Below are 283,398 nucleotides of genomic sequence, written 5' to 3'. Positions count from 1 at the left end.
CTAACCGTGGATTGTATAGTAAAACGCATTATCTTGCTGTTGTTACTAGCCTGTCTCTAGCCCCGTGTCAGGTCAGGAACGAGGATGCACGCGCTTGTTGCAGAGACCAGGTTCTCTCCCCCCTGCCCGTCTCTCGGGCCCTCCCTTCCCGACGTCCGATAATGACAGGTTTGCCGCTGTGAGCGTCAGTGCGCGCTCAGCCCAGCCAGGCAGACAAGCAGCGCTGACACAGGACGTGCAGTCCTTCTCTGTAGCCCTCGAGACAGACATTCTAGCTGGTTCTTCAGTGCTGGGGAGGTGGGTGCCTCAAGCTGCATCGTTCTGACCACAGAGAGAGTTTTGTGTCTGTATTAGTCAGAGTTCTCCAGACAAACAGAACCAACAGGATGTGTCCTTAGGTTTGTTTTAAGGAATTGGCTCGTGGGTTTTGTGGCTGGCAAGTCCCAAACCTGCAGAGTAGGTTAGCAGCCTGGAGTCCGGGGAAGGAGCTGTCAAGCCTGCCGGCCGTCTGCTGCGAGCTCCTTCCTGCTCCGGGAGAGGCCAGTCTTCTGTTCTACTCGGGAGAGGCCCACCCGCATTATAAAGCGCAATCTGCTTTACTCAAAGTCCATCGATTTAAACGTTAATCGAATCCGAAACACCCTCCAGAGTGATGTCTGACCCAGGATCTGGGCACCTTGGCCCAACGAAGCTGACACACAAATTCTCCTCCGCAGTGACTCAGCGGGCGGATTCCGGGAGCGAAGAGCCGCATTTGTGAAAGCCCCTCTGTGCCCGGGGAGACGCCACCCCAGGCGAAGTCCCGGTGGGCTCAGCTGGGCTTTACTGCTGTGTGTTCTGTTCCCCCCACGACACGCCTGCGTGAGAGGCAGGAGTAACTTCACTTTGTAATGAAGAGAACAATCAGAGGCTAAACGACTTATTGGTAGGTAACTCCGGGAAACCAGAAGATGCACCATCCGAACCCAGGTTTCTCGGCCTTCCCTCTTGCTCGTCCAGGATGACGACAGTTATTGCTGCTGCTCCGCCAGCAACACAGTGAGCACGCCTGCTTACTAGCTTTCAGGCGCCGTTCTAGGCACGTTACATACCTCGACCTTCTTTATCCACTCAGTATACTAACCCTGCCCTGCCTAGAATTCTGAAGACAGACGTGATAAACAAGTCGTCGGAAGGTGCCAGACACCTGCGGGGACGTTGCCTGGGCACCGACGCCCAGGAGGCCCTGTGCTGCCTGGGCCAAGTCAGCTGCTCCCCCACCGCCCCGCCAGCTTGCGTCCCTGCCATTTCCACTGAGCGAGTGACTGATGCCTGTGCGGGGCGGACGTGCCCTCTCCACGGCGTTCTCACCTCATCAGTTCTTAGCACCTTCTAATGGCTTCTGAGATTAGCTCCTATCTTAGTTTGACACGTTTGATGACGAGGGGACGACAGACACAGGAACCCGGGATGCTGGCAACGCCCCGGGCCCTCCGAGGCTCCCCTTCCCGCGCTCTTGTTTTGTGCTTCTTCTTGATTGCCAGTAGCTCAGCCCGACCATCCTCCTGAGAAATGTGGACCCTGTTGGCAGGACATCTGTCTGTCTCTGCGCGGTCCCTTAAGAGCTGGAGTCCTGATGTGCAGCTGGGAGCCCCGAGGTCCTTCCCCTTCCCCTGACTCCTGTGTGGCTTCCTTTCTGCAGTAAAAGCCGCTTTATCTTTTTTTAAAATTGAGGTACAGTCAGTTATAATGGGTCAATTTCTGGTGCACAGCACAATGTCCCAGTCATATGCATACATACATACATTCGTTTTCATATTCTTTTCATTAAAGGTTATTACAAGAACTTGAATATAGTTCCCTGTGCTATACAGAAGAAATTTGTTTTATTCAATCTATTTTTATATAAAGTGGTTAACATTTGCAAGTCTCAGACTCCCAAATTTATCCCTTCCTACCCTCTTTCCCCTGGTAACCATAAGATTGTTTACTGTGATGACTGGATAAAGAAGTTGTGGTATATTTATACAATGGAATACTACTCAGCCATAACAAAGAATAAAATAATGCTATTTGCAGCAACACGGATGGACCTAGAGATTGTCATTCTAAGTGAAGTAAGTCAGAGAAAGAGATATCATACAATGTCACTTCTATGTGGAATCTTAAAATAATGACACAAATGAACTTAAGGAAAATGCCATATGACATCACTCATATGAGGAATCTAAAAAAAAAAAAAAAAGAAAAGACACAAATGAAATCATCTACAAAACAGAAACAGAGTAAAAGCCCCTTCATCTTGCATGTCAGTCCAGAGGCTGGTGTTGAGGTAGTCACAATAAAAGAAAGGAAATGTTGCCCTGACAGACGGCCAGCTGGTAGACACTCAGCACATCTAGGGAACATGGGTCATCATTCTGTGTGAGTGGTGAATGCCTCCGGGCATTCAGTGGGGTGAGGAGCACCAGGGCTAGGTGGGGCAAGAAGAAAAAGGGTTTTGGCTTCATCTGGGCAACAAAGGATCAACAGGATTTTCGAGAGGCGAAGAGAAGGGAGGAGGAGGCGATGGGGAAAGCCGGGGAAGAGTGAGACATTCCTTGGAGAGGGGTTCTCCACTGTGGCGTCACCTGGGTGCCGCGTTGTCTCAGGGATCACCTGTTGATGATGGTGTGGCCTCCTCCTCTCTCCTCCTGACGTTTCCCAGCAGCGTTTAAACATGCGGAGTCTGCAGCATCTTTAAATAGCAGCAGACAATCAGAACCCTGACACCACCTTCCTCCACCCCGTTTCTCTCCAGACACCCCCACTGCCTTAGTCCTCTCCTCAGCCTCAGAGCCAGGCTTCCAGGAGGCGTGTCTTACACCTCAGTTTTCTCACCTCACACACCCTTCGGCCCCTCTAGGTGGCCCCGCTGCCCGCAGCCCTGAAGCAGGTCTCGCTCAGGACCTTTTCAGCCCTCATCACACTACCTCTTAGCGGGCACACCGTCACCACCCTCTCTCTCTGCTCCTTGAAGTGCTCTTTCCTTTGTCCTTAATGAGCCCGGGCAGCTTCTGCTGGTGTGTCTCCCATCTAGCTGACTGTTCTGTTCAGGCTTTTTCCCATCTCAACATTTTCCCTCGGATGTATCACAGGAACTTCATAACCGACACGTAAAAAGTGAGACTGACTTTTTTCCAAAGCCTGGTCATTCGCCACTGTTTTCTGTCTCAGTGAACGTTACCCCATTCATCCAGGGGCTTGAGCCCCAAGTGGGGGGGTCATTCTGCACATCTCTCACCTACCCCCCAGCTTCTCTCCTGCCTCACGATGAGGTCCTGCCAACTGTAACTCTTAAATACCACCGAGGCCGTTCACTTCTTTTTATATCGTGAGGGTTAATTTTGTGTGTCCGCTTGACTGGCTACAGAACACGTAGATTAAACATGGTGTCTGGGTGCAAAATTAGCATTTGACTCATTGGACTCAATAAAGTAGACGGTCCTCCCCAAGGGGAGCGGGCCTCCTCCTGTCCATCGAGGGCCCAAATAGAGCAAAAGGCAGAGGTAGGAAGAAGTTACCCCCTTTTTCCTGCCCCACTGCTGGGCTGGGACATCTCCCATCAGCTGCTCCCGCTCTGGGACTGGGGTTTATGCTTTTGGTTCTTCCGGTTTCCCAAACGTTGGGCTCAGACTGAATTATACCCCCAGCAGATGGTAGATCATGGGACGTCTCATCTTCCAGAACCACAGGAGCCAATTCCTCATAACAAATACAGACAGACAGACAGACAGACACACAGACAGACAGACCTTCTCTCCTCCTTGTTCTGTTTCTCCAGAGAACCCTGACTAAATCAGATTTTGGTACCAACTCTGGTTGTAAAGGGACAGAATTTGAAGGATGAGTTTTGTGAATTTGTCGTGGGGTTTCTGGAATTGGCTCTCTAAGTTGATGGGATTTAAAGATGCTAATGACTCTATTTCCAGTCGTAGTCCAGGACATGAACTGTTTATCAAGATCTGCAAAACACCCACACTGGATGCTCCTAGTTGACCACTTACAAGAAGCAAGATGCTGTGTATATGACACTTTTGAACCCTTTCGGAAATGAATGGACATAACGACCTTAGCTGGCTGCTCCTAATGTCTCTGGACAAAGCAGCAATAGGAAAGGCTCAGCTCCGGGATTTGAATTCCCAGCTCCGGTGCTGCATGAGTGACCTAGTGTCTGTGTGTGCCCTGATGAGACCCTCGTCCTCTGCAGCTGCAGGGCTGAGACGGCGGCGGAAATTCAGATGCAGAGCTCAGGTGGCTGACTCATGGCACAAGGTGATGCTACTTGACTTACCATGCACGTGGCTGCCTTACCAGGCGAGCTGAATTCCCAGCCTGCTAGGGTGTCTACTGACAAAGCAAGGGCATTGGCCAGGGACGGATAGGATCCTGGGTTGAAATGGGGACAGGGGGAAGATCACAATGAACCTGGGGACGTTAAGCCCCTGAATTCTGATGAGTCCTCTTGACCAGCGGAAGAGGACTCCCCACTTGCAGGGGTATCATCCTTTGTGCTCCCATCCGAGGAGGTTAACCCTGCGTTGCCTGAAGACACTGTGATGACCTCCCTGAGGGAGTTGCCTCGTAAGACAGTACTGATTCTCTTCCTGTCCTGCCCCCATATCCACACACATGACACACACAGACGCGTTCTATTAATATATTTACAAGGTATTATATATTATATACATGTCTCCTGTGGGTCTGTGTCTCTGGAGAACCTAACACCTACTTCTCCCCAGCTGCCGGCGTCCCCTCCCCGGACGTGTCAGTCTCTTCCTCACCCACTTCCCCACACCTGCTCCTGCCCCTGCTCCATCATCCCCAACGCTGCTGCAGCCAGGTACCATCTCCACGTCACCGTCACCCCAGAGGCAGCACTGTGCCCCCAGGGCCGTGCCCTGTGCAGGTGCCCGCCGGCTGCCCTGTCTGAGTGGTGGGTGGGGGGCGCTTCCCCTCCAAGGTCAACAGATGGTGGCAGCTGAGTGAGCAAAAGGTTAGAGGGTCCTGGTGGGGCTCTGAGCACAGCTGGCCTCTCGATGACTCCGACCTATGGAGGCTGAGCCGTCCCTCTGACCTATCATCCTGGGGAACAGGAGCTGACTGGTGTCGGCCAAGAGGGGCCATGTGTGCATTGGGGTAGGGTCAGGGAGTCTGGGGGGGGAAGCCTGAGTTTGGGTTGCAGAGGAGGAGGAGGTCCTGCCGGGGTAACGAGGCTGTTGAGGGGCAGGGAAGACAGCTCGGCCCAGGAAGTCCTTGTAAAGCCAGTAATTGGGCGGCAAATACTGGGATGGAGAAGTGAAGGGAGAGGGGACAGGAGGGACTGAGGGAAAGGCGGGGCAGGCGAGGACGCCGCCATTCGTGGCGGAGAAGAAGGTTCCTTTCTCTGCACGTGGCCTGCAGTTTAAAGGGAGAGGAGTTGGTCTTTACAGAGATGCCACTTGGAATGGGGCCCTGCCCGTGAAGTCTCAGATTAATTCCCAGACAGTTACCACTGTGCTCCAGCAGGGAAAGAGATGTGGAGGTTCAATCTGGGCCTGTGTGACTGGAAAAGCTTTTCTCTTCCCAAGATGGTGTGCACACTCCAAGTTCAGACCAAGGTGCTTCCCGCCCCTCGGCTGTGGCGCTGGAAGCTCATGGTGGGATGCGAACGCGCCCAGAGGACGTTACCGTTTGCACGTGGTTTTCTATCTATAACTCTCATGGAAACTAGCAAGGCAGTGGTTATTATAATCAACTCAAAGGTCAGTAAGGAGAAAGTAAGCTGAAGAATGATGAATTAATGACGGCCATGGATCCTGGAGGGGTGTGTTTCTTGGGTATCTGTGTTGTAAATGGGAGAGTGAAAAAGTCACCGTCTACTGGGCTTTTTTTAAATTTTGGCTGAAGGATTTTGCCACAGAAATGGAAGCACAGCTGTCCTGGGAATGGACGTGTCCTGATGGACGGTCACCCTGGAAAGGAAGGGCTCTGACTCATGACACACGAAGACCATCTTCAAGTGAATGAAATGAACAAAGTGGAACTATTTGGATCAGTTCATGGAACTGCAGCTGAGGCTGCTTCTGAATTATCTTCCAGAACAGGCTGTTCTAGGCAGAGCGAATAGAAAGTAAGGGAGATGGGGTAGAGTGAGGGGCGGTGATGTAGGAATCAAATTTTATATTATCTATTAATAAAGTTCTGTGCCTCTGGTTGATTTCCTACCCTTTCCTCCCTGCGGTGTCACATTGCAAAAGAAGCCCACTGTTTCGTTCAATCCGCTTTTCTGCCCACCAGCTATTTCACAGGATTCCGCAGTCTCTTCTCCAGCTGCTCTGAAAATGCAAATCTGTGAGGAGAATATGGAAATACAGTGTTTTCCGCTAGCTACATGCCAGACATCACAACGGAAACCAACGAGGTGACATCGAGTTTAAGGGAATGCTTCAGAAATGAAAACGGGCAGTGGAAAGCTAAAGAAATTGCCAAGCTGCAATGTGAAAAAGAACTCATTAGGAGAGGTTTCAGAGCAATCTAGATCATGTGGCATGCAAGAGGGAAAGAAAAATGAGCCAGATTCAGAGGGAAGAGAAGAGGGCGTCGGGCAGGAGCCCAGGGATCCTCTTGTTCAGAGGTGGCCTCTCTTGTTTGCCCTCCGGGAGCTGGTGCGCGTGGGAACAGGCGGGTCTCTGCGTCGGGGACTTTGAAGGGTGTGCTCTGCTTAGGCTGGAAGAATGTGTGGTCCTGCTGTGTTCCTCCCTCATGGCTCTTCTGTGGGTTCCTCGCTCAGCATCTCCTCGGAATCCCAGGGGTCTTAGAAGCTGTATTTGTGCCTGTCTCTGGGAGGTTCTCTGAAGTTACCTCTCACGGAGTGCTGGAGGCCAGGGGCACTTGCGTCTTCAGCTCCTCCGCTGCCCTCTTAGTCCAGCTTGCCATCCTTTCTCACCCAACCGGCCTCCTAACAATCCGCTTGCCATTCTCCACTCTTCCCAAGATTAATTATTCTAAAAAATGATAATATTTTGGTGTTGAAAGATTGCTCTTAAGATGATCGAAATCTGTACCAGCACGGTAGCCCTGTGCTGCCCAGGCCCCGCGGTCCTCCAGCCCCGACTCCCAGCACCAGTCCTCCTGCCTTCCCCGACCCCACCTTCCTTTTAGATCCCAGAGCATCGTTCCCCCCTCACCCAGTCTGGGTCTTTCCCAAAGCAACACCTGCTCCCGGAGGGCTTTCCTTCACCCCGCCTCTTCCTGGTTAGGCCCTTCTCAGGCTTCAGTGCTCAGCTCCAACGCCACTTCTCCAGGCCAGCTAAGATCCCCTGTGACATGCTTTGTGTGCTTGCATTGCGCCGTATCACAGGGCCGGCCAAGAGTGTAAGCCTGCCCTGCGTGGGGTTATTTGATGAATGTCTGCGTCCCACTGGACTGTACGCTCCTGGAAGGCAAGAATGATGTCTCTTCTGCCCACTGTGGAAACCCCAGGCCTGAGCGCTGAGCCAGGTCTGTGGTGTCCTCGCCCTCCCCAGCACGGGCGCTCTGGGGAGATCTGCTCAGTGACCGGGTGTGAGAGGCCGGACTGCAAGGTTCTGCACAAAGTCCCTCAGTGGCTCTGGAATTTCCAGTTGGGAAATGCTGCCTCCCTTGGGCCATCTCCAGTGATATGAACAGAGAGGGCTACAGTACAGGGTGGGGGCGGGGGGCAGGATGGCCTGAGTTTTTCCAGGTCTGTAGAGGAAAGGCTGTGATTCCTTTTTTTTAGGATTTTTTTTTTTACTTGGAGCATGACAAAACATTCTGGAAATGGTGTTTACAATTGTAACATAAGAAAAAGTGATGCGTGGAGCCAGTCCATGCCTGTGTTATGGCGAGGAGGAGCCCAGTGAACACCCTAACACTCAGACTTGTTCTCTGCCTCTTGTGAACTGTGCAAATCACAGATGGTAAGTGACTGATAGAACTGGTCGACCGGGTCTACAAGGGTAAACTGAAGCCGATGAACATGCTCTGAAAGTGGCAGGTGTGGAGGGTATGAAGGTTTTGCCTGCAATGCCTTTTAACAGAACATTTTACATGTGCTAAATCATCAATACTGCTGTGAATACTGATTTTACAGACAACATCTGCCTTTGGGGGTCTTCTTTCAGTAATTGTTCATGAACGTGTCCATGTGTTTTAGCTCGTTCTTTCCTCTAGTAACCGACAACATGCGCCTTTCTGTGTCTTTAAAACAGAGTAAGATGATTGGCCAGTGAGATGAATCAGAGCACCCTCCACCCAGCTCGGCCGTGGACTCCCAAAGGGCAGGAACCATGTCTCACTCGATCCTGTTTCCCCAGCTCCTGGCAGGATGCTCAGAACAGAGAAGATGCTCACCAGTGTTTGCTGAGGAAGTAAGTAAATGATGACAAGTGACCTAAACGGATGCCTGAACAGACTTCCGGGGACATCCTTTTCCCCTTGTAAAGAACCGTCTCTGGAGCCCTTCCATCGTGAAAAGCGTTTTCCTCTGTTGTTGCTTTAAATACAACCTTATTGTCATATGCAGAGGAGGACAGAATAGTGAGTTTAACTTGGGGGCTAACATCCTTGGAGGAGCCTTTAGAGAAAAAACCTAGGGCGCAAGGAGGTGTAACGCAGCGGGCGGTGAGCACAGGCGCCTCGGAAACTCGGGATTGAAACCGGGACAGGAGATCCTGCAGGGGGAGGGCCGGGAGCAGAGTGAGAGCTGGGTTTCTCTGGGGGTCACGCAGAGCAGTGCCAGTTTTCGAGGTGTTATATGCATGTCAGACACACGAGCCACGCTTTGCAGAATGAAGTTTCCCTCTTTAAAGGGGAAACTCTAAAGGCTTTGGAAAGAGACTGGCTTTCTCTTTCAGATGCCGCCTGAAGGTGCTGCAGTGAAAGGAGCCTATTTGGGTCGAGGGGGGAGGAGCTGCCACGGTCAGGGCTGTGCGGGAGGAAGGCTTCCCCCACAGCCTGAGTGTCCAGAGCGCAGCCTGACAGCCCGGGTTGATGGCTCGTCTGCAGCCCAGACGCAGGTGGGAGATGCAGCAGGTGGGCCCGGGGTGTGGCTCGTGCCACATAGTGGTCCTCGCACAGTCTCATCAGTGTCGGATGCGGAGGGCTGGGCAGTTTGTACTTGGAGTGAATTTGCTCAGAATGGCTCCTGAGTTCACAACTTGTTAATATTTATGAAGAAGTATTTAGAATTATCTGTGGCTTCAGACCTTCAGGGCCAAGCTCAAGTACAGCCAGACTGAGCAGCTCAGAAAATGTCCCAACCTGGCCGATGACCCGTGACCCTGGGGGAAGGAGGGCCACTCCTCTTAGCCCACACCATCTAGAGGAGACGGTGCTGGGCGCCCCTCTGATAAAACCCTCTGCATTGGCCTCTACTGTTCTTGGAGTGAAATCCACACTCACAGCAGTATCTCCCAGGCAGGCAGGTCTGAACTCCTCCAGCCCCCTGCCCCCAGGGCTGCAGCCTCCGGCCTTTTCTCCCGGCATCTTGCCCCACAGGGCTTTCACACGCACGCACGCTGCTCTCTGCCCAGCATCCCTCGGCCCGACCACTGCGCCTGGTCAGCCCAGCCCTCCTTCTGTGCCCAGTGCCAGCCCCCGGCGCCTCCTCAGAGCGGGTCCCACCCTGCTGTCCTCCACCTCAGGACCCTGTGAGTTTCCTCCACAGCCCTTCTTGCAAACTCTCATCCTTTCAATCCTTTGTGTACTTCCTCTGCCTCCCTCCCTGCTCCCCTCCGGACGGCAAATTCTCTGGTGGGCAGACAGGTATCTGATAGCTGCTGAATCCATGTAGGAGGTGCTGGGTGAGCACTGACTGAGGAATGTGTAGGGAAACTGGGGCAAAAGTCAGAGACCCTTTGGACGTCGTGCAGAGTTGGTGCCATGTTTTCTGATGCGTAGTTTTTACCTCTAACTGGTGAGATGTTGGAATGCCTAGCAGAGCTCCCCTGAGCCAGGAGGGAGTGGTCAGGATGGACGGCTGCTGGACCCGGGGCCAGGTTCTCCTGCCGTTGTGGACCCACTGGAATCCTGGGACACATGTGAAGAGGAAAAGCTCCCCCATGGGATTCTTTCCTTATATACAAAAAGGCCACAGGGACCCCCAAAGGTGGGGGTGTGTCCGCTGGGCAGAATTCTAGTCTGGTGCTTAACATGAAGGGGAGGAGGGGGTGCTGTGTGAGTGCCGTTCCTGACTGGGAGCCACAGGCAGCTGAACAGCCACGTTTCCATCCATCAGGTGCACCTGGCTTCAGCAAACACCCTTCCCCTCTTTCCCATCTGTCTCCACGGACCAGATGCAGTTGGACTCTTCCTCTCTGAGCGGACAGATGGCGGGTGAATTCCTGAATGACCATGGCTGATCACTTCCTCGGGTTCAGAGAGAACACAGGCACGGCTGTGAAGGCTCGGGTCGCGCAGGGCGGACTGCAGTCCCCTCCGTGAGCACGGCTATTTACCAGGTGATTTGGAAGCTGACAGGGACATGCGGTGTGTGCACACAAAGGGATCCTCAATGCATGTGCCTATCTACGACTTTCCTATGACCCACAGCCCTAGATTCTCCACTTACACTGTTGCCACTTGGTAGAAGAATGATGCTCAAAGCACACACTCACATGCCCAAATTCTCACAAATTCCTCCCCTGTGATTTAGGATTTTTGCCTCCGCGAAGGTACTCGAGGTTATAAAATAAAATAAAATAGTGGCAGCTTCTGAGTGAAAGTAAATTGTCCCTTAGGAAAAAAAAATCTGCAGCCTTTCTGTTTCTGAAACTCCTTCCTGGGCATTTATTGGCCATGAAGAAGCTGACACCCCTTATGACACCCGTTATGGCTGGTACTTAATGGTCGACAGGGACGCCTAGGGTGTGTGTCCTGTGCTGGGCCCCAACCTGGCACAGGCAAAGACTGGTCCTTCTGGGCCAAGGCGGGTTTTCTGTGGATAATGTGCAGATTTTTGCTTTTTATTAGAAATGCGTGCAAGTCCTCCTTCCCCAAAGAGTAATCCAGGCTTGACTTGGCAGATGTGTCCACCGGGGGGCCCGTTTCTTGCCCCTTGACTCGGCGTTTCCCTCCTGACACTGGACAGCATTTGTGGTACAACCTCCAGCCAAGAGGCATCTCCGCAGGCACACAGCCGCCGTTCCCAGAACCTCCCGGCCTCTGCCTGTGGTTTCTATTTCCCGTCGCCGCCGTGAAGGCCATTTCACCCTCCGTATTACCAGGTGCCGTTGCCTGGGAGGCCCTGCACCTGCTTTGGTCTGGGTCACGTGCACTCGTCTGCTTCTGCTATGGGTAGAATGTTTGTGTCCCCCCCGCCCCAAATCCATATGTTGAAATTCTGACTCCTAATGTGAAGGTCCTAGGAGGTGGGCCTTTGGGGTGCCTCGGTCATGATGGAGCCCTCGCGAGGGGATCGGTCCTTATAAGAGAGGCCCCTGAGGCCTCCCTTGCCCCCTTCACCGTAAGACACAGCGAGAAGACAGCTTTCTAGGAGCCAAGAAGCAGGCCCTCACCACACACCAGGTCTGCTGGCGCTTTGAGCCTGGACTTCTGAGCCTACCGAACTGTGAGAAATCAGTGTTTGTTGTTCCAGCCACCTGGTCTGTGGCATTTTGTCATCGCAGCTGGACCAGCCTAAGGCACCTGGTCACCACGGGCGGGCCATCGCACCAGACACGGGAGACGCTCCCACACATCGGTGCTGTACCACCTCCCACAACATAAAACACTGCTCCTCGTTCTGAATCACAGCCTGGAGAGCTGTTTCATCCTCTCAGAATGGTCTAAAGGAGGGATCTTTCATTAACCTCTTTTGTAGATCTGAGCTGTTCGATTCCCGTTGGGCTGACCGGAGCGGAAGAAAAGCCAGCTGTCAAGCCTCTGACGGCGACGTGCTCAGCAGAAGCCACTGGCCTTGGCTTGAGAAATCTGAGGTCCTTTGCCAGGATTACACCTCCCAGCTTCCCCTGCCCCTTTCCTGTTGTTCAGTTAAGTCAATCGTTTTGCTAATTTAGGCCATGGACACAGATGGCCTGTGCAGGGGCTCCCTAACAGGCAGATTTTGGTTGCTCGTCATTAGGGCATAGACCTGACTGGTCAACGTGGAGGAGTGTGTGAGAATGATCTGGGGGGCAGGGGCGCTGAAGGAGCCAACAGGAGAAGGCGCACCGCTCCCCTCCCCTGACGCGCCCTCCGCGGTCTTGGCCTGGAGGCTGAGCCCGGCCTCCTGGGCCAGCTCCCCTCTCCCGGTTTCCTCCTCGCTGTCTTCACCCAGACTCTCGCCTCCGCTCCAGTCTGGATACTCATACTGTGTTTCTAGACTAATGAAAACCAGGAGGACAAGTCTGCTTGAACTGGCAGTGAATCTGAACGGGCAACCAGTGACCCTCTACTTAACAATGAGAAAGGGCTCTGTAAGATCAAATCCACTTTATTGGATGAATTTTTAGCAGTGCTGCGGTGTTCTTTTCGATAAGAAGACTGACAAATCCTACACAGGGAGAAAGAGATTCGACACGGCAGTTTAAGGAGATGTCGTGAGCAAAAACCAAGCCGAGCAGAATAAGTGTCTTCTTCCCCAAAGCAGTAATTCCCCATCCAATTTCTTTTCACCGCTCATTAATGCTCCAGGAATCAGAGAGAGGTGTTTCCCAAGGACCCTGCCGCGGGAGAGCACTGCCGGCGGACGGGGCGGACGGGCCACAGCCCGGCACCGCTGGGGCAGCGTCCCTCCTGCAGCCCGAGCTCCGGGGCTGCGCGGAGGTGGGCGGGGGTGGGGCTTCCGCGAGGTGAGGGCCCGCTTGTGTGTGTTTGGGAGCCTCTGCTCTGCACTGAGGCCTGGCCTCCTGTGATTACCTGTGGCCTTGAGCAGACTAATTACCCTCTCTGAACCTCAGTTAGCTCACCGATAGCAAGGGGTTACTAGGAGCTTCTCCCAGGGTTTTGAGAATTAAGTGCAGTCTTCCAGGGAGTGGCTGGCCCACCCCTGGGCACACGTAGGTGCGCGGTGAATGGCGAAGGTGCAGAGATGTGTTCAGAGCTTACTCATAGATAACAACAGGCAACTTTTTCCCCCCGTTTTTGGCGCGTCTTTGTTTTGGGCAACTTCAGTACAAAAATTTCTAATTTCCGTGGCTCTCGACTCACGGGGCTGAGGCATGCTGGAGGGCAGGGTGACAGAGGCCACGAACAGGAGCAGGAGGGCTCTCCTGGGACACATGAGGGCGCCTTCCCCTCCAGCCAGGACCTCAGAGCAGCAGAAGGAGGTGACAGGAAGTGGGCTCTGGCTGTGAGGGAGGCTGGTGTCGGGGCTAGGGGGTGCACAGATCGGTTTTGACTAAGGCAGGGTTTAGGTCTGCCCAGGGCGGGGGTGGGGGTGGGGGGGTGGGATGGGGCCGAGGAAAGAGTCGTGCAGTACAAGCCTCGGGTCTGGCAGGCCTGGGGTGAGGAGTGGCCCCCACCTGCCAGTTCCAGTCATAAGGTATCCAGTCTTAGTGATGGGTCCCTGCCTTCAAGTCCTGATTGCAAGCACTTCCCGCCGCCCGCTTCCCCTTCCTCAGAGGGCAGGATTCCAGCTCTTTCCCCGTTCCCTGCAAGGCCTGCTTCAGCCCAGGTGGATGCCCAGAGCCAGGACTCAGCATCGTCCCTCCGTCAGGAAGACCCCTCTGACTCACTGCTTCCAGCGCCCTTCTCGCCAGATCCAGCCCGTGGGCGCCCAGGCACCAGGCTGCTCCGGCCTCCTCTTCCCTCCAGCGCCAGGACCTGGAAGACCCAGCCCGAGGGGAACGGGCCTGAGATCCCAACGCAGTCCCCTTGGCTCTGCCATAACGTGCTGCTCTCACTCCCAGGGAGGTGCTCGCGTCTGGGGCAAGAGCGAGCTTCCCTTTCCAAAGGCCAGCGGGGAGCTGTGCAGTTGTGTGGGAGGCCTCCCCAGCTCTGTGGCCGGGACGCCTGACATCGCTCTCCGGGTCTAGGTCAGCCTCAACACATGCTGTACGTTCGCCTTTCTGTGACATCCACACCGTTTGTATGTCCTCATCCTCTGGACTGGAAAGGAAGGGCCTCTGCAGTGGTGTTTTTGAAGCCTTTTCTCCACTCATCTCTCTCTTAACGTTCACCCCCTCCCTGAGTCTCCACGTTGGCAAGGCGAGGGTGGTGGCCCTCCCTCCCCCACTGAAGCCACCATCCCTGCTCTCCTGGCCCAGCTGCCTTGGGGACATCCAGGGGTCTCTTCAGCACCTGGGCTGGAAGGTGATGCTGCCACCGCAGTCACCCCGCACTTAGCTTCTCATCCACAGTCACCTGGTGACAAGGACTGAAGTCAGGTCTCCCGGCCACACCTACAGCTGATGCTTATGTTAAAATTCCAAATGCTGCCCCTCTCTGTGCTTCTCCCCCGCCGCCCCGCTTCAGCATCACCGGGCTCCTCTTGTCCTCCGAGCACAGCCTGCTCCCCGGATCACGCCACAAATCTCTGAGATTGTGAAGGAAACCACAGCGAAGCTTAGAAGTGCTTTGAGACTCTTGGGCCCAAAGTTCTAGCAAAGCTCTGACTGCTGGGGTTCTCCTTTTGGGGGAGGTGTGGGCTCGATGTGGTTGGGGTGACGGAACTCCACGTGGGCCGGACGCACTCTGCCGAGAGTCACCCTAAGGAGATCACTGATCCTGAGGCCACGCTCGGAACCCAGCAGGGGAAACATACACTTCACAGGTGGTGACAGGGATGGGCCGGGCCTCGTTCTCCATAGCTACAGACTTGGATGGACCGTAACCCGTGAGGCCTGTGAGCCTCCTGCCACCCCAGAGCCCAGGCAGGCAGAACCTCTCCGCCCTGAATCCTCAGCAAGCCCCAGGGTGGTGGAATGAGGGGAGGGGCGATAGCCCTCTGTAGGTGCCAGCCGTGGAGGGGCTGCCGGTGGGTCTGCGAAGCGACAAGGAGAAAGGTGATCCCGGCCAGCTGGCAGAGAGAGGGGTGAGAGGAGAGGCCACCTGCGCGTTCCGTTGCGGGGAAACCCTTCCTGGCCTGGCCCTTAGCCAGCGCCGGCGGAGGCCGGGAGGCCAGAGGCAGCACCGCCAAGATGGCCCAGGCCAGGGCCACCTGCTCGGGGAGGCCCTGAGCGGGTGGGCTCCGGGACCAGGGACACCGTTCCTCCCTGCGGAGCCTCAGCGGCGCCTGGCCTCCCCTCCCAGCAGCGCATTCAGCACCCCGCACCCCAGCCCTGCAGCGTCTGTGGTCATGAGAAGCCAGTGAGGGGAGGTCGTGGGGCGGGGGTGCTGTCCTCACACTGAGCCCCTGGGCTCCCGGGACCCACTCAGCCCCTCGGGCTCGTCCTCTCCGTCCTGCTCAGCCTCGGGCTCCAGCTCGGCTCCAGCACCGCCTCCGGGCAGCGGGGCGCTGGGGAGGTACTGCAGGAGCCGGCCCTCCCGCCTCATCTCCGCCAGCTCCTTGGCGCAGCAGCTGGGCGTGTTGGTCTCATAGGTGTCATGGAAGGTGTTGTAGTCCACCTCGTAGAAGCCCTTCTCCAAGGTGAGGACTGGTGTGAACCGGTGGCCCCAGAGAACCTCTGTATCCATGTAGGAGCTCCGTGCTTGGCAAGTCATGCCTGGTGAACAGAGGGCACTTGTGTCAGGAGTGGCCACAGCCATCCAGCCATCATCCATCCATCCATCCATCATCCATCCATTTATTCATCCATCATCCATCCATCCAATCATTCATCAAGCATTTTTGAACATCCACTTTGGGCTAAGCACGATGGAGATACACAGCAGAATAAGACACAGCCCTTGCCCTGAAGGAGCACCAAGTGTGATGGAGGCAGAAAATGGGAAATGAACAAAGCAAGCCTTTGGAGTAGGTTCCTAGAGACTGCTGTGGGTAATTCTGGAAGAGCTAGAGCTACAGACATGGTTCCTGAAAATGCATTAAGTTCTAGAAGATTGAGACAAGAAAAGAGGCAGGAAACAAGATAAATTCCGATTGGGTGAGCCCAGAGAAGCTGCCAGGCGTTTAGAACATACAGGGGTTGTTTGGCGTGGACACATACGGGCAGGAGCGTCCATACGTGCATACACACATACAAACACACACACACACACACACACACGCGCGCGCGCGTGCGTGAAGCGTGGCGTCTTGATTTGAGCAGGCTCTAATGCTTCCATTCCCTGTCCGCTCAGTCCTCACATGCCTGTGTTATTTTTAGGTGCCGCTTTCTCTCCAGGGAGGGCAGCTTTGTTTATGGATGAGGAAACCTCTGTGCTCAGGGTCCCAGAGAGGCAGCTTCCTGATGTTCAGTCTCTTCCCAGCTCGTGCTTTTGGGGAACTGAAGGGGATGCCTGCTCCAGCCCCGAGTTCAGACGTTCTCGGGCAGGGGCCTCACACAAACCAGGCCCAGGGCAGAGGCTGCTTCCTGTCCGGTGTGCCGGTGCTCAGCAACCCCAGTGACCCCACGCACTGACCCACTGTGGGCTCGCAGACTGCTCTCTGCTCCAGGGGTGCTGCCTGGGCCAGGCCTCTCCCTTGGTCCTAGGCCAACCCCCAGCCCAGCAGAGGTGCACAGGTCCAAGCCAGGCACTGACCGTCCTAGACACAGGCCAGATGCCTGCAGCTTGGGGCCTCAGGAAAGACAGCGGGAGGGGACCTCCATGGGAGCTTTGGGTCAGGCCTCCTGGGGTCTTCCTGTCCTCCCTTCCTGCCTCTTGGGAGGGGGCAGTGAGCTGCTCTGGGGCTAGAGACCCCACCCGTGTGCCTGGCAGTCATATTCCGATGCATTTGGAAAGAAGCCCCTCTGGGTGGCAGACGCTGGTTCGCATGTCGCTCCACTTCACCCTCATTTGGCCGGCAAGTCAAGCCGCCTGCCCCCCCCCCCCACACACACACACAGGCGGAGCTGTGCCAGTCAGACCCCGGCCTGAACTCCCAGCCCGTGCTCGGCTCCGTGAAGGCGGCAACCTAGCCCTTGAAGTCTCTGAGATCAGAGCCCGTGGGGCTGGGTGGTCTCCTTTCGCCTTCTGGGGTCCCCTGCAGACCCAGGTAACCCAGCCACGGGAGGCGAGGAGGCCAGCCAGGCCAACTGCAGGACCCTGACTTTGAGCAGGCGCTCGGGGAGAGGCCAGCAGGTGGCGGCGGGGGCGGTGGTAACCCACCACTGTCCTATTTGTCCCCACGTCTCTGACCCGAGCCCCTCTTTGTGGCCTCGAAGTGGAGCTCTTTTCCCAGAAACTGAGCCTGTGTTCTGATCTGAACTCAGCATCGAGGGCAGCGTGACCTGCAAGACCCGGCTCTGCGGGAGGCGGCATCCTGTCTCCTGACTGTCCTCGGCCCCAAAGGCTCCCTCAGCCGCCACCGTGCGCTGCCTGCCAGGCTCTGGCCCCCGCAGATGGCTGAGTGGCCCCCCTGCCCCAGTCCCTGGAGCCAGGCTGCATCCCAGCGGGAAGGTGTGTGGCTGCCCCGTTTGACTCCTTCCCCGCACCCAGCTTCCCGAGAGGCGAGGCAGGCTTGCTCGGCCACCTCTGTGCCAGGCCCCCTGTGTTTTGGGGGGCGGTGTGGTGTCTACAAGCTCTAGATTTGTAAGTGACAGACCTGAGTGTGGACACTTCCTGTCTGCGTGAAGCTCGCACATCTGTAAAGTGGGATGGAGGCCAGCCCTCCAGCCTTGTTGCCGGATTAGAAAACTCTGTGTCCATCAGAGCCCGGGTGAGTGTTCCACAGGTCACCCCCAGGGCCAGCCCTGCTGCTCAGACTCCTCCCTGAGTGCAGAGAGAGGAGGGCAGGAAGGGGAGCAGAAGCAGGTGCAGGGTTTGCTGGGGCTCCTCTGCCCGGGGGTCCTGCCTGAGGTGTGGGGATGCGGGCTCCCGAGTCCCCACACAGAGCCTGGCCGTGGCTGCCTGTGAGTCAGTCACTGTGCAGGGAGGTGCCGGGCTGGGTCCGCAGGGAAGCTGAGGGCAGCCTGCTCCAGCAGGGCCCATGGGTCTGGGGCACAGGTGTGTCTCCAAAAAGAGGATTCCGTGAGTTTGGGAATCCCAGAGTTCGGGAGATGCTGTACCCTGTCCTTCCCTCATGAGGCGGTTCACAACATATAAAGACACCGCCAGGTCCTACTGTAAGAAGTTGGCTCACCTTTATTAACCCCATGTTCCCCAAGGTTATTTGGTCCCAGAACTCTCTTTGGGTGACACCTGCTCCAGGATGGGAGGCGGGCGGTGCAGCTTTGGGTCCCCAGGGCCTGACCTGCCTCCTGGCTCCGGGACTTAGGAGCACTTGCTCATGGGCAAATAATTTGCCTGCCTGTGCCTCTGTGTCTATATCTGCAGTGTAAGGAAAGGCATCTCATGGGGGTGCGGGAGGGCATTCAATGAGCTACTGCACGTGTAGCGTCTAGGACGTGCTGGGACAACCTGCACACGCCAGCTGCTCTCATTACGCCGTCTTGAGGAGCAACACCCCCAGGTCGCCGTTTTGGGGTCGGGCTGGTTGAGCTGCCCTCGCAAGGCTCCATCTTCTGGAGTCACGGCAGCATGAGCTCCGGGGCGGGGTGGGGCCCAAAGAGGAGAAAGCATCTCACCTGTCGCCTCCACCATCCCTTCTAGGATGACCACGACCTCAAACTCCTCCTGGTTCAGCTGGGCCCGCGACATCTCCCAGAAAGGGCTCTTCTCATTGATCTCGTGAGAGATGATGAGCGGGGACACGAGGAAGAGGCGGTCATCCCCCGTGTCGAAGCCCACGTTGATGTCGGTCTGGTTCAGGGGGATGAACTCCCCCTCCTTGGTCTGCCGGGACTTGATGAGCTTGGCGCGGATGGAGGCCTCCACGATGTGGGAGTTGCGGAGGTCGCCCACCCGGAACATAAGGCAGAGCTTCTCGTCCCGCAGGGAGATGACAGCGTGGTTGGAGAACATGAGGGTCTCGGCTCTCTTCTTGGGCTGGCTGATCTTCACGAACATGCAGCCCACCATGAAGGCGTTGACGATGGAGCCGAGGATGGCCTGGACCAGGAGGAGGATGATGCCCTCCGGACACTTCTCTGTGATCACCCGGAAGCCATATCCAATGGTGGTCTCGGTCTCGATGGAGAACAGGAAGGCTGACACGAAGCCGCTGAGGTTTTCAACACAGGGAATCCACTCCTGGTCCCCGACGTGGTCCAGGTCACCCCGGATGTAAGCAATGAGCCACCAGATGAAGCCGAAGAAGAGCCAGGTGACGGTGTAGACCATGGTGAAGACAAGCAGGTTGAAGCGCCACTTGAGGTCCACCAGGGTGGTGAAGAGGTCGCTCAGGTAGCGGTAGGTCTCCTGGACGTTGCCGTGGTGCACGTTGCACTTGCCGCTCTTCTCCATGTAGCGCTGGCGGGGCCTCCTGCCTTCCACCAGCAGGCGTGTGCGGTCGGTGGCGATGGGGATATAATCGCGGGCCTGTTTGGGAATCTTCTTCGGGTCCCTGGTAGTGACTCCAATCTCCATGTCCTGGTTCATGGCGTTCCTAGAATCGCCAGCCATGGCTGGGATACGTTGAATTGAAAAAGATAATCGTCAGTGAGGTGGGTGGACTGGTCAGATTCGCAGAAACCCTAAACTTCAAGGTCGCTCTGCCTTCGCGCCCTCACAGCCCTACACCCAGTGTCCAGTGGACCCGTAGGTGTGGACCAGCGGTGGGCTGTGGGATTCTCAGGGCAGGGAACATGCTTTCTTGATTACCCCCTTATCTCCCTGGTGCCTAGTCCAGGCTCTAGTATATAATGGGAGCTCGATAGTTGTTTGTTGAACGAATAAACGAACACTCTCTGGGTGCAAACTCCATGTTAAGCATTTAAAAGATTTAAAGAAAATCCGAGTGCAATTTACAAAATAGTAATTGTAACAATTCAATAGATGCCTACTGTGTTCCCTGCCTTATACATGGACTCGCAACCACCACAGCGACCCACAGGTAAATCTTTATTTACCTCTTACTTACCCACTAAGTAAGAGGTAAATAAAGATCATACTGTTTGCTCACGATCGCCCTTGTTTCTAATAGTGTCTCTCCCTCCTTTAGAATGTCAGCTCCCCAAGGGCTCAGCTGTGGGTCTGTTTTTTCCTTGATACATTCTAATTTTCCAGAGCATGGCCTGACATATACTATGTACCCAAAAAGTACTTACTGAATGAATGGATGAATAAATAAAAATGACAAGTCCCGGGGGGAGGGTACAGCTCAGTGGAGAGGGCACACCTAGCATGCACGAGGTCATGGGTTCAATCCCCAGTACATCCAATAAGTAAAAAAGAACAATTAAAAAAAAAAAACAACCTAATTACCCCTCCTCCCCCCCAAAAAGAATAATGAGTCCCAAAGAGGTCACGTGACATCCAGGTCACCAAAAGAGTAAGGGGAAGAGCTGATATTTGGGCGCTAGCTGGTTGTGCTCGCTCCCTTCTCCCTCCCTGTCTCCCTCCTTCTCCTTTGAGGTCTCAGCTGCAGACAGAAAGGAGAAGGCGGCAGGGGTCTGGGTCTCCCTGTGCTCACTCCCACCACCTGAGTGGGGAGTCTGTGGCTGTCTGAGCACTGACTAATATGGCGGATTGCTGTGTAGACACACCATTAAAATGCGAATAGAGTAACTCCCTGCCCTCTGAGAAACTGAGCTGGGCATGATGTTAATGCCCCGAGATTTTCAAAGGGTTGTTACGTGTTTTTGGAGTATATGTTGCACTTGGAAGAAACAGCCAGGCACCTGCAGCACTCAGTCTACTGTCTTTCTGTTGTTCTGCTCACAGGCATTTAAAATGCTTGAAGGCTCTGGTGAAGCTGGGAAGGACCATGAGCTTCTCTGCCGCCAAGAGCAACTGCTTCCATTTCTGCCCAGTCTTGAGCCAGGCACCGCACCAAGAAGCTAACATTGTGTTAGCTCATTTGACCCTGTTAGACAAGCGCTGTTACCATCCTTCCATTTTCAGACACGGAACATGAAGCTCAGGTAGTAAGAGGCCGCCTCTGGATCTTGGTTTGTTTGGCTCCAGCACGGGGGCTCTCAGGTCTCACCAGACAATGGTTTGCAGAGGTTGGGATTCTGAGGCTCAGGCTCAGACTTATGAGCTGCTCCTTCCAGAAAGTTCTGGGAGCTTCAGATCCTGGAGACATCCCCTCAGGGGAGACTGTCATTCAGCCCTTCTTCATCTTTATAAACAAGTTCTTGATTTCACAGGCACTCCCCTTCCCGGGAAGCTGCGTCCCTGAGAGCGCAGCCTGGGTGAATGTTCTGTCAGCCAGGAGCCAGCTGCCTCACTGACTGAGCGAGGAAGACTTCACCCACCACGGAGAGGCAGACCCTTCCTCTGCTGCCCGCGTGGCTGCTGCAATTTCAAGGTAACCTTTAAAATCTCACATTGATGGGTCACAGGAAGCGCTGTTTGTTTCAGACATCCGCTGGCCATTTTCCATTCTGCACAGGGCCACCTGCTCCCTGCCCCTCCGTGGCAGCTACGAAGATAAATGAGACTAGGAGGGGCTGCTCGGTGCTGCTTTGCAGAACCCCCCAGTGACGTGGCTCTGCCCCTGGCTAGGAGACTGCTTCCTGAAACCTCGACCGGAGATGCCCAGAAACAGTGAGAAAAGCCGCTGCTCTCAAGGCTCCGTGTGCTCCTGGGGACCCCGGCTGCTGGGACCCGGATGGGGGTCCGGTGGGAGTGCTGCCCGGACTCCCTGGGCCTCTGACGCTGGGCAGCGCAGGCCCAGCGCCGGCGAGGATGAGTCACCCGGCGCCTGGGAGGCACGCTCCCCGCCCTCAGCTTTCAGGAAAGCAGCTTTCTGCTGATTTTCTGCACTGTTTCCTTCTTTATTTTTAAACATACTTTCAGACGTTCTTGTAGGAGAAGGCCCTGTGCTGGGCTGGAGACAGAAAAAGGGTTTTTGGGACACCTCAGCCCGGATCTGAAAACTGTCTGTGTCCGGCAGACAGGAAAAAGAGGCTTGCTTCTGAGTTGATATCGGCACACATGTCCCCCGAGTGAGCTGGGGGCATCCGCGGAAGTTATTACCCCCTCGGCCCAGGCTGAGGTCTGTGTGCTAGCTCAGCTTGCAACACACTTGCCCTGCGAGCCAAAGAAAGACAGTCTGAACGCTCTTTGCCTCAGTTTATTCTGTTGGAAACCTCGGGTAATGTGCTCCACCCTTCCAGCTCTGGGGCCACCGTGGGGACCCCAGGAAAGAATATATGAAGACAAACATAAGGATATATGTAAACACTGGCAAACTCTCTTTGAATTGAAGTGTAATGCAATGTCCCAATAAACCCATTTTACAGATGAAGACAGAGGCGGGGGCATCTAAGGCCAGTGTTTAAAGCCTCAGGGGGTGACCTGCAGGGCAGGTGTCAGGCGTGGAGCCGCTGATCCCCAGCTTCCTTAGAAGAGTAAGCGAATCACTCATCCTAGGTATCTCGGCCCTCAGTTCTGCGGGGGCGTCAAGTCAAAGGGTTTTCAGGGACAAGGAAGACGAACTTCTTGAATCAAATTTTCAAGCTCCATCTATTAATTTGTGCATCCTTCTTTAAAAACTCACCAGGTGCTTTCTTTAAAAACCTCATCATTCTGCAGCTATTTGTTCTTACCAGCTTAGTTCCTGGATGTTTTGTGGTTTTGCTTTTTGGACCTGAGTTCCCAGCTGGGTGACAGCGTATGTGATACCAGGTGTGAAAGCCCACTGGAAACTGACACGCAAGACTCGTTCATCCATCCATCCATTCATTCATTCAGGGAATCTGTGCCCCCACGGACAGCCACTGCCGATTGGCGCCTCTGCCCTGGGGCGGGAGGAGGCGGCACAGAGTTTCACCCTTTCCCGTGCCTTCTGTTCGCAAGGGTCCTGTTAAAATGCAGATTCTGGTGCAGCGGATCCGGGGTTCCCAGAAAAGGCACTTTTTTCAAGAAGCTTCCAGTGCCATTGGTGCTGCTGGTCCCCAGGCTTGTCTCTATCCTGGTGGCCATTGTGATCGGCTGGGAGCTGGACGCCAGGCTGGTGCCCAGGTCCCACGCCCAGGGAGCCCAACCCCAGGTAGTTCTACTGGGCAAAGGAGGCCAGGACCCCTGCCCTATTTCCTGCCCTCAAGGAACTCATGGAATGGTGGTTCACACAGGCAAACAGTGCCATAGAGAGTGACAGGGGGACAGGGCGTGGGTCTTGTTCAGCTTGGCCTGAGGGGGTGAGGAGGAAGAGTCAGGAAAGACTTGGTGAGGAAGATGCCCAGCGAAGGAGTGAGGTGCGCCTTCCCGACCTGAGACGCAGGTGCAGTCTTAACGGCTCCTGTCCTGAGCACCCATCGCGAGCCGTCTCTGCAGGGCACTCTTTAGGCATTCTCTCATGTAATGCTCACACGCATCTATCCAGTCTGTCTTGGCCTGTGATCGTTTTCGGATCACAGAAGCAGAGTGATTTAGTGACTTGCTTAAGGTCACTCAGTTAGGAAGTGGCATGCCTGACTCCAAAATCTCTAAACGCAGCTCTGAAGTCTGACGCAGGAGGCAGCCGGGGACGCTTCCCCATCCGTGCTTGGGAACCAGTCTACGATTTAGCACCGGGCTGCCCGTTGCGCCCCGGCTCCGCGCACAGCTGGGGCTGTCCCCTCTCCTCCTCGCGGGCTGTGTCTTCCACCCACCTCCTGCTTTCCTCCTGAGCTAAAGCCCTCTGTTCCTGCTTCCAGCTGCTCCTGGACTTTTTCTCACGACAGCAATATTTGTTCACACAGGTGCCTAGTTGCTCCAAGGAGACAGGGTATCCACTTGTCCCAGCAAACACCTGCTGACCTGGTGTAATCACTGAGCACCCCGTCACTCCCGGAAGCATCTTGTGTGGAAGCTGTGGCCCCTCCCAGGGCAGAGACCACTGATCTCACTCTGGATGACTCTGGCTGGACTCCCTGTTATCTAAGGCGTGTCTGCTTCTGCCAGGAGTGGGGTGAGTATCTGTCAGGCCCGAGAGGGGCGTGAGTACTGTCCTAACCAGAACCCAGGAGGCTGGTGCCAAACTCTGCCGCATCCAAAGGCAGATGGGCGAGGTCAGTGAACGGAGCTGCTGCATCTTTTAACACTGCCACACCGTGTATGCATGTTGTTCAGATATGCATTTTCTCCTATTGTTACTCACATTTGACGACTTCTCAGACTTTCATTTTCATATTTTTGATAAAGAAAAAGATTGTCAAAGATATCATTCTTCTTCTAGGACAAGCAATTATATGAACATACAGCAAATGCAATCAAAACGAGCTCTGGATTTCAGGAAGACAATAGGGAGTGGTGAGGACTGAGGTGAGCCAAGTACACCTGCCATCCAACAGGGGGCGCGTCACTCGGCCCGAGCTGATTAGTGTCAAGCAAGAATGTGGAGCGGGTGCTGCAAGATCTTCCACTCTCTTTTTCCAGAAAAGCTAGAGATGGAGATGTTTAAACATGAAATTTATGTTTTTCAATGTTGACAACGAATTCCACAATGTTTGAAACACCGAGCTAGCCAAGGAAAATATATCTGGGAGTCAGATTCAGTCGGGCAGCTGCCAGCGTAGACTCCTGGGCTACCGAGTTGGAGAGGCTTTCTCCCCACATGCACACGCTGGCTGGTACTCTGAGTGATGCTGAGCGTAGCGTTAAGAGTCGTAGTGATGCCAATAAATTCTCCTCAGAGCTTTCCTGTTTGCACTAATGAGCCTGCCATGAGCGCAGCCTGTCAATCCTCAGCACAGAAGAAGCCAGAAGGCCGATCTGGGTCTCACACGATAGCAAAGAGAGGGGAAACGGACTGCTGGCTCTGTTCCCGCGGTCCTAACCAGCCTTGTTCCCCACCACCCCAGCCTCCCCCGTTGTGTGACGGGTGCCAAGACCCCCTGCTCTCACAGAGCATCCTCTTCCCACCCGCCTCCTCCCAACTACACCCCTTGCAAGTGTGCTGCAGAGAGCAGGGTCTTGGGAAAGCGTTCTGTCCTCCCCGTCACTGTCACCGTCACCGCAGGTAGAAGGGGTTCCCAGTGGGTGGAGATGTCTGACCTTAAAAGCTTCGGAGAAGGTGGAGGGAACACCCTCTTCGGGGGAGGGCTGTGACGGCAGGAGGTGGGTCGGGTCAGGAGCTGTTTCTGGCTGGGATGAAATGGGTGCTGGTGACCCACCCGAGGGGATCCTGGAAGAAGAGGGCTGGGGGCTCTGCGGGAGGAGGGGAGTGGACCGCAGGTGCTGGCTTGTGTGCCCAGAATGCTCCTCATGTCACGGGCTCACTAGGGCTCGGGGAAGGCGTGCTCCTTTTTGCTCTGCTCCAAGCTGAACATCCAAACAAGGATTCTGCCAAGGTCTGCCACAGCCAAAGTGAGCTCTGGCACCCCTCTCTCTGGACTGCACACCTGTTCCGTGACTGTGTGAGGGGGAGCATGTGCCGGGGGAGAGCACGGGGCTTTGAGTGGAACCTGGAGCTGGGATGATGTGGATGGAGGAGCTGTGGCGGCCATGGCAGGGGAGCCGCTGTGTAAGGCGGGAGGAGGGGGAGGAGGCGCAGGTGATGAGGGCCCTGCTGTGTCCGACTGCTCGAATGACCTTCCCTGGGGACCTGTCACAGGCTCCCAGGTCCCACCTGCTCAGGCATCCCAGGCTCCATCCTGCGGCTGCCTCTGTCCCTCCAAGGGGAGCCCTCGAGCCTGGTCCCTCAGCACCCGTGGGGTTATTGTTTAGAGGGACGTCCAGGTGGGGGCGGGGCTGCTCCCAGAGGGAGTCAGCTGTCCCGAGGTTTGACTGAGACATGCCCTGCCCAGAGGGAACATCTACCCCATCTGTGCTGCCTCCCCCTTGCCCTTTGCATTCATTTTGCTTTTGTTTTAAATGTGCTCAATTTATTTCCCACAGTGGGTTATGCTGACTTATTTCTTTGCGGAGTAGCCCTGGTAGTGAGATGTGTGTGTGTTCTTCCCTGAACCAGGTGCTTTACGACTGTTAACTCACCTAAGTATCTCCACAGCACTGTACGTGTTTCATTGCAGGGTTTTTTAAGGAAGACAGAGTTTTTGCCTGATACGAGGGCAGACAGGTCTTGGCAATTGCTTGCGGAAGTCAATTCTTTGGCAGAAATACAGAGAGATGGTATTTTAAAGATCTACTTGAGTATGTCTAAGTGAGTCCGAATAGATTCAGTAATTTTTAAAAGGGCAAAATCAGGCCAAATTTGAGGCATGGACTATAGATTAATCACACGGACCTCTCAAGCAGTTTAACGTTCGTGAGTTCCTAATTGTTGAGCAGTGCCCCCGGGAGCAGGCCTGGCAGCCTGTGGCTGAGCTTTCCAGCTCCGCTGTCTCCCATTTCGTTGTCCTCCCTGGCAGCTGCTGGGGACCCCTGGTGTGTCCTTCACATCTATGCATCTGAATACTCAGCCACGGCTTCCTGGCCACAATCCAGCCCCACCTTCCCAGCCCCCGGAAGACGTATGAAAAATCATGAACAAAAGGGCATGAAAATCAAATTAGTTCATTTTGCATTTTCCCCACATTTGTATCAGTCTGCCCGGTACTTTTCCCTTTTAGGCCGGCTCTCTCTCTGAAAGTGAGCAGAATCGTTATAATTCATTCTCTTCGTCGTAACCCTGCACTGTATGTATTCTGCATTAAATAATAAAGGCGATTAATAATTAAGTCAAAATGAAAAACCACTTGTTTCCTCTCTACAGCCCCAGGGACAGAGTTCCCGGGCTGGTGCCAATTTATCAGTGATGATCAGAGACGATGAGACAGGCGCAGTGCAGGGAGGATGGTATCAAGAAAGCAAGATAATGTGAATACAAATATACTTACCGCCAAGTGAAAAAGATGGGAGGTGACGGAGGTACGGGGACCAGTGGGAAAGGACCAGAGCCCCAGGGCATGATGGGTAAAGTCCCAGCAGTCCCAGCTGAGACCCGCTGGGGGCGTTCGGTGCGCCAGCTAATCTTCTAAGTGCCTTCTATGTCTTGACTCATTTAATCATTTCAGAAAAGGTATGAGGTAGTACTGTTTCCCCCGTTTATAGGTGAAGAAACAGGCACAGGGGAGAGTGAGCAGTAACCTGCCCTCGAGCTAGTGTCGTGGATCTGGACTTGATCCCAGGCTGACCAGCCCCAGGGTCACATGTTATGTCTAACAAAAACCAGGAAAAGTGAGCCCTCCACGTGGTCCAATGAAGAGGAGCGATACGAACATCACGGGAGAATGAGTGGCCTGGAGAAGCAGTAAGAATAAGAGAAACAGGAGGCGAAGAGACTTGGAGGAAAGGGGCTGAGAATGCAGGACAGTTCAGACAACAGAGGCTGAAAAGACAAAGTGCCGAGAAGCAAGGGAGGGCATCAGAATGAGGGCTGAGAAGAAGAAGAGAAAGAACGGAGGGAACTAAGTCTGCTTTGCCCTTTGCTATGCCGTTGTGCCCATGTTACAGAAAGTAAAAGGACGGTCTGAGGAACTAAGGGATACGCCCAAGGTCACACAGTTAAGTTCCCGGCAAATCGAAAAGAAGTATGTTAACTACAAAATGCTGATGGAAGAAACCAAAGAACATCTGAGGAAATGGAGAAACATACTGTGTTCCTGGAGGGGAACACAATACAGTAAAACACGTGTTCTCCCCAAACTGATGCACAGGTTTGAGGCCATTCTTACCAAAATCCCACAGGATTTTTTTGTAGCTACAGAGAAGAATTTCCTGAAATTGATATGGAAAGGCAAAGGAACTAGAATAGGTTAAAAAAAAAAAAAAGAATAAAATGGAAGAAATTGATTTACTCAGGTTCATAACTTACTACACAGGTACAGTGATCGGGACCATGGAGTTTTCCCAGCCCCCTTAGAAAGCCTTCCCCGGCCCTCCTAGGTCTCTCTAGTGATGCTTGCCCTGACGCCACATGTGTCTCGGCTCCCCTGCCTCCCCTGGTCAGTACTTGGAGAGAGGGCTCTTGGCGAGGGGTGGGGGGCAGGGTGTGTAAATGGTGGTGGGCAGGGGCAGGGTGTGTAAACGGCTCAGTCTCCTAGCCCTGGTTCCCACACCAGAGCTGGCCTGGGGTAGGCTCCCCGTATACATTTTTGAAGGAATATATGAGCGACTTTTTAAGTTCATCCAATAAAGGGCACTTTCCAAAGGGACTGAGGCAGCCTGAGCCAGGACCTGGGGGCGGGAGGGCCTGCGTTCCGTGATGTGGTGGGGTCGCTCTGCGAGAGCCCCGGTGCTCTGGCCATCCTGAGGTCCTGTGTGTAAGGTCCCTGGGACCTGGCCCTGTGGGACCTGTTGTCCCTGTTGTCCCTGTTGGGCGGCCAGCTTCCTGGGGCAGAGGCAGAGCCTCTTCCCTGCTTGTGACCCTCCTCCTGGCCGGGCTCTGGGCATCGGTGCTCAACAGCCCAGCCCCGGGAGGGGGCAGACTCTGAGCGTGAGACACGGGGCACAGGTTCGGCTCCCTGACGGCCCTTCTCCGCTCTTGCTTTCCCCCTCTTTTCCTTTATGAGCCGCGAGAAGTAACACAGGGTGGGGGCCTTAGGGCCCACCTGACCTTAAGTTGAAGAGCCTGAAATGTGTGAGGGGACGGAGTGGACAGCACATCCAGCCCCAAGCAACCAGGTCTCAGAAGGTGAGAATGAGATGCTGAAAGCTCGTCCTTGTTCGATCTCCCCGCCTTCCCTTTTCACTCCCTGCACCAGCCTCTCCGGCTACATGTGCTCTGACCCTTGGTGACCAGGAAGTGCCATTGCCACCTGCCAGACCGCTCAGATATCCCTGACCTCTGCCTTCAGCCTGCCCTGGTCTGGAACGGTGGTGGAACACTGACGCACCAGCCAGCATCTCCAGGGTCGTGTGTTAAAGGTTTGGCTGTGACATTTAGCCCAACACGGCCGTTGGCAAGCGCTATGGCCATCCCGGGCTCCGCGGCCCAGAATAGCTCCCTTATCAGAATGTCAAGGTGGGAGGGACTAGATAAGCGGGTGGCCCTGGCAGAGACCACCCCGCGTCCCCCGGCAGCTAGGGCTCGGGAAGGGGAAGCTGTCCCCTCCGTTTTAAAGTCATTCCAGAGAAAGTCACTCCACTCCGCAGGTCTCTTAGGGAAACACATTCAGGTTTGGTTTTTGTTTTGTTTTGTTTTTTTCCCAAATGTCTCCCTACAATGTGGGAGTTTGTGTCTGAACTCCCATTCTTCTTATTTTGTCCCCAGGAAAAACGGAAGCATTATTCCATGGCTGACAACAGTTTATAGACGTCTGCTGGTGGGCCCTGGTCTCGGCGGCCTGTCTGTAGCTGGGACACAGTAACAATTGAATCCAAAAACGGCTTCTTCCAACCACCTAATCGATTCCTGGCCCCTGCCCCTCTCTCCATCACCCTCCCATCTGCAGCCTAAAAATTCAACCAGGATTGCTCAGAAGATGCAAACTTTGGCTAGCATCCTAAATGGAAAACACAACCTCCCTGCCCGAACGATCACATCCCAAGGTTTTCAAAAATTAATTATTCCTGGCACATCTGGGAGATCACGTCAATGGCTGCTGAACTGATGTAAAAACAAAGAACAGATGGAGAAGCGGTTTTCAAGTACGTGAGTGCACAGGACACCGCCAGTGGCTTTGAGAGCCGGGCCATTTTCGGAGCAAAGGGAGGGAGGGTGGGCTGTGGGGTCAGCATCCTCACGGGCGGGGGACTAGAACAGCGCGGGCATCTCCTGGGCGGGAAACCCAGGGAGCCCCAGGGGGGGTTTTGCCACACAGTCTGTGAGGAGGCCACGTGGATTCTGTGGGACCCACAGAGGGAAGAGCTCTCTGCCCAGCTCAGCATGTGCCCACAGACTTGGGGGAACCCATATCGGGGAATCCCACTGGGATGGGACTCTGAGGCCGGAGAAGGCAGGGCTCCAGGACCCCCGGGACAGTGGGGGCCCTTCTCCTCCCCACCCTTCCTCCCTGCCTCCTCCTCCCCCTGCGCTGCTTGCTGGACGGAGCTCACTCATCTCTGCTCAATGCTACTTAAACAAGGAGTGCTGCTGGGAGGGACGCCAGCAGGGGACAGGAGCATCTGTGACCCAGGGAGCCTCTTTCTGTTGGAGAGCTAGATGGTGAATGTAGAACATGCTCGGGGAGATCCCGAGCCCCACGCTTTTGTGGAAAGGACAGACCATTTCCCTACGGGATGTTTCCTCTTCCAGTGGTGGCCCTGGTGCTGTCCTAATAATTTATGCTGTTGCAACAACTTATTATCAATCTCTTAATTAATGAACAGAGCCTGGCAAGTAATAAACACTTGACAAATGCCTCCAAATAGTCCTTCCAAGGTAAAAGAATGATTTTTTTTTTTCTCTCGAGCCTTAGGTCCTAAGTCTCCACTCCGTGAACTTGATTCCAGGTTGTTTGGAACCAGGATGGTGGCGTGGGGTGGGGTGGGGTGAGGTGGGGTAGGCTGGGAGGAACAGTGAGAAAAGAAAGCAGTGGATGGGGAAAGAAAAACAGGTCCCGTCACATACATAAAACGCCAAGCATCACACAGTACGCATTCAGTAAGCGCCGATTCCTTGATATTATTGATATTATTGCACACCCCCTGCGCCCCAACACGTCCTCTGAAGTTCCGCCTCTGCCTCCAGGCAGCGTCAGGCCGTCTCAGGTCAAATCAATAGTTAAAAGTCGCAGGCAGGCCTCCAAGAGCCTTTCTCTCTAAGGCCCACATCACTCGCTCTGCTAGATTCTTCCACCAGATTTTAGGAAGGTTGAGGGCCTCCTCGTTCAGCCGGCTGATGGGGTTTACTCCTGGGTTTTGAGGAAAAGGTGTGGATTTGGGAAGGCCAGAGCACCTTCCAGGCTGGGCGTTTGACAGTGGAAAGACTCTGGATTTGAAGCCAAGCATTGAGAAGTTAATGGCCCTGCCAGTCACTAGTGCTCAGAGATCTCTCAGCCTCGGCCTTTCGGATGGAGTGATGCCCGCCTCCCAGGCCTGGAGTCCAGCTACGTGTGCATGAATGTGTCCCGCTCAGTACTTGGGTCATAAACATTAGCTTCTTTCCACTGCCTCCCTCCCACGTGGAGAAGTACTTTGTGAACCAGAAAGCGCTGTGATGTGGGGCTTAGTGATGACCAAGAGGTACGTTCTGGAGTCAGGCCCAGGTGAGACTCTAAACTGTAGGCTGTGTACCGCCGCCGGCAGTTTACAGAGCCTCGCTAAGCTGCACTGTCTCACCAGCAGAATGAAGATGGTCATATCTGCTCCATTAAAAGGATCAGAAGAGAGCAAGGTGCTGGGCACAGTCTGTCACAAAGCAAACATGCGTGTGCCTGTTGATCTGCTGGTGTTAGAAAGGCCTCCCGGAACAGGTGCTGGGCTGGCCTTACCCGACCCGATGCTTGGCACAGACCCTGGAACTTCTGGGGGCCAGAGCTCGTTCGAGGAGCCAGCGGCACTCACAGGCTGCCCCGCAGCCCCAGGGAGCAGAGCCCTGGCAGGGGGAGCCACCACGGCTCTCCAGGGAGACGCGTGGGTGCGTGGGTTCGGGGAGGGTGGGGACAATGATGCCATTCCCTGGTCCCTTAACCCTGGCCTTGGAGCTTTCACCCTTGGCCTTTCTGAGCAGTTTGAAAGATGTTTCAGAAGAGATAGGGGCGCACGCAGGAAGTGACCAGGCGACAGGAGGGCAGAATTAGCAAGGCCATGTTTCCAATTTGGCCAGACTTAAAAGAAAGCAAGATTAAGCCAAGGATCTAAGGCTGAGCTCTCCACATCCCCACTTGAAGGCAGAGCCGCTGTCCAGGGGGAATGCCGCCCCCTCCCCACTGCCCTGGCCTCTCACACCACTGATGGGGGTGTTCAGCACTCCAGGTATCCCTGCTCTGGAACACAGCAGAGCCACCTCCAGTCCTCTGAAGGCTAAATTCCCAGCCCAGGGCAGCCCACCTTCTTCGGGGACCTCAGATTTCCTGGTTGAACTTTGCACCCATCCTAAGCTGTCCCTCCTTGCGGCTCCTAAACTGGCAGGTGCCGAGCAGCTAGCCGCCAGCCCAACAGGCACCCTGAGATCACAGGTCCCGCCTTCCAGAACCAGTGAGCTGGGGAGAAATGGAGGAGGAAAGAAGACAACTTACTTGTTGAGATCCGAGCTTCCGAGTCCCACTGACGCTAACTTCTGGGGTGTCCCTCAGAGGCGGTGCAGGGGGCGTTCAGGGCCCCTGAGGGCTCCCGCCAGCCCCAGCCATCAGGGTAGCCTTGGACTCTGCCTAGAGCCTCTCCCTGCCGTGGGGTCCTGCGGGCAGAGGCTTCTAAGCCATCCTGGCCCTTCTCTCGCCAGCCCCCTGCAGCCAGTCACTAGTCACTCCCTTTCTCCAGCGGCAGCGGCGGCGGGAGGCTCGCGCTCTCTCTCCCCACCTCCCTCCCCCTCCGCCTCCTTCCCCTCCGCCCTCTTCCCTCCCCGGTTCTCCTCCCCTTCTGCCCCCGGTGCGAGGAATCTCTGTGTAATAATGTGTAATCGCCGGTTTAAAGGACCCCAGGCAAAGCGGTGGGGGGCGGGGCGGGGGTTCCGTGTGATGGGGGCGCGGGCAGTTCTCAGTGAATCGGGTCGGGAAAGCAGGGCGAGAGCCCGGGGGAGGGGGCGGGCAGCTCTGCGCTCCCCGCACCCCCGGGGCGCCCTCCCTCCGCCCCTCCGCCAGGCCCGCGCCCCCTCCCCGCTGCACCCGCCGGTGGTCCCGGGTCGGGGGTGGTTTCTGGCCGTGCAGGTGCAAAGGACGGGGATCTGTGCGCGCGCAAGTGCCTGCGCGTGAGCGCGCGCGTGTTTGGTGGGTGCGGTGCAGCCGAGCGAGCGAAAGAAGGAAGAAACTAGGACGGTAGAAATCTTGGATCAGAGCCTCTGAGGGGCTGCTCAGTCACTCCGGGTGCGTTTAGGGGACGATTGGCAAAATTTAGTTGCGCTGCTTAGATGGAACCTAACAGGTGGGTGGCACTCCTTGGGGAGCTGCGGGGCACAGTCTGGGCGCTGCATCCGCACCACCACGGACCTTGCTTCTGTGGGTGGAGTGAGGGCCTGGGGCGCCCTGCCCGCGGGCTGGAGATGGAGCCGGTCCAGAGACAGGAAACAGGCCGGCGGCTCCCGGCTCTCTGCTCGCCCTGGCCATCCTCTCCAGGGGCAGGCGGCCTGTGGATGGCTGGGCACAGCAGGAAGTGCTCCCTCTGCTCCCTGAAGTCCTGAGTAGTCCTGACCCAGAGCCACCGCCTAGCAGCCACCTCCCTTCCCTCCCTCTTGGGTTCCTTCCTGCCCTGTGGAAAGATGAGTGTCTGCATTTATTCTCTTACTCCTGGGAGTTGTAGGAAAGCCAGCTACTGACGTCACACCCCGGGCCCAGGGGGGGCTGCTGTGCAGGGAGGGCCGGGGGCTTCTCTGAGAACTGGTCCATGATGGGGGGGGGGTGCCTCCCTTGTCCCTCTCTGTGGCCCAGCCTTTCGGGATCCACACCCCGGTCCCAGGCCCCGAGTGTGTCTCCTCTTGGGGCAGGCACACCAGATCAGGAGTGAGAACAGTGTCCCCCGGGCAGGGACTCGGACTCTCCTGTTCCCTGTGGTGTCCCCAGCACCTACCACAGGTGCGCAGTGAGTATTTATCAAGCGAACACTGTCAAAAACAAGAAAGCCAGTGTATTAATTACAAGAAGAGAACACGTGCTTGTCACCGGGGCAGGGGTGCACCAGCCCTGTCCTCTCCTGTAAGCATGAAGGCGGGTCAGTGAGCCGGCAGCTTGGTCTCTTGGGGGCTTCTCTTGCTGGGGGAGCAGCGAGCCCACAGCCCACTGCCCAGGCAGGCTCCCCGGGGACAGCGCGCATAGCCAAGGCCAGGTTTTGCTCCTAGACGCCCTCCCCTCTCTCCGCAGTGAGGCCGCAGTGGTCCTGCGGGACGGGAACCTCCCCTGCCCCTCGGGGGCAGCAGGTCTCCTGCTCCTCCGTTCACGTGTTGGTCTCATGACTGAGCACTGGGGGGCGTGCACGCAGGGTCCTAAGTCCTCCATCTCCTGGTTCTTGGAGAGACCTTGGCTGGTAGCTCTGGGGACCAGATGACACACCAGAAGCATCTGCTGAGCCCAGGAGGTGCTCTGGCCTGAGGTGGCAGTTGCTTGGGGTTCAGTGTAAAGACTATGGGATTTCTTCTGCCCTGACCCTGGGGAGCCTGGCTGATTTTGAAGCAAAATACAGGGTGACCTGGGAAATGTTATTTTGTATATATTCTCACAGTGATGGACCTTGGACCAGGAGACAGAAAACCTGGATCCAGTTCTCAACCTAGACCTGAAAAATGACAAATAGCGTTCTATTCCTGACTGGTTTTTGCAAATTTAGGTGAGCTCTGACTTTCTTCATGCTCAAGTCCCCCAGAGACCAGGTGACATTTGAGCACGGGGAGACACGATCGAGAACTCCTTGGGGGATGGGGAAGGGATCAGTGCATCTTTTATTGTCTGGAAATGGGTGGGGTGATGCTGGAAAGCAACAGAGAATTCGTGTGTGCCACTGCTGGTAATTAGAGCCCAGAACCACTGCCTCTGTGCACCCCCCCCCCTCCGCTTCTTACCTTCCTTCATTGAGCGAGAGATGAATTCACAATTAAAGTTTTCTCTTTCGAATATGACACACAGGAAATTATTTTTTCTCCTATTTATAGAAATTCCATTTGCATTTATGAGGCTGGTAATGTCTCATAAATATTTCCAGCCTGATAAAATATTAATTAAAAGAGTTTGTTGAGTTATACTCTGAAGTCCTAACTAAAACTCTTCTAAGACAAATATTTTAAGTATTTTTGCTCATGTCAGGAGAATTCCTCATACGTCAGTTGTGTACATTAATAAACCCATCCATAAACAGCAGATGTGTGTCAGTCAATGGTATTTCTCTTTCTCGTGGTTTCTTTATGCTTAAACCACAGACACACACACGTATACATTAAATCTACGTGTTCAGTCAGTGAATAGTGGTCATCTATAAATTAAGGCCTGCTATGTTTGCGGCACTCTGATAGATATTGTGAGAGAGACTTAAAAAAGTCTTGCAGTGGGCTTTGATCTAAAAGGTCTAAAGATTGAATTGGGAGGGTCAGCCGATGTGTGGGAAATGTTGGCAGACAAATTAACAACTTGGGATTTTTATTCGCAGGTGCTAATTGAGGGGATGCAGGTGTAGAATTGACAGTAAGTCAGAACAGAGTGGAGAAGGGGGAGCCGAGGGCTGACATCCCGAGAGAAGCGAGGCTCCACTGAGCCTAGGATTTGACCGTGAGAAGGGGGCTTGTCTGAAGAAAAGGCCCGGAGAGGCAGGCGCACAGGGACCTGCGGTGAGGGAGGGGTTGCCGCTGGGGGCAGCAAAAGCGGGAGGCAGTGGTGACCACCAGCGGCTGTAACTCACCGAGTGCCTACTGCGTGCTGAGCTCTGCCAGCGCTCCCATGACTCAGTGCTTTTGAGCTTCTTAAGGCCCTTGTGAGAGCATTATCGTCATTTCTCAGGTGAGATAACTGAGGCTCAGACAAGCGAAGTATCCCCTCACTGGCATAGATATTTTAGTAACTTTCAGGAGCCAGTTTTGTTTGATTATAACATCATGTTCCTAACTGCTAGGGGCTGAACTGCGTGACCCTGCCTCAGATTCATAGGTTGAAGCCTTAACCCCCAGTCCTTCAGGTTGTGGCTGTCTTTAGAGATGGGCCTTCTAGAGGGATGGAGTTTGAATGAATCTGTTGTCGTAGGCCCTGAACCAGTTTGGCCTGGATCTTCACAAGGAGGGAAACTGACACAGAGAGAGAGAGCAGGGAGGCGCACACGCAGGGTCATGGCCACGTGAAGACACAGCGAGGAGACAGCGGTCTGCAAGCCACGGAGAGAGGCCTCAGGAGACACTGAACCTGCTCTTGGACTTCCGGCCTCCAGAACTGTGAGAAATTCCTGTTGTGAAAGCCCCCAGTTCTGGGGCCTTTTGTGACAGCGGCCGTAGCAAACCAGCACACTAACCACGATGTCTGTGGCGGCTTCTTGGAAGGAATTGCATCCCACGCAATGGAATCTGGACTTGATTCCCCAGATGGGAAGTGACTATGGAAGATTCCTAAGTTGGGGAGAATGAAAGTCACTTTGGTGAAGATTTTCCTGGAGGTGGTCTGTATATAATCCACTCATTCACTCATTTCGGTGAGCACTTACTTTGTGAGCTCCGCCCTTGCCGGCCCTGTATTTGTGTGGTTCACCTCGGAGCATCACTTGTTTCCTGGTACCTAGACGGTGACATGTAAATATTTGTCAGGTGAAAGGAAGGTAGTGGGCTAGATTCTGAGGATAAAAAAGCAGCAAGGTGAACACAGAGCTCGCCTTCAGAGAGCCCGCCATCTGGTGAGGGCGGAGTCAGGGTACAGCTCTTCCGCAGTGTGACTGGTGTAGGCGGGGCAGAGGTTCAGCGGAACCATCTGATACAACTTTCTCAGTGAAGGAAACGTTCTGTATGTGTTCTGTGCAACGTGGTCCGTGTGGCTTGGAAAGGAGAGATGCAGACTGTGATTTTAGACATGGCGCATGCTAACTAGAGGCTGGACGAGTCACCACGTGGACTTGTCTGAGAACAGGAGGGAGCACGTGTCTGGTGTTGAGGGAGCTGGGGACCGAGGTGTAGATTTTGGAATCTACCAAGAAGAGACTGGGACGCTGAGGCCGCTTTAGGTGTGTGGAGGAGGGGGGAGACGGAGAGGAGAAGAGGCCAGAGCTGAGGGCCATGCCCACACCTGGGGTGAGGGAGGAAGGGGTCCAGAAGGGGACAGAGAGTTGTGATCCGAATGGCCGGAGGCTGGCCGGCCAGTGGCACCATGCTGAAGGGATGAGAGTGGCAAGAAATCCTAGCGGGTGGTGTGCCAGATTCCATCATTCATAAAGTATTTACTTCTTGGTACTTATGACAACTTGTGCTCAACACAGCAGGGGGCAAGAAATGTGTACCCACAGCTTCTGCTGGCCGTAAAGCCAAAGAAACCAAGGACAATAGAGATGAGGAAAAAAGCCATTGCACTGGCTTTCCAGATGTCACCGGTAACTTCGCAGGAGGTGCTAAATGTGCCTGGACCTCAGGCCTGTGCCTCTGCGTCCTGGAGTGGGTAAGCATCCACCTCTCGGCGTCTTCCATGGAATTCTGACTGTGGCACCACGGCAGCTTCAGCTTCTGTAAAACAGCTTCCGTTCCTGAATTTCCTCTTATTCACGAGTCCAGGCCCAGGTGCCTGAGGGGGACATTGACCACAGTCAGCTGCACAGTTCATTTTATTGCATCAACACCTGGGCTGGGACACTCAGCAGCCAGGAGACTGGATTCTGTCCCCAGCATCCGTCTTCCAGTTATTGCAACACAAGGGGCAAATGATTTTTTCTTGCCACTCCGTGAAAAGGGATAATATTTGAAAATAAAAGAAATTTGTCAACTTTAATTCCTTCCTGACTTTATTGGTCGAGTCTCACTTTATTCTGTTTTGTGGAAAACTCCATAGAATTTTGCTGACCAGCAAGCACTGGGACCTTGGCAATTTCCACAGGTGGCCAATAGCACCACCTAGTGGTTGAAAAGGATTTCTCAGCAGGTAGAATACAGTATTTACTCATTTGTCTTCATCTTTAGTTTTTCTTTTATTAAAGTAACATATGTATACATTCAAAGCATTGCATCGTTCTAACTAGTTTGATATGCCCACAATATTCTGGAATTTCACGGTGATGGGACCTGGCTGGTGCAGGCACACGGCAGCCCCCATCAGTGCCTTCCATTCTGGGACATTTTCTTGCCATGTTGCTTTGATGGTTTCTTTCTTCCCATTTTCTCCATCCTCTCACTCGGAAATCCCTGTCACTTAGAGGCTGGAACTCAGAAAACTCTCATTTCCTTATCTTTCTCTTCCAGTTTCATCTCTTTGTAATTTTGCTCTATGTTCCTGTAGATTCTCCCAACCTTTTTTCCACCCCTTTTCATTGAGATTCCTGGTTTGGCTATCTCATCTTAATTTCCACCCCCACCCTTTATTATTCTTTTAAGGTCTGTTATTTTGGTAGCATCCTTTCCATTTGAGGTTTCTTCTTCCTGCACAGTCTGTTTCCTCCAAGACACTTTTTCATGTCTGTTTATTTTAGCTTCTCAGATGCCTGGACCCTCACCTGCGAAGAGGGAGCTCTGGGCTGAGGACGGGGCCTGACTTAGCAGGCCCCCTGGAGGATGCTCTGGCAGGGCCATTTCATTGCAGGGGCCCCTGATGGTACTTTTTCCTTTGGGGATATTCAGATTCCTCAGGAACAACTCACTTGATCTCCTGCTGGGAGGGTGAAGTCCTGACCACCAGCCCGTGGAATCAAGTTGGGGAAGAGAACTGGGGGCCTTGACATCTGCAGTGGGTATGTTTACTTAGCTCTCCCTCTTTCGGGGTGTGATAAGCCCACCCTTAATGGTGCTGTGTGTCCCTCTGTCCAGAGGCCCTTTGTTTTACCCGAGACAGTAAACCTCCAGTCTTGTGCCAGGGAGGCAGGGAGAAGTCTCCTGCCTGGGCCGAGTCAGGGGGAGGATGCTTCCTAAACAGACTAGGCCAGTCTTCCTTCCAGCTGCTTCATCCGTCCCCCCTTCCCGAGGCTGACTGCGCTGCAGATAGCTAGGCTTCATGGGATTCCGACATGTAAGTTGTGCTGCTTCCCGGCTTGTGCCTGCACAAGCTTAGAATGTGTTTGCTTTCTGGTTTTCAAAAACTTGCTGTTATTGTCTCCTGTCTGGTTATTCTCACTTTTTGAGAGTTAATGCCTATTTAAAAACTGATATTTTATTGGGATTTCAGATGAGCGCACAAGCAGAGGCATTTCTTTACTTCATTCTCTTTATACTCAAGTCATTCATTCATTTGTAATCATCTGTCCTGCAGACACTGGTTGACCCCTTGCTCTGCAGTAGCTGTGTGTCAGGCTCCGGATGTGCTCTCTGCCCACGGGATGCCTGCCCTTGTGGTAGCAGATAAATAAATAGCTACACAAGCTTATATAGAAAGGTGATGAGACACAGCTCACGGTGATGGCTGGGTGTCTCCGTGGAGGTCAACTCTGCTGTCTTCCAAGAGACCCCAGATGGTGACATCTCGTAGAGCGTCTGCCAAGATCCCTTTGCGAGTCCAGTCACCTGATTTCGAGCACAACTGTCTCCCAAGAGCACCCCCTCAGGGCTTGCTCCCTGGTGTCTGGACGAAAGGGTGCTAACTCATTAATTCGCAGTGAGTGCTCTAACCGTGCTGGGAAGCAGAATTCACACGAGAGCATGGTCAACACATCTCTCCCTACAGGGGGAGCCAGATGGGAGGCCAACTCGTGACTGGAACATTGCTGGGTGAACCCGGAACCCAGGAAAGGGCATGAGTTGTAGATTGACTGGGTGATTACTGGTCTTGGCTACTGAGCAAGAAGGCAGGTCATGTTTAATGGGCTGGAATCTTGAAATCTGTTGAATGAGGCCTGCTTGTCCCTAGAAAGTGCCTGATTCACGGTGCACCTGGGATTTTTTTGAATATATCAGCTCACTCTTTGCATGAGGACCCCATGGGATTGGGCTTTTCCTAGAGAGGTTCAGACTCCCTACTCCCTGCCCTCCCCCAGCCGACCCCACAGCTGCTCTGACCCTCCCCAGACACCCTGGCAACGTGAGATCGTATTGGGTCAGGGGCCATGGTCACTTCCTAGATGGTGGGTTCTGAATGAGATGCCCTAAATCTGTCTGTCATGTAAAGCAAGTATAATTTGTCCCTTTTTCAGGTGAAGACGGCAGAGACTCAGAGAGGCTACGTCACTCCCCCAGTGCGATACTGCCGTGAACTGGCAAAGGCAGACCTCAGACCTAGCTTTCCTGACACCAAGTTCAGTGTTTTTCCTACAACCCAAGCTCCCTGAGGCTGTCACCCAGAATTCGAGGCCCTTACTCTAAAGCACGTTCCCTCCCCTTGAATGAAATCCTTACGACCTTGTACCCAAGGTCACTGTGGGCCTGAGAGACAGCAGGGACCCAGGCTGGAAGGCCAATGAGACCTGCTCTTTGGAAGCCAAGTTCTTAATATCCTGGGAGGGTGTGGGGTTCCTGACTGGTCCCACAGGCACTGCGAGTACTGAGGGCTGTCCCTGGGCGGCGCTGTGTGTGGCTCTAGAGCAATCAGGCGCATGCAGGGCTGGTTACCGCGGTGGGAAATGACTGTCCCATCAGCTATGTGGCTGCAGAAGCATCCGCTACAAGGTCACTGGTGGGCCCGGGTACCCGTGCTTCATCACTGCAGACGCTGGCTATCTCCAGAGCCCGGCTTTGGGTGACCCCTGTAAACACGGGAGCCTCAGCGCAAGTGCCCGCCGAGTCCATGCTCCCTGCCCCGTGCCCCCCACCCCCCCGCGCCCCCCCACTCCCCCGCTCCGCGCCTCCCCCCACCACCCCGCCCCCGCACCCGGCCGCCCCGGGGCGGGCAGCGAGCACAGGGTGCCTGGCTGGGATCGTGTGAACGGATTTGTTTTGACTTCTGATTTAATGGGGCACATGTGAGCAGCTAAGAATCTGGAACCCCGTGTCTGAGCCCCTGAAGTGAAGCCCTAGACAGCCAGAGGCCAGTGCCGCTGCCACGTAGCACGAGGGGGCGCTGCTGAGCTCTTCCCTCTGGTCCTCTGACCCATCCCAGCATGACTCCCGGCTCCTACGCCCACTCACGAACCCACCCCACACCTGCTCCCCAAACAGACACGTATGAAGGGCAGACATTACCACCTCCTCCTTCTCTGGCTGGAACTGTATGCTCTGTGGCCTCCTGCAAGTCTGGACATGGCTGGGGGTGGGGGTGGGGGGTGGGGTGGGGATGGGGGTCCCCTATTGGCTGCCACAGGGACGGCGGCCTCAAGGAAGAGCTTCGGCCAGACCACGTAACCAGGCAGCCACCTTTGGTCTTCAGAGTGGAGCCATGGTTATGTGTACCCTGTGGTCGGGGCCACTCAGCACCGTCCTTGGCTCAGGCGCCCACGGATGTGTGTCCTAGTCCTGGCAAGTCTGTCCTGGTAACCTTCCAGCAAACAGAACCCCCCTCCCCAAATGAAAAGTGCCTCCTCCATTCACTTTGCCACCGCATGATGGCAGCACAGTAGAGGGACCCCTGTGTGTCATGGTGGCCTCAGGGAAGGAAGGCACCGGGTGCTCTGTGGCTATGAAGTCCCCACTGGGTGCCAGAGCAGCAGAAAAAGAACCACAGGATGCCACAAGCAAGCTGCCAGCTGGCCACTCCTAGAAGAAAATGTCTTTTGGGGGGTGGCAGTGCTTTGCAGGGGAACAGACCACCTGTGTTAGCAGGCTGAGCGGGGGCGGAGGGGACGGAGACACAGCAGTAGGCACTCGTTCATTCTTTGGGTGAAGTGTCCAGCTTTGGAGCTTTGGAGCTCAAGGAACTCTGGAGGATGAGGAACCCGTTTCCCGAGAACTTCAGATCATGGGGAGAAAGCTGTGCTGAGGCAAGGAAATTACCGGCGGGATCAGCACTAGTGTGGGGAGGAAGGCAGGCTGCTGGCTGGGGCCTGGAGTCTTCGCGGAGGTGCTCAGGGAGACAGCCGTCCGGGGGCAGCTCCCTGTCTTCCCTCCCGCTCGCTCACTCCTCTCTCGCTAGGGACAGGAGCCAGGGTGGCTCTGAGGCTGTGTCTTCAGAATGCAAACAGGGTCTTTGTGAAGCTACCTGCAGCCCCATCCCCGCCCGGCCCGGCCCCAGGGCCATCCGTCCCAAGCGCTAAGACGACCTGTGTAGTTCATCCTTTCCCAAAGATTTATTTTTGCATGTTAATTTTTTAAAACTTATAGTAAGTTCCTATATTGGCGTCCTTGCAGGAATTCTCCTATTTAAAAAGCAACCATTTCAAACAGAAATGTAAAAGAAATTAAAAAAAAAAGCGGGAGCTCTCTATAACCTGCATTTATTTGTAATTTCACCGTGGAGCCCAGGGCAGGCGCCCCCAGGCACCGGGAGAGGGGTGGGGGTCCTCCTTGAGGTTTGCCCCATTCCCTGCTCGGCTCCTGGATCCTCAAAGACAGGAGGGGTACTGGGGGAGAAGGCTGTCTCTGAGATTTGCTTGGTGTCTGTGCCTCTGCAGCGCAGTGGAGTTAGCCTTGGATTTGCGTTCAGGGTCCTGATTATCATCTGAGCAAGTCGACCCCAAACAAGCCATTCTCATGCAGGTGGGGGCGGTGTATGGATTGTTTACATTTGTAAACAAAATAGAAGTCACCCCTAGCTCACCACGAAGCACCCTGTGAGTGCTAACGGGCACTGAGTGTGTCACGTCTAGAAGGATGGAGGTGGCGGTCCTGGCCTACTGGGGCTGGTGGCAGGGCATTTCTGAGAGCTGGGCTCCGCGGGCCAAGCTTTAAGAAGAGTACAGGTAGGCTGGAGGGTTTGGGCGGATGTAGTTGGGGGGGGGACACACAGGGCATTTGGGCGAGCCAGAGGTGGCCTCTAGAGTCCCTTCCAATGGAGGCGGTTTGTGAATCTATGAGCCTCTCTTTTCATCCCAAGAAGGCAGCTTCCCCAGGAGACGGGGGTGTAGCGCCTTGCAGATTGCTGGTCTGGTCACCAGTGACCAAAAGTACGGGGCCCGCCAAGTTCACGTAGGACCTGAGCCTCGTCTCAGCCCCGGTCCTCCCCGGTCCTGCGCGACAGCTCTCGGGCGCCTGGGTGCTGAGTGGGGGAGGGGGTCGTGGTCTCCCTCTCAGTACACATGTTCTCCCACACCTGCCGCTGTCTCCACTCAGGGCTTTGCCCCCATCCTTGGCTATGGAGAACGCCAGTCCGCACGCTCCCTGGGCTTCTCCAGAGTAAACCTGAGATCTTACACCGGCGATTCTGTTCCTTGTAAGGAATTTCAGCCAGTTTTCCTGTCTTCTGCCCCACACGTGAGCGCTGCCTTCAGAGGTGGCCGGGCTCCCCATCCTGAGCTGTGAGAAGCTCAGCTCCTCCTCGGCCCCCAGCTGACTTCCCCCTCAGGGGGCACCTGTGTTCTGTCCTTGCTGCTCTGCCCTGTTTACGTGTTTTCCCGCTTCTTAAATTTTGTAAAACTCTCTCTGTCGTGGTTGTCCTCTTTCCTGTTCTCTTTGTCTTTGTGGATTTTTACCTTTTAAAATTCCTTTTTTCTCATTTTGGTTGAGTTCAGGAAGGAGGAAAAATAAACATTTGTGTCATTTGCCATATTCTTGTCTTAAAATTATTTTAAATTTCCTTTCCCAATTCCCAAAATGATGAGTTCAGTTGCTTTGTGAAGAATGTGTGCTCTACCAGGAAGGGCGCCACTGAAACTGCTTTTCCGTTAACTAGAGCAGAGGCTGGAGGTGGCTCAGACCTCTGATCCCCCTGCGGGGAGACTGTGTCCCCCTCGTAGCGGGCTCATCTCAGTGAGACAGTGGTTGGGGGGGGGTCTATGCATCACAGGCGTGATTCTGACCCTCAGCCTGGTCGCATGCGCGGTGTGTCCCCAGAGACGAGTGTCTTTAACTCTCTTTTTGCAGGCTGAGTAAAATGACACCTTTCCCAAAGGTAGTTCAGATGACTGAGATGCTCCCAGATTGGAACTGCCCCCCCCACGCTGGTTTTCCCCTTGTTCCACATGGACCAGGAAGAACTTGCCCTGGCAGTTTTGCTGTGATCTGCTGTCCTCACCTCCTTGGCATCCTGTACCCACTCCTGGACCCAGAACATGGCCCCCTTTGCAAGTCCTGCCCGCTTTCCGTGCCACCTGCTCCCCACCTGGTCCAGGGTCCTTGCCTCACAGAACTTGCCGTCGTGTGTCGTTCTTTACTGTGTGAGCAGAATGCCCTGTTGTTCCCTAACCAGACAGGCACCTCGACAGGCCTACCATTTATCCAAAACGCTCTGGTTAGAATATTAGAATAATATCTTTGAAATGCTCCAAATGCCTTTGAAGGGCAATCCATCAGCTCTGGTTCTCCAGCTCAGGTGCAGAGGCTGGGGACTCCCTGCTGTGTCTGAGGAGTCGATGCTGGTGAACCCCAGTGGGTTCAGTGCAGCAGGACTGGGACAGAGCCGGGAAAAAAGGAACTCTGCCCACTGTCCCAGGCTGCCAGGCCCAGGAGGTCAGTCTCTGTGACCGCAGCGGAGGGAGGAGCAGCAGACGGGCAAAGCAGGAGCAGAATTCCTCCCTGAAGACCATGGGCAGGAGGAGAGACTGAGAAAACAAAGCACGTTGACTGTGTGGAAGGTGCAGCCTTCTATCAGGTCAGATGCCTTCACAGGCACCTTAGAACCAAGATTCCTGGAGCTGGAAGCAGCAGCAGCCCTGCCCTCCCTGTTGCTTAGCAACAGCCTCTTTCTCATCCCAGCTGGTCCCCAGGGGCCCTTCTGAAGGGGGCAAGGGGTGGGGGGCGGAGGTAGGGTAACTACCTGGTCCCCATAGTAATGAGATGTTGCAGCTCCATCGGTAGGTGGAGGGAGGGACGTGTCTTGCCAATGAACGAGGCACTTAAGAAAAGGATTATTTTCTTTTTTTGGGGTGTGCTCTGTGCTGATTCAGAGAATTTTTTGTTTACCTCTGAGAGGTGTGTGTTTGTATGTGTTTGTGTTTCCAGTTGCTCGGAGGATGATTTGGAGAAAGAAAAGGACACCCTCAAATCACATTGGCCCAGAGACTCAACGTGGCTCCTTGGGCCCCTGCTCTGAAATTTCCTGCCTTGTCCTGTGGGAGCCCAGTGTCCTTCCTGCCATGGCCCTGACAGCTCCCATCCTGCTGAACTGTCCGGGCACCGGTCCTGGGCCCCCGAGAGAAGATGAGAGGACCGGGAGGTAGGAGTCTCCTAGGCTTTCCTGGAACCTCAGGAAGGTTCTGCGTGGCCATACGGGAGTTCTCCAGCCAAAGTTGCTCTGCAGGAGCCCCTCCCCAGCACCGGCTGCCCGTGTGTACCCTGTGCACAGACATTTTGGGGCGCAGTTGCTAGGACCCCTCGGATGTGCACTCTCCCTACCTTGGAGGCCTGCAGGCCACCTTCCTGTGCCCCCCACACCCAGACTCGGGGCGATGCACTGCTCAGGGGAGGGGGGACCTGGGCTTAGGGGGCTGTCCCCCCATGGGATTGGGGTGCCAGGGAAGGGAGGCAGAGGAGCACACAGTGGGGGCTGAGAAGGGAAGTACTTCTGGAGAGAGGGGTGAACCTCGGGAGGCGGGAGGGGGGGACCGGTGTGCCCACAAGGAGGCCTTCTGGGAAGGGAAAGTCCTATTTCGCACGAGCTTCGAATCTCTCATCTTGTTCTCTTCCCCGCGGTACGCCGTTCCCTGGGATGGGTCCCACCAATCAGACGCCACGTGGAAAACGTTGGTATAAGCCGTTTTACTTACGCTGCTGTATTCTTTTTCCTTTAAAACTGAATAATCGGAAAACTGACTATTCTTATCAATATTTGAAAACACAACCCCTGTTCCTCATGTAATTATGTGTTCGTTTCTATTTTGTCCCCTCCACGAAAACCACAGGGTATTCATCCTCCTGTGTTAGAATCCCCGGCACGTGGCCCCCGCATCACGGTCCAGCTCTGCAGTGTCTCCTGTTCTTGGAATCACATAGACCGAGGTGAAATCTGAAACCTCATGCCACCTTGTGAGGTGCTGAGTGGAGAAGGGGCGGGATGTGGGGCCAGGGCCGGATTCACCCCCTGCTGCCCCGGGAGCAGATGAAGCGGACTGTTCCCTGGTGCTCCCGTGGGGACCAGCAGCCGAGTGCGTGACGGTCCTTGGAGGACACCAGGACCAGGAGGATCACTGACACAGAGCAAATCAAGAGGGCATCAGACAAGAAGGATGAACCAGGGGCAGATGACCCTAGGGGATGGGGTGGGAGGGAAGAAAGAAAGCGGATACTGGGGTGTGTTGACTTTCCCCAGGGCTTACCCAGTGCCAAGTGCGTGCCAAGCCCAGTACATCCATGGCCTCCCTCCCCGCGGCAGGCCTCCATCGTGAGAACCTCAGAACTTGCCCTAGGTGAGACCCTGGTGGAGCAGGGCCTCCTGCCCTGACTCCACTGCTTGGCTACAAAGCTCTGCATTGAACTGGGACCGATGCGGCAGAGAATGGCCGCAAGGGAAGGTCAGGTCAGCCTGACCTGTGGCTGCTGAGGGAGTCACTGAGCCAGAGAGGCTTCAGAAGGACTCCTTGGGGACCCCGCACCCCCACCTGGGAGCGTCTAGCTGGTGGGCCCACATCTGGCCGGGACACTGCCAGCAGGAGCGCCCTGGTTCCAAGCCAGGGCTCCATAAACAAACCCCTCTCAATTAGCCCTGGCCGCTCGACACCTCTGGTGTGTCCGGCCCACTTAACTACCACGCCTCCTCCTGTTGGATCCGGTTCTGAGTAAACTGTGTTCTTTGAGAGCCATTGCATACAGATGAGTTGGCAGCCGGTCTGAGCTGACCCACAGACTCATAAAAGCCAACAGGGCCCCAGGGCCCCTTGCCCCGGCCATCCAAACTCTCGGACCAAAGGTGCATGTCAAGGACCCGGCTGCTTTCTGGGGGACCAAGAGACTGAGGCTTTGTCCCTGCATTCACGCAGGCAATCCATGAGGTAAGGGGAGAAAGGCCACATTGCCTTTTTGGGGAAAAAGGAGTTAATTCCGGTGGAAATTTAGCTGTCTTTCCCCTACCTCAAAGCTAGATGGACTGTCCACTGCTCTGGGGGATAAGAGTGGGGTTTTAACTCACTCACTCAGTGCTCTGGGTCTTCTGGTTTCACAGCCCTGAGCATCAGTGGCACGGTCTTCTCTTGGTGGTGGACTTGTGCGTGGGCTTCTGTCCCTGAGGGCATCAGCTCTTACAAGAGCTGACCTCTCCCAGCCTTCACTGTCATTAAGGTAGGGGGTAAGGATGCAAGCGAGGTCTGTGGTGGAAAAGGCTGAAGGCTTTGTCTGGGTGAAACGCGCCTGTAAGGTGCTCCCCTTACCTGCACCAAAACTGCCTTTCCTTCCTTCGACTAAATGCTGCATGATTCCAGGCGAAGGCATCTGGACTCCTCAGCATTTGTTCAGCTCCCTAAATACCACTGTGACAGATGCTCTGTGTGGTGGACGGCAGCGGTTCTCTGTGCTCCCCTGATACAAGCCCAGGGAGGGACCAGTGTGGAGCCTCTTTCTGCAAACATCCATGTCACAGAGATGCTGCACATAGTCGCTCAGAAGATGTCTGTGTTTTGCAATTGGCAAGCTTTAGGAAAAACGTGTTTGCTTTTTTCTGTAGTTGGGCATACAAAATGAGGCCAAGCATGGTGATTGTGGTAAGGACACCACTTTCGACAAGGACTTACCCAGCCGGCTGGCAGGTGCCCTTCGGTCATGGGCTTGGCTCGCGATGCCTTACTCTGTGCTGGGTTGTGAAAAGGGATCCCCGCTCGGTCAGCTTCAGTTTCTCAAAACGCATGGTCTGGGGTATTGGGGTATCTGGGGTAACTTGTGAATGGTTCCTGGAGCTTGGATGTTGTTGGTGGCTTTTGATTTTCTCTGACTTGTTTTTCAAGTGTATAAGATGCTTTAATTGCCAAGAAATGCCCTGCAGAGCCGAGACTCAGAATTTCTCATGCGTGTCTTTTTTCCTTTTCCCAGCAATTCATTTTTTTGTGCGATGGGTTGTAAATCTACTCCGGACCTTTTCATGGCTCGGTGATTTTCCAAGGATTCAGCTTTGATCACATGCCTTGCCTCTTACCTGCCCCGTGGCTTCCGCGGAGTGAATGCTTCCTAACCCCTTCTCTTTGAGTTCTCACTGGAATTGCTTGCACGTCCTGAGCTTGCCCCAAATTTCACTCCTTTTGGTGCTACGATTTAAGATGCTCATCATGACTACTTCTTCTCTTCATTACTGCCTTCCTCATTAATATCATTATTAGACATACAGGCGTTTTCCTCCTTTGCCTTTCAACGAGCTGATAATGAGCACGCATTATGTTCTGGGAGCTCTGCGAGATCCTGGGAAATCGCTGACTGGGCCCTGTTCTCACGGCACGTTCAGCGCGGGGGGCACGTGCGCGCAGACGGGCTGTTACACTCCAGCAGGACAGACGCCGCGGTGCAGTGATGGTAGGATCACTGCCTGCTCGGGAAGGACGTCCCATTTTGCCTGTGGAAGGCCTCACGGCAGTGTGACCCCAAACCCCTTGGGTGGGAAGGGTGGAGCCTGGTGGGGGCAGGAGGAAGGGCGTTCCTGAACAAGAAAATAGCATTTACAGAAACACAGAGGCGTGAGAGAGCATGGTGTTTGCAGGGGATGCGAGCTGGCGTGGCTGGGGCGGGGAGAAGGAAGATGGAGCTGCAGGGCGAGGGCCTGTGATGAGGGACCCCATGTGTGGTGGCCAGGAGCCCGGCAGTTATCCTGAAGGTCGTGGGAAGCCACGTGCCATCACACTGACAATTTAGAAAGGCTGCTCTGCGTGCAGAGTGCACGGTGGGCTGGGTGGGGTGAACCCATTGCCAAGAAAGCAGTTAGGAAATGGCTAAAAGGTGGAACACACGCGTCTAGGGGAGACTGGCTGCCACAACAAAGTGGTGCCCAGACACGGGAACCTGAAGGTTGGCGGGGCTCATTCTGGAAATTTCCCCGAAGGCCACGTGATGAGCAAACTTGAGTGGAGGAGAGCGCTTTCTCTGCACCTCCCCTGCCGCGTTGCAATGGCCTCCTGGGCACAGAGAGATGAGTTGGTGGCCTCGGACATTTTGGGGAGTCAGGGACCATGTGGGTCAGGGCACTGGCTTTTCAGGGCCTCCTCCTCGGAAATGAAGCCTCTGGTCATTTGCTCTTCTGACCACCCAGGTCGGTGCCTGCCTGTCCGCGGGGAAGGAGCATCTCCAGCCCAGGGAGGCGCGTCTCTGTCTCCTTGTCCCCTGAGGGCCAGGCCCTAGACCAGGCATCGCCCTGCATCTCTGTTGCGCCCCACTGTCACCTCTTAGGAGACAGGCCAGAAGATGTGTCCCTCCCTACCGTGCATGCTTAAACCTGAGACAATATCAATGTTGACAAAAATAATCCGTAAGCGCCAAACTGAGGGCTAACCCGGAGGCCCACGTCCCAGGTCACTCTGAGAAACCGCTCCGGAGAAGCAGGGTTTTCAGCACAGGTTTGTATCTTGTCAGAACAAAGAAGCATTAAACAGGTCAGGGATATATTTTTTATGTATATATACAAAAAAAAAAAAACAGATCAGCACGTCCAGTACGGCCTTGGGAGGACCAGCCTGGTGTCGGCGTCCCAGGAAGAGGGGCCGGTCTTTATTTTTAACGCAGACATTTCTTTACTTCTGGTCAGCGTGTCCTTTTCTTTAATAATTAAAGCAGATGGACAATGTATGTTGGAGAGGCTACAAAAAAGGCTATTTTAGTTTGCATCAAATTCAAGTTAACCCGTATATAAGCCGGGATGACTCCCCTGTGTCTCGATGTGTGAACATTTCTTCGTCATCAGAGATGGTGACAGAATGGCTGAGAGAGGCCCCTGCAGCGCTGTGCACAAGTGCCCCAGCGTGTTCCCTGCCTGCACTGAGCCAGACTCGGAGTCTTTCCTGCGCGTGATTCCTGTGAGTAGGTACCATTTTTAGCCCCATTTTGCCCAGAGGTAAAGATGTCAGACACAAAGGGAAGGGACTTCAGTTGTTTTTCCCAAAAAGCCACCCGGTACATGAGGATGGTGGTGAGACAGTTACCCATTGCTGTGGGAGTGGGGAGGCTGCCGTCTGAGGCCCAGCTACCGACTCCACGCCCTCCCTGGCCTCCAGGCCGAGGGGCTCAGTGTCCGGGTCCACGTGACACGCGCTCGGTGGTCACACTGGTGGAGAAGCTGTGGGGCAAGTGGCACAGGTGGCGAGCGGCAGAGCTGGGACTCAGACCCGCGCCCCTGGCTCCAGGGTCCGCCGGGTGTCCCTCCTCCTTCCGCTTGGCAGGTGGGAGCATGCCTTGGCCTGGTGCGTGAGAACTCACAGCTCAGAACGTCTGGAAAAAGCAGCACTTTGGGGTTTGAGTTCAGAGAGACTCAGGTCAGTGTAGCCACTTCCAGACACTCCTAGAGCTTTTCTGCCTGGAGCTGAAGGAACCCCTGGGGTTCGGATAAGGATTCAAAGTGATTGCAGCTTCATTTCTTTAAGGCTGGAGAAGAATGTGCCAGAATGCGCGTTGTGTTGCTAATTCAAGTCACATGTGAATGAATTTATTGGCACAGAAATCCATTTGCCAAATAATTGAGAATCATTAAAAATTCTAACTAGTCATTTTTTTAAATTGAACTATAGTCAGTTTACAATGTTGTGTCAATTTCTGGTGTACAGCATCGTGTTTCAGTCATACATGTACACACATATATTCGTTTTCATATTCTTTTTCATTATAGGTCACTACAAGATATTGAACATAGTCCCTGTGCCATACAGAAGAAACTTGTAGTTTATCTATTTTATATATAGTAGTTTGTATCTGCAAATCTCGAACTCCCAATTTATCTCTTCCCACTCCCTTTCCACCTTCTCTTTTCCCCACATCAAATGGGCATTTTCAGAGGTGGAGGTGATGGTCGGCCGGATAAGCTGGTCAAGGAACAGCAGAAAGGGACCACCTACCTTCAACTAAAGGCCAATAAGATCATTGCAACTTTATAGGTTCAGAGAAGAAAGTACAGGACAGTGATGACTTAGACTGAAGCCAGAAGTAAAGAGAGCAGGACCCAGACCTTCCCTGCTCGGTCTCCTGGAACATACATGATTCGTGAGTAATATTTGCTCTGCTCTAGAAACAGCAAAGTGGTTGGCTTGATTGTGTAGTTCCTAATCTTCATGAGCAAGCAGGGAGTGTGTGTGGAGACTGGAAAAATAGAACAATTAAAAACAAGCACTTTCAAAAAAAAAAAAAAAAAAGAAAGAAAAAGGTTGAAGGAAAAATTCACCTGGAGGCATATAGGAGGCAGATCTAGAAAACTCAACAATTAACAAAAAATAACCTAAGGTCAAGGGGCTCGTAAGAGTCCAGTCTCTGGTCCAGATGGAGTGACCCTAAACCACCCTTTGGGTTGATTACGAGGGAGGCTCGGGGACAGTGTCCCCTCCCTTGCTGTGACCTTGTCAGAACCCTGAGCAGACAAAGGGAAATCACCCCTAAACTCCTGGTTCTGTTAGAAGAATAGTATGAAGAATAATGCAGAAAATGGGCAACTTAAAGACCACTGAGAGTCCAAAGACCCCCCACCCAAAGTAGTTCCTTCTTGAAAACTCTAAGGGCTTTGACAGTTAATATAAAACCCAATCTAACCCCATCACATTACAAACCAGAACACTGAAACCAACTTTACACAATCGTTCCAAGGGCTTATCAGGTCCAGCTCGCCATCATGTGAAGAAAGAAACTGAGACCTAGGAAGACACAAGACTTGCTCAGAGCCCCCCGGCATCACCTCGGGTGGGTAACTCCCTCCCTCAGAGAAGCCGGCTGCTTTTCCCCTTGGCGGCTCCCCGAGGACAGCCGTCTGCCTCGGCAGGCGTGGGTCTGCCGCCCAGGCTCCGTCCTGCGGTGGGCTCCCCTGCTCGGGGACTCTCACTGCAGCAGGTCCCCCACTTACGTGTGAAGGGAAGACTCTCCTCGAATACTCTGAAATACAAGCCAGAAATTTCCATTTATTTAGCCTTTTCCAGTGGTCCTGTCTCTCTTCCAATTGTGCAAACACCAATGTTTCTTGGCTGGGGTTCAGGAATTGCATTTAGAGGGGGGATCAATGTGCCACCCCACCTCCAGGCAGCAGGTTTAAGTACGCAACGTAATACCATTGAAAGCAACAGGTTAATGCTGTCTTTGCAGCTGGAACAACCACGGCTCTCTCAGGTGACTACCCTAGGGCAAGGCTCACGCTTCGCTGCCCTTGATTAAATTCTCGGGAGCTTTCTGGCTCGGTCCAGATCTGCCATTTGTCCTTGAGGAGCTGGACAGAGCTTGGAAACTCTGAATAGCAGTTGCTAACTTCTCACAGGAAAAGACTCCCTGAAATGTGTCCAAGTCAATGTGATGTTCGGAGAGATAAGAGTAACCCCAGTCTTGTGCTGGAAGGCAGTCGGCCATGTCAGGGGTCTGGGTACTCAGACGCCGTGAGGGGGTCAGACAGCTGATGAATTACGCATGGGGTAGAGGGAGCTCTGATCGGATCTGGAGATAAGTCACAGGAGGAGTCAGAGGATGGCCTCAGACCACCTCTAGGGGTGCCCATGCTTCCTTGGGCTTTTCCACACTCCCTGCCTTGCAGACGGTTCTGGATCACGGGAGGACAGGCAGGAGGCATGAGCGGGGCACGTTCTACCTGATGGGGCTGGCCTCTCCCATCCCACCCAGGGCTGCCCCGTGGTGGGAGGGGTCCGGGAGGGAAGGCTCGACCCCTCTCCCAGCTGCTCCATCCCCTTCGATGGAGAGGAGAGGGCAGCTCTGAGACCCTAACTCAGGGGGCTTACCTGGACCATCCCGAGCACCCCTTTAGTGTCTGGGGCTCTTGGGCTCCTTTGTCCAAGGTCTCCTTTGTGAGAGAGTGAGGTTTCCTTCGGCCAGTGCGGACACTCACTGCTGTCCCGACCGGGGAAAGAGGCTGGCTGAGAAGTGGAGAGAAATGTGTGCAGGATTCAGATTTTATTCACCTCTTTATAATACACGCTTTCCTTTGGCCTGTGGTGCTGTTGGAAGTTTTGAATTTCTACAAAGATGCTTCTTCAAGGTCCTCGTGGCAGTGAGGGGGGTGTGGGGAGGGGAGGGGGCCCAGGCCAGGCTTGTGCTGGGAGTGATGTGAGCGGAGAGATTCGTCACTCAGGGCATGACGAGGGCAAGCCACTCCCCAGGCGTGGACCACAATGACAGGAAAGGGACCCCGGGAAGTGGGCTGTCATTTGAGGTCGCCCAGGGATGTGGGTAAAGCTGCCTTCTCCAGTGCGTGGGAAGGGCTGGTCTTCCCACGCCTCCTGAGGGCGAGAGGACAGACGATTCCAGCCTTAGCCTGAGGGCCAGGTTAGACAGCGGGGAAGCTGGAGGGTTGAGGTGTTGAGAGGCAGGATGGAATTCAGAGGGAAATGGTTCCATTCCTTGTACAAATGGGGGCCAAGTCTGCCCCTCGGGGAGGGTTTCGGGGGCCACTTACCTGCGGGCAGGGTGACCTTGGAGTCTTTCCCAACCATGGGTCCTGGGAGGGGGCACAGCTTGAGCCCCTCACTCTTGGTCTTGTGTTCTTGCAGCTCAAGGGTGAGACCCCGTGATCTTGAAGGGGCAGACAGATGCTTCTAAGTTTAAGTGTGGACCAGAGACAGCCACTCCGGCACCTCCCCTGGCTGAGCCTATCTTCAGGCTACCTGGGTCCTCCCCATAAAGGAACCTCGCAGCTTCCTCTCTGCCTGAGGCCCCAGACACCCCAGAGGTACCATGACCCCACGCAGCCAGTGGTCAAGGCTTCCCCACTCCGCAGAGCCCCCACCACTTCGCCCTGCTGCCTCCTCCTTCCCGTGGGGCTCGGTCCCCAAGGCTCTGGCACAATTCTCCTAGTGTCCCATCCCAACAGACCCCACCCCCTGCCTGGGCCCTGACTGCCTCCTGCAGCTCCCAGGGACCTCTTTAAGCCCCTCGGCCGCCTGCTCCGCTCGGGTGGAGCCTGGGCAGAAGCCGGCCGCGCAGTGGGTCCTGTCTTTGCCTGCTTAGCTAGGTGGGTGAGGGACTCCCACAGCCAGGCCCCAGGCAGGCTAATTTCCAAACGCAGACACAGTAAACAGCATACACATTTTGTTGGTGACTAGAGACCAGATGCTGGGCCATTTCCAGGCCCTGCTGTGACCAGGGCTGGAGAGAAAGCAGGACACCTGCCCAAAGATGCCGGGTTTCCCTCTGCCCCCCGGCCGCTCCCTGCCCTGGAGCGAGCAAGATTAACCCCAGGCAGGGCACAGAGCGGGCTTTTACTTTTCAAAGTCTTCCAGGCCGACCCAGCAACGTGGCCCCGCGTCCCCGGGAGGGAAGTGACCGCCTCGGGGGAGCCCAGTCACACGAGCTGGTCCACGGGGGGCTGGGTCCGCTGGTCTCGGTGGGTCCAGTGTGGCGTGTGGCCCAATGGGCGGTGCCTTCAGTTTTGTTCAGAGGGAACCTTCTGGAATTCCTGACATAGTACTAGCAACTTCCTGAGTTCTTTAAGCTGCTTCTTTCTGCAAGTCACGTCTCCATTTAAAAATTCATCCATTTCTGCGTTTATTCGCGCCACACTGGGAAGCCTACGTCGTGCGGGGCACTCACGGAAGACGGATAGTTATTTCTTCTCTTTTAAGTCATCAGTGTAGGTAAGATTCGTCTTTGGAAACCTGCTGTAGCATCAGGTCATCCTTTCCATCACAAAGTTCTTCCTTTCGTCTAACTGAACTCCCTCTTGCTGCGATTCCAATTCACTTTTGTATAGTTCGTCACTCATCCACCGGAACTATCTCAAACCAGTGCCATTTAATCTGTCCGATGGCCCTGGGAGGTACATATATTATTATTGTTGTTTGACAAATGGGGAAACTGCAGCTTGGTTTGTGCCCATCCTGAGGTGGAGGCAGGTCTCCTTTGGTTTCTTAGGTCCACCTGAAATGCTATAACCGCAGGCAGGAGCCAGCAGGCGAGGCCTGGGAGGAGGCCGTGTTCGGCTGGACCCCGGCCTGGGGGAGGACCTGTCCTCTCTCGTCTTGGCATTGCTGCCCCCACCCTCTTGGGTTCCCAGGACCCTCTACGCACTGCTCCTTGTCAAGGTCACCCCAGTGGCTGTGGCTTTCTTAGCCCTTATCACAATCTATAATTACCCTGTTTACTTGGTTCCTTTCTGTTATCTGTCCAGCTCTCTCCACCTCCCTGAGTACCAGTCTGGTTCCTGCTGTATCCCCAGCTCCCAGCACGGAGCCATAAAATCAAAACCAGACTTATGGACGTAGAAAACAAACCATGGTTACCAAAGGGTAGGGCAGGGAGGGATAAATTAGGGGTTGGCAATTAATAGACACACATCACTATATATAAAATAGATAAGCAACAAGGGCCTACTGTGGAGCACAGGGAACTACATTCAATTTCTTGTAATGACATATAAAGGAAAAGAATCTGAAAAGAAAAAATATATATGTGTGTATGTATATGTCAACTGAATCACTTTGCTGCACACCTGAAACTAACATTGTAAATCAACTACACCTCAATAAAAAAAAAAAAAAAAAAAAAAGCCCAGCACTATCTTCCCATCACCTCTTAGCCTTGGCACTTATGAACTCACCACGCGTCATTGTCGCACCATCATTGAATGTTTTTTGGTCATTAGTTGGGTGGTCAAGTAAAAACGTGTTCAGTTGCACCTTGGAGGAAAATAGCTTGTGTCTCTCTTCAGAGAGACCATGGAGGCCCAGTGGGTGGCGTCGGATAGAAAGTGGTGAACAGGTCAGACCACGTTCCAGCCAGGAGGGGACATGAACTCTCACTCTTTCAAGAACTATTCGTAGAGTTTCTCTAATGGTGGCTCTGGGTGCTGAGAATTCCGAGCAAGGTAAGACAGGATGCTTTCCTGGAATGCACATTCCATTAGCGGGGAGGTGGACAAGAAGGGAACACAGAGTAAACAGAGAAGTAAACAACAAGATGACATCTGATGGCGATCAGAGATGGAAAAAGCGAAAACAGAACGGAGCAGCGGAATTGATGGAGGCGGTGGATGTCCCCTGGGACTGGAAGCTGAAAGGTTCTCAGAGGCGGTGACGACGGAGCTGAGTCCCCAGTGACGTGGAGGAGCCAGAGCAGTCCCAAAGGAGGGAACAGCCAGTGGGAAAGAACTGGGCGGAGAGGTGGGGGCGTGGCTCATGGTCTGAGCAGCAGACTTGGCGGAAACACAGTGATGGGACGTGGGTCTAGGGAGAGCAGCTGTGTAGGACCTGGAGGTCTTTAGGGAGAGGGGAGCAAAGAGAGGCTTCGGCAAGGCAGCGGCAGGATCTGACCTACCCGGTTAATACCTGCCTCTGACGCTGGGGAATGTGCGAGGAGAGAGAGCAGAGAGTGAGCAGGCCATTTCTGCAGCTAAAGCAAGGATGGTGGTTTGGACCATAGTGGCAGCTGTGGAGATGGAGCGAGTTGGACAGAGAGATTTCGAGTGCATTTCGCAGGAAGAGCAGGGAAGACTTGCTGATGGCTGGCTGTGGGGATGAGAGAAGAAGAAAGATTCAATCAAGGTTTCCTTGAACTTTGTGCCCTTGACAGAGCGGACAAAGGCGCACGTTAAACAAAATACATATGTAATAAGCTGTATTTGGTGCTAAGAAAGAAAAGAAGCGGCTGCTAGGAAGATTTTTTTTAGAGCAAGGGTTTCAGCCTAAGATGCCTGGTGGAGAGACACCTCTTACCCTTAGCCCAGGTCACAGGGCTTCTAAAAGCCAAGAGCCTTTAGAGGAAGGAAGGAGCCAGGCGTCAATCACAAGCCGTGTGCTCCAGCTGCCTCTTCTTCTGGAAGGCTGGTCATGCCAACCTCAGAGGAAATTCAATTGCTCTGGCACAACTGGATCTCCATGGCTAATCTAATCGAATTGTTTTTTGCGCCATCTTTTCCTTCTTCATCTGTAGCCTCCCCGCTCTCCCTGGCTCTGTTATTTTCCCCCAGCAGCCAGATAAACAAAGTCTTCTCCCTCTGGGCTTCATGTGTGCAAAAATGTTCCTTGTAGGCCCCTTAGAGCAGCCCGGAGCCCACTGCCTCCCCCTCCCAGAGGCTCTTGTGGGAGAGCTTTCTTGAAGAGGCTGGGAAGATGGGGGTAGTGGAGGCAGAAGACTACGTCCCATGGCCTGGCATCTTCTCCAGCGGGACCGCACGCCTGTCCCTGCGTTTCCTCTGCCACTCCTCTGGGCACTTCCGAGCCCAGGCGTGGATCAGGCAGGAGAGCCAGCCGCCTGCTCAAATCCGGACCTGGGAGTTCCAATTATTCCCCAAATGCCAACGCAACCTTTGACCGTGTCTTCCCGAAGGCTCCGCAGCTCTGCCCAGCGCGGGGGGAAGGTGACCTCAGCGAGGTTTCCACGTGCTGGACCCGCTGCCGTCTGTTCTTACACTGATTCCTACCTTGGCCCGTGAAACAGGCGCTCTCTTCTCCACCTTCCTGGAGACACTCAGGTTCAGAGAAGCCAAGTAATTCGTCCTGTTGGCAAGTGGAGGGAGCGGGTTTAACCCGAGTCTCCCTCACCTCACGACTGGCCGCTCTCTACCTTCCTGACACCTGCTGAACCCCCTTGTTTGCTTTGCCAACCCCACCCGCTGGCCTTCTGCAATGAAGCTTTCAGTCTTAGCGTTGCCCACGGCTTGGACCACACACCTCACAGGGGCCGGGAAGCCAGCATCTGGGTCAGTGCTCAGCCCAGCTGTCTGTCTCTTTGCAGTTCCTCGGGGGCCTTCCTTCTACCCCCTCTTCTCCATCTGGGCCAGGGCGGTGCAGGGGAGCCTGAGCAAGGGGACCGGGGCCGGACTAACGTGATGCTGCAAAAGCCCATCACCGAAAATGGGTACAGACACTGGGAGTGTGGCTGGGCAGGAAAAGTGGGCCTGGAAACAGCAGCTTTGGTTCTATAATGTGGGTCTGGGCAGAGCAGCAAGAGAGACAGGAAGGGAGGGAGGGAAGGATGGATGGAGGAGGAAAAGAAAAAAGAAGAAAAAGTGAAAAAGCAAGCGTAACTCACAATGAGCTCCGTGGTCTTTATTGCCCCTAAGCTTTTCTTCGTTGCTTTCCGCTTTGTTTTGTTTCGTTCCCAGGTTTAATCAGTTACACTGGGGAATTAGCTCTGTAGACGCACAGGCAGGCATCATTCTGCAGCAGAGCTGGAACTGCAGTCCGACTCCAGACAAGGTGTTCAAGGCCGGAGACGCCGGGGCGCCGGCACGCGGTCTCCAGAGGGACTGGCCTCGTTTTCCTTTTTTTTCCGTAGGAATTAGTGCTCATCATAGGACAGGGCTGTACTTTGGTTTCTTCCCCTACAAAGCATCATTTAGGATGCTGATCCAGGTTTGGTCCTGACAGTGTGTCGTCGCCACCATCTGCAGCGGTCCAGGCGAGGTTGTTTCAGGTCGGCTCCTGCAAATAGCGGGGGTGGCCGGGGCCATTCTTGCTCTCGATGGTGGCCTGTGTTGGGCAGGCACACATGGAAGTCCAGTCCTGCCCTTGAGAAAGGGGCCCGGCCAAGCTCTGGGAACGTACAGAGGATGGTTTCCTGTCACTCCCTTAAGAGAATCTGGACTCCACACAGCTCCCCCCAGCTGTCACCAGGGGAGCAGCAAAGACCCCCCACCACCCCAGTTGGGCTTCACACCCCTTTCTCCCTGCTATGTGTGTGGGGGCTGAAGGGAAAGAATGATCTGCGGGGAAGGTGGGCCAACGAGGGGTTTAAATGGTCCGAGGGGATTCTGACTACTCTGTGAGGTTGCCGCGTCTCCAGAGAGGTGGGCCTAGATCACAGCTGCATCACTAGTGTTACTGACTCCAGGACCGGGACCGGGTCTACGGGCCGGGAACAAAATCCAAGACAAAAAAAAAAGTATGAGAGGAAGGAAAGGGAGGGGGAGAATGAGGTGTGAGAGGGAGTGAGGGAGTGCCACGGGCCAGGGGCCAGGGGCCACGGGCCACGGGCCATGGGGCGGGGGTCCAGGCCCAAGCCACATGAATACCCTCCTGCCCCACCTCCGGGCGTCCCGTCAGACAGCTCGGGGGTCCGTGGGCCCACCAGGCTTCAGGGACCACAGACCCGGCTCACGCTCCCAAGAGCAAGACTTTATCCCAACCTCCAGCCTGCGAGGTGTGTGGGGTGCTGGGTCAGAGCTGACACCGGCTTGACCTCCAGGCTCTTGTGACCAAGGAAATAGTTTTGACGTGGTGTCTCCAGAATCCCAGTGGCCTCTTGCTATGGAAGGAGGGGGCCACGTTCAACCGACGGCCCCGTAAGGGCAGAGGGCGCAGTGTCTGGCTGGCGCCGGAGGAGGAAGGAGGAAAAGATGGAAAAGAAATGGGGGTTAAGAAATGGAGAGGCAGGATGCGGGTGGGAGGGGGTCTGATGAGTCCCTGCTGGGTGAGAGGTATCTGACGTGGGTTGTTTTCTGTACCAGCTTTGTTGATAGTATAATATAATACAATACAATACAATATAATATAATTCCCACACTAGTCAATCCAGCCATTTAAAGTGGACAACAGTGGAGTTTTGGTATAGATGGACAGCTTTCACCTCTGGCAATTTTAGAACTTTCCCATCACTTCAGACCCATTCGCCGGCACACCCCACGCCCATCTCCTCCCCTCCCCGCGCTGGGAACTCCCCAGCTAACTTTCTCTTCCCGAGGATTTGTCTATTCTAGACATTGGTACAAATGGAACAGCACCGTGTCTGGCTTCTTTCATTAGCACGGTGTTTTCAAGCTTCTTCTACGTTCTAACGTGTATCGGTATTTCATTCCCTTTTTTTTTTTTTGGTCGACTCATACTTCACTGTGTGGACAAAGCCCATTTATTGGTTCGTCAATGGATTGCGATTTGGGTTCTTTCCGCTTACTGGCTATTATGGACCACGCTGCTATCCACATTTGTGGACAGCTTTTGGTGCAGACATGTGTATTTTCCATCAAATCCCCTCAGCAACAAACAGGCATTATTTAGTAGGGAAAAGTACAGCTCAGAGAGGTTGGGTAACATTTTTGAGACAGACAAGCCTCTTGTGATTGGGTTTGCTGCTGACAGAAGGGCAAAGGAGAGGCAGGGAAGTGGAATTTCACTTCCCCTTTTCCAGGGCATTATACACATGAGTGAGTAAACAGAGTGGGTAGGAATGGGGGCCGTGTGTCAGCAGGGCTGCGGGGGGCCCCGCTGGCCTCCTTACAGGGCAGATCTGGGCGAGGCCTGGGCTTTGCAGGCCCTGCCCGGCTCCACGCCTGGGGGATGCCCCCCTGCCGCTCGGCCTCCTGCCTCAGTGGCAGAGCCAGCTGGAGACAGCAGCTGGAGCAGCTCGGCAGCCTGTGACGAGCCAGCTGGGCTGTCTCTGCAGCCGTGTCCCCACGCAGACAGGATCCCCTGTGGTGGGCCTCGCCGGGGACAAGAAGAGTCCCAAAGAGAGGAATTCGGCTTGGGCCCAAGGACGGCTCTGTGGCACGGAACGGAGTCACCGGGGCTGTTGGCTCTGCTCCCACTGCCTCCAGGGCGTTCCCAGAAAGCTCTCAGACGTGGGAGGGAGGGTGACTTGCTGCCCCGTTAATGTAAGTCCGGTGGCTCGGCAGAACCTGAGCCAAAGCTCGTGATCATTGACCCTCAGGAGCTCTCCGGGGCGGAGCAGGGTCTCAGGCTCTGCCGTGCACCCCCCGGCCTGCCATTAATCTGGAGCCTTCTCTTCTCATCGCCTTTCTGGGAGGCACGGCGCCCCTGGAGCCTGGACACGGGTGCAGAGGAGCCTGGAATGAAAGGCATCACAGACGACGAGGCGGTGGAGCTTTCCTTCCGTGCCCGGCTGTGGCTTGGAAGAGAAACTAGAGCTGGAGGTGGCATTCCTGAAGGGTGACTAGCTGGACCGCTTCCCACGTCCAGGTGTGGTCTGAGCTCTTCCTGCCTGTCTGCGATAGATGTGAGCGTCCTCACTTTCCAGGGGAGGACATTCACACTCTGAGAGTTTGGGTCCTACCCAGAATGAGAGCTTGTGGGTGACTGACCGACTCAAGATTCGAACCCCACATGCCCACTTCTTAAATCCTGCCTTGGGGGCCCTTGCTGCAGCCGAGATGGGGAAGCTTCAACAGAAGCTTGAACGTGGGACTGGGAGGCGTCCAGAGCCTCCTCCAAAGTCCAGAACCTGGTGTCCTGCGCCTTCTCTATGCATGTCTCTCCAAGCGGGGCTGGACCAACACCACACCCTCAATGGGGAGATACAGGGTCGTGAATACTAGACCCAGTGCCTAAACTCAAGGCATCAGCTAAACGATTCCTCTATTTTATAAATCATCAAGGTTTGAGATTCCATACGTTTTCTTAAAAATGAAGTGTACTTTCTTGCTGTAGACACTTGGGAAAGGATGTTCAGGGCCTCCCATCCACATGGAATTCATTCGTTTCTGGGCTGGAAAGACTGAATTGATGTAATACCAACACAAACCACACAGACCCAGAAGGCTCAGACTAATAATGGGGTCTCGGCACACGTAATAAACACAATGTTCAGTAAACATTTAAATTCTTTTATTAAACTCCAGGTGGAGTGCTTGATAGAGAAGATTTAAGCATCACTTTCTCTCAGATGTGTCCAGTTTTCAGAAAAATAAACTACCCCCAACACACACACTTTTACAAGACAAGCAAGTGAAAGGATAATGTTTTTATTTGCAAAAATGATTCTTCACTTTATAAAATGATTCAGTAAAAGCTCCTTTAAATCCCTAATACCCTAGAGCATATGTTGTATGACTTACTCTATGCAGTGATTTCTGTTCACATACTATCTTTTGAGAGCATGCTGGTTTTGGCTTCCGTGTGAGACTATGTGTCTACACGTGTACAATGATATTTACGTTGTAATGGATTTCTTCTGAATAGTAATGAGAATAAAAGGCCATGAAACTAGAAATGCCTTTGGATCCTTGCGTTAACTTCATCTTCAGTCATAGGTTTATCAGAAACTAGATTTCAACCGTGGGGACAGTGACTTTCAGGAGGGCTGGGGACTCACCCATCCATCCTCTCCTACGTGGAAGGTCCCATCTGTGTCTGCGACAGATGGAATGGAAGTTCACCCGGGATCCTCCGGGGACCTGTCCTCTCTCTCCAGATGATACCGTGTTTGTTGTGTCTTGCCAGGTGTATTCCTGACTGTGCTTGCACCCCCGTCCCGAGCCTGGCAAAGGCAATTTGGCAAATTCCAAGCCCAACCCCTGGAACCCCAGTCCCCGCAGCTCTCGGGCCACTGCAGATTCCAGTCACACGTGACTCTCTGAAACTCGTCTCCTACACCTCTTCAGACAAAGGCAAGCGGCTTCGTGTCCACATTGACTTCTCAGTGACCAAGCCAGTGGAGGACCCACGCTGTGAGAGATTTCCCCCTGTGGCTGGACGGACACCTGCTCCATGGGCACCGCTGCCATTGTGCTCTAGAGGGCGCTGTTCACACGGGCTGCCGCCGACGGGCGCAGCCGGGAGCAGCCGGGAGCAGGCTGAGGCCCTCCCCACAGGCCTTAATTGCCACTCCACCCTCTGCAGAGACTTTTCTCAGCCCAGGGCTTCTCTTCATTCATTCTGAGCCGGGCATCCCTGCTTTTACCTTGGTTTATCTACTCTTAACTCTGGCTCGCTCCACTCGCACCTAAAAAGCAATGCCCTCCCTTGGTAAGCGTAGAACCCCCTGAAGTTTAGAAGCTAGAATCCTCCGAAAATCTCTAGAATAAAAGCCAAGAAGACCCAGCTCTGACTGTGAGCGTCTCCAGTGCTCTGCAGTCACCACTGCCCCCGGCCCCCGGGACGCGCAGCTCTCCCTGCAAGACCCTGAACCAGGCAGAGGTGAAGGGCCCCCTTTCGGTCCTTCTTTGCAGAGCTGAGACGTGCTAACTTTTCCAAAAAGCTTGAAGAAACATTGTGCAGCGCTGTAAGGAAACAGTACTGCCAATACACACAGAATTAGCGTCAGCTTCCAAAGCACAGGTTTCTGACCGCACGGCAAAGTCACCAAAGACGAGTGAGACCCTGCGGACACCTGGCTTGGGTCCGGCCTCACTAGCTCCCAGGCTGTCTGTCCTGGTGGGAATGTCACATCTTCTGATGATTTCCGCTGGGACCCAACCCTGGTAACAGGGAGAGATTCAGGTCTCCGTGGAGGAATATAGAATTATCTTAGGATGACCAATGATCCCAGATAGACCTTAAAACCTGAACTTGAAAATTTATCTCCTTTTAATGATTTTCTATATTTAAATGTGGCCCTTCATTTTCCATCCTGATACAAAAGCATACGAAGTGTACATACGTGAGTGCGATTTCTGGAAGCAATGGAACAGAACTGGTTCTCGCCGAATGATTGTAAAATGACTTTGTGACCTCTCAGTTTCACCTCTTTTTCTGCCCTCTTGGGGCATCAATGCCTTCAGCCAAAGAGTACCAGGAGCTCCCCAGGAGTCGGATAAGTTGGCTTTTTGTAGCTAGTGAGAACACCCACCTTGAGGAATTGGGGGAGCCTCGCCTGAGAGAGTGTTAGAAAGTCCTTGAATAGGATTTGGGCTTGTTCTAGGCAGTTTGGAGAAGCTTTAAGGAAGCCGTAGTCTGCTCTGGGTTAGACGTCAGCAAGTAGGGGCACTTCTAGGACTGAGTGTGTTAATAAACTTACTCTCTAGAAGGAGGAGACTCAAAGCTGCTATTGGCGAAGAAGCAGGGATCACTCACAGCAGCCAGGATGGGGGATGTGTGGTCTCTTTCATGGTCTGGACGACGTTCATGTTTTTGTCTGCGTTCAGACATGATTTTGAAGTGGGCTTGCCTGATGCTGATGTGCTGTGAAGTGTGTTCGACAGGAGACCACGAGACCTGGCTGTGAGCACCGGGACAGCCCCTGACAACACCGAGACCTAGATGGACGCCAGGCCAGCCCCCGGAGGGCAGCGCTGCTTCCTCCCCCTCAGTGGGCGTCCGCAGACGGCCAGTGGCACCACCTGATGCCAGTTAACGTCCGCAGTAAGAGAAGAGGGGCGCCCCCCCTGCAGCCCGCTGCTGTTCAGCCTCGCCAGGGAAGAGCCTCTCCCTCTCTCCTGTCCTTGCCTCCCAGGAGAAGGCTCTGGCCCTGATGAGAGACAAATCCTTTATAAAGACAGGCTTGGTTTTTGCGGGTCTTCTGTTCCAGAGGGGAGGATGGGCTCTGACGCCCGTAGAGTTGACAGACGTCGACGAATTGTCACATTTGTCCCTCTCTCTCAAGCCTTTCCCCCACCTGGCTGTCATATCCCACACAGCCTGTTTGACTCTGCAGAGCAGACCCTCAGTGGCCTGGGCTGGGGACACCTGGTGAAGCTGCTGCACAAGTTTAAGTTTGTAAACCAACAGCGACAGTGGTTACTGTTTGCTGCATGGCCACCATGTTCTAGGAGCTTTCCATATGCCCTTGCGTTTAGAACATACTACCACTGTCCATCATTACAGACGTTTCACAGGTGAGAAGGCGGAGGCCAGGTGAGGCTAAATGGGCTCGCTCGGGTCACATGGCTGTTCAGACGGGACTGGGGTTCAAGTCCACGTCTGCGCTTACCCCCCCCCCCCCCGAGCTCCTCCCACTCTGCCTGGCTGCCTTTGGTTATTACCTGTGCTGTGAACATTCTGGACCAGGGCTCCCACCCTCTATGGGTCCCCTGGCCATGGCAGTTACCTCTGCAGTTGTTCAGAGAATGCTACCTGACTGGCTGGCTCCAGAGATGCCTGCAGAAGCCCAGGTGTCTTCTGAGACCAACACCCCAGACCTTGTCATTCCCGACTCTTGTTCCCAAACTCTCCTCTGGAAGGAGCCAGGTGCCCAGGAAGGCCTGAGCTGCATTCCCCCCCAGGACACAAGCAGACGTGTGGCTTTACAGGGAAGGGGACCTGTGAGGAGCCCTCGCCCTCCCGCCCGAGAGAAAGATGGGACTTCCCTGAAGTGCACTTCCAAATTCAGCCCGGAAGAGTCCTGAGGGTCAGACGCCCTTTTACAGGCCCACGGGGCCAGGAGAAATTGTCTCCACCAGCCTCGCCAAGTTCTACTTAAGAAGAACTCATGGCGACCCCACGTGAGCAGCCTGACAGAGCCAATGACATCAGAGATGACTTCTATTGAATTACTCAACAGAAAGGAGACACGCCCTCTGTCCACGATGGGTTTTGATGTGAAAAGTGGAGCCTGGGCGACTGGCTGACTTGATGCTCCCCGGGGTGCTGAGTGTTTGCAGACCCAGCTGGGTGGCTCTCCTCCAATAGCTTGAGGCTGTTTTCATAGAAAACAGGAAGTCCTCTGCGGTATCGGTCAGATGCGCTCAATTTTAGCTCCTTAGCAAAGGTGTGTTGAACAGTGTAAGTCTGACACCCAGCCGGCTGCATCTCCTCTTTGCTGGCTGCTTCCAAGCCCTGTCCTCAGCCCCCTTCACGGCAGCCAGCCGGCTGCATTGCAATTATTGAATAATTACTGAATTACTGCTTATCCGTGAGCAGCGTGACCGCAGGGACTGTCACCTCTTTTGTTCCTAGTATCACACCTGGCACATAGGAAGTTCAGCGAGTCGAGAGCCTGCCTGAGGGCATGACTAAGAAGGCAGACCTTGCGCCGTGGTCTTTTCCATGCCTTGCTGTGGCAGGAACTCAAGAAATGTGGGTTCACGCGATTGACTGGTGACTTGAAACAGAGCAGTGAGTTTTCACGGAAGCTTGAAATTCTTCTCCACCACCAGTGCAAAAGGATTACAGAAAATCATCTGACTTCTGCTCTCAGGCCCCATCTCTCCCATTTTTCGACTTCTGACAGGCAGTCTTGACTCTCAGAAATGTCCTGGAGGAACCAAGGCTATGCAAGAGCTGTAAGAGGTTTAACTAAAAGGCAGGCTACAGCAAATGTTTTTTCCTCCATATAGAGAAATGATAGTCTTTGTAATTCTAAGACATGATAAAAGCAGCATCTATTCACTGTGTAGTGGGGGTAGAGTGTGCTGGGGGGTGCGATGGAGGCAGGGCGAGGGGGAGGGAGGGAACCCCAAGTTCCTAATGGCTTGTTCCCAGGTGGATGCCTACGGAAGGTCATCCTTGATCCCGGTTCTTTAAATACATCAATGAGCCCAAGCTGTAGGCACTTCACTTAAAAGGAAGAGGGGTTAGGTTGACATGGGAGGTGGACGCAAAGGAAGTGCGCCCTTTTCTGGAGAAAAGGAGATTCGGGAGGAAGATGTATTTATCTTCAAGGATTTGAAGAGCTGTTCACCGGAGGAGACTTCAGACTTAGAATCACCACGAGCTGTCCCGGCGGCAGAAATAGACCAGCGTTCTTGCTCTCAGTTTCTCTCCGAGGTCTGCAACGAAAACATCCCACGTGGCCCCACAGTGCTGGGTGCACCGGCCCTTGCTTGTGGGTCCAGCCAGTGTCTCAGGATGCCGCCCAGCACGCTGTCATCTGTGTACCCAGCAAGGCTCTCAGTTCCTCCAGGCTCCTGCGCTGGTCCCGCACACAGCCACGGCGACAGGGCACAGAAATGTCTCTTCTAAAATATGCCTATTAGAGGGGCCACGTTAGTGATAGCAAAGGCATTGTGTTATCTATTTATCATCATTCAACAAATAGTTACAGAGCTCCTGCTACGTGTAACTTTAATGCCACCTCCAGGCCTTGGGCTCGGGGACACTTCTCTGGCCCTCATGTAGGACGCTCCTGGGACACCCCCACGGTTTTCTACCGCTCAGGTGTCATACTGCGTTTGATTGTTCATCAGCCCGTTTACATCTCCCACCTGCACTAGAAACGTCTTCAGGATGACAGAGACCGTGCCCACTTGGTGAAGGACGGCTTCCCCGGTGTCTAGCACACACGCTAGAACCAACACATCATCGCTGCTGAATGATGGATACACAAACTACTGTACACGGAAGTGTGCTTACTGTCCATGGATGGGTCTTTGCAGGAGGCGGTCATCCAGCTCATCGAGATCTTTGAGCAGAGCTGCTCCTTTGGGATTACACAAACCACACCACATTGTAATTGCTGATTTACTGCGTTCACTTCCCCTTCGACTGCCAGCTCCCTGAGAACAGGGGCGGAGTTCTATCTGTCTTTGAAACCCTGCACAAAAAGCACACACACTCCATGTTTGGAAAGTTTATCAAAAGTCTATTTTTTTGAGAATGGATTATTTACAGAAAAAGAATGCTGAAGCAGTGAGGAACATGGCGATAATACAATGCACCAGCTTTGCCAGCCCATTAAGAAGACCTTGGTAAATATTAGCTCACATACAGCCCTGTGCTTGCTATTAAGATTTACTGATTTCAATAGAAAGTAACCTAAAAACTGTGCATATTATGTAATGCAGACACTGGGGCCAATCTCTAATTACCCAATAGTTCAAAATACACATGTTGGCTCTGTCAGTGATGGGATTAAAGCCACTGTCGAAACAAAGTAGGATTTGGCTGTGCACAGTGTGTCAGCCCTGGGAATGATGCATTTGCTCAGAGGATGAATTTATCCTGTATTTTTGCATTCTCTAGGTATAATTCTTCTCACTGTTTGAATACATAAGTCAACAGCACTGGCTAACCCAGTCCGGGGGCAAAGTACCTTCAGTAAATGCCAGATTTTACACAATAAATCCAACAATAAAGGCTGCTCTTAAATCTCAGTTTCTTAGGTAACAGGGACCATTGTACAGAGCGATTAACGTGGTGTCATGTTTCTTCCTGGTGTGATTTCACTTTTATCCTACAAATACGTTCTTGTCTGTGTCAACACATTCAACTGTATCTTTGTGAACACTGGGAAGTCTCAGTTTCTCCGTGTATTTCAGGGAATAGGCTGGGAGATGGACGATAACTAACTGTTTCTGGGGAAAGTCATTAGGCAGACTCTAGGAGAACGAGCAGGAGAGCGTGGCAGAGGGAGGGGCGAAATGCCGGAGGAGAGCCCACGCCTGCCGCCCAGGGGCCTCAGCCGGCGGTCTGTCATGCCTTAGCATGACGGTATTCAAGCCATGTGAGGTTTGGGGAAAAAATACACACCCAGCCTGGGGCTCGGTCTGAGAGCAACCAATTGCCTTGGTTTAAACGACACAACTCCACTATCAAATTAACGTTTTCAAGCTAATAACAAATTAGCATCAGTCCACTGGCCCGAGCCGACGATAAATTGGGCTGGGTTTAAAAGAAGTCAGCCTGCATACAGAGACCGGCTCCCAACACCACTTTCTTGCATTTCCCGGCTGTGGGTGCTTCGGGTCCAAACATGTTTAAGATGTTGGTAAGTGCGGATGGTCTGGGAAAAGCTTTTCAAGCTGCTTGCTTTGGTTTCAGCTCTTGGCAAGGCCAGGCAGATAATATTTTCTTAGTAATGCAGGCATGGAAGCCCAAACTCATCGAAGAGAGAAATCAGGGGGTACGAGTTCCCTCTACAGAAATACTCTTTATCTCCAAAATGAGGTGAATGTAGGTGGGACTGGAGGGAGAGTGAATAGTGGGGCAGATAAGCTCAGAGGCTGGTGTGTTAGGCGCCATCTCTGGAATTATCACGTAGGACAAAGAGGAAGTGGATTCCACTGATAAAGGTTGGCTTTGGAAGTTATGATTTTAGGGATGATCCACTCTGTGAAGAGCTTTTCAAACATTATGAGCTTCCACAAACCTGAGGGAGGGAGAAAGTCGCCTGTGGATGTAAGCAAGGTTAAACGGGGTGTGCGCAGGGAAAGGGAAGAGCCTGGGGAGGCAGGAGGTGACTTCCCTCAGTGAGCCTCACTTGGACCGTAGCCCCCAGTGCTCTCTGGGGGCTTGAGGTCGATGAGGGCAGGCGGGGCGAGGGCAGGGCCCGCTGAGCGCTGCGTCGCTCTTTAATCTCCCACCGACAGTTTCTTTCTCTACATCTCTAGAACCTGCCCTTAAAATTTCCAACCCCTGTAGCTGTGGCTCTCTCTCCGCCACTCCTACCTGGGGTCGGCTTTCTGTGTTTTCGCTTGGTTTAAGGCCATGGGCCAGACACTGCAGAGTATCACCTTTGTTTAAAACTTATCACTAAGTTGGTTTCGCTTCCTAGTTTGTGTGAATAAACACATTTTTGAAGGGGGATTTTGAAATCGAATTTAGAAACATGTTTGCATTTGATTCAAAATACCACGAAGACATTGCTAACCACGACAGGCACACCTTGGGAGTGGGGTGGGCACACCTAAGGGAGGAGGCAGGCTAGTGTTTACGACCATGACCGCGGGGTTCAACGTTGTTGGCTGTTGAGGGGGAAAGCCCTTCAGTTTTGTGCTGTAAAATGGAAGCCATAATAATATTATCAATAAGGCCACGGGTCAGATACTGGTTTGAAGGGCTTAATTCACTCACTCAATTATTCCATTTATGTTTGTCGAATAAATAGGAAGTGCCCGTGGTTCATGTTAGCAGCTGGCATAGAGGAATGAATAAAACGCGGTTCTCCCTTTCTGTGCAGTTGTTTACATCAGAACCCCCCAGCCCTTCTGCCTGGGGCAGGGAGGCAGGTGTGAGATGCTGATGGTGACCCTCACACTGTTCCTTCCGGGGATCGTGGCATACCAAGGAGACAGAGTAGGAACGGGATTGTAGATCCACCGAGAAAACCTTTGAGATCTTATAGTAGGACTTGACCAAACAGTCTTGAGGAACTCTGTGCTAAACAGTGTCGAGCATCAAAATAAAAAAAAAAAAAAAAAAAAAGGAAATTGACTAATGCTTGTCTTAAAATATTTCAGAGAACTCTCATTTTAGAATATAAAATGTAATAACTGAGATGGAAGTGTGGTGGGGCTCCTCTGGACGACAAACGTTATGCTTTAGTTGTCATCCTGCCACTGGTTAGAAACACGACCTTGGGTCTGTCATTAAAAGGTTCTCAATTGCTTCATATGTTAGATGAGAGAATGGAACTGGATTATAATTTCTCTTGACATGTGTGTACCAGTAGCGGAGCACACGATGACTTAGGTTGCATATTGATTAGCCTTTTTTTCATAGTTAGTTATTTCTCTACATTAATAAACATGTAAATAGTGCATCAAGCTTCTGCTTTCACAGATATTTTTGCTTAGCTCAAGGCTGAATTTATTTTAAAAAAAAAGGGAGAGTTGATTTAAATAATAATATCAAATAAATCATAGTACAGGTCATAATTTCTTATCAGAAATATTTTTTAGCCATCAAATGATATTCTTTCTTTTATAAATTGAAATTGAAATATAGTTGATTTACAATGTTGTGTTTCAGGTATATATAGTGGTTCAGTTATATATATATATATATATATATACACTTTTAAATATTCTTTTTCATTATAGGTTATTATAATTTATTGAATGTAGTTCCCTGTGCTGTACTGTAGGACCTTGTTGTTTATCTATTTTATATATAGTAGTTTGTATCTGCTAATCCCAAACTCCTAATTTGTCTTTCCCTGTCCCCTTTCCCCTTTGGTAACCATAAATTTGTTTTCTGTGTCTGTGTTATCACAAACATTTTTAAGGCTGTGTGTGACTGACTAAGGTCAGGGAACACTTGAATATATGCTCTCTCAGGTTCCTTCCATTTCTACCTCTGTGATTATTTTTTCTCTGTAGATTTAAGCAATATGATCTTGTAGTATAAAGTTTCTATTGAAAATAGTACTGTGCAAATGAACTTATTCACGAAACAGAAACAGACTCATAGACCTAGAAAATAAACTTATGGTTCCCCAGGGTGGGGGAGGGGGGAAGTGATAAATTGGGAGTTTGAGACATCCAGATACTAACTACTATATATAAAATAGATAAACAACAAGGTCCTACTATACAGCACAGGGAACTATATTGAATATCTTGCAGTAACCTATAATGAAAAAGAATATGAAAAGGAAAGTGTGTATATATATGTATGACTGAAATGTAATGCTGTACACAAGAAATTGACACAACATTGTAAACTGATCACATTTCAACTAAAAATTTTTTTTGATTTTAAAAAATTAAAAAAGAAAAACTGATTACCAGGGGGGAAGTGGTGGGGGCAGCGGTAGATTTGGATTTGGAATTAATAGATATACATCACTAGATATAAAGTAGATAAACAACAAGGACCTACTGTAGAGCACAGGGAACTGTGTTCAATTTCTTGTAATGAGCTGTAATGGAAAAGGAACTGAAAAAAAATATGTGTGTGTATGTGTAACTGAATCACTTTGCTGTACACCTGAAACCAACATTGTAAATCAACTTCACTTCAATAAAAAATAAGAATTATAGAAAAAAAAGGAAATACTATTGTGTTATCCAGAATCGACCTGCCAGCTTGCCCAGGTGATCAGTAGCCCAGACTGTGCTGAGTGGTCTTTTCCTGCACAGTTAACTCTTCATATGAGTCGCCTAGTTCACTAGCACTATAAACATCGTTTTGTTCTGTTTTGTTTTTCTCCGATGTATTTTCAGACCAGGTTGTTGACAGAAAGAATGCTCAAACATCTGAGGAAATGGTTTGTCACTCGCTTCCTGGGGCATTCCCGGCAAAGAGCAAGGCTGGTCTCCAAGGATGGAAGGTGCAACATCGAGTTCGGCAATGTGGAGGTGCAGTCCAGGCTTATATTTTTTGTGGACATCTGGACAACTGTGCTTGACCTCAAGTGGAGATACAAAATGACCATCTTCATCACTGCCTTCTTGGGGAGCTGGTTCTTCTTCGGTCTCCTGTGGTATGCAGTCGCCTACCTTCACAAAGACCTCCCTGAGTTCCATCCTTCTGTCAACCACACCCCTTGCGTGGAGCACATTAATGGCTTGACCTCAGCTTTTCTCTTTTCTCTGGAAACGCAAGTCACCATCGGATATGGATTCCGGTGTGTGACAGAACAGTGCGCCACCGCCATCTTTCTGCTGATCGTCCAGTCTATTCTCGGAGTCATCATCAATTCCTTCATGTGTGGCGCCATTTTAGCCAAGATCTCCAGACCCAAGAAACGTGCCAAGACCATTACTTTCAGCAAGAATGCAGTGATCAGCAAGCGGGGTGGGAAGCTTTGCCTCCTGATCCGAGTGGCTAATCTTCGGAAGAGCCTCCTAATTAGCAGCCACATTTACGGAAAGCTTCTGAAGACCACAGTCACTCCCGAAGGAGAGACCATTATCTTGGACCAGATCAATATCAACTTTGTGGTCGATGCAGGAAATGAAAATTTATTCTTCATCTCCCCCCTGACGATTTACCACGTCATTGATCACAGCAGCCCCTTCTTCCACATGGCCGCGGAAACCCTGCCCCAGCAGGACTTTGAACTAGTGGTGTTTTTAGATGGCACAGTGGAATCAACCAGTGCTACCTGCCAAGTCCGGACATCCTATGTCCCAGAAGAGGTCCTCTGGGGCTACCGTTTTGCCCCCATAGTATCCAAGACCAAGGAAGGGAAATACCGCGTGGATTTCCATAACTTCAGCAAGACGGTGGAAGTGGAAACTCCCCACTGTGCCATGTGCCTTTACAATGAGAAGGATGCTAGAGCCAGGATGAAGAGAGGCTATGACAACCCCAACTTCATCTTGTCAGAAGTCAACGAAGTAGATGACACCAAAATGTAACAGTGGCTTTTCCACACGAGGAAAGCAGCATCGTGACAGGACCTAGTGACTAGAAGCAATATGAAACAGCCAGCAATTCGGGGTTATGAAAGTATGACCAGAGCCTTTATAACCTTCCAGCGCAATGCCCCTGAAGCCTGCAACCAGGATGCTACGAGACACGCAGCTCTCCAAGGCAACTGCATTAGAACATGGAGTGGATTTATAGGAATCTGGAATCTGGAAGCCACAGAAGCTTATATAGCGTCTTGAATAGGCTTATTTGAAATCATGCAGTGTTGATGGGAACAGAAAAAATCATCCAAAGCCTCATGGAAAGACCAAAGGAGATCTTTTTAAAAATCTCCCTGAAGGAGTTATGAGCTTTAGGTAGGATCAGGGGAAAACTATATTCTCATTTTGATTCTACTGAAAAGAAAGAAGCCACTTTTATTTTAACATTGGGTTTTTTTTTTTTTTTCAACGGAAGGATTGTCTCCCAAGTTGGGGGAGGTGAACCAGTCAAAGACAAGAAAAAACACTGCTACGTGGGGACACTGGTGAGGCTCTGACCTCCTCCATCCTGGTTGTTGGAGCTTCCGTCTTGGCCTGGGTCACGCTGGGTTTCCAGAGGAGCAAGGAAAGGCTCGGTCCGTGGACTCCATGAGTCTACCTCTACCTACCCAACGTGGTGAGCAGCGCGGAGCCCAGCCTGCTCTGCGGCATATCCAGACTCTGCAGCCAAGCTGGGTTTCAGCCCAGCTGATCTCACGTGACATATTTCAACAGAGGCTGAACCACCACGCTAGAACTTCGATGAGCATCTTCCTGTGAGGAAAAAATGCTCAATCTGAAAATGGGGGTAAAATTTCTTCCAATTTGTGTTAGATGGGGTCAGGGGCTACACACCTGTTAAAAGAGTATTTCCTGATCTTCCAAGAAGGCAATGAAGAACTTGAAGGTGCAAAGTCAGTTTAGAAGGGAAAGGACTGCTAATGCCTCTGAGAAAATGTACCTTGTGTTTTTTGGTGGAGGGTTTGGAGGATCGTGACGGGAGGGGAATGGGATGTGAGCCCACAGTGGGGAAAGTGCTGGGCCTTCCTTTCTCCGAGGCCCAACACCACGTCTTCCACACAGAGACCAACGTCATATAAGGACTGATTGGTGGGGAAGGTTTTACTGCAAACTCTTGTTCTGTTCCCTACCTACGTTGTTTCGAATGTATTCTGGAGAGGATGGTACTCAAAGCTGCTTAGGAATCAAAATATTTCAGTGTGTTGATTAATACATTAAATCTCTGAAACTGTCCACGTTCTTGCCCAAGGTGTCAGTCATTGTGCATTAACTGTGACAGATCAACTGGTGAAAATCCTCTTGTGGAGGGTGGACTTCCTCTTGGGAGAGGTGGGAGGGGTGGGAAGACGGCAAACAGAGTGCACACGTCATCTTGGCTCCACTGTCCGCAGGAGGGCGGGACCCGGCTCAGCCAGGCCCCTTCCCACGCAGCTCTGTCAAAACACTCCGGTGTGAGTCTTGGCACATCATGTGGCCACGGCTGCAGTTGTGGGTACCAATGGCCTCGTTTTCCCAGGCCTGGGGTTGAGTGTATACAGATCTACAAACACACCTGGTCCTTCTGACAAAGACGAGTGAGGAGTCTGACGGGTTCGGAGTTGCACACTTTGTCAGCGGTCGCGACTGTGGACACACTGGCCCACATGGGAGACTGCTCTGTGCCTGTAAGTGTGTCAGCATCGCCATTTAACCTACTGACAAAGCTAAAGGAAATCAGGGGTCAACAAGCCGGAGGGAGCTAGCGTTCTCTGCTGGCCCACTGTCCTGAGGGTTTATGGCTCTGTAGTTGCTTTATTGAACTGAAGGGTCAGAACACTACTGTCTGGCCTGTTCTGATCTTTAGCAGAAGGCTCGGGGATGGCTGGCATGGTCAGCAGAATTATCACAGGTAATCCATTCCTCTTGATTATTAAGAGAGCAGAGCAACTGGAATCTTTGTGAATGGCATTTCTTTCTGGTTATTGAGGGAAGACTGCTGGCTTCCAAATATTAAGATTAAGGCAGTCTGCCACTTGAAGTCTAATTTTTAATACAGATTCTCATTGATCCTCTAGCAACTGTTAACATGCTAACAGCCAACAAAGCCCTGAGGAAATGAGGCCCTGCAGGTGCCATCCCATAGTCCTGAGGAATGGCTGGCACCTCAAAGCATCATAAGAACCCCAGACATTTGGAGAGAGAGGGTACCCACAAGGAACTCAGTGAGTAAATAAAATAAAAGGGAAACAGAAGTTTCCAGAAGGCCAACTTCGTACTATTTGAGGCCAACGCTCAAGGCAGGCTTTTTATTCCAACTTGGGGAATAAACTTGACCACGTCAGGACTGCTCTTGCTACAGGTGTGCTGTATTATCCTCTACCATTCAGTTATTTTTAAAGCAATTGAACACTTCCTACCCCTTCCAAGGAAAACCATATCCCATGGTGCTTCACCCTATTCAGAGTTTCCTTTGGTACCAACTCCCCATGAATTGCATGTTTAGCTCTATAGTTCTGGGGGTTTTTGGCTTGGAGAGTCTGAACCCTGTATTAACCTTCCAGGACTTAGAGTTAAGATGTGGGAGACTGTCTAAAAATTCATCCTCAAGAGGGAAAGGGTGGAAGGAAAAGCTTTGAAGCTGCCAAATCTAAGAAGTGAGACGCTTAGCACAGCCGTCTCTCTCCACGGACAGCAAAGAACTTCCCGGGTGGGTTGTGGCAGCAGCTGAGGAGGTGCCTTCTTGGGGAGCTTTCATCCAGCGGGAGATGGGTCTTCGTCAGGGAGGCTCTGTGAGGAGCCTGGGGGGCTCCTGCCTGGTCCAGAAGCAACGATGTGAAAACCTCGGAGGCACAGAATGCAAATGAGGCCCTGGCCCCGCCCCTGGGCCGTTGTCCCGTTACAGGAAGTGTATGTCAATCAAAGCTTGACAGGGGAGATAGAACATTTTATTTTGGAAGCCAGAAGTTTGAGAACAATGACTGGAATTTCCTCTTTCTGTCCAGCAAGGGCTGTTTGTCGCGGGGGAGATAAAAGTCCAGGGGTAGGGAAGAAAGGTTATCGGGAGCCGCGCGCCGCACAGGGCCGCGCGGGGGGGCGCCGCGGGAGGAGGGGTTATGGAGGAAATCTATTTCAATGCCTGTCATTAAGTTTCCATTAAAAGAACATTCAGTTAGGAATTCAAAAATAATTTAATCTCCCCAGCCAGATGCACCCAGCTGGACTCCTTGGAGCGGAGCCCTGCACAGAGGGAGATTTGCACCCGGGGGGCTGCAGGGGGCGGGGAGGGGGTAGGGACCGATGTGGCCTCTTTGCATCTCCCACCCGAGCAGCCTCCACTGCCCTGGGTGCTGTGGACGACCTGAGCATCTTTCTGGCCAGTGAGAACCTCAAGTTTCTTCTGTGCCATAGTAGGAGAAACTCACTATATGGGGGCGACTTGCTGAGTTCTGACTGTGTCTGAGGTTCTGTTGAAAGCACTCTGTATACACTGCCCAATTTATTTTTCCCAATGATCCTGTGAGGTGCTATTATTACATCTATTTCTCACTCGAGGCAGCTCAGGTAAGGAACTTGTCCAGAGTCACCAGCTAGTTGATGGCAGGGTTGAGACGCAGACCCTCACCTGTGTCTTGAAAGCCCATGAGCTTAGAGTCATTCAGGTCTACATCTTCGCTTGAATCGCCCTCTGAGTGGACTCACCAGGGCCATCAGGCATTAGCCGGGGCCCATGGGTGGTTGGTCCACGTGTCTGGTCCTGTCTCATGCTTCAGAAAAACCCCGCATCACTCAGCACAGGGTGGAGCCTCCGGCCAGGGCTTAATAAACAGCCCTGGACTCGTATGTTCTAGGAAGAGTTGTGCCTCCCATGTCCACACAGAGCCTAAGTACCTGCGCTAATTACACAGGTGCTATTTTATTTCCCTCTCTGAGTAATCTTTCACTTGAGGTCGGGGCAGATGAGGAGAGGGAGCCTTGGGTATCCTTGGAGAATGGTGTTGATCTCCTGTGTTCCCCTCTGTGTGCCCGGCACCAGCACACTGCCTCACGTAGTCAATAAATGGTTTCTGAGTCAGTAAATGAACAAGTGAATGAATGATTTGCTCAAGACAACATGGTTAATCGTGGACTTCAACCCCAATTTGTCCAAGGAACTTCTGGCCAAGCTGTACCATTCATTAGCAGAGGGTCCTTGACAAATTACTTAACTTCATCTAATCTCAGTTTCCTTATTTGTAAAAGGGAGCTTTGAAATAGGGTTGGGGGAGGATTAAATGCAACCATAGATGGAAAAATTCCTTTGTAAAAAGTCAAGCACTATTAGGGGGAAGGTACAGCTCAGTGACAGTGCACACTTAGCATGCACGAGGTCCTAGGTTCAATCCCCAGTACCTTCAGTAACGTAAGTACATAAATAAATAAACAAACCTAATTACCTCCCTCCAAAACAAAAACAAACAAGACCCAAATATTTAAATAAAGAATTACTCAAAAGAAAAACAAAGAAAAGTGAATGACCACTGATGTGGCAAAATGGGGTAGCGGCATGGGCAGGAAGCCGAGGGGCTGAAGGGGAGACCAGTGGCCCCCGGGGTGGACCCCCAGCTGCTGATGCTTCACGAGCAAAGAGGGCAGAAACCTGGGTGGGGTTGTGACAAAGATCAGCGGCCTCCTGACTATTGCCTAGGTGATGAGTTGGGGGAATCTGAGCAGAATCCTGGTGTCTTGGACTTCCCTGCAAGCCAACAGATGCTTGCTGAGGGCCTACTGTGAGTCGGGCACCAGGGATGCAAGAATGAGAAAGCCTGGATGGTTCCTGTCGCTGTGATAAAGGGTCCCCAGGGCCCTAAACCAGCCTGGTGCACCAGAGCTAAATCAGAGACGTGCTGATTATGCAGACAGTAATTTATTTTTTTTTTGCCTTATGCAACATGCTTGTAATAGTTCCCCCCAAATGGTATTCATATGACTATTAATAATGAGATTATTGATTATGGATTTATACTTATTGGGGATTTAAAAAAATTGCATACCGTATACCCTGCTAGGGATGTACAGTCAGCAAACTGCTGTCAAGTCATGTGACGTGGTGCTTTTCTCTGCGTGACCAGGCACTGACTTGACGTTAAGCTAGGCCCGTTCGTTTCAGCTTACTTTCAATGATTAGAGCTTGTTTATGGTTTTCCTTTATTGATTTAATTGTTTTCTTTTATTAATCAGGCAAAGGACGGTTGTACGGTTTCAAAAATCACAGAACAGAATTTAGAAAACTCTTTTCTATTCCTGTGCCCTCTCTTTTCCCTTCTTCTTATATGGAGGTAACCATTCTTACTAGTTTTCTCATGCTGCTGTTTATTTTTTGAAAAATATAAGCAGTACACATATATTTCTATCCCCTCCTCCATTCCTACACAAACGGTAGCATTCTAGAAACAATGTTCATGTAACAGCGCTGCATCGTGTCCCGCAGATGACTGCGCATCGCAGTACCGGCGTCTGTGGGCGCCCTGCCCCACCTGCCTTCCCCGGCTTTGCAGGAGCTGCTGGAATCTGGCTCTGGAGGCCCCTACCCTGCTGCTTTGAGCCTGAGAGATTGTGGCCTTGCCTGTTTTGTGTCCTTCTCCCTTTGCCAAGCGCCTGCAGGGCTTCCTTTGCCTACTGAGCTTGGGAACAAGTTGGGCTCTCAGGACCAAGGGTCTCAGTGGGAGCTGATCTGCCTGGACTAGCAGCTCTTAAAGGGTCAAACATCCCTGGAATTTTGGCTGGTGAGAAAGTCAGAACAGGTGTCTTCAAGAGAAACATCCTGACTCCAGCAGCCGGACTGGGGTCTCTGCTAGGGAGAGGGGACTTCAATTCCCAGGGCTTCCGGGTCATCACCTTTTGACTTGGATTCGGGAACCCTTTATGGGATGGAGACCATGGGACTCACCATCGCAGGCAAAATTTTGTGCACAGGTATTAAAATTGAATTTAATAAATAAGATACTACAATTGAAGTGTGATGACAGTGCTGAGGGAGACAGAGGTCAATCAGGGAAGGCTTCCTGGAGGAGACGGCAGCTGACCTGGGCTTGGTGAATGGGTAAGATTTAAAATGGGGAAAGAGGTGAGATAGAGAGCTGGACACTGGGTGGGCACATGTCCCAGACTGACAGAGGAACAGGACGTACATTTGCATGGGGCTCCTGGGAGGTGATGTGCTGTTTCCATGGCCACGGCATCGGCACAGGAGGAAAGCACCGCTGTGTGGTCGGAGGAGCCGGAGGCTCGGTGCTGACCTGAGTTTGCATCCTGGCTCCAGTCAACCACTGGAGTCTTTGCAGGGGCAATGGCGTGATTAAATGGATATTTTGGGAATATATCTCTGGTGTTGATGTGCAGGGTGGAGTGGAGAAGAAATCAGAGGCAGAAACTAGCTTTCGGGGGTGGGAAGGCCAGTGTTAGCATTCTCAGTTTTCAGGAGGGGAAACGTGCTCAGAGACCACATGGCTTGCCCAGGTCACTAGCTCTGGGGTGGGAAGGCAGGGACTGCGGTCCCGGCCTCCTGCCTTCTAGTCAGTTCAGGGCTTTTCCCTTGGGCCACCCACAAGCCTCATGCCCGAGGGGTCACCGTTCCTGATGGAAAGCTCATCTGAGAGGTGGCAGCCAAGGTCAGGGGACTGCTTGCCAGGACCAGGGGGAGGGAGTCTGAGGGATGGAGAAGGCACCAGACCTTGAACTGTCCTTGCGGACACAGAGACCACATACGTCTACCTTCACCCTGGGCAGCCAAGGAGCCAAGGGGCGAAGAAAGTGCAAGCCTTGTCCACGTCACAGAGGTGACTCCATTTGTCCCGTTGATGTAAAAAAGTAGGCGAGTCACTGATGGGTGGGCTGTTTGGACCACCTGCAGGGTTGGTTTCAGTTGCACCCAAAGTGGCGGTTAGAGACCACGAGTATCCTCGCGGCTCTGCCACTTCCCCACGTCGCTGGTGGTGGCCGGGCACAACCTGCACCTGCGGCTGCCTCTTAAGGATGAGCCCTGCCGAGAGCAGGAAAGAAATTACACAGGGGACAAGGAGGAAAGTTGGAGGTGGGAAGTCCAGTGTGAAGCTCAGGGGCTTCGGAGACGGACACACTTGGTCAAGCACAGTTTCCCCATCGGTTATCTAGAACTAGTTCTTAGGTGATGGCAGAAGCTCTTAGGTGAGGGTGGCAGAGGAGAACTTCGGGGGATGCGTTAATGCCACGTGGACCAGACTAAGCTGAGATGCTCTGCTGCTTTCAGCAAGCATTTGGGCACTCAGCAGAGTCCTGGAGAACCACTTTTAAAAAAAAAAAGTTGTCAGTAACAATAATGCCTGTCTTAGAAGGTGGCTGTGAAGACAACAGCATGAAATTATAGGTAATGAAGTGACAGGTACAGCGCCCGGCGCGGTGCCTGAGTCAGGCTCCTGGGAGACGTTCTTTGAGTGATGATGATGTTGAGGTTATGATTCTGACGGTGAAGGCAGCGTGGGCCTCTCCACTTCCCATCCTCTGCCTTGGCCTTAACCTGAGATGAAATAGCTCACCTTCCTCCCATCACCGCTTCTGCTTCTGCTGCAGATGCACGAATCCTAGAAGTTAAGCGGTGAAAACCTGACCCCCCCCCCACCCCCCGTCATCAGTGGAGAGACGAAGGGCCCCGGAAGGAGATGCTTGTCCAGGGCGTCTTAATGGACTTCAGAAAAGTGTCGGCTGCTGACCCGGCCTGGGCTTCAGACACTCCTCCAGGTGACCACGGGTGTTGAAGGAGGTGGTATTACCGACCTAGCTGGAAAGGAAGTTTAAAGGGAGGGGGGACCTACACAGGCGGCCTGCTGTAGCCGGCTTCTTCCCTTTGTGCGTGCGCCTCTGGCCAGCAGGTGGCACCATCCACCTCCAGATCACAAAAGTGAAAGTGAGCTGATTGACGCCTCCTTGGCCAACCCAGGACCCAGAAAGCTCTTGAATGGCCATGATGTTGTTCAAAATACTTAACAGAGAGACATCAAAGATCTGAGTCATCTAATCATTGCCAGGCTGACAAAACAACTGTGAAAGACTTCAAAAAAGTAAATATGATAAAAATGTAGAGGTTTATAACTCTAGAGAAGTGATGGTGGCAGAAGAGAACTTTGGGGGATGCGTTAATGCCATGTGGACCAGACTAAGCTGAGATGCTCTGCTGCTTTCAACAAACACTTGGGTGCTCAGCAGAGTCCTGGAGACAAGCTGGAAGGCAAAATGCACCAGGAGCAGCATGGAGCTCAAATTCTAGAGGCAGCTGACAGGGGACACAGTTGTCAAAGGAGAGACAGGCCATAAAGGGGTCCTAACCTTGTTGGGGGCACCAAGGAGAGCCTAGCTGAGGAAGAAACATCAAGATGAAGTCTGGGGTATAAGGAAGAGTCCGATGAGGGGAGGGGTGCTCCAGGAATATGTCCAAAGTCCAGGCTTGACAGCACGGCACTAACACTGAGAAATGGCCAATGGGAAGAAGCCAGCTATGCAAAGATATGGGAGGAGAATATTCCAAGCCAGTGGTCCTCAACCTTGGGCACACATTGGCATCCTTTTGGGAGCCTCAAAAAATACTGATGCTTACTGCCCTGAACCCTCAGGTTCTGATTTCATCTTCAGGGGTACAGTCTGGGCATTAGGATTTTTTCAGTCCTTCACAAGGATTTTTCCAAGCTTCCTTGGTGACATTACTGTACAGTGAGGCTGAGGACCACTAAGCCAGGTGGAATCAAGTGTAAGTGATTCATGGTGATAACCTGATCATCTCTGGGTGGTAGCGTGATGGTCATTTTTATTGTCATTTTTTAAAAATATTCTGCATTCTACAGATTTTCTATTATAGCCGCGCATTCCTTTCATAATAATTTTAAAGACAAGATGACTTAGACAACAAGTTGATGAATATAACAAAAAAGAAGCACAGATGTAGAGAACAAACCAGTGGTTATCAGTGGGGAGAGGGAAGGGAGAAGGGACAGTCTAGGGACAGAGGATTAAGAGGTACAAACTATTAGGTATAAAGTAAGCGATGAAGCTGTATTGTGCAGCAGGGGGACTAAAGCCCATATTTTATAATAACTATAGATGGGGTATAACTTTTAAAAATTGTGAATCACTATATCGTACACCTGTTAACATCTAATATTGCACATCAATTATACTTCGATTTAAAAAAACATAACCTAGAGATGATACACTGTAGCATCTAGGGGATCTAGATGAAGATCTAGGCCTGGACTAAACCCGGGAAGCCTGAATTCTAGCCGCCATTGAACTAATACATCGCAGTGCAATCGCGGGCAGATTCTGTTACCACTCGGGACCTCAGGCTTTTCTCATCTCTAGAATGAACTCTGTAATTCCATGACTCTCAGAACGGAGCTCTGAATGAGGAAGAACCAGCAGACACGCCTGAACAATTAGAAACCTGACTTCGTGCCAGGGCATGTCTCCAAATAACAGCCATCTCTAAACTCCCAGAGCTGTGTGGACTCTTATCAGCTGCCGCTTTTTTTTTTCATGTCATTTTCATGTGGACTTCATTTCTGTTGTTTTCTTACATTGGCTCTGAACCAGACACACTAGGATGAACCATGTCCTTCTCTTTGTCCCGTTTTTCCCAGCAGGACCTCACCCTGCTACCTGCCCCGTTGCAACACGGCCCCACGACCTCTGAAACCCTGGTTAGAATCGTCCAAGGCCGGCTGCCAAAGCGCCTTCTTTCCGGCTTCTGATCTTCTTCGACTCTATCCACATTTTCCAGAATTGTTCTCTTGTCTCTTTCACTTTCTCCCCAAAGAACACAAGCCCCAGGAGTCGAGCACTTGGGCTTTTCCCCAGTCACCCCACGTTCTTAAGAACGTCCATCATTGCAAGGTGCAGAGGAAGGAAAGGCAGGAGATACCGTCTGTTTTTAGTTCTGCTTCCTGGTTTCGTTCTGGCTGTGGTCAAGGGCGCCAGGGTGTGGGGCTCAGCCCCCAGCTCTGCGGTCATGATTTCTGCTAACTAAGGGGACAGCCAGGCTCTGCGGTGGCCAGAGCCCTGACTCCACGTTCCTTTCCTGGCTCCGTCCCCGGGGAGCTGTCACTCCATTGCTGTAGGTCTCGGGGAGGCCCAGGGAGCAAGGGCTGCTGGGGTGCATCTCTTTCCAGGTCTGAGTTCAGAGTCTTCACACTGGTAGCCTGACAGCGGCCATGGTGGAAGTCTTCATAGCCTGGAAACCAGCAAACGCCGTGAATCAGGCCCCCTGCTCCCCTGCATCTCAAGAACCAGTTGTTAAACATTTACCAGCACACCATGGACGGCGTCTGCCAGGCCAAGCTGTGTCCACATCACGGGGGGCACTTGTTAGAAGTGCAGAGTCCCCGGGCCCCTCCGCACACCCCCAGAATTGGGACCTTTAGGTGTTCCAGGGGATTCCATAGACCTCTACACCCGACACTGGTTTTCTAATGGGTGATGACATCAACAAATTACATGTTCTCAAAGGTCATTTTTAGCTCTAAAAGAAAACCTGCTTCTGGGTGTCATGGGCCATGTCCATGGGTTAGTGACCATGGCTACAAGTTGCAATCATGTACTACATACTAAGCCATCTTTTCCTTGCGAGCCTGGGGACTGCTTTGGTCAGGGCTGGGCCAGCTGGTGTTCCTACCACGATGAGGTAGCTCCTGCTCCCTGACCTTAAGGCAGCCTGATCTTGCAACTAGCCGGTCCTCCCTAGGGACGCTGGGGCTTGGAGGAAATGCAGGTAAGATAGCCGAGATTTCCTTCGGAAGTGGCTTCCCAAGGGAAAGATGAAGGGAGCAAGGCAGAGTGAGGGCCCTACTGATGTCCTCCTAGGCCTTGGGTTCCCCTCTGGATCAGGAAGTGGCCCTAGCTCTACAGGGCCCGGCCTGCAGCCTGTGGCTTAGGCCACGTCGGCCTTAATGGTAGCTCTCTCCGATTTGCAGAGGAGGGGAAATCACTGCCCAAGAGAGACAGGCAGAGATGTTTTGAAGTAGACATCACTGTCTTGAAATTCTACTTGGCAGCACCTAGAATGTCACCAGCAAAGAGACCAGCAGCCACCAGCAGCCACCACTAGTGTCTTCTTCAGTGAGGGTGGGGATGCCGGGTCGGGCGGGGGCTTTGTGGCGGAGCAGGAGGGCAGCCCTGGTCTGTAATGCAGTCTCCGCAGCTGTGGAGCTCTTTCGTGACCCCTCCCCGGCCTCTGCCAGCCCAGCGCCCTGCCCTCTGTGCTCTGACCCGGACAGGGGTGGTTTCTCCTTTCTACATCCTTAGTTATTTCCTTGTCTCTCTCTTTCTGACCCCAGCTCTTCTGTCTGTCTTTCAGAATCGCTCTGTGTTCGGCCTTTCCTGCTTCCTACGACCCATACCTTTTTCAGCCTCCAGCCCTCCACCCTTGGCTTTGGACCACACCCTTCGGCTGTCGGGGAGTGGGGGGGCTCCCCAAAGCCTCTTCATGTTGTTGGTTATGGCCCCAGGCTATGGCCTCCCGACACTGACTAAGAAGTGAGACACCCCCCCCCCCCTTTTTTTGCAGTAGGTCCCCATCACCCACTTAGCCACCACTGGCCTTGAGAAGCAGGCAAAGTTTGGGATCTAGAGAGGAAAGTAAAGACTTCTCAGAGCCGGGAGGATGGAGGGGGACCTCCCAGGAGCATCCCTGAGGGGATGGATGTGCTGACGCTGGGCAGGAGGCAGGGAAAGAGTTTGCCCAGAGAATGGGCGACGGGGGACCAAGGAAGGGTCAGACAAGGTTTCAGCTTCCTCCTAATTTGCCCCCCAGATCTCACCCCAGTCCCTATCATCTTTCCAAGAAAGCCACAGGGTTCCGCGAGGCCCGGACTCTGAGGGACTCACGGAGGAGCCGGCTCCCCGTGGCCCCCGCCCGGCAGGGGCGCAGCCTGGCACCGGCGCCCGCGCCCCCGCGCCCCCCGGCGCCCCTTGGCCGTGCCTCCCGGAGCGGTGCCGGCGGCGCGGGCCGAGCCCGGCCTGAGCGGCTCCGGCTGTCTGCGCGCTGCGCTCCCAGGCTCCAAGGCAGCGGGGAGAATGGACAGCGTCCAGCCCGGCCGGCAACTTGAAAACACAAATAAAACAGAGGGAAAAGAAATAAGTAACAGGGAGCGCGCCAGAAAGCCAAAGAAAATACAATCCCCAGGCCCGGGCAGGCTCCGGGCCTGCCGCCGGCCCTGGGCCGCGAGCCTCTGGCGCGGGAACCGGCGGCCCTCTGTGCGCCCCCGGCCACCCCCTGCGCCGCCCGGCCTGACGGAAGAAACACAATCCGGGTTTGCGCCTGACGCGCCCGCGGCCGCCGGGCCGAGGGGCCGGGCGCGCCCCGCCCGCAACAGGGACCAGCTTGTTCTTTGTGCCGGCAAATATTTATTTTGGTTCAAATGGACCCCTTTCCACAAAGACCACCTGGTTGTAATCAATAACACCTATTTTCAGATAATCTGCCGCTCTCTAGGCAGAGCCCACGGAACTCACCCAAACAGAGACCTTTTCAAAGGGAATTTTAAATGGGCTGGATTCACAGCGGGCTGGAGGGGCACCGGGTGGGGGCCGCGGGGAGGGGAGGGGGAGCCCGCGGCTCTGGGTGGTCAGGCCGGAGCTGGGCGAGGCTGCCAGGTGGCCGGCTCCGCTCAGACCTGGCTCTCTACCCTGGGAGGGGGTGGGGCTGCCTGGTGGGGGCGGGGAGGGCTGGCAGGAACCTTTCTCAAAACAGAACAGATTGAAAACGTTTCTTTAGTGGCCAAGGGTTGCTGCAGAGGGGAACTTCTAGAAACTCCCAGAGCAGCTTCCTCTTCCGCCCTAAAGAGCACCTAACTTGTCAGACTGGGATTCCGGGATGAGGCATCTGGGGGAGTCCCACACCTCACTTGTAAAGGGAGCATCACAGGACAGCTATTCGTGCCAGGATGTGTGCGGAGCGCCCAGGGGTCCCGGGCGCTGGGATGCAGGCGGGGACAAACACACAGAGCCTGCCTTGGTGGAGCTGACATCCCCATGGGGAGAGACAGACAGGTCAATAGGTAACATGCTTAGGGTGTGATGTCCCTTACAGGGAAAAGGAAGCGTGTGAAGGACTTCGTGTGCCAGCTCTGAGGTGGAAACAGCTCTCCCTCTGGGCCAGACTGTCCCCACCGTGGCAGGTGTCAGGGGGTGAGCTCACACAGGTGGAAACCCCCCAGGAGACTTAGCAGGCGCAGCCAGCTCCGGACATCTCAGGTGCCGGAGCAGCAGGCCTGCACCCGAGTCCACCTGCCGACTCATTTCAGAGCCTCGGAATCCTCAGGAACGAATTGGGCTGGATAAGGCCCACCTCGCGGGCTGCCCTAAGGGTTAAATGAAAATTGATAACCCACTTCGCTTGGTGTCAGTTTCTCCCCGCCCCAAGCGCCCAGATGAGTGCCATGTGTCAGTCTGGGCCCAGCGGAGGTGCAGTGTCTTTTTGTAGTATGACAGTGTTAGAGTTTCCATGACATAATTTAAGATTTGGGGGTGCAGGTTGCAGACCGGATAAGTCCTGGATGCTGAGCCTTGGGGTTCGTTCCACAGGAGACGCTGCGTGGGGTGGTCCCACACTTGGGGGCATCCTCGCTCCGGCAAGAGGGATGGCCTAGGCCGGCTAGTTCAGGGGCCTGCCAGGCCCTAAGCCCCACTTGCTCGGGGAGAAGCTGGGCTGCTTGGGAGCAGGCGCCCCTACCGCTGCCACCCCTGGGCCCTGAGCCCAGGACAGCCAATCCGGAGACTTCAGGTGAACCTCGAGGTGTCAGAGTGAGGTGATCGTAATTTGCTTAGCAAGTAATTTGCTCAGCAAACCTTCTCTCTCAAACATTTTAACTGGGAGGCTGAGGCGCCGGGCAGTGGGAGGACGGGTGAGAGGATGTGGGGAGGCTGTCTTAGTCGTGAGGACGTGGGAGCACTGTCCCTCCATCCCTGGGACTCCAGAAGTTTTCTTGCTCAGGCTCCAGGAGGCTGTCTGTCTATTTTATGAGGTCCCCATCTCCTCCATCACCATGGGGGGTTTACAGTGAATTCCCAGTTCTCTAGGAAGGCTGAGTGAGTGTCTGTCCCTTAGAAACCACAGAGCCCACCTTCTACAAAGTCTGTCTGAATAAGACAGTTATGTCCTTCCTGTTACTGGTGGCCAGGCTGTGGCGAGGGGAAGGGCAGACAAAGGGTCAGATGTAGTGTGCACAAGGATGTTAAGTCCTCAGAAGGAGACACAAACTACTATATACAGAATAGATAATCAGCAAGGTCCTACTGTACAGCACAGGAAACCATATTCAATAGCTTGTAATAACCTAAAATGGAAAAGAATCTGGCAAAGAATATATATATGCATAACTGAATCACTTTGCTGTACACCAGAAGCTAACACAACATTGAAAATCAACTAGACTTCAATTAACAAACGAACAAAAAAAGTCAGCAGATAAAATTTTCAGGAGTTTTTCTTCTTGGTCCGTCAGCAAGGGCTTCCGTGCTGTCAGAGGATTGGCTGTAAAATCCTGAGAAATGACTTGCTATCTCCTGATGCCGTCCTCCCCGTCCTTGGAGATGGCTGGACAGAGGGGACAGCACTGGGCTGCTCCGTCTTCACGCTGGCTGGGCCAAGCTTGGGCTGCACTGATGCCACTGTTCCTCATCGGGAACATGGTCTCCTCCCGCTGGGGAGGCGACCTCAAGCACTGATTCTTAGCTCTGCGCTTGCAGAGAGTAAACTTGGGCTCCGACGACCCGGTGGGGGGTGGTGGCCCAGGAAAGATTACGATAAGAAAGGGGTGAGGGACAGGAAGGAGGGTGGCGTGTTGGAATCTGGGGTAATTGAATTTGCTGTGCAGCCAGCACTTATGACCTGGGTCATCCGCTGAATCTTGGGCTGTAAATCCGCTAAGACCAGGAAATTCCATGATTAGGCCAATTTTTCCATTCTTTTCTCAAGAGACCAAGATGGAGGAAGATTTAGCGAGGGACAGTTTTCACCTTCTGAAGATACTCTGACTCTGAGCAAACTACCACTTTTGCATTAAGGTTGTTAAACGTATGTCCTGGGAACCAAGGATCAGTTCCTCTGTCTTTTTGTCATAGTTTCTCCCAGGAAATCCAGCAGGAACTCATACACAAAGGATGTCTGTCCATCCCTCTGATTGCCCAAAATGCTGGCGATGGCACGGGCTCCCTCTTGGGACCTACTACACGTGAGCTATGAGGCCGGAGTTTGACTCTAGTTTTCCTTGCATTGCATTTTGGCCATTTGCCAGTGCAAAGCTGTGTGGCCACTTGTAATGAACTCTCAATAAACTGAACAATGGACCTCCCGAAAACAAATATTTCTCGCAAAGCAAGATATAACCTAAGTGCGCCTTGGATGCAAATGTGATGTTTATGGCATTTTTAGAGTTTTCTGGAAGCTCTACAAATACTCAGGGTTTCCCTCTTGGAATTAGCCACATCCTTCCAGAGCTGAGGGGCTTGATTCTTTGGGGACACGGTCTCCTGAGCATGCCAGGACAGGGGATGGCTGTGTCTTTGGCCGTGAGGCTCCTGACGGAGACGGTACAGAGACCCCCTGCTCTACTCTTTGCCCAAAACCTTGGCGGGTTGGCTCTGAGCACAAGTGGCAGTCCTCCACTTGTAAAATAGGATCCATTGGAGTTTTGTGCGGATTCTGATCCGGTAATCACTGAAGTCTGTAAAGATTCAGTGTGAAAGGAAAAGACTGAGAATCGTCAGAAATCCTCTTTGGAAGGCACGTTTAAGCTACAATCCAATCAACTTTGCTTTTCAGAAACTAGAGGTAAATTCATATTTCTTCCTTACACACTAACTCCCTGTAGTTAGAGAGTCTGCGTGCTCCACATTTTAAAGCTCTCAGCTGGAGGTTTGGTGCAAATTCGTTTCCTAGTGGTCATAGGACTTTTTTTTTAAGACAAAACTTTGAGGTACTCAGAAAAATGCTAGCTAAGTAGAAGGTCCTAAAAAAGACAGAGAAAGAGCAAAAGAGGGGAAGTTTTCAGGAAACGCTGGGGTGTCTGGAAAGTATTCCTAGAATATATGTGATGCTTGATTAAACATTTCTGAAAACCAGGGCCTCTGGGCAACATAATAATCAATGGGGAAGAGAGATACTTCGTCTTCTGGGGAAACAAATTAACACCAAACGCTGACTCGGTAGAAATTGCCAGCAAATTATAACAGTGCTCTGGTCTTCCCCTCTAACTGTACCTTCCAAGTTCTTTATTTTCTCTGTGTATCTCTGGATTTAACCCTAAGGAAGCAGAGCAGAAGCCCCACCTGCCTCTCAGAGTTGCTGGGCAGCTGCGCCTGGACAATTTCTCCGGCAGGTGCGCTTTGACAGACAACAGACGTATATCAGATCCTTCTAGAAAGCCAGGCACTTGCTAGGTGCTAGGAATAAGAAGAAAAAAAAAAAAATAACACCCAGTTCCTGCCCTTCGGGTCCCTGTAGTCTAAGGGAGGACACAGATCTTCAAACACAAATACATCCTGGGGTCTCAACTTGCTCTCTCAGCACCGCCCCCAAACCAAAATTAATACCAAGTCATGCCATTTTTATCCCGGTTCCTACCAGAAAAGATTAATTATATATCCCAGAGCATTGCGTTTCCACACTCACAGCCATATCCCGTCCCTCCTCCCCTTTCCAATCATCCCCCTGAATCCCCAGCACAGGGTTTTAAAATTTCATTTTCTCCATCTGTCCCCCATTCTGAACTAGCTCCTAACTTGTGGTCTCTCTAGTTAACTTCCATCCCTCTCTCTCTTTCCTCTAACTGTGCTGCAGATTCTGTACCTTGAAAGGTGCAGGTGTGCGTGTGTAAGCCCTTGTGCACATGTGTACACACACACACACACATTTGGATGGGGAATGCAGAGGCAGGCAACAACCACAAATCAGTGAGTCTTGTTGTCCCCTGTCCCCACCCACAGCCGACACATCCACACAGTAGAGAGAGATGTGCAGTCTTCCGTCTGTGTTCATGGACCTTCCCTTTCTCTGCTTTCTTTCCTTTTCCTTTCTTCCCTTTTCCTTCCCATCCTGAAATACTTATTCCTGAAGCTGTAAGTGGAGCAGAGCAAGGTAAGTATCAGAGTGCAGTGGTATCAGAGTCTGAGCCGCGTACCACGTGGCTTATCCTGCCCGAGTGGAGGGGAGCGGCCCCTTTGCAGTGGAGAAGGCTGGCAGGCACCATACCCCAATCATCAGAATGAACATCGTCACTCCTGGGGTAGACTGAAGCTGTCAGAGGCGAGGAGAAGGTGGCAGGGTCACTGTGATATTTCTGTTGGAGGTGCCTAACCTACATCTCATCGTGGAGGCAGCCCTGGGTTGAGGGCCATTCTGCAAAATAACTGGCCTGTGATAGTCAAAGTTGTCAAAGTCCTGGAAGTCAGGGAAAGTTGGGAGTGTCCCAGACTAAGGGCACATGACAACCGAATGCAATGAGTTATTCTGGATGAGGTTTTTTTTTGCAAAAGACAAGAAACGGTGGAGTTTCTAGTGAAGTGTGAGTAGGGCCTGAGGATTACACGGTCGTCATCTGTCCATGCGAATCTTCTGATTGCCAAGTTTGTTCCAGACCACGTGGGAGAATTTTTAAAAATGTATTTTTATTGAAGTACTGTCAGTTTACAATGTTGGGTCAGTTTCTGGTGGACAGGACAATGCTGCAGTCACACAGGAACATACATACATTCATTTTCATGTTCTTTTTCACCATAAGTTACTACAAGATATTGAACATAGTTCCCTGTGCTGCACAGTGTGAACTTGTTATTTACCTATTTTGTATATATTAGTTAGTATCTGCAAAATGTCGTTGTTTGTAGGAAATACACACTCAAGTGTTTGGCCATGATGGAGCATGAGGTTAACAACCCACTCTCAGATGGATCCATAAAAATGTTCTCTGTGCTGTTCCAACTTTTCTCTAAATTTGTGACTGTTTCAAGCTTTTACAACTTTGTGAGTTGAAAAAGGACATAGAAAACAAACTTACGGTTACCAGAGGGGGAAAGGGGGTGGAAAGGGATAAACTGGGAGTTCGAGATTTGCAGATACCAATGACTATATATAAAATAGATAAACAGCAAGTTTCTTCTGCGCAGCACAGGGAGCTATATTCGATATCTTATAGTAACCTATAATAAAAAAGAATATGAAAAGGAATATATATATGCGTACATATGACTGAACCATTATGCTGTACACTAGAAATTGATGCAACATTGTAAACCGACTATACTTCAATAAAAATTTTTTTTAAAAAAGGTGTATTTGTAATACACAGGGGAATAGAGCAGTGTGGTTTATTCCTCTGTCTTAGGGTGACAGAGAAGAGACCTGGACAGAGTTTTGAATCATAAGGAGGAACTGCTCATCAGCCAAGACAGTATCTTGCATTTTCGTAGTTCTTTTCAACATACAGAACAGTTTTACTTACAGTCTCTTCCTTAACTCTGGTGATAACCTTGTATGGTTGTGACTATAATCCTCATTTTACAGACAGGGAATCAAGTTCAGAGACGGCATAACAATTCGGGCAGGGAAATGCTGGGCTTCTGCCCGGATCTCTCTGACTCTGACCCTGTTCTTTATGCATTCACTCAACATACAGCTACTGACCAGTCGCCGTGTGCGGCCACGAACGAACGCAGCAAACAGAGTCTCTTCTCTCCTGGAGCTTACAGGCTCTTCAGGTCTGCAAAAAAAAGTCTCTTCTCTCCTGGAGCTTACAGGCTCTTCAGGTCTGCAAAAAAAAGTCTGCAAAAAGCTTACTGGGCGTAAAATCCCAGCGCCCAGCCTCTATTTCTTAGCTGATTTGAAAACCCAACCCAGCATTTCTGACAAAGTGCATTTTTAGCATTCCTTCACAACAATCTCATTTTATTTGCAGCATCCTGTGGCTCGGACGCATGGTCTGCTGACTCTAGGTGTGCACAGAGCCAGGCACAGACGGCAACCCGAGGTGGGGTGCGGTGAGGGCCGGGAAGGGGGAAAACGCAGTGGCTCCCCGGAAACGTCCAACTTAACTCCCACTTGTCACTCATTCGGAGAATGCCTTTCTGACTGTAAACCAAAATCTACACTGTACTGAGCTGTCCAAACAGAGCGCCCCTGGTTACCAAGGACTTAATAAACGTTCTAGGAAAAACCTGGCAAATACTAACAAATAACAGTGATTATATATATACACATATATAAAGGGGGGCTACAGCTCAGTGGTAGAGCACGTGTTTAGCATGCATGAGGTCCTGGGTTCAGTCCCAAGCATCTCCATTAAAAAAAGAAGAAAAAATTCATATATATATATGGAGACACGCATATATATATACACACACACACACACACACACATATATACATATATATATATATATATATATATATGCAGATATATACCTCCTGTACAGTACCTTGTAAAGGCTTTTCCACATGTGTCACAGGCACTCTTGCAGGAGAAATTACTCAGCTCCCCAGTTCGTAGGTGCGGAGATGTTTGCCTAGAAGTTGGAAGGGCCAGAATTTGAAGCCGGGGCCTCTGGCGTTACATCCCTGCTCATTTATCTCCCTAACTTGACTCTCTCCTTCCACTAAGAAAACACATTAGGTAACTCAGTTAAAATCCAGAGGGTTCGGTTAACAATTGTAGGTGAGCGGTCTCACTGGAAACTTTTTCTGTTTCCCCCCAGAGCTTTTAAGCAAAGTGTAAATGGACTGTGTGCTTAGGAATTTACCAGCTCAGACAGACTGAAACAATTAGACAGGAGGCCAAGTAAGAGTGAGAGCGGGAGACAGACCCCAGGCCTGGGAGCCGACATTCCTTTTGAAAGCTTCCCTCCGCAGTCTTTCTCAATTGGCTGAAACCCTAGAGGGTTGGCTGGCTAAACCACTTCCTCTCCGAAGTGTCTGTCTCCCAAGGGAGCCTGGGATTTGTAGTCTTAAAACCCGCCGACCTTTTTTTATCCTTCAGCGGGACTCCCTGGGTGAAGGGCACGGTGTTGATTTCAGTAGCTTTCTGTATGATGAAGTGGCCGGTGTACTTTTTTGCAAAACACAAAGTTCTTCCTGGATAAGAGCTGGAACCCTGCCTCCTGTCCCCCATTTCAGTTCTTTATTACCTCCCCTCTCCTCCCAGTGATGTTAGATACCATGACTGCCTCCTGAGGGAGGGCTGGGCTGCTGTTGATGGTGAAGGAAACTCTGGGAGGCGAATCCCCGCCAGGTGTGCAGCAGGGTTGGGCCCTCGCTCAAGGGTTACTTCCTAAAGTGGTACCTTTTCAATAGTTTCTAAGGTAACATGTTTACGTGATGGCTGTTAATAATAGATTTTAGAGGAAGTGGAGTGTGAAACTAAACCAACAGACCACTTACAGAAAGCTGCATTTTGTTTTGTTTTGCTTTTTTCTAATTTCCTCACTAACCACCGCCTTGGCCCGGCAGCTCCTTGGCGGCGGGTAGTTGGATGTTCTTTTGTGCCCTGGTGTTCCAGAACCTCGTGTTCTCATTTGGTCCCAAGTAGTGACAGCTCGTGTGACGGCCCACACGTCACGGATTACTCTTGGACTAAATAAACACAGTACACACAGATGGTTCAGTTAACTGTAATACCATGGATTAAATAAAAGAATCATGTGAGGTGTCATTACATGCCTACTGGTCATGCACCATTAAAAATGTGAAACAACAGACATTGAAAATGTAGCTTCCTTTGCCTGGGAATCAACAATATTTCTTTTGCACTGAAAACAAAAGTGACTTCCTGCTCAAAAGGGCTGTTGACCAGCCTAAACCGTGGGGAAGAACAATTTCCCTTAGAGCTGCTCACGGGGTTGCCACGCTCCTCTCTGCTTGGCGTGTACTCTGTGTTAGACTGAATACACTTCGCAGCCTTGGGACAGGATGGTTGAGTGTGGAAAAGGCTGGACTAGCAACCAGGATGGTGAAGGTCCTACTTGTCCTCTGCAGCTAGTCAGCAGGGTGCCCTGGAGTAAGCAAGTAAACCCCCAATTTGGGCTTTACTAGGGACCAATGGCCAGACCTTGCTCCATATAAATGCCTAAAAGAAGGCAATGATGTCCTGGTCCCGAGTGGACCAGCTCCCCAAATATGGAATAAATCATTGGGGAACAAATTCTAAGGGCAAGATTTCACCAAAGTTCTAAGACTTTGTGAAGGTGATGAACCTTAGCCAGTGCTCGAATAAGGCACATTAATAAAGTTCTTAAAGTGGTGACCTTCCAATGGTCTGGGCAGTCCATCCTTCTCACAGCAGTGGGAAGTAGGTGCCTCTATTTCCCCTAATGATTACATTGTAGATTTCAAAATTGATGGGAAAAACTTGGCTGAGATGGAGATTTGCAAAAGAATCTACCTAGACCAGTCCTAACATCCCAGCCTTTTATCATTTATTTTTCTATGCTTAGGCCACTTTTATCGAGTTTTTAAATTTTCTCTTTTCTTAGAAGCCCACTGGTAAACTCATACAGATGTTCGGGTCTCTAAAGACTAGCTTTCTTACTGAGTGCTGACAGCGGGAGATGTGCAATACAAAGAAAACAGGAAGAAACTTTTAGAATTTCAGTTTCAATTTATTTTTATATCACTCTTTCAAATGTTCTATTTTGTGTTTGTTTTCTAATATAAATAATAATAATGTAACCATTTGTATATATGATTTATAAATCTATGTGCATCCATTGAGACTGTTTGCTTAACACTTTTTTTTTGTTTAATGGTAGGCTGCAAATTAAAAGAAAAAAAAATTGGAGACCAAAGTTTTGGAACACTTCTCATTTTGTTCAGGTAGGCAAGTTGTCTAGAAGGTACCCGGTGTGACCCAGGGAAGATTACAGGGCTACCAACGCCATGAGTCTAATTTCTCACAACATCAAGGACTTTCCAGGCCTCATTTGTTTTCATTATTAAACAGAGGAAATGAAAATGAGCTACTTAACAGTGAAACGATTTGAGGCAAGTTTCTTTTTTGGGAAGGAGAAAGACCTTAAAAATCTGCCTGGGCTATAAACTCCTGCACAGGACCAGCTGGAGGGGGTCATCTTATTCTCTGCTGCGGCATCAGGGGGATGGCCGTCGGGTTGGAGGCGCTCAGTGGATGCAAGAGTGAAGTCCAACGGACAAGGTCTACCCTGGTGGACCTGTTTGCTTTGTTCTGGTTCTTGGACACAGGTTATCCGTGGTCTTGGCTGTCATCCAGTAAAACCCTTTTTAGGCTGGAGGACGATTTAAATAACATTAAAACAAAAACCACCTCTGCAAACATCATCAACAACCTGAAGGTTAATTTTAAGTATCGATTTGACTGTGGCCAAAGTTAAGCAGTGTTTCCAGGTAGGTGCGTGTGGGTGTTTCCCACTGAGACAAGCGTGTGAATGTGTGAGCTCAATGGGATAGATTACCCCACGGCCTCTTCCAATCAAACAGGCTCTGAACGGAGCGAAAGGCGAGCAAGGAGGAATTCACCCTTTGGCTCCCTCTCCGCCAGCTGGAGGTGGGACTTTTCTCCTGCCCTCAGGCTGGGATTTGCACCCTCCTGGGCCTCAGGCCTTCGCATGCCAACTGGAACCACATACGACCCCACATACCACCGGCTTCCGGCTTCCTGAGGTGTCCAGCTTGCAGCCGATGGGACATAATAAATCTCCGTAGATATCCTCCTGGTTCTGTTTCTCTGGAGACCCCTGACTAGCGATACCAACAACCACATACAAGGACAACAATAAACCAATCGATTTTGTCCTTTCTGCTGTATGTACCCGTGAGAAAAGGGCAGTAGGAAAGGTCCCTTGGGAAACTCTTGGGCCTGAAGGTGAGGGGGCGAGGGGGGCGGGGGAGTACGTGGCTGCAAACAAGACAACAGTATCCTCAGTTCTGAGAGAAGAAGGCACAATTTATTTTCTCAAATTATTTTACAACATAGTCTTCATTGACAGTTGTCAGCTTACGACTTAATATAGTTTAAAAAAGTCAATGATTACCTGCAAAATTATATATATTTTAATATCTAAAAAATATATTGTATATATAGGGCAGGAAAAGGCCCTCGTATCCACAAGGGAGCATTTGGTTGTTCTCTTCAGAGCTGCGACGACTGCAGTTTGGTTATTTACAAACATTTCAAAAGCGTTAACCATTTAAAGGGATCACCTTTGCCTGCTTGAGCTTGCTCGTTAAATAACCACACCAGTGCTTCTCTTTCTAGTTAAGTCAGTGACGCCAATGTCCCATTTCCTTTCTAGCAATAAGTCACATTAGTTCTTAAAAACCAGGTATAAAAACATACAAACAGCCCAAATGTACAGATTGACAAAAGATGTACAAATTACATTTAAAAAAATAACAACCGACTGATAGTCACACTGTATCTGTGACCGAGGTCAACTCGTTTCTTTATTCTTTTTAACTTTTTACTTATTTACTTTTAATACTGCAGGATATAGGAAAATAACTCTGCATAATTTATACAGTAAGTTGCCTTCTGGTTGGTGGACCCTGGACTGATGTTCTAACAAGCGCACAGCACTTGTGAATCTGCTTGTGTCTAGAAATCCCTACGACTTTTCAAAGTTCTGGGACCCACTGTCATTATTTAAAAAAAAAAAAAGCTATTTGACTCTCTGTCTTTCAGGAATGTCCGCATGTGCATTAACTTTTCTTAGCTCATGTCTTGACTATTTCTAGAGAGAATGGTCAGCCTAGTGCCTAGTTATTGACAACTGAGAAGAATTTTGCAATGCCCGTAGCTTCTTAAATACATGCACTTGTTCTCTCTCTTAAATTCCAGTTGGGTGAAAACTTCACTGGCCTTACAACCAGTGTTCCAGTTGCCATCCACTGAATTAGGTCTTCCTAAAAGAAGGTTATAAGCTTCCTGCCTCTGTTTTCACTGTCTCACACCAGAGCATAGCTGGTTACGTCCATGATTCTGTAATCACACTGAACCCTTCAAGGTCCAAGAGGAGACCCGTGTGCTGATCAGAAACTGCTTTGGTCCTAAAAAAAATATATAAAAAAAATCTACAGTTTCTTTCCCAGAACCATGATACAACCATTCCAGTAATCTAAATATTCAGCTCGTAAGATGACAGGTGATTGAGACTCAAAACTGGCATACTGGCCCGTGGAATGATCCATCTCTGTTCAAGGTAAAGGAAGCAAGAGTTACCAATGTTAAAAAAGGGGGGGAAAAAGGAGGGTTGTTTTTAAAGGGCAAATACAAAGGTTCTCTCCAACAGGAAAGAACGTCCAGTTCTGTTTTCTCTTCCAGCCCGCCTCGGTCCTTGCGAGGCCACCAGGAAGTGTGAGAGGTGGGGCTCCAGCGAGAAGGCCACAGATGGATGGTGGAGCTGCTAGTAGTAGCTGCCTAAGTGTGAGGGCACATGGGTGTTGGGGTGGCGGGGGACGTTGGGGCTGGGGTAGATCCCACCCGTGGGGGAGGTCCAGTATTGTGGCGTGGCTCCGAAGAAGCTGGAGGATGTGACCGGCATGGAGGACGGGTGCGGGGGCACAAAGTTCACCTTCTGCTGGTGGGCATGGTAGGAAGGCACGTAGGAGATGTCGGAAGGGTACTTGTACATGGACGGCTCGGTGGGATGCGGCTGCAGTGCCTGGGCGATGCCGTGGAAGTCAAATTTGTAGGCATACCTTTTGCCGTGCACTTTGGTCATAATGTTTTTATCGTAGTAGTATCGGAGGGCCCGGCTCAGCTTGTCGTAATTCATGTTGGGTTTGCTCTTCCGCTCCCCCCAGCGCCGGGCCACCTCATCGGGGTCCGTCATTTTGAACTCCCCGTTGGTCCCCTCCCAGGTGATGCAGCTGGCGTTGGCGCTGTCGGAGAGCAACTCCAGGAGGAACTGCCAGAGCTGGATCTGCCCGCTCCCTGCAGGCATCGGGGCGGGCGGGAGGAAGCAGAGTCTCAGCTCAGAAGGTCAGAACCCGGTTTCCCAGGTGCAAGGGCCCGCCCACAGTGGATAAGAAGCCCTTCGTCTTCTTTTCCATTCAGAATCCGCTTGCCACTGAGACTGGCATGATCAGCATGGTCAGATCGTAAGATGATCTGCCCCAGACTTGGTGAGATTCGCAGCGGATAACCAGGCTGGACCCAGCTGTGTGACTGTGGGCAAGCCACTCCCCACCGCTTTGGGAAGGATGTTTGAATCTCATTATCTATAAAGGCCTGAATCACTGTGTCCTCTCCACTCAGAGATGGGTCCTGCTCAAGATATTCCCCATCAAGGCCAGAGCCCCAGTGAGAGGATGGGATAGCCAGTTAGGCTGAGGAGACCCGGACTGTTCCTTAGCCCTCATGTTTCGCTCTCTGCTCTAAGTTCTACAGAGAAGAACTTGGGCGGAGGGAGAAAAAGAAGAGAAGGAGCTGGGTGGCTTCTCTGTCCTCTGAGCAGGAGGGGCCGACACTAAGGAACGGCCTTGAGACACGGGCAGCGTGACTTCCCTGCGGGCTGAGGTGAGGGAAGGTGTCGGCCTCACTATTGCAAAGGGCTTCTGAGCTCAAACGGGAGGTGAGCTTGGTTTAAAACTCATTTGAGAGTTATTTTAATAATAAGCCCTGAAAATACATCAAGTTTATATTATCTGCAGCCTTTTTCATAAAGCCAGATAACTCAGCAACACGTTCTCAAATCAAGGCTGACGCACCTCTGGGATACACATTCACTTGTGCCTTGGTGAAGGTCACTGAGGGCTGGCTGGGACTGCTGGAACTGTTCCCTTGTCCCCCGTCCCGGCCCCATCTTTCCTTACTGAAATTTAACCTGATCCCAGTGCGGATATTCAGTGCTAGTATCTTCATTGTCCAGAAGGAATTTCAGCCAACGGACATTATTGACACCTAATGACAAGCCGTGTCCTCTCACCTGTCCACTAAAGAAACAGGTGTCGAACATTTCAAGAAGTACATGCTACTCCCCGGTCAGGAGCCTGAACTTAGGACACTTAAGAAGCCTCTGACCTCACAAAGCTATGGAATGTTCTGGAAGACAACCCTGGAGGCCAAAGTAAACCCAAGTAAACTCACCGGGATTGGCTAGGCGACTGCTGGTCGGGCCCAGGATCTGATATGGATCTAAGGAAACAAAAAAGAAAACTGGCTTCACTGTTACTAAAAATAGAAAAACAACAGCATTAACAATAAGAATACCCCAAGGGCTTATACTTTTATTTCAATAGCATAGGAAAGCCTGATGTCAGAAAATTGCACTGTTTTTTATTTGCAGACCTCGGAGACCTTGACCAGAGCTACGGTCTTTATCCCTGTAATTACAGAAACAACATGGAATAGTAACATAAAATAGTATCATTTTTTTTCAGATTTGGTGTCTAAAATTTGTAGATAATGCTATCATTACCTAAAACGGAATAATAAAACCATTTGGAAAGGAGCTGGCTAATATGCACTCATCCTGGATAAGGTGAAGGATGGCTTACTAAAGGGGCTTAAAGAAGGTCCAAAGCTGACTAGTCTTTAAAAGCGCTGCCTCCCCCACTAACCACCTCACACGTCTCTCCTTTTCTGATGTTACATTAAAAAAAAAAAAAGTCTGGAAATCAAGCAGCCTGAGTTCAAGCTCAGCTAAGTTGTAAATGAACTAACTCCCTGGATGGTCTCTGGGTATCTATTTTCTCATCCACAAAATGATGGATTGGGCACCTGGACTCCCCCACTCCCTTCTAGTACAGCATTTTGTGATTTTAAGCTCAGAAATGTCAACACCAACCAGAATTTGTATTTTAGCTATAGAATGATTATTCCTAATTTCTCAGTTTCCTTAAAACTGATGTGATTATTTAGCTGTAAAGGAAATCTTGGCAATACGGGCTTCTGTGAGGTTGGTCTTTTTTTTCAGGTGAGGAAATCACGGTGGAGAGCTGGTTCCCACCTTGGCCACATTGCCATATGTTTGGTACAATTTTGCTGTTTTTGCAACTATAATTGTAACTTAAAAAAATCAACGTGATTTGGGGGTTTTTGCTAACAATCACGAGTTAACTTGCAGAGTCCTGAAGGCTACTGAGTCTGCCCCTTTCGATCCCCATGGCATGACGGCTGAGATATTTCTGGCAGGTAACGTCTAATTTGGTTGTTGTTGGGGATTCTTTAAGTCCTCTGTGTCAGATCCTCTCTGTCTGACTCGTGATTCACAGTCAGAAAGTGCTTAGCCTTCCTGATGAAATGCAGGCCGACTTTTCTTGCTTATCTTCAGTGGAGATGGGACACAACGTCTGTCCGTCCCGAAGCAATGGCTTGTTCAGAGCTTAATCTCAGCTGTGACCTGAGTAGGGCACAGCCGCTGTCTTCAGGTATGTGAGGGACCTTCGGAGAGCATGGGAGGGAGACTTCTCTGGTGGGCAAACTGGGAAGCTTGAGTGGATGATCCAGGAAGTGGGGACTCTGGCCTTGCGAGGTAGTGAGCTCCCTGTTGCTATAAGTATTCAAGTGGAGGTGAGGTACTCATAAGACTGAGATGTTACAGAAGGATGTTATAGGCCTAGATGTCTCCAGGTTCCACTCTAATGCCAAAGAGTCTCCAATTCCATGGTTTTAAAATTCCTCTGATTTAATTGTTAAGTAGATCCATCATCGGTGAGGTCTGGAGAAGCATAAAGGGCTTGGACAGCAACTTGGGAGGCTGGGGTTACAGCTCTAGTACTCCCATAAGCCAGCCAAGTGGCCTTCGGCAAACCACTTCACCTTTTTGGGTCTCAGTGTCTTTATTTTACAAAAGAAGGCATTTTAATTTCTAGGTTCCTCTCCCCTCTAGTATCTAGTATCTAGCAAGTCTCCACCTGATTCCAGTGCCAGTTACCCAATTCACAGATCTGTCACAGAGAGTCAAATACAGGATTCTACGAATGAGCAAAAACGCAGTATTTGGTCTACAGCCTCCCATGACCACGCGGAGTCAGTGGCCGCAGAGGAGGGTTTACACATCTGAGACAGGTACCTGGCTGGGGCCGCTGCTCAGTACTCTTACTCATTGTCTGTGCTCCTGCAAGGGGGGGACCTGCAGCAAGAAGAAAAGAAATGGCGTAAGTGGGGCCATTCTCCACGAGGGGAGGGGAACACCTCGTCAAAGGAGGACACGTGCTTTCTCATCCGTTCTTTCACTCACTCACTCTACTCGCTCATCTATTCATTTCATTTTATAAATATTTGTCTAGAAGCTACTACGTGCTGGCACTGTTCTCAGTGCTGGAGATTCAGCCTCGAACCAGCAGTTCCTGGTAGAACTTTGCATTTTAATGGGGAGACAATGACAAACAGCAATAAACATGTAGCAGAGCATGTCTAATGGTATTGGGGCTGCAGATTTAATTTTTAAATCGAAAATTTAGAAAGGTCCTTAATGAGAGGGAGACCTCTGAGTGCAGGTCACCTGCCCTGATGTTGCCATGTTTTGTGAGCTCCCCTCCAGGGTGTCTCTTACGTACACCCTTCCCACACCTGTCATCACGTCTCCGCGTTAGATCTGCGTCACTCTTGCAGCATCCATGGCTTGTTCTGACTGGCATCTTCACCACTCCTCTCTCTTCCCACTGACCCATCATGTGCTATTTAGCCAGTTTAATCTTCCTAAACGATTTCACTCCACCATCCGAAACTCTAAGTGACTCACTGTTGACTAAAGAATTGAGGTCTATCTTCATAGCATCTTCACGCCCCCTTCTTTCCTTTCCAGCTTTCTTTCCCTTCGTGCATCCTAACCTCCAGGAACCCGAGTCCTCCCTGCCGCACAGACATGACAACCTTGCTGTCTTTCCCTGGCCCCCACCTCTCCTGGGAGGAGGGCTTTTCCTCCCCATCCCTGCAGGTCCAAATCCTGCTTCTCCTTCCGGAGCCAACTCCTAGGGCCCCTGGCCCACAAGGCCTTCCCAGTACCACCCAGATGGAAGAGTTACATGTATGCATGGTCCCTCTCTCCTGCCTGAGATGTTGGTCTGAGTCTAATTCATCACTGGGCCAAGGGCTGGTTACAGAGTAAACAAATAATACATCTTATTAAAAAGGGTCTTGGCTACTGCTTGGGCATTAATTTGTAACCCCAACCTCTTTCTTGAAAAAATTCCCCATCCATTCCTGACCTTGACATTTTACTTCCTAGAGATAGCAAGAGCGACACATTTGGGGTCAGGAGTTTGAGTCATTCTCTCTTCCTTCTCCCTTATTGGGAACTTTTGGGTCAGACTCCAACACAAACTGATGTGTCAGACCCCCACCTTCTCCTTATCAGGTTATCCTCCTTCTCAGCCTTTCCCGGAACAGGGTAGAGATGTTGGTATGACCCCATCTTGACAATCAGAGAAGCAAAGTAAAGAAGGTCATTATCATAACAGAAATGACAGAATCTAAATCCAAAGATTTTTCAATCATTTCGAATCTTGTCCTGAGAAACCTCCCTACTCCAGTAGTTCTAAAACCAAATGCAGTGAAATGAAACTCAAAGGGCTGAGTGAAAATCCCACACCAGCTTTCAAGAACTGGGTGTCACTGACAGGCCCGACATTGGCAATGGATTTTGATGTCCACTCACAAAGCAGGAACACAAAATGCTCACTCCTCTCCTCCTTTATCTCGTGACCCTGTTCTCCAGCCAGCACTCAGAAAGAAGTTTTCCTCCCAAAGAACAGAGTGATGTTTACTTACTCTTGTTGAGGCCAGAATTCATGCTGTTGCCCCACCCGCCTCTCCGGACTGAGTCATAGGAAGGGTCTAATGGAAACAACAAAGAGGTACATTAGCATCTCCTGCTCTCCAGAAAGGCTGTGTGAAGATTATCTTTCAGCCCTTAGGAGACATTAAATTTAGTTCAGCAGTAAGTTTCTGAGCATCATTAAATTCCAGAAGTATACTCTTCCCCCGGGGTCAAGGCGGGGATGAGTAGAAGGGACATTGGCACCTGGGTTGGGAGCCCCAAAGTAATGGGAAGAACCCGAACTTGAAGTCAGAGGCTTGGTTCAAGTTCTGTCCCTGCCACTATCTATTGTGAGACCTTGGATGAATCAAGACATCCTTGGGCCTCATTTTTTTTTAAAAGGAAGTAAACATTCACATGCTTTATCCACCTTACAGGGCTATGCTCAAGGTACCAACTAAATGTTTGTGTCCTCCCCAAATTCATGTGTTAATACCTAACCCTCAATGTGATGGTTTTAGGAGGTGGGGTCTTTGGGAGGTGATTTAGTCGTAAGGGTGGAGCCTCCCTGAATGGAATTAGTGCCCTTTTAAGAAGAAACCGTAAAGGCAGCCTGCCCACTTCCTGCCACGTGAGGGCACGACGAGAAGGCAGTGCCTGCAGTCCAGAAGGGAGCCCTCCCCGGAACCTGACCACGCTGGCACCGCGACCTCAGACGTCCAGGCTCCAGGACTGTGCCAGGTACATTTCTGTTGGTTATAACCATGCGGCTTAAGGTACTGTGTTACAGCAGCCCGAGTGGGTGAAGTCGGGTAATGATCAAGTGAGATGACATATGCGAGGCATCTTGTAAAGCATTCTGCAAATATAATCTAAGTTTAGAAATAAAAAAAAAATGTCCAAAGCCCTCCATGCAGCTCTGTGGAGGTGGGTGACGTCCGGATTAAAGGCCCCCGGGAGGGCCATCTCCCAGCCCAGGCCAGGAGGTCCCGGGCAGTGGCTCCTACCCCCCACTTCAGTGCACGGATGCTGTGGGCACATTCTGGGCTCTCCTCGGCCTCTCACGCTTTTCTGTTGATAGTGGAAAGGCCTGGGCGATGACCGCAGAGAAAGGAAGGCCAGAGGTGTGGCTGGAACAAGAAACGAGGGCTGGAGAGATGCTTCCTGCCTGCAAGTGCACAGAAGCTTCCAGATTGCCTCGACGGGTCCTCCCTTGAACCTCAACATTGGTGATCCCACCGCCTTTCTTGAAAGAAGCCACAGGCTCCCATAACCATGTTCAGAAATTGGTTAACCGACTGGCTGGAAAGGTTTCCTTTCTCAGGGTGTGAGTCCCGCTGAGACGCGGAGCAGGAATGAGCACTGGAGCTTAAGGATGCAGAATGGTGACTCTCAAAGGCTTTCCGTGGACATCAAAGAAGCCATAAAAACCATTCGAACAAACGGAGTGCAAACCTCGTCCGAAGACGTCAGACAGGGCGAAACACACCCGCCCAGCCCCAGCCCGCGCTTCCCCACCAATCAGAACGGGGCCTGCGGAGGTGGCCCGGCTCGTCGCCCGCCCGCTCTCCTGTCTCTGGCCAAGAAGAACCGAAAGACAAAAACGATTTTCTTGTGGAGAAATCCACGTGCGGACGCGCCTCCCTCCTGGCTCTGGAAGAGCCAGCGCTGCTTCAAAATTACAGTCTTTAGCAATTCGCATGAAACGCCAAACAGGGGGTGAGGGGGTGGAGACAGGAGGAAGGCGGGAAAGGGGGCCAAAGAGAGGCAGAGCTGGACTCATTTAAGTCGTCTGTTTTGATTTTTATTTGGCTTTTTTTTTTTCCACAAAGAGATTTTTTCCTGCAAGTAGATTCTTCTGCTTGCTAAAAAGCAAAAGAAAACAAAAACAAACAACAAACCCAACTTGTTTACAAGCTTGGGATGCGGCTGAGGGTTCTCTTGGGCATCATCTGGTCTGTCTTGCTGGGGTCTGCAGAGTGTGTGCGAGGCTGGGGTGCCCTCAAGGGAAGGAAAGGCCGGTTTCTTCAAAGTTTATTTTTTTTTTTGGTGCGGGAGGATGCTGGTTAGGCCTCCAGTAATTTATGTGGGCCTGCATTCTGCAGTCTATTGTGTGTTTGGCCATAGAGTGGATGTGAAAGAATGTAAAACAAGTTCCCCTTCCTTGCCTTTAAATAGAAGATAACAGATTGTGAGTAAATGCGGCTCATGGGCCAAAGGAGGGCTGGGGAAATACTAAGGTTCTGGGAGGTTAAGGAGGGAGTGGCAAGTGGGATTGGGGTGGGGGGACATGAGCGAGGCCTCCTTGGAGAGAAGAGGGTGGGCAGTGCGGTGGGCACATGGCAGGGGTGAGTGATGAGACATCAGTGTGGTGCAAGGGTGGCCGTGGGTGGGGCTGCGGGACTGAAGCGGAGGGGGAGCAGGCTGGAAGAGGGGCATGAGGCCAGGTTCAAGGTCATGTCATCCGCTACTCGCCTGGGTTACAGGCACTGGAAACCGGGAGAGGTTTTGGACACGCAGCAGTACCATGAAAGCAGGGTGTGATGGGGCACTAAGCTTGCGGTGACGTGTGGGATGGATGGAGTGAGCACGGGGTGAGGGGAGGGGAAGCAGGTGAATCTAGCAGGAACAGAACAGAAAGTGGAATAGAAAGTGACAAATTCATGCAGAAAGAAAAAACAAATCACTAAGTTCCAGGAATCGGTGTGTGTTAGCTGAAGTTCTGACTTGACTTCTGGCTTACTGTGCTGATAAGACCTCTGACTCAAAGTTTTCTAATCAGTTTTTCTACTCAATCATTCATCTGCTGGAGGCGTCCACCCTCTCTGAAAGCTGTTATATTCATTAAGAAGAACCTTTTTTTTAGCCTAAATTATGGCTTTGGCTAAAGTTACCATTGATTTTTTTTTTAATTGAAGTATAGTCAGTTACAATGTGTCAGTCTCTGGTGTACAGCACAGTGTCCCAGTCATGCATGTACATACATATGTTCATTTTCATATTCTGTTCCAAAAAGGTTATTATAAGATATTGAATATAGTTCCCTGTGCTATACCGAAGGTCCTAGCCACAGCAATTAGGCAAGAAAAAGAAATAAAAAGAATCTAAATTGGAAGAGAAGAGGTAAAACAATTGACTTATCAACTTTCCCTCCTATTCTTTTATTCTCGCTCCATGGGCAGAGCGAGCATGCTAACGGCACAGCGGGCCTGGATGAATTCCCTCTAACCAACAGAGGGCGGGTGATGGCTGGGTTTTTCCCCAAGTGCCCAACCACGCTGAAGTCCATGCCTTATCAGAGAAGTGTTTGGGAGCCCCATCGTTTTGCTGGAGAACCCAATTCTCCCACAGGGCTGCCTGGGGGCCGGGGAAGCCTAGCTGAGAGGACTTTTGAGGTGCCAACCAACTCTAAAGTCTTCTGGTAGGTAAAAAAATGATGTGACAGAAACAAGAGAAGCCACCAGCAATCAGCCTGAACTGTGTCCTCCTGTGGAGTTAAGAGAGCAATAAACAGCCGTGGACTGGGCCGTAGGTGGGCGTCGTTAGCTGAGGGTCCGGGAGCAGAGTGTGGAATCGGAGCAGCAGGGACCACAGGACTCCCTCCTACTTGTTCTTTCATCCCCACCTATTTGCATGGAAAATCCTGCCCCTGGCGCCTGAGTCCACAAAGGACACCTGTGTCCATTTACGGAGGAAATGAACAAATGCTCTCTGTGGGCACTGGGGTTCATGGGGACACCAACTAAATGTACGATTTAAATGAAAACCAATGGTTTTGATGTAAGTCCTACTGCAAAGACAAAGCCGAAGATGGAGAAGGCCAAGGCCAGGGACTGAGGTCTGGTGTTCTGCCTTAGAGATCTGAAGAACCAGGGGTACCCAAGGAGGTGCCCAGGCGGACAGCTGGCATTCCAGCAGAGTCAGCCTCGGAAGATACTAGCAATTAGTATGATTGTCTTTGCATCGTTATATACCTAAAGAATGTTCAGACCCAGAAACACGTTCTCCAGCCCTGCCGAATACATGTCAACTCCCCTCCCCAACCCACCCCCTTTCTCAGGTCCACAAGGGTAGGGAGCCTTCTTCTGTTCTCTGATAGAACCAAGCACCTACAACAGTGCCCAGCACAGAGCAGGCACACGGTAAGTATCTGCTGAATGTACGAAAATGGGGCCAATATTTTCTCCTTCTTGCTAAACACACACACTTTCTCTTGCTGTTCCCTATTTTATTAGCTGAAGAGAATTCACAGCCCTGACCCCGACTTCTCGCCACTCAGTGAAGTCTCCGTGCGATTTCAGTCTGGGCGATGCGGAGTGAAGACTGTAAACCCTGTGTGCCCTTTGAGCTGGACAATGATCCACCCATTACAGGGCAGAGGCTGAAACCTTTTTCCCCGGGGGATGTCCAGGACGAGATGCCACTCATTTAAACGGCCTGCATTTTAGTTTATATATATTTTAACAATGTCATTGTTGACATGAGGGCTTTTTTTTTCCCCACTAAAAGTCATACAAATGAGAACTTAGCAGTGTGGTCAGCAGACACACAAGCAGAAATGTATCTATAACCAAAATGGTAAAGCCTGGGTCAGGAAGTGACCCCAAGACTCACATTTCTGCACAAACGCTCTCCTTGCCCTGGCCCGACGCCTAGCTGGGTCGGGGCTCCCTGACCCCTGGATGCCGGTCAGCTTGGGGAGCTCTCCTGCAAGGTGTGCCTGGACCAAGGGGCAGCCTGAGTGTGTGCAGGGCCCCCCACCCCGAATATGCTGCCTGCTGTCTGCTGAGAACTGACTTCTGAAAACACATGCTTAAGTAGCAGCCAAGGGCACAGTGGGCAAAAACGGGACCGTTAGGGACCAGCAGAGCTGCTGGTCTCAGAACTTCCGTGTGGTGGCAGATGCTTCATTGGAAGAAAACCACCCTGATTGTGACACTCACTGTTCACTCCAGTGATGGCTGGTGCCCCCTGGCTTGAGAGGGTACCAGAACGACGAATCTGAACTGCAACGCCTTTTCAGAGGAGTCCTACCAGGAGGGTTTTGCGTGGAGCTTACAGTTTAAGGCAGTCCTGAGATCAACTTTTGCCAAAGCAAAGTGAGGCCAGAGCCTTGTTCTGGGGCATCTGGGCACCGTGCGCGAGGCATTGTGGATAAGTCAGCCTCATGTATATAATGGCCTGAACAGTATCTCCTTTATGGGCTGCTCGGTGTGGTTGACTTTGACGCTAAATGCCCTCTTAGATTCCAGGAGAGCCTCCCGGGGTGGAGAAATACGAGCATGGAGATTTTTTTTCTGAAAAGTCCTTGTTGGAAGGCGAAAGCTTTCTCTGGACGTGACCTTCTCACAGACATCCCAGTGTTAACTCAGCTTCTGTGTGAAGCTGTGAAACGCGTCCCAGAAATCTGGCCAAACATCTCAGGAAAGACATTTTCTGCTCTGACGCTGGCAGTTCGCCGTCTGAAGGCCCAATGTCCCCGGCAACATGCAGCCCCATGCTTTGTCATGACCTCACCCGGAGGCCAGAGATGAGAGACAGCAGCACACAAAAAGCCTCTCTCTTCACCCCTGACGACATAAGACCATGCTTTCGATTACTTGATGGAAAAAGATGAATTTTCCCTGAAACGTCTCTTCGAATTTCTGCTTGGCAGCACCTGGCCCTGTTTATCCTTGGGAAGCCCGGCTTCTGAATGCAGACCTTTCAGCCCAAGAACGGGCAGGGCCGCTCCAGCTCAGAGCAGAGGCTCCTCTCAGTCCGATCCAGACCTCCTTTCTTGGAAGAGTGTGAGGACACCAAAGGAGAAAAGCTCGAACAAAGGGGACCCCGCACCCAAAGCTCCGAACTTCCAAGAAGTCCCCTAGAAGGAAGACCATTGCCCAGACCATCCCACATCCACTGTACCTGGAGGCAGCAGCCTCACTATTGTTTGGGGGCTGGGCCAGATGATCCTCCAAGACCCCCTCTCCTTCCGAGGTCCCAGGTCATAAGAGGACCAGCCTTTGAGGAGGACCAGAACCTATTGACCACCAACCGAACTCTGCCTCACTCCGGGCTCTCCTTCTTGCTGGGCCCCACCCATGACGGCCTGCCCTGTTTCCTGAGCCTTTCCAACTCAGGACCAGCCTCTTGTCTGCCACTATCACCCCTGTCAGAGACCACACCAGATGTCTGATCTGCTGGCCTGGCCTCCCACTTCAAAAGCAGAGCACAGGCAGCTAGCCCCTAAGCTGTGGAAGGTTCTGCAGGGCAGATGCCCTGGTGAAGACATCTGTTCTCTCTGGCGGCCCAGGGGTGATGTCACGGCATTTAGAATCCATTTGCCCTGGGCTCAGATCCCCGCTCTGCCACTGACTCTGCCGAACCATCTTGGTCCAAAGGTTACTCTGCCTTTTTGAGCCCCTAAGAAGGATTAATAACAGACCTTTTATAGGGTGGCTAGGAGGATTAAATAAGCATTGGATAAATGGCAATTAAAAATACACACAATATACACAGAGTCTAATACAGTCTTGCTTGAACCTCTAAGATGTTTATCTTGGTGAATTACAGTTAAAAAGCTCAACAGGAAAGGCCCTAAGAGATAAGAGAAGATGTGAAGGAGGAAGGGTCCTCCACTCCTGTGCTCCCAGCCCAGTGATGCCCAAATCTGAATCAAGCATGGCTCTCTTTTAGGAAGAGAAATGGGTTACCCTGGGTCCCAGTGTAGAATGGCTGCTCCAGGAGATAGTAGGGTGGTGCTTCCTGCTGCCTGCGGGGCTATTACCAGGCTGAGGTTGGACTGAGCGTCCTCCCTGCTCCCCAGACTGTCAGCATCCCCAGTTCCCTGCGCAGCCGGCCCCGGAGCTCAGAACTGGGTCCTCGCCTCATTTCAACCCATCCTGTCGGGGCAGCTCGGCCTCCACCTCAGGGGCGTCTTATGTTCTAAAGAGTAACAGAGGATCTTGGCTTCTATGGAGGCCTCGGGAGGAGGGAAATACCTAGGGAAGGCTTTCCTCAAACTTGGAACTCACAGAAAAAAAAACATCCTGGATCAGATTTCCTTTGCTCGAGGATCTTGTCCTGGAATCCAAACAGCCCCTGAGCCCCAGAACCAGCCCCGCTGCGTGGGGTATAATGGAGGCACTGTTTCAGAAATTCCGTGTGCGAAGGGAAGAAAGGACACGTGAGAGAAATCCTTGAAAAAAATGGATGGCTTTCAAGTATGAGGGTCTGGAAAGGCCAGTGGCACGTGACAGGCGGCCTCGCCACAGTCCCCTGGGGCCCCCGCGGGCCCGGACCCTTCCTCCACTGGGTTCCTCCTGTGGGCTCTGCGTCTAAATGACACACAAGTCTAAATGACCTCTTTATTTTGATAAGGCCTCAAAGTGGGATTTGGGGGCCAGCCTTATGTGGAAAAGCAATTCATATGGACTAGATTAATTAGGTGTTGGTCCCAAACTCCCCTCCTCATTGGGCCCTGCAGACGCAACTTAATTGCATACTTCTTGGGTCAAATATGCCTCAGGTTTAAGAGGATTCCAGGTCGGAAAAAGAAAACCTAGCAGCTCACTTAGGTAACAGGGCTTGAGGATAAATGAGAGGTAGTCTGTGTTCAGCCCCCTCTGCTCCCGATCTGACCCCCTCCCACCGGCGTTCCTCAGCGGGGTCTCCCTCGCGCTCTTTGGCGGCCCAGGATCCAGTCTTGCGTCTGCTGCCCAGTTCAGCTCCTGCATCTTTTCCTTCCAAAGTTCTGCAGGTCAAGGCTCACCGGTGAGGGTCTTATGTGCAGTGCTCTCGCCTGTCCAGGCTCCTGGTGTAATTCCTTGGGCACCTGTGCCCTGGCTTGGTGATCATCTTTGGGGAGAGACGGGCTGTCTCTTATCACCTTCGTTTTCTTCTCCCGCCCCAGGCTCTTCCTCTTCCCCAGAAGGAGCTTACTGGACTTAACTCATAGTTCATCTCCCACACGTGTTCATTTACTCAACAACATTTTCTTGAATGTCCACTATGGTACCAGACGCTGTCTTACGTGCTGGGAACACAATGGCCACTGGAGGAACATCCTTGCTCTTGAAGCCGACATTCCAAACAAACAGTAAAACCACATCGTATATTAGAAGGTGGTGAGTGCTACTGATTAAAAGAAAACAGGCGAAAGGGAGGAGGCAGTGCCGGGACGGGGAGGGCCTCACCGATAACATAATTTGAGCAAAGACTTGACCTGTCCAGCGTCATGAACCTGAGCTCTCCAGGGCGCCATGATTCTCTTATGCAAAGTGACTGGGGCTTCCTGCGTTGCTTTCAGAGCCCTTCTGGAAAGTCAACTCTTTGTTATCAGTTCTTTATCTGGTGAGAATTACGTTATGTTTGAAGATGAAACACTTAGCTTAACATCTTGGCAGCATCTTTTTGATGTTTGGTTGAGCGAGAGTGAAAAATGAGATGAGCTTAGTCTATGAAAGAATTGGCCTATTTCTGACAGTTTTAGAATCAGGGTAGTTGCCCGATCTGCGGTCTTAGCCTCGCACTGACTTAGGATTGCTGTTCAAATTAAGAAACTTAAAATCCCAGTGCTTCCTGTGCTTTGCTTTTTAGCCTGCATCTGAAGTGGTCTGCAGGAAGGTGCTCTGGGCTCAGTGCGGGAGAAGCGGACAGGTGACTTCACTTCATCTCTGTGACCCGGTAGGTGAGCACGAAACACTCCCACCTCCGAGTCCAGCGTCCACACGTCAAAGCACAGTAAAGACAAAGGGCCAGCAACTCTCGGCAGGTGGAATGTGGTCTCACTTATATGTTAGAATCCAAGGCTTCTTTGCAGGCTGGAAGGGACTTCAGACATTATCTAAACCAGACATGCAAATTAGCACAGGCCTGGAGGCCCAAAGCCTGAGAGAAAGCATATGTGGCCATATAAGAATTTTAACAGAAATTGAAAGTATGACTCATAGCAGAAAAGCTGCCTTTCACTCCCCTAGGGTACTGGGCAGGACTGATAAGTGTTTTACAGGCAGCCCAAAGACTCTGGAAGCTCAAAGAACTTTCAGAATCATCCTGAGAACGATTTCCACGTCTTTGGAAGAGGGATACCTGCATCTCACCACGTGCAAGGCCATTTGCGGTGTTACCAAGGGCGCTTGAAGATTTTCATGGGGAAGAATTCCATCATTTCTCTTCAGTCCATCTCAAACAGGGAAACAGGTCGATGCAATAGAAAGAAGTCTACATTAGGGTCGGCCTCCCACCTCTGCCAGTGTCAGCTTAGGCAAGCGACAGTTTCTCTGAATCTCAGTCAACCTATCCGTAACAGGTAGATACTTGGGGGGAAAATGCTGCTCCAAAAATTTAAGAATTTGGAAAAGCGAACGGCCTATTTAATCCCTGCACTCTTCTTTTGAGAGTAAATGAGGTCGTGCGTGTGAAAACGCTTTCTGTGCTCCAAAGCGTCCGCTACAGCTGTGGCTGCTCTTCCTTTCCAGAGTTTTAGTCTTTGAAAATAAGAACTTCATCTTTCTTGTGTCAACCAAGGCTCATTTCTTCTGGTTCTTTCTTTAGTGAACCAGAAGGATTGAGTAAACATTTAATTAAGTTGACAAACTAGATTTTCCTTCCCCGGTGACTCCATCAACTGTCAATGGCATTTACTGAATATCGACAAGGCTGGGAAAAAGGCTACAGGACCAAACTCGCAATGAAGGACCACCAGGTGGCCTGTAATCCGGCCCACAGACAGCTTGTGGGTGTGGTGGGGCCTCAGGAGAGACTGCAGTCTTCAGGAATAAGGGGAGAATATCTTGAAGAAGGCGGGGCTTGAATTGGGCTTTGAAGGGTGTGTGAGATTTTGAAAAAATAATAATCCTACTTAATTTACCCTTTCTCTTGAGAATATGCCTAACACGAGACTTTGAACTTCATCAGAGGCATGTTAAACTTTTTATTTACCCTCGCATGTGAAAGCTTACAGATCCCTGAGGCTGGGGAGGAGAAGCCACGCAGGTCCTGGTTAGCGTCTTTAACCACAGAATTTCATCCTCAAAGACTTTATCTTCTCCCAATAGGCTATTTCGTGAGAAATAAGTTATGTATTATCTTAGGCTTCTCTGAAGAGAGTAAGTTGTTGTATCTATAAAAAGAACTTGGGAAAGGTTTTTATATTAAAATAACAAACGATGCAGTCTCTGCCTTGGCTTTTCACTAGAAGATTCCGCGAACCCTACAGCTCTGCCTGGAATGAGAGAAGCTTCTCTCTCTTGAGACAGAGAGAGAGAGAGAGGGAGAAAAAATTGGTTTATGAGCACGAGACTAAACAAGCATCTTTTAAATATGTTTCAGCGACTACTGCCCCCCAAACAGTCTCCCTGTAGAATTTCTAAATCATCGCATTCTGCCAAACAAATGGATTTGGAATATTCTGCACCGAGATGACCACCTGGGGGTCCTCTGGAGAGCTTGCAGATCTAGCCTTTTTGTTCCAAAGTGCTCTGCCCTCCCCGCCCCAACGCAGCTAACAGCGGTCACTTGTAGTTTCTATTACAAACCAGGACCACGTGGTGAGGGAACTGGAGGTACACCAACCAAGGCCAATTGCACTTTGCGCCTCAGCTCTGCTCTCTGGGACGGGATGAGATGTCAGAGTCAAAGCGAAACTTGGTAGAGGTGGGAGGCCTAAAATAGTAGCAGTCAAGAGTCTGGAGATGAATTGGAAATGCAAAACCCAAACGGCCCACTCTGCAAGTGTGAAATGCCACTGAGAAACCGGCATCCCTGCGGCGGCGGTGGCGCTCCACCCCACCCGCGCGGAGCGCTCACCATCGGGGGGGCGGAGCAGTCGGCTGGCCGAGTCCAGTTGGAAGGGTGCTCTGGAGGTCAAGGCGCCCCCAAATGCCCCCGCCCCCGCAGCCCTGCGCCTCTCCCTGGCCCCCTCTGAGGGTTACTTAGAGCCATTCCCCTTTATTAAAATGCAGCAGGGCTCCCACCTGCCTTGTAACTGTCATGAATGTCGCAGAGCGAGCTGGTGCTGACCAGATCTGGGTTTCTCCAGGGAGCATCTGCGAGCAGCTCTGATGAAGGTCACGACACGGGACAGGCCCCAAGGGGCAGGAAGGTCACACCGTGGGCACTTCTAAGCACCAGGGACAGTACCAGGGGCCCGGGTGCCCGCAGGCGTGGGGAAGAGGAAAGACCAATGATGTGGCGGCAGAAAGGAGGCTGCGGCAGAGCACCGAAGGCACGTTTCTTCTCCGCTGAGTGTTTGAGTAAAGCCCTGGCTCTCAGCGGCGGGGTGACGTGGGGAAGGGGATTTCACAGGCGGTGGGATGTGCTTACTCTCAGAGCACCCTGCTCCAACTCCGCCCGCCAAGGGCACGTATGAACGGGGAAGGGGTGTGGGGTCGGGGGGCCGCAGCCGCCTGGCACGTGCCTTTAAAATAGTCCAGGTGATACTGATACCCTTCCTTCTCCTTCTCGAGAAACTTCTCGAGGCAAGGCATTGCTCACCTGTTGTCATTTTAGGAAATACCACAACTAGATTTATCACACTGATGTCCACCTTGTTTTTGTAATTGTTTATCGCAGTCCTTATTGATCAACAGGGTGTTGCTCAACATAGCATTTCCCTCCCTAAATCTCTTCTTTTTTTCCTTTATTTTTAAAAAATGTAATGTTAAGCACACAGCTGCGCAGCGCCGCCTGAATCACACAGCACGACAGTGGAAAGAACAGCTGGGAAGCCGCCTAACGTGCTGCTCAAAACGCGAGTGCTGAGCACACCGAGTGAGACTCCTGAGTTTGTTTTTTGGACCAAGCAGAAATCAGTGAATCTCCTGGTATCGTGTTAACAACTGGATGACCTCAGCTCCCTGGGAGAAGTGGGCTTCTCCGTGGAGGGGCGGGTGGAATGGGGCGGGGGCTGCGGTGACTGACTCTGCTCTGCTTCCTACTGTCTTGGTGATCTGGGCTTAACCTATCTGTGCCTTCTCATAGGCAAAATGGGAACGCAGTCGTACCAACGACATGAGGTTGTCAGTGAAGTGCACAGGTGAAGTGAACAGGAACGTTCTTGGCACAGAGTAAGCCCTCAGTCAATGGGAGCTGTTATCATTATGGGGGGGGGTAAGGAAGGTAAGAGAAGGAGGGCGGAAGTGAGCGGGAGTTAACTTTTCCCTGCAGTATGACTGTCCCAAAATGCATGGGCACACACAGCAAGAGGACCCAGATCTGCAGGGGCCCCGAGGGTAGTCTAAGCTGATAAAAAAAATGGGGCAAAAGGGTGCAGTGGAGACCTCGTCTTGTGCCTGAGATCTGTCCTCGGCAAGCTCTTCCCTCTACTCCTGGATGGGACTGATCACAGCCTCCGAGGAATCACCTTGGGGTCAGGTGAAGGGGAACTTGATGGCAAGTAGAGAGGAAAAGGCGAGTACAGCTCCCTTCCCCGCAGTGGACGAGGCCACATTGTCACCCTCAGACTTAGAAACATCACGAAGGGTGAGTGTCACAGTAAGCTTGTGAGGAGTAGCTTAAGGCACTTTGTCTATACTTTTTCTCCATCAGTCCTCCATCCACCCTCCATCCATGCTCCATCCATCATGCATCCATCATCCATCCAGTGGCCTTTTCTAAGTCTCCATCCCCACCTCCAAGATGCTTCAAGTTTTGCAAGACCAACGGCCATTAGGATAGGCTCCGTCAGATGCTACCCTGGGAACAGCAGGTTCAAGCGAAGCACCGGGGTAAGGGGTGGCGGAGGAGACGTCCACTGAGCTGGGCTGTGGGAAGTGAGTTGGCTCCTAGGATGCGGTTGGGGTGGGGCTGAGACAGCCAGGGAAGGGATGCCAGGCAAAGAATGAGGAGACATTCAAAATTCTGTTTGGAAAGAGTCTGGAGAGGAATCCATTCACATCTGAAGGACACATTATTTTGGTCAGAACCTAAATGGGCAACACCGTGCTGTCGGCCAAGCTGTCAGACCCCAGACCCCAAAGTGACCTGGGCCGTGCTGGATAGTGCTCCTGGTCATTCTGCACAGCTGGACCCGGACGGCCTGCAAATATGCACACTCAGGAGAGGGTGGGCTTTGCCTCACAAACCCTCAGGCAGTGGTAGCAAAGTCAACTGATGTCAGTGGCAGAGGAGACAGGACAGAGAGATGCCTGCTGTACTCCGGGTGGTCACCCCAGTTGTGCCTGGCTGCCCCCCCCAACCCCAGGGTCTGGCAGGTGACAGGCACCGACCTCGGAATTCTCTCCCCAGGTGGGACAGGCCTGTGGCGGTGTACTTCTTTACAAGTCATCGATTCATCCATCAAACACAGAAACTGAGGGGGAATGATCATGGGAAGAGATCTTTGCACACATTTCCAAAAAAAGTCTTTAAAAGAATAGAATGAACACAACTTGAATGATTCCTGAGACAGAAGAGCTCTTTCAAAGAAGGGGATTTATGCCTTAAGTGGAACTAAACGAACTACCCCAATGAGACCCCTCTCTACCCGCCTCTAACGCGGCCACGGGGCAACGCTGAAAGCTGTTATCCTGGAACAAATTTACACTTGTCTTAGGAAACAGGCTAAGCATTTCCAACAATTTAGAGAAAGCGTGTCCTAGTCACTGTGGAACCCACACAGGTGATAACGGTGCACACAGCACACCCACGGCACAAAATAACAGTTCTTTTACTCAGAGAAAGGAAGGATAATGGTTACTTAGAAAGTGTCCCAGACAAGCTGTCAAATTGAATTCAGAGAGCTGGAGTCTGACTCCAGGACAGGGCTGGCTGGCTAAATTCCCTCGGGATTGGGGTTTCCTGCCTGCTACAGCTTACAGACAAAGATTCTTTGTTTCCAGACCTCTCTCTCTCTCTCTCTTTCTCTCTCTCTCTTCCTCTCTCTCTCAGTCTCTCTCTGGTGAACACACACACACACGCACACTCAGCTCTCCAAAGAAGGTCAGCTCGAAAGCAGACAAAACATTAACTCTGGAATTTCAAAGGAAAACAATAATAATAATAAAAAAAAAAAAACGGAGAGAGCAAGCTACTGTCTGTTCAATAATCATAAATCTTGCCTTTGGACACAGAAACAGTGCACACTCACACATACACAGACACACACACACACTCAGAGATCATCCCTGCTTTTGCTAAAAATGGATTAGAGGCATTTCATCATAAAGGAAAAACATAAAATGACAAACTTCTTAGCAGGCCCCCCGTGAGGCCTCAATACCCTCACATTTTAAGTGCACGTCCGCTAACACAGACAGGGCCCGCGGAGCCGCGTAACCTGCTATGTGAGAGATGTTATTTACTCCCTAAAAATAACAGGCATTACCTCACAGCATTACAGGCCTTTTCCTTCACGCACACGTGTTCCAGACCGACCGGCACAGCTCCCCTGCCGTGCGCTCCCCAAAAGTGGCCCTCACTCAGGATGCTGCCCGAAGCCCGCCCCCACCTCCTGTGCCGAGCCCTGAAATCCGCCACCCTTGCTCGGTGCGACACACTCGGGGCACAGGAATCAATATTCTGCCCTCGTCTGCATTTTCTCCACCAGAACAAAACTTCTTGGGCATCTTTTAAATCATAGAAAATTTTGGAGATGTGGAAAAGCAGAGAGAAAAGTCTACTGCCCGCGGAGGGCCCTGAGGCTTTACCGAGCATGAACTCAGGGCCCGCCTCATTTCAGGTCTCCTCCCCCTACTCCCTCCCCTCTCCCCAAATCCCGAAGCAAATCCCTGGCTCTGGGCTCCTTTCCTTTGGTTTCTTATAAGCCCCCAAGAGTCCCACCCAAGGCTCCCTGCTCATGCTTGCGTCCCACACTGGGGCCCACAGGGCACACTCGGGCACACCCGCAGGAGCTCACTGAGTCCCTTCCCCAAAACCCAGCCTGAGCACGAGCAGCCCCTACGCAGGACAGATCCAGACGTGCTGAGGGGGTCTTTGGTGCCCACCTTCCCTTTGGTCAGGGTCCATTTCCAGCACCGACATGCTGGGCATTTCCAGGGGCGTCCCCTCTCTCACCAGGAACCCAACATTAAGTCATAAAGGGCTCCCCCTAGAGGATGAGAATGCAGGGGGATGTAGCGAGATGGGATGATACACCGGCTACACCCAACACGGTGCTGAATCACGGACTGGTCCGCATTTCTACACCCCCTTACAGGGCAGCTGGTTGGGCACCATCTTTTTGAGGCTCAGCCTAGTTTCCCTGATGGAGTGGATTCTTAATAAACAAAAAGAAGGATGAACGGGGTGGAGGAGCGCCTGAGTCCTGCCTACGGTTCTGGGTGAAGCTCTTGACTCCCAGTGTGGTCTCGGGGGGACTCATGCCATCTCTTGCCTCCCATCTCGACTCTGTCCCCTGAAAGGTTTGGAGGATGGTCCACTTCAGCACTGAATGATTTGTCATCTCTTCATTACTTGCAGGGAACTTCTTGTACGTAGCACACATTTTTCTATTTGATTATATGCAGTTTCATACTATTCCTTGATAGCTCCACAGGTATATCTCCCTAATAAGATTGTAAGAACTTGGCTGTCTCATCTCTGGTGTTAGCAGGTCGCAGGATACAGGATGGCATCCTTCACAGCCCTTGGCACAGGGTCAGCATGTGGCAAACCCTCAAAAATATTCTAATAATTCTGTGATATTACTGCTAATTACACTGTAATTCATGGGGCTAACACACTGAGTCCTTCCCGGTGTGGCAGACACCACGGTAAATGGCTTAGGAGCAGGATGTCACCCCCAAAGGGACACTCAGATTATCCTCGTTTTATACGTGAGAAAACTGAAGCAGAAAAAAGTAAGTGACCGGACCAAGGTCGCACGGCCTCTTTGAGTCCAGAGCCTGAGTTTTGAATCAGTACGCAACGATGCTGAAATACGAGACGAACGCCTGCCTTGGGTAAACTGAGAGCATTAATTAAAGAATGTTTATGCTGTCAGACGCTTGAACTGAGTATGTTGAGACAATGAGGTGAGAAACAGCTTGGAGGGAGGAAAGAACAGCTCAGGCCTGTGTCTGGGTCCTGCTCTACCCCGAGGCCCGGGGGGTTTCCGATGAGCCCCGTTGCCTCTGTGTGCCTTGCTTCCATGAACTACAGAATGGTAGGCAGGATGCCCGCCTCGCCGGCTCCTGGCGATGGGGAGAGGCGCAAATGAGATTACCGGCGTCAAATGCCGACCCGGAGGGGCTGCTGAAACAACGCGGCTGCTCCACGCAGGGGCCCCGCCATCTGGAAATCTCCTTGAGAGAAGCAGGGTTCGCGTTAGCATGCCCTTCAGCACCCGTTAGGCATTTCACGACGCAGGACGCGGACAGGTGGTTCCCCCCCACCCCTCGCTCCCACGCTTAGCGCGCAGGCGGACAGGCTGTTTATCCGTCAGCCCGGGCACCTGCAGGCCGGGGGGCTCCGCGGGCCGCCGGCCGGCCGCGTGGAGGACGTTCCACCGCGGGTCCTGAAAGGCTTCCCGGCTGCAGGGCCCGGCTGGCTCATGAGTTCCAGGAGTTAATAAACAAGGAGCTCAGTCTCCTCTGACTCGGGGAGAGTCGGAGGTATTCACACAGATCCAGCACGAGGAGCTAAGGAAGTGAGGGCTCAGGGCGCAGAGCAGCTCGGAAGGCGAGCCTGCTGCTCGCCCGCCTGGGCGCGCGGGGAGGGCCGGGGCAGGGCTGCCCGGACGCGCGCCGGAGCCTGACCCGTGTCCAGTGTGGACACTCTTGCCCCCGGGTGTGGCGGTCGGAGCGCGAGGTTGAGAGAATCCGCGGTCCTGGCCCCAAGACTCCTTTGTTCTTGGACTGGCCATGTAACTTCTAGAACCTCAGTGTCCTCCCGATAAAATCAAGTTCCCAGCCCCCGTCCCAGTTCTGCATCTACTTTTTAGACACACGTCATGGGGACGTGTAAGAAAGGGGTTTCTGAGCGGTGGAGTGATGTACTAACATAAAGCTGTCAAAATCAGTAATAGTTACAACATTATCAATACAAGGATGGAGAAGAAGGAACAATCACGTGCTCAATTCAACCGACTCCTTCGTTAGTACACCCGGAGGTCCTGCTCTTTCTTTTCTAGGTCGATTTGGGGCCAGGAAAGGTCAAGTTAAACGGCCCAGCGTGTCTCCGAGAACACCTAGCTGTCTCTGAGATGGGCATCCCTGTTCCCTTCTGGTTTGTGTCTTTATTGTACGACTGCACTGCTCAGCCTGCGCTGCAGGTTTAAGAGTTACCTGGAAAGCTTTAAAAAAATCCCCCAGACCGCGTGTCACGCCTAGAGATTCTGAATCAACTGGTCGTGTTGGCAGTATTTTAAAACATTTTCTTGTGTTTACTTTTGCAGTTTTTTTTCCAGTTGTATCTATAACTGAAAAAACTTTCAGTTTCAGTTATATATACATTGATAATTACATGTTATATGTATATATAATTTTCAGATTATTTTCCGTTGTAGGTTATTACAAGATGTTGGATATTGTTCCTGCGCCATACAGTAAATCCTTGTTGCTTCTCTGTTTTATGTATAGTAGTTTCTATCTGTTAATCCTGAACTTCTAATTTATCCCTCTCCGCTCCCCCTTTCCCCCTTGGTAACCAGAAGTGTGTTTTCTCTGTGAGTCTGTTTCTGTTTTGTATATAGATTCATTTGCATTGTTTTTTTTAGATTCCACATATAAGTGACATCATATAATATTTGTCTTTCTCTGTCTGACTTATTTCACTTAGTATGATCATCTCTAGGTCCATCCATGTTGCTGGAAACGGCAATATTTCATTATTTCTTTTGGCTGAGTAATACTCCATCCTGTGTGTGTGTATACATGGCACATCTTCTTAACCCAACTGTCTACTGATGGGAACTTAGGCTGTTTCCACGTCTTGGCTGTTGTAAATAGTGCTGCTATAAACACTGGGGTGCATGCATCTTTTAGAATTAGTGTTTTTGTCTTCTTGGATACATGCCCAGGAGTGGGATTGTGGGTAAGTCTATTTTTAGTTTTTTAAGGAACCTCCATACTGTTTTCCGCAATGGCTGCGCCAACTTACATTCTCAGCGACAGCACGGAAGGGGTTCCCTTTTCTCCGCACCCTCTCCAGAATGTATTGTTTGTACACTTTTTGATGAAGGCCACTCTGACTGGTGTGAGATGATACCTCATTGGGGTTTTGATTGCATTTCTCTAATAACTAGCGGCATTGAGCATCTTTTCATGTACTTTTGCCTTTTCACCGTGGTAAAACATACATTGTGTAGAATTTACCATTTTGACCAACTTTCTGTGGCATTAACAATATTCACATTGTGCAACTGTCACCATCAGAACTCTTTCGTCTTTCCAAATTGAAATTCTGTGTCCATTAAATAATAACTTCCCATTCTTCCCTCCTTCCAGCCCCTGGCAATCCCCATTCCACTTTTCGTGTCTCCATGAATCTGCCTACTACAAGCACCTCCTGTGAGTGAAGTCATATGATACTTTTCATATGACATCAGTATTTTAAAAAGTTCTCCAGCTCATTCTCTGTGCAGTGAGGACTAGGGGGTATTGCCAAGCAGGGGTCATGTATGAATTCATCTCTGGAGAGAGAATAGTGCAGGGATGCGGATGGAGATGACAATGAGAAAATTGCAGGGGCAGAGAAAAATAATGGGAAAAATTCAAATCTCTGCCCACACTATATTTAGGCAAGGTTGTTTTCATGAGAAGCCAGTTAGAAGGGAAAGGCTGTGTTTGTCGGGAAACTATCTGAAGCACGGGATTTTGAATCCTGCAACCTGGGTTTGAATCCTGGCTCTGCCCCAATGAACCTCTGAATGGTCCTGAATCTCACTTTCTCTGTCTGCAAAATGGAGGTACTTCAATCAACCTCCCACGGATGCTGCCAGGCTCAAAAACAGAGGCAAAGCGGGTGAAAAGTGTCTGAGATGTTGCAGAATCCCATACAGATGACAGCTGTCACTGCAATCGCAAACAGGTAACAATCGCGTCCACCCTAATTTATTTTCTTAAGTGCATTGGCCTCGCTAACAGGTAGAGAGAGCACAATGGTTCTGGTTGGGTCCAATCTGTGGCCACAGAATATTTAATTTAAAGAAGCTTAAAGACTGTTATAAATGAACTTTCAAAATCTAGTCTTCCTTCCTTCCTGGGCGCAAATAACCCTTAGACAGTGCAATCGTTTTCAGGAGACAAGCTGGAAGGGTGATTATGCCATTTGAAAGTAAAGAGGTATTTTCATTTCATAAATGCATGAAGAAACATACACAGACCTCGACTTCTCCCCTTTGTGCTTGATGCGAGCACCTGCCCTTTGTGAAACACAGGCACGCGCACACACACGCACACACACACGCACACGCCTGCACGGTGCTCTCGATGGACTCTGGGTTTGTTTGGGGCTGTGTGTGTGCCTTATTCAAACAAGATGGAGCTAAGGTTGCATGACGTTGTCCCTTTATTTTTCCATTTAATATCTGAAGAACTAAAGATGGCTATTAGAGAAAGGCAGAGACAGAGGAGTGGGGAGGAGGGGGAAAAGGAGAGCTTTGTCTTGCTAATGTACTTTGCTTTGTGGGATGGATGGGCCCTTTAGACAGATCCAGACCACCTCAGCACGGGGGAGGCGGCCAAGAAGCAAGGCAGCTCAAGTGGCAAGCGTTACTGGGGACAAAGGATGCACCTGCAGAACACAGGCTTCAGGGTTCTTAGAGGCCTGGGCTGATGCTGGGAGATAAACGGCCTGCACCGTCTGACTGAGGGCTGGACGGGCGTTGGCCTGCTTACTGCTGTTCATTCATTTCAGAAGAGGGGCTGCGGCCCAGAGCACGTGGGAGCAGCTCCTGCAAAGGCCCGAAAGAGCTGGCGGTGGTGACAAAGGCGCCCCGCAGACAGAAGGACCGAGGGGAGCGAGAGCCGCAGCACAGGTAGGGGAGAGGCTGAAAGCGAGGCCCCCTGGGGAGGAATGAGTCCTTTATCTGCACAGCTCAACCCAGACAATGAACATCGTATTTTAAGTCCAGTATCAGATTCTCTCTCATTGGCTCTGCCCCAGAGCCTCACTGGTTCACTCTGGCGTTGGCAGGCCTCATCCTGCAGAGCTGGAGGGACTTGCAGGGGCCGCCCACCTGCCTCCTTCCTCCTTTCCTCTCTGCCTCCTCCTCCCTACCCCTCTTCCTTCCTTCCAAGACATGGATTCTTACTGCAAATGCAACGAGGCTCAGTAAGTAACCAGATTAGAGCACAGGGGCCCCGAAGCTCTTCTTTAGAAGCCAAGAGCTCAACAGTCAGGGTGTGACTTTTTTTTTTAGGCATGACACTTACCAGTTTAGTTCAGCCCCTTTATTTGACAGGAAACTGAGGTTCAGGGCTTGAAGAGATTTCCCCAGTGTAAACCAAAGGTGCTCCAACTTCCAGCCTAACGTGCCTGTCACTGTAACACTTTTTCTCTCTTACACATGTTTGCAACATAATGGTAAGCGGGTCACCTAATAAAATGTGGTTTGGATTGTGGGATGAGTCAATGCGACTTCAGGGTTTTTTATGGAAAAAGCCAATAACTCTGATTTTGAAAGGAAAACAGTAACACAAACAGGAACTGGCCCAGAGTCGGGTAGGGGGAAGGAAGCCACAGAAAAGCATGAAACTAAAAGCAGATTCATTATGTCAAAGATTTCTTCCACGGCATAGTCTGGTCATCATCTGATGATCATAGTGTGACCTTGGCCAAGACACCCAGGCTCACTGGCTCTGTGTTTCCTCTAGAATCCGTGACGATTTTTGAATCAAATGGCCTCTAAGGTTCTTTTCTTAGAAGAGCTCCATGTTTCTCTGAAATATTATGCTGTGCTAACTCCACGCACCCAATACTGAAAAACTTCTGCTTTCCTGCATTCTATATGGCAGGTGTGCATTAAAGAAAAGGTACCGAAGGAGGCAGAGCCGAGGAAGAGAGGGTGCCTGCCACACTCCTATTCATTCTTCAAGCCCCCACTCAAAATGCCCCGCTCCATGGAATTTTTCTTTTGCCTAGGGCAGATTTTGCTTCACTCACATTTTTTTCTCCCTTAAACCAGGTACCACGAGTCACTCACTTGTTTAAACGCCTAGACTCTAACAGTGTCCGGAGCAGGAAATCTCCACAATGTTGTTTCATAAATAAAGATGCGGAGAAATGCTACTGTGACGTTCGCTAAAATCCTCACCGGCAAAATCCGTTTGCTGAGACAGTTTTCTTTCTCTCTCCAACAAACCAAACCGACTAGACCAAATCCCCAAATCACCACTTTAAAAAGGAACTGGAGTCGCTACAATTTCTTACAAAAACAAAACGAAACAAAACCCAATGAAAATGTGCCATCACGAGAATCCCTGAAATCTTCATTTCCTTCCCTTCAACAGAGAAAACCTGCACCTTTCAGCTTTGAAAGTGGGCGGTATCCATTTCCTTCCAGGAGCCACACGCTTTCTTTCCCAGAGTAATAACCTCAAGTCATATCTTTACAATATTATGACAAGATATTTAAAAACCCTGTCGCGTTTTCGCAGCTAGACGCACAAGAGGGGGTCCCCTTGTCCACGCAGGCTTCCAGGAAGGCTGAGTGGAACAAGAGAGTGGAGGCACACTCCTGAGGTCCCCCGCCCGCTCTCAGCACCGGGGACGGTGCCGGGCTGGCCCGGAGGGCAGTTCTACGTGCCGGAGAGAAGAGACTCACCTTCCTTGACGTTCAGTCGCGAGGACGGGTCCGTGTGGGAGGTTGTGTTATAGGCTAACAGTGAACCTGAAAGATGAAGCAAAGGCATCAGGTTATGACCAAGCCACTCTTCTGAGATCAAGAGGACGAGGTGGGATGAGAAGGGAGTGGGGCGGGGAGGAGATGGGGAGAAGGTTGCAGGGACAGCTGACTCCTGGAGAGAAAAAAAAAAAGCTAATGCCACTCATTTTGGGGGCCAATCATGCAGGACCGTAGTCACTTCCTAGAGTTAGGGTGCAAGGAAGTTCGGACAGAATGCCCTCCCAGCAGCCATGTTTGAGGTTCTGGAGTTTTCGGGGCCCACACAACGTCATGGCAGGTGCATGGGGCTGGGGACCACGCCCTGGTCCTGCGTCCGGCTCCCTCTGTAACCGTGGGTGAGTGACTTTATGTGTCTGGACCTTGATTTTGTCATCGGATAAATGAAGGAGTTGAACTAGAAGGGGAGTTAGCAAACTTTTTATAAAGAACAGATAGTAAATATCTTTGTGGGTAAATATGGTCTCTGTTGTACATTCCTTTTGGTTTTTGTTCTGTGTTGTCCAGGGGCCAGCGGTGGCCAGATTTGGTCTGCATCTTGTAGCCTGCCACACCCTGGAGGAAAAACTAACCCTGATCCTTCCTGCTGCGATGTCCTTTGGGTTTACAGGTGGGTGAGGTGCTTGGATGTTCACGGCTGGGGGGAGGAACTGGAAGCTGGGAAGGGCGTGAGGGTGACAGTCCTCCCCAGAGTAACTTTTGCATCCCTTTACACATATCCAAGAAAATACAACTCGACACGGGGCATAAAACATTGAATTTTCTGTCGTCGCAGAGGTTGATACACAACCGTCTAAAGCTGAACGTTAATGCAAGACCCGTCTGGTAGTACGCGTTTTCTGGGGGTTTTTTTTTTTTTTTTGGTTGTTGCTGCAGGTAAAAAATCCTCCCTTCTTTCCTAAAACTAGACACATTCCTTTGTTTTGAGCAAATTCGGGAGTTTTATTTTGGAAAATGTAGGCATTTTTGTGATCCTTTTTGGGGTTCTCCTGGGGAAACTTGGACGTGCTATCAAGAAGGCTGCGATCTGCTTTTACAAAGGATGCAGTCAGCTTGACATGGGTGTTGGAGGCTAAAAAGTCTTTCTAAACAATCCTTTCTCTGCTCCCTGTGACCGAATGGACGGACTTAGGGATTTGGGTGCCAGGGCTTGGAGCAGGGAACGGGCTGTCAGATGCTCCTATTTTTAGTCTCAAGTCATGGAAGGGACGCTGGACCAGAGAGGCTGCCTCACCCAGCTGTGGGCGTTTGGTTGTGTGCCTCAGAGAAACCGTGTGCCCTTCCAGGCCAGACGACGAAGAAAGAATTTTGGAAGCATCATCCAACTGCCTAGAACCTCTGACTTCAGGCTTGGGTGACTATTCCTTCCAGCTCTGAAACAGTTCCAGACCAAAAAAAAAAATGCAGGGGTGGTGGCGATACTGAGACAGCTCTGTGCCAAAGTGTGGAAGTGCAACTACGCTTTTAGAAACGAGACAGTCATGTGCATGGAAGGGCCAAGAACCAGATGTGTTTGGTTATTGCAGACGCAAAACTATGGAGGACAGAGTAAGGCTGGGACCACCTCATTTAATCTAACTTGTTATGCAAACGAGACTTTAGAAGGAGACCTGCCTCTTACCATCGACTGGCTTTCTGACCGCCATCAGTTTACCCACTCTCTCTAAGCTGGAGGCTCCTCACGTACAAAAGGGGCTACTAGCAGCACCTGCCCAGTACGGCGGTCGTTAGGACCGAATGCAGTGACACATACAGCTGCCCGGAACAGACCTCGGCTCGTGACGAGTGTTCAATACGTGCGAGGCATTATCATTGCTATTTTTACATCGCTTCCCCCACAGACACCACAATGACACACAATAAACTCTTCATAAAGAGCTTGCTGGGCATTCGTCTGTCCTCTGGAATGAGAGTTATGAATGGGTTCCGCTGCAATAAGAAATAATCCTCCGTGGCTGGAAGGAGGTTAAGAAATGGAACCAAACGTTCCAAGGGAAGGGAAAACAGTCTCAGGGGTTAGACCAAGAACGTCTGCCTCTCGGTGCCCGCCGTCCCCTCCGGCTGAAACCTCACGGCTGGAGCAAATAAAGAAAAATGGTGGTCTCAGAGGATCAAGCTGCCTGAGTCATTAGCGCAGATGCAGTGGAGAGCACGGAGCTCAGATAAACTGCATTTATTGTATTTCTCCCTCGGTGAACGTTCTTCTTTGGGCACATGTGAATCCCACAGGAAACTCCCAGAAAGGCAAGAGAAAGGGTCGTTTGACCTCTGCAAAGCCCGCATGAAATACATATTTCATGGTAACCTAGGAGAAGGATTTTGCCCTGAAGACTGTTCTTGGTTCAAGTTTCACTCCTAGAAGGAGAGGCTGCCTTGCCTGTGGAGGGGCTGGTTCAGGGCGTCTGACCTCCCTCCCGAGGGACCAGCATTCCCTTCTCTCCTCCCATTTTTATTTAACCAGTTCCTCAGGCTGCAGGGAGGGGCACTGCACGCTCTTTCCTTAAAGGAATCTGCTCCCATGCCGGCAGGTCTCCCTGGATCCTGGCCTCTCGCCTGGTGGCTTTGGACTTCTCTCTCACGCTTTGAGGCTCCTTCCCCGTGGGGTGAATGCCACCTTGTCAGGGGAAGCAGGCTGCGACGGAAGGAGAGACGCCAACACTCTGGGGATGCTCGTTGTGTGCCACGTGCTTACTATCTATCTTCTCACTCCTTACACAGATGAGGAAATTGACATTCAGAGAGGTCAAGTAATTTCCCTAAGATCACACAGCCAGAAAGCCCAGGAGGCAGGCTGCCCATTCTGGTCTGTCTACGAAACCTGCTCTCAGCCCAGCACACCCTGTGGCTCCAGGCTAAATGGAAGGAACAGACAACACCTACCTATGGTGCTGGAAATCAGGACAGTGGCTACCTTTGGGGAGGAAGGGGCAGTGATGGAGAGGGGGTACATGGGGGCTTCTGGTCTCCCCCTTGACCTGGGGGTGCTGGTATGAGTCATGTGATGATTCCTTGACTGTGCACTTGTGATTTCTGCATCTCTCTCTCCGCTATACCGCAATTAAAACACGGGGCTCCTTTTCTGTTTACGTACGTGTGAGTGCATGTGGGCACCTATGCCTGTCCGTGTACTGGGGACCCTGAGCGGCACAGAGTAGCTGCCGCCGAGAATGGGGTGGGCTTCCCAAAGCGAAAGCAAAAGGACAAAATCATCTTCCATTGTTGAGTCTGCCCGTCGCTGGTACGGTACTTGGGATCTGAAAGAGGATGGATATGAACAGAGCGAAGCCTTGCAGGTGTGGGGAGGGGCCCAACAATCGGGCTTTCTTCTGCTCCACATCCCCTCGGCGGACCTGGTCCTCATCTGGGGCACCTGCAGCCCGAGACAACGCCGACTGAGCGCCTGGGCCTTTGTCTCCCGCCTCGTGGAGAATTTGCCCGCCTGCGCAGCCGGCCCATTGAAGCCAGACTCCCTTCCCTCTGCGCTGCCGCTGCCGTCAGTGGCCTGGCTGGAGGGTGCGGGCGGGAGGGAGGAGGGAAGGGGCTCCGTGCTCTAAACAACAGGCCTGACTGACTGGGGAGTCCAGGGAAATCTGGCCTTTTGTTCTCCTTTGTGGCTCAGACCCGGCCTGGAAGGGGTAATACTTCACCAGCTTAATCGTCTGGACCCATCACCTTTGCCCGAACATCTGAGGCGGCTGGTGGGAATGCCACAAAACGCAAAATGTGTTTCCCATTAAGTTTAAATTAAAAATGGGAATTAAGATAGATACCTTCGCTGTGGTCCCCCTGTCACACAGTATATTTCATTCCCTAGGGCTGCCACTATTTAAAAACAGTTTCTTAGTATTTTTCACAGGTCAGACCCAGACAGACAGACAGAACACAACATCCCATAAAGTGAAAAAAAGACCCCTGTTCCTTCTGCCTCTGGCTGCCCAGCCCAGGACTTCTGGGCTCCCAGAAACCCCGAACTCCCCCCAGCGGCCCTGAGTCTGAACTGCCGGCTGGGGGGCAGCTCTCCCACTTCCTCTGAGGTCCGTCCCAATCTTGCCTTGTGACACCCAATCTCATTTCCCGCAGCCCCGAGACTGTAAATATGACCTCTGCCAAACGGGGTGTGCCGCGAGAGATACGGATGGGGCCGCCCATCGGGCCCCGAGTGAGGGGCGCCCCGCGGAAGAGAAGGGGGCAGGGTGGGCACGGTGATAGGTTTGGCTTAATCGGCCTCATTCCAGGAAGCCCCAGGAAAGTTTTTGGAAAGCATTTATCTCTTGGTGCAAACAAAAACAGAAGATGCCGTGGGGAACGTGGCCCAAACCTCACTGTGGGAGCCCCAAGGGGAGTGGGGCTAATTCCAAAGCAGGGTAGACAAGTGTGGCCCAGGTTAGCTCGTGCTCTCTGTGCGGCCTGGCCTTTGGAGATCAGAGCCTGAGGCCGTGCTAAGAGGCCTGAGTCTTAGATACCAGGCTGCTCTTCACGGTCTGTGTGCCTTTGGATCAATTTCTGAAACAGTCCAGGCCTCAGTTTATTTTGGCTTTAAAATGGGGATTGATAAACAGTTGTCCTTGGTGTCCACAAGGGGGCATCCTGTCCCTGTAGAGTGAATGACACCTGAGCCCTGGTGGCCCCAGGAGACTCCAGGATGATCCCAAGAACTGTGGGCATCTCCCCAGACCTAGGCCTCACTGCCCTGGCATTTCAAGTGTGGATGACATTTCGGGGGGACGGTATAGGGACAGCACTCCGTCTGGGCCAGCTGACAAGCCACGGTATGGACATCCAGTGCCCCCAGGCAGGCCAGGTAAACCCCTGAAGCCAGACAGGGTAGAGAGGGGGCTCAGGACATTGCTATTTCTTCTCCACCCTGGACAATACATTTTTAATTTGAAATTTGGTATTGAAAATTTAAAAGGAGGGCTCCCCTCCCAGACAACTGGAAGTGTAAATTTGATGCCAGAGCTTCTTAATCCTACCAGGTCCTTTTTTCTGCTAGAGTCCAGAAAGCTCAGACACTTCGGAGAGGGCAACTGACTTGGAGTCTCCCGGCTTCCAGCCAAGTTAGAAGGGCTCCAGTTCTCTTCTGCTGACTCTCCCAGCCCTACTGTGCTTCCCCGTCTGTGTCCAGGAGCTCTGCTATTTCCCTTCCACCGCTTGCCAGAGTGGAAATGCTTGAACCCCACCCCCTCCTCCACCAAAGGACAGATGACAAAGCACGAGGAATGAGCACCCTTCTCTCTGTCTCAGCTCAGCTGTCCCAGCCTCTCCCCAGAGCACCGGCCTCTCTGCCTCAGCACAAATATCCGCTGGAAGTGAGTCTGGACAAACAACACACTGTTTGAGGGCCTGCTGGTGGGCACCAGGGGGGCTCCCGGCAGGCCTGAGAGCAGTCGGCCCCCAGGCACCGGACCTACCGCCAGGGGTCCCAGGTGCTGCAACTGAAGGTGGACATCAGTTAGAAAGAAGCATGAATCAAAATTTTTTCCATGATAGCAGATCATTTTAAGTCTAAGTTTCTCAAACGGCTTCTAGACTATTACCATACTATGCTGGGGCCAGGTTTTTTTTTTTTAAACTTAATGTAAGTATTTTAATTTTTGCTTTGCAGGCAGACATGGTTTGACATCAGTACACAGACCCCTCAATCGTTCGCTGTTTCCTCGACATGGTGTCAGACGTGTGCTTTGTTCCTCTACTCTCAACTCTGGAAATTTGCTCCACTACTAATAAGCTCCTTTCTGGAAACTTCATATTTTTACTGCTTTGGGGCAGCTTCCTTAACGTCTACAAATCTTAAAAAGAAAGAAGGAAAGCAGCAGCAACTCACACTTCCTCTTGCCCTGCTACCTAGACCCCCAAACCAGAGTCTCCGGCCCCCGCTTCTTCCCGGCCTGCTCCCTCCTTTGCTCTTTATCTGCTCTCCTCCAATGGAAAGCCTCCTCCAAGGTTACCCACGGCCTCCTTATGCAATTCCTGGGCCTTCTGAGCGGGTGTCGGTCTTGTTTCAGGGGCCGTGAAGGGTCCTCTCCTGTGAAAGGAAGTCCTAGTGTGGACTTGGGTCGTTTATGGACCAGACAGAAAGTAGGGTCTGGGGTCACCTGGAGGGAGTGGGCTCCCCCCACGTCAACCTGGAATGTGCCCGAACATTCCCCCATCAAGGGCGTCGCCATGATGCCCAAGATAGTTGGGCCCTTTAAGTGTTCCGAGCACGCTGTCTGTACTGCTGTCCATCTCCCCTTCCACAAAGGAAGAAAAGGCACCGGCGGTTCCTGGACCTCCCGCCACAGGACACCAGGAGGAGCAGGAAGGCAGGACCGGCCGGGGTGTTGGCTCTGCTGGTCTCTCCTCCTCACGTCCGGCTTCTGTGCGCCCACTTCCACCCCCTGCCCTGCCCAGCTAGCGCCGCAGCGGGACTCCGTGCAAAGATCCTTTTAAAAAAATTCTATAAATACTTAAAGACTGAGAAATACAGATTGTCAGAAAAATGCTAATTCTCTGAAGTTCAGAAAAACTGGGTGGAAAATTGCCCCCTTTTTTGAAACTGCCATTTCTTCGGCTGACCTCATGTTGCAGCAAGACTCAGACATGAGGTAATTGCTCTGGTGTTAACATACACTGCATCACCCACACTCTCCCGCTGGTCACCAGATGCCTCGGACAGGGGACCGAGGAGCCCCGAGGCACCAGTGGAAACTTCCGAAGGCATTTTTTTAAAAATTTTTGATTTTTACGGCCAGTATGTGTTGCCCCCACCCCCCAGAGCGAGCTGTTGCAAGACGATGACAGAAAGGGTGAGCGAGGACCCACTGAACTAATGAATGAACCAACCCGCAGCCCAGGAGACCCGGGAGAGCAGCCTGTAGGCACTGCCCAAGGATGTCAGCTTTAAAGGGGATTAACAGCCATCACCCTCCTTCCCTTGAAAGCTGAAGTCCGACAAGATTCCGAGCAGCCTTGGCCACTGACAGCGAGCCCTGTGCTCTGGAGCTGCCAGCTGCTCTCTGGACAGAGCTGACAGTTAGAAAGCCCCTTCTAGAATGAGTCCGCATCTGTTTTTCTGCACCTTCTCCTCCCCCGTGTTAGTACCATCTTTTCTGGCCGCAGAACGATCCTTCAGAACTTGGGATCGTTGATCTAGCACCTGAATTTCTGGTGAAGGGTTAAGGCTGAGGTGACTGGCAGTTTATCCAAATTCTGTTCCTATCTCTGTGTACATTTCATATCAAGTGAGATTCATATCAAATTGATGGGGCGTGGTGCTAGAGAAACCTTGTGTTGGATAAATCCTTTGGACAACTGTGCACTTTCTTTCATAAACTCTCCCTTCCTAAAACTCCCTTCCTTCTGACTGTGCCCGGAGAAAGCTTCCAACAGACCCCAACCTGCGTGGAGCACCTGCTGCTACTGTCCCTGCTTATCCAGGGACGGTGTGTAGGGAACAGCGGTAAGGCTGGGTTAGAGGGTGCTAGAGCGGCCCCAAGAAGAAGAGGTAGTGAATGTGTAAAATTCTAAAACCTTAAATCCATGAATCAAGCGTTTACTGCAGGGAATAAATCATTGCTCAAGAAAATACTGGCCAGGGCGTCCATCTATTTATAATTCAGAGCTGAGTGGTTTCTGGAAAGGGGTTCTCTTGGGAAGAGTGTCACTGGCCTCTGGCAGACCCCGCGGGGCCACAGTGCCCGACTTTTCCTCCATTCCTTGTTTTCCTCCCCTTGACCCGGCAGGACTGCGTCAGCCCCCTCACTGGGTGTCTGGGAGCCAGTGTGACCTCGGCAACTTCACACCCAGACGTGCCTGTGGCTCCTGCCGCGTCCGCCCAACCCTGGGGTGGTTCCTCATCCTGGCTGGCCTTGCAGAGTCGGTTCCCAGCCCCGGGGACTTGGGCCGCAGCCCCTGGGAGTGTTCTGCTGCCCAGAAATGGAGGGGACCAGGCACTTACTTTCCCTGAGGTAGCTGAGGTGTGACAATAGCACTTCCGTGTTGTAGAGGGAGGTGGCTCGGAGGAAATCCTCCTTGTTCATTTTACACAGTTCCTTGCCGTCCATGTTCTGGAAGAAAGACGTGTCGATCTCCATCAAGCCGTACTCCTTGATGGCCCACTCCAGCCACTGCCGCACGTGCTCCTGCGTCCACAGCGTGGGGTCTACGGAGGACACAGATGTTAGTCAGCAGGGCTGCAGGAGGCAGGGCCTCCCCCTTCAGACTGCCTGGGTGGCCTCTCTGTGTGTCTCTGTCTCTGTCCCTCTCCATCTCTCTGACTCTGGGTCTCCTCCCTCTTTCTCTCCCTCCACCTCTACCTTTCTCCCCTCCCTTCCCCTTCCCTTGCTCCTCCTCTCTCCTTCAGTGGGAAAGTGGTCCCCTCCCACATGGTCCTCCCAGAGCTCCCACCTGGCCCCAGCGCATCTGGAGCTGCCTGAACAACTTAGCGCTCTGGGTCCCCTAGACCCGGGAACCAATGTCTCTGGAAAGGGAAACCATCTGTATCTTCAGAACATCAATGACTGCATGAAAGAACACCTGCCTCTCAGATGGCTGCAGGAAAGAACACACATGTGGACACTTGGACCACAATTCCATCTGTGCAGTCGGAAATCCAGAGGTGTTAATCTTTAACTTAAACCCAACCTGGGTTTTCTCCCTTTGGGGACGGCTGTGTTGACATTTCTTTAAGAACATCTCCCGAATGGTTTCAGGATATTTAAATCCCAAAGATGAGAATGGTGTCAGAGGGAGGAAATGTTTTAGGTCCCAAGTAAGTAATGGAAGGGCTGAGGCCATCTCCCCTTAGGACCCCCAAGACTCCTCCCAAGCCAGGGGGGTGTGTGTGTGAGGGGAGCTGGTGTACCTGGAGTGCTGCTGGTGAGTCTAGTAGGTGCCACAGTAGGTGGAGCCCTTAAATCTTATCACGTGTCACAACCTGGAAGCCATCTCTTTCCTTGGCACCCAATTAGTGGATCCAATAATCAGTCAAATACATGCATCATGGGAGAAAGTTACACGGGTCTATCCCGTCCACACGAAGCGCTTAGGCAGGAAAGCGTGTAATTAAGCGACAGGTGTTTGTGGTGGCAGATGGAGGACTCCCAGGCGGAGGGGTTAGTGTGAATCTGGAATCACAGAAGGCTTCCGGGAGGAGGAAGGAGACTTGACAGCCCCCAGCTTCTACTGGGCTGGCGTTATTAGCCTGCTTTCTTGGGAGGAATACCTGTGCTACCTCTGTCACCTCACCCTCACATTCTAAGGGGCTGTGAAGGCTCTCAGCGAAAATGGGAGAGGTTTGAATGGTCCAGAGTGGCCGTGGCAAAAGAGCAAGGTTCTGTGGTCTCCTCCCCACCCTAGAGTGGGGCTGGGGCACCACCCACGCGTGGGGCAGTTGCTGAATTGCTGCTGGAGGTGGAGGAGCGGGCAGAGAGCTGGGGTTAGAAGAGGAGGACCTGGGGCCGCAGGTCCCAGGCTGCTGCCACCGTCAACCAGTGACCCAGGGCCCGGGAACCCGTAACAGCCCGGATTTTGAATGCCTACTAGGCATTGCACGTGTCCTACACGTGTCCCCTTTTCCACTCATCAAGAAAATCCGGCAAAAGGGCTTTTATCTTCATTTTGCAGATGGGTAGTGGAGTTGGGAAAGGTTAAGACCCCACTCAAACTTCAGTCCCAGTCTGAGCTGGGCTTCCAGTCCTCCCAGGACTGCACTTAGCTGAGGGTCCCCGACCCCCCAGCCTCCTCTTTGCTGCCGGTCTCGCCTTCCCACCTTAGCGCACAGGAGAGGTCCTCTGCCATCACGCCAGAAGGCCCAGCTACTCCTAGGGCGTCAATGTCCGAGTCTGCATCTCTCTCTCTCAGATAAATTTCTTGCTTTGTTTTACTCTTTCACTCTCCAGAAACAGTTAGGCACGGACCATTGGTAGATGGAAATAATTTTGCAGCATCTCAGAATTCTAAAGAAACATGTCCTCGGGGAACTTGGATTATGAGGCGTACTATTTCATCAGCTCTCCTTTGTTTCTCCTAATTCCTCACTTTGAGTATCTGCAGCCTCAAATTCAAATTTATACTGTATATGTTATTTATTTTATTATTTCCTCCCTTGCTTTGGGCTCTGTCACAATATTATTTCTCTCCCTTTACAGCACAATGAATGATAAATCTTCCTCTCTGGATCACGCTAAACTCTTCCAAATGCAGCTCCTGGATGATTTAGTCCTGGTGTCTTCCCATCTGAACTTGGAACTGGGGATTAACTAGGGCCTTCATTTATACTTGTCTTAAAATCCCACCATAAATTCAATTGGTTGTTCCACCAACGTTTCACTGCCTTAATTTGTGGACTTGCCCAAATGAGACTTTCTCTTTTGTCCAGGAGGCTGACCTGGAGGAGGCCAAAATGTGTGAGGATGATGCCTAAAGATCTAGCCAGAGGTAAAATAATGAAGTGAATCCCCAGCTAGTGAATTCATTACATGAAGTGCTTTGAAACCCCTCTGGTAGGAAATCAGGCTCTTCTCATCACTACGGCTGGGGTCACCGTGGCCCACGGAAGCTCCCCATTTTGCTATTTCTTTTGAAAGCATTTCAGAGTTGAAGGGTCAACCAAGCAGTCTGGTCACTCTCCCCACTTCTGTATCCCCTCCCTGGAGGGACTAAGGAAGTCAGATGGTGTCCACAGTTGGTTCAGAGACCGCCTCTGGCCTCCTGACTCTTCCGTCCTCAAGATTTCCCTCCCAGGCTGCCACTGTTTGGAGAAGCAGGGCTGAAGCGGGGGGTTTGATACTGAGTGAGCCGAGGCCTGGAGAGGTTCGGCTCTGCTGTCGGGGGTGCAGAAGGATCCCTGCAGGCCAGCTCTGGTCTGCCGTCACTGCCCACCTTCTCTCCGCGAGAGGGGAGAGGGCGGGCTTTTCCTGGCCCTGGCTGACGCACCTGAGCTAAACACTTGTGGTGGGGGTCTTGAGGAAGGGGGGTCGGACGTGACACCACAGAAACAGCGTCTTGGGACGAGGCCGTTTACCCGGTGCCCGGCACCAGGAAGGCCCTCAGCCCGTGGACCCATTCCTCCTCTGCCTGTCAGGTCACATGCTTGCCAAACAAGGAAACTGAAAACGCTTTAGGAGCAGTTTTCAAGCCCCGGAGGGTGCAGGAGTTCCTGTCAGCCCGGCCCTCTCCTGCCTCATGCGTGCCTGCCCCCGCCACCTAGAATCTGGCCCAGGAGGCATGCACCGGGCTGTCTGTCCCAGGAGATGGTGACACACCACTTCCCATGGAAAATAAATGCCCAGAGCCTAGGAGGAGAGACCGTTATAAAACCACGCCTTCCTGACCGACTCGCAACCCCCTTTGGACTACCTCGAAGACACATCTAGTCCTCTGCCCTCAGACACAACTGCGTCGGCACGTCTCCAAATGGAAGGGGTTTGGCCTTTTGGGAAACTTGTTTTGGTGAGATTAGGTCTCACTCCTGCCCTGGAATTTACTTTGCCTGAGATTTGGACATTCTCGCTCCTTCTACCTGGCACGGACCCTACACGTTGTAGATTTGACTCCCTTTTGGACCAGGCGGCTGAGCTCGCTGGCCGAGGCAGGATGTCCGGCCAACGCACTGAAGGCCTGAACAATGATTTTATTTTCTGTAACCAACAGTGCCGATTCCTAGGAAAAATAGGTTATTTTTACAGAATGACATAACTTGCTGCACACATGTGAAGGCGCTCCTTTTGTTAAATATAGTTATTTCTATTTTGAAACCATAAGCGCTGGCTGTAATTTTGGAAAGGTGGGACCCTGCAGATGCCAGGCAGTGCTTGCCAGGTGGACATGACAGCCTCTGAGCCACCCGTCTCCTTAAAAGCAAGGGTGGGCACGCCTGGGTGTTCCCGGGATTCCTTTTGGGTTCAGAGGGCCTGGCCTTTCCTCTCTTTGCTGGGCACACCCCGTGTGTGCTGCTGGGCACTCAGGACAGACTCTCTGAGGTGACACTGTTTGGGGGCGGGGCCACTGGACGCTGCACGTCGGGGTCTGGTGACATGGGGGAGGCTGTCTTGGAAGGGGACCAGGGAAGGAGGAGGGAGGCATCGCTTTCCCAAGTAAGCATTTCCACTGAGCACAGGGTACCGGGTGGAGGTGGAGACGCCCACTGGGACTACTAGCCCAGAAGAGTGAGGACGTGGAAGGCAGGCAGCCGCCTGGTTCCCAAAGTACCTGCGGGGACGATGACCCTCCTCTCGTTGGTGGTCATATTGGGGGGAGGGGGGCCGTTCTTCTCGTCCATGTAGCTGTTGTAGCTCATGGTGTTGGACTCGCCTCCGCCCACGAGCTTGCCGCATTTGCTAACACTGCAGTCCACCGGAGACTCCCTGGAGCGAGAAAAGACAAAGTCCAGAGGAAGTCATCAGTGCCACTGCCACCACGGCCGCGGCGCGGCACGGGGCCGCTCGCCCCAGCCAATCGCGCCACGTCCGCGGAGCCAGCGCCCGGCCCCGCTCGGTGTAACGATGACGCAGACGCTGCTGACGCGGCCTGATTTCTGTCCACGCTGCCACCAGGGTTTTCTTCAATTCCCATCCCAATCCTGTAATTACGGTACTGAAAAACTTTTTGGCAGCCCCTGGCTGCCCTCAGACTGGAGTCTGGACCTCTGAGTCCGGCGTTGCTGCCCTTGCCTCGCCCCCACGGCACCCTGTTTCTAACGTGGTCCTAGGACTTGTCACGCCATGCAATGGTTAGCCTGGCAGGTGCGCTTCCCCTTGCTGGACTGACAAGCTCCTGATTGCGTCCGTTACTTTCAGGTTTTCACCTCAAGCATCTTAGATAGTGCCTCACAGAGGGAGTGAGCCATCAGTGTTTCCTAAGCAAATTCTTTCCATTGCACGTATATTATTTTAACATAGTTTTCATACAGCGTTCTATCTGAACTTCCCAATCACCCTCCAGGACAGGGATGGCAAGGGTTAACACCTCCTTTCTATGGTTAAGGAAACCACGCAGTGAGGTGACTGGCCCAGGGGCACACAGCTAGAGAAGATGGAACTGACTCAAGTCTCCTGCCTTAAGCTTCTCTAGCAAAACACACATGCAGAAGAGCTGGCTGCTGCCTGAAGGAGGAAGAGAATCCAAGAACCTCAACCCAAGAGGTTGTGGCCCTTGTGGCATTTTGCAGGCCTGACCACCCAGCCCCTGGAAGTACACAAGGGACAGGGCAATCCCCCCGAGCTGGTCTCCAAGTACACGGCCAGGTCAACCCCTGGTATTCGGCAACATGGGAGCAGAGAGGCTGCCCACGGCATTCCAGCTCAGCAAAGAGCATCTGTCTGGAGACGGAGCCGACATCTCACTTGTGGCCACCTGGTACTTGGAGTAGGATGGCAGAACACCCCACCTACCCTGAGCCCAGTGCTGCCCAGGGCAGCGCCATCCTGTCCTGCCCCAGCTTCTGCTCAGCCACTCCGAGAGCAGTGGAACGAAGGAGAGACTAGAGGCCAGGGAGAGGCTGCAGCCCTGGTCATCCGGAGCAGGAAACGTCAGCCCTGGCACCCTGGGAGACAGCCAGTCCTCGCAAGAGGTCCAGACCAGGCCTTCAGACCCAGGAGTTCAGATAAGGTTCAGATTACAGACGTCCAACTCTGGGCCGCAGAACCTCTCAGGGCTTTCCAGAGGCCTGGCGGCTGCCCTCCCTCCCTCTGCTATGGGCAGGAACAGACCATCCCGAGGCCTTAAGGAGCCAGGTTTTGCCAGATTCCCCTCCCCTCCAACCCCCGCCCAGCCCGCAATGCGGTGGCGGCAGGCCGGTGGGCAGGAAAGCAGTCAGGGAGCCCGAGGGAGTAACAGCCAGGAGGGTTGGGGTGCGGGTGCGGGGGCGGGGGGCCTCCGCGGTGGCAGGGGGAGGGGGAGGCCAGAGCACATTCAATAAAGAAAATTAAATGAATTTGTTTCTTAATCTGAAAGGAAAAAAAATATTGAAGATCACTTATCATAGCTGGGAGATAAATGCTCCACTGAGATATTAGAAGTCAGACGGTAATTTTTTCCTGATGTCTTACAGAGGGGAACATGGGCTGAAAATGAAAATAAGATGTATAACTTACACATGTTAGAATTTAAGGTTTTACTATTCGCCTACTGTTTTTCCAGGCAGAGAACCAAGAACCAGCCGTCAGAGCCCCAGATTGTTGAAGGTTTAATGTCCCCATGGCAGTCTGAGGGGAGGCAGTAGCACATCAGGGCTTTTCACCAGAGTTTGGCCCTTTGGCTGCTGCTGGAGAAGGACTTGGCCTGAGATGAAGCAGCCCCGGAAAGACCCTGGTCCTGGATCTGAGCTAAGCGGGGGCGGAGCTCGCGGGGTCCCCCGCCCTCATCCCGGCTGACCGCAAGTGGGCGCATGCGCACATGCGCTCCACGTGCACAGATGCGCCGTGCGCCGGCACAGAACACTCCACGTGCGCGCACACGCACACATGCATGCGTACGCACACGCACACATGCATGCGTACACACACACGCCACACGTACCCCCCCACACGCTGCCACAGCCCGGCAGCCCTTCCCGGCATACTTGGCCGTTGTGAAACAGCCCAAGTGCGGCCGGAGTCTGGAGGATTAAGTTGGCCTTCAACCAAGAGAGAGAGCGCAACGTTTTCATTGGCTGGGAGCGCCGTGCCGCGGGTGGGGTTGCCAGAGCACACACTGCCTCTGGCAGGGGCCGGAGGACTTTCTGCGAGGGGGCGACGTCGGCCGGGCGTGGCGGAAGGGGAGTGCCTCTCGTGGGCTGCACCCCCGCCTTTCGGAACTCTGAGGGAGACGGAGTTGGGAAAATTGCTTTCCACATCAGCTGGGCTTCTGGGGACTTCTGAGCCCCAAACAGACCCCGTGCCATGCACAGGTGAGAAGGTCAGCCCTTCTCATTGCACCGCAACGAAGTGACCCCTTATGCCCAAGGCACCGTAGCAGGGCCAGTCCCTGGTGCCAGGAAGAGAGGAAGCTCCAACTGCCTAGAGGGTTCATTTGGTGAAAGCGGCCTGGTAGGTCGCCTGGTAAGAAGAGGAGTCTGAGCACAGCGCAAGAGAGGCACCTGCGGGGTGCGGCTTGGCAGGGGCAGCCCCGCCCCCGGGGGGGGGACACCTCTGAATACAGCCAGGCCCTGGGTGCTCCTGCTGGGGTGACCACTGGGGCTGTCCAGTGCTTGGAGCCTCCGGGTTTCCTATCCCAAAGACGTTACCAGATTTCGGTGTCCTCTCTCTTTCCTCACTCTTGTGTGTGCACCTGCTCCCCAGCTGGGCCAGGGGATCTGCCTGTCTGCCCCACTGCCTGGGCACGTCTCCTCTGGACCAAGGTCCTGTCCTTGGACCCGGACTCTACCATCGGCAAAGCGGCGCCCTAAGGGAAAGCCCTGGCACCCGCCCCGACCCTCCACGCGTGCGCCGGCCGGCCCCCCTCTGACTGCTGGGGTGGGGCAGCTGTACCTTTTCCGCTTGCCCCCCGCACATCCCACCGTCCCGGAGCCCCGGGCGCTGTGCCTCCGCGGACAGCACGCGGACAGGTGAAGCACAGCAGAAAGGCTGTTATTGAATGAGGCAGCTGGCGCCTGTGAAGAGGCCCCCTGAAAACAAGGCGGGGGTTGGGGGGACGCACGGAGCTGGAGAGAGTTTGCCATTCAGCTTGCCCAGGCTGCTGCTGATTTGTATTGAGCCCTGCACTTACAGCTCGCACGGGGTGGGGGCCCACGGGCAGCTGGTAGCACTGGGACAGGGGACGAGTCGGCCGGGGGCCGCCACAATAGCGTAGAGAGGAGGTGGTGCCTGTGAGGGTGTAACTCAGAGCATCTCCCTCTCGGCAGTGGCTCAGAAGCCGGGGCAGCAGAGGCCACAGCAAAGATGATGTGGACCCTGCAGCCTGGTCCTTTATTTTCGCCACTGGACATAAGCTCTTTACCCCTCTGGTTCTGTTTTTGTGTGCTCGGTGAGTATTCTTTAAAAAGATTGCTACTGGTTTCCAGAAGTGCCGTGCAAACTGTCAAGTGATTTAAAACAAGGTGAGAGATCTTGAGTCTTTGGATGAAAGGAGATTTCAAAGACCTTGCCTAAAGATAACTTCTTTAGATGCTGCAAATATCTTCCCTACCTTCCCACTCAACTCAGAGCAGCTGAACTCAGGGTTTGTCATCCAGATCCACAGGTCTGCAGCCCAGGTTCACAGTCAATGGATACCTAATATTCGATATTTGCACAGCTAACTCAAGGGCTCCCCAAGCCACTTCATTGGGACTATCCGATGTGTGTCTTCCATATCATGTGTACACTGTTTGAAAATTAAGCAAATCTGTGATGCCTTTAGCATTTCTGTAGGATCCATGCTGAGATGCTGCATAGGGCTTTTTTGTTTTTAAAAAGAAGATGCAGTACACTGAAAGCAAGTTTCCAGGAATCATCCCCAGTAAAGCCATCACCCTAACCCAATAGCTGTCTTCATCTCCCTGCACACTGGATGCCTGTAGCTTCTCCAGAGTCCTGGGTACACCTCCCACCAGCTTATGTGTGACGTGCTTCAGACTGCAAGGTGCAGAATTTTAGGAGGCGCCTTAGGAAGGGGCCCCCACAGTCAGAGGCGGAAGTGACAGGGTCTGGGAGGCTCGTCTTCCTGTACGTGGATCTGAGGTCTGTGATGTCTCACAAGGGCATCCAGATCCAGCTGGCCAGTCCCGGGAGCGTCGGGGCAGACTGACACTGAACTCTGGTCCAGAGTGTCAGGTACACAAGGGGAGCGAGTCCTGTGTTTCCCTCCATAAGTTGATATTCTTTCCTTTGTGGGATGTTTTCCCCAATCCCCGTGGTTGAGGCAGGAAGCAGCTGAGAGTTGGTTGCAGACCACAGTGGGGATCAAGTTGCTGAATTCTATACCCAGCACAGAGCCCCGGGGCCCAGCTGTTTCAAGAGCATCTCATGCTAACAGATTCAACCGCAGGGGGAAGGTGCGGAGACACAGAGCGGACCTCTCCCAACCTGTGCAAGCTCGACTTTCCGTGGGCTCCTCAGCCCTCGGTTCTCCCCACCCTGTGCCCTGGTGCAGATGACTTGCTGCTGGGATCAGAAGCAAGAGGGGCATTGCAGCTTTAGGCCTACCGAATACCTCCTCCAGAGACACACATTTCCTTGGGGTGTCTGATAAGCATCAAGTAACTCAGAATCCCAAGTTATCAAAGAATGCAGAGAGAATTCACTGCAAATCATGGGATGGTCCAAAACCTCACCCAGCACTGTCCATTCGAAGGAACCACATACGTAACAGAACATTTTCTAGTAGCCACGTTTTTAAAATTAAAAATAAAAACAGGTAAATAACAACAAAAAAGTATGATAATATCAAAGAATAAAAAACAGGTAAAATGAATTTTAATCATATATTAAAATGTATTATTCTGTTAACTCAATGCAGCCCAGAGATGACCATTCTAGCATAATCAATATAGAAAAATAATTAATGGGGTGTTTTACTTTTTCTCCCACACTAAATCTTCTAAATCCAGCGTGTCCATTTTGGATAGGCCGTATTTCAAGTGTTCCGAAGAACCCATGACTAATGGCTACTGCATCCAAGGTGCAAATTTAGTTCCTGAGCCAGGAGAGCCCAAATTTTACAACTGCTTCGGTTTTTTCATCTGAAGTTAGGAATTATCTTTTGCATTAGAAGTGCCATCATCAGTGGTACCCGGGGGATAGGAGAAGTCTGGGGCGGAGAGGGAGAAGTTTAAATAGGCTGGCGTCTATTCCATCATCTTGCTCCTTTTTGCTCTGACATGGTTCCATCCAAAGCAAAGACATTTTTCTGAAAATCCTTGCTCCCTGCTGCCCACCAGTCCAGCTTCCACGTGAGCACTTAGGGAATATTTACGAGGTGCTGGTGAAGGCTGTGCCTCGCCTGCTGGGCTCTGAGAGCCCTCTGGGTCTTCTTTGTTCCCCGGGACGGGTGAGAACGCATCAGTTTCTGAGCCTCTCCTGCCACCGGCTCAGGGCCCTGGTCAAGAGAAGCAGATCAAAAGCAGGGGCTGCTTTGTGTAACCAGAGCCAGGTAGATACCACATCTGCTCCCCGGGGTCTTCACACAGCCGTCCTCCTGCTGACGTCTGGGGTGACCGGAGCCAGGGATGAGCTGGCAAGTAGGTTTGAGAACTGATTTCCTTGGGGTGGGGGAACCCTCTTTGCCCAGGATTAGTCTTTGGTGTGTTGTGGCTTCCCCAGCAGCAGGAGGGAGCAGTCAGCTCACGAATACAGCCCCTTCTGAGCCCAGACCCAGGCCGGCTGACTGGGGGCTGTGGCCCTGCTTGTACACCGATGGCCCACAGGGCTGGGCATCTTTGCCTCTGACTTGGGTGGACCACACCTTCCTTCCCACATTCATGTAGCAACTGGGTGTTGAACAACTGTCACGTGCCAGGCACCGCTCAGAGACAACAGAGCCCTGCCCGGATTTCAGAGAAGGATGTGACAGCAGCCAGGAGGAACCAAAGCAGGGTAAAGACTGATGGTGCCATTTTAGGTCTAGTGATCAGGGAAGGCCTCTGAGGAGGGGACATTCGGGCAGAGACCTGAAACAAGTACAGGAGAGAGTTGGCAGACTAGACAGAGCAGGAGTGTTCCAGAGAGAAGGGACACATAGGCCTGGACTCCGAGGCAGGAGTCAGCTTGGGATCCACGAACAGTTCGAGCCTCGTATGGCTGGTGTGGGTGGAAGGAGTGAGATGGGTGAGGGGGTTAAGAGGGTGTCAGAGGGCTGGTGGCCCATGCAAAGGACTTTGTCATCCAAGAAAGGATTTTGAGCAAGAAAGTGAAATATTTTGAAAGGAGGACACTGGCTGCTGTGTGATGAGCAGACTTCAGGAAGGCAAGAGGATGTGGGAGGAGAGGATGCTCCTGGAGGAGAGGGGAACCTCGGAGGAGAGGGACTGCTGGCTTGGGCTGGGGTGGGGCCGCAGAGGTGAGCAGTGGTTGGATTCAGGCTCCCACAGACCACAGCCTCTTCAGGGGTGGATCTGGATTTCTAGCAAGCAGCAGGGGCTCCTGTGGTCAGGCCAGTTTGGGAGGCATTGCTGAATGGCCCTCCTCACTGTCCGGTGGGTGTCGGCAGACATGAGACAGTGGATGCTCTTCGGGGAGGCGGTGGGGAGGTGGGCTGCAGGCCAGGACCTGAGAGCCTGGGCTCTGGGGCAGCACTGCCTCCTCTAAGTCCTTGGGCACGTCAGTCGCCCTCTCAAAGCCCGATTTGTCTCCATATATCAGAGTGGAATTACATTCTCAACCTCGTGGGACAGTGCTGGGGAGCGAGTGATAATGTGGAGAAATGTTTGACAAACTGTGTCCTTACACAGTGAGCTGCGTGTTACTCTCTCTGCCTCTGAGGAGGGACCCTCATGTGAGGGGCTCCTGGCTCCGAACCGCCGAGCCTTCCTGCAGTCCTAGCGTGGGGAAGGCGGCTGGGATCCCAGGGGCTGGTTTTGGTTAGTGGGGCTGGAGTTTTCCCGGGAAGGTCTGAGCCCAGGGCCGTCGGTGGGGGGAGGGCTCCCTCACTGTAGACCTGCTTCCTTAGTGACCTCATCCACTTTCTCAGCTAGAACTCTTCTGAGATGAGGCCCAAGCCTAAATACCAACCCCCTAATGTTGTCTGAGCTTCGGTTTCCAAAGCCGAGTCTATGTTTTTATCTGGATTTCTACTGATTGCTCAGCACACATCTCACGGGGAACGCTGACATCCCTTCTCAAAGCATTTCCTCTCCCCGCTCCTGTGGTGGCTGCTGGCACCTTCCCTCCTGCAGACAGCCCAGCTTTGCTCGCCTTTGATTCACCCTCTCCCCACATGCGCGGTATTTACCCACCTAAGCCCTGCTCACTGTCCCCCGCGATGTCCCTCATGTGACTTTCCCTTTTTACTTCCACAGCCAGTGCCATCACCCTAGTTCAGAACTTCACCATTTCCCACCTGGGCTGTTTCACCAACGTCTCATCTTTCCGACTCTCCCCTCCCCGTCTCTGTGTACAGTCACGCTCAGCTCTCGAACCTTAAGTCGTGGTGCTGATGGTGCTAACATGCCACGTCCAAATGCTTCAAGGTGGTATCTGCATGTGGAACAAATGCCCTGTTTTCTCAGCCTGGCAATCAGGGCCCTCCTCATTTCCATCTGTGTCTCCCTGTGCTGTGGGCCCACTGGCTTGGTTTCGTGACTGAGACTAGTGCTTTCTTTGTTTCGAACTTTGCTGGTGAAGGTCACTGTCATGACGTCCAGTGCGTTCCGAGTCCTCAGCCCTGCCCTGGGTGGGTCCCCTACAGCATCAGAGTCAGCTCTCACAACGAGCCTGTGGACCAGGGCTGCTCCGGCCGGCGTACTGAGGGATGAGTAACTGACCCACGTGCAGAGCGGGGACTGATACCCGGGCCACCTGCCCCCTCACCCTGGGGCTTTCCTCTTCTTGGCCACCCCATCCATTTCCACAGGCCCTGGGCAGCACCATCCCCAACACTTTCCCAGTGTGACGTGCCCTCCCTCGCATGTGAGCCCTCAGGTGTGTCCCCCTTTGCTGGCGCTCCTGGACTTTTACTCCAGGAATGGTCTGTCATCTTTGCTCTGGTGGGGCGCACACAGAAAGCTTAGCATCTTCACCAAGACACGGAGAAGCACCTTCTCGCTTAGTGACCCCAGCAGGGCTGCACCGGGCTGCCGTGAAGGAGGCGAGCCGCGTGCCGGTCGGTGCAGGGGTCTGACTCTAACCCGGCCTCGGAGTCGAGGCCCCGAGAGGCAGGGGGCTCCCTGGCCCTGCTCTCACCTCCGCTCTCTAGGGACTGGCCGGGCTCCCTGGCCCGGCACCAGCGCCTCGCCCGCCCCGGACACCCCCGTGCCGGGCCCGCCTGACCCAGACACTGGGATGGGGGTGCCGGCCCCGAGCCCCCAGCCCCGCCCAGGGCAGCCCCCACCCGGCGGGCTCACCTGGATCCATTCATGTGGTCGTACTCCCGCTTGACGCTGACCCTCACCGGCTGGTTCATCCACTCCTGCTGCGGTGGGAGGGGGTTGATTTTGTGGGGCTGGCCGTAGTCGGGGCTCCCTGAGGCGGTCATGTCGGCCTTGGGGAGGTGGGCCGCCGCTCCGTACGCGGAGTCAAAGAGGGACTGGTCGTCGCTCACCACCGACAGAGCCTCCTGGAGGGCAGAGAAGGAGAATAGAGCCCCGTGTCACCCTTGACCCAGCATCACTCTCCACCCCAATTCCAGGACTGGCGGGCCTCCCAGGGCTGCCAGGGGGTCAGTGACACTCACGCCCACTTGGTGGATCTCTGCGGGTGACCCCGGGTGAGGGGGAGGCTGGGCAGTGACGCAAGGAGGATTACCAGGAGTGTGTTCACGTAGGTATGGAGGCTGGGACCCCCAGAAAGGAGGGCGGGGAGCAGGAAGCCAAGGAGAATGGCTACACGGCGCACATGTGTGATGTCGTGGTGCTCAGAGCCCAGGCGCTCTCCGGATGAGCAGAAATGCTGGTCGCTAGCTGGGGGAGCCGTCCAGCTACGGGCACATGAGAGGGAGCATTTCTTTTATAGGTGAGGCCAGTGAGACCCACCCAGAGAGGTTAAGTATGTAGCTCAAGGTCACACAAGGGAAGGGTGGGGCCCAGGGCTGTGGCCCTGTCTAATTTCAGTTTCCTTATCTGTAAACCGGAATAAGAATAGCTTTTTCACCGTTGATAGGTGGTCAAATGAGAAGACGTAGGGACAGGTGTCTAGTTTGTTTGCTGAGGGGCGCTCCAGGATGCTGCTCCATCTTACACACCCGCGATTCAGGCGGGAGTCTCTCTGCCTCCCCAGGACTGAGCGCTCCCTCCTCCTTCCTTGCCTGACTCCTTGCGATGACAGTTTCCAGTCTTAAATGTAATGATTCAGCATGCCCAGGAAAGAGGGCACCATCTCAGCTCTGTGGGTGGGGAAGTCAGGGCTGAAAGAGGATGTTCTGTCCTCCCATTCAGGCTGTCCCATCACCTGCCGGAACGGGTGGAGGTGACGGATGGAGAAAGGCTGTCCTGCACTTTCCAGAGACCTACCAGCCGAAGCCCGGAAATGAGAGTCTCCCATCCCTCCCAGGCCCGTCAGATCACAGGGACCCAGAGCAGGGACTGGGTGTGAGGGTCACCGTATGACCTGATTCCACCAAGTTAAGTTGATCGTGTTTCAGAAAAGAAGGTAGTCATCTATAATCTAGAATTAATTATCATCTACATAATCTAGAATCATGCAGTCTGTAATTGTGGGGATGAGACAGTCACCACATGCAAAATGCTTAGAACAGTCTCCGGCACATAGTGACGCCCAGTAAAGTGACCTTTGAATGACTATTAGTTTCAAGTAACGATCCTCTGAGGCCACCTGCTCTGGGCTGAGTTGTTCACTTAAAATTCATGTGTTGAAGCCCTAATCCCAGTTCCTCAGCATCTGACCCTAGGTGGAGATAAGACCTTTAAAGAGATGATTAAGTTGTTTACCTTAGCCCCACCCCTTCCTGCCCCGCCCCCCACCTGTAAAATTACCATCTGTCTACCAGCTAACTGCTACCCCTTCGCCCAGGGCCATTCTCAACCCTAGCAGGAGAACAGCCATACTTCAAAAGAAAAGGCTCTTCTGCGTCTGTTTCCGGCTGAGATCAGGGAAGAATTACTGGAACACACTCCGGGAAGTCTGCTCCCACACCAGAAGGCTTTGCCAAGGACAGACATGGCCGGAGACGGGACTTTCAAAGCTGAGCTGCTTGCATCGTATGGAGAGGACAAGGGGTCCCGGGATTCAGACCGAAACTCTGCTGCGAGCCTTCACTTTCCACCTGATGCCTGTGTCAGGCTCAGAGCAAAGCTGTGCTTCTCAGAACCACTTATCTTTGGTTATTATATCCATCTTCCCCTTCACTGAGGGATCAGCCTGGGCTCTACATCCCAAAGCAGTTTGGAACTGTCCTCCGGGCACACAGTGGTCCCAAGTAGAAAAGTGTGACATTGTCGTCTTCCAGAGGGCTGAGCCTCAGCCCGTGAACTTCTGGGGTTCTACACGAGAAGCAGAGACGCATTGCCACCTGGGACCCATAAATGCCCTTTGGGCGATAAAGGTGATGACCGTTCTTCAGTTCTGCTACAAAGAGGGACCACATCTAAGAAACGGGGTGTCGTCTTCTGTGGTGGAGAGTGGCTTAATTGCTCGATCATGCACAAAGCTTGCAGTTTCCAATGAAAGAACTTCTTCCATCTTGTCTCCCCTAGGTTAGGGGCGAAGATGATGGAACTATGGCAGCTAGGAGGCCGGGGAGGCACGACTTGGGGTAGTGATGCTCTGGTGAAGGGAGGAAGACCCCTTACATCACTATCCCCAGAGAGCACAGGTCAAGAAGCAGAGAAACAGGATTGTCAAGTCGGAGGGGCCAAGCAGGTGGCAAAACCCAGGTTCACAGCAGAGAGGCTGTAACAGAGGACAGAAAAGACCAAGCTGGGGCTTCCTGAGGCTGACCGTGGAGACACTCTTACAGAGAGGAGAAAAAATACTTTACAAGACAAAGTGTAGTTTGGTACAGGGCACAAAACTAGTCTGAACTTATTTTGAAATAGAAGTTCCCTTTAATTCACCATCAAAAGAAACTCCAGCCAAGAGGCCATGTCGCAGGAGGAGAGGACCCTGGTTTACCCCAAACCACCTCACACCTCTCCTGTCTGTCTAGTCTTGCCTGGGGCTCCCCAGGTTTCTCTCTCGGACTCTTTGCTCCGTGACCACACACTCCCACACCCTTCCCTCACCCAGCCCACCCTGCACGGCCCCCTGCCCATCTGGCTCCCTTGAAAGCAGTCAGTACCGCCATCGACCACAACCTCGGCTCAGATGCCTCTGAGAGCTCCCTTGATGTCATGGCAAATCTGCTCTCCTCCGCCTGTTTCCCCAGAACTCAGTGCCACCCCAGCTCCCCACCGGGCATGGTCCACGCTGCACACCTGTCCTGGGCGTGCCGTTTCCCGCGGCCCCACTAAACGAGCCCTGCGTGCACTTGTGTGTCTCAGAGTCTGTGAGTCCTTGTGCTCGGAGTAGCCTTTCTTGGCCCTCTTGCCTCCTGCGTGTCCCAGTCTTCCCATTTTGTAGGTGTGTGCAGTCTTCCCTCATGGTAATGCCCTCTGGCTCATTCGAGCTTTTAAGGGCTAAGTGAGAGTACCGCTTGGGTAGACACACACACACACGCACATACACACTTTTCTGTTTGCAACCATTGACAGGGAAAGGGCTTAAAAAAATTGATAACAGTGTGGAGAAGAGAATTGGTGGTTGGGAGGAGGTGGAGAGAGAGAGAGAAGTTAAGGAGGGCGGCCCCTGTCTGCCTGCTGGGCCGAATTAGGAAACCTACCACAGGCAGAGGAGGGAGGCGGGGGCTACTGGGTGGGAATCGAAGCCTCGGGGAGCCGAGGCCCCAGACGTGCTGGTCTGGGTGCTGGAGAAACGGCAGGGTTGGGAGGGTTCCCTCTGCCTCTGAAAGGGCACAGCAGCCCTCTGCCGTTCCCAGCTGAGAGCTTTGGGGTTGCCCTGAGACCACGTGCCGCTGGTGCTTGAGGGGCAGTGGGGGTGGTCTCCAAACTGCCTTGGGGGCAGCAGGAACATTGAGGGAAGACGGGCAGGGAGCAGGAGGAGGCCAACAGGAGCGTCCTGCGGGGTGAGTGCGGCCGACAGACTGTGTGAGGGCATCTGGTCCCCTCTGGGGACCCCGGGGGTCCCGGGGGGTGATTTGATGTGGGTGTCAGTGCCGAGGAGCTGCGGAGCCGTCGGGCTGGCAGACACACCAACGACACGCCTAGAGCTTGTGGCACGTGTGTGGCCGCTGCTGTCTTCAGAAGCCGGTCACTTTTGCTTAAACTCTCAACACTGAGTTTAACTGCAAACCTCTTCCTTGCGCTTAAGACACTGCACAGGAGTGAGTGCACGGTTGGTGTTGGAGATCTTTTCACTGGTGATTTGTTGCCGGGACTTGACTTCGGGCTGACAGGCTGAACGTGGAAAGGACAGCATGGAAGTTCAGACTGTTCTCAGAGGGACCGAGTTCCTTTGCTTCCCTCCTGCCTCTGGACGCGGCCCTGAGCCCTTCATTCAGACGGAGGCAAGGCTTCTTCACAGACGTGAGCGCAGGCTGCTGCTGAGGATGCTGTGTGGGGACTGACTGCAGTGGGATGGGCAGAGGGCGTGTGGCGCTCAGCGCTGGGGTCTGTCTGTAGGGTCTGCTCCCTACCTGTGCCTGTGAAGTCAGCCCTCAATCAGCTTAGTAACAGGATTCAGAGAAGCTCGTTGCTCCGCTCTGCTGAGCACTGGGAAGGCAAGGCCAGTCAACCAGGATGCTCGGGTCCCTCAGCCACTGTGTCTTAGACTCAGAGGGAGGCACCTGGTCCCTTGACTCCGAGCAGGCAGGTGGCCCAGAACATCAGTATTCCACCTGTCCCATTTACCAGAGCTCCCAGGCAAGGGCAGCTACGAGAAGCAGCAGCTGGAGTCCCAGGCTAAGTGGGTGCCATGTTTGCTCTTAGCAATGCTGACCAAAACATGCCTGCCTTCCTTCCCGGGGTGCCCTGCTGGCCCAGGGTGCCACAGCTGACGGGCACTTGTCCTGATGCAGACCAGTTTGGGTAAGATGCCTTCAGCACATCACTGATAACACATCCCTGTTCTCATGATAGAAACAGATCAAAGTAGCAGACAATCATCATAGCATTTATTACGTGCAAATCCTATTTACGTAAACGATCTAATTTACTCCTCCCAGCAATTCTGCAAGGGAGAGACTGTTGGCATCCTTACTTTTCTGATGAGAAAATGGATATTCAGAGACATGAGCTAAGTTGTTCACGTCACACGGCAAGTGAGTGTGACCTGGTTTCAAACTCATGTCTGCTGTCTGGGCACTTACCCACTACCTGTCACCTCCCAGTTGGACTATAACCCCTTTGAGGGTAACTCCTTGTGTTCACGGCAACACAGAGCACAGTCTTTGGAGTCAGAGAGATTTGGGTTCCAGTCCAAGTTCCATCAATTACTCACTGACACACCACCTAGTGCAATTTATTTACACTTTATAAACTTCATTTCCTCACCCGTAGATTGGGGACAATACCAGTATCTAACCGGCTAGATTCTGAATAAAGATAAAATGAGATAATGTAAATTAAGTACCTAAATTAGGTGCCTAAATTTCTTAGAATGTAGAATATACCAACTTTTAAAAACAATTAAAAAAAAAAAGCACAATGCTGCGAGATGCCAACGAGAACCTGTGGGTTGGAGTTGGGGGCAGAGGGCAGGGGCAAGGAGACTGATAAAGCCAGGGAGATAACGTCTTTCTCAGCTGGGTTGGCTACTTGAAAGTAACCAGGGTTGCCTACAGTTCAAAATAAGTGGGTTTGAAGATAATAGATTTGAAATGTGAATTCCATGGGCTTCTAGAAAAGAGAGCCTACTTCGCTAATCTGTGTTTCTGCGTCTCCCTTCAAACTATCACATAATTCCATTGCAGCCTCAGGCCTCTCTGTCCCTTTCTGGCGTCTGAATTCAGACCTCGACGTGGCACAGGCAAGGCTCTGTTAAATAACCCTGCAAACGAGGGGAGGAGGCATCTATTGCTGAGATAATCAGGGCAGGAGGCGGCCAGCACCTGCTCACGCCGCCCTTCAGACACCGTGCATGTGGTAAATGTCAGCAGAATGCCACGTGCAGAACTGTGAATTCACTAATAAAAAAACCTCCCTTATTTTGAATTTGTCACATATATGTTGTTTTCTTTTCTCTTCCTTTTTTCAAAGTACCCGCAGATGTCTCTTCCAACATTTGTTTTCCTTAGATTAAGTCAAAGGTTATTTTCCAAGGGGACATCGGTTGAGTGATGCGGGATGTGGTCAGAGCATTGCTACGTCGTGGCCTGGGTGGTATTAGTGATGAACTGAGAACTGCGTCTCCAAGCAGCTTAGCAGAGATGGAGGCAGAGATGGAAAAGCCCCCAGAGCAGCAAGGACAGGCAGGAGAGTGTGCCCTGAGGACCTCCCCGTTCTCTGCAGAAACACATGGAAGAAACGGCCACTGTCCTCCACGGCCAGGACAGACGCACACGAGCCACAGTTACGGGCCACATGGAGTCAGAGACGGAAAAGGCCCAATTTCCCCAGCCTTTCCTAATTCTTACTATTAGGCTGAGTGTTTATTTCTAGCACAGGGAATGACCCAAGACACAGGGCCCGAGAGGCCCTGACCCCATGTCCCAGTTTCCTTCCCATCTTCTCCCCCGATTCTGTCCCCTGCCTTGTCAGGACAGCTTTCTGTGGCTGACGAGCTTTGCTGGAGGCAAGTGAAAGGATGTCCAAAGCAACCAGAGCGAGTTCCCTGCCACTGTCCCTGCTCTGAGGGCCCTCTGGGCTCCCAAACCAGGCCTCTCTGGAGAGCGAGTCCCTGGGTCACCATGGGGAGCCCACATTCTTTGCATAATGACCAGAAGTCCCTTCTCTTGGCAGCCAGAGAGCATACAAAATGCAGACAGAATTCTTGGGAGCACAGTCCTCTGTCTTCTGTTTTTGGAAAGCAGCAGTGTGTGTGTGTGTGTGTGTGTGTGTGTGTGTGTGTGTGGCGGGGGTGGGGGGGATGTCTCGCCACAGTCACATCCTAAGTGTCGGGAGAAGATGGCTCCTGTGAGTGAGTTCAGGCCTTTGGCTTCTCCGTCCCCTGACTGCCGGCCCCATGCCCTTTCCAGCTTATTATTTCCATCTCGCAGAGGGCAGGGGTGAAAGGGAAGGGGGGGCACATTTTTGGCAAGGTTGGAGAAGGAAGAAGGTGGCAAACACGCATCAGTCGCCCAGTCCTAACTGAAAGCTCTTCTGCTCAGGACAGGGCAGGCGCTGCCCCTGCTCACGTCGGGGAGGCTCTTTCCCCAGAACAGCCAGAGCTGTCTTTCCAGTCTTTGCCACTCCCCACCAAGAGGCAGTGTCTCCGTCCTTCCCCTTGAGCCCAGAGGGGACACTGTGACACCTCAACAAATGGAAGGGGGCAGAAGTGACCTCGCATGGCTTCCAGTGAGGCTGCAGAGGTGTCAGGACGTCCACCTGCTTCTTGATCTCTCTCGGGCCTCTGGCCCTTGGGCAGCGGCCACCGTCCCACGCGGAAGCCCAAACCAGCCCAAGCAGAGAAACTACATGGAGAGGTCCACACAGAGAGCAGCTGAGGCCGCCAGCCACCGGCCCGCATCAACCTCCAGACCTGGGAGTGCGGAACCGTCAGTGAAGGCTGACAGAAGCCGCAAGCACAACAAGCTGTTTGGCGCCGCTGGATTTGGGGGCAGTTTCTCACGTGGCCCCTGGTGCATCTCCTGTCACCTTCACCAGCACCGAGAGAACCCATGTTCCAAGGAGGCAGGGGGTGATCGTGTGAGGGGCCTTCTCGCTACGGTTACTGGCGCAGGCTGGCAGGCGTCGGCACCAGGACTGACTACGAGGGAAGTCGAGGCACAAAGCCTGCCCTGTCTAGGGTTCATGCAGCGAGGGCGGCTCAGGCTCAGCGCTGAGGTCTAACGCCCGTGACAGCCCCGCAGAGAAACTGCTTCAGACAAACAACGAGAAAACCAGCGAACAACAGGCAAGGACCACTGTTTCAGATTAGAAAGGACAAGTAAGACAGGAGTTATTTGATAACCTGAAGTACACAAGGAACTTTGACAACCGTTACCTCACTTAACCTTTGAAGATGTGAGTTAGGACCCTTATTTTACTGAAAAGAAAACCGAGGTGTCCAGAGGCGTGGGCCTTCCGTCCCTCAGCTAGTGACTGCCCGCCCTCTTGCCTTCCTGCAAAGCGTCCACTCTTTCCCCCGAACCGTCTCCGGTTGGAGGGCTCTTGTCCCACCCTGGGCTGTGCCCCGTGGCCAAATCGGCCTTGGAAACTCAGAGTGCTCGGCTGACTTCTGAAGTAACTTCTTGGAATTTCTAACCCTCGCAACCCCACCCCCCTGTCCTCCACCCCCGTCCCTGTCACTTAAATCTTCACTAACTGGGGAGGGCACTTTTGCTGGGACCAGCCCAGAAAGGCAGCTGGCCACGTTCCTAGAAGATGGAATTGAAATCCTTCGTAGATGAAAGTACTTTATTTAATGGAGTTTAATAAATTAACGGAATGAGCCTCAGTGAGTTCAGAGGGGAGGATCTGAGGGTCCATAAAGGCAGCCCTCATAGCAGGACCCAGGGCCGGAGTCCCCTGTCGCTCACAGTCTCCCTTCAGATGCGCCTCCACATCTCCCGTGGGTATCTACCTTTGCCCGTTGACACTGAGTTTTCACAGTCACTTTTTGACCATAACCACATTTAAAGGGCATCTCTAAAGATCGAAGTGAAATTCTCCTCCCACGGAGAATGCTTTTACTGCTGAAAAGAAGAAAAAGTGCTGAATATGGAAGCTGACAGGAAGGGGGACAGAAGGTTTGTCTGAGCCCCAAGAAGGGAGCACTTTATAGTATCTGTACTTTGTTTCTTTACTGTGGGCCTGACCGCTCTGCAAGCTGCTGCTTCTCAATGACAGTGGGGACAGAGAAAGGGCCAGCATGATCTGTCGCGTGTAACTTGTTCCATCTGACCATCGGAGGGCCAGGCTCCTCTCCAGTGATGGGTGGTGACCTGACCATGGAGGCGGATTCCCCGGTGCCCAAGGACGGGGCAGCACGAGGGTGGGACGTGGAGCCAGACTCAACATGACTGGGAAACTCAGATGATCTCTTCTGTGAGACTGAGCCCGTATTCTCCTGCCCATGCTGATCGGCTGCAAAGGTTAAATAAAGCCCTGCCAGGTGCAAAGGGGTGATGCCGAAGAGAGAACTGTCAACCATCAAGACACAGCCCCAGACGCCGGGGGGAGGAGCAGTCAGGGGAGCGGCAGTCCTGGACACAGCAGCAGAAGATCCCAATCGATGTCACTGCTCATCCCTTGCCCTGGGATTTTGTCCTGCCTGGTTCCCTGTACCAGCCGGGAAACATACTGGGATACTTCCACACCGGAGGCTGAGTGCTGCTGCTCTGGGCCCCCTCCTTCCTCCTCTGCCCGGGACAACTGAAGGGTCAATGGCTGGCACAGCAGTTCCCCTGAGACTCTGCTCCACGACAAGGGGTTGGCATCCAGGTGCCCCCACAGCACACGTGGGTGGTTATGCATCAGAATGTTTCCCTGCCGCAGAGTGCGGTTTTCTGATTGTGGAGGCAGTGTCACGAGAGGATGGTTGAAGATCTGGATGGGCGAGGAGCAGCTTCTTTCTCCAGAGGATCCCTAAGCATGTTTGCTGCTGGAGGGGGTCAAAGGCGAAGGGTAGAGGAAGCGACCCACTCCGTTGCTCTCCTTACTCCACAGGGTGCTGTCGTAAAATCTGCTCCAATACAAGGCACTGGCTACCAGCTGGGTCAACGCGGGGCTTTACTGGCTGTGCGACCCGGGGCAAATTACCTAACTTCTTGGTTCCTGGAAAATTTAACCTGTCTTCTCCTGAATGTTTTGTTCTCTTTGACAATGATGAATGGCCACACTGCTCTGACCGCAGAGAGCTGGACGCTTGGAAGAAGCATCCTCATGGGGAGTGGCTGCAGTGTTTCCTCATAGAACCTGAGATCCTCCCACTGCGGGGGGACGGGACACCCGGAGACAGGATTTAGCTCCTGGGAGCGGGGCTCTCAGAGTTCCCCCTGGGACTTGGTCTTCATGGGTCTGGCCCTGCAGCTGGACCCAGAGGATCTCAGTCTGGTCTGTGGTGATGAAGGGATGGGGGTGGGAGGCAGTTCAGAGCTGAAACAGTGGGTTCCCCCAGGGGGAAGCAGACACTTGGCCACCAGCAGTGGCGATGGCATTTGCTGCCATTTTTGCAAGCACTGGGGAGAAGAGGAAGTGTAGGTGGCATGTGCCCTTCGGTGCTTCTTCAACTCCTGGAGTGCTGGGAACTGTCCCATCCTTTCTCTCAAAGACCAGTTCTGCTGCTAGAGGCACCCAAAGAGAGGGACCACATGCATCTTATTCACTGTCTGCACCCAGTGGCTTGTACAGATCCCAGCATCTAGTAGTTGTGCAACAAGTCTTTAATGGATAAGAACCCTAGAGCATGATGGGAAACACCGAGCCCTCCCTCCCCCACTGGCACCTCTGCCAGAGCCAGACTTCCCGTCACTCTGGGCCACGAGCCATTAAAGCCTGACACCCAAGTTTGTCTATTGTTTTAACCAGCCACACCCAGTGACCCTTTCTTGCTCAAATTTAATCAAGAAGCCACTGACCACTCCCCCCCATCATCCCCTCCCCCCAAAAGCACTTGAGGTCCTTTTCCTAGAAGCTGTGATCTTATCGGAGGATGTCCTCATGTGACAGTTTCCATGGCAACGAGTACTCTCATAATCACAGGAAGTCGGGGAGGAAACAAGCACACAGGGGCCATGGCTCTGGTCTTCCAGCTGCGCTCAGGGCGCCCCTCGCAGGGCATGAGAGCAGATCAGCCTCAAGATGCAGGGAGTCCCACCCCCTGTGTGCAGAGATCCAAGTGTCTGTGACCCTCGGCTGGCCCAGTCAGGGCGAATCCACTTCACCTTGATGGACAGACGGGCCCGGCACCGGAGCTCCACTTGGTTTCATTTTCTCACGGGTTGTTGGGAAAAGGGGAGCCCGAACCCATGCCCAGTTTTTACGTCTGTTTCCTTCCGTGATTCATGCCGAGGGGCCCCGCTGGGTGACCGCATGCCCAGTGAGTCCTGAGTGTGCAGGACCTCCAGCGGTCACCTCCGGATGGGCCAGGCTGTCCAAGGGGTTTCGTTCTCTTGCGGCCCCGGGGGAGATGGTCAACAGATGGCTGCAGCGTGGTGGGGTGGGAGGATTGGGAGGAGGGTGCCTCCGGAGCTCAGGTTTCTGGGCGGGCTCCTCAGCCCCGCCCGTCCCTGCCCACGTCCCGGGTTTACTGCAGTCTGCTCCTCCACTCCGTGCCCACCCTCTGTTCATTTTCCCCTCTGTTGTCTCCACTTATTCCTGCATTCTGCCCTATCCCTTCTCCCTCTCTCGTTCCTTCTCCTGCATTTTAACATCCTATTTTAAATAGGATCTCGTTATATAAGACCTGCCAGCCCTTTCTCACCAGCACTCTCACCCAGTAGACATCTGTTTAATACATGTCTTGATTACGCATTGGGTGTCTGCAAACACCCACGTGAAACCAGCTTCCTTCCCCCTTTGCTCAGTCCAGCCATCCTTGTACAGAACTGCCTTCCTTTGCCCCCCTCTGCCTCAGCACATCTCATTCATCCACCAGACCTTCATGGAGGACCTACTACTTGCCAGACATTCGGCCGGGAACAGGGGATGCTGAGAGAAATGAGACTTGAAAATCACACGCTGGCCCCCCAGTTGCTCAAGTCTGGGGAGAGGCCGACATAAACACAGGCATGCGTGCTGGGGGCACGGGGGGCGTGAGTGAGGGGCTTGGGGGAGGCAGCACCTGAGATGCGTGGCAGGGGACCTCCCAGCACCTCTGCCAGGAGGTTTCACCGCCCTGCGGCCCGCTGCTAGAGCCCTCACTCTGCTGAAGCCGGCAGTACTTTCTATCCACCGCTGACTCACCACGGTATTCCAGACTACCTTGTCACTTTGCTTTTATTTCTATTTTACCCATTAATACCTTGGTTTCCTCATCCCGACAGTGGGCACAAGGGCAGAACCTACTTCACAGGTTAATGTGAGAACAGGGCGAGCTAACAGGTGATGATAAGGTTCTACCTCACCCCTGCCACAGAGTGAGCGCTCCTTAGGGTTAACCTTCTCGTTCTAATTCACAGGTTCTAATCCAGGAAAAGCGCTTCGTTTCCCCAGGGCCTGTTTCTTTACCAAAACACAAAAGGACTGTGAGCAGTGAGAGCGATGAGCTCCCTGCCAGGGCTTCAGTCCTACAATTGATTGTTAGATTGAGCCTATAGCCCCGTTTGCCTGGGACGGTCCCAGTTGATGACTGTTGTTCTAGAAAGTGCTTAATAATGCCTCCTTTCACTCTCTAAATTATCCTGGTTTGGATGGTGCATTATGGGGCCACCCTGTCTATGAGGAACCTGGATTTCCCGTGTGCCTCAGCCCCACGGGCCACGGCTAGTCACCCCTGCCCTCCTTCCGGGGCGGCGGGGTCAGGAGAATGGGGGACAGCCTGGTCTACACTCCAGAAGCCAAGCATCGCTCATCTTGGAGCCGAGACTCCGTCTCTGGGACCCAGCTGGCCTTTCAGCTGGCTGCCACCCTCGGAGCAGTTGCCCCCTGGGTTGGCCTTCATCCTCGTGGACGTGAGTGCCAAACCTAGGCATTCTGGCACTGGGCCTCCTGTCTCTCTGCATCCATCTATAGGAAAAGCAGATGCTTTGTGAACGAGTCCTGCCGTGGCCTTCCGGTGACAACGTCTCAGTGGGATTCCATGGAGGTATTTTGTTTGTCACTCCCAGTAAAGCTGGTTGAGCAGAAAACCCAGCTGAAGCCCACTGACAGTTCCTAGGGACTTGGGACCGATTTGGTTGCCCTCTCTATAAAGGATACTTAGTGCTCGACTCTTGGAAGATTCTGGAAGTACCGGCCTTGCTCCATAGGAGCCACACCTGTTTGTCTGTCTCAAGGACACCGGTCATGGTGGCTGTGAGCCTTAATCCTTGACATTCCAGAAACTTATGGAAAATGGGCAACTGGCCGACTAGACGAGGATGCTGTGAGGAGGTGTCCAAAACCTCACCCAGGCCTGTCAGCTGCTTGCCCTGCTCAGTTCCCTTGACTTCAGGCTCCACTGTCACGGGCTGTCAAATTCTTACACGGCTGCTTCTGCTTGGGTTTCTGCCCCACTGGGATCGCCCACCATCAGTAGGGCTTGGTGGATTTCATGAGACAGTCAAAGCCAGCGATGCCAACCCTCCCTACCCTGCCCTTCTCGGGAACCTGTGAATGCCCAGCTCCTTCTAAGCCTGAACCAAGAAAAGTTTTGGGTCTCCCAACTTGAATGTCTTTTAAAGTGTTGAGGATTGTGGAAAGGAACAAGGGTACGTGTACTCTACAACCTCAGTCTTAGGATAAACTCAGAATGAAGAGGCAAAAACATTCACATAAACCGGTGATTCTTTTACATGGAAAGAAACTGGACTCTTTCGTTTGGTCCTTTAGATCAGTGCTGTCCAGCAGCACTTCCTGCAATGGCGATGTTCTCCAGTCTGCACCGTGCAATACAGAAGCCACCAGTCCTGTGCGGCTCTCAGCATTTAAATTGTGACCCGTGTGACGGAGGTGCTGACTTTTTAAGCTTTAGTTACTTTTAGTTAATGTAAATAACAGCCCTGTGCCACTGGTGGTGACTGCATTAATCAGCACGGGTTCTGGACCCTTGGTGCCTGGTGGCTGGACTACGCGCTGCTCAAAACCTGTGACAGTCCCTCAGGATATTTCTTTAACATGTCCTGTCTCATTAGAGGATCATGAAACATATTTGGCACAAAAAAGCATGCATTCATTCATTGATGCATTTCACTTATTTGACAAATATTTATTGGACTTGTGCTATGGACCAGGGACTGTGAGAAAAGTCAAGAATGGGTCAATGGAAAATGACATTAGAGAGTTTTACAAGCATTTGTTGGTGACCCTGGAATTAGGAGATTTGTAGGAACTTCCCCCTCACTGGTCTGGCCGTGTCTCTGTGGTGGAGTAAACACCTGGCAAGGGTGTGGGTGATCTGGGGACGAGGAGGGGCCCCTGGACAAGGGAGCAGCTGCTCTGGATGTGCTGTGTGACCAGGGCCGGTGCCCATGGGGAGGAAGGTGATGGTGGGAGAGGGAGCAGGGGACGATCCTGAATTAAAGGTGGTGGGAATGAAGGCATGTGGTGAGGGTCAAATGAGAGGAGAACCAGGTCTGCCAAGGAGAGGTCTGGAACGTGTAAGGCGCTGCATTTTAATGGAACAGTCTGAGGTGATGGCTTCCCCAGACAGCCCAGTGTCCCATCGAAAGGAGCTGAGCAGCTGCCCGTCGCCCCCTGAGAAGGTGGCGGGGCATGAAGCAGCTGCCGAGGCTGGGGGATTTCAGAGGAGGGGAGAGCAGTGAACTGAGCAGGCGTGTGTCGAGGGGAGGGCGTTAACACTCCACTGACTGTCAGCACACGGACTGCGAGGGACTTTCCTGGTCACAAACAGCCAGCGAGGACCTCAGGTAAACATTTCATCCCAGGTCTAGAGAGCATGCAGCGGGGAGAAGGGGTGCAGACCTGGCACTGCCACTGTCCAGGGCTGCTTCGTCAGGGATTTGGAAGGGCACTGTCTCCGTTTAGTAAAAGGCTGTGGCTCTCACTGCAGGACCTTCAAACAGCGTCTCGATCTTGAGGGATCTGCAAGGTGGTCAGATCCTGCAGTAGGATGCCCTAATCCTGGCAGGCTGCTCAGCCCCGGAGCCCAAGTCCCAGTGGGCAGGTGACTGTGCTGGAAAGCAGACCTGTAGACCACGTGCTCTTGGCCCTGTGACACATCACGGGTGCTTCTCAAATGCTTAGCCCTTAGGGGAGCAGCAAACTTGACGGACACAGCCTGGGGCTCTGGGTGCCAACTCTGCCTGGGAGCCCTTCCCTTCTTCCCACAACAACAACATCTGCATGAAAACAGAATCTCTGCTGCTGCACCTTCTCTCCCTCCTCGCCACCTCCCCTCCTTTCTGGTCCCCATCCCTCCCTGGCCATGGTCTAACATCATCTAAGCAACCACCTGCCACACCAACGCTAAGAGGTGACTGGACCATCAGGATGCCTCAGATTACCTAACCCTCTGAAGGGTACAGACCCACTTCAGGTCCCAGTGGTCAACAGTGGATGCTCCGATCTCACTGAGAGAGATTTGATCTAAAATATTTACTCTTATAACCCAAAGGGATTCTTGAACTACATACAGTTTTAAAGGGGTTTCCCCTTCCCTCAGAGCAGATAAATCCTCTTCATTACTTTTAATTTAGGTGAATGTTTGAAAAAAATGCATTCTTTAAGCATACAGACCACTAACTGGAAGTAGAGGAAGAGGAGGGAGTGAAAGCATGTGGGGCCACAGTCAGGCGGGCCGACGGGAAACGAGGTTGACCACATTTATGGGGTCTTGATCTTTGACAACCCAACATCGTTCAAGGGTTTCTCTGACTTCATTTCAGGACTCCCAATAGAGCACTACTTCTGTAAACACCAAATGTGATCTCCAAGGGGAACAGGGAACAGATAGAAAACATGTTGACTTGATTCACAACATAGAAAACGTATGGTTACCAGTGGGGGAGGTGGGTGGGGAGGGATAAATTGGGAGTTTGGGATTTGCAGATATTAGCTACTATGTATAAAATAGACAAGCAACAAGGTCCTACTGTACAGCACAGGGAACCACATACAATGTCTTATAATGGCCTGTAACGGAAAAGAATATGAAAAGGCATATATATATATATATATGTGTGTGTGTGTGTGTGTGTGCATATGTAACTGAATCACCATGCTCTACATCAGAAACTAACACAACATTGTAAATCGACTATACGTCAATACAAAAAAATAATAGAAAAAAGAAAGAAAGAAAGCAAAGCGCAGATGTCTTTGGATATCGTTTTCCGTTGCGATCACAGATTTACTCTTTCAGGCCCCGCACGGGTCCCTCGAGGGCCCTACGGAGCACACCTCTCCGACAGAGGCCGTCTGACCACCGTCCTCCCTGTGTGTCCGCGCACATTCCCGAGTGTTTACTTCAGCTTCCAGCTTCCCTCCCCACCTTGGGCCGGGGGTTTCTCGGGAGGCTGCTGTCTGCACTTAGGGGCCCAGAGAGGCGCAGACCTGGCTGGCAGGGGCCACTGTGCCCCTCTAACGTCAGGGCAAGTGAATCCAGACCCACCCGTCCCTCACACGTGGGGACAAGAGGCGCAGCCAGAGGGTCTGGCCAGACCTGACGCAGCTCAGACGTGGCCCTTTGCTCCTGCAGCAGGAGGAAAATTCTGTCAAAATGGCTTAACGATCTTCTAATATTTCCATGCAATTAAGGCCACATCTGTCTCCCAGGCCCCCGCACTTCTTTGCTGGTTCACAGACATGAACCAAACAGTCTGTCTTGTCCATCTGGAAGGTAACAAAGAGCTCCATTCATAACTGGAGGTACTTTCACCATTTTTTTTTCAAAGTAAAATAGAGTTTTCACTTTGAGAATAACCTGTGTGGCAAGCAAGCGCAGGATTTTCCCCCACTAATAAATCAAATTCAACAGCCTAATAAAATGCTGGCTCCCCTCCCTCTCCCCCTCCTCCCTCCTTTCCCGGGTCCCACCCTGCTGACAATTGCTCTGAGTTGAGAGTGGTGGGCGCACCCGAGGAGGTAGGGGACGGTGAGCGGGGAGCCCATGAAGGGAATTAAAACCCCTTTTCAAGGTGCGATGGGTTGTTTGGCAGATTAAGGACTGGGGTGGGCGGGGGGTGGGGTGGGGGTGAGGGAGGGAAGGAGGGGGTCTATCCGCCCCTCCTGCCCCTCTTTACCGACTTTCTCAGCCTTTCTGAGCTTGTTTCCAAATACTCCTTTCTTCTGCTGCTCCCACCACCCCTACCCATACTGCTGCTTCCCTCTTCTGCGTAGGGAGGAGCAAAGAGCCCTGTTCCTGTGGACTGACGGATGGAAGGAGGGCTCTGGGGCCACACCTGCTGCCGGAACCCTGCAGGAGCTTGCCTCCCCTCAGAACAAGGCTGAGCGATCTCCCCCGTCTTTGAAGCCTCCAGAGAGTGAGTTTGCAGGAGATAAGTGCTGATAAACATCAGGTTGGGTGCTTATCCGCAGCGAACACAGTCTTTTGAGGTTCTCTGCACTCACAGGCCATAGACACTCTGATCAGAAAACAGAAGGGAAAATGCAAAACCAAGCAGTATTTGCTGCTTGCTTTTTCTTCTTCTTTTTTGTTTTGTTTTGTTTGGTTTCCGTCTACACACTGGAAAGCCCAGCATAGGCCCTGTAACACAGGGGACTCCAGAGCAGAAATGCAGCTCTGGGTCTTCGCTTTGTTCAACTCTTTTTTTGTTCTGACATCAATGGAAGAAACATTTTCAGTCTTGGACATAAGAGGATGAGTCAAACGTTGATAACAATGACAATCCGCCTACAGCATTTTCTGTTCCAAAGTGCTTTTACAGGCGTTGTCTTATCTGGCCCTCATGACAACCCTCTAAGGCAGATGGTTTATGACTGAAGAAATGAGCCTGAGCGATGGTTATGTGATTGGTCCAATACCACACAGCTTGACGTGGGGCGGCAGCAGTAAAACCCAGATTTTTCTGGCTACGAAGCTGGATTCTATTCATTCTATCCCATGCAGCGGCTCAGTAGCTAGAAGACACCCAGAAATCAGGATGGTCTTGAACCTGGGCATCCCACCTGGATGCATTTGGAAAACTGGGGTGCCAATGGGTAAACTGGGGTGGAGGGGAATCTCTGAGCTCTGCAGCCCTTGAAGAACGCAAGAAAGGCAGAGCCTTGGCTGTCCTATATTTCAGTGTATGGGTTAGAATTGATGTTTTAGTCTGGGAGGTTAGCAGGACGCCTGACCTAGTAGAGAAGAAGGACCATGGAACAGGGAATCCAGAACTCTGGCCTCTGCTCTACCCCTGACCATTAGGGGGTCGTAACCAAAGGCTACTTCTCTGATATTCCATCTCTCCTTCCATAAAATGAAGAAGCCAGGCAAGTGGTACCTAAGGCAGAGGGGAGGGAGAAGGTGAGGGTAGTGTGGAGAGTGTTTGCTCCCCCATGAGTACATTCTCCTAAAAGATGCAAAACCACGTCAGTACTAGAATGAAATGCTGACACGACGCGTTAAGAGTCAGATGAAGGCACAGTGGAAGAAGCTGGCCGTCAGTCCCAGCTCCCAAGTTCTTGGTGCTGCTCTAGGGGTCTTTATGTCAAGGAATTACCAGTCGCTGTTTATGTCCATAAAGGTAAGAGTTATTTCCACACAAGGTTTGATTAGCAATGCTGCACCTGACTGCCAGGCACTCAGCACTGCACCTACGGTACTGACCAGCTGCAGTCGGATAGAAAGTAAGCCTTCCACAAAAACCTCACGAGTAGCGTCACAGCGAAAGTAATTGGAACTCAGCCAGAAAGAAAGTTTCCTGGGGGAAAAGGAGCCTGAGAGAAGCTCCACGTTGCAGAGGGCCAGTGCGCAGGCGCAGGCAGCCACCTGCCGGGATGCAAGGAGAGCCCCGTTTGTGTCTCTCCAGGAGTCTCCTTCAGGAATGCCTGACTTTGCCCTTCGTATTCTGAGTTTTCAGCTCCCGGCTCACGTGGACCTGAAGATAACGCTGGGAGGTGGGTCGGAGAGGGTACCCTCTCCTTACAGATGAGGGGGTGGAGCTGCGCTGCCCACCTCCCCCCCAAGCCCACGTCATCACTAAGTAGCTGGCCGAATTCAACAAATTCAGTTAAAGGCTTTCAGAAGTCCCTGTCCATTTAAGAGTTAAATCTACTGCAGAAATAAGGCACTAGAGCTCAGATACCCGTATTCTTTTTGAAACACGTATAGATCCTTTAGAACACGTTTGCCTAGGGCATGAAGAGGGAGTTCTGGTTAGTATCATCCTGTGGAACTCATACTGGGGCTGGACTGGTCTGGGGTTCTGAGTCAGGCTCTATCCCATGACAAGAGGCCTTAGTCCTTTTTCACCCCACCCCCACCTGCACACATATAAACACACACACACACACACTGATACCCACAAATTCAATGCATTTTGAAATCTACTAAAAATTGAGCTATAAATATTTAACTTATGCAAATAGTGTTACAGCAGAAAGTATGCACAAAGAGGTAGCTATCTCTTTTCTAGAATCAAAAAAAATTACCATTCTTTCTAGTTTTCTTTTGATCATACAGTATTTGCTGAATATTTGCTCTGGAAAGCCAGTAAACAACACAATTTATCAGTGCACTATTAGCTGTAGACTTCTGTGTTTAGATGATGTCGCTTGAGTGGAGATTTTTATGTGTACCTGCGTGTTTAGCAGTGGAGGGGTCTGAAATGGGTGTGTCTTAAGAAATCTCTTTAGGTTCCCACAACCCCAAAGTTGCTCAAGTGACAAACCAGTTCAGGGTATCAGGCCAGCCGTTAGAATCTTAAAAGTGACAAGCCTGCTCCCAGTACAGTCCTAAGAATTTCAGAAGCCAGGGTGCTAATATCACCATCAAAAGCTGAAGCTTATCAATACACATGACCCCTTTGGTTAGAAGTTTCCTGAGTGTAAGAATTATTATCAGGTCTTCTCTGTCTCACAATTTCTGGTTGCCTTGCATCTATTAAATGAATGTGTACAGCGCATCATGATGAATGGACAGTAAAGAACAGTGCACTTAGGCTGGGCGGGGTGGGGGTTGGGGCCCTGGGGGGCGGTTGCCTGTTCAGCTCAAGTAGGTTGCATTTCCTGTTTAGTGGGGCTGGGTGAAGGGTGGAAGAAGGAAGGTCTCAGTGGCAAAGCAGATAGAAAGCCTCCTGGCTGATGGCCCAGGGACGGAGATCTGGCCCCTGGACACCGGGTGGAGGAACCTTCAGGGTCAGCCAGTCCCCAGTTCTAGCTACTTGTTTCAGTCGGCCTTTGTCCTCTTCCACCCAAGGTCCTCCCCTTAAAGCGAGATGAACCCGTTTCTCAGACTGCTGCATGAAGGCCCTTGAAGGAAAAGTATTTAAAAATCTTATTTTTGGGGGGGAAGGTTAGGCTTATTTATTTGTTTATTTTTAGGGAAGGTACGGGGGACCGAGCCCAGGACCTTGTGCATGCTAAGCACGCGCTCCACGACTTGAGCTGTACCCTCCCCTCCACTAAAAAATCTTATTCTGAATACTATTTTCTGATTGTGAGAATCATATGAATTTCCAAGGGGACCTGGTATGTGAGGGTGTGGAAAACTCGGAAAGGCCTATGAAATTCATTACCATTTCACAATATATTCCCCAACTACAGCCGGATTCGGGCTCCTGGCTCATTGAACTACCTAGGAAGTCACCGTCCCACAGGCGTTATAAGGCCACCTTAGGCTCGCCTGTGTTGTCCAGACACCTCGTAATACTGATATTCACCAGGATTATTTCTTGAACATCAAACTGATCTCTCAAGGAATTACACCCACTACACAGTCACCAAGTTCTCCTAAATTAAGGTCAGCTCCCTGAAAGTGAAAACCAAATGGTACCTTAGGAAGTACAAAATTTTCTTGGATTTTTCCAAATCTTAGAAATGATAAGTCCAATTTCAGTCTTTCAAGACTAATGATAAGCATGATAACCTTCAACTGGTTACAGAGGAGTTCGGGCTCAGGGTGAGGAGCCGGGCTGGAGCCCTGGGCAGGGTTAATTCCTACACTCAGCTCAGCCTCTGCCTCTCTCTCTCTTCCTAGTGGAAACGGCAGAAGATACATCTTCGAAACTGATTTCCCTCCATCCTGTTATTATAGCAATAATAATAGCTGAGCTATTTGGGCTGTTTTATGGTGTTTAAGACATCTTAGCAGAGGCTTCCCATACCCGTAATCTTATTTAATAAACTGAAGACGTAGGTTGTGTTACTCCCCTCCCCTCTTTGCTGATCAAGAGGGGCCAAGAACTCATTTCTGGTCACACACACGTGACCCCACCTTCTGGACCCCCGATAACCAGCCCTTCCCAGGGGGGCCCCTATCACTGATGCTTTCTTTGCCCCCAACCCCCATAGCACTGAGGACATTCATTTTTTCTGTTGAAGCCATTTTTCTTTCCCTTTTGATCTTGCCCCCCTGGTTGGATGGGAGGCAGTTTTGAGGCGAGATCTTTATCTGTGAGCTACCGTTTTAACTGGTAGTGGGCTCCCTGGGGGTCCAGAGACACTTGCTGATGGACGGCATGCACCAGACAGGAGGCTGCTGGCTCTGACAGGTTAAAGCTGCACACTTCCTGCAGGGATACAGTATGCCCAAGTCACAGGCCCCACTGCCATGTTCTCAGAACCAGGAAACGAAACTGGCCACCAAGAGCAAATGACCACCAGCCAGAGGGTTAGTGCAGACTCAGCAAAACACATCGAGAGGCCGACTGTGCGGGTCAGTGGGACAAATGCGTTCAACCTGCAGCTAGCACCTGCAGAAGCTAACGCACGTCTGCCCTCAGTGTGGCTGGGGTCACAGGTACTCTCGGCTTTCAGCCGGGTTCTGCATGTGTGTTCTTACACACAACTCATCTTGAAACCTGCGTCCCCCTAGAACCAGGTCTCTGGCACCTGCGTGTGCATAGCCTTATCTAAATGTTTGGGCTGCGTGTCTGACAAAGACAGGGCAGGGCTGCTGAATGGGCAGGGAAACACAATCTTCCCTCCCATTTTTCTTTCTGTGTCTCTTCCCCACCTCCTGTCTCTCTCTGAATCAAGTCTAACCTCTGGCAAGTTGGTGTGTGACTCTAGATGTGTTTTCTGTCCACAGTCAGGAGCACTGGGAAAGGTGGGGGCTGCTGTGGCCCAGGCAGGTCATGGGGACCTTGTATCTTAGTAGCAAGCCCATCCGTGGTCCCCCTCCTCACTGCGCTGATTGCAACCCAGACAGGAGGGGCCTGTGGGAACCCACGCCCCCTGCACAGAGCCCGTTTCATTTCTCCAGACTTCTTCATTCTGCAGGCCAGGATCAGGGGAGAGAAAATAAAAGACACCAGCTTCTTTGCATATGAATGCATCAAGACCTGTCTTTCTGAGCACTTTTGTTCCACGTGAAAAGAAGGGAGGTGGCCTCAGAGACAGGGCTAATTAGACGAAGACAAAGATGGGCACCTCCCGCAGAAAAAGATCTGCCGGATCTCGCTAGTGTTTGCACAGCTCCCGGTATCCTCAATGCACAGTACCGCACACCACACGTGATGCTCCTGCCGACTGAGCCCAGGTGACAGAGGTGGCCTTTGTAGCTCTACCTGTGACACCCAGTGGATTCCAGATCAAGGTCGGATTTGCCGTCTGTGACATATTTTGCTTATTATTATTTTAAAAAAATTATCCTGGCCCAATAACTTAGATGTGGTCACTTAGCATAAACCAGGTTTAAAGGAACGCGCGGAAGCCAGGAAGGCTGGTCACGGAAATGCGTGAGCGGCTGAGATGTGCCCTGGAATACTAACCCGCTTACTTTTTCTCAAAGTGTGGTTCCTGGATTTGCTGCCTCAAAAGCACTTGAGGTATTGATTAAAAATGAAGCTTGCCGGGACCATTCTGGATCAAGTGAATTAGACCCTCAGGAGCTGGAGCCTTGGATCAGCGCTCTTGACTGTCCCCAAGTGGGTCTTAGGCGGAATCAAGTTTCAGCACCTCTGTTAGGTGCCCAGTGGAAAAGCACTCTTCCACCATCATGTTTGTTTGGAAAACACTGCACACTGGATATCACTCCTCTCCTTCCCTTACAGATGCCTGATCGCTGTCAGCACGTGCGACATCCTGACAAACCCCGAGACACAGGCCCCTGTAGCTCTGAATAAGCCGGTGCTTCCCACGCTAATTTGAACACAGAATCCTGTTTGCATAAAGCATCGGGGACATCCTGCAGGCTCGCTCTGGAAGCAGTGACGTGCCCTAATAGAAACTTTATCACAAGTCATTGTCAGACCCTACCTCCCTGGACCTCACTTTTCTCCTCTTTTCCTGCCATAAACCACCTGCACTCTTGGGAGAAGGAGGCGTGGTTCCCTTGGCAAAGACAAATGCATGTATGCACTTAAGCTCAGGAGAGCAATCCCTTCTTTTTTTTTTTTTTTTTGGTAACTAGTTGCTTCTTAGAATCATAACGTGCCTTGGTTTTGTGCTGCAAGCGCTGACACATGCTCTCCCTTCACCTGCATCATTTGTGTGTAAATATCACTTCTTCCGAGGGCCTTGCTCCGAGTCCGCTGGACTAAACTACACCCAGCCTTGAGTTCTCTCTCGGAGCCACCTGCCCTCTCTTCATCACAAGGACTACATTGGTAATTATATATTCATTTATATATTTGAAAAGTGGGATGAATGCCTCTCCCCCACCGGACGAAACTCTCTGAAGGCAGGGTCTCTGGTCAGGTTTCACTCGTGCACCTAAGAATCAGCACCATGCCTGGCAGACAGCAAGCACTCTATCCTTACTCGTTGCCTTGGTAAATGACAAGATTTCATTCAGCAATTCACGCAAGCACATGTCAGCTGAAGTGATTTTGACCCACAGTGATTCTTTCTGTGCACAGAATTTCCTAAAAAGCTTTTTAAAAAAATGCCAGATTCCACCCCAGGCTTCTCTCCTACATAAGAAGGAGGGCAGCAGTGCCCAGGAATGAGACAGGGGTCACTGGCTTGGTGGATGGAGAGCGGTGGGCCCTGGTGAATTTTACTCTGGTCTCTTCTCCTGACTCGCTATAGGTTTGGGGCAAGTCTCTGCCATCTTGGTGCCTACATTTCATTGCTTAGTAAAGTGGGAGTCTCGTGTGCAGCTCCGAGATTGCACCGTGAGATGTCTACTCAAGCATTTTGAAATCCTCAGATGAGAGGCCATTCTGAAGATCCAATCATGGTTACTGTTTCTGGCATGGTGGGTTTCTAGCACGTGGCTGGGAGCCTTGGGTTTTGCCAAATAATTTTTAATACAACCTCACTACAGAAGTTTGTGCCGACGCTGCCCCTTTAAACAGAACAAGGGCTGCGCCCTCCGTTACCACCCTTGCTTCCTTGACCTCTTGCTTTGTGGTGCAAAAGTTACATAAGCGGACCGTTAGACAAGCACGCTGGCTGCAAGCTCTTCGGTGCTTTTTTTGCACCAACATCTCTGCAGCAAGGCAACTGGTACCCAGAGAGGATGGGAGCGCACCTTGCAGATACCCCCCTGGACAGGTCTTGGGGGGGGGGTCCTGCAGTGCCATCTGGTCCACCAGGGCTGTCAGCAGCACAGGAAAGAGAGGGCACAGCTAATGTACGAGTCACTGTGCAGCTTATGGTCACAGCCTCACCCTACCTTCGCCACACAAGCGGCAGTGCAGAGCAACAGGAAATGGCCAGGGCTATATATATAGCCACATTGTGTTTATCCAGAGGTGCTGTTTTGCACAGATTATTACGAGCTTTTCAGCGGGAGAGGACAAGGCACTGGCTTTTTCCTCGGGGCCTCCTGAGGTGCTTGCAAAATGTATCGCTCCACCTGAGAAGGAAGAGGGACATTTACAAGCCTTTTCGTTCTCTTCATTGTCAAGGTGAACAGACCAGTGCACTTTCTTTGCCAGAGGATTTCCGGATCCATTCAGCCAAGGCTCAGAAAGGCCGGGAAACAGAGATGGAAAAATGCAAGATTTCCAGGAGCCTCTAAATACAGCCCAGCTGGGAAAATCATTTATTCCATAGATTGTGTTTCCCCTGCAATTCACTAATTAGGCTTTGCTTCCCCCCATTACATCCTCCTGGCAAATAAATAAGTGCATCCCTTCACGTTTACTTGTCGCACAAATAATTCTGGGTCTCGTCCCCAGAATCGTACCAGAGGCGGAGCCAACAGGACAGTTGTGGTGTCAAGGCTCATGGAGCCCAGATCACAGGTCACTTCTGTCCTCACACGGGAACAGCGAAGGGAAGGAGAAAGGTCCCCCCAGGCCCTCCCCCAGAGCAGAGCCCTTCTTCACTGCTTTGGAAGTGACTTCCTGGGAATGCCAGAGTATTTATCAACGTTCTAGACTAAAAAACGCATGTTCCTGAGCTGGACCGTGGCTTTAGCAGCAGTAGCTGGCCCCTGACCGCGCTCCTCTCCCCACTGAAAGCACACGGGGAGCAGTGTGAGGACAGGGAGGCTCTGGAAGCCCCGGTCCCACGGAGCGTGGGTGTAAATGCTTTGGTCTAACGTGCACACTGGGTGACCTTGGGCCAGTTTGGGAACTTCTCTGAGATGCAGGTTTTCGTCTGTAAAATGGGAATCATGGGTTGTGAGGACAGAAGAGGGAATATGAGTGACAAGCCCAGCACGAGACCCTCGCAACCGAACACGTACATGGCAGGCGGAGTTGAGGTGCTGAGAACATGAACTCAAAGTGGAACTTTAGAGCAAGAGGAATCCTGCAGAGTGCAGACCCTGATTTCAAGACCTTCAGCTCCTCCACGACCCACAGCTTCTCGCGCTGACTCAGTCGGCGGGCTCAGCCAGCATGGATAAACTCTGTGCGGTGGGTGAGCACTCCTGGAGGTCAGGTGTGTTGGTTCACTGCTCCTTGGAGCTCTCCCTAACAGAGCCACTTACTAAACGCAGCGCCTAAAAGTCTTGGTCCTTCCTGCTCTAAAAAGATGCTGAAGTTACAGGTGCATTTTGAAACAAATAGGCATCCCTTTAGTGCAAGCATCGTGGAGAACAGTTAAAAAGGGTTCCCAACCCCACAGTCCCACCGGCTGACGCTGGGACGTGGTGTTCCCCAGGCAGGGTCAGAAGAATCCAGCTCGAGAAGCAGAAGTGAATGCCTCTTGCTTCCATCCTTTAAAAAAAGGTGGTAGGTGTGCGCGTCTGCTCTGTAGACTTTCTCTTTGGCACAAGGAAGCAAAGGGAGTGAAGGAGTCCCAGGCTGGACGGCAGCCGGTTTTCCCACTCAGCGGAGCTGCATCTCCCTTGGAAAGCCCCCCATCCCTCAAGCCTCACGTGTTTCTTTTCCCACCTCTTTAATTGTCCTCAGTCCCAAACCATTGTTCAGTTTCATTACTGAAAGTCAAGCACACAGTGGCAGGGGCCAAGGCCTGCGGCTGTGTGTGCCTGAGATTAAGACTTTTATCTGATCTTCGACAACTTGCAGAGGAAATCCTGTTCCAAAACCCAGAGCCCTGAGCGAAAGGTTGCCAGCGGTCCTTCCCTCCCACCTGCAAGATGAATCAGGACACCTGAAATGCGAACATGGGCTTATTGTTTATAAATATAATAAGCTCACTTCCTGTCACTCTATTAATCCCTCGCCCTGCCTCTTTTCTTTTAAACATGGAACATAACACAGGGTCCTGGCAGAGTCCGGCTGGGCATCCATGCCGGGTCACAGAGCGAGGTGCCTGGCGGAAGAAAGATGCTCCCCGCATGAAACTCCAAAGCTGCCCTGTCTTTGGTGATTTAGGAGTCACGTGGGAGCCTTTCTTGAACCGAGATGGATACTGCAGCTCTGCCATCACAGGAGGCCCAACGTGGGTCACCTCGTGGAATACGAGAACCCCAGGCATGGTCTCTGGCGCTTGGAGCAGAGGCCCAAAGAGTCACGGGTCCCCCCAGCCCACCCCTAGGGGGCTAATTGACCGTGGTCAGTCAGTCTTGGTTTACTGCATCTCTCAGCAAGGCGCAGGTGATGCAGGTTTACCCAACACTCAGGTCAGGCTGGTGATGCCCACGGGGTAAACGGGGAGTGGAAACAAGAAAGTTCCTGTAACAGAAGGAAGGAATCCCAAGACAGAATTTGCTGGGTGGGGGTTGCGGGGAGGGAGCTGCCCTGATGCTGCTCCTTTCCCACCACTCCTGTCACTTCCTTTACTGCAAACAGGAGAAGATCTGTTCATCAGCTCGTCCACAAGTCTGTGCCCAGGGCTGGGTACCCATGGGGAACACGTGAGAAAGACGAGGCTTGCCTGAGGGAGTTTGTACCCGCAAGGGGCCACAGGAGTTAAGGAAGAAATGATTGAGGAACATGTGTGCACATCAGCCGGGCAAGAAAGAGAAGCCGGGGTCTAGACCTGCCCCAGCAAGGGGCTGACCCTGTCCCCTCACCTGGCAGCGCGCGGGCGCACAGCCCATCCCTAAGATCTCTTTGGCTCCGGCATCCCGGATCCTGCGCCGGCCACTGCTGGGTAATTCACGAACCACGAAGCCAGAGGCTGTGGCCACTTCCTGAAGGACAAAAAGCCTCATCGGCTCCCTTGGTGGCCACGCAGCCCGGGGAGCACGAGGCGGGGTGACCTTAGCTCCTGGAATGAGTGTGGGGCCTTGGGAGCTGCACCTGCTGGTCCCTCTTAAAGCAGAGCTGAAGGCCCCCTGGACATACCCCCTGTTTTATCTTGTTTCAGCTTGTGAGTAAAATGAACTTGCTAGTCAGTTTGGAACTGGCCCGAGGGGAAGTTGGTCCTGGGGGGGAACGTTACTTCTGCCCAGAGGAGGACGGAGGACAGGGCAGGGAGGCCGCTCCTCACCTCTACTGAACAAACAAACAAGAAACAAAACCAGGCGGGGCCGGAGGACAGGTGCCCTTCCCAGCACCTGGGTAGCGGCTTTGGGGGCAGTGGAGCGTTGGCACTGGTCACACTGGAAGAGCTCACTGCATGCCCCACATTCAGTGCCATCATACTGGCGGAGTGACCCTGACCACAGTGGGCGTGCTTGCACCACGGAAACAGGTTACACAGACCCAGGGAGCTGGTGGTTAAACACTGATCAGCTCGCGTGGTTCAATGTGCCTGCTTCTCCATCAGATGGGACTCCAATCCGTGCCCGGAGGCCTCTGGCTGTTGCAGGCCAGGGCTGGAGGCCAGGTGTCAGCCCTGTGCACAGCCTCACCATGGACCTAGCCGCCGGACTGACTCGATCTCAGCTGACTTCATCCCACTGAAAGGCTGAAGTGGGCCTGACCTGCTGAGATTAGCGTTCAAGAGCCCGGATTCCTTATACTCTTACCCCCTGGGGACTTAGAGCAGCTTCGTGTGGCTGCCTTTCTAACCTGTAAGCCATAAAACATACCCCGCCAGTCCCTGTCACCTGAGGAGCTGCTCTGACAGGTACGGAACCCAGCACTTTGTGTAAGTTATTCCGTTTAATTTCATTCTCACCATAGCCTTATGAAATACTTTCCTCACTTGGTAGTTTGAAAAGGTGAGGCCTGCCAGCTTATCAGAGGCAGGGCTAGGAACTCAACTTAGATCTGCCTGATTCCAAAACGGGTTCTTTCCAAAGCACTCTGTCCACTACACAGCAAGCCTGTTGTTGATTGGTGTTATTCTTCCTCCTTGAAAATACACTCTAGGTTGGTCCGGGAGGGTGGCCCAGCTCCCAGGAGTAAACCCGCGTTCACTCTTCCCGAAGACCAGCCACCCTCCCCCACAGGACACACTTCCTCTTCCCCCTCCCCCAGCCGTTGGCCCTCCCCTCCTTCAACCTCTACTCAGAACTCACTTCCTCCTTGAAGCCTCCTCTCATTAACCCCACCCAGTTTTGATCTCTTCACCAGCTCTGCTTCTCCTCAGATGCTCAGACTCACACTCATACGCGACTTCTCCCACCTGGCATTCACAATTGGAGTCCACTGGGGTCCCCTTCATTCGACTGGGCCTGACTCTCTCTTTTGTCTCTTCCCCCAGGGCCTGGCCTTGAGTGCTGTCCGCGGGGCCTCTTGGGGTTGGTCTTTGTCTGGGGGTCTACGAGTAGCCTGTTCTTAGCATCCGCAGCAGATGGCCCAGGGATCTGGCCAAATGACTCAAACACCCTCTTGGCTCTGGTCGGAGATGATACTGGTGTGGAGCTTGGGCCGGAGGTGGGGAGAAACAGCCCAGGGCAGTTGATGTCCCTCAGGGAAGTCTCCTTTCCAGCCTGAACATTCAGTGAAACTGCTGAGGACTTCTTTTTCCAACCTTGGGCCAGACAAGGGCTTGACTCTCTCTGAGAGGGTCTTAGGATTCCCCGTCCGGTCCTTCCTACTCCCTTCCTAGCAGCGGAGCGGGAGCTGGGGGCCAGGTTTGGGGAGGTGCCTTTGTTTCATTCGTGGTGTTCCGAAAGGCATGAGGACACAGGTGAGTGTGAGGGGGTGTTAGCTGGGGACGATGGCACTGAGACAGGAGCTGGGACGCAGTGACAGGTGCTCCCAAAGCTCCCAAGTAGACTAGGAGTAGAGCCTGGATCTTAGGTCCTGGAGGAAGACACCGGTCATGTGGCGGTGACAGCCGCTCTGATTTGCATTTGGGAAGCCAGACTGTTTCAGACAGCGCATCTGATGCAGGGAGCCATTCCTGAGAGCCCCCGGGCTGGTGAAGAGCCCACCCTCCTCCAGAGTCCTCTCCTGCCTTGCCCCCGTCTCCCCGGGGCCCTGGACACACACGCTAAGATTCCTGCCCCTGTGAAGACCCAGCCATGATCCTGACACTCCGGCTTCTGTGCTCCTGACACAAGAGCAGGCTGTCCTCCCGCACGGCCTGCCGCTCTTACACTGGCCCACACGGTTTTCACAAGACGGGTTTTTGTGGTTTGGGTTTTTTTTTTCCCTTCATAAGTTTGCAGCTGCTAGTTTTGAAACCACCAGCCCTGAGGCAACTCAGCCAAAAAGACAGCAAGAAGAGAAAAGAAAAGGAGGGAGCAGAACAGAAAGAGATGCCAAGATGTCTTTCTATAAATCATGTACTACATTCAAAAGGTCTGTGCGGCCGTCTGGGCCTTGTTTGGCCTGTTCTGCGGGCTTCTGTTGGGGAGAAGGCTCTTGGGGGGTCTGCGGGCAGGCAGGATTTGAGGAAGTGAGCTCCGGGTCCCTCGCCCTGGCTGCCTGTGGTCACAGGTGAGCTGTGAGGGACCGAGACTTTCAGTTACCCTCTGAAGGGGACCTGCCAGCTTCCTAGCTTGAAGGCACGTGCATGTGTGGACACAGCGACTGTGCTGCCGGGGCTGGGAAGGAGGGGGAGGGAGACACAGGAAGACCCTGATTGAGTTTCCGAGTATTGTGTGGGGCCGGCGTTCAGGCCCACCTCAGGGGTTGCTCTGCATCTGCCAGCGGAAGGAGCCAGCTGAACGTGGACTCCAGGCAAGAAGAGGAGCCAGAAATGAACAAATCCAGAAACAGCCACTCACATGCAGGTCTCCCCTTCCCCCGCCCACGCTCCCTCGCATCTGGGGCAGCTAATTATAGTTTCCATCTAAACCAAACACCTAGAGTTGCCTCCTAGAGTCATAGCCCCGGGCCAAGCGTGGGGACCTGTTGGGACGGCCAGCTGTCAAGCTGGTTCTGGGTGGCTTTGGGGTGTCATCTATTGCAGACAGGCCGATGTGAACCCCACAGTTCTCTGTGGGGTTAATAAAGCACTTTTGCTGGAGAAAGGAGGGAGAACCTCAGGGATCTCATCAAGGAAAGGAAATGAGAAATGGTTGGGCCTCCAAATCAGGCCTGAGCGGTCAGGGACAAATCAGCAGGCTGTGGGGAGTCTCTGCCACCATAGCCCTCCAGGCGTCCCCTGTGACAGTCTGACATCAGAGTTGTTTGCGGTCACACTTCTCACTCTTTCCATCCACTGCTCCTCCGCGGGACTGCTGGGGTGGGGGCCACCCTTGAGGGCTCAGAGTATGTTTTCTTTGCGTGACCCCTGAGCTGCCCAGCACAGTGAGCACTCTATATGTAGTAGGCGCTCTATAAATGCTTATTTCATGGAATTGAAGAGAACACTGGCGGTCATATTCCCTCACAAAAGCATGTCCTGATTTTCTCGGGCCTATAACATAAATTCCAAATTCTCTGCAGCCTGGTATAATAAACGTTACAGGTTTTAGGGTCAAGCCCTATTTTCCAGCTTCCCCACCAGCTGCCCCCTACCTGTGGCTCTTTTACTGACTCTCTTTCCCCCGTTATGTGCCCATCCGCGCAGTTCCCTCTGCCTGGAATACCCTGTCAGGTAAATTCCAAGTCACTTCAAATATCAACTCCATCGTGACCTGCCCTCTGTGAAGCCCTCCCCGACTCTCCTAGTTTTTTCCAGCAGAGTTGGTTATTTCTTCACTTGCTCTCTTGTGACACTTGACGCATAGTCTTGTGAAAGCACCTGCCCTCCTTCAGCAAGAAATTCATGTCTGCCCGTGTCCACTGGGAGACTAAATTGATCAAAGACAAGGACCATGTCTGAGGCATAATTGCATTCTCCATGGTGTGCACTGCATGGAAATAACAGGCGCTCAATGAATGTTTCATGATTAAATCAAGGGAAGAATCAATGAGTTCCATCCATCTCTTCCTTGGAATCGCAAGCAGAGTCTCCTGTACCTGTTTTCCTTCTTGCCTTCCCTTTCCCACATGGGGCCACCTCCTGGCGCTCAGCACACACATGGCACCAGGAACACACTTCCTTTATTTCCATTTCTGAAATGTCTCCATCCTTGTGCACAAGCTCCATAAAATTACCCATAGCTGTTGCTACTCACCAAGGCTCATGAGCCGCCAACGTCTGTAAAGACACTGATTCTGGCCCTAAATGACCTAAAGACGGAGACTCCCAGGAAGCTGACTTTTTCTGGATCACAACGCACCTCCTCCAGGAAGCCCTCCCACACCCATCCAAACCTACAGGGATGTTCCTTTTCTTCTGAATATTTTTTTGGCTTATCCGCTTACACTGTCTGATCCCCTGCCTCACTCTCTGTTCTCTTGAATTGTTGCCCTGTTGCTTTGAACTTGTATGCTGTTGTCATGGATAAACGTCTCTCCTGATTCTTTATAGAGACTCTCCCATCATGGTTCAGAATACCTGATACATGATCAGAACACAAAGTGAATGCTGCATCACCTGCTCCCATGCTGACTTTCTGCACCACTTGCGGATTGTGGGTTCTCCCAGGGAAACTGCACCGTGTCAGATTAGCCCCTGCTCGGGCAGTAGTAATGAGCATCTGAATGACTAGAATTCCTGCTATGGAATAAATCTCCAATAATTGGCATGTTTTTGACTCGCACAGTTGCCCTTTAATGTGAAGGCCATACAACTTAGTCCCTTGGTTCAAATGTTGATAACAAATTGCAGACTTCTCCCCAGCGGAGAGAGGCGTTCTCCCCAGAGTTGGAGCAGGTACAGCCCACAGACTTTATTCGCACCTGGGGCCACAGATTAAAAAAGTAAATACCCCAGGTGTGGGCCAACTGTAGCTAAGTAGGTCAGGTGGTTTTCTGGAGTCTACACTCACCAAATGGGTGTCTCCAGCCTGATCTGCTTCTTGTCTGAACATCCCCCTCAAGCACTGCTACCATGGTGCCCTCCCCTCTCTGGGCTGGGCCTCTCTGAGAAGCACCCCTCGACAATGTCTCCTCCCCTCCCCCTCCCCCACGCCCTGCCAAAACCCGCCAGGTTCGCCGCATTCACAGGACCTTGCTGAGATAAGCTCCTATGCAAGTGTAGTCATTTGGGCCGTGTGGAAGAGTACCTTGCATTTTGACATGAGCTTCCTGGAAGCTGCAAGGACTCAGCTCAAGGTGATCACTTCAAGAGGATGGGCTACTGGGGATGGAGTCTCTTGGAGGACAGATCCTTCAGAGCCTCCCAGAACAGCTGGGGGACGCCTACATTGAAGGCCAGTTGTGGACCAGTGAGAGGTACCCCCACCCCAAACCTGCTCCAAGATGACTAGAATCTCTGAATCTAAGCCTGGTTGGATGGGGTTGGGGGGTGCTCAGCCTGGAAGGGTAGGAGAGGAGGTCCCCCCACGAAGGGCTTGGCCTGAGCCATCCGGCTTGGAACTCAGGGCCTGGAAAGTCACTCGAATACCTCATTCCCAAACCCGACCTTCTAAAGAGTCTGGGACTGGCAAGTTTCAGATTCATTTGCGTCAACATGTTGTTTGGTTAATGCAGCTGAGCATCTAAGCCCATTTTCTTAGAAACAGGAAATCCCAGTGTGCCAAGAGTAAACAGATCCCAGCCCCCAAAGTTCGAGTTCATTTAGGAACTCCCTGACCACAAGGGTCTGAGGGGCTGTGTGCTGGAGTCCAGCGTACTCTCCTGCCCAGAACTGATCTTGCACAAAGAGATGGTCTCCCAGGAGCTCAGTGGCTGGGAGAGCCGTGTGCTCGAGATAGTTTGGGGAAGGGCCAAGGCCAGGATCCCAGCGTCAGACATGAGACGGAAGAGTAGAAGGGTCTTCTGTAATCTGGCAGGTGTCTCCCCTGAAATTTCTACCCTAGACTCTTCAGTTCTAGTTGCTTCCTTTTATACTCTTTGTATCTTCCATGAGAGCAGAGATCTTGTCTGTTTTAGCCTCTGTCCCATCACTACCCTCAGCACAGCGCCTGCACCAGGAGGCACTCAGTACCTTCTAGTGGAATGATGAATGATTGGCAGTGGCACCATGCGAGTCCAGGCACTGACGAAGGGTCTGGCTGTGCCAGCTCCGTGAGGCATCATGCCGGGGTGAATCTGCATAGCTGCTGGTCCACCCAGAAAATTCACCCTCACCAACTTGCCAGCACTCCGTTGGGAAGGACAGATTTTCCCAGAGCTGCCTGTTCCAGCTTCTCAAGGCTGGTGGAGTGAGCTCAGGTTAGTGGGGGCTAGAGGGGCAGCAGAGCACTGGCTGGCAGAGGGGAGATGCAGGGGGGCTGGCCAGAGGGGCTCCTGTGCAGAGAGGGCCCGCTCCCTCACCAGACAAAGAGCCCTCAGTAAAGCTACCTTCCCAACCTCCACCACACACGGAGCGGGCTGGGAGGGCCTGGCCTCTTTCTGACGAGGAGCCGGGCTGACCCTGCTGCTGGGAGGGCAGAGGTGGGGCAGACAGCTGCCCCAGACGCAGAGGAGCTGAGCAGTAAATGCGGGGCCTGACAACGGAAGAAGAAAAGAGGCAGCTTTTCTATTCTTAGTGGCTGCTTTCCACGTATGTGTAAGGCAAGCAGCCTGTGCAGCGAGAGGCCTCCTGCGAGCAGGAGGCACGGGGGTGTGGGTGTGGTCAGATCAAGCCCTGGGCTTGCCTGCAGCCCCGTCTCAGCCTGGCTTCCATCTGAGGACCCAAGGAGGGGGGCCCAGGCCCCCGCCTCCCCAGCATCTCCCGCTTTATGACTCAAGGGGGACCCTGTGACCGCTTCAGCATCCCGTTTTCAGCATTTCATGTGGGCTCATTCTAAAGCCCAGAAAGAACATTTTATTCAAATAAAAAAGGAAGAAGTCTAGCCATCCCAGGTCCAGGAGTCGAAGAGCAGCAAGATGACATAGATTGTCCAGAAGCCCAGCCGTTCGCACTCCCAGTGGCTGAGCTGTATGTCCACTAGGAGAGCGATCTACAGTAGCAGCTAAATGATACAGGGGAAAAATCCATTATCCAGTAGGAAGAGAATAAAAGGAAATTGCAAAACAACAGGATTCTGGTTAGATAAAAACAAGACACATACATCTGTATATTTGCATTAAAAGGACTAGAAGGAAATGTGCCAAAATATTACTAGGTTGTTTTCTGGGTTCTTAGGCTGTGGATGCTTGTGTATTTTTCTTTTGTGATTTATTTTCCTTGAATTTTCCAAATTTTATACAAAGATGATGTATTACTTTGGAAATTATTATTTTAAAAAATGCTTAAAAATAAACAATACATTTAAAGGGCAGAGAAAGATTTAAGCCAAAAAACAGAGAAGGAAAGAAGTCTATGCAGTGTAGACCTTCTAAGGGAGCTGACGCGGTCAGCATTGGGCGGATTGACTGCACCTCCCCTTCCTGGTCCCGACCCTCTCTCTCCCCTCCTTTCTCAGCCCTACACAGCTCTGCTTCTGCCAGCCGATGCCCGTGCAGGGCTCCCAAAGCACCTGGCTGTCCTGCAGCACCTGCCTGCCTGGCGTCACTGCTAGCTTGTCCCGGCAGACGCGATGAAGGAAGCTCAGCTTCCAAAGCCCAGAGTAAGTCTCACTTGTCACTCCAGACCACCCGGGATCTCTCTGGCTCCACAGAGCTCTCATCCTTTTTGCATCCAGAGCTCTCACTGCCTGGGTGTGAAGGGCCATTTGACAGTTAATTAGGGAGATTTCGATGACTTCCAAATGCCCATCTATCAGAAATGGGCTGCCTTAGACTGCCACGGAAACTTCTTTAAGGCATCAATCAGTCAATCACATATATGCACACGTCCACACACACCTATATTTTGAATTTCTGTATGCACAGCTATGCATGTACCATCCAGACGGATGTCTGCTCATCATACACAAATATACAAGAAAAGAGGGAAGCGCTTGAGTGCACAACACACACACACGGACCATTTGGTCCTCGCAGCATTATGAAATGGTATATTTTCTTCACCTAACTGATGAGGAAACTAAGAGTCTAAGAGGTTAAGCTGCACGGCCGGAAGTGGCAGGCTAGAATCTGAACACCGTCCTGCGTGTCCCAGTCCCGGGCTCTGCAGCAGGGTGCCTCCCCCTCCCCCTCGCAGTCCTGGCAGGCTGCTGTGGTCGCAGCGAGCCCCAAAGCTCCATAATTACTGGGTTGGACTTGGCCTCCAGAATAACCATGACAAAATGTGTGGAAACGTTCACAACAGCTCTTTACTTCCAGGTTCTGAGATCAGAAACGGAAGTTTCAAAATACCGAAAGTTCGTTTATGTTGAACATACTGCTTAGGCTAAAAGCAGGAAGTCCAAGAAAGCCTGATCTCATGAGATTTTGCAGCCCAATTTGGATCCACATCTGCACTTCTGGATTTTCCACTGAGTCCAACCTCAGCTGCTCTGCAGAGTCTCCCATTTCATCGACTCTCCACCCACTGGGGCACAGACACATCACACAGGCCGTTACTATTAACTAAGGTCCTCCAGTGATCAGCCAGTTGCAAGGTGGGGAGCTGGGACAGGCAGCAGAGAGGAACAATGGAGATGTCAAAAATATGCAAGTCCTCTTTCTGTAAAGTTAAAAAAAATAAACCCAAACCAAAACAAACAAAAGCTCTAAACAATAAGTCATCCGAAGAATGGCCTCTGTGCTTGTCTCCAGGTGCAGGAAACAAGTGGAAAGGAGTCTCGCCACCTCCTCCTTCCCGTGGACCCCGCCTCCTCATGGGGAGAGGCCCGGGAGGCGGAGGGGTCAGCAGCCAGCTTTGGGGACCCTCAGAAGGTGGGGGAGAATCATTTCCGTACCCCACCTCCCGCCACGCGGGGGACTTGGGGGAGCAAGTCCTCCACTTTGCAGAGGAGGAAACAGGATGGGAGAAGTTGGGTGAGTTGCTCAGGGTCCACGGCAGCCCGCCCCTTCTAGCTGACAACTGGAGCCGGGATTTGAACCCGGGTCTGTGGCTTCAGGCTGCCTCTCTTTCCAGCTGTAACAGCCCTGCCTGCCTCTCAAATGAGTTAACAGACATGGCAGAGTTTTGAAGTGACAGAGCATAAAGTGAACGTGAGCTGGTGTAGTGTTTATAGGACGTGGGTAGGACAGCTGATGCATCTCTAACTGGAGCCCCTTCCCTTCCAGAGTCTGGGGGATGCCGCCCCCACCTCCAGCAGCCCCACAGCCCCGGAGGTGTCCCCACGGCCACAGCGGGAGCCCTTCTGGAAAGCAAGAACCGGCCGTGCTGCGGCATCTGGGCCTCACTGGTCGCAGCCTGGGCGCAAGTTCTCTTGAAGTGCAATTTTGAATCAGCCACACCCAACTGAGACAGGCCAGGAGAGGGGCAGACCACACCTCACGGCCACCCTTTCCCCACCCTTTCAGTCTGAGGAGCTCAGGCACACATCGGTTCCCGCCTCGCCTATGAACCTGGCAGACTGGGTGCCGAGGAGGGGCAGCGGGGTGAACGGAGCCACTGAGCGGCCTGGAGTGAATCACCCAACCTCTCTGGGCCTCAGTTCCCTCCTCATAAAATGCTAATTGCAATACCCACCTCGTGGGTTGCTGTGGGCTCAGCAGGGATGTTTATAAAGTACCCTCCCGCCCCCGCCCCCCTCCGTGGTGCAACCCCACCCTTTCGGTCAACCCTGGGGCCTAAATGTCTTGGAAGCAGCACCTCTGAATGCCAGAGGAACTGCCAGGATCTGGAAACACAAGGCCTCAAATTGCAGTGCACTTTTTGGGAGGAGGAATTTCTTACACTTAGCAATCATTCAGTAAACACCACCTGATAGCAAAACCTTAAAGAGTCTGCTGTTCTACTAGGGAGGCCCGCCCGGGCAGCACCTCTCTCCTTCCACAGGCCCTGCTCTGTTTCCTTGGCCACATCACAGGTGCACATCCTTTGCAGGGTACCCAGCGTGGGGTGCACTTGGGGCCGGGTGAAGAGGATCACCTCCCCCATCTCCCGAGGCTGCAGTCGGAGGACGCGGGGGCCTGTCATGTGGTGGGGCGGGTGCCCTCCCCAGAGCAGCAGATGCCCCGGAAGCCCGGCCAGTGGACAGGGGCCGCGGCCGTGGCTGCTTCCTCCCCACCTTGGAAAATTACACAGAGTGCCGCCTGGCCCACTGGCTGCCGGCAGATGCCCGGCTGCTTGCCGAAACTCTCCCACCTCCTTAGAATGAAAAACAACAACGTGCCCGCAGTGACCAGCCTGCCCTTTGCTCCTCCTCCTCCTCCCTGCCCTGAAAAAAGTACAGGATCTGTAAACAAGTCATTAGATTCGAGATCCTGCCCAATTTAGACCTTTGTCTCAGTTTTCTCCAGAGTAAACTCGTGGTCACACCCACCCAAACCAAGCAGAGCCCAGCAGGAATGCAGAGCCCTGTGGCCAGGCTAACCACAGCTGACCCCGCCATGCCCAGGGCTCGGTGCGCTCCCGGGGCTGGGCAGGAGGACCAGGAGGCTGGAGAGCTGGGCTCCATCAGGACCAGAGCAGCGCGCTGGGACCAGCCAGCAGCGAAGGTTTTTGGGTTCAATTCCCCAAGGCGGTTTTCATTTTGCAAATGCCTCCCCAAACTATCAGAAAACAAAAGGCCACCTCCTTTGAAGTCTGGCAAGAATCCCACGCACCCCCCCCCCGCCCCCCGAAGATCAGCTTCTCTTTTATTCCTGTATTTCCCGTACAGGCAGCCTTCGAGAAAACAGAGGTTGGAGAAAATGAAAGTCAATGCCAAATACTAACCAGACAGAAGACTAACTGCTTTTCCCCACGGCCCCCCACCCCCGGCTCTGGCATTATGGGCTGGGGAGCTGGGCCCCTCTCCTGCTGCTGAAGATCTGTTTATTTTGCACTCCATAAAGGGAAACCAGGCCCTTTTCTGACATTTTGGCTTGAAGGGGGTGGGGAGAAAAGGAGGTCCAGAATTTAAACTTAAAACCAGATCAACTTCTCTAAATCTCCTGGAGCTTTTTCTGTGACTCCTCAATGGGCCACATTGTACGCATCAGGCTTTTCAGGCCCCCAGCCCATGTGCCTCCATCTCCAAGAGTCTGGCTAACTACTATGAAGGCCATAAACTGCCATGACCCCTCCTTGACTTCCAACCCCGCCAGTGCTCCCTGGATGAATGCAGGGAGAGGTGGGCCCACGAGGAGCTGGGCGGCCCTCCGTTCGCACTGCACCACCTCTCCTGCCGGGGCAGGGAAATCTGTGCCCGGGCCCCCAGCCTCGCTCCCCCGCGTGGACGGTGGTGGCTTCCTTTACACAATGAAATGGGGAATTTCCTTTATCCTGGAAACGTTCCGCTTGTCATCCACGTTATCCTTATCAGCAGACTGCAGTGCAGTGAGGAGAGGCCCCGGCATGCTCGGGACCCAGGGGGTATCATTGCAAAGTGTTTTCTTCGCTTTTTCCTCTGCCTTGAATTCAAAGCATGACCTTTGCGAGTGGAATTCAGTCAGGTCATCGCTCAGATTCCCCAGTGGGGAAACAGAAGTGGCGCAGGCAGAGTCTATTGTTTGCATTTCAAGGAGGTGCAAGTGTTGTTTTCTCTCGTAGCATCCAACCAAGTGAGGCGGGGTGGGGGAGAGGGGAGGCAATAAAAAGACCCTTAAAAATTGTTTAAGATCTTGGTGACAAAACAGAGCGGAGCCCCCTGCCTTTCTCTCCACTTACATAGTCTGTTCTCATCACACGCGACTGACGCCTCAGCGTCGCTCCTTTGGGGTGACTTTCGCTAGTTTTAATGCAATTCATTTTTATTTAGACGCATTTGAAAAAAGATTTTTTTCCCCTGACTGTTTCATTATTATTATATTTGTTGTGGTGACCTGTGTTCAGCGATCTTTGATGTGACGTCCACAACTCGCTGAAGGCTCAGATAATGGTGAGCCTTTAAAGCAATAAAGTATTTTTTAATGAAAGGTTTCAGACACAAAGCTATTGCATACTTAACAGACTACAGTGTGGTGTAAATGTGAATTGTATACGCACGGGGAAGCCAAACAACTCCCTGTGACTCGCTTTGCAGCGATGCTCGCTTTCTTGCTGTGGTCTGGAACCTGACCCGCGACCCCCCCTCCCCGAGGTCTGCCTGCACAGTTAACAAGAGGGGCGGAGGCGTGCGGGGACAGCAGAGGGCCAAAGAAATGGCAAAAATAAACCGCGAATGTTAATGCTCTTGTATTCCGGGGCAGGAGTAATTAATTGTATAAGTCTGGTCATTTGGCAGCCCTGAGCTTTTCTTCTGAAAAGTTCAAAATATTTCACATATGAAGTGAGTAAAGCTTTTGGGATCAGACAGACCATCCGAGCTGCATAACTTGGGGACGAGTAACTTGAGTTTTCTGTGCCTTTGGTTCCTCTTATCCGTAGGTGGAGTATTTCCAGTAAGAGATGCATTCCACCGGCTGCGGTGGAAATGAACCCCTAAAATGCAGGGCAGTGCCTGGCTCATCTGGTAACTACTCAATAAATATTATCATTAATGCTATTGATATTACTGATAACCTCCCGCCAAAGTTGTTCGAAAATAACAATGAGGGATGGAACACGGCATCTCCAGAAAAGCTCTTGAAAGCCAATCCCAATTCTTAACCTCTCTAAAGTCTCAGATCAGAGAGCTTTCTCTGAGATTCTAGCAAACACTAGATACAGATAACATGCCTCTTCAGTCGGCGTGTTTTTTCTTTTCTTTTTTTTTTTTTCTTTTTTTTTTGGTCTTCTGTTTTTGATCTTGCAAAATGCTTTTACGGCCATCTTTATTACAACAGCACTTCGAGGTAAAATTATCATTGGCAGAATCTCCCTGTTCTGCAGCTGAGGAAACCGAAGCTGGGGAGGTCCAGGACCTGGAGGGCAGACAGCAGTTCACACCAAAGCCGGCAGGCAGGGCTCCCAGAGCTCGGCTTGTCACAAAGCTGCCTGAATTTGCCGGTGAGCAGTTAGACCAAGCCGAGAACAAGTCCATCCAATAGGTTGTGGTTGTCAAAGGTGGAAGTAAGCCTTCCAGAATCTTCTTGCCCTTGAGACTTTTGGATGCACTGCGTGTTAAAGGCATATCAATATATATGGACTGTCTGCATCAGTAAGACACTGGTCTGATCATCAAAGGTAATCGAGAAGAGAATGGTCCTCTTGTGACATTCTTGATTTCACTTCACTTGCCTTCACTTAAGAAAAGAACAGCCAAGAAAATGCCTTAGGGACCCATAGACGATGGCTAGAGGGACCATGGCTGGAGTGACGGTGCTGGGAACTTGGAAGAATTTAGCAGAGCCGCCGTGTGGGCAAAGCGGTATTTCATTCATCACTCAGTCAGCAACCACTTACCGTAGGCCTCTTCTCTTTCATGCTCACTCCTGCTTATCAATCAGGGTTCAGCCTTCATGTCACTTCCTCGGGGAAGCCTCTGACCTCTGAGACTAGGTTAGGTCCTCATATTAGCCTCTCCTGAAGCACCTTTTACTTCCCTTTTCACAGAACTCTTTGCGTTTATAACAACCAGTTCAGTATCTGTCTTCCGTCCTTGACTATAGTTTCCGTGCAGGAGCCTTGCCTGTCTGTTTTTAACCACCGTGTCCCAGCATCTGGCCCACAGAAGGTGCTCAGCAAACACAAACATGTGCCGGGTGCTGGGGTCTCTGGGGCAAACCGGCAGCGTCTGTCTGCAAGGAGCTCACAGCGAACAGTGGAAGCCCACGCCGCGCTGCTCGCCACGACGTCCCGGAGCAGCTAAAGGACCGTGTCACAGAATCGGATTCCATGCACACTTCCTCCCCGCATCCCAGAGGCCATCTGGAAAGAGCGAAGGCAGAAGCCTTCGAGCTGCAGGGAGACTTTTCTGAAAGTGCATGCACTGTAGAAATATCCGACCAACGGTGGAGTCTGCACGTCATCAGAGTGAGATGATCGGAGACTCGAACTGGGCGTTCCCAGGGGCCTCGGGGGTGACCTGGATTCTACCCTTTCTGGAGGCCAGGTGCGCCTGAGAAGCAAGACCACGGAGGTTCAGCACCCCTGGAACTATCCTGGAGAGACGGACTGCAGGGAACTTTGCCGTCTTCTCTGTAGCGTCTGTTCATCTTGGTTTTAAACATTTCAGCTCAGAAATCCACGCCACCGATCCGGGGTAGACACAGGGCTGGCCTTCTCTGTGGCACCACTGGAAGACTTCCAAGGCAAAGCCAGCATAGCTCTGCTCATTGGAGAGGCCTCAGTAAGGAGGTCAGATCTCCCTGGAGAAGGACTGAGCGCTTACTCCTCATGGTAATTCCAAAGCCACAGCAGGTCCAGCAGGTAGTATGTTCTGTTGTCCACGGGGGGGGGGGGACCGCGAAGCAAAGAGAGAAATCGTTTCACGCCTGGGAGCGCTCAGCCACGTGGGTCTTGGTAACTGACTGCACCATCAAACAACGCTAGCCCAGGGAACACTCACTGGAGGGAAACTGGGGTTCAGAGTCCCCCAGTCTAGCTAGTTGTTTGCTGAATAAGTTGCTGATACTTGAGGAGAAACAGTCCTACCACAAATTATAGGAATCTTGGAACTAGAAAAGCCGACTCTGTTAATAGGGTGGCATCCTCTGTAACAAGGAATCACATATTTATGGCAGCACAAAGCATTAGAGCTGAAAACCACCTGAAAAATAATCTAGCCCAGTGCCAGTGTTCTACAAGTGGGGAAACACGAAATCATCGTCCTGTGCAGGGAGTCTCTCTGGCTGAGGTCATTCTTAGGGAAGAAGAGCACAGAAGAGCTCATACCTTTCTCTGATGAGCGCAATGCACATGGAATCATGATTTGTGAATATCCCTGTGACAAAGTCCAAATGCACCCATCGTATACACGGGGAAAGAAAGCATTATGTTCTTCAAGGTCAGTGCGGAACAGGCAAGGAAGCCGAGAGACCAGATGGTAACCCTAGTTCCAGCTCCAGGCCAGCATTGGTAGCTCCAGGTCATTTGGTTCTGCTTTAATGTCAGTCATAAGAGTCAATGGAAGTGGCAGTTGCCATGTGGATCACACATTGCTGACTCAGATAAAAATAAGCCATGTAAATATACCCTCGGACTGAATTCAGATTTTAAGATGTCTTTGACCTAAAATATACAGACTTGCATTATCTAATACAAGAGCCACTAGCCACCTGTATTTAAACGTAGATGAATGAAGATGAAATAAAACGAAATTTAAAATGTAGTTCCTCTTTGCATTAGCCACATTTGAAGGGTTAGCAGCTGTTTGAACAGCCAGACTAGTGACTACCATTTTGAAAAGCACAAAACAGTACATATCCACCTTTGCAGAAAGTTCCCTTGGACAGCCTGGATAAAGATAGTTTTTATAATCTTCCACTTTCCCTGGCCTTTAAAATAAGGTTAAGAAAGTTGAGAAGGACTGATGTTTCCCAAATCTCTGACCCAAAAGTGTACAAGAGCCACATCTCTCACGATGCTTTCTATACACCAGTACCTTCAAAAGAGAGATGTTTGGGCCTTCTGCAGCCTGAGAAAATATCACTTCCTATTATCCAAATCAATTTAAACACAGAAATTTAGAGTTCCTTGAAAAATGAGATAGCGTTACATTAGCTATTTCCAAATCTGTGTATGTTTAGGCAAGACATCAGACGTAGTTAAGAAGTTAAGATGGCAGGATGATGAGTTTGTCCAGAGCCTTCATACAATCCAGCCTCCCAAAGGTAGTTACCACTGTCAACAAAATGCATTTTCTGCAAGGCTGAATGTATTTCCATGTGGGAGATACACATCTGAGATGCACTCTGATCTCTTTACCTTGACTCTGTGATTTTGGTGTAGAAAAACCCAGAATGCTCCTTCAGTCCATCCTACAGACTTTCGGGGTCATTTGTTTTCATGGAGAAAGAAACAGTAGGACTGGTCTTAGCTGGATCGTGGTTCCTTAAGAGCTAACAGATGAGTGTCTGAGCAGCTCAATGCCCACCCCCTAGACTTTGAAATCCCTATTCTGTGGGTCAAGGAAAAAACCCTAATATCTAATTCAACACGTCCAGAGAAAAGATTTCAGAAGACGCTCTGAATCTCAATCCTAAATGTCTGGATGAGCACTTTAAAATGAAGAGCCAACTTCATTTTCCTTTGTGTCTGTGTTTTGTTTTGTGTTGTGTTGTTTTGTTTTGTTTTCATCTCATGCTTACTTATCTACTTCACTGTGGGCAGAATAGGGGCCGATGTTCCTCCTCCTCTCACCATCTCTGCTCATACATTCACATTGATTGTGTGGAAGACAGAGGTACAGGCCCCCCTAAGACATTAGCACTGATGATGAGAATGAGGAAAAGCCTGCCCTGCCCGGTCTCTACCACTCCCGACCTCCACCCCCAAGAGGACCATCTTCAAGACCAATTCCTTCTTTCATTCTGTTGTCCCTTTACTCACACTTAGGTCAGTTAAGCCTTTTAGTTCCTTCGACACTTAGACCATCACACCCCAATTCACGTTCCTTGATCGGGGGGTTCAGTCTGCAGTCCCTCCCTGGTGGGAGAGCCCTTCTTTCTGGAAGGGGATGGTAAGCCAGAGCATATAGAAGGACTGAAGTGTTAGCTCCCCTCTGAATTAACCGACTTCAGGCGTGGCCCTGTATCCTGTAACCCCTTAGCGTGAGGACACGGAGAAGATAGCAGAGGAGGTGGCAGAAGTGGGCAAGCGGGTGAGTGGGGACAGTGGGCATCCGGCTAGTTAGATGGGCATCTAAAAACCGTCCCCAGAGGAACGTTATAAAGATACATGCTTTATATTCTAGGAGGCTCTTGAGTCTTTAAAGGCAGAGGCAGAAGTAAAAAAAAAAAAATCTGACTGGCATAGGTTGGACAGGAGAATTTTGTTCCTCTGGTGTTTTGAGTTTGACACAACTCTCTTTATCAGCGGCACAAGCCTGGAATTCCTGAAGCCACACTCATATCCTGCCATCGGTTTTTACGTAAAAGCCCATTGATTGGGATGGGAGTTTCAGGAGCAGAACAATGGCCGGACGCGAGGGAGGGGAGAGGAGGAATACGTGGCGCTGGGTCTGAGCTGGTGCGTTCATAGGGAGAGTGTCTATATGGGCAAAGAGATATGAATAAATAGCGAGCTGACAGCTTTAGCCAAATGCAAGGAAGTCTTGGGAACCATGAAAGCCAGAAATAAAAGCAAACTAATGGACTCAATTTAAGAAACATTTACTATCTGTCATGTTCAAATACCGACCTGGATGAGAATAGTAATTAAGATAATACTAACCAGCATTTACATACACTTTACAAAGGCCAAGTGTTTTTACTTCCACGCTGATTTTGATTCTTACAGTTACTCAGTAAGGCGGGTAAAAAACTTAGTGTTACTTATTGTTACTATCCTTATGACTCTTAGTTCACAGACAGGAGGGGAGAAGATTAGAGACGCTGATACCTGGCCCAAGATCGCACAGTGAATAACTGGCTTTCAAACCTAGATTTCCACACTTCAAACTGCACATGGCCTTCACTGAGCCGTTCTGTCACCATCACTCTGATTTGCAAAACACAACAGCATCTCACCGCCCGCCTGAATAGAGGTTCTGTGCCACCTCTTTTAGGCAAGAAGCACCACGCAGCACACCGCATCCCCACGCTCCATGGTGTGCACGCGACGTCTCATTTGGTAACTCTGGCTGGCTGAACACTGCTGACCAGCCCCTAATCATGAGGAGAGAAGGTGCGCTCTCTCTAGTAAAATGTCCACATCGGTTCGGAGATGGAAATGATGCATAACTGACAGCTGGCAGCAAGAGCAGCCGGGTAATGGGCCACCCAATGGGTAGTCAAATGGTGGTAATTAACTCATGCTCTTCTTCAAGGAATTCAAGGCAGCTCATCAGTCCACATTTTCACCCAATCCGTGGGAGAAGAGAATTATACTATGACACATCTTAATCCTTTTGGGTGGATGGAAAAGCTGAGGTTAAGAAAGGGAGAGTGACTTGTGCAATGTCACCCAGGCAGCCAAAGGCAAAGCCAGGAGCAGAACTCAGATCACCCTACACCCTGGGCGCACGTCAGAGGGACGGGTGGAAACGCAGAACATGGGACCTCCATCTACTCCGGGTCCGGGGGGAACCTGCTTCATCCGTCTCTTCTGCATTTAGTCCGGAGGTGTGCCCAGGTCGGTTCATCATCAAAGCTTCTATATGAGTAGGAAGGAGGTGGAGGAGACCGCTTGCTGTACTGCAGACCACTGACTCCCTCCGATGAGAAGGGAACTGAAATTAGTGTTAGTACCTGGCAAGTGCCCCTCCACCGGGCCATCTCCTGTGACACCGACCACTCCACCGACAGCTGGTCGATGCTTCCTGGCTGCATTGAGGGGACGCCCGTGTTGCATGTAACACTCCCCTGACCCTTCCAGAGGCACTGAGCTCGGGGCCACCCCTCGCTGTCTCCCAGTGCTGGGCACGCTAAGCTGCCCACCTTCAGTCACATTCCTTATTTTTTCACGAGAGTTTGCCTTCACCAAGGCATCTGTCTCCCTCTTTTCTCTTGTAAATGGGGTTGTTTTGTCCACACACAGTAAAAATTCTCTCCTGTTTCCAATTATTTTTAACAATTAAGCATGCAAATGTCTGAGCCACACTTATTAAACTTCTGTGGACTTTTAGGAGGAAAAAAAAGAAAAAACGAACCAACAAGAATCTGAATCATCAAAGAGCTCTTACAAAACCAGCATTTTGAGCCTTTAATTGGAAGTGAATCAGAAACAGGCGTGTGAAATTTCCCATGAAATACACACAGGGCTTAAAGTTTTTTTAAAGGGTGCTCTGGGCCGAACGAAATCTGGGTTATACCAAGTCCAAACCAATGGGAAGAAATGATTATGTCCGAGGAGCTCCAATCCCAGCCCCACTGCCTGATCATGGCTTGTTTACAAGGTCTTCCAGGGGCAAACTCTGAGAAGGCAGGGTGGAAGGACCACGGTCTCCCTTGAGCACATTACAGACCCAGAAAGTAGATGGAGAACTACAGAGCTCCAGAAGGAAGAGCTTAGAGGTCCCAGTGTCCAGAACGACAAGTCCACATGACTAGATGCCTTCCCTGAGGCACCCTGGGAAAAGTTCACGCATGCCAATTTCCTGAAACACATTTCCAGAAAAGTCGTCTGCCCTTCCTCCCTCCCCTTTCTAGAAAAGTGCAAATAGTGCAGTGGCCCTCAAGTCCCTGACCTCTAGGGAAGTCCAGTGTTATACCAAAGACCCTGTCTGAGCAAGGTCACTCATACCTTTTGGCCCAGTATGCGCCTATCGTGGGGAAAACCAAGGTCAGTACAATTGACCCTGTGTTTCTGCGGGTCCTCATCCCTGACGTCAACAAACATCAGATCTCTTAGTAGCATTTTTCAACCGTGATTGGTTGAATCTGTAGATAGGGAAGTCGTGGATATGGAAGGGACCTGAGCATCTGTGGATTTTTGGTCCAGGAACCAGTCCCCTGGGGACACTGGAGGACGACTGTGCTTACATGGTTCCCTACAAACAGCATTTCTGGAGCTGAGGGAGATAATGCGTGGATCTTTGTCCTAGGATTCCTGACTGGTCACGGACTTAGCACAGGGCTGGCGACAGAGTAGAGCCAGGAAGGGAAAGCCCTCACGCCCTCACGTACCGATGAGGTCATGCTCACCCCTTCCCCCAGCATCACCAGAGCAGGTTACGTGAGGCTTAGCATCGCAGTCATGCCGGTACCCACGCTCGCCCACTCCCCTCCTGCCGTACAGTTTCTGAGTCCCTTTCCTCTTGGAGAACACCTCTTCATCTACATCTGGAGGTGACTACGTTAAGGACTGGGTTGGGAAAAGTCAGTATAAATTATCCACGATAATTCCTCTTGTTTTGGAAATATGCCTCTTGCCAGGAGAGCTACATTTCAGTTTCAATGGTTTTCCATTTCAAATTGGTGATCTTTGTAAAGAGAAAAGTGACTTCAGTAACATTTGGGTGGCCGCATGTTTGCTTAGCTGCCTGGGTGGTTCCTATGGAAAGTGCCAGGTTCAGTTCCGCAGGAGTGTTATCCAATGGTCAGGAAACAGGACCGAAGGGCAGAGACAGCTGGAGTGCCTGTGGATATGATGAGTCTTGATATCTCTGCTCCTGGAAACAAACGCCCTTATCGTGGAGCGTGTTGTCTGGGGAATGGCGACCTGAGTTCTGCTGCCAAGGCCTCTGGCCTGGTCGTCATCTTTAGACACGAAACACCTCGGGGCCTCAGAACCTCTTCTGTGCAATGGCCTCTTGTGTCTAACAGTCTTGGGGGACTGCAAGTTGGCAACCTGTGCTATTTGCCTTGGGAAACAGGACAGAGATGCAAGCAGCTCCCGTAGAAGGGCCCGCTTCTCACCCAGGAAGATGCTGAAGGCCTTTCACAAAGAACGCGTAGAGCAGGTGGTGAGGCCAAGCGGTGAGGGGCGACTCGGCAAACTCCAGGCAAAGGAGAAGGGCAACAATCTATATCCCAATTTCTGGAATTTCTTCTTCAGTTAACGTTGGTAACCACTTGGATAGCATTAGAAGCTTCCTTTCGTATATGCATGTTTCTAGAATTAGAGCTTCAGATGAGCTAGACTGACTGAAATCTCTAAATAAGAGAGCTCTTTGCTGATGGGTTACATTGAACTGGGGTTGCAAAAGGGTAAACCCCATACACAGAGGTATCTCATGTAACTCTTGAAGGGGTGTGTGTGGGTATGGGATGGGAGGGGGAGGCGCTCACGCAGTGCTAGCGAGGAGAATGGGTTAATTTTCCTTCTTTGAAGGAACTCAAACTACGGCTGCGATGAGTCCGAGTGGCCCACTGCCCCCTGACAGTTGCGCTGGGGTCCATCCTAATGCTATACAAAGTCAGGGACAAACGTGGAGCCAGGCACCCGGCTCTCCGCACTGAGAATGACATTTTAAAATAATAGGTTCTTCAGCGCTAAATTAGGTTTGGTTCCAAGGATCCTTGGAGCTATGGTTGTCTTTGTTCTGCCAAAGGAAAAAGGAAATACATCAGGAAGCCGGGCCCGTCCACAGGAAGTCTCACTTGAGCTGATAAAAGGAACTGATGTGAGGGGCCTGTGGATGCAGTTATAAGTCAATCAGCCTTGAAATAACAAGAAATGCTATTCAGGAGAAACTGGAGCCTGAAGTTAGCCTTTCTCGATGATTTCCTTTTAACTTTGTAAAACATTGCCTTCTTTGTGTTTTATGTAACCCCCTCCAAAATTGGGTTTTTTTTTTAAATAAAGTGTGTGTAGTTTGTGTGTGTATATGAGTGAAAAGAGAATGAAAAAGACAGTGAGAAAAGGAGAGGAGACAGGGTAGAATGGTGCAGGAGGAAGCACTGCCAGGTCAAAGAAAACGCTACTCTGTGTTGAGCTGCAAAAGTTTTTTTTTAAAAAATCATCTCGATGGCTCATGAAAGTAAAACAGAACCTGCTGGTTTCAGCCCCGCTTGCCCTCCTGCTGCCTAGCACACCTGCTGGCACAGTCAGACTGGACCCTCACCTGGGGCATCGCGGGTCTAGGCCTTCTTAAGGAAAAAGTGTGGGGAACAGAGCAGGGCCACAAACCGGCCCAGGGCGGACAGCGGGTGGGGCTCCCTTAGACAAGCAGCAACACAACCTGCCGGGTCCTCAGTACACGGGTTAGGTTTGGAGCCTCAGCTTGATGGACATGTGTCAAACTGGTGACGTATCACAGTGGCTAAGCTCGATGAACTTCAGAGGCAAAGAGGGTTAGGTTCAAATCATTGCTTTTCCACTTGCTTTCTTGATGGCCTTGGGTAAGCTCCTCCCCTCTCCAAAATGAAATGGGTACCTGCAGCGTAGGGCTGTTACAAGGATCAAAAGTCAGTGTGTCCATAGAGGTTAAAAAATACTGGCACATGGTCAGAGCTAGATCATAGCTGCTCCTTTTTCTTCTTCTGCCTTTGACTGCCACCCTGTTGGCCCCTCACATGGAAGGCGCCTGAGTCTCTTACTCTTAGATGAGGGGCAGGAAAAGAGAGGCCTTAGCAAGGACCACTGGGGCTCATGCAAAATGGTGGGTGATACGGTTTCAGACTGAATTGGGGCCTTTCGGGGCTGACTGTGTTTGCCCATAGCATAGCACACTTCCTGTTTTAAGAAGAAGAAAAAAAAAAAGCCTCCCAGAAAACTCATTAAGAGGCTCAAAATTCTTCCTGGACATCAAATATGTCCCCCAAATTTTTTTTTTAAGAGTTAAGTGTAAATGAATCAAAACCAGACGAATTCAATTTCCCTTCAATTAAACAGAATTTTTTAAAAGTCCAAGGGGAAAGCACTTGGGGCCAGATGTGTTTTGGGTTTTAAATGAGACCAAATTTTGGAAAAGAGTGTAAGACCCCAAAGCAGCGTCAGCGCCTATTCTTAGCTTACATTAATGCGGAGGGATTAGCGCAGCCCCCGTGTCACTTGGTAATAAAAACAGCAGCTCACAGAAATTCGCAAAGCACCTCCTCCTAAGACCCTCAGCCTCCAACCGGCCTCCAGGATCATTCCATGCCTCAGTCTCAGGATCACAGAGAAGAGCCACATGGGCCCGGGTAGAACTTCTGTGAGACACTCAGTCATCCACGCCCCCAAATAAGACATGATTGTAAAGCCTGCCTGGGATCAGAGTCTTGTAAACATGGGAGTTGAAAGGAACTTTTGAAATCACACCTTCATTTTATACACAAGGAAACCTTTAACGTGAGAAAATTTACACGAATACTGATGGAGTAAAATGACTTGTCTAAGAGCCCACAGCTCATTTAGGGTGGAGCTGGAGCTGGAATCCCACTCCCCAGATCCTAGGCTGGCCCATTTTTCTCCTTGTTTACTGCAAAATGGGATCCGAAAGTCTCTGAAATCAGCATGCTGGGGCTAGAATGCTGCTGTCCAATTTAGTTTTTACAAATTCATTTCCAATGGTCCCTCTTCATTTTTTGCATCAGTTCTTTAAAATTATAAACATAATATATACTGGTGATGGCAAAAATCAAATGCTACATGTTTATGGTGTGAAAAGTAAAACAGTCTGCTTTTCCCTGCCTAGAAGCAGCCACTGTTAAAAAAAAAAAAAAAAGAATGGAAAACACACACACATATATGATTATTCATGCATAGACAATTTCTGGAAGAATATATATATATATACATATATATATATAAATATGTATAGTGTTTTCCTTTTTTTCACAGAAATGGGACCACAATTTAGTACTTGCTTTTATCATGTAATCATATACTTTGGAGAACTTTCTAAATCAGTGTAGATACACAATTGACTTTGTTCCATTCAATAGTTGCCTGGTACTTTCTTATATGAGTCTTATAAAATTTATTTGTCTAGTCCCCTATTGATGGATGTTTAGATTCTTTCCAATTTTTGCCGTTATAAACAGCGCTACAGTAAACATCTTGTACATACATCTTTGGTATCCAAGTGAACATGCCTGTATGACAAATTTTTAGAATTGAAATTATTATCAAATTTGTATAAAAAGTTAACATCTCAGTAAATGTTTCTAAATTGCCTTCCAGAATAAGTGTGCCAAGTTAGAGCCCCACCAGCAGGGTTAGAGAGTGACATTTCACCTTATTCTTTCTAACATAAAGCATCATTACTCTTTGCTATCCTTCTATGTGACAAATTTTGGAATTTCACTTGAATATCTTTATATACATGCTTGAGATTCTTTTCATATGGTCATTGGCTATTTGTATTTCTTTTTCTAGCACTGCCTATTTGTAGCATTTTTGCCTATTTTTCTAAGTGGTCTGTCTTTTGCTTATTGATTCATAAGTAATCTTTATATCTTAGGACACTTACCCTTTTTTAATGTATGGAAATTTTTTTTCTCAGTTTCTTATTTATCGTTTCATTCTATTTATGATATTTTCCTCTCTGTTAATGTATAAATGGAACTAAAGCTAAGAAAGCTAAAGAGAAGAAGAAGAAAAGAAGGAATTTCCTTGGCCGTAGTCCTGGTTTTCCAAAAATGTCCACACAATGGACAAATATCGCCAGGGTAAAGGGGCAATGGAAGTTATAAGCTGGGTGTTACCCTTGGGAATGTGTGTCTTTATTTCCTTATAATCCAAAGCCACAGATAAAGATATCACTAGTGGATACTGCTTCTTTTGGAATCTCCAATAGTCAGAACTAAAAATCAGTTAAGCAGAGAAACCTCTACTGCCCGGAAGCCTGGGAGAAACAGTAAAGGCATCTTGTTTCTTTGCATGGAATTTTATGGAACACTGTGCCTGGCAGTGGTTTTCAGCGTTTAGTTGAATGAGTAAATGAATGAGTATGAATTAAGTGATAAATACCTAATGACAAAGGATTCTTCAAGCATTAGAATTTCAATCCAAAGATATGCATTTATACAGACTGTAACAGCGTTGACTTAAAGACAACTCATAAGCTGAGTTATTTTATAATACTAACCTATTTTTTGACATTCCTGCTACATGAACAACATTGAAAAGTTGTTCACTCTCAGATGCCGTCCCACATAAAATCAATGAACACCCATATATTCAGACCTAACACCTCTGCTGCCGGAATGTTAGGTTCCAGTCGATGCGTGAAACCCACACACGTCTAGAAGTGCAGAGTTAAAGCTCCCATGGCACCTGCAGTGCTGGCCTCCTGCGTGCGTGCCCGGGGAGGTGACATAAGGGCCCTCATTCCCCAGGACACGTGACGCTGTCTGAGAAAACGGGTCCTGCTGTGGGGAACGCATTTCACATTTCAAGTCCACATTCTCTTGGAAGGTGGCTTGAAAAATTACAGACTCTGGGATTTTGATCATGATCTAAACATCATGTTGTTCCCCAAAGATGGGACCTATCTTAAAAATTTCAGTATTCTGGTTCATTTTAGTCGGTACAAGCAAGTCTGAATTTGCCAAAAAGTGATCTAAAGGACCCGAAAGAGCATGTGAACCTGTAATCTCTGATCCTACGTGAGGTGATGGGCCCAACCGGCCTGTGGACGTCTGTCCGTCCTGTCTAAATGTCCATAGAAATTAGATTTGAGTTTCAGGGAAACCACCTCTCCTTTTGTCTCTTCTTCGTGACTATCTGCTGACTCATTCTCAAAAGGAACTAAAGTTGCAGCTCAGGATAAATGGCCCAGATGAAAAGACAGCTTGTGGTGAAGTCTCTAGAACACTGCAAGAAGACACAGTGACGGGAGGAAAAGGATAGTCACATTTTTATGAGACCTCGTGAAGCGGAGTTTCTCCTCCCTCCGCTGACTGCATGTATAATAAACAAGCATCTTGAAAGACAGCCGACAGCACGGTCTGATGGCCTGACTCTGTCTAATCCTTCCTGCTGCTCACTTTTGCGGCCTCTGCTAAGTGATGGAGGCCCCTCCCAGCTCCGTTTCTTAAGGAGCAGGATGAGAATAGGAGGGATGCGGTTCCTAAGAGATTTGTACAGTTATGCAGATCACCCCTCTGTTAAAAATCTTACGATTCCTCCTTTCTACATATTTTGTAAGACCCAAATTCTTTGTTACTGTATATAAGGTCATCCATAATCTAATTCCATCCAGTATTCCCACTCTCACCTTCTCCTTCAAATGTACCCCACCCAAAGTATTCCAAGCTCCCAGAAAGCCCCTGAGCCACATCTTCCTGCCAAGTCCTCTCCGTCCTTTGAAACCAAGGTCCAGATCCACCTGTGCCGAGAGGCAGTGTGGCTGGTACGTAGGAAAAACAGGCATTCTGGAAAAAGAAACACTCGGCTTGAAAACCCAATTTGTCACCTATTAGCAGTCTTCTTAGACAAGTTACCTAAACTCTCTGACCTTTAATTTCTCTCCTATAAAACAAAGATGTGATATCACCTCCCACAGGGCTGTTGTGAGGATTAAATGCAAGGATGTGTAAGAAAGTGCTTTGTAAACAGAAGGGACCCTACACGTAACTATTGTTATTCCGTCTTTCTCCATCTATCCAGTTGAAATGACTTTTCCTTCTGCTGTGCGCGCATGTGTGCGCGTGCACCCATGCACACACACGTGCACGCGCACACACACGGCTTCTCCTGGCTGGTCTCCAGGGCAGCAGCCCTCTGGCCACCAGCATGGTGTCCTCGTAGCACTTAGTCACCTGGTCCAGTTCCTGCATAACAGCCACACCACAGGCCTCCTGACCTGCGTTAATACGGCTGGTATCACCTCATGATGCCAATGAGACTAAAGTTACAGTTAAATTCCCATAAGGCCAGCTAGCTTTGCACAGAAAAGGGCTATTCCACAGCCTGTCCAACTCTGTCGAATGTCCACGCTATTAGCCCTAAAAGTGACAGCGCTGGGACAGACAGACCTCATCCACTGCCTCTGGGGGAAACATCTCAGAATACATGGGCTCCTGATGCTGGGAGAACTGGAGTGACATCAGGAAGACGACCCCACTGATGAACTGATGCACGAATGGATGAGCGCTCTAGGTAACACATCACTGAAGCAACAGAAAATGAAACAGGGTGTAGTCTTCTGCGGAGGGCAAGACAGCTGCACAGCTCTGAGATTTCTAAACAAGCTGTTGTGGTTGGTGGAAGATTTTGTGAGATTGTGTGTGTGTGTGTACATAGTGGCCAATGTGCCTTCTCAATCTGTCCCAAAACAATAAGCAAAAGATAGACTTAGAAAGACTGTTTTAAGTACAGGCCCAGAAAAGAAAGTCACGTTATTCAAAACAAAACAAAAACATTATCCTATACCTACATAATGCAACTGCTTGTCTAAAATAAATGAAAATAGTAGATTTTTTTTTTTTCATTCTAACTCTAAAGAGTTGGTCCCTAATCTGGAAGTCTCTCTATAATGCTTCGGGTAGAATGAATCTTTTCCCACAGAAGATGAGGACCTTGCTGGTGGCCTGAGTGTGGACTTACAGTTGTAGGATATTTTCTGAAGTCTGAGGTAGGATAAAGGCCTCAGGCCATTAGAAATCCTGCCTGGTGGTTCAGTGTCATAAAAATTTTCCCAACTTTTTTTTTTTTTTTTTTTGCTGAGGCAATTCAGTGCTAGCATTTGTCTAATGTTACATTTCTAGAAAACAGGTTCGGTTTAAATCAACCAATTTTGGAAACCAATGCCAAGTTAACTGGTTGACCCCAAACAGAAAGAGACATAGAAATCCTCAATCTTATATAATGTGGTTGCTATTCAAGACCTACTTACTACACAGACTGGAAGGTGGGTCTGTAAGATATGCTGTAATGCATCTAATGCATGAATATATTTTATTTAAATCATCAAGTATTCCATTATTAAAAGAATTGAAACAGGAATTCAGCTCACCTGCCCCTGCTCTGTAGAGGGGCCTACTGGCTATTTGACTATTTTTTGTAGTCTCCCGGTAATGGAGAGCTTGTTTGTCTACAGAAAGAGAAGGGTTTATTTTGGAAAAGAGTTATGAAAAAAATCCTATCCAAAAGTTTGGAATTTTTTCCTGAAGTACAGAAATAATTCAAGATGGGAGCAATACATTTTTTCACTAACAGAACTGTCTTTAGTCCAAAGTGTCCGATTCTTCATGCTTGTTCTTTTAAATGCTACTTTCTCTGTCTCTGTCACACACACACACACACTGTCTCCAGGACACCATAATTCATAATAATGTAAAGAAAGCAAATGAAATGTTCCTGGTATAGTGGAAAGAACACTAGTCCGGGGGCTGGGAGCCCTGCGTTCTCACCCTGACCCTGTCACCAGTTAGCTATGTGATCTTGGATAATTCATCAAACTGCTCTGAGCCTCAGTTTCCTGACCCATAAAATAAGAATATGGAGCTGAATAATCTCTAAAGCTCTAAGGTTGCAAACCTCTAAGCTTGCATTTGAACAGCAGCAGAAGTGGATGGAAGCTTTTTTGGTAGAAATTACTCACAAACCAAACAGGATTCACCATTTGGTAGCTCCCTGAGGGAGGCAATTCTGCGTGGTCTTGGGGACAGATCAATGGACACAGTCTCTCCTGCCCAGAGTTCCCGTCAGTCTAGGTGACAGGAAGGTGAAAAGGTGCCAGTGGGCAGGCAGTCCACTCTTCAAAGTGAAGGCAACAACCCCTTTGAGGACAGAAGGAAGGTCTTTGCCCCCAGGTAGCCCTCCCTCTGCTGCTGTCCCCAGGGAGCCCAGCCCCAGAGCTCCCCAGCGGCCGAGTGCTGCCCTGGTGGTGATTACCTGCGGCCTGAGCCATTCTGGCTCAGAATGGTTTTGAAAGCCCAGCTGTCACCGCCACCCTCCTTTCCCATTTTGCTCTCCCATCACGCGCTGGCTGCATGGGGCTGAGCTTTCCTGAGGTAAGGGATGAAAGCGGGCCGTGTCCTGCTCCACTGCGACTTTGTTGGAAGCACCCTGACCATCCTGGCTGATACAGCTACATCACTTTCTACCCTCTAACCTGTTCTTTAGAATATGTATCGTCCTGGACATCCAATTATTGATTTATGTGTCTGTCATCTCCACTAGAGTGTAAATCCAGCAGGGTTTTGATCCCTGTTTTATCCTCAACCCATCAAGCAGAGCCTTGGAATGTAATGGACACATCATTTATGGAATTAATGAAATATATATTATAATAAATCCAGACCTATGATGCAGTTTTCTGACCAATCGATCTCCAAAAGCCCAATTCCCTTAGAAGAAATTCAACTAATGTACATTCAACTAAGGTATCAGACTTTATTCAATCCTTACTGTGATTTATGGCAAGGAGGTACTTTGGCCCCATTTTATAGATGAGAAAACTGAGACTCGGGGAGCTCAGTGTCTTGCTACAGGGCACACAGAAACTGAGCAGCAGAGCTGAGGATGAGCCCAGGTTTCCTGACTCCAAGTCCCCTGTTCATTTCCATATTTCATTCACCACGTCTGCATCTTCTCGGATTGCTTCCCCACCTTTAACAGTACCACGTACATTAAATCAAACTTCCATTGATGAAATGAGTAGATTCAATTGAAGACTGCCTAGAACTAAGATGCAGTTTTTGAAACCAGGTCATTCTTAAATCAGCAACCAGCATCACGTGCTTTTCAACACTGATACTATCGCCGTGGAGAGCAGGGTGGGGCAGGGTGTTGTTTAATATTGTAGGTTAACTTATCTGTGGCAAAAGAAGAGTGGGACGGCTCCTGCAAATTCTGGTCCTCCCAATGTGATGCTCAGAGCCTTCCCAGGAGACATTCTTGGAAAGGAGTGGACAGCGTGATACAGAAGGACTTATTATAGCAAGGGCGATGAGGCTGAGATTTTGTACTCACATGAAGTTGTGCAAACTATGCACAAAATAAAAGACTTCTGCAAAGAAATACAGACTTCTCTGGCAACCTGGACCAAATAGTTCCTCAGTGCTGAGACCCCGATGTATTTTGAAATACAAACATGCTTTGTATACAAGGAAGAAATATGCAGGTGCAGGAAAATCACATCCCAGAATTAGTCAAAGATGATTTGTCAAGGCCATTCAAACTGGGAACACACATTCTGGGTTTGTGCCTACAAATTCAACATGGTACATAGTGTCTTCAGACCCCCTCTCAGTATATAACTGGATTTTGTGGGCATGCAGGTGAATGTTCTTGCAAGAGCATATGAGCATGATATTTAGGAACTGAAAGGATTGGAAAGATATGACTGTAGAGGTAATTTGGCCCCGCTGTTTCATTTTTACAGAATTTGAAGCATCTACTGGTTTAATGGACTGTGCATGGAGACCAGAAGTCCAGTGGCCTCTCCTCATCCACTGTTCTCTCCAAACACAGTGTTTGAACCATTGTGGGAGTGGGGTCTGGGAGCCCCAAGATCTGAAGGTCACACATGAACAGGAAACTGGCTTTCACACAATCTAAATACCGAACTATACACTAGAGACACAGTCCTTCACAGCGCTGGGGACTGAAGGTGACAGCCTGAACAGCCTTGCTCTCATGGTGGGTCTCCTAGCCAGGTAACCTGGATCAGAGTCAAAAGTGCTCCGGGGGAGGGTCTGGATGGACTCACAGTCTCCCATCACCCACACAAGAAAGAAGACCATCACTCCCATCCCAGCACGGAGCGCCAGGGTCCTAGCCTAAGCCTGTTCTTGTTGCCTGCCATGCCAATCCCTGTGTATGTATCTAGAGAGGTTAGCACATCCTGGGTACACAGACCACAGCTTCCTCCCTACCCTCGGGGCCTGTGCTAAGAGGTCTGAGCATTGGGGAGATATTGCTTCACTTCTCCTTAGGGTGTCCACATCGGGACCTTGGAGCCATCTTAGCACCCTTCCGGGTCAGAGGGTGCCTTCTGGGTAAGTGGTAAGCCTCCGGACAAGGGGGAGCTTTCTAGAGGGGAGCATCTTATTACAAAACCAGGGCTATGAGACACTTGCATGCACATACCAACATGAAGAGAAACAGGTATAAAATGATCAGTGACCCCCTCCCTAAAGGAGTCCCCTCTCATGCACACACTTTAAACTTGAGGAACCCAGGCTCTCAGCGGCTCCCTTGACAATCAGTTGTCTCCTCTCCAGATTTTCAAGTTCCTGCTGTTGGTGCCTTTTACTTAAGTCAGCATATTTCAAACTTTAAGAAGAAAAAAAAAACCTTAGAAAATAAAAACCACCACCCCACCCAAATGATAAAAATCTCTTGAATTCTCCAAGCCTCACATCTTAGCCTCCTCTTACTCAGCCCTGAGCTAGGACTTGATTCCTCCAAGTTCTGGCGATGGCACGCTTGCCAGTCCCCACCTCAGCAGCCTAATAGGTTTTCCAGATCAGCTCCGGCTCTGTGTCCTGGGACAGCCTCCAGCCAACCCCAGGTCCCATTCATTCTTCTCCGTCCTCTAAGGCCAGTCACATTAGGGGGTGTCCCTCATCTCTGCCTTTGGCCCCACTTCCCCCTTCCAGAGGGAGCAGGCAGTCAACCGTCTTGCAGTCTGACATAAAACCCAGACCCTCACCCGGCCCTCCGGGCTGCACTTTGCAACATGGACCCAGTCGCACGGTGTCGGGTGAGGGTAGGGACTGAGGGGTAGGATTTGGTTGGGCAGTGGCCGGGACCGTGGGCTCAGAGCCTCTCGGTTTGGAAGCGGCTCTGAAGGCACGCAGGACCCTCTTTGCGAGGACGGTGGGAGCCCTGTCCCGGAGCCGGCGCAGCCCGGGCGCAGAGTGCGGGAGCCCGGCGCGGGGAGCGGCGCGCACCGGCCGGCACCCCGGCGGAGAAGCGGCGAGGCCGGCCCGTTAGCCGTAGGGCGCCGGCTACTCCCGAGCGCCGAGAACCCGGCAACAGAAGTACCAAGAGGAAGGGAAACCGGCCCGCGCTGACATGTAAACAGGGCTTCCATCTGGAGGAGCCCGCTCACACAGACCCCCAGACACACTCACTTGTACCCCGATCCGCCTGCAACCAGTCCGCTCACCCGCCCCTGGGCCCACCCGGCAGGGACCCGGGCTGCTGGCAGCTGTCCTCCCGCCCCCGCCGCCTTCGGCTTCGGGGAAGAGGAAGCCAGCGGCCGGGCGGGTGCTGGCGCCCGGGCCGGGGTGTCCCGCTCGCCGGGTGGGAGTGGTAGCCCCGGAGGTCTCCGGCCCCTGGCTGCGATCTGCGCCCCGGTCCCCGGCTTTCACGCCGCCGCCCCCGCCGCAGCCTGGCCGGCAGCGCGGTGGGAGGGGGCCGGGCTCCGCTTTGGGACAAGGGGTGCGGGGGAGATCGCCCTCGGCGGGGAGCCCCCGCCTGCCAGACTCGCCACCCGAACGCGGGAGGAGACGGCGCGAAGCCGGGGCGCGGAAGGAAGGGAGAGTGGCCACGTCTTCCGGGACCCCGGCGCCCCGAGCCCAGCCTGCCCGCCGCCTCGCCGCCACGGAGGGCCCCGCCGCGGCGCGCCCACTGCTCCGTCGCTTACCTTAATAGTCCCGTCCATTTGGCCAAGTCTGCAGCCGAGCCCCCCAATATTCCACACATTGACCCGGTTACAGCCTGACCTCGCAGCCCCTTCGGATTAGCCCGGCGCGGCCTCTCTGGCGCCCTGGGCCCTCCCTGCGTGCCCCCCGCGAGCGCCCTGCCCTCTCTCCCCTGTGCACGTTTGTTGTTGTAGCGGAGCGAAAAAGAGACAGTTAACCGGATGAAACTTTTTTTTCAGCTAATTTTGGGAAGTGACTTCACTTTGCGAATGGGGAGGAAGTCCTATCTCTCTCTCTCTCTCTCTCTCTCTCTCTCTCTCTCTCTCTCTCTCTCTCTCTCTCTCTGTCTCCCGCTCTCCTCTCTCTTCTCTTCTCTCCCCTCTGCTCTCCCTCGTCTTCCCTCCCCCCACCCCACACTCTCTTCCTCCCCTCTGCTGGTCCTGCTTTTCGCATCACACACACTATATAAATATACGCGGAGATGCCCAGATACATTCATGCGCTGCGCACACAGGATACTTGCTCCCGGTAGATAAGAGCGAGCTGGGAACAATGCCGGGGTCCACGCCCGGCGCCCGCGCCCTGATTCCCGCAGTCTGCACGCCCCCCTCCCCACAAAGTCCGACACCAAACGCCTTCGGCCTCCTTCCTTTCCCCGGGGCCGTTGGCCGAAGGTGGCCCTCCTGACTCATTCACTTTCCGTTTCTTCCCACAGATACATTCATTAATGCTTTTCCCAGCCGGAGTCAAACTTTTTTTTGGGGGGGTGGGTGGGATGGGAGAGTTTACTCGGGCTGGGGATAACGTGGAGCCTACAGCCCAGGAAGATCCGGATGCAGACAGAAGCAAACTAACCGCTAGAAAGTGCATCCAATGGGAACTTTTCCACTCGAGCCCTGGGCTGCAGAGTCGGGCAGACTCCCGGAGCGGCTCACCCGGCGACGCGGACTCGGGGCGGTTTCGGACCGACCCCTGCCGTCGGGGGCGTGGACTCCGCTCCCAGCGCGCTGTTAGCGGACGGACGCTATCGGGGGGCGCGCCTCGGCACCCGGCATCTGGGCTACCGGAGAGCTCCCGGCGCCCGCCGAGGGCCGGTTCCCGCGGCATCCCAGGTCTCCTGTCCGAGCCTTCTGGGGTCAGACCCCTCGCGCTGACCCCGACCCGATGGCCCAAGCCCCAGCGCACGGGCCAGAGACGCCAATGCAATGCCACCTTGGGCCCCAAGAAACTTACACTACGGCGAGACGATCCCTCCCGGCTGGCCGGCAGGTCTCCAGAACACTGCATGCAACAACCCTGAACAGACTCAGACCGCTCCCGGGTGAGACCTCCGGGACGGTGCTCCAGACCGTCATCCCCACCCCGCGGTGAGACCATCCTCCCCTCGGCCCGCCTTGTCGGCCCCCGCCCCTCGGAGACCTCCCTGTCCCTCTGCAGTGCCGCCGCCCGCTCCAGTTGGGGCAGCCTTGGGAGTCCCGGGGCTGCGAGGGGACCCCGGGGCGCTCTAGGCGTGACTCCCTTCTCCCCGACCTCCGAAACAGGTTACCTTGTCCACGCTCTCCAGACCACGCTTTGGACTTTCTCACTTTTATTTAAGAGTCCACCAGGGGAAGGAGGGAGAAAAATCCAGAGGAGATCCGAGTCAATTGGAAAGAAAAAAATTTCAAAAGGGTGTCCACAGCGGCAAAAAAGGTGACATTAATTCTTTATTTCTTCAGGAGCAGTTGAGCCCAAGAGCTCGCTGGCCTCCCTCCCTCCCTCCCCCCACCCCCCTCTCGAAATTAGTCTCATCAATTCAGCTCCAATTTTGGGTTCGAACACAGACACGGGTCTGAACGTGACCAGACCTGGAGTGGCGGGTGCAGCCTGCCAGCAATTGAGACTTGGTGTGTGCACGGGGGAGTGGGGTAGGGGGATGGGGTGGGGGTGGGATGCGGGCCGGGCAGGCCCCCCCCCCTTCTGTCTGCTTCTCAATCCAGGGGTCTGCTTGGGGGCTCCCCTGGGACTGCCACATCTGGTTACCGCTAGCGGGGTCAGTCCCCCCCCCCTTTGCCTGGGGCCACCAGTTCTGGAGTTCAATTAAAAGAAATCAGGCTTAACCCTTTCCTCCCCTTGGCCCCCGGCCCTCTCACTCTTCCCTTCAGCATTTCCACATGCTTTCCAGAGAGGAAAGAGGTTAAAGGGAAAGGAAGAATGAATTACATCCTTTCAAACCCCAAATTGTTTCCTTTTCAGCCCAGACTCTGCCGACCTTCAAACAACAACAAGGCTTTCAGGAGAGAGCGGGGAGACCACTTCCCACCCGGACCTGACCAGAAACCAGGCACCCTCAGCCACATTCCCCCTCTTGCAGGCAGAAAGAACTCCGGTCTACACAGGAGGCCCCCTTCCTGGTGCTGGGCAAACACTGAGGCCGTTCATGGCCACCCCACACCAGCCCGCAGCTCTCCTTCTACACACAGTCCCGCTAGTGCTTGAGAAGGGTGCCTCTGTGGCAGACGGTGGCCAGGCTCCTCTTCCCAACTCCTGTTCAGCCTGGCAAATAACAGCCAGTCTTCACTGCTCTGATCAGTAAGTCACCCCAATATCCCTAGCACCCCAACTTCTTTTAGCAGGAGGTGCCTCCTCCCTTGGGAGAACTCAGTGTGGCACTTGATTAAAACGAGGACTGGCCCTCTGGTTTTAGCTGTGGAACTCAATAACACTTTCCGTTTCTGCCTGTAAAACCAAAGCTTTGGTAGTTTCGTAATTTTGAAGGTGGTGGGAAGTGGGAAGAGGCTGGCAGTGGCAGAGCTGTCACCCTTGAGTGACTCACTGGCTGCACTGGTGCCCTGGCTTTTAGTATTTACCAGCTCTTCCATGAGGAGCTCCTGTCCATTCACCAGGTCCTCCACCCAGAAAGACGCAAGTCCCCCCACCCCCAACCATGCACACACCAGCTCTAGGCAGTCCTCCGAGGGACTCTGAGATCCCCTGTGCCCATGCTGACATAGCGGTGGGCAAGTCTGCCCACTTATGTAACTCTGGATTTGATGCCCCACTAGCTTCTGCTGCCTTTTTAAATCCCGAAGGGGGAAAAAGCCCTAACCAAACACAACAGTAAACAAGTCTGCCCCGTTTAATGTGGTTACCACCAGACATCTGGAAAGATGGTTTGATCCTGGCAGGTCACGTTGTTTTCACGAGCAGCCAAAGAGAATATTTCGAATGTTTGCATTAAGACAAATCGATAGAGAGCCTATGGTGAGGCCTGAGGCTGCTAGGGATGAAAACTGGCTTGGAGTTGGGGAGGGGGGAACCCTCCCCCGTCTCTGTCCCCGCCCCTCTCCTGCCCTCTCTCCTCCTCCCCTCCCTTCTCCTGGCCCAGCTAGGGGCTGGCCGCCCCGGCCCACACGCTAGCTCACACCCTCTTTCCTGGCTCACCAGGGGCTGTCTTGCCTCTCCCTTTCCCAGACTGGGCAGGACTGGTGCCCAGGAGCTGGTGCCCGTGACCATCCTGCCCACTCTACCAGCGCCTGCTGGCTTTCAAGTCAGGGGGAGCTGACAGCCAAGAGACCGGGACCAGCATTTAAAACAAAAGCTACCAACTGCGGGCGGTGGGGGTGGGCAACAAAACAGTCCACTACACGTTTTTAAGTCTAAGGTCACTTGTAGAAAGCATGCCCACGGGGGGCGAGTATTCAGGAAAACTTTGGACTTGGAGCATTTTCATTGCAACTGTGGTGGGATGACTGGCCTCGCACTATCCGCACTTGACAATATTTTCAAAGATGCGGAAGTCTTGCTTCCCCGGGGAGGGGTGCGGCGGCGGGGTGAAACGTGTCTTGGCTCGCTCAATGTCAGCCCTTTTGACCCGGTCAAGACTTTCCAGACGCAGCCTCCGGGGCTTCTTCGGTCTTGGGGGGGGGGGGGGGTGGGAGGACGCGACAGCCGGAGCCAGGTCCCTGGGGTGCCTCCGGACCCCGAGACGGCCGGTCACTTGAAACCCCGAAAGATGCCAGGCTTGGCAGAGCGTCTGGGGCGGATCCTTCCTTCTGCGTCCTCCCCCCTCCCGGCCCCTCCTGTCCAGCGGCCGAGGCGGGATTCGAGCTGGCAAGGGGGTGGGGGAGGGGGGCGCGGGGGAAGGGTGGGCGAGCGAGCGCCAAAACTCCAGACTGCACAACTGCAGCTTCAAGTGTCTGGCCCCTCGCTCGAGGCCATAATTAATTTGAGATTTATTTTTATTGGAGAACTCGAGTCTCGTCTGACCTTAGCCAAACAAGGCAGCTCGAGCAGCCCCTGGATGCGCTTGAATGCCGGGGAATATTTCTGCAGGAGGGCTCTGCAGGCGCGCCTGCTTTGAATTTGTTTCTCAGACTTCATCTACTCACAGATTGAAGGAAGATTTAGAGCCTCTGCTCACCCTGCCCGCTCCCCACGCTCGTTCTTGCTTTAGCGCCAAGAGGGTTCAAAACGCTACGTGGGAGGCCGCGGCGGTGGGAGGGCCCGGGAGGAGGAGGGCCTCTGCGCCCCGAGCCCGTGGCGCTCCCGGCCCTGTCCCCAGACCACGCGGCGTCGAGGAGGAAATCCCAAGGGAGTCCGAGGCTGACCAGAGAGCGCAGGCTGACAAGAGGTGGAGACCAGCCAGGTGCCAGGACCCTCACCCGGTGGCGGCGCCTAGATGGGGGCTTTGGGGGGAAGGGAGAATTCAGCGTCTCCAAATCTCCAGCCGCCCTGCCTCCCAGACGTCCCAAACAGCATTCAAGGTACAGACCTGTGTCCTTGAAACGCTGGTTCAGGACCTGCCGGCCAGATGCTGTCCCCGGGCCACGTCTCTGTGAACATTCTAGGGCGACCAGCCTCCTTTCCTCTAGTGGGGGTTGTCTCCCCCAGAATGCAGCGTGGGTTGAACCAGCGGGCTGGCTGGTGGGGGAGCGAGAACAAGGAATCTGGAAGACTCACAAAGAGGGAAAGTGGAGGATCCTGCCAATCTCGAGTGGGGCGGCCAGGGACCTTCAGGGATGTGCTCCTGGCGCTAGGACTGGCAAGTGCATTGCCCAGTGCTGACATCTGGCACGGACGTGGTCAGGATTACTCCACTGGGTCTCCTGCCCCTCCCCATATCTGCAAGTGGAATCTCCTGGTCGAACGTTTCCACTGGGAAACCCAGCCCCTTGGGTTTGTATCTAGCTCCGCACTCACCAGCTCTGTGGCCTTGAACGAGTTCCTTAACCTCTCTGTGCCTCGGTGTCCTCATCTGTACATTGGTGTTATAATAGGAACTACCTCAAAGGGCTGTTGTGAAGATGAAGTGAGGATTTAGAACTTGCCTGCAATCAGCACAACTTTGCCCTTATTATTTGTAACTTGTAAGCTGTGTTACATTACACTCTTAATGCCTCAGTTTCTCATCTGCAAAACTGACTACCTCTTACGGTTGTTATTAATATTAAATGAGTTAGCACAAATACAATGCTCTCTCCCTTTTCACCTTTCCCTTACTCTTTACAGCCTCGTACCCGCCCTACGCGCTCTCCTGCTCGTTCCTCTTCGAGCACTTAGAACCCAGATCGCTGCCCGGTGGGAGTGAGCACCCTTGGTTCCCCAGGGCTGGGCGCCTGGGCCCGCACTGTTTGTCAACAAGCTCCGAGTCGAGTGCCAGAGGCGGAATGGCAGAGGCTTGGCAGCCGCGGACTGTTTGTGCCCCTCTGGCAAATGGTAGGCGTAGGGAGCCGGCGGAACAGACCCAGATTGTCCCTGCCACGAGGACGTTTCGCCGTCATCAATGCACCCCTTTGTGCAACAATACAAACTTTGTGGCTGCTGAAAAAATCCATTTTTTCCCCTTCAAAAGAGCTCCTGCGGTGAGAGGCTCCCCTGGCGGCTACAGCTCTTAGACTGCTGCCCCTCCCCCTCCCCCACCAGTCCCCTCCCCTTGCCTGGCCCGTTTGCTTTCTCTCTGGCTCTTGGTCAGGGTCAGGCTCCTGGGCTCCCTTTTGCCCCTCTGGGTTTGTCATCTCTGAGGTTGTGGATCCTGGGCGGTGGGGGTGGGGGGCAGACTCGGGGGATCCTTGTGGATGGGAGAGAGACGGCCACTCCTCACCCCGGGGCCCTTCGCAGCCCTCGGGGCAGAGCCTGTAATAAGAAATCAGTCAGCTGTGCCTGCGTTCTGGGAACAGTGGGGTGAGGGGGTTTACGGCGTCCTTAGCCTCTGGGGAAAGCTGGACACCGCGAATCCAAGCGCGCTGTAGGCTGGGTATACTCTGCCACCTCCTGGGAGCCAGCCGTCCACCCAAGCGTTCACTGATTACCCATCCATTGATTCACTCCTTTTTCATTCTTTCATCACTGATTGATTAAACACTCTTCCTTGCCAAGCTGGAGAACCCCGCTTCCCCAAAGTGACTATAGAGTCCTTCAGACCTCCGGTGGGGGCCAGAAGATGCTACCTGGGATCAACAAATTTCCCTCGAGAGAAACAGGAGGAGGGTTGGACGCTTAATTGGCGCGCCCCATAGGACCCGAGTGTTCCCACCTCACTGAGGTGCTCGGTGTCCTCCGACGGCCACACTGCCGGGCTTCGCGGACTCAGGAAGGCTAGTGGGGGGTAGGCGGAAGAGCTGGGGGCCTCCCGGGGGCGGAGTTTCGGGAAGGAGTTGGGAGTATGTTTGCTGAGCGGTGGTGGTCCTTCCTCCTCCGCGCAGCGGAAGGCTCTGGGCTGCTACCCTGAGAGCGGGAGGTCGCGCCTGGGCTGCGAGAGGACCTCGCTGCGGTCCCCATCCTGGGCGGGTACGCACCCTCGGCCCCGCCCAGCTGGGGGATTTCATTAAACGTGTAACCCAGATGTCCTGGCCTTGGTTTGTTTACATTCTTAGGAACTGCTATGGAAAAGGGGGGAAAAAAACCTGTCCCCTTCGATATGCTGTCAAATATAGGACTCTTCGCTTTCGAGGGGCTGATGGGGCCAAGGAAGGTGGGCCTGAGGACTGGGGCGTGTCGAACTCGTCGGAGAAGCGCGTCTCGATCACTCACCCGCACCCAAACGCACACACGCGCACGCTCCGGTGCACGCGGACCCCTGACTCAGGGAACCTGCTGTGCGCCAGCGGCGTGGACGCGCAGCCGGCTGGGACTGGACGCTGGCCTGCGTGGGTCCTGGAGCTGGCGTCTCGGCTTCTCCAGCCTTCACCAGGCTCGTCCACGTCCATTCTCCCAAACCAAAGGGGCCAAGAGCCTTGGTCCTCAACCAGGGATCCCCCAAGGGTCTGCGCCCCGCTCAGTTTGTCCAGCCAGTGCCCCTGGCTCCAGACGCACCTGCTGAGAGCGCGGCCCGCTCCCCCGACCTCTTTCCCCGGGGTAAGGCGGAAGGGACCCTAGGTCGGGGAGGGGGTGGGAGAGGCTGAGGGTCATTACCTGTTTAAAGACGCTGTCTTGTCTTACCTTGACGTAAGACGACGTGTCAGGGACTGTCTGAAACATCCTGGGTTGGCGAGAAAAGGTCGGGAAGGCCCAGGAACCAACCTGGGTGGGAGAAACCTCAGTCACTCGCGAGTGGAGGAAGGATGAGGCTGTGTCGGGTGGTGAGGCAGAAGTGCAAAGGGAGAGGAAGGCGAGTTGAGAGGCGCCCACCCACCTGGACCCCTGCCCTTCCTGCACTTCTCTCCCCCAGGGTTCAGGCTAAAGGATAGTGGGGAGAGCCAGCTCACACCGTTGGATCTCTTTCCTACAATCCTGTAACCTACAGGTAATCGGAGACACGCGTCTCCCCCAGGGCCTGGGTAGTTTCATACCTGGGGACACCAGGGCCACCCTGGCCAGACATGGCCAGGATAGATAGAGGTAGGTCTCCTCACCCACACAGCCCAAGGGCCCAAGGAACAGATATTTACGGAGTTGCCTATGCTGGGGCCCTCTGGGCACAGACCCTCTGCCTAAGTTCCTCACCACCACTAGGACTCCACCAGCGTCCAGCTGCCTCCCTCTTCCCTGCTGGGGGACCGCTTTGAAAGGACACCTGGCTCAAGTTTCAGGAGGTCTACACAGGCCCCTTCTCCAGAGCACCCCCCACCCACTTCTGGAAGAAAACAGGTTTTCCCCCGAAGAGACAAAGACAATGAATGAGGCAGCCTCATTTTTAATGGCAGGGAGGCGAGGTCTGAGGTTTGACTATTTAGGCTGGAAGGCACAGAAACTGCCCTAGGATGCCAGGTGCCTCTGCGAGAGTCTCTCCCTGCCTCGCCAAGTCTGGCGACTGTCTCTCTCCTCTTCCTTTACTTCTTCCCTTAGACCATCTCTAACGTGGCAGGGCGCAGCTTCTACGGCAGCCAATGTGTTTCTGATAAAACACTTTTCTCTCCACTAACAAATTCCAGCTTTTTGGCTCCTGGAGCCACAACAGACACACGAGTTCAGGGACCAGGTATGTTTCTCCGTTTCTCCAGTCTCCTAGATTCTCGATCACTGTTCTCCCCTGGCGCCCTTGCTCCAGAGTCCCCCCCCCCGCCCCAGCCACCCTTTTTTTTTTTTTTTTTGAGACTTGGAGTGAAATTTGCAAGAAGAGTAAGCAGGAGGAAAAATCAAAAGAGCAGGAGAGAAAGCCTGGGAGAGAACGAGAGAAAGAAAGAGCCCCAGAAAGCCTTGCTTTTCCTGGCTGCAAACTAGAGCAGGCAGCTGGACTGAGAGAAGCGACCCTGCATCGTCCCAGAGACCCCACAGGAACGTGAACACCCACCTCAGACACCCTTTTCTGCGCCACCAGCAGGAGCTGGACTCTGGCAACTCCACGATGTTCGAGCTCTTGGTGCAGATCCTCTGTGCCCAGATTCCCGATCCTTGACAGAGCGGAGTTGAACCTGCTGGCTGCCCAGAGTCAAAGTTTGCCTTTCTTTCCAGCGTATCCAGACACACAGCCTCAGCCCCTGCACACCCTAGGGCTTTGGGAGCCACTCAAGTCTGTGCCTCCTGCAGCTTCCCTCTCCGCTGCCTCCCTCCAGCTCCATCCGTCCGTCCCACTCCCTCTTCCTCTCTCTTTTCCCGTCTTTTAATTTGATTTCCGTTTTCTTATCAATATTTCAACTGCTGTCTGATGAATTGTTTTAATAGACAGCCACCCATCTGCCCTCCACTGCTTTTCCAGAAACCTCTCCACGTTACTAGGAAATGTCAAGGATCACTAGAAACCACCATAAATGCAAAGGCACACGGCCCTGTCAGGCCAGGAGGAGTCATGGAAACCAGGGCCTTCTTTAAGCTGAATATATAGTTTCAAACAGTTGCAATGCAAATAATTATTTACACTTAATACGCGTGACGTCTACTTTGATTTCTCAAGCCCTTAGATTTTTCCTCCTTTAAGATTACTCCTTTATCTTATTTGGTCCTCCCCAGATGTATACCTCCTTCTCACTCACGTTTTCTAGGCAGCGTCTATAAGAGCAAAGTGGATTGCAAGTGTCAGAGAACCAGTGATATTAAGGGGTGTTCATTTAAAAATGCACACACATTTTTTGGGGGAGGGAAGGTAATTAGGCTTATTTATTTTTTAACGGAGGTACTGGGGATCGAACCCAGGCCCTCATGCATGCTAAGTGTGTACTCAGCCACTGAGCTATTACCCTCCCTCACCTAGAAATGCACACACATTTAAAAGCATTCTTGCTAAGGAGCTGTTTCTGGGTCTGCCAATTTGTGTCTTCTGGCAATTTGGAGCGTTGCTCATTTCTTAGACTTGGCCTTGAATGGGGCTCAGCTTCTGACCAGAACAGCTGAACTTGGCTGGGGTGGGGTTGGGTGCTGGGGAGAGGGGAGCAGAGCTGACAGGCAAGAGTGGAGAGTGTGGTGGTTTGTAAGGACAAAACTGACAGCTCTGTGCACCTCTGAGAATGAGCCTCACTTTCTCAAACTTTTTCCTCCTCTTTCTCGGGCCCCCAGATCTCTGACTGCTCTGGTTCTGGACACCAGGAAAATTTGTTTAGTACCTGCTCCCTCTTCTCCACTTCCCCCCTTCCCCCCACTGGCTCTGGAAATTTCTGACCAGAAGGCAATGGCTGGGATTCCATTTCTGGAGAAAGCACACTTATCGCCCAGATCTCCCCACGTGGGGGGTATGAGGACTGGCGGCCGGGTTATTCATTATTTCCTTCTCAACAATATCCCGATTTTTCTCTCCGTCCCTCCCCCAAAGCTCAACATATTGAAACATTTTGCCGCTTAATAAGAGCAGCCCGGAGAGCGGGAAGGTGAAAGGCCAGCCTGGGACCGTGACTGGGGCTGCGGGGCTCGGCGCTGACGGCCAGGCGCCCCCGCCCAGCGCATTCCTGACCAGTGCTTAGGAAAACAAGACAGGCCTCGGGGAGGGGCAGGGGCTGGAGGTCCAGCCACGGCCCCGCGCTCCTGTTCCTGGGATTCTTACAGAGAATGCCTTCCCTCCCCAAGGGAATAAACACACAGCCATGAATAAAACAAGGTGCTCCTACATCAGATAATAAATAGTCCTCCACGGATGTCAGGCATTTTAAAGACAAATTTCTTTTAGGAAAGCTAGAGATTTGAAAATTAACTCTTCAGCTGTATTAGGGGAGACGAAAACTAAACAAATTGTCCAGTTAATACCTCACCGTCCAGATTGTTTCCACTCTCTGCCTTCCTTTCTTCTCTTCTTCCCTCCCTGCCACTCTCGCTCCTTCTTTCTTCCTTTTCTTGAAGGTGGTTCCTAAGAGATCACTTGAGAGCCTTTCTCTAGATTCTTTCTTCGCTCTGTTTTCCAAGTTGTTATTGCTTCCTTCTTTGTAGACACATCTGTCTGAGGTTTGCTCCTGTCCTTAGATTGCAGGCTCCCTGGAGGCAGGAGCTGGGTTTGTTTGGCTGCCCAGTGTCCACACTGAAACTGAGAAGCAGAGAAGCGGAACAATTATTTAGCAAAAGCCCTCCTTTCTGACCAATAACTAAAGAAGGGAATACACAAGAAAAAAACGACACCATCACATTGTTATTAAGGAAGAACTGCCAGGACAGTTTCGCCCGAGTGAGGCAGATTGATTCATTTTCTGACTTGCAGGGGTACATGAGATCAGTGCTGGTGCGTTGGCTTCATTTTTACAGAAATGGTTTAACCAGGGAGCAGGTGATCATCCCTCTTCCCAAGCACCCTGGGGGTGGTCAGCAGGTGGAGGTGTTTTGTCTCCAAGTTCCTCAGGGTTGTGTGTGTGCGTGTGTGCGCGCGCACGCACAAGCGGATGGGCATGCTCAACCACGTGTCCTATTTCCTATTCTTCTGGTAATCTTAAAAGACAGAATGGGTGTTCACTCCAAGGATCATGCCAATGATAAACGCATGGTGGTCTGGGGGAAAAGAGCTGAGCTGAGAATAAAGGAAGAATAATCTGGATTCCCTTTCTGATAGGGTTTTGGAGCTGCAGACAGATCCCAGAGACCCAGAAGCCAGCCTAGTTTGTGTATGTTTTGGGGATGGGGAGGGTAATGGATGCTCATGGGGGGAATGCCTGCTGCCCTAAGCATCCAGTCTGGGACCAGGGGTAGGGTGGGAGTGGGGCCCAGCCTATCTTATCCTCCAGGAGGATATGACTGAGTCCCTTTGTCACCTGGAGCCTTCAATTTGCCAGAAGAAAATTGCTGAAATTGGTAATAGTTGCCCTAAGAAGGCGCAAAAGAGAGGAGGCTGGGGGAAGGAGTAGGAAGACTCGTGAAAGCCAGCTTACCCCTCAGCTGTTTCCAAAGGGAGAAGGGGTGGGGCTTTTCTTGCTCCAGGTACCCAGTTGCTTCCTTGGGCTGAAGAGTTGCAAATCCAGAGTCTGAGTAGCAAGTGATCAGGAGATCAAAATCCAAGAAAGGCACCCAGCGGGGGAGCAGGGGGCGTGTCTGCATCCTCGCCCACGCCGGGCCACCCCTGAGTCTATGATTCTAAGCAAGACACTTAAGACCAGCTTCTTCATTCGGCAAATGAGAGGACTACAGTCCGATCATCATGCGATACCTTCCAACCAGAGCGTGCTATCAATAATCTATGAGAGTATTTAACCTGGGAAAGGATGTGAGTCAAAAGCAAATTCACAGTCTAGGGCTAGAGACTTTGGTTGCCAACAGTCTTGGTTCTGTTCCTGATGACCAGTGTTAGGAGCTGAGTGGTGCCCCCCTAACGTTCTCCTGGGAAAGCCCTGGCTACCACTCAGAATGCGAATGGATTTGGAGACAGGGCCTTGAAAGCAGTGAATGAGATAAAATGGATGGGCCCTGATCCAAAGGGACTGGTGTCTTTACAAGCGGAGGAGCCCAGAAGACAGACCACGTGAGGACACAGTGCAGGCCAAGGAGGGAGACCTCAGGAGAAACCAAACCTGCCAACACCTTGATCTTGGATGTCTAGTGTCCAGAACTGTGAGAAAATAGGTTGTTGACGTTGGTATTTTATTAGGGCAGCCCTAGCAGACGACAGCAACTGGGGAAGAGTCTTTTGCCATAATTTGGTTTCTGCAAGCGAGTAAAAGGGAATTGACTGTTGACTCAATGCTTCTATAACCTCCTGTGAGGATCAGTATCTATTTATTGTGCATCCAGAATGTTTTCGGCCACATGTGGTCTTAAGTAGAAAGCAGTATTCCTGTCTTTGGGGTTCCCTCTGCCCCACATAAAAGTCCAAAACCTTGCTGAGTTTCAGTGTCCACTGTGGATTTTCTGTTGCTTTCACTCGTAATTTTGGGGAAGGAAGGAAGGAGGGAAGGAAGGAAGGAAGGAAGTTGCTTCCTGCTCTTCCAACAAGCAATTTCAGATTTTAAAGCATAGCCAGCAAGGTGTCAGTCTCCTTATCTCTCATTATCTGTGTCCTTTTGTGGCCTTTGACAGGCTGCAAACCTAGATTGACCTCCTGGAAATTACAAGGAGAGAGATGGGGCAGGAACTGTGCTCCGGGAGATAAGTCCAGGAAATAGAGGCAGTGAGCAGAACAGAATCCAGGAGAAGTCAGACAGAGGCTCTTTGGATTCCATGATGCGTGGGACCTGGTCAGTCCTTTGATTCCATCACATACCAACACGCACGCACATGCGCACACACACAAACAGAAACACAAACACACAGAGGAACATTTATACATATCATCCACGTGTCAAAGAGGATCTGAGGATGGTAGCGTGAGATGCAAAATAGGGAACATTCAGAGCCAGGATGGAGAGTTGCCCGGGGCAAGAAATGGACCATGCAGACAGGTGTAAGAGAAGAGGCCTCCCCCAGCTAACAGATTCACCCCTCCCTCCACCTGTAAATCAAAAGTATATACAGTTTCCCAGGGTGGGGGCTGAAGAGGTGAGGTCCCTGGAGAGTGAATGGGACGACGAATTCAGGCAAAGAGGAGCTCTTAAGACCCGAGATATTTATATACTTTAGATCCATTCTTCCAACTCCCTGAGCAAGTTTCTCTCCCCCTTAAGTTATCTCTTCATGGATGTTAATTAACTATTTTTATTTTATTAAGTAATCCTGTGTATATTTTTAGACTTCTAAGGAGTGTATTACTAGTCTCATCTATGGTTATCTCCGTCCCTGTTCCTGTTTAAAAACTACAGTACAATTTTGTCATAAATCCAGTATGATCCCTGACAGGTACTTTTTTTTCTGATTGAATGAAAGAACTTTTTCCTTCCTTCCTTCCTTCATTCCTCTGCCAAGGCTGGGAGGATGGGTCATAAAAAGGACCTGAGTGATACCACTTTGCTATCTCTGAGAAGGCAAAGTTTGCAAAGACTGTGTTAACTTTGCTATGTCTGGCCTTCCTCAATCCTAAAAAAGAGGAAAGAGACTGGAACTCCAAGCAAGTGTCAAGTTCAGGACATCTTGTGGAAGAAGTTGCCATCAGAGTTTGAAGGGAGATGAACCAGGAATGAAAGGATGCAAAACCGAGTTGCAGAGAGTGGGACAGCTGGCCCCTCCACATTGTGATTTTGATGGAGAAGATAATGGTACTTGGTGAAAACAAAGCAACCACCTTTTGGGACGCTGCTGAGAAAAATGCCGCGGAAATAAAAGTGGACTCCCTCCGGCTGCGGAGGACAGGAACAGTGTGGGCCAGAGCATAGATGCCGTAGCCTTTGCCCCTTCCTTCCTTGATGACCCCAATTAAAAAAGAAGAGAAGACTGCAGACGGAAGTCGAGCTGGGCAATGCCAGTGAGAGCTGCCATGGTCTCCGTGTTTCCTCATGAGGATGGCGGGCGTGGAGGGAGGTGTGGGCAGTGGGGGAGTGGGAAGGGGGTAAACAGTCCTCACCTTAATGTCGGAGGAGAGTCTTTTGAGAACTCAAGGGCTTTTCGCCAAGCGCTTCCAACTGCTAGAGGAAAAAGATGCTATGTAAACACTCGCCTGATCAAATGCTGGTCCGATGTGTCACTGTTATTATTTTGGTGATCTTCAGCTTTGACAGACGGGGACAGCGGGGTCCTGGAGAGAGCACGGTCGCTCAGTGTCACTTCAGTGCACTTTATGGTTGAACACAAAACAATGTACCCCACTTAGCACAATAAACACTGGGGACGCTCTGCCCGCCCTGGGAGTCCCTCTGAGGGAACCTGGCTTTCCTAGATAAGACATCAAAAGTGGAGGGTATGTTTTCAGTTTCTTGGTGTGTGTTTTTAAATTGGACTTTGGGAAATAAGGTGTCTCGTAGATTTTTTGGCTGAAGGGCAAGAGGCACATAGATTTATTCCAAATCCTCTTTTCTGTTTTTAAAAGATCAGGCTTAGGAGTGGCACGTAGCTGAACTGAGTATTGGGCCCTGGAATCCTCCTTGCTTCACAGTGACGGGGGGTGTGCAGCTGGGAGCAGTGGGGAGTGCACATCACTCTCCGTGTAGCCTGCGCGCTGCTTCTTGGGGCGATGGCTTTGGTTCTGTTTTACAAAAATTGACTGGAAGAGAAGGGGTGGAGTGGCATGGACCCCAAAGAAATAGGGCTCTCCTTCACATGGGTGGTGCTCCCCTCCTGCCCCCATCACCCCCTTCCCCCAGATCTGACTGGAGAGTGAGCTCGCCTGGGTGGCGACTGGGGCCTGCTTGATCTTCATTGAGCTCGTTCGCCTGTCCCTTCCTAACCCAGCTCGCCACCTCTGCTGGCTGTCCTGTCCTTTGGAAGTCCCTACCCTTTTCATTCTACTAACCTTTAATATTAGCAGCACCAGCAGCAAAAAAGTCAGAACCAGGGAGCAGTGTATCCACCAAACATTTTGCAGGTCAGCTGGATAAGTCAAGGGACACCATCGCTTTGGCCACTAGCTTGGGGACCAGATACCCCGATCTTATGGCAGCGCCCCCAGGTGGCTGCAATTTGCAGCCACGCCAAGGGCCAGTCTCTTGATTCCCTTAGGAATTCCCCAGGCCAGAGGACCACACCTGGTGAAAAGGCTGCGAGTTGTTTGGCCTGGTTTCCTTGCAAGGACTGACAAGGGTGGAGGCGGAGCACATTTTTCAGTTGGGCAGTCCTTTCGATTTGGAACCAAACTGAATTTTGGCCAGCGTCTCGAGCAGAGAAACTGGTCAGGGCTGTGGGCCCAGGCCCCGGAGATGATAAGCACGCGCAATCTTGAGCGCTTATCTCCCCCTGTGTCTGGCCTTCTTGCTTTTATAAAGTAAATCGGGAAATCTCACCGCAACAGGCTTTCCTGTGAGGAGGCTGGCATTTCCTGCCTGCCCCACCAGGGACGGGGACGGAAGGGACACACTGATGCTGACTGCTCACAAGCTCCTGTACAACTGCAGGGGCAGGAAAAGCGGGCACCCACCAAGACCGCCCAGTGCTGGGGTGCGCCTGAGCTACGGAGGTCGTCCCTTTCCAGACACGCTCTCCATACAGCTTCCTGACACGTGGAATACACAGAAGAGAATCCAGAGTTACTTGCTTGAATACACACACACACGTGCACACACACGCACACACACACACATACATGCTTTGTGGATACTCAGCTGAGATCAGCTAATGAAACTGAGGTGCTTCTGACCAACTCCGGACCATTAGATTGTTGTGTTAAAATGAGGTCACATTTTAATGCTCTGGGAAAATGGTTATATAAATTCCACGGTTTTGCATTTTGCAAATTTTGTAAACAAATCTTGCTTCTGTAAAGAGAATTGCCTCTCCCCACCTCTCACATTGGGCTTTGGGGTAAACTTTATTCCAGCCTCAATACATGCGCTATTGTAATGGTCATCGGTGCTAATAAAGCTTTCACATATTACTTCTGTCAAGGAAGTATGTAGAAAACTGGATCTTATTCTACTGTTTTAACATTTACATGATATATTTTATGTAGCACTTAGGGTCATATGTGATGGGAAGGGACCCTAGAGAAATTCATACTCAATTTTCAAATGAAGAAACAGAATCTGAAACAGAAATTATCTTTTTTTCAAGGCAATATTTAAATACGTTATTTCAGTAAGTGATATGATTATCATTATCAGCATCTTTTACTTGGTGAAAACCGAATCACATGTCAGAAACCTAAGTCTCTTAGAATCATCTTTTATACATTATCTATGTAATGTGTTTTAGACACTATCTAGGTAATTATATAAGCAATTTGTCAAACTTTGCAGGGTAAGCCACAGGGCCTGGCCAGAACCCAGGTCTTTTAACTTCTAATCTCATATTTCCTTGTTGAGTTTCTATCAACGTCTCCCGTGAAATAGATTAATTTTCCACGTCCTTACGTGGGGTGGGGTTGATCACTACTGATGCCAGTTCTCTGATTTCGTAGCTCTCTTCTCTCCTTCCATGTGTAAATCGCCCAGCGTTGCCTTCTATTTCCCTCCCCTTGAGCCCGAGGAGGAGTCACACAGATGGTAGGGAGAGTTCGTGCGTACCTGTCCCTTAATGTCCCCACGTTACACAGCCATGCGTGAGTATAAAAATGCAGTGTTAGTACAACACCATTAACTAAACTACGACTACTCTGATGTCATCGGTTTTCCTACAGCGTCCTTGTCCTGCTCCCGGGTCCAGTCCAGGACCCACATAGCACTTAAGTGTCAGGGCTCCTTAGCCTCCTCCGTCTGTAGCAGCCACTCAATCCTTCCTTCTGTTTCACGATCTTGACTTTTTGGAAGAGCACTGGTGCGGTATTTACTATGCGGGATGTCCCGGTGTGGGGTGGTCTGAAGCTTTCTCATGATTAGCTAGGGTTTGTATATTTTGGGGACGGACACACAGATGTGAGGTGCCCCCTGCAGCACATCATTTTGGAGGACCCATGACAATGACCTGTCTTATGACCAGTGATGTTGACCTTGAGCACTTGGTCCAGGTGCTGTAGGCCAGGATACTTCCCTGCACAGTCACTTTTTCCTTCCTTTTGCAGTTAACAAGAATCTGCAGGGGATGGGGGAGATACTTTGCAATTAGCAAGTATTTGCAGGGGAAATACCATGAGACCTTACTCTTTGGCTCAGTAATTTTAGCATTCATAGTCAGATTTCACCTTGAGCAATAATTTCTGTGGTGCTCTAATGGTGATTCCACTCACTTCATCTACATTTATTAATTGAAATTGTTTGTAAGAAAAATCTCTTTAGAGTTGTCCTTTCTCTTCCCTCCCTCCCTCCCCTATATCTTTTTCTTTTTTTCTCTCCCTCTGTTTCATCCTTCCTTCCTTCTTTTCCTTCAGTATGGACTTGTGGGTATCTATTTTATTCCTTCTAACATCTCCTCTTGGCTTATTTGTAATTTCTTTCTCCAGCAGTGAGAAATCTGGCACTTAGGCTTACAGTACCTTAATTTATTTGTTCAACCATAGTACACCTGTGAACTCATTTCAGAATTGCTAATTCGTGCCCTTGGGAGAAACCATTCACCCAGCTAAAAGACGGAGTTCATGATTCTTTTTGTTTTTAGCCTTATGGTATCTGGTCGACACACTGTCTCCCAAAGTTACTTGGGTCGTGCTTCTTCCTCAGCCCTTTGGTGCGGTTACATCGCTCCTTTGTAACACAGTTAATTTCACTTGTCAAAGTCTGCCTTCCATCTTGGGTTCCCCTGAAATTGGGGTTGAGTTTTAAAATTCACATACAGCGACATTCATGCCTTGTAGTGTACACTTCTGCGTTTTTGACAAATACCTAACATCTCCAGAGCACAGCACCATCACCCCATCTTTCTCCATCAGTCCCATCACCCCTAAAATTCCCTGGAGCTGCCCTTCCTTCCACCCTCAACCCCTGACAGTTACTGGGATTTGCTTTCCACCCGCAGGGTTTTGCCTGTTTCACAATGTCGTATAAATGGACTAATGCAATATGTCTCCTTTGGGTCTAGTTTCTTTCACTTAGCAAGATGCACTGAAGATTCACCCATGTTGTTGTGAATTAATACCTTGTTCCTTTCTGTTGCTGAGTACTGGTCCACTGTTGAGTGGTACTCATTTTATGAATGTGCCACAATTTACTCATCCGTTCACCTGCTGAAGGATGTCGAGGCTGCTCCAATTTTTGGTGACTATGAATAAAGCTATAAATATTCATATACAGGTTTTTGTTAGTATGTAAGTTTTCTATGTGCTTGGGGAAATACCTAGGAGTGGGATACATGTAGTGGTAGTGGTTCATTATTTAATTACTTAATTTATTTTGCATATAGACATCTAAATGTTCCAGTTTCATTTGTTAAAAAGGCTGTCTTTTCTTCATTGAATTACCTTCGTATCTATGTCAGAAATCTGTTGACCATATTTGTGTGGGTCTGTTTGTGAGTTCCTTATTCTGTTCCACTGGTCAATATACCTAACCTCTTGCCAATGCTGCCGAGGGAACTGACATCTCAACACTATTGAGAAATGTGAAAACTTGAGCTGCAGCTTATAAAGAATTTGTATGCACAATACTGCTCTTTATTGCTGCATTTGACCGCATACTCCTACTTTTTCAACTGTGTCACTAGTGGCTGAGATGAGCCACAAATATCAATATTCAACATCACATAAATGGGTCAGTCCTGAGACTCAAAATGTGAAGATAAATTTCCCCTGGATTATTAAGGGATTGAGGGTAACAGGTCTCCAAAGTGAGATGTGAACAATCACGAAATACTGTACATACAGAAGACTTATTTATGCTTATGTCTTTATTACATTTTCAATTAAAAAGAAGGATCTTTTCTTTTTAAAAAGGATCTCCTTTTCTTCCCTCGCTGGAAAATTCCTTGAAAAAGAAAGATGTGCTGAAATTTGAGCATCTGTGAGGGGCTTGAAAAAGTTGGATTGACTAATAGGGCTGTCAAGAATGATTTAGCAATTGTAATTAAGCTACCATTGCCAACACTACAGCAAGGCAACATCCAGTGGTGATTAAGATCCCAGCTTTGGGTCAAGCAGGTCTAGGCTTGGGTAATGGGTCTGCTGGACCCTGACTGCATGACCTTGACAGTTACTGAAATTTCCTAAGCTGAGGCTTTTCCATCATTGAAGTAAGGACAGTAGTAGCAAGTTTCTCCAAAGGTTCTAGTAAAGATTAAATTAATGTTTGTGTTAACATACTTAGCATAGTACCTGGAACTTAATCCTCGATAATCATTAGCTATATGAATAAAGAACTTCTTATCTTCAAAACTATAATACTTTTTATTATAATTAATGAAGTTTGGTTCTAAAGAATTCAGTAGCTGAAGTTACCAAAGCGTATCTATTCTGAAATGTAGTAACATGCCTGGAAAAAACTTGTAATAAAAAATTTACTAAATTATTTCCATTGAAATCAGTCTACATGCAAGGAATGCATTATTCATAAATTGTCATTTATCAGAAAAACCAAAGGTAGGAGGGACTGAATGCTGACTCATTTTTAAACAGAGATAGACAGCATGATAATCTAATAGCATTCTTCAACTGATTACTAACGTAAGCAAGCCCTGTCCAGTTTATAAGCACACACACACACACACACATTGTGGTGGGTTGAACAGTGAGCTGTGTTTGGCTTTAGAAGTTTATCTAGTTTAGTCGATAAACGATCTTGTTTAGTTGCTTTTTTACTCTCTCACCACTGTTGCACGATTGCAGGAGGAGCTGCTGTTCTGGAGCCCTGAATTCTCACCGTTTAGCTGGGTGAGCGCCATCCTACAGGTGCTAATATTCGATCAAAGGCAGCACCAGCCGCAGAAAAGAACCTCTGAATGAACGGTGTCGGTAAAAGTTATCTCTATCACCGCCTGCACAGGGCTCTGTCCTTCCACCTTCAGATCCACACCACGTCGTAGCTGGTGAGCCCTGGGGACAAAGGTGAAGCGATCTGCATTAAGATTTTTTCACTTAATTAGGAGCAAGTCTGGAACCCCACACCCCCTGATTCTCAGCTCAGTCTGGGGCATTTCCTTGCCCTGATGGAGTCAGGTTTTCAGGAAGCTGAGGACAGCCCGTCAGCAGTGACTGGGTAGCATCCGCACGCAGGGATCCAGACACAGGTCCACAGAGTCCAGGAGATGCAGTGGGACACCGTGAGCCCTGGAGACTTGCTCAGCTGCAAACCCGGTGGCGCTTCGGGACCTGGAAGAGTGTGAAGCACCCCGGGCTCTCCATGGTGGGTAAGTCTCCGTCTCTCTTCTCCGAGTCCATTTCCTGCCTCTAACGGCCACGGCTTGATCGTTGAGACTTAGCCACCCGTGACTGCTGAGGGAAACAGAGGGAACACTGAGCTGCTGCGTTCATCTCCTCTGCTGGCCAAGGGGCAGGGCCAGAGCCCGTCACTCACTGTCACCCTCGGTTTTAAAACCATTCTGTTAGGATCCGGGAGAGAGATTCTGAGAACCTTGCGGAAGATATCCTTCTGCACTTTTTTTTTTCCTTTTTCTTTTTTGAGCTTAAGGATGAGGAAGTCAGTCTGTGATGGAGGAAGACAAAAAGTAATGCACCACAAAGGGGCAGTATTTAATTCTAGGGAGGGAGCCAAGGAGCTAATACTGAGAAATGGAGATCAGGAATGATGGAAGCTGGGGTTATCAAGAAATTATCCTGTCTGGACAGTCAGCTCTGTCGTTCAATCCCTGGAAACTAGTGCTGATCACTCTCCCTCCACCTGGGCCTCTGTTTTCCCAGTCTTTTAAGTGGGGATATTATCCACTGCTGAAAATGAGGTGCAGATCATCATGGGTAGCAGAGTTCCTAAAAAGCACATCCCAGGTCCCTGTGTAGAGAACCATGCTTTAAAACTTGATTCTAAAAATTCACTGATAGCTAAAAATACCCTGTTGACACAGGCCTGTCTACACCCTCTGATTTTTTATTTTACGTGCAAAAATTTACGTTTTTCCGTTTTCGTTGGCTAGGGTTCTGTTATTTGAAGGTAAGGTGCGGGAAGTCCTTCAGAGGTTCAACGGGAGACAGGGAAGCGGACAGAGGTTTCCTCTCTGGAAGGAACTTTCATCGAGATTTAAAAAAAAAAATTGTTTAGGCTCTGTTTGCTACTGTAACCTCTAGTCTTCTGCCAAATGGCAACACAACAAAGAAATCCTCCTTTTCAAGTTTCTGGTTAATAAAACAACACAATGCAAGACAAATAAACAGAAACAGAAGGCTCGAGCTCGCATAACTTAGCGAGTACATGTGTGGAGCCAAAGGAGCCGCTCTGCCTGGATGGGCAGGCTGTGAAGTCTCCCCCGGAACCTCGCACCCCAGCCCTGCACCCAACGTCCGCACGCAGGTCCCCCAGTGAGCGAAACGTGGGCTGGAAGAATCTCCCCAGTGAGCAGCTGCTTCTTTCTGCTCTGTGGCCACCCCCTTTGCCCTTCAGTGTTGGTTCCTTGGCTCTTGGACATTTAAGTTGGTGGCTGAGTTTCTGGAGGTTGTGTCTCTAGACGTGCTGGTTGAATGGTTAGTGCCTGAAAGAGTGGAGGTGACAGTAGAGGTGTCATTTGCGGGGATTTGGGGAGAGCTTAATGGGCAGCTGACTTATCGAAACTATAAGATCAGCCTTCTCAGGCTGCCGATCTTTCCTCTTGGTGATGCAATTTCTTAGGGCTCACCTGGGAGTGGGTGAGGGCTTGGGACCCTGTGCTCGGATGGGGCGTGGGTGGGGCACGGGCCAGGGGAGCTGGTGGTCTGCAGGCACCTGGAGGGTTCCCGCTGCTCCTGGAGCGGCACCTCCCACCCCAGTGCAGATTCATCAGTTCCCTGCTTCTCTAGTCTCTTTTCTTCTTCAACCTGTAAAAACGCTCTCTCCTCTCTGCTTCCACAGGACTGCCTCTCTCTGTCTTCCACTAGCAGCTTTCAGCACTGGATTCAACCTAAGCCCCAAACCCACGAGGAAAGCATTTCCTAGTAGCCATTTGTCCTCGGCACGCCGGGAAGGGTTTCTCAGCTCCTCATCCCTGTTCTCAAGGGACATCTTCGGACCATTACAAGGCGCTCTCTGTGGATCAGCTGCTGCTAAAACGTGGAAACAAAGAGTAAACCCAACACTTGAAGACGCTAAGGATTTATGACGTTTCAGAAGAGGAACCATTTGTAAAAAGCTGGCCAGCCAACTTCTCTGCAACGTGTTAAATAACAAACTGAGGCTGGAGAGCCGCTTTTTGGTTACTTGGAGCAAATTAAACGACAAGAAGGACCATGAAGCAGTTGGGGGGTTGGTTGCGTGTTTGGAATTTGACTCCATGGAATTGCCATCTTTTTGAAGATTTCACGCATTTAGCTGTTCTTCCTCCAGACTCGTTGCTTCTCCTGTTTTTGATAAATGTCTCTAGGAGATGCTCGGGGGTATGTGATTCCTGCAAGTCGCACAGAACTCTCCTCCAAGCTCACTTCCTTGTTGAGGGATTTATTAGAATTATTAAAAACTCTTTTTCTTTCTTTTGGAGGGGAGGGGGTGGTCACCCCAGGGAAAGTAGAAGCTGAATGATGCTCCTAGTAGGAAGCTTTAAGTCTTGGATCATAAAGGGTTGGATGACTGCCTACCTGCCTTCCTGTTCCTCCTCCTTCCTTCCCGAGTGAATCTTGCCACGGTGCATGCTCTTTCCGGCACTGTTTGAGTTTTTCAGGGGCTGTCGAGCCACCCTCTGCTCCAGGGATGGGCCGTGATTTGACTACAGGGCGATTCTATCCTTGAACACATCCTTGAACTCCTGACTGGCTCAGGAGTGGTCACGTGACCTTATTCCGTTTGGGGCAAAGATAGCAGAGACTCCTGGGAACATTCTTTCTCACTTTTAAGAAGAGCAGTACATAGTCATGTCCTCTCTTTCCGCCTCATTTTCTGCTGGTGGCCTTTTTAAGACCATGAGGGAAGTGGCCCTGAGAACAAGGCTGATGCCCAGAGGAAGGCAGCTTGAGAGAATCTCAGGGAAATGTAGCCAGATTCCTGTCTCCTGGTTCTTGGCAACTGCCCAACCTCTGGACACCCAGTTATATGAGCAAATAAAATGCCTTATTGTTTAAGCCATTCAAGTCAGTTGACGCCGTCCTAAGTGATGTAGAGGTGTAGACTCTAAGCGTGGTGCAGAGCGGCCTGCTGAAAGAGGGCCCAGGGAGGGGCTCAGGGGTCAAACTGGCGCCTCAGCAACCATGTACTGGCCATATGCCCGAAGCAAGATGCTTGACTCCCGTGTCAAAGGGGTGTGACCATCTCTGCATCTGTGTCGCCAGGCTGAGTGTGGGTCAGTTAAGTCAGAGCTCCACAGCGTGATATGTAACGTGTTATTGGCATCCTCTGTCAGTTCAGCTCTATTATTCCATCCTAATGAAAAGACAGCGGCTAACGGTACTGAGAGATGAGTCTGTGTCAGCTCCTGGGGCTAACTGCTTCAACGACTTTGCTCCTTTAATCTGCATTGCAGTCCCGTACAGGACGTTATCACGTCCCTGTTTTGCAGATGATGAAAAAGCATTAGAAAAATTAACCTTTCAATATTATACATCTGGAAAGTGGGGGCGCTTTCTAGGGAGTATCTGAGGATAACGCCAGTTGCTCAAGCACGTGTTCGAGAACTTGTCAATTCCACAAAAATTGCCGCCAGTCCCCAGCCCTGCGCTAGGCTTGTTCCCGTGGTCACTGTCTTACCATTTATTTGGTCATGATCTGGCTTCCTGTTTCTGTTCCCTAAGTCCTTAAGCCAATGCAGATCTCGCCTTCACAACAACCACTGGACTGACTCACTGCTCTTGTAAAATAGTTTGTGCTCGAGTTGTTTTCACCACCCCTCTGTAAGTGTGTGTGTGTGTTGGAGTATTAATGGAAGTAGTTGATGCTTGAAATATTTTGAGACTGTTACAAGCTCTGATGGAGATGGCTGAGATAGTGGCTTGCAGGTCACGCATCACAGCTGTAAGTAATTTAGCCCCTTGCCCTGAAATGCTGAAGGTGGGCATGGGACAGCGTAAGGAGGGCCTCCTTGCTGTCAAGACCAGCAGTTCTCACATGGGGACAGTTCTGCCCCCTTCACTCCCACAGGGGACTTGGCAATGTCTGGAGACATTTGATTGTCACAATGACAATGATCAAATTGTCACGGTGGTGATGTGCTGCTGGCATCTAGTGGGGAGAGCCCAGGGAGGCTGCTCAGCACCCTGAAAAGCCCGGGCAGCCCCCATAACAGAGTGCCATCGAGCTCCACATGGGATAGTGCCGAGGTGGGGAGACCCGGTCTAGACGTACCTGCGGTCCCATGCTGAGATCTTTCCAAACCATTCCTGCTTGGTTAGGGGTCAGGCCACCCTTCCTACTCTGTGGATCTGTGTGAGTGTCCCAGAGTGCTCACAATTTGATACCCACTCTCAGGCTCAGCAGAGCCCTGGAGCCTGGTCAAGTGTCCTACTGGAGGAGACACAGGTCTTCTGCAAGAAACTGATGGTGGAAGGCATTTGCCCCAAAGAGTTGAGGTCAACTGACATGACTTTCTGAACAAAGAGGGATAGTCTTCAGGTTTTCTTCAGCTCTACTGGGGGCCCTCGTGTAGGTTGTTTCTATTGATGCTTGACTGTCTCCCTGTCCTCCTTACGCTCTCAGGTTTAATTCTGTCGTCTTGACCCCTGACCCGTTCCCAGGTCCTGACCTCGGCACCTTTTCGTCTCTAATGCCAACCCAGGTGACCATCACCAAGTCTCTTTATGGTAAAGGCTCTGATCACTTTCTTCTCCTTCTGGTTTATACATTACGGTAATACACATTATTTCCCGTTACTCTTAGGACCTTCCCTTTTGATTTGTAGGAGCTCAGGTTAGAACTGTAGAAAGAAGAGCATATTAGAATTTCTTCTCTTTTAATTTTCTTGCTGTAGAAGTCGAAATTTTCCTTACAGCCATGCGGATTCCTCTGAATAACAAGGAGAGAGTCAGGACACACCACAAAGAGAGAAAAAAAAATGACAAAGACGAATACGTCGAGATCTTATTTCACGACATCAGAGATTTCATACGTCTTTCTGCCCCCCTACGCTTTGGTGTGAGGAAGGAGGTGGTGGTGGTAGAGGATAGTTTTATGGGTTTAGCCAGATGTTAAAGACATCTGGTGACTGGGTGTTTGTTTTTTAAACTTTTCTGAATGTTATGCTGAGAACTGGGGGCTGAATGGTGGCTGTTCTGACCAGTCTAATAAACCATCTTTGCTCTGAGAGTACAGATTAGGGGCAGGAGGAAGGAAAGGTGCTTCTGGCTTGGCAGAGGGCACCTCCATTTCTTTATTTGACGATGAGACTCTACCTCATATAACAACCATAATGATTCTAGCTATGAGTTACAGAGTGCTTATTATAAGACAGATGTGGTGCTAGATCCGTTGCCTCTGTTTTCTCATTTACATTTATTTCTAATATGTTAGAATCTGTGATGCTGTGCAGAGATGTCTTCTAATGCTCCCAGAATTTACATCATTCTTTCTCTCCATTGTCTGGATAAATATCTTTCTTTAGACTTAAACATATGGTTCTCACATTTGTACTACCAACCTTAGTATCATATTTTTGTTTGCTGTTTTCCATGTGGTGCTGATGGATTGCCTTAAGTCATCCACGTCCAGTAGTCCAATTTTCTTGGAGAAGCTGCTAGGTTACTGGTATTACTTGTGACTGTGAAAGTCTTTATGCGAAATGAACTTCCCCACCCCAGAGTCAACCCTTGGACCTTCGTTTCATAAACTCCAGGCTGCAACTGGGTGAATCAACTGATGTCTTTGAAGAAAGGGCTAGACTTTCTGGAGGAATATCTCTCGGATTTGAGTTTTTTGGAGGGAAATCTCTTGGGCTTGAGTTTTTGTTCCATAAGAGGCAGCCTAGTGAAACAGAAGGTTGTGTGTGGTGCTCAGATTCTACTTCAGAGAAGGAAAGGCTTCCATAGGAATATACCGGGTGAGTGAATTCGAAGGCCAGTAGGAGGAGACTGTGAACAGAATTCCACCCCTTCCTAAATGCCTAGGCCAGCAGCTTGTCATTGTTGTCCCAGTGAACTGAGTTGCCTCCTGGTGGGAGATTTTCTAGAGTTGGACAGAGGTTGTCAATAGTCATGGGGAGAAGGTTCTGGCATAAATAGTAAAGAAGCAAAAACAGACAACATATGTTGAATGAGACAAAACATCCAGAGAATTTTTTAAGGAAAAGAGCAGTGTGTTGACTATGAGGAGAAGGAAAAATGTCAAGAATTCAGGAGGTGGGCAAAGAAGATCTTGACTTGGGAGCCAGGGACTAGTAGGCTAACTAGGGTCTAGAAGAGTCTGGGAGATGCAGAGCTAGTGAGAACCCTGGTCACGGGTCCCGAGCTGGACTCCCAATCCTAAGGGAGCAGTGGGACTGCCCTGATACAGTTCAGTGCAGAATTTGTTAGAATCAGTGGTAAAGGGCCGGGAAATTGATGACACAGATGAGCCAGCCGGTACCCTGAGGGCCGTCCTGACCTGTGTGTTTCAAGAGGATCTGTCCACTATTTGAAGACTAGAGACTTATCACAGCTTAGAGGATTTGCAAGGGATTTGCCCACTGCACTGGAGCGGGCAGGCTTAGTGTGGTCAGATAGGCACCAGCCGGCCGTGGCATCTTGTTTCCTTAAATTGGTGGGAAGGATTGGGTTTGTCAGGAAAGTCCTCAGCTTTGGAGAGTGAAGGAGGGTACAGGGTGGGGTGAACAAGACACAGTGGAAGGCAGAAGGTGTTTTGGAAGTTTCTCTGCACAAGGTTATATGCACATCTCCTCTGCCTTCAGGAAAGGAAGCGGATCTTAAACACACACGAAAACAAACAAAAAAGTGAGTGTGGGGAGTTTTGAAAAAGTTTATAAAGCAGCTCTGAAGACCAGAGACCTCAAATAATTCACTTATTTTTTCTCTGTTTTTCTATGACTTTTGCTTTCAGGGTGGAACAGTCAAAGTTATCAAGAATGATAAACTAGGACCCCTCCCTGTCACATCCTGTAAAGGAGAAAGCTTTTTAAAAATTTGGAGATCTTAGAAATAAAAAAGGAGAGTTTGTGAGTGGATCCTTACAATAAACAAAGAAAAAGAATGATTACCTTCTCTGATATCAAATTTCATGTACAGTTTAAGTATTCTTACCACTTAGCATCAACCAAATACTTTTAACTCTATAAAGTTTCCATTATTTCATTTAGCTAGAGAAGTCTTCCAGCTAACACTTTCCTATGCTTGGAAAATTTTTAATTAGCCCTTTCTGTATCTGTTGAGAGACGATATACTTCATACATCAATACTCCATAGAGTTTAGTCTTAGAAATATGGATTGTATTTTTTATTTTTATATATTTTATATGTTTATTAACATTTTTTCTTTCTCTGTTGGCTGACTTATTTCAGGCCCATAGGCGTGTACTTCGTATGTTCATTGACTCTCACATCTTTCTGTTCATGAAGATCATTTAAGAAGAAAGGCATTAAAATAAGGTTGACTTGAGATATCTAAACATCTGTTTAATACAGCCTCTCTTTATATTACTTATTTCTGGTCCAGGGCATCAAAGAAAAAAAATGAAATGTCGGCACTGTTCTCTTAAAAATACGTCAAGGGCCCCCAACTCTTTAACAACACAGGAAATGTCAAATATTATATGGATATAAATAACTCAGTAAAACAGGGTTACAAGAACATCTGGCTTTGCACAGTTCCACGCACTCGGCTGGCGCAAAGATATTTCAGTAATACTATCCAGTCATTGGGTTGTGTGAGACTACGGGGCACAGAAGGGAATTTGAGTGTCGAGTGAAAAATGTGCTTGTAAAAGGGTCTGAATTGTTATCTGTCTAATCCGTCCTAATCTGTTCAGTCATTTGCTCTGGGGGCTCCTAAGAGGGAACACTGACCCCCTCTGGAAGCTACTCTCTTAGGCAGACACCCCCAGAGCCCAGGATGAGGGGTGCAGGGTGGAAGGTTAATGACCCTTGAGACACAAGCTGCCCCAGTGATAACCAGAGAGATCATTTTAAAAGGGACATCTCAATTTTCGGGGGAAATTGCAGCCTTCTGTCGGTCCAAACCTTGTGGAAACCACGTCGAGAGGGAAAGATGGTGGCACGGGTCTCCTTTATTCTCGTCAGTGTTGCATCGCACCCTGTTGGTCTCCCTCTGCTCTGCGCCGCGCCTTGGCCTCCGCTGAGGGCTGGCTTCCCGGGGAGCGGGGCGCGCTGCTGTCTGCGGGAGGCGGTTTGTACAGTCTCAACCCTTTGGAGTTCGTTTCGTTACACCTACTTAAAAAAGAAAGTAAACCCCTCAAAACAGACACAAAACCTTCACACGAGGAGCTTAAGGCTTATGGTTTTCCTCTAAATGACGATGTTCAGCATAATTAAGAATAAAAACAGCCATACGTCCACCTTGCCAGGAGGGCAAAGCCAGACAGAAGTGACAGGTAGATCTTAGATTCTTTTGGGCTCCTTCCCAAAGAACTCTCTTACTTTTATATTCTGCAAATATTGAGTAACTACCGCGTGCCAAGCCCTGGGGTAGGGAAAAACTCAAGGTCCTCCCTTGCCTTCTAGGAGCTTACCGTCTGCTGGGCTAGGCAACACTTGGAAGCTATCAGTTTCAATCCGATCCAATCCAACCCAGTCCAGTCCAGCTGGGTCCAGCACGGTGTATTCTAAAGTAAAGGGACTCATTGAAAGACAGTAAAATACCAGGTAAAGACATTTGCTTAACTCTCTTCTACCAAACTTTTGAAAAATCTAGTTACATTGGTATCTTTCTATACCTCCTAGGGTCCTTTTGGAAATCACTTGATCCTTTGTTAAAATCAAGTCCAAGCTGAGGAAGCACAGGCGGTTTATCTGGGCGCAATGCTGCCCAGCACCGGGGCAGGCAGCAGCGGTGAAGCACCGGGGACACTGCATTACGGTGGAAGGAATCCCTTTATTGGCAGGAAGTACAGCTCTTACACGTGCACAACCACCTGGTTTTGCAGTGGTTCCTGGAGACCCCAAAGTGCTACCCTTATGCTATGTTTTTTTTTTTCCTGTTCTTTCTCAAATGGCCATTTTCTATTCATTAAATAAGTGGTTTACTGCAACTAATGTGTTTCTGTGGAGCATCTTCTGGGAGTGAAGGTCTGTGGGAGATAATTCCTTGCTTTCAAGAGCTCGGTCGGGTGGGGAAAAGCCACATAAATGGATAAGTATGATACTATGTGCTGAGTGTTAGGGATCTGTGCGAGGGAGAGATAAAGAGACATCTGGCTAGAAGGCGAAACACTGGGGAGGACGGGTTGGAAATCATCGGGTGGGTCAGAGTCTTTCTCACACTATATATTCATGTGTCAAATGGCACTTCTCATTCAAAGTTATCCCGACTGGGTACATACCTTGTTTGCAGTAATGGGATAGCTTCCCAAACCCCTGTCACTGTGTTCTCTGTAGACTTGGCTTGAAAGGAATGGCCAGCTAGTCACGTGAATTACACGTGAAAGGAATTGCCTTGATTGTGAGTTTGGTTCTCCAGACCCTTGAGAGGCTGCCTCCTGGGGTTTGTTTGTTGGTAGGGGTCCCAGCCACCCCCCCCCCATCCAGCCCAGCTCCAGACGAGCACTGCTGAGCGTCACTCGCCAACCTGCCCTCCTGCTGGTTTCTTGCAGTCACTCTCCCCTTTCTCTTCCCATTCGTTTCCAGGCATTTGACAGAAGAAACTGCCCCCAGGCACCACTGAGATCATGACCCAGGCCGGTACACTTCAGGAAATTCACGCTGACAGAAACTCCTGCCTTCTGCTATTACAGAAGGGGCTTGGTGCAGCAAGATGCCAGCTCAGAGCCACGGGCTGCAAGGAAAGGTTCTTGACCCTCTCTGCAGAGAAGGGAGCGCCTGGGAGGGGGGCTGAAAGCTGTGGCCAGGGTTGAGATAAACATGCAGGTTAAGGCATTTTTCATCTGTTTAACCAGATCTCATTATATTGTCAAACAAGACTGCAGTGCTCACAAGAAACAGCTACGGTATTCTTATTGAGGGTTGGGGCGAGACGTAAGAATTTATTTTCCCCTCTGAAGTTAATTTCCCTGATGCTGCGATGCCAGGCAAAGTTTTCACTGGGATGAAAGTTGGGGTTGGAGACAGTAAGTTTGTGGAGCTTTTGAGGAAAAGCTTAATGGCACATCCTAGGGCCCCACGCTGCCTGGGGCTGAGGAGAAAAGGAGACTTCAGTGGTAATCTTGCCTGTGTCCTCCACAGGGGACGCCCTTCTCCTGGCCACGGACGGAGCCTTTCCCTAAATGTATATTCCTTTGCTCTGTCGTTCTCCCACCCCCCGCCCCTTATGTTGATCCCAAGAGAAGGCCACTTTTGTTCATTGTTCTTCTCTTTTCCGGGTTGAGCTAACTTTAACAATTGCCTAGCTCTGACGATGCTCAGGAGGTGAGTAAATTACCGCGCTGCCCAGCCCTTTGTCCGAATCGTGGAGGAGGGTGGCGATCCTTGTGAAAATGTGCACTGATGGTCCTGCACAGTGGCCGTGTCGACATCGGACACCTGAGTTTTAGAAAATCCGGAGTAAACGTCTGGTAAGCAAGTGAAGGCTTTGACTCACCACCGACTTCTAGCGTGATGATTATTTCACATCTGTGTCGTGCGTGTCACACCGTTAGCTCGTTTCTGGTCTAACCATAAAACGGTGTGACGTAGCTTCAGCGCGTTAAAGCTAGTTCTTTATGTATTTAGAACCGATCTCAGTTACTAGTTTGTGAGGGTGATCTTACGAGGCTCCTGTCCCACTTTTGGTCTGACCGTTTTAAGGTTTTGGCTCATTTTTAAATCAGGTTGCTTTCTTGTTGCTGAGTTTTAAGAGTTCCTTGTGTATTTTGGATAACAGTCCTTTATCAGATGTGACTTCTGCAAGTATTTTTCCCCCCCAGTTTGTGGTTTGTCTTCTAATTATCTTGCTATGTCCTTCCCTGAACATAGGGTTTTGATTTTAATGAAGCCTGGCTCATCAGTTATCTCTTTCAGGCGTTGTGCCTTTCAGGCGTTGTAGCTGAAGGCGCCCCCAGACCCAAGGTCAGCTAGGTTTTCCCCTGTGTCACCTTCTGGATTTTACATGTTGGTCTACGAGCCATCCTGAGTTAGTTTTGTGAAGGGTGTAGGATCTGTGTCTAGATTCTTTTTTTTTTTTTTTTTTTTTTTGCACGTGGATGTTTAGCTGTTCCAGCACCATTTGTTGAAAAGATTGTCTCTTCACCATTGAATTGCCATCACTCCTTTCTCAAAGATCAGTTGATTACACTTACGTGGGTCTACTTCTAAGCTCTCTATTCTGTTCTTTTGATGTATTTGTCTTTCTTTAGCTGATATCACACTGTCTTGATTACTGTAACTTCATAGTAAGTCTTGAAGTCAGGCGGTGCCAGTCCTCCAGTTTTGTTCCTCTCCAATATCGTCTTGGCTATGCTGGGTCTCTGGCCTTTCCCCATAAACCTTCGAATCAGTTTGTTGATATCCATACAAACGCTTGCTGAGATTTTGATTGGCATCACATTGAATCTATAGATCAAGTTGGTCAGGACTGACATCTTGACAATATTGAGTCTTTCTATCCAAGAATATCTCTCCACTTATATGGTTCTTCTCTGAGTTTGTTCATTAGAGTTTTAGAATATTCCTCACACGGATCTTGTATCTATTTTGTTAGATTTTTACATAAGTATTTCAGGTTTTTGGATGCTAACAGAAATAGGATTGTGTTTTTACTTTTAAATTCGACTTGTTCATTGTTGGTGTATAGGAAAGCAATTGACTTTTGTGTATTAACCTTACAGTCTTGCTATAATGTCTTTTCTTTTTTTTTTGGGAAGTCATTTTTTTTATTTTTCTGGATTTTCTACACCTGTGTCACCTGTGAAGAGATAGTTTCATGTTTTATGTCTTCTGCTCAATCTGTAATGCCTTTTCTTTCCTCATTGCATTAGCAGGGACTTCCAGCATGATGCTGAAAGGGAGTGGAGAGAGGAGACGTCTTTGTTTTGTACCACTGCCTTTCCACTGCATTATAGTGGCTTTTAATCTTCTAAATTAGGTAAGCAAGTATTTTATTTTAAAATGTTTATAGCAGATATGTCTGTCAAGCCTCCTTTCCCTCCTTACCTATTTCACACAGCCCTGAATTTCTGCTTGGTGCTCCATGTGGTTCTAGGGAATCTGACTGCATCTCTGGTTTGGCTGTGAACAAATGACCTAGCAGCGTCCTCCAGCCACAGTGGTTGGTAGAAGAAAGCCTGCATCCTAGGCTGGTCCAGGGCGGCACAGATGCCTTCTCTCCTTCTGTCGGATGTGTTATAAAGATGGAAAGCCTGGAGCCGCTGCAGCCATTTTGCTGTTATGAAGGGGGATGAAGCTAAACAGAGAAACAGACCAAACAAAACAAAACAAAACAAAACAAAAAAACCAAAAAACCTATTTGCAGGAAATGAAACCAGAGCCATGATTAAACCATAACCAAACATTCTCAGTTATGTTAGCCATAAATTCCTGTCCTTGTTTAAGCTACTCTGAGTTTGATTTTCTTTAACTTGTAACAGAAAGCATAATCAACTAAGAGAATTTTTTTCTGATTAATATGTTTTTCTTACAAGTAACTTAGAAAAACCTGAGAAATATAAAGAAGAAAATAAAAATCAGATAAAATTCTACTACCCAAAATATCTGCTTTTAACACTTTGAAGACTCCTTTTTAGTTTTTATTGAAGAGGAGGTCGAAATTAGGATTTTATTATACAAAACTTTACATCCTGATTTTTTCCTAAACATTATATTATATGAAAGTTTACAAGTCCCTGTGTAATCACTGAAAAAAAAAATTTGAAGTGGCAGCATGTTTAAATCCTTTATACTTATTTTCAAAGCTACTATGATTGAACGTAACATTGTTTAGGCTTATGTTTTGTGTATTTCCTTTGTAATTTCTGACAATTTCATTTTTTATCACTTGTGTTACACAAAATAGTTTTTAGATTTAGTTTTGATTAAACAAACATTTCCTGAGCACTTCCTACATGCCAGTGATGGGTTCCGAGGAAGATGAGTTAGAATCAATGCCAGTCTCTGCCCTCAGGGGCAGAGTCACAGAAGGCCCACATCAGTCAGAAGCCCACAAAAATGAACTCACGATTACACAGTGATGCTTGCATTAAAGGAAAGGAAAGGTGTATGATGTTAGGATGGTGTGGAATACCTCAAGACCCGCGGGCGCACAGGGAGGGAGGGGTGTAGAGGGAAGGGAAGGGTTCCACTCAGAAATCATGTTTGAGTGGGGTAAGCAAAAATGAGAAGACGTTAGCTGAGCACGGGGGAAGGTGTGGGGTAAGGGAGACCCTTCTCTGCAGAGGGAAAGGAATGCACAAAGGCCGCGCGTCAAGAGGCAGCCCAGCACACCTGAGGAGCTGGAGGGGCACCATGATTGGAACGCAGGGAGTGAAGGGGAGGGCAGTGACCAGACCGGGAAGAACCTTCTTTTTTCTCCTGATTATTTTTCTTTTCCCCTCTTTTCTCTTAAGATAAACTGGACACCATCACCGCATTTTGGTGGGGAGCTGATCACACAGATCTGTGGCCTGCAAAGCTCACTTGAGGTGACTATGGATGGCAGGGTAGGGCCTGGGTGGGTCCTACAGTTGCCGAGGGAGATGGGCAGCTGGTTTGGGGTGGTGGTCATGGAGGTGGAGGAGAAGTGGGTGGAGAGATCTGAGGAAGTGCAAGGACTGGCACTTGGTGATAGGCTGGATGTGGGGAGTGAGGGAGGGAGCTGTCAGGAGGAATCTTGGCCTCTGGCTTTGTGCCCAGGGATGGAGCTTGGGGCACAGAGAGACAGTCACAAGTATGGCCTCCGTCCGGGACAACCTGAGGCCATGAGAGATGTCACGTAGAAGAGGGCACTCTGGAAAGGTCCAGACTGGAGAAGCAAATTGGTAAATCCTCAAAGACAGATGGAAACTGCAGTCATGGGCATGAAGAAGACCATTCCCCATGAAGGAGGAAATGAGTGGGATTCCTACTCACAAACGGCCCAGCGTAGGGCTTCGGGAGCTGGGCAGAGAGGATGGACATTCAAAGGCTACTGAAAGGAGCAGCAGAGAAGTCAGAGGAAAAGCTGAGGAGTGTGGAGTCTCAGTATTTAAAGGAAGAGAGGGCATCAAAACGCAGGGGCAGAGCTGATACCTGGAGCAGTGGAGACAAGGGCTGGAAAGCACCTGTGGGATTTAATGGCACTGGGGCTTCTGGTGACCTTAGCAAGAGTTATTTCAGAGAAGTGATGGGTTGTTGTGGTTTGGGGAGAGGTTAGGAGAAAAGGGAATGGAACAGGTTTTGTGAAAAACTTCCAGGAATTTTGCTGAGAAGGGGAGCGGAGGGTTAGGGCTCACACGGTTCTCAGCCCTGTCTGTACACTAGAATTATGTGACGTGCTTTAAAGAATCCCAAAGCCAAGGCCACTCTCCAGACCAATTAAGACAGAATCTCCGGGAGTTAGCCCCAAGCACTGAGAAATTTTATAGCTCCCAGGTGATCCTAACACACACCCAAGACTGACAATCACCAGGGTAGAAGGAGATGTGGGGTTGAAAACATATACAAATATATTTCAAGGACTACAGAGACTTGAACGTGCTTCATTGTTGATGGGAAGGGTCTGGTGGGGGGGGGGAGAGAAGTAGTGATTGTGCGGAATTCTGAGCTGCAGTGGTTTAGAAGAAATGCATTCTGCTTTTAACTGCACTGTTGGCTACCTTGACATAAAAATTAAAACCAAAAAATCTGCATGTCTTCAGTTATCCAAAATCAAGAATAAAGTTGCTTTCTGAAGTATTTCCTATGGAAGAAAATGCATGTAAGCCACTGGCTGCAACAAAGACCGCACCCCCTGGGGGTACGCCCCGTTCTGAAGATCAGTTGGTGTCCTGTTTGTCTTAGCTCGTGCCCAGCCCAGCACCATCTCTGGGTCTGCAGAGTGTTGATTTATCTTCTGAAACACTTTTTCCTCTTCTGGGCACTTCCCCATAAGTTTCCTGTTTCCATCAGGACCAACACGTCCTGTAAAGGCTCTCGGCTCGTGGACGAGGCGTGTGCACCAAGAGTCCAACTGTGCCGAACGCTCCCCAAAGCCCTACTTTTTCCCTCCCTTTCTTTTCTTGCTTCCTTCCTTCTTTCCCCTAATCTCTCTGCTCCACTCCCCACTCGCCCCAAATGCTCAGACTTCCTCTGTAGATTCCAGAGGAGGATTTCAGAGACCTTGAGTTCATGGGCGTCTCTTCGGGGCAGGGACCCTCTTGGGTGACTTCAGCATTGGACGGGTAGTTATTTGGGTGCCAGCATTCGAGCTGAATAAAATCTGCAGGTTAATTCCAAAGCTCAGCGTCTCCCTTCTGCCCCACAAACAACGCCCCCGGCGGAGGAGTTGACATTCCATCACCCTTGCTCACCAAGGTCAAGGCAATAGAGACTATTGACATTTCAAATATTAAATAAGAAGAGATAAATATTAGTCACTGATACCACAGTGTGAATTCGCTTCTCTGTTGTCCCCGCCCCTGAAGGCAGGAGACCCAGAACTTGTGATTCTTACAGCAGCTAAGGAATCTGGAGGGTAGGGGACATTACCGAGGGACACAGGTGTTTGTCCCAGCAGAGGTTTGGTTGGCACCAGCTTTGAGACTCTGGGAATAGGGCGCCCAGTCTCCCCCTCTCCTTCCTCCCCTTCCTTCTTGCCTTCCTTCTTTCTTTTCTTTCTTCCCTTCTTTTAATTTTTGATTTTGATTTTTATGGAAGTTTAGTCGATTTACAATGCTGTGTTAGTTTCTGGTGTATGATTAAGTGATTTAGTTTATTCTTTTTCAGATTCTTTTTCATTATAGGCTATTATAAGATATTGAATGTAGTTCCCTGTGCTGTACAGTAGGACCTTGTTGTTTATCTATTTTATGTATGGTAATTTATATTTGTTAATCCAGAATTCCTAATTTATCCCTCCCCTCTTCCCTTTTGGTGACCATAAGTTTGTTTTCTGTGTCTGTGAGTCTCTTTCTGTTTTGTAAATAAGTTCATTTTTATCTTTTTGTTTTCAGATTCCGCATAAGAGTGAGTCAGAAAGAGAAAGACAAGTCTCTCTCTTCCTTCGTCTCCCTGTCTCTGTGACTCTGCCCTCCTTCACCCCGACGTTGAACAAGAGGAGTTGTGAGCACCTCCCACAGGCAGGCAACGCTGCCTCCCTCCTGGGGATGCGAGGCTGAGCCCTTCCCCTGAGGAGCCGAGCGCAGTGGGACGGACAGAGCAAGCCTGTAATCACCCTGCCCAGTAAGAGTGTCAAGACCGTGGGAGGCACACCGTACCCTGTCTGGCGGGGTCGGAGACCTTTTCCCGGGGCATCTGAGCGGGAACTTGAAGATGAACAAAGACTTTTCCACGTGGACTTGGTGGGGGAAGGACTCTGGATGAAGCTGTAGGAGAGTCTGGCGTGGTCCGGGGAGGAGAGCAGCCCCTGTGTGCGGGGTGCTCCGTGAGTGCGGGAGTGCAGTGGGGCGGGGAGATGGGCGAGGCTGGGGTAGGGCTCTGTGGGCCACACCAGCCCCATCATCTGGGGGGAGGGGGTTAAATCAGAAAGCACGGGATGACCTCTTTGCAAGCATCTCCATTGTGTGGAAATCAGCTCAGTGGTGCTCAGTGTTTTCTTACAAATGCAAGGGTCACAAAGGGGGATGCTAAACCCACAGCCCCCAGGAGGGAGGACAGGTCTGCAGGGAGCTGTGGATTTCCCTTCAAGCTGGGTGTTTGGAGGGAACAGAAAGCTGGCCGAGGACCTCTCCTCCCAGCCCAAGGCTGTGTCAACACACTCACCAAACACAGTGAAAACATGACAAGCAGAGAACAGAGTGTCAACGTGCTAATTGAAACCAAAACCCAGTAAGTCACGTTTTATTTTTTCTCGGGTTTTTCTGTTTGGCTCTGGACAATAGTTGAATAAAGTGTAATTTGCCTAAGTCCCCCTTCTCTCTGGGAGGCCCGTGCCCACCTTGGCCTCCCTGGGCTTCCTCCTTTGGTGGGAGAGAGGGGCCCGGGGAGCAGACAGATTCAAGGCCCAGAGGTACCCACAGCAAGCAGAGGCGCGCCTGCGGGTGGCGTCCACCTCTGGTCCGTTCCCCTTAGACACCAGTGACTTCTACGAGAGAACCTTGTGGACTTTCGTGGCCCACGTGTCATCATGTCATCCTCCTGAGGTTGCCAGCAGGCCCCGTTTCCCAGAGGGTCCCCTGCCAGGCCCCATGGAGGGAGGGAGGGAGACAAGGGAGGAGTAACCAGCAGGCAGGGAGGGGAGAAGGAAAGGAATTTCTGGCTGGGGAGCCTGTTGCTTCTGGTCCCTGGGGGGCGAGATTCCTGGCTGCCCGTGGGCCTCCCAGTGGCGGGGAGGCCAGGGGACCCTCGGAAGCCCCCTGGGTTCTCAGGTCAGGGACAGCTCAGCGCTGTTCTTTGTTTACTTTGGCCTTTCAGAGGCTTCTAATTCACGGAGACAGGTGGGGAGGAGGGCAGGCAGGGCTTCGAGGTCTCTGCGGGCCCCCTCCTCCTGGTTGGCGGTGGCCTCGGACGTGCAGGCAAAGGACGTGGCCACCAGGCAGCGGGCCCTGGTCCGCTCTTCCCAGTCCGTCCTGCCACCCCCAGCTCCTGGGCTGCCCCGGGGCCGAGCTACCAACCTGCAAACTTCCAGAAAGGAAGGACCAGGATGTGTTGTGGCGCCTGGCACGTGGGAGGTGGTCAGATGCTCGTGATCGGTGCTGGGAGCAAACCCTAGAGCCCGTGCCGATGGGGCGGCCCTCGCCAGGCCCCTTGTTTGCGGATGCTGGAAACCACACGGGTGGTCTGGGTTCACCGCACTTTCTGCTGGCCGGAGCGGGGCGTGTGTGTACCTTGCTGATTCTGTGTCTCATTTTAGAGTTTATTTGTCTTTTATGCCCGTTCCTACCCTATTGCTAGTGTTAGCCTGCGAGTCCCAAGCCGGGCGGCGTGTTTGCTTTATTCTTTCTGCACCGCGGAGCCCCGATGGGCTGTGGACGCTCGTCTTGCAGGGAAGCCGGCGTGCGGACCGGACCGCCTGTCACGAGAGCGAGTGCTCCCGCCTGGCACCCTGGGCACCTGGCTGGCCGGGTTGTGGCCCTGGTCCCTCCCCGCTGCTCCCAACAAGGAGCTCGCTCCTCCAGGACAGATTCTAGGGGACAGAGCAGCAGCAGATGGGAGGACATTGCCTGTGAGGCCGTTGTGATGATGGTCTCCGTGCTTGCCTGACGCTGGGCCGAATTCTGTCTCGAGTCCTAGGTCAGTTTGGGATCCAAAATAATTTGGGACCAGACCTCAGGTGTTTGGGGTCAGCTGCATTCGCCCAGCTGCTCATCCCCACGACTCATTTATTGCATGAAGGCCTCTCCTCACCGCTCGGCCAATGTCCTGTCTCTGTCTCCTCGCAGCCTCCCCGTCTCATGTCCCCTCCCCACGCTTGCCGGGGCAGCCTCAGGGATCCACAGTCTAACTTTTCATCCTCTAAAGCCCCTTCTTTTTTTTTAGGACATTTGAAAAAGAAGACTCCAATTTTATATCTCAAAGTTGCTCAGCTGGACTCAGAGCTTCCAGTCAGCTCCTTCACTGGTCTGGGGTCCTCTCTCTTCCAGGACCCTCACTGCTGCTTCAAGCCTTCTCCACCCTCACTGTAAGCTCCCTTTATTTTATTTTTTGGGGGTAATTAGGTTTATTCATGTATTTTAATGGAAGCTCTGGGGACTGAACCGAGGACCTCATGCGGAATCCCAGGACCACTGAGCTGTTCCCTCCCCTACAAGCTCCCTTTGAATATTCTAGACCCTGGTGCTCACAGAAAAGAGGGGAACCGACCAGAAATGATCCTTCCCACGTGGCACCGGCTGCTTACCCACTGCACCTCTGCACCTTTCTGCACCGACACTTGCCCCCTTCCCAGCTCCGAGCAGAAGAGGGTTAGACTTCCGCAGGGCAGGGCCAGTTCCTCCGACTCCGCCTGGCTCCACGTCCACCTGGCTCTTCCTGGATCTTCCAGGAGGCATGACTTTCTTTTCCTGTGTCTTAGCAGCTCCCTCTCCGTTGCTTGCTCCCCTCGGCTTGTAAACGTGCAAAATCCCTGTCCACCCTTCACCCCCGCTCTTACCTACACCCCCTCTCCCGCACTGTCAAAGTTCTCTTGCTCTTTTACCCACACCGTCTCTCCAGCCCTTCACCTGACGTGCACGCCTTGATCCAGTCCAAACCGTGTCTTGTCCCGACAGATATTAGCCTATCTGAGAGCACCGAACAGAGACTTCTTTATAGGTGTGAACTGAGGCTCAGGAAGGTCAGCCATTAGGGTGAAGCTGGAATTCAGATGTAGGTTTTTCTGGTTTTTTTAATTTTTAAAAATTGAAAAAAAATTTATTGAAGTATAGTCAGTTTACAATGTTATGTCCATTTCTAGTGTCCAGCGTAACAATTCAGTCATAGAGATACATACGTATCTTTGTTTCCATATCCTTTTTCATTATAGGTTTCTACAAGACATTGAATATAGTTCCCTGTGCTGTACAGTAGAAACCTGTTGTTTATCTATTTTATATACAGTAATGAGTATCTGCAAATCTCCAACTCCCAATTTATCACTTCCCACCTGCTTTCCCCACTGGTAACCATTAGTTTGTTTTCTACGTCTGAGTCTGTTTCTGTTTTGTAAATAAGTTCATTTGTCGTTTTTTAAGATTCCACATATAAGTGATACCATATGGTATTTTTCTTTATCTTTCTGGCTTACTTCGCTTAGAATGATGATCTCAAGGTCTGTCTATGTTGCTGCAAAAGGCACTATTTTATTCTTTTTTATGGCTGTGTAGTAGTCCTTTGTATAAATATACCATAACTTCTTTATCCAATCATTTGTTGATATGGACATTTAGGTTGCTTCCATGTCTTGGCTATTGTAAATAGTGCTGCTGTGAACATTGGGGTGCAGGTGTCTTTTTGAATTAAAGTTCCCTCTGGATATATGCCCAGGAGTAGGATTGCTGGATCACATGGTAAGTCTGTTTTCAGTTTTTTGAGGAATCTCCATGCTGTTCTCCACAGTGACTGCACCGAGCTACGTTCCCACCAGCAGTGTAGGAGGCTTCCCTTTTCTTCACAGCCTCTCCAGCATTTATCATTCATGGACTTTTGAATGATGGCCATTCTGGCTGGTATGAGGTGATACCTCATTGTAGTTTTGATTTGCATTTCTCTGACAATTAGTGATATCGAGCATTTTTTCATATGCCTATTGATCATTTGTATGTCTTCACTGGAGAATTGCTTGTTTAGGTCTTCTGCCCATTTTTGGATTGGGTTGTTTGTCTTTTTTATTATTAAGTTGTATGAGCTGCTTACGATTTCCGAGCTTTCCCAGGCCTTGACGCGGACGGGGAGGAGCTGACTGCGGGAGGCCTCTCTGGATGTCGTCCAGAAAGGCAGGCGTGGTGGGGGGAGGTGGCGGCTGTGAGGCAGTTTAGAAGAGAGAGGCGAGGAGCCTAGTCAGGACGGTTTCCTGGTTATTGTAATTCCTGCTCACCCCTCTCCGACTCTGCCTCCCACTCCGCTCAGTCAAACACATGGCCACACGCCTACCAAGACCCACACATGTCACCTTCACTGCTCACCTCTGCTGAGCAGAACGCCTCATAAACGCCTAAGGACTCTGCCAAATGCCACCAGTATTTGGTCTTGGCTTGTGAGTGGTGAGGAAGTTCCTGGCCTATCATCCACCCTGGCCAAGAAGGAGGCCATTTTGGAGGCCACTCCAGAGATGGTGGAGACCCCAGAGGGCCTGGATGAGGAGGACGTGTCTCTGAGAGGCAGCGCACCTGTGCGCAGGCGGCAGGTGGGTCTGGCCTGGGGGGCAGCCCAGCTCTCCTGGGCACTGCTGTCATCCAGCCACCTCCGCCCTGGAAGAGGGGAGGCGACCACCTGCAGCACAGCACCTGGGGCACTGGGGGCTGTGGGAGCTTAGGTGCTGCTGCTGTTTCGATGATGATGACGATGATGACGGCGGTGGCGATGGAAAGGATGGAATCCTGCTGTCAACCCAGTGCACTCGGGAAACGGTGCTTGTGTGCCTAGTGCATGCTGGGAACGGGGCCAGGCAGGAGGGATGAACTAGATGCTGGAGGTGGAGGAGACCTGGGGCTCACTGTGACGGCCCCCAGATTCCACAGCTGTGGTCTTTCCTAATGACTGGACGCCCCTAGTCTGGCAAGAGCGTTTGAAGAGGGGCCCTCCAGGATCTCAGGGACCCCCGTTTCCTGCTCCTTCACAGAAAGAGGACTGTTGGCAGCTTCTGAGTCTATGTGCTGCGGGCATCCAGGGTTATGAGAAAGCTGTGGGGTAGGGACCCGGGAAGGATCACATTACCTGGCTTGGAGCCCCGCTTGGTATCAGGAGCTTGAGAGGCTGTCCCTTTCCTCTGTGGGGCGTGTGGGAGCGGGTGGGACCCCCAGCTTTGGGGGATTCCCTGGGCTCGGCTCAGCTCAGCAGTTCCGGCGGTTTTAGGACAATGATGCTGCTTTCCAGACGAGCAGCGCAATCCATCCATTTGGTCCTTTTTGCCAAATGGACTTTTTCCTTCTTCTCTTTACTCAAGGTGCCCAGACAGCAGGAGGTGGCCCAGAGCCCAGGGCTGCAGGGAGGAGCAGCCCCCAGGTGTCTGCCCGGGCGAGCACCTGAGACCAGGCTCTGCCTGGTGGCTGGATTCCGGCCTTCGCCTGTTTCCCCAGCATCTCCTGTGAGAACGTGGCATGGGCTGCGCTGCACCATCAGCATTTGAGCAGAAGGGGTCTCTCCAGGCGCAGAACACAGATTCCCGGCTCTGCAGTCAGGGAAGCTGCCAGAAGGGGCACCGTCTGGCGAGGGACTTGAGCTGGGCTTCCTTGAAAACTCTGCCTGTGCTCACCGACTGCTGCACTGAGGGAAACGGCACCTCTCCTTTCTCCAAAGGAAGGCTGCTAATTTTGGCTTCCCACCAGAAGGCATGCTTCGAGACCCTTCCCCAGAGAAGACGAGGTCTCATTTTCCTCCCTGCCTTAAACTCACCTGTCCTTTTCATTAAAATAAAGTATGCAGAGAAGGAGTTTCTCTTTATAACAAGGTATGTGTGCATGTGTGCATGTGTGTGTGTGTGAGACACAGGATAACAGAAGTTCTCCCTGGACTGAATTTTTCTCCCGTCGTCACAAGTTAATGTCAACAATAAGAATACCAAGAATGTGTACGCTTTACTGTTTTGGTTTCATACACAATTAAAACTTTTTTTAATTTTTAATTTTTTAAAAAATCCTTTTAGGGGGAGGTAATTAGTTTATTTATTTATATTTATTTATTTTAACGGAGGTACTGGGGATTGAACCCAGGACCTCGTGCATGCTAAGCAAGTGCTCCACCACTGAGCTGTACCCTCCCCCCGCCGGATTCATACACAACGTATTTAGATGTGGCGCTCCGATGGCCCAAGTACTGTTTACTTGTTTCTTTATCCGTTCATTTGGCACTTCATTTTCATCTATTTCCCTACAGTGAGATAGCCCATCACATCTGTTTTGTCTGTTATCAGCAAAAACCAAAAAGACAGCAAGTGTTGGCGAGGATGTGGAGAACTTGGAACCCTTGTACGTTGTTGGTGGGAATGCAAAATGGTGCAGCTGCTGTGGAAAACAGTATGGAAGGGCCTCAAAAATTAAAAATAGAACCACCCTATGATCCAACAATTCTACTTCTGGGCATGCATCCAAAAGAACTGAAATCAGGGTCTTGAAATATCTGCATCCCGTGCTCACTGCAGCCCTTTTCACAGTAGCCGAGATACGGCAGCAGCCCAAATGCCCACTGACAGATGAGCGGATAAAGAAAAAGTGATGTGGACGTACACACATATGGTGGAATACTATTCAGCCTGAAAAAGAAGGAAATTCTGCCATATGACACCTTGGACCAACCTGGAGGGCATTGTGCTAAATCAAATAAGCCAGTCACACAGTTCATCAAGTTTTAAAATGCAGTGAGCATTCTCTCGGTTATTTCCCTTTCCCGGTCCCCTGTGTGCATGGTAGGACGTGTGTGTGTGTCGCTGGGTGCTAACCTGTTTTGGGCTCTCTCTTCCGCCTAAAGGCGGGAAGAGGAGCTCGGCCCAGCTGACTGGACCCCGCATGCGTTCTCCCTCTGCTGCTGTGTCCAGCTGTGTGGGGTGGAGATGGCCAGCTGTGTCACTGGGTGGGCAAGTGAGCCCGGAGGGACAGAACACTAGACCACCTCTGCCTCCAGGCCTGCTTCCCCATCACATCGTGAGGACTCCCAGCCAGCCTTCCCGTTACACAGGCTCCAAGGCCCCTCAGCAAGGGCGGAGCTGTGGGGAGAACCCGAGGGTCCTGGCTTTCATGCCTGCGGTCCACGGTATTCTATGTCTCAAGGGTCAACTGGAAGTGACCTAAATATCACCAAGCCAGAGATGTTCTTAAGGGTCACCAGCCGCCATTGATCAGATGTCCTAAGAGGTGAAGTGACTGGTTTATCTAGTAGATTCTATGAGATTCTTAGCTTAGCATAGAATACATACTTGAGGGGGAGGGTATAGCTCAGTGGTAGAGTGCATGTTTAGCATGCATGAGGTCCTGGGCTCAATCCCCAGGACCTCTTCTTAAAAATAAATAAATAAACCTAATTACCACCCTCCCCCAACCCCCACGAAAAAAAAAGAAAAAAAAAAAAACATGCACTTGAAGATGCCTGGGAGGACATTTCCATGGACCCATCCTCCAGATGAAGACATGTAGGCCCAGAGAAGTCACAACGTTTTTGCCTATGGAAGTGGTTGACCAAGAGAGCGACCCTAATAAAAGGTATCTGCTGTTCCCTAAGCACTTACTCCGTGCCAGGCTCAGAGTGATCCAGGAGACCTTCCGGGGGCCCCACCGGGAAGTTTCGGAGGCAGTGGGATGTGTGACTGAGGGCAGGATCCCGACCATGCAACCAAGGTTCAAACCTGGTTCTACCAGTTACCAGTTGTGAGGGTTTCTAACTCACTCTGTGTCCCAGTTTCCTCATTTGTATAAAGTGGATAATAACAGCCCAGAAATCATAGGCTTTTGTGAGGATTAAATGGGTTAACACACGCCAAGCACTTCGAGCAGAGCCTGCCGCATAGTAAGCAATCCAAAAATATTACTTTGCAAAAAAAAAAAAATTACTTTCCATCCATGAAAGGGAAACGGAGTCAGAGAGGTTAACTCGTCTTTGCCGGAATTCAATCCAAGGACTGCGTGGGCACACGCATAGCCGGCTGGGTGGCGTCAGAGCTGGGGAGGGTTGCAGCCCCTTGGTTTTACTGACTCCGCCTGAGACGGGCCCCTCCAGATTTCCCACCTTGTCTTCTTTTGCTGCACTCCTCCCTGTTGGCCTTCAGGGGGCGCCATTGAGCTGCAATCACCAAGTTTTGGCCGAAGGACCTCAGCACGATTTGAAACCACTCATGACTAAAAGAAAAGAAAAATTCGAAGCTGAAATCCCAACTGCTGAGGTTTCAGCTGTTCTGTCTTTATGACAAACAGCTCTTTGAAAACGAAATTGGTCCCCTGAAGGAAGGAGAGGACTTTTCAGAGGTCAAGGTTATTGGAATGTGTGTTGTTTCTTTTCTTTGCTCCAAGTACTTTAGAAAGAAAGTGATAAAGCTACCTTAAAACACACACACACACACACAACACACAGCCCTCTGGAGACAGTATCCACATGAGAGGTGTCTGCAGTCAGGGACGACGTCTCAGCCCGGCTGACCACCGAGAGAGTAAGACAGATGTTTGCTTTTGGTTAATGCTAGCAGGGATCCACACGTCAGAGAGAGTGGGAGTCCGAGAAAATAACTGAGACCACTTTTCTCTTTGCTTATTTGCCAGATCTAAGGTTCCACATTGGGGGGCTTCCCTTGAAGCTTTCAACAGGGAAGGCCAAGTGTCTAGAAGCCTTGGAGCACCAGCTATGTGCACGGGGCACTGCCACGTCCACTCTCCCGCTTCTGACCCCGATGCCGGCCTCTGCTGTCAGCTGCTTGGAGAATTGTCTTTTGTCCCATAAACAGAGTCCAGTCCAGCGTTTGCTATATCTCTCTCCTCCTGGACGTAAGCTGAGTGACCCTGCTCTAAATAAAATGCTTCCAATCCCACAGCTTCTGGAAGTCACTGGGCAAACATTTTCTGAGCATCTCCAAATGGAGGTACCGCGGAGTCCACTTCACCAATCTCTGGTGATCATCGCACATCGAGTTTTACAGGGGACAGAGGGCTACCCAGGCACTAGAGGGCCTTTGTGGGGGTTGTAGCTCCTTTGATTTAAGTCCAGGGATCTTTCAGTGACCAAACTGTAACTGAGGGTGGAATTTACTCAGCTCCATTGCCTGTCACCTCTCCCTTTTTGCAAGACTTCCAAGGGGTGTGCTGATAAGATCTCTTTGCTCCGTCTCCCCCTGCCCAGCCCCGACCTCATGCCTCGTCTCAGCCTCCAAAGTTCACCTTTATCAAAAGGGTCTCCCTTCCAGCAGAACCATTAGGGCCAGTCTGGTGGAGTCTGGGTGCGCTCAGAAGGCCTCTGCTGTCTCCCCACCGGCTCCCGTTCTGGTCTCAGCCTGCCCAGCTTCACATGCACCATCCATCTCCGGCAGCCCGGGCCTGAATTCCTTCACTCTGTGAAATGCAGACAGCTCCAGAGGGACTGGACAGCTTCGTCCCTAATGTCTCCCTGTGATTCCGGTTTACAGCTCCTCTGCTGAAAAAATGGGGACTGCGAAGTGGGAGGCGGAGGGAGAATCAGGGACCGAGGCCCACAAGGGACGGGTGCTGCCTTTGGGGCAGTGACTGGTCCTGCGCGTACGGGTTCCGGGCTGTGCTCGGATCCAGGAGGTCTACACTGTTCCAAAACCACCCTGCCTTCTGCTCCTCCGCGTCTGCAGGGCCCCATAGAGTAAGGTGGACGCCGGAGCTGAATGTGAGTGCCACGGCCCACAAGCCCTTTGACGGCATCCATGAGGTCTGACCGTACTTTCTGCTTCCCGCCATGCTGCGCGGTGTGGGTGACCACGATACACTCCTCGGGGACACAGAGAACCAGATTCGACTCCAGAAAACACCTAATTCTGTTCTTGGAAAGGTCAGTCAGGGAAATGGAGTTTTCCTTACAAAGGACTTCAGAGAAAAAAAAATCTAGCCCTTTAATTTACATATATATGTGTGTGTGTATGTATGTATGTGTGTGTGTGTGTGTGTGTGTATATATATATATATATAAAAGTCACGTCCATCTGCTTTTTTGAAATAAACAGAGGTAGAGTTAATAGTTCACAGACTTGGACTGGGGTTTGTCCTCTTTCATTTGTTTATGAAATGCTTTGCTCCTCATCTTTAGGGAGAAATGTCACACATCCCCCTGCAGTTGTCATGACTTTGGATGCTGAGCTTCACCTTCTGTTCAGTTCGGCTTGAGAAAACTCTTCCAGGATCTCTCATCAAGTGTTACCTACAGGACTTCAGTCCTGAAGAATGCCTCACCGCTGCGTCCCTCTGGAGGCCACTGAAGCGCGACCACGCGAAAGCCATCTGAGCCAAGTCCAGGGGCACTGGGCAACCCCAAACACACACAGCCAGGCCAGAAGTGGCTGGTGGCTGTTCCTCCCAGGCAGGAGGCAGCTGAGTGCTAACTTGCTGCTCACAGGGCACGCTCAGCGACTTGGATCGCAGATGGGGCGTTCTGGTGTCAAGCAGCAGTCTGTCCTCGCCACGGTCCCTATTTCTTCCCTTAATGTTCGTCCAGGGCGGTCCTGATAAGAGCTTTGCTTCCACAGAGGGTTCTCTCCTTGCAGCCGGTGTGCACTGGTGGCCCCCGCGCCTGGGGGGGTCGCAGGGCCAGGGGACTCGGGAGGCGGGGAATAGCCTGGGATGTGATGGCGCAGCCTCCCCGCCACCCCCCCCACCCCGTTCCCTCGTTTGTTTCCACTGTTCCCTCCTGGGTGGCTTTCCTAGTTAATCCCCTTCCCCACAGGTGATAAAGTCTCCCACCCCCGCCTCTTGCAACCTTTCAGGAAGGATGGAGGACCACCAGACTCCTTGCGGGGGTCATTCTTTGTAGGACACCAGAAAAGACTGTTACTCAAATTAGCAAGAAGAGAGCTGGGTTCTTTTGATCTCTGCCATAAGCCTGGTGCTAATCAGGCTGACTTGCAAGACTTGGCCAGGCTCTCAGCCTCCACTGGGTCCCAGGGCAACTCCAGACCCCAGAAGGCCTTGCCCTTGGGGTGGGGAAGTGGGGCTGGCAAACCCAAGGGCCTCCTCCCTGCATTTCTTCTGTCGCATCTGCTGGATTCCAGCCTTGGCAAGCAACCCCACCCGCCTCACAACAATCCATGGCATCTAACTGCTCTTTCCTTTTTATTTTATTTAGTAACTGGGTCCAGCCCAGGAAATTCTGGCTTCCAATCCTGGAGTGTTTTGACTCAGGGACCGTAAACTGTCTGATTTCTTGGACAAACACAATCTTGAGGAATTTTTCCCTTTACACAATGGCCCGGGCTGTGTGAATGTCACAGTTCCCCATTCAGGCCTGGGTAGATTTTTTTTTTTCCCCTTCCTACAGACGTCAATCTACTTAAAATAAATATTCCCTTTGGTTTTGGGGGCCCTTTCCTTTGGATTACTCACCTTTATCTCTGGGATTAGAGAGCTGCTGGGAAGCAGAGATAGGCGAGCAGGAGGCAGAGACCACACTGGGAAACTCGGGTCGCGCCGGGCTTTTGAGCGAGTCGGAGCGCAGCCTTGGCTGGGCGGGGTACAGCCCTCAACCGCGGGGTCATCGAGCTGCATGCTTTTCCTATTTGGAGATGCCACTAATTCTCTCTACTCCCACTTCCCCTCCCCTGTGACCCCACACGGCCACCTGAGCCATCTTTCTGAAGCAGATGTGGTCCTGTCTCCCGTGTTCCCCCCTGGAAACATCTGGGGATGAGGATGGCAGTCCCACTGCTCAGACAAGCTGAGCCGGTCACAGTGTGGCCCTGCCAGCCTCTCCGTCCTGCTTCTTGTGGCTTCCCCCTTGCACTCGGGACTGCTGGTCTCCTGGCTCCAGGATCTCGCCTCGGCGCTTGGCCTGTGGGATTCCTTCTGCCTGAAATGCCTTTCCCTTCCCTCGTTGGACTCTTCCTTGTCCATAAAGCCCTGCGTCAGTGTTCACTGTGCGAGGCCGCCTCCGCAGACAGGGTCTCCCCTCCTCCTGCAGGTGCTCGTTTCTGTGCTGACACTCATGGCTTTCCCCGGGGGCTTCCAGGCTCCACCTTCCACCTAGTGGCGGTCGTACTCGGTTATCACTTCAGCCCAGACAGGCTGTAACTGCTCTTAATTCTTCTTTTTCTTTTCTTCCCCCATCTTGGTCTTCCTCTTCCTCTTCATTTCTTTCTCCCGTTTCTTGGTAGCTACTAAAATGATGTCTGAAATCTCTGCTGGGCCTCCTAGGGTACCTGGCAGTCTACTGAAAAAGTAGAAGACTTAGGTGTTGATTTTTGAGTTATCAAATATCTTCCCCACCGAGTCACCGACACACCGACCTTCTGTCTGTTATCTCACTTCAGTATCACCCCCACCCCGTGAGTTAGATGTGATTTTCACATGAGATAGGCTCGGTGAGTTTCAATGGCTTTTCCAAGGTCGCACAGTCAGCAGAGGGGTAATTCATACTCAGGTCTCTCCAAGCCCAAAGCCTGGGTTTTTGTTGGTGCCCCACCTGGGAGCCCGCACAGCAGCTCCCGGGCTGAGGGGACCTGGCCCCAGGCGGGCCTCCCGGCAGCTCTTTGTGAGCCCTTGACTTTGCGTCTCCATCCCCGAGGGTGAGATGGAGATGCAAACGCTAGCGTGAGGTCTTCAGCATGGTTGCTACGTGCAGATCAAGTTCTTCAGAAAACACCTGCCTTGCTCGGCATGGCGAGAAAGTGAGATCAGGGGACGGTGGCAGCCTTCCCACCCTTACTTCCTACCCCTCCCCGAATTTATTGCTCTTTCCCGGTCAAAGAAATTCACCCCTGGGGGGAGTCGGCCGCGGTTAGTCTAGATGGCTGAGTTAAAACCAGGGTTTCGTATCTGTAAACTGGGGGCTGGCAAGGGTGGGTTTGGAAACTGTGGTGACCAGGGAACTACGTGGAGACCAGGGAACGCCGAGTGTAAGGTGGAAACAATTATGAAAATGGAGTTGGGGGGAAATAGCAGTCGGTGAGGGAGGGAACAGACAGCCGCCTACTGTATACAAGGCACTAGGAAGAACAGAATTATAAGAGGCAGGGCATGTTCTTAAGAAGCTTAGTTACGCTGTTCGGTGCAGCCCTTATGGAAAACAGTCTGGAGAACCCTCAAAAAACTAAAACTAGACTTACCATATGATCCAGCAATCCCACTCCTGGGCATACATTTGGAGGGAACTCTAATTTGAAAAGATACACACACCCTAGTGTTCCCAGCAGCACTATTTACAGTAGCGAAGACATGGAAGCAACCTAAATGTCCATCAACAGATGACTGGATAAAGAAGTTACAGTATATTTATACAATGGACTACTACTCAGCCATAAAAAAGAATGAAATAATGCCATTTGCAGCAACATGGATGGGCCTAGAGATGATCATACAAAGTATGTATGATCAAGACAAATATCATATGGTATCACTTATATATGGGATCTAAAGAAATGACACCCAATAGGACTGAGGTTCTGCCGACCCAGTGGTGCACTTCAGTCCCCTGGCTTCTGCTCAGGAGCCCCCCTCCCCCCCGCCCTTCTGTCCTCTCCTGTGATCAACTGCAGAACTTGCAGTGAGAAAGCCAGCTCCCAGCAGCATGCGGGTGTCTCTGACTCTGTCACCCTCTTTTAGCTCGGCTTCCTTGTGCTGAGAAGATGGGACAGAAGCAGGTCAGCTGTGACCTCCCTGAGGCCCCAGAGCCTGGCCTTGCCTTGGCATCCTCCCCTCCAGAAGCACACCGTCTGCCTGGTTTTTATTTTTTTATTATTATTCACTTATTTATTTATTATTCTCATATTCTTTTTCATTCTAGGGTACTACAAGATATTGAATATAGAGCTCCCTGTGCTATACAGTGTAACCGTGTGGTTTATCTATTTTATATATAGTAGTGTGCATCTGCAAATCCCAAACTCCCAGTTTATCCCTTCTGGATCTAAAAACGTCTGGTTTTAAAAATGCCTTGTCGGGGGTAATTCTGTCTCACCGCACCAGCCCTGGTTATGCTGAAGTCAGGCAGGGACTGTTCTGGTGCCCAGAACATTTCTCTCAACTTCTACCCACCTCTTCTCTTCAAAAACAGGAAGCCACCGAGGCCAGTGTAAGTCAGCCCCGAGCCCAGAGGTGCAGACCTCATTAGCTCTCAGAAAGTGGGTGCAAAACTTGGCAAGTCGGGTCTGTTTTTGTCCCCTTCCAGATGTCTAGATTTCTCTTCCTGCCCTCACCCTCCGTTCTGAGTCACACCTGGGCTTCTCGGGTGATGGCAGGAAGCGAGACCCTCCCAGGGATTTGAAGACACGCTGGCTCTGCAGGTGCAACAGAGTCAGGCCCCAGGTTCTGGACTCCATCCACGCCTGTGTGTTATCTGGTGACCCTGCAGCCTCAGAGCAAAGTGATACATTCATACATTTCATTATCAGGAGGGAAGATACTGGAAAAATACCAGTATTGCTTTTTTAGGAGCAGTGCTTTTAACTTCATCTCAAGCTGTTCATGTTATTTTGGGGTTAGCTGAAGACACAGACACAAGGACCCAGGCTGCTGGTGACCGGGGCAGAAGAAAGGAAGGAGCCTGGGGAGTCGTCCCCGCAGCACGTCTGACCGTGTTCACTGCAAGACAGGAATGCTGTGTAAGACATGAGGGCTGCATCTGAGGTACGTCGGAGTGGGTCAGGTCACGACGCGTTCACCGGACCCCTAGCTGCAGAGCATTCCCCTCCTCATCTGCTGGAGGTCTGCATGTTCTGCTCCTTCCTCTCTTCTTTCTGACCTCTCTCCCTCTTCTCCATCAGAATTCCTTTCTGTAGAATAAGCAACCCAGAGGGCTGAGAGATGAATGAAGAACAAATCACTGTGTTCCCTGGCTGATTATTGATGCAATGTCCCTGGCACCTTCTCTCTGTCTGATTATCAGCTGCAGAGTCATGTTAGAATGTGGAAAGGACTCCAAAGATGAAACTGGTTGCTGGGGAGGAAAGGGAGGAGTTTGAGCCAAGAACCAAGAAACCCAAGAAACCCAAGAAAGGGAGGCTCTGGGAGGGATTCATGCTGGGTCATCTTTGAGGACTGCTCCCTGCCCTCGGGGTCCTCTCAGAGGCACCTGGGAGCAGATTTTCTGCCCAGCTCTTTGCTGCCACCTTCTCTGCCCCAAGGCCACCTCTGGGGCTCCCCGGGGTGAGCCGTCTTGGAAACAAGCCCATGGTGAGGACTCCGGACTCCTCCAGGCTCCCTTGTGCTTTGTGGCCTGGAGAAGGGTGACCGGGTGGGTCCCCCAGCTCCCTCTGTGAGAGAAGTTGAGAAAGTTGACAATTTGTCTGGGGACATTTGCTAAGTCATGTTTTAAGAAACAAATCACATCTGATGCAATTCGGACCCACCGCCAAGCCGTGCGATACATAGGTTCTCAGGCTCTGAGACCCGGTGGGAAATTGCCTATAGGGCCCCACAGCCTGGGAAACTGGCCTGGAGGTTTTATAGAGTGACTAATATCCTACAGGGATCCGCTGGGCCCTAGGACTTGCACCAGGGTCAGCAGATCAGCCCCTCTTAGAGCAACACCCCTGGGAAGGCCCGTGTCCATCTGGAAGAAACTAGCCATGGAGTGGATTCAGGGCTTGTTTCTCTTTCCCACCTCTCACCCGGCCATGTGATTTACACACCACTTTACATTTTCTGTTGGGAAATCCCAAAGCATCTAAAAGGCAAGCAGAGGTTCTCAAGCTGCAGCCAAAGGTATATGTGTGTTGGGTTGAAAGGGAAGGAGTGGGGCTGAGAAAAGGAGGTGGGGGGAGTAAATGGCTGGGGAGAAGTTGGGTCTCTGAGGCTCAATCCAATAATGTTATAATTAATAATCCGTTCACATGTGACCCCGTATGGCGCCATCATAGATGTTTGGGTTGCAGAATTTGGTGGAACAGTGTCACAGAAACACAATTTCTTTCTCCCCGACTTGGGGAGTTTGGCCAGCTGGGGATGTTCTGTGTTTAGATGTGTAACCGGGGTGGAGGGTAACATCTCAGTGGTGCATGCACGAGGTCCTGGGGGCAATGCCCAGTACCACCATTAAAAACAAATAAACAAACTGAATTCCCTCTCCCCACCAAAAAAAAAAAAAAAAGATGTTTAACCAGTTGCCTCCATTGCCAGTCACACATGGCATCTGCTTGGTCACTGTCCAGAGGGTGAAGTCCCTAATCGCTGTGAGCTCCTGCTGCCTGAACTGTCACACTGCCTGAGACCCTGGCAAGTGGATATGTTTATGACCTGATTGTGGTTTTTCCTTATGAGGACAGGTAATGCTTGGGGCTGGAAGAGGTCCAGGGAGGCAGAGTGGGGAAGTGGAGATGGCTGGGATTGGGGTGACATGATGAAGATTTTAAATCCTGACTTGTTGGCTGTAGGGGGAGGGTCTTGTATATTGCATTGCCTATGGAAATTGATCAGTCATAGACAGGCCCTTCTTAGCACCTAGCATGTGTAACTGTCTCGTTACCCAGGTAAGCCTAGAGCCTCGAACGTACTTCTCACAGAGGAGGGACTCTGCAGACACTTGTTGAGTAGAATTGACAGGCTACTCAGGGCCCTAAAACCCACGTCTCTGGAGTCTAATTCAGGCCTGGTTAGAATCAATTTCACCTTGTTCCTTCTCCAAACAGGCTTCTTCTCCGCTTTCAGTCCCACAGGCAGCAGAGGCTCCCGCACCGTCCCTTTTCCTGAAATTGGCTCTGCAGAGGATGCGACGTGGGTCTAATGAGTTTAGCTCAAGTTGCTTCCCTGGGACTAGCAGAAGCAGCTGCTTCTCTGACTAAGAGGCTGAGTGGGGGCTCCAGCCAGAAGAGGAACTGGCAGATTAAGCTCTCGCCTCTGTGGGTCTGGCTAGAGGTTGATAAGCGATCTTCAGAGATGGGGAGGGAGCTGTCTGTCCCTATTTCCTTGCAAAACCATGACTCAGGAATATTCACATCCTCAGGATGGCAGAGGGGCTAAAAATAAACCATGACCAAAAAGACCCCAGTAAAGGGTGGGGGTAGTGGGGACGGGAGAGGGAGGGGTACCAGTGGAGCCAGGGTGGTGGGGGAGGCGAGAAAGAGGAGAAAGGGTAGGAGGTGTGAGTTTTACAGGAGACCTCGCAAGGAGATGGAGGGATGGAGTCAGAGCCTTCAATCTGAGAGAAGAGTGGAGAAAGAGGAGTCCTGGAGGGAAGACGTGTCCACTGCACCGACCTGAGGCTACCTTTGTAACGGAGACACAGGCTGGAAGCTTGGCTCGGGTTCCCTCTGCTCTCTTGGCTCTAAGTGAGGGCATCCCATCACTCAGCACCCGGCTCCAGCTTCCTCAGCGATGTCCTGAATGTCTTAGTTACAGTTCCGTGCTGGGGACCCAGGTCATCGTCTCTGACTCCCAATCTCTCACCCGAGTTTGGTCAGTATCTTCAGCAGCTTACTGTAGTGGGTACCCACGTTCCTCTGGGGTGTCCTCAGGATCTGAGGGGTAGGAGGTGGGGTTCTGGGGGGCTAGGGCTCACGGCCCCCCTCCCCAGTTTCTATCAGTGCATCTCCCTTTCCTCTAGTTTATGTATTAGGTCCCCTCCTAAGATTTTGTGGGCTGTTTAAAAAAAAAGTTTGGCAACCATTGACTTTTAGGTTGAAACTGTCTTTGATAAAATTTAAAATGTCGCCAGTTAAAGTGCCCCTCCCCCACCTGTCCCCCATCCCCCTCTTCCTTTGGTCATGGTCACTGAGACTCCACATCTAGGAGTACAGGTCGGAGCACGATGCACACCTGCGCCAGATCGCACCTGCTGCGGCCCCCTTGGTCCCGTCCTGCTAGGGCCTAGATGGCATCTAAGTGGCTTCTCTCTCCTACCCATCTCCACCTGCGTTAGTCTAATGCCCACCTTTCAAAATCCTCCGTGCTCCCGTGGACCCTCATGGAAATCCTCTGACCAGAAGCCAAAAGGCCTCCTGGCTGGGTATCCCGCCGGTCTAACCCATCCCTCCTGGTCAGGCCTCCCTCCCCTGTTGGGGTGCAGACCTCCTTCAGGCCCCCCTCCCCTGGAAATGCTCCCCACTCTTTTGGACTTTCCCAGCCTTGCCCGGCCTTTAGTTGTCAAGTCCAACCTTCTCCACTTCCTTCTCCGAGATCTACTAGTTATTTGAGCCTAAGGACCCTTCCGAGTCCTTGCAGTCTCTCCAGCCTGCAACGCACAGCTTAGTGCTGTTTATATACAGATTATCCTGATGCCTGGCCCAGGCCCTGGTGCCACACAGGCTGCTCCCTGGCCGCTGGCTGGGAGGCCCTAGGCCCTGGCTCTGTGGAGCTCAACTCCCTGTCCAGCCCTGCCTCTCCTCTAAGGCACAGTGTCTGTCCACTAGGGGTGACCCACATTGTCCCTGAGCCCCAGTCTCAGGGAGGGCTTCAGGCCTCGACTTAACATATCTGCAGGTCTATTGATTTGGACTAATTTCAACATCCAGGGCCTTGACGCTACAAGCAGGAGTGTCTCCAAGTCCCCAGACTTTCTATTTCCCATCCTCAGTGGAGCCTCCCAGGGCACATTCTTACTCACGTTGCTGGAACCATCCCAGCTTCTCTCCAGCTGGCCAGGCTGCCTCCCTCCGGGGCCTTCCCACCCTGCCTCCCCGCCCTCCGTCTTTGCCTGGGTCACCTCGACTCATCCTCCCCTTCCCGGGGAGCGCTAGAAGTCACTTCCTGGGGGTCCGATCTCCCTCATCCACTCTCAGAGCGTCCTACACTTTTTTTCCACAGCACTCAGCACGCGTGCGATCATGTGGTTAGTCCTGTTTACCCACTTTCCCCAGTTGCCGTTCGCACCATTTGGACAGGATCCTAGCTGATCTATTCTCTGCTCTGTTCCTGGCACTGAGAACACCTAGCATCTGGCTCAGAACAGAAGTTACTGCTTGAAAAACTACAGGAGATGGGCTTTGGATTTGACTTGGGAATGAGGGGCTGGTTGGTGCAGGACCCAGGGATTCTGCCTTCCAAACACTCTGCTGGTTGCTTGCCTTTTGCTTTGTGTTGTCCAAAAGTCAGCTTGGGGAAGACATCCTTGCCTTCCTGCATTTTCTCTCATTCCTTGCAACAGAAAGTCAGTCTCTGGCTCCAATTCTCCACTCCTCTAAATCCATGGCAAAGCTCCTCACTCCCCCCACCTCCCCCAGCCCTGGCACAGATGGGAGGCTGGCAGATGAACGAACACAAAAGACAACACCTCTGCCAATCCTCCAGTTGCATCTCCGGGCCAGCTTCCTTTCTGTCTCCTGCTCTGCGGGAGGGTCCCCACAGTCAGCATGGGGAGAGGCAGAGCCAGAGATCATGAAGGAGAAAGAAGCAGTCACCCCAGCAGGATCACAGCCCTGGGAAAGGCAACTCGGCGCCCAGGGCATGGGGTTGGTATCTGAGACGTAACTGCCGAGGACCGTCAGTCACGTCGGGCAAAAAAGCTCCACCGTGCATTCGTTTATCTGTCTATCCATCCATCCATCTGTCCATCCATCCAACTAGTGCTAACTGAGCGCCCACCACCCGTCCTATCCTCACCAAGTTCACAATCTATCGGGGGACACAGACCCCCCCAAAGAGGCCACCAAGCTATGGATTTCAGATGGATCTTAGGGCCAGGAAGGAACGACAGGGCTCAGGGTAGGGAACCGTGTGGCCCCTGCTTTTGACCTGAAGATCAAGGAGGGATAAGAGTAAGGTGATCAGATTCATCTTGCTTTCCCACCTCCACCCCACCAATTGTTCTGTCTTTCAGTGACTTTTCTTTCTTAGCTCCTCTTTGACCCACTGTCATGTATTCCCGTCCCAATTTTCTGCTTTCCAAGTTCTCTTTCTGCTGGTCTTTGTCAGTCTTTGGTTCCTGATTATCAAGAGGTTTGAAAACCTTGACACTTTCCTTTTCTCTTTCACTTGGCTTTTCCCAATGAAAGCCGAGGTTCTGGGTCATCCCCCCAGATCACTAGGTCTCATGGACTTGGAAGGTCAGAAGAGACCATAGAAGTAAGCGTGCCCAGTCCTTTATCTCTCTCTCTCCTCATTCACCAGCGCTCCTTTCCCTTCTCTTCTCTGCTCTTTCCTCACCTCCTGGTGTTTCTGTCCCATCTGTCCTGTGGGATGACAAATGGTCACAAGAGAGGAAACAGACCCTCTCTCCTAGGGCAGTGCATCTTTTCCAGGCACGTGGAAAGATCTTGTTTCAATTATCACCTTTCTGATACGGGTCAAGCTGATTTGCCGCAGTTCTGTGCCTGTCACTCTCTCTCTTCCAGCTTTTGTCCTCTTGTCTTTGTTCTGTCGAACTCATGGGAGATGGAACTAGGCAATTTACTTTTCTTTTTCGGGAGAAGGGAGGATGCAGAGTTGAGCGGACCCAGAAACATCTGGACTGTGCTTTTTGGTAGGTGCTACCTAGCTTGTTAAACCCCTTTCTTACTTGGTGCAAAATATTTTGAGTAGGAAAATTGCGTGTAAAGTTTAAGTGATCTTTCTCCCCTGATTATCAGGGAAGCTGGGCTCCGTGGCCTGTTAGCAAGCCTGGGGGTATCTGGAAATATCAGGGGCTGGATGCGAACTGCAGAGTGGCCGTTTCTTAGCTGGGCAACCTTGGAAAAGTTACTTCATCTTTCTGAGCCTCGTTTTCTCATTTGTCAAATGAAGACAGAATAGAAATTACTTCATAGAACGTGTGTGAGGATGGAATCTGTTAAGATATTGAAAGCACCTGGTCTGGGGCCGGAGGCGCATTCCTCATGTCAATTACTAGTCCTGCACCGAAGCCCTCCTGTCTGATTCTGCACATTGTACAGAGTCTGGACCATGCCTCTGGGGGGGCAGGGAAGAAGCAGCCGGGATTGGGGAGATCAGGTTAGACACATCCCCTCCTCTTCCCTGGGTCTGAGCTGGGGGTGGGGGGTGTGCAGCCAGGCCCCTCTCCCCGGGAGCTGTCACACCCCAGGGACGGGCCCCTGCGCCAGCATCTGGATCTTCTCAGATCTCGGTCTGGACTCCTTCTGCTTGTCTTGTAGAATCACTTTTCAGCGGCGCGCAGACCGGGGCTTTGGCTTTCTTCTCCGTGGCCCAGCCCGCCTCCTTCCTATCGGTAAACAGCGCGGAGCAGGGCAGGAAGGCAGATGCTGCTGCCCTGCTGGCTCCCTCGGCTCCTCCCCGACCTCAGCTGCGGCCCTCCCGGTGCTAACGCGGAGTTTCCGACGGTGTCCCCCGCCCTTAGCTGAGAGGTGCTTAGGCGTTGGATGGACATTTCAAAATTGTTCTGGAAGAGCCAGCGTGGAGGGCTGTCTTTAGACTCTGCTCGCCACGCCCTTTCCATCCAGACTCGCCACCGTCCGCCCCTTCCCTCGGGCTGAGGTTCCGCGTTCCACACCTGTCCCTTTACGTTCACTAATTCCTGAGTCTGCGGCCGAAGCCTGGTTGCAGCTTTGGGAACAGATCTTCCATCAGCGGTGCCCTCGAGAGGACGCCTCACCTCAGTTGTTCTGTGTCTGGGGGGCCTTCTAGGCAGGAGTGTCAGGCGGGGGCGGGGACTGTACCACCAAGAACAGGGAACCGTCTGGGGGATGAGGATTTGCACATCCCTCCAGGTGACTCTGAACAAAGACCGTTAGCTCTCAGTCCTCATTTTTGTTTTCCACCCCAGCTCCGCGGACATCATCCCTCCTCCCTCCCCAGGCATCGCGCTCGGGGTGCTCCCCCGCCTCCCTGGTCTCCACGCAGCCCCTTCGGAGCGTCCACGTCTCCCCCGCCTCCTGACTTGGGAGGGTGCCGGCTCTCCTTTTAACTCTCTCCTCCTCCTTGGCGAACCCAGCCGGTCTCGTGGCTTTAGAAGCACCTAGGGCTGGCCACCTCACGTCCAGAGCTCCAGCCCAAAGTCCCTCTGACTCCAGACACACGGGAAACTCCCCAAGTCGACATCTCGGAGTTCCTGTGGCCGCAACCGCAACCGGGCTCTCAGTCTCCCCGACGGTTTCTCCCCGCCTCCAGGGCCGAGGCCAATACCCTCGGGGTCGTGCTTCACATCTGCTTCTCCCAACCCATACCTGGCTCACCAGCGAGTCCTGCTGGCTCTGCTCTGAAGCTCAGTCCAGTGTCCTGCCGCTTGGTGTCCCCTGCACTGCCGCCCGGGCTAGGCCACGGCTCGGCTCACCGCTGCGTCCTCGCCGCCTCCGTGCTCTGCCTCTGCTGTTGGCCTCGCAGGAGAAGCCAGAGGGGACGGACACGGCGCTCCCTTCGCTCACCCCCCTGCGGGCTTGGCCCAAATGTCACCTCCGCGGTGCCGCTGCTCGGACCATCGCACGGGAGACGCAACGCCCCGCCCCCGCGCCCCTCCCACACCGGGGGCGCCCTCCCCCAGGAGGGGAGGGGTGGGGTCCTCGTGTTCAAGGCCTGACGGCCTGGTGAGCAGCCCAGGTGCTCTGCCGCGGACGGAGCTTTGCTGCTTTTGAAGGCTGGCCCCTCACACCTGCAGGTGGTGGCCTGAACAGCAGGTCCTCAGGGACCGTCCCAGATAGATGAGGGTCCCCACCCCCTCACTGCTGGCGGTCAGGCCTCTCCTTCAGAGCCGCTGTCTCGGCTCTCACGCCTCAGAATCTGCTCCCTGGTTGCCTGTCTGCCTCCCCCAGCCCTGAGCCCATGGCCTGGTGCTGGCTGCATTCTGCGCGGTGTTTGCGGTCCGCGGCAGCGGCCTGCGGAGACTGGATGCTTGCTAGATTTTGGTTGAATGAACGTAAAACACATTTTATGTGTTACCTTATTTGATGTGAGGCTCAGAGAACTTGAGTGTTTGGCCTGCAGACACAGAACTAGATGGAGGAGCCAACCTTGAAGTTAGGTCTGTCTGACGTGTGTGTTGCGTGTTTGTGTGTATTTGCAAGTATGTGTGTGTATGTGTGTGTTGTGTGTATGAGTGTGGTGTGTGTTTATGTATGTTGTGTGTGTTGTGTGTATGTGTGTGTTGTGTGTATGTGTGTGTATATGTGTAAGTGTGTGAATGTTGTGTGTGTGTTGTGTGTATATGTGTGTTGTGCATATATGTGTGTTGTGTGTATGTTTGTGGTATGTGTGTGTATGTATATGTGTGTGTGTTGTTTGTATGTGTGTGTATGTTGTGTGTGTGGTATGTGTATGTGTGTTGCGTGTGTGTTGTGTGTATTGTGTATGTTGTGTGTTGTATGTTTGTGGTGTATGTGTGTATATGTGTGTGTGTATGTGTGTGGTGTGTATATTTGTGTGTATATGTGTAACTGTGAATGTTGGGTGTGTGTGTGGTGTGTATGTGTGTGGTGTGTATATTTGTGTGTATATGTGTAAGTGTGTGAATGTTGTGTGTATGTGTGTGCATGTGTGTGTAAGTGTGTGTGTAAGTGTGTGAATGTTGTGTGTATGTATGTGTGTTGTGTGTGTTGTGTATGTCGTGTGTGGTGTGTGTCTGTGTGTGGGGTGTGTGTGTTTTGTGTGTGCATGTTGTATGTGTGTATGTATGTGTATTTTGTGTATGTTATGTGTGGTGTGTGCATGTGTGCGTGTGGTGTGTGTCTGCGTGTGTTGTGTGTGTTGTGTGTGTGTGTATATTTGTGTGTGTGTAGGGGGGATCTGTGCGCTTTCTCCCGGCCGCACTGCACAGGCAGCAGCACCCCCTGTGTGGAGGCCATCTGCGGCTGGTGCTCTGGTTCCCCGGTGACAGTAAACGCTTCCAGAAGAGACCAGTCCTTCTCCATCCTTCAAGTTTCTTTCTCAAGAAACCTCCTTCTGGAGGCCCCGACGCCCTGGACTGCCACTACTGCCTGCTGCCCTCTCAGCCCTGCCAAGCCCATGGCTTCCCAGGGGACAAAGGGCTAAAAGTCCCTTTGGACACAGGGTGCATGGCCTTGGGAGTCTGGGAGTGTTGCGGGGACACGTGGCCACCTGAGCCACCTCCAACTGTAGGATCCACCCTGCAGGTCCCGTGGCCCAGCGCGAGCAGCTGCCCTCGGCCCGCGTGCGAGCCCACCGTGGGCACAGCTGAGGGGGCCCAACGGTCCCCCTTCCTTCCCGCCACAGCAGGTGTCTCGCTCACATCTGCGTCCCACAAGGATGCGCCACTCTTTCCTACAGGAGGGGCGCAGGTGAGGAGGGAGCACATGGGGGGCTATTTAGAAGCCGGTGGGGAGAACGTGGGGCCCCTGCCTGGCCAAGGCAGGGTGTCCTGACCCCTGACCCTGACAGACCGGGAAGACGAGCCCCTCGCGCCGGGCCCACGGCCAGACCCAGAGGTGCCCCAGCAGCCCGCCAGCAGCGCCCACACTGGCGGCCTCCCCGGCGGCCCCGCCCCAGGCCTCCTCTTCCCCTCCGTCGGCCGTGGCTGCCAGGCCCAGCGGCTTTTGCACCGGCGCTTGTTCACGAGAGGGTGGCTGCCCCTCCCAGGGGCCCGGGGTCAGGGAGGTGAGAGGTCTTGCCCGGGACCCTGCGCCAGTCCTGACAGCACCCACTGGGTCTTTAGACCTTGTGTCTGGACCAGGCAACTTCCACGTCTGCGCTCCCCCGAGTGGGAGCCCCCCAGGTCCTCAGACAGAACACAGAGGCGAGCCCAGCCCGCGTCAGACGCCGGCCGCCCCGCCTCTGCTCCCCGCAGGCCTGCGCCTGCCAGCCCAGGCCAGACCCTTGCGGGCCTCTGCACACACCTCGCCTGCCCGCCGCCGCAGGTGGCGATTTGCATGGGCGCTCTAACTCTCCCATGAGGCTTTTCTTATCTGAGTTTCTTTTCTGCTCCTGGGAGCCGAACAGCCACTTTAAAAAGAAAGAAAAACAAGACCCCAGTAAGTCTCTGCTTGGACGCGGGCCTTAAGGTGTTTCAAAGCCTCCCACGGCTATTTCTGGCCCCATTGTCGTCGGGGTCTGAGAGGAAGGCCTGACGGCGGTTCTTTTCTTTAAAGGCAGAAACAGAACATTGTTTCTCCCGGCTTTGATTTAATGGCCAAAAACAGTTATAGGAAACTGTTCAGCAGATGTTTTATGAAACTCAGAAAAAAACTGGGTCTTTGAGGGGCTATTTTTAGACTAATGCTTCCTACCATTGGGGTTTGGGTCTCACAAAAGGAACAAAAACGGGAGACAGAGGGGAGGGGAGAGAGAGGTGGAGGAAGCTTGGAACATTTAGAGGATCACATTTTATTTTTTCTTCTGTTTTCACCATGAATTACATGTACCTGGGAGCCGATGGAGGATGCGATGCAGAGGTGGCTCCAGGAAGGAGGGGTGCATTTTAGAGTTTCCTTTCTAAAATGAAGGTTTACTGGGTACAAGGCAAATCTCTTCTTTTCATGATCCCCCACCTCCTACTTGACAGCAACACGGAAATGCTTTTTTCTTTGCTGGCTTTGCTTTCTTGCCTCCCTTTGCCTGAATTAACCTTTCCTCCTCTCATCCCACCCCTGCTTTCCTTTCCTTTCTGCCTCTTTTCTCTATTTTGCACTAAGCTATCATCCACACTCAGGCAGGTGCTTCCTCCCCCAGGAAGCCTTCCCTGAACTCTCCGGGGTGGGTTGCTCTGCCTCCTCTGTGATACGCTGGCTGTATTTCAGGCACTGAGTTTACTTCCTTGCTTTACAATCTATTTCCGTATCTGGCTCCTTTCTTAGGCTGCAAGCTCGATGAGGCTGGGGACTCTGTCTTAATTATCTTTTTGTCCTCAGCATCCAGCGCTGTTTCATTCAGGAGGCGCGGAATAAACGTTTCTCGAGTGAAAGGACTGATGGAGGATACAGGGCGTGAACAGGTTAGGGAATTGTATCCAGTTGACAAGGTTTGACTTCACCTTCAGGAGCAGAAATGAATCATTTTGGGTCTCTGCTGTTCACACTAAAATCTGTTCCTACTATAATGTAATCGATTAATTGTTATGCCTTGAGGGGGTTATTACGATTTCCAGGAAACTGAGGCTTTGGGACAAAGAGTAGAAGGGATGATGCGGAGCACTGCGCTTCGGACATTTAATTCCAAATTTTTGTCTTTTCCAACTCTACAGGGGACGGTGTAAAAGCTTCGGATGCCTGGGCCCAGGGGAGGCCCCCTGTGAGGGACAGAGCACAGAAGAGGGAGATGGGGAAACTAAAAGCAAACTTCTCTTTTCTACTTTTTCTGGGGCCACTTCCAGCTGGAACAAGAGGACAAGTGTGGCCTCCCCAGATGAAGATGAACAAATGACCTGCCATGTTCTCACTTGTCCTGAGGCCTCTGGCCAGAGTCTCAAAGTCAGGTGAGCAGAACAAAGGCCAATGGCCTCTCACTTTCTGGAAAGTCCTAGAACTCAGCCCGGGGGGCGGGAAATGAGGTTCTCCCTTCATCTGACCCCACGTACATCACGGTTTCTCTGGTGTCTCAAGACTTTATCGAGCACTTTCCAGAGAGCACTTTTCACTGGCAGAGATTTCAGTAAGTTCTGCTATATCTGGAAAAAGCATCACCATTGTTGGTATGAGGGCCAGCGGCCACGTCACTGGGCTCTGGGCAGGAGTGTTCGAGTTTCCTGGAAGCTGGACCCGGGCAGAGCTCCCGTTCATGTTCCAGGACCCTTGGTGAATGTTTCCATATCCTTTCATTTCCTTAGAGCTATCTTTTTTCCCCCTGAACACTTAGCGTGTTGTAGTTACTGTGCTAAGGGCACTAGAAAGTGATCTCACTGATCTTTTTAAAAGACTTTTAAAAAGCACATAATATAAAAATTTTTCCTTATTACTGAAGAACTTTATCTTCCATGTCTTCATACCCCTCAGAACTGAATTCTAGTCTGATCCCCGTTTTCCAAATGAGGAGACCTGAGTGGGGAGAGAGGTGGACGAAAACTCGCCCAGAGTCGCCCAGTGGGCGAATGCAATGCAGGAATTCAGGGTCAGTTTGGCTGCCACCAGAGGCCACGCTCCGAAAGGCTTCCCTGTGGATCTCAGATCTGGTTTCCCACTGAGGTCCCCGGGCAGCCTTCTCTCCGTGGAACCTGCCCATTCCAACCTCTGTGCACAGTCTCTGACCATCTCGCGATTTCTAACTCTCCCCAAAGTTCTCTGCCATTTTCTAGGACACCTTCTGACATTTCTTATTCTGACTTTTAAATTCTGCTGGGAGGGACAGAGACCTTCCCTCCTAAGGTAAAGTGGCCTCAAGTGGAAGACACAACAGAAAGACATGAGACGTCAGTGGCTCTGAGTGGCGCTTTTCTAGAAAGGAGAAAACAGCTTATTAGAGCGAGCTGGCCAAGTGTTTTCCCGTGGAGGCAGCTTTTCCCCAGGACATGGCCAGCCTTCTCTGGTCACCTCCTCCATACCTGCTGCGATTGAACCATTGGTGCAGAACTCAGGGACTATTTGTCGAGCACGTCTGTACCAGTCCGGCTATGCTAGGTTACACGGTGGTGACAGGTGCCGAACCTCAGCGCTTCAAGCCCTCCTCCTCGCAGGTCAGTAAGTGCTTTGTTCAATGGCATCCAAGTCACTCTGGGCCCCAGGCTGCGTGGCAGCTGTCACTTGACATGTGCCCGAGAGAAAAACAGAATGGTTGAAACTCTTCCCGGGTTCTCCAAGTTTCTGCCAGAAAGGCTTCGAATTTCATTCGTGGAAGCAAGTCCAAAAGGCCACTCCCAATGTCAAGGGTGCAGGGAAGTGAGAGTCTACCGTGCACCCAGATTGGGGAAGGACTGTGATCTGTATTTGGTGAATGAATTAAACATGCTTAACTTTAGGTTAGGGACTGCTGAACAAAGCTCTGATTCTGCCCTCGGAGCTTTGCATGTAGTTGGGGAACCTGGACCACAGATCAGATCATCAAAGACCGTGATGCTTTGGTATAAAACAGTGTATCCTGCCAAACCACAGGGACGGAGCAGGAGGATTCAGACACAGTGTTTCAGGACCCAAGGAAGCAAAGGAGAAGGCTCCGAACTGCAAAAAATGCCCTGGATGATGGGACGTTCAAACAGGAAGAGCAGCCATACACACTTTGGAGGTGAGGGGCTTCTCGGAGAAGATCGGATTTGGTACCCAGCTCTTCCCTCATCTCACCCTGTGCTGGCCTCCACTACAAACTTAGGCCCTCTTCTTCCTTGAGCCCCTGATAAATGACAAGCTTTAAGAACAGATCTGACTTTATCTTTTATGTTCATAGAAAATACCAAGCACACCATTGTGGTCTGGATGAGCTGATCCCGCTAAGCCCACTTGGTAGCAGGTTTCTCACAAGAGCATGAGGACCACGCGTGGAGAGTCACCATCACTTGCGTCATCAGCTGGGCTCCAAGGACTCTTTCTTCAGCTAAGGGCCTCCGCAGTTCTGACCTCCCCGCAGCAGGCCGGCTGGCTCTCACTCAGCCCCTCCGCACACCTTCTGTTCTTTGGGCATCTTCTTGCTTACACCGTTCGCCTTGGCTGTCCGGGAAGGAGACACTTCCTTCTGTTGCTTCTGCAACAGTGATGACTCAGAACAAGCATCCTTCCCCAGCTCAGAGTCCCCACTACAGCTTGGCCAAGGGCCCTAAAAACACTGAGGTTTTAATGCTGGGAGGGCTCTGGAGGGACCCACCAGCGCACCACTCTTGTTTCCTTTGCAGAAACTGAGGCCTGGAGAGCTTAAGACACCCCCCGCCCCAGGCTTCCTAGGACTCACTGGGAGATCTGGGCTAGAATCCAGGGCTTTGGAATCACATTTTACTGTTCTTCGTACTCTGTATTTATAGGTGCGTACATCTGGTTAGACTTTTGATAAACTTTATATTGGCTAGAGGACTAGTACCCCTCAGAAGTGAGGGCAGAGTTAGAACTACCTGATGAATAACAGTGATGACCTTGACCCTCACCTCTCTTCTCTGAAACCACTGCTTCTCCAAAAATAGACCAACAGCGGAAAGGCAGGAGAGTATTGTGGTCCATAATATGGGCTGAAGAATCTGACTAACTTGAATTTGAATTCATATTTATTTGTAATGTGACCTTAGACAAATTATTCATCCTCATTTGTTTTTCTTTCAACAAAACAGGAATAATAAAACAGCCTCCCTGAAAGATTATTAAGTGAGGTAACACATGTCCAATGTTCAGCTCGGAGATGATGCTGGTAAGGAATGAGTATGTGCCGAGTGCCAGCTGTTACCGTCACCCGTACGGTTATCAGCAGGGAAGATGCTTCCTGAGTTGGAGCTGAGACATTACTCACCCAGGCTCCCCTACACTCACGAACCCGGAGCCCTCCTGCACTGCTTCCTTCTGAGAAACTGTCACTCCTTTTCACTCAGTCTTCATTAATTAAAATTTTGTTGAGCATTCATGTGTTGGTCACAATCAGAGGCAAACGGGACAACTGATTTACCCCTTACGGAGCTCAGTGAATGAGGACCAATTTCAGAACTTCACAAGCTGACATAATTTTCTTTATTTCTGATCGGGCGCCCATCTCATGGGAGGCGAAAATCTGCAGCACTCCCAAGGTCTGATGAGGGTGGTCAGATCTGTGGCTTCGGCTCCCTGATCGGGGATGAGGTCCCAACGGCCTCGTGTGGGAGTGTGAGCTTTGCCCGCTGCATTGTTATAACCAGAATCATAATTAACTGAGGTGAGACTATTTCCTGTTTTTTGAAGCCGTGTTTGCTGTAACCTCGGATAAATAAACCCTTAAGCAGCCATTAGACCAGGAAGCATTTTTAGGGCCTGTATCCTGTCCTGGCAGAGAGATGGGGTTGGATGAGCTAATGGGTCTTTCCACGGCGACCTGCTGTGACTACTGCCATGTTAATAGCGCAGGATCATCAAAACAGCGAGCTGTCCGGTGTGAGAAAGGTGGGACTTTCATTTCCATCAGCGCAGGAAAACGAGATATCAAGGCATCCATGTTTATTCTGTTCACGTAGAAATTAACATTAAAACGGGAGCGATTTGAGCCCACCTGTTCTAGGATGTGTAGCTGACTCAACAACCAGTGGGGATAAGTAACAAAAACAAATAAAACATAATAATACTATAAAAATACACCCCTTGGAACTCTATTTCAGGTCTGCAGGAAAACACATAGTTTAAAGAACACCTCCTTTTTTTTTTTTTTTTTTTTTTTTTTTTTTTTTGGTGGCAGGGTTTCAGCGAAGCAGAAGATCTGAATGGAACCTGGGCATCACTGACTGTAAAAATGAAAATCGCCATAGAGCTGGGGCTCGATGTGAGACCCAGTTCCCCAGCTCTGTGTGGGGAAGACAAGCCTCCTCTCTCCCTCTCTCTCTCTCTCTCTAGCAAACATCCCCTCAAACCCTAGCTTCTGGTCAAGTGGCTAAAATTTCTGTTGCCAAGTATTTTTTTGCTGGTTGGATGATGACATCTGCTGGTAATGTGACCTGGGGAAAAAGGACCCTAAAACAGGAAGGTCAAGGAACGGAGTTCAGTCCTATCTGTGCAAACTGACTACGGTCTGAATCGGGTCTGAGCTGTGATGTCATTGTTTATCAGCTGGAGAAGATACAACTTGCCTCCCAAATGAGTGAACATGATAAATGAATGAACAGTCCAAGCTTTTTGAACTTGGAAAGGAATCAACACATGAATGAAGCGATTCGCCCTCCCTCTTTCAACCCCATGGTCTTGTCTCTTCCTTTTGCCTGGACTGGAGAATTTTCTGGCTGCCTCCTTGAGCTACTTTTGGCTGCAGGGTGATTGGGGAGGGCAGGTTTGGCTTCAGAGGCAGCATCCAGCCCAGGGATGTGGGTAGCGTCTGGCGGAGCCAGGAGAATAACCGCTCCTGCTGGGTCTCTTTCCCTGCTCCCTAGTCCCTCGGGGGGACCCATTTCTTACCTTGTTCCCAGCTTTGGGGGGAGCACATAGGCACTGCGTGGAGGTGGCTCCTTTCATAAGCCACAGGAGATCCAGCTGTGTAGTCACCTTGTCTTACTCTTTCTGGTCTGGAGGGAGGAGAATGGGCATCGGGTGCAGTTTAAAGTCATTTCTAGAAAATTGATGCTGCAAGTCAGTGGGAACCTTGAACTCAGCTTTGCAGGCGGGGTTTGCCAAGAAACAGAGATCTGATTCATCCTAACTCATGGACTGCCTGATTGTCATTTCCCCTTAATATCATAAATGCAGGCCACCAGGAACGCAGGCCTCCCAGATGAGGGCTTGCACAAATCATTTCTGTTTCCTACTTTCTGTGTATTTCCTGTCTGCCCCCATCCCTAACCCAGTGCACCCCGTGGAAATGCCACAGCTCTGGGGAGAGGAACTGGAGAGCCCTTTGTTTAGGAGAGAGGAGAGCCGTGCCTGTGAGTGGGGCGGTGGGGGGGGGGGGAGTCCTCTCAGAGCCCAGGGCAGTGGGATGGGTGCTGTTGTTACCCAGTGTCTGCTGACAGATGCTTGCAATTCAGGGTTTTGAGAAAGCAGGATGCGACCGGCTGCAGGTTCCTGTGAAGGAAGCTCTCCACCCATCACTGGCATGTTTTTCCCAGGTGTGCCATGAGCCGTGTGGGTGGATGGCTGCAAGGTGGTCAGTAAGTCAGAAGCTTCCTCAGAAGATCTTCATGCAGAACTTTGATTCTGCCACAGGGGGCTTGGAGCTGTTGACGTAGAAATCAAGACTAGTAATTGAAAGGATTGAGATGTTCATTTGCATGCCTTAAGTTCCTAAGAACTTCCCTGCTCTTCTCCACCACACCTGACTCATGTCGTCTGAGAAAAACACTGGCAGGGTTTCCTATAGCTTAGGAGTTACAGGCTCATCTCCTTGGGATCCTGAATAAAGGAGTGAAATAGGATGGGCTAGGACCCCACTGAAGGGTGGGAAGATGGAGGCATAGAAGTTTATTAAAAGATTCTTCTAGGCCATGACAGGGACATGATGCTGCATACCGGAAACTGACACATTATAACTAACCACTTCAATTAAAATATATATCTACTTTTTTTCTAAGATTACTATTTCTTTTGATTCCAAATTCTACAGGCATTCCAAAGGTAGCTTCCTTGTACACCACATCAGAAAAAAATAAAGCCAAATTTTTATTTTTGGAATTTGCTTGGTCAGATCTTTCTCATCCTGACACACCAAACCTCATAGGGGAAATGGTCATGAGCCAGCACCTTCCAATACAAATGGTCTCCTCTTTTAAAAGGCAGAGGTTTTTAAGTGTAAAAGTAATATATTCATGTGATAATGAAAAATCCGACTGAACAGATTATTAAGAAATAAAATGTGAAAGGCCACCTTCTCATCCCATAGCCGGTCACAGTCCCAAGAGGTAACTACTACTTATATTTTCAGTTTTTTGGTAGTTAATTCCGTATTATATGTAATACACTTCTACTGCTATTTCTTGATTTAATTACCTTAAACCATACCAATGACCATATAAACCATAAAACACGTATCTCACGTACTCTACAACCAATCTCATCGGCTTCCCAATCTTTAAGTGACAGTTTAGTTTTTAGTTTTCTCTTAGCTGTCATTGTATCTTTGAATAATACACCTTAATTTTTTATTTCTTGATTTGTCATCTGCAGACACCTCTGCTCTCATCCCTGTGAAATGAGGAAATGAGCGCTCCCATGTTTCTCTCCACCTTTTCACATACTCTTCACCTCCAAGTATCATCAAAGTTACAATGTTTGCATTCGTTTTTTTATCATAGTTAAGTCCTTCATCCTCTATGATTGGATTACCACATTCTGTTGATTCTTACGTTGTGGTTGGCTTTATTCCTTTAATAATTGTGTAAGTTTAAAAAGCTGAAGCTCTAATCTGTCCTTAGAAACAATGATCCGTACACATATGTAAATTTTAAAAATGTGTAGTATACTGCATATGTGTATTTACATGCAATATAATATGTATGTGCAGTCACACTGTAATAACTCTACCCACTAAAACTGAAAAAAAGGGTTTTAGATGCCTAATACTTAATATCAGCTGTGTATATCAAAGTTTCTAATTTATTTTGAAGCTAGGGATTGAGAATAAAATTGATGTATGTTTAATTAACAATAAAATATGTATTTCAGTCATAAAAGAATAAAAAAGAGTTTTTATTCAATTCATTCTAGTTTCTGTAGGTCTCAGAGTAGCACAGACATATTAACTTAATTATTCCCCCTGAAAAACGGAGCCTAAGAAAAAGAGGAGTCACATGGTAGCAGGACCAGAGGAGGACTCTCAGCACATGGTCACTAATACATGGCTTTCCTTTGATTTTTAAGATATAGATTTGCCCAGTATGTGTGGCCTTGGATTGGGGGAGGCATATGAGACAGAGAACCCAGCACTGGATTAAACACCAGGAGTTTGTAGTCCAACGCTGGTGGGTTAGCTTTGGTCAGATGGCTCTTCCTTCCGTAGTTGTATCTACTTGACTTAGAAACAATTAATTGTATAGCAGTTGCAAATGTTTGGATGTGGTTCCTCTGTCGTGCTGAGGCTCACCTTTCTGTTACTTCTATCAACTAAGTCTAGTTGGATGCTTTTGAAATAAAACACCTCCTCTTGTACATGACAGCCCTTTACATATTTAAAAGTAGCAGCAGAGACCATTGTAAGAGTGGAATCACAGGTTCTTAGAGCTGGATGGAACCCCAGGCGTCTGTCGTCTGATCCAGGGAAAGAAACTTCACTCCAGCACCCCTGCCGGTTGGTCCTACAGCTCTATTTCAACAGATCCAGTGCTTTTCCAGGCACTCGTTTCTTTTTTGAAAGGCTCCACATGTTCAAAAGCTCTCTAAATGCTCAAAAGCACTTCATCATTTTGATCTGAAATATGCCTCCCCGTAATGTTTATCTACCGATACAAGTTCGGTGACACTCGTCTACTATGAGGCAATTTCAGTTCCAACAATGAAATATTGTAACGGTCTGCTGCAGTGAGACAAGGCAGGATTCATCTGAGCTATCCTAAACAAAATCTCCAGCCCCTTTCATATGCAAAGCATTTCATGTTCAAAGCATTTTCTCGCTCTGTTATCTCATTTTATTTTTCAGCATCTCAATGAGAAAAGACCCACTAGGAACATCAGAGACATGAGAGGTGGTGCCCAGTTCAATGAGTGTTATCTCTGTGTTTAGTAACACGGACAAGGATGGAGACGTCTCAGAAGACGCTCAGAATCTGACGCTGCCATTCTTTGGAACCCTGCTTGCTGATGCGTGGGAACATCAGCACCTCCTGAGATGATGCAATGTCCCAGGACTATTCCTCACTCCGCTCCTATTTCACACCAGAATCACAAGGCTCAATGGAATTCACAATAAAAGCAAAAAATCAGATGCTTCATCAGATCTTCTCCATGGAGGTGCTAACAGAAGACAGTGGTGAGATGTTGGTTTTTCTTGAGATACCCACATTGACAGACTCCAGAAACATGCAGAGACAAAATTCAAAACTGTACTCAACCTCTTGATATTTTTCGGTCCTGGGCCAGTTACACGAGTAGCTTGGTGAGACCCGAGAAAGCAGGGAGTGGGAGGGGGGGCGTCCTTTCAGGAACACCTCAAGAACGCAGTTGTGCAGGCCTGTATGTGGAATTCAGGAAACCTGGAGCACCTTTCTATGAACTACTGTATCAGACCTCGGGAATGCCTTTAGATCCTGAATCATGGCCGAATGGAGTCCCTCTTCCAACTTCATGGGCTACAGTGGAAAAACATTGTCTCTTCCTAACTTTTCTTTGATGCGGAACACAAAATCCTTACTGGCCCCTTTAAAAGAAGAGATTTATGTTTCTGTTTCTGGTCCAAAGAAAATGAATGTGCCTTTTACATTTTCCCATAGTCTCTCTCTGGCTGGAGACTTGGAGAAGCCAGAGGCTTACTTTAAGCCCTGGGAGTCGATTTCTACCTCAGGGCATGGAGCTGGATGAGCCCCGTGGCAGGAGCACTTATAGAAGTACCTGCCTTGTGCTTGGGGCTCAGGACAGACCTTGCACATCACAGCCGGAGACTGGTGCCTGCCGAGTGTGCAGAAGCGGGGAAGAAGCCAACAGCCCATCTTCTGATGAGCAGATCAAAGGCATTGCATTTCATTGTTTCAAGGGAAAGGAAATAGAAAACTGAAAGGAAAGCCAACCAAACGATGAAGGGAAAGGGGAAATCCTTCTCATATGGAGGCTGCATAATAGGCAATGAGGAGGAGTTAAACTGTGCATTGTACGATTTAAGCATCAGAAGGCCTCCTCTTGGACTTTCTAGAAATCAACTCTGTGATCTCTTACTTCAGAGATGAGAAAGCCAATGCCCGGAGACCTTTGCCCCAAACTTAGGACCAGTTAGGAGAACTAGGATTTGAATCCCTGGGATCCTTTTCACTGCCAGAAGAGTTGATAAAAAATGAAAGCTCAGCCCCAACTCTGAATGTCTAGACTTTTTAGGAATACATGTGAGCATGCCTGGCAGCATTAACAAAATGCTGTAAGGCAACCATTTAATGATTAATTAATTAAAAGTAGGTTAAGATTTATCAATAAGAAAAAATAGGCCAAAATAACATGTGCAATATGATTTATTTTATATGAAATAAAAGTACCTACCCACATAGACTGGAAAGAAATTACCCATGGAAATGTTATTACTGACTATCTCTGGATGGGGGGGTGGTTATAGGTAAATTTAATCTTCTGTTTTTTCTTTTCCCATATTTATTTAGTTTTAAACAATAAACATGTATTACTTTGGGATTAAAAAGAGATACTAATTACTTGGAAAAGGGAATAGATGGAAGAATGGTTCTTGGCGTCAATGTTAAAGTACTAGAATTTCAATCTTGGAGAGTGATGTAAAAGTAAGAGCATAATTACAATGTAAGTTCTTTACTCTAAGCTTCCTCGACTTTTGATCACCTATAGGCCTGCTCTCTACCACCTAGACAAGTACCAGCCTGTCAGAAGATTTTGCCCTACTCTCAGCAAGAAGTAACAATGCTTTATTTCCCATTTTTACTTTTTTTTGTTTCTTTTGGCCTTCTTGGGAAGTCTATCATCCAAACACCCAGAATTTCTGAAAACTCACTTTTAAAATGCCACCAAAGTAAGATAAAAAGTGCTGGGCTGTATCAGGTTGTGCTTTGGCCAAGGATGGGCTGTGATGCAAGCTGCAAGAGACAGCCCTCATCAGGAGTTCACGTTCATTAGGTCATGAGCCAGATTCTCCCTGGTCATGTCTCTCTCTGCGAGCAAGACCAGCATCTTTGCTATTCTGGATGCGAGTTCAGGCTTTTGTGATTTCCTTAGCTGGCTCTTTAAAAAAAAAATAGTGCTGTAAGTAACTGATCCGTATGCTTACTGAGGAGTTAAAATACTGGACCGCACAACCAAAGTGTTGCTTTCCATTCTTCACACTCATCCCATTCTAAATCAGTTCTGGGATCTCATTTCTACACACCCGTAAGCTGGAAGACTTTTCTGCAGCCAATAGCCATTGATAAGAACGAGTGACTTATTTCAGGGGTTGTTCAGACCTGAGACTCTTAGGAAACAAACTAGGAGGGAAATAAAACCTAAAAGTCTAGATTCAGCCCAGCAATCAGAAGTCAATTGCTTCGATTTAACTTATCCTTAAGGAAAAATACGATGAAGGATGTAGGGGGAATGAAGATGAAGGCAGCTACTCAAATGGTAAAGGAAAAACACACCAGGTGTAGACTGAATTACCCAGATAACAGACAGAAAGAAATCTGGTGTAATGTGGTGCCTCATCCTGTCTATTCACACAGCCTGAATCTTCTGGTCAATTGTCAGGTCTTCACTTCACTTTGTGCTCTGTCGAAGATAAATTGTTCTTCTGACATGTTTATTTTTGTGCTGATTGGGAAAAAGTTCGTGTTGAATCAGTGGTTGTGATGTGTACTCTAGGGACAGAACTGGGTGCCAGATTTGGGAATCGTGTTGTATGCAAACAGCAGGAGCAATGGGAGAAAGATGAAATGTCAAAGAACCAAAGTTGAGAGATTACGGGTATGTATGTAGCCCACATTGAAATAGCCATCTATCCATCCTTCCATCCATCCATCCATCCATCCATCCATCCATCCATCCACCCATCCATCTACTCATTCATCCCCCCTTCAGATATTTATACAGCCTTTACTTTAGGCTTTAGACACAGTGGTAAGAGCTGCAAGAACAATGGCGGATGAGGTTGATCCATTTCTTGCCCCCGGGTTTTACAATTAACAAAGGAGATGAACATGACACAAATAATTACAATAGAATTTTTGCTCCAAAAGAGAAAGTGGTGCCCTATTAAACTGCATCAAGAGATGACATAATCCAGGGGGCGGTCAGAGAAGCCTTGCTGCAGAGGTAGAATTCAGGTCGAAACCAGATGTAGATGAAGGTCTGAGACATTTGAATCTTCTTAGTTTCTCTCCTTGGTCCACGAGTTTGGGGACTGTCCTGGCGATGTTGAGGAAGAGAGGGAAGTATCCAGCATAAAAACGTCAGTGGCAAATGTGGCATTGGGTGGAAATGGTGTTTGAAAAAGGCTCAAAAACCAAACCAGTCTGCTGCTAATCTTTCATCAGCACCGGGCCAAAATAATGAGTGCCTTAACGACAGACGAATGTGGTTTTTTATAAATCTCTCAACGTCCTTATGGTTGTGGCTGACTGTGGTTGCTGGACTTTTGGTCCTAGCATATTTTGAAACTTCAAAACCCATGATGGTCTTTTGTGGTATGTGGATTGCTCTCTCCTGTCCCTGGTTTACTGGGGGCTGAGCTATAGACTGACCCTCCAGGCATTCGGTGTGAAAACAGAATTACTCCATCAACCGTTCGATGACTCTGAATTTTGCTTCTTTAGTACTGGCTCCCCTGTAGCTGCACGCAGAGACTTCGACTCACTCCAAGATGTTCAATATGCAGCTGACAACGGTTCCTAAATGATCGGCTGAGCATTTAGCTTTGAAGACGTACAGTGAGTTTACTTGTTAGCATTCTCTTCACCAAGAGATGACCCTGTCTGATTCCGTTGGCTTATCTCAAAGGTGATGGGGTTGTAGAATCTCTGAAGATTCTTCCCAGCTCATGAACTTGTGGCTTCTGGAATTGGTGGTCGTGATGGTCCTGTTTGGGGAAGCATATCTTGTCTGAGCAGATGACACTGAGGCCAGCTGTAGGGCGTGGGCGGAGGGATGCCCAAGGTCCAAGGAGAGTGTGCAGTTGGCGATTTCTTGAACATCTTGGAGGCGGCAGAGCTCAGGCTGCCTCCCAGAAGCCCTTACAGCCTCCCACAGAGGGGGCAGGCGAGGGCCACTTCACCCAGTGCAGGTCCGGGACCGTATTAGAGGTCTCAGCGCCCCTCCCATGAAAATGGTTTGCCTTCCTAAATCAGGGCTGGTAAATATGATTGGGAGCTTCGAAGGGTTGCCTTGTTGTTGGCATGGGGAGGTGAGCCTGACTCTAAGACTGGGCTCGATGCGGGATCAGTGGGCAGTTTTAAAGGGAAAAATTAACACAGCGGCCAACACTGCTCGGTGTGAAGCACCACAAAGACGCAGTGCCGCTGTCCTTGCACACGCCCAGCGGGACGCCTTCTCCCAGCAAACTCGTCTTCACGGCGTCACTGGACGCTGCACCAGACTCTTTCCTCCTGATCAGCAAGCCGGCACTGCAGCCGGGAGGGGCCATCAGCCCCTGGGGTCTCCTCTGAAGATTCGTGGAGCAGTGAGGATGCCACTGGGCTGGGGACTGACCCTGGCCCCGCCATTGACAGCAGTGGTCCATATTTATTGAGTACAGACTCGATGAGTTGAATGTCAGCACTCAGCACCCTGAGGTGTGTCTATCATTGTCCTCATTCTTCATAGGACGAAAATAAAACCCAGAAACCTTGAAGGAAATGCCCATGGGTAACATAGAAAGAAGCAGGTCTGGAGTTTGAATTGGGGCAATTTAATATCAGAGCCTGTGCTGTCACACTGTGTCTCTTGTCATCTTAGGCAGTCCAAGAAAGCCACAGATTTAAAAATAAAATGGGTTTTTCTTCTTCATCTGAATGGGATGGGACTTTCTATACAAATCAGAAAACACAGACGACATAACAAGAATAAAACAAAAAATGTCTCCCATACCACCAGAGGTGATGACTTAATACTTAGGGAATCCGCACTTTCAGATTTCCAGAACTGACGTCGTGTCGTGGGTACCGTCCTCTGACCTGGCGCGCCACGACTCTGCAAACCCACCCTCCGTGTTAGCGTGCGTTATGCCAGGGGTTTGCTGAAGGGGCTCTTTATGTGACGTGGGAATGTCGTGGGCACAGACTCTGCCCTCCCAGCATCACACTCCAGTTGGGGAGAGAAGGCAGGAAAGACATGGGAGGGAGACACGAGCACTTCAATAGCACATGGTGGCAACAAATGAGCCGGGAGATGTCTGCGTGGAAATTGCAGGGAGAGACGGCTGGGGTGTTGGGGACACTCAGAAGGAAAAGCACTTGAGCTGGAACTTCTCGGACGCCATGCAGGTTCCGGCATGGCTGCTGTAAGGCACGAGGTCGCTCTGACGGGGTGGACATCGAGATGATACCCAGTAAATGTCATCTTTCCGCCAACTGCCTGATAGCAAGTCACAGAAAAATATCTGTAACATAATTCCGTGGAAAAGCTAAAGAAAAAATGTCTAGGGGACTGCGTATCACACAGGAAACAGCAGTTAACTTTTCAGTGTGAGTTTGGGTGAAAGGCGTCAGGGATGGTGATTTTCAGTTTTTAATTCCCCCTCTTGTGTATTGCTTGAGTAAGCGACAACCACGTATTAATTGCATAATTAAAAACTGAGATTTAAAAATAACTTTGTAGGAGTTAGATTGGCAGGGAGAAAGAGTAAAGGTATTCTGAAGGAGGAGGGGACAGGGGCAGAGTGACAAAAATACAAAGAAAGGACTTGACTTCAAAAAGGAGGTGGTGAGAGACAGGTCTGCAGTGGGCTGTGATCTGTCCTGGCTCGGTTGGAACTGTGTGAATTTTGGAACCTAAAGGATGGATAACACTTTCCACAAGTTTTATCTAAGCTACTCGAGTGTCCATCTGGGGCTCTACACTCCCCCCGACCCTCGCCCCAAATGGAAAATGCCTTGTAGAGGGGAGGAATCCACAGGGAGGGAAGTTGCTGTGAGCACTGCTGGAGGAGCTCGCCATGGGGGCCTGGGAGGACCCTGCCAAGGACTCTGGCTTCTGCACGGGCTCTCTGGCCCCCGGAGGCCCCACACCTGGGGGCCAGATGTGCACCCTCACGGGTGTGCCACTGCTGATCTGTCTGTGGTGCGAGACCAAGGCTTGGCTTTTGATCATGGAAAGGAGATAGATTCATTACACAGTACAGGATAAGAGGGTCCAGAGCTGGAGCATGAAGAGACAAATGTTCTCTGCTCTTGGCTTCCTTTTCATCTTCCAGTCGGCGGCCCCTCCCCGCTGGGCGGAGGCTGCGGTGGGAAAGGTGTCTGGCTTCACCCCTACTCAGTTTTGCTCATGTGTCTAGATGCCGCTTCCCTGCACCTATGGAATCTTTGGAAGCATCTGATGTTTTTCCAGGGGAGATGGAAGGAAAGAAGAGATAACACATGAAATGCAAGAAGTGACCATTTCGCTTTGTTTCTCACCAAGTTGGATGCCGTCGTTCAGGGCAAACCTACCTCTTTTTGTGTGCTGACCGTGGTATAAAGAATCTTTATAGATTGCTGTGAGGGCATCCTGACTCTTGGGGGTTGGAGTGGGAGGGAGGGAAGGTTTATGGGGAAGGGTTGAGCATCCCGGCAAGGCTGAGACTCTGAGAATTCACCTTCTGCATTTTTTTCTCTTAGGAGAGACCAACTTGCAATGTAACTGGTTATACTGAGGATTTCTTCCCAGTAAAAACAGCCGATGGCTTGGTGGTCATTCCTCCCAAGTCATTCAGACCCTGTTCCCACTGTGTCTCAGTGATACTGAAACCACCATCCTTTAGGCTGGGCTGTGAAGAAACTCTTCAGGGAAGCAAATAACTCTTTTAACATAGATCTTCCCCAAGGGAGCCAAAAAGTATATTCCTTGGGTCACTGGGCTTTAGTGTTTTTTTTTAACTTAAGGATCTTAAGCGATACAGTCATCTCAAGTGAGGTCCTTCTCCACAGAATTTAATATTGCAGAGAGTGGAAAAGAACAGCCCACACTGCCTTTTCATCTAATTATACGGTCATCTCAACAACCCTGTGAGGCTGGGCTGGTGTCGTGAGCCCCTCTCTGACCGATGACATGGCTGAGGGCCCTGTGCCGTGAAGGCAGAGCCTGCCCCCTCCTGTGAGTTCGTGTCCCTTCCTCTTGAAGGATCATTTCACTTGGCGCCGCACCATCCACGTGGATGACAAAGTGCTTTCTCCATGGATGTCCACTTAACCCTAATGCTATATAGTTTTTCTTCAGGACAGTATATACTCTTTGGTAAAATACTTGTAACTTAAAATTTACTATTTTAACCATTTTAAGTGTACAGTTCAGCGGCATTAAGGAACTGTCACCACCATCCTGTTCCAGAACTTTTTGATCATCCTGAACTGAAACTCTATCCTGGTTAAACTCGAACTCTCTGATCCCTTTTCCCCTGCAGACCCTGGTAACCTCTATTCTACTTTCTGTCTTTATGAATTTGATTCTTTTCCACACTGGAATCACCCAATATTTGTCCTTTTGTGTCTGCTTATTTCATTTCATATGTTATCCTCAAGGTTCATCCATGTTGTGGCAGGCATCAGAACCTGATTCCTTTTCAAGGTTGAATAATATTCCATTGTTTGTAGGGGCCACATTTTGTTTACCCATTCATCTGTCAATGGCCATTTGGATTGTCTTTACATTTTGGCCATTGTGAATAATCCTGCTATAAATATCGGTGTACACATATCCGTTTGAGTCCCTGCTTTCAACTCCTTTGGGTATGTACCTGGAAGTGGAATTCTGGATCCATGGTAATTCTGTGTTTAATTGTATAAGGAACCGTCATACTGGTTTCCATAGTTGCTGCACTATTTTCCATTCTCATCAGCAGTCAACAAGGGTTCCGATCTCCACATCATCGCCAACCTTGTTATTTACTTATTTATTTTTTGATATCCACTATCCTCATAGGTGTGAAATGGTATCTCATTGTGGTTTTGATTTGCGTTTCCCTGATAGATAGTCACACTGACTACTTCATGTGCTTATTGGCCATGTGTATGTCTTTGGAGAAATATCTGGTCAAGTTCTTCACCCATTTTTTAATGGAGTTGTTTTTGTTGTTGAGTTGTTTAAGAGTTCTGTATATACTCTGAATATTAATCCATCATAAGGGATTTGGAAATATTTTTTATCATTCTGTGGAGTGCATTTCACTTTTTAAATAGTATTCTCTGATGTATAAAAGTTTTAAATTTTGATAAAGTCCAACTTAGCTTTTTTTTTGCCTTTTGGTGTGATTCCAATAAATAATTGCCAAAGCCAACGTCACGATGTTTCCATGTTTTCTCTTCAGAGTTGTATAGTTTTAGCTCTTATATTTAGGTCATTGATCCATTTTGGGCTCTTTTCTGTAGAGAAGGTAAGGTAAGGGTCCCACTTCATTCTTTTGCATGTGGATTCTCATCTAGTGCTATATTTTTAAAGACATGGTTGAAAACAAAACTTGCTGTTTCCTTGGGCATTCTCTAGCAATGCACAGTGGGGGTGTGGCTCATTTGGCATTGTTCCCATGTCTAGCTCATGCTCTTGACCCCCACAATAAG

The 283,398-nt window shown here is 51.1% G+C and overlaps 3 protein-coding genes and 5 long non-coding RNA genes across 27 annotated transcripts in view; 5 read left to right on the top strand and 3 right to left on the bottom strand.

Moving 5' to 3' along the window:
• The window catches only part of LOC135319925 (uncharacterized), a 15,245-nt gene extending 4,550 nt beyond the window's left edge, over window positions 1-10,695 (top strand). Inside the window, exons 2-3 of one of the 2 annotated variants that reach the window (XR_010379002.1) lie at window positions 8,232-8,390; window positions 10,317-10,695. This is a non-coding gene — a long non-coding RNA (uncharacterized LOC135319925). Of the gene's footprint in view, window positions 1-8,231; window positions 8,391-10,258 lie in introns of both variants that reach the window. The other variant, XR_010379001.1, reaches the window with a different exon arrangement.
• Window positions 10,696-13,397: 2,702 nt separating this feature from the next.
• Window positions 13,398-32,372, bottom strand: KCNJ5 (potassium inwardly rectifying channel subfamily J member 5). The gene is made up of 3 exons (XM_010986273.3): window positions 32,115-32,372; window positions 18,591-19,529; window positions 13,398-15,626 (listed from the first exon to the last, which is right to left on the bottom strand). The coding sequence occupies exons 2-3, from the start codon at window positions 19,525-19,527 to the stop codon at window positions 15,304-15,306; spliced, it is 1,260 nt and encodes a 419-aa protein (XP_010984575.1). The 5' UTR covers window positions 19,528-19,529; window positions 32,115-32,372; the 3' UTR covers window positions 13,398-15,303.
• A 14,033-nt stretch (window positions 32,373-46,405) lies between these two features.
• KCNJ1 (potassium inwardly rectifying channel subfamily J member 1) lies at window positions 46,406-73,658 on the top strand. 4 transcript variants are annotated; one of them, XM_064482214.1, is made up of 3 exons: window positions 46,406-46,629; window positions 49,512-49,623; window positions 71,232-73,658. In XM_064482214.1, exons 1-3 carry the CDS (start codon window positions 46,625-46,627, stop codon window positions 72,369-72,371), a joined length of 1,257 nt encoding a protein of 418 aa, XP_064338284.1. In that variant the 5' UTR covers window positions 46,406-46,624; the 3' UTR covers window positions 72,372-73,658. The 4 variants fall into 4 exon arrangements, with proteins under 4 accessions (XP_064338284.1, XP_010984574.2, XP_064338285.1 ...); XM_010986272.3 differs by lacking the exon at window positions 49,512-49,623 and having other exon boundaries at window positions 46,407-46,629; XM_064482215.1 differs by lacking the exons at window positions 46,406-46,629; window positions 49,512-49,623 and adding an exon at window positions 66,392-67,034.
• A 21,691-nt stretch (window positions 73,659-95,349) lies between these two features.
• On the bottom strand, window positions 95,350-205,161 carry FLI1 (Fli-1 proto-oncogene, ETS transcription factor). 2 transcript variants are annotated; one of them, XM_031443389.2, is made up of 9 exons: window positions 205,137-205,161; window positions 144,856-145,067; window positions 136,089-136,243; window positions 131,836-132,039; window positions 123,819-123,884; window positions 102,142-102,207; window positions 100,442-100,501; window positions 98,515-98,562; window positions 95,350-97,359 (listed from the first exon to the last, which is right to left on the bottom strand). In XM_031443389.2, the coding sequence occupies exons 2-9, from the start codon at window positions 144,984-144,986 to the stop codon at window positions 96,830-96,832; spliced, it is 1,260 nt and encodes a 419-aa protein (XP_031299249.2). In that variant the 5' UTR covers window positions 144,987-145,067; window positions 205,137-205,161; the 3' UTR covers window positions 95,350-96,829. The 2 variants fall into 2 exon arrangements, with proteins under 2 accessions (XP_031299249.2, XP_031299250.1); XM_031443390.2 differs by lacking the exon at window positions 205,137-205,161 and adding an exon at window positions 203,906-204,227.
• LOC116150166 (uncharacterized) lies at window positions 205,132-207,997 on the top strand. Its single transcript, XR_004133824.2, has 3 exons — window positions 205,132-205,270; window positions 205,445-205,595; window positions 206,139-207,997. It is a non-coding gene; the product is annotated as an uncharacterized LOC116150166 (long non-coding RNA).
• Window positions 207,998-208,018: 21 nt separating this feature from the next.
• LOC135319914 (uncharacterized) lies at window positions 208,019-212,908 on the bottom strand. The gene is made up of 4 exons (XR_010378979.1): window positions 212,614-212,908; window positions 211,323-211,403; window positions 208,657-210,017; window positions 208,019-208,570 (listed from the first exon to the last, which is right to left on the bottom strand). It is a non-coding gene; the product is annotated as an uncharacterized LOC135319914 (long non-coding RNA).
• Window positions 212,909-224,203: 11,295 nt separating this feature from the next.
• LOC116150168 (uncharacterized) lies at window positions 224,204-241,420 on the top strand. Of its 3 annotated transcripts, none has more exons than XR_010378977.1 (7): window positions 224,204-224,449; window positions 226,103-226,623; window positions 232,837-232,977; window positions 233,056-234,842; window positions 236,244-236,350; window positions 237,828-237,902; window positions 240,390-241,420. It is a non-coding gene; the product is annotated as an uncharacterized LOC116150168 (long non-coding RNA). The 3 variants fall into 3 exon arrangements; XR_010378976.1 differs by having other exon boundaries at window positions 224,204-224,453; XR_010378978.1 differs by lacking the exon at window positions 224,204-224,449 and adding an exon at window positions 225,684-225,738.
• Window positions 241,421-254,758: 13,338 nt separating this feature from the next.
• LOC105094270 (uncharacterized) lies at window positions 254,759-273,173 on the top strand. Of its 13 annotated transcripts, XR_010378965.1 has the most exons (6): window positions 254,759-255,302; window positions 262,327-265,960; window positions 266,357-266,439; window positions 266,689-268,113; window positions 268,529-268,658; window positions 268,818-270,761. It is a non-coding gene; the product is annotated as an uncharacterized LOC105094270 (long non-coding RNA). The 13 variants fall into 13 exon arrangements; XR_010378967.1 differs by lacking the exon at window positions 262,327-265,960; XR_010378968.1 differs by lacking the exon at window positions 266,357-266,439 and having other exon boundaries at window positions 262,327-265,480.
• Window positions 273,174-283,398: the final 10,225 nt, after the last annotated feature.

The sequence above is a fragment of the Camelus dromedarius genome, chromosome 34, assembly GCF_036321535.1.
Source record: "Camelus dromedarius isolate mCamDro1 chromosome 34, mCamDro1.pat, whole genome shotgun sequence".
Taxonomy (NCBI): domain Eukaryota; kingdom Metazoa; phylum Chordata; class Mammalia; order Artiodactyla; family Camelidae; genus Camelus; species Camelus dromedarius.
This window is presented reverse-complemented; position numbering and strand designations above follow the sequence as displayed.

Bases quoted from the DNA above. Each gene is read 5' to 3' on its own strand.
- FLI1 (XM_031443390.2), bottom strand. The intron at 98,563-100,441 runs GTACCTGTCTCA...TTGTTTCCTTAG, and splicing joins TGAGCAGCGGCCCCAGCCAG to ATCCATATCAGATCCTGGGC. The intron at 97,360-98,514 runs GTGAGTTTACTT...CGATGCCTGCAG, and splicing joins CAGTCGCCTAGCCAATCCCG to GGAGCGGGCAGATCCAGCTC.
- KCNJ1 (XM_064482214.1), top strand. The intron at 49,624-71,231 runs GTGAGTAGGTAC...ATGTATTTTCAG, and splicing joins CTTTCCTGCGCGTGATTCCT to ACCAGGTTGTTGACAGAAAG.
- KCNJ5 (XM_010986273.3), bottom strand. From the start codon at position 19,527: ATGGCTGGCGATTCTAGGAACGCCATGAACCAGGACATGGAGATTGGA. The intron at 15,627-18,590 runs GTGAGATGCTTT...TCTGTTCACCAG, and splicing joins AGGGATGGTGGAGGCGACAG to GCATGACTTGCCAAGCACGG.